This window comes from Magnolia sinica, chromosome 11 (assembly GCF_029962835.1).
Source record: "Magnolia sinica isolate HGM2019 chromosome 11, MsV1, whole genome shotgun sequence".
Lineage (NCBI taxonomy): Eukaryota > Viridiplantae > Streptophyta > Magnoliopsida > Magnoliales > Magnoliaceae > Magnolia > Magnolia sinica.
In genome coordinates, this window is record NC_080583.1 from 85,196,205 (window position 1) to 85,446,948 (window position 250,744).

General features: G+C 39.8%; 4 protein-coding genes and 2 non-coding genes across 23 annotated transcripts; 4 read left to right on the forward strand and 2 right to left on the reverse strand.

The window, feature by feature from the left end:
* Positions 1-17,799: 17,799 nt before the first annotated feature.
* LOC131219607 (uncharacterized) lies at positions 17,800-36,049 on the forward strand. 2 transcript variants are annotated; one of them, XR_009158256.1, is made up of 11 exons: positions 17,800-18,327; positions 18,473-18,612; positions 19,770-19,911; positions 19,994-20,290; positions 20,404-20,557; positions 20,634-21,626; positions 21,747-21,985; positions 22,069-22,142; positions 31,081-32,097; positions 33,835-33,943; positions 35,669-35,698. XR_009158256.1 is itself a non-coding variant. In XM_058214848.1 (11 exons), the coding sequence occupies exons 2-11, from the start codon at positions 18,560-18,562 to the stop codon at positions 35,856-35,858; spliced, it is 2,157 nt and encodes a 718-aa protein (XP_058070831.1). In that variant the 5' UTR covers positions 17,802-18,327; positions 18,473-18,559; the 3' UTR covers positions 35,859-36,049. The 2 variants fall into 2 exon arrangements, 1 of the variants encoding a protein (XP_058070831.1); XM_058214848.1 differs by lacking the exon at positions 31,081-32,097 and adding an exon at positions 35,791-36,049 and having other exon boundaries at positions 17,802-18,327; positions 35,669-35,696.
* An 8,801-nt stretch (positions 36,050-44,850) lies between these two features.
* LOC131219608 (nucleobase-ascorbate transporter 1) lies at positions 44,851-61,391 on the reverse strand. Of its 5 annotated transcripts, XM_058214850.1 has the most exons (15): positions 61,153-61,375; positions 51,279-51,416; positions 50,323-50,420; positions 50,030-50,206; positions 49,759-49,859; positions 49,597-49,672; positions 49,442-49,501; positions 49,175-49,362; positions 48,989-49,085; positions 48,835-48,921; positions 46,130-46,188; positions 45,925-46,016; positions 45,755-45,832; positions 45,512-45,672; positions 44,851-45,426 (listed from the first exon to the last, which is right to left on the reverse strand). In XM_058214850.1, the coding sequence occupies exons 2-15, from the start codon at positions 51,307-51,309 to the stop codon at positions 45,214-45,216; spliced, it is 1,518 nt and encodes a 505-aa protein (XP_058070833.1). In that variant the 5' UTR covers positions 51,310-51,416; positions 61,153-61,375; the 3' UTR covers positions 44,851-45,213. The 5 variants fall into 5 exon arrangements, 4 of the variants coding, with proteins under 4 accessions (XP_058070833.1, XP_058070832.1, XP_058070834.1 ...); XM_058214849.1 differs by lacking the exon at positions 51,279-51,416 and having other exon boundaries at positions 61,153-61,379; XM_058214851.1 differs by lacking the exon at positions 61,153-61,375 and having other exon boundaries at positions 51,171-54,178.
* Positions 61,392-78,039: 16,648 nt separating this feature from the next.
* LOC131219810 (small nucleolar RNA R71) lies at positions 78,040-78,146 on the forward strand. Its single transcript, XR_009158453.1, has one exon. It is a non-coding gene; the product is annotated as a small nucleolar RNA R71 (small nucleolar RNA).
* A 21,436-nt stretch (positions 78,147-99,582) lies between these two features.
* On the forward strand, positions 99,583-120,693 carry LOC131219609 (uncharacterized). Of its 2 annotated transcripts, none has more exons than XM_058214854.1 (4): positions 99,583-99,737; positions 109,000-109,114; positions 117,125-117,201; positions 120,296-120,693. In XM_058214854.1, exons 2-4 carry the CDS (start codon positions 109,014-109,016, stop codon positions 120,433-120,435), a joined length of 318 nt encoding a protein of 105 aa, XP_058070837.1. In that variant the 5' UTR covers positions 99,583-99,737; positions 109,000-109,013; the 3' UTR covers positions 120,436-120,693. The 2 variants fall into 2 exon arrangements, with proteins under 2 accessions (XP_058070837.1, XP_058070838.1); XM_058214855.1 differs by having other exon boundaries at positions 99,599-99,733; positions 108,997-109,114.
* A 17,910-nt stretch (positions 120,694-138,603) lies between these two features.
* On the reverse strand, positions 138,604-243,027 carry LOC131219610 (cyclin-dependent kinase B2-1-like). 12 transcript variants are annotated; one of them, XR_009158258.1, is made up of 12 exons: positions 242,668-243,027; positions 242,286-242,441; positions 239,868-239,937; positions 238,330-238,405; positions 238,013-238,218; positions 237,813-237,923; positions 237,573-237,625; positions 237,367-237,460; positions 237,088-237,216; positions 235,926-235,976; positions 235,366-235,518; positions 234,496-235,159 (listed from the first exon to the last, which is right to left on the reverse strand). XR_009158258.1 is itself a non-coding variant. In XM_058214857.1 (9 exons), the coding sequence occupies exons 1-6, from the start codon at positions 242,768-242,770 to the stop codon at positions 237,577-237,579; spliced, it is 651 nt and encodes a 216-aa protein (XP_058070840.1). In that variant the 5' UTR covers positions 242,771-243,023; the 3' UTR covers positions 138,604-138,768; positions 237,088-237,216; positions 237,367-237,460; positions 237,573-237,576. The 12 variants fall into 12 exon arrangements, 8 of the variants coding, with proteins under 8 accessions (XP_058070840.1, XP_058070839.1, XP_058070845.1 ...); XR_009158260.1 differs by lacking the exons at positions 242,286-242,441; positions 242,668-243,027 and adding an exon at positions 240,608-241,362 and having other exon boundaries at positions 234,461-235,159; positions 235,926-236,928; XR_009158259.1 differs by lacking the exon at positions 235,926-235,976 and having other exon boundaries at positions 234,498-235,159; positions 242,668-243,023.
* Positions 190,520-190,626, forward strand: LOC131219799 (small nucleolar RNA R71). Its single transcript, XR_009158443.1, has one exon. It is a non-coding gene; the product is annotated as a small nucleolar RNA R71 (small nucleolar RNA).
* Positions 243,028-250,744: the final 7,717 nt, after the last annotated feature.

Below are 250,744 nucleotides of genomic sequence, written 5' to 3' on the forward strand. Positions count from 1 at the left end.
GGTGTAAATGGGATTGGGATGCATTTCAAGGATTTCTAAATAGTTCTAGGGTTTCAAAGAGGAGTAGCGAGGGTGAGATTCGAGGTTGTTCGAATCGGGTAAGCCTTCTCTCTTTGTAATTTCTACTTTCATAGTGAATTTATATCGCTTTGTGTCATGGTGTTTTTCAGAAAGGGTTTTCTACGATAAATCATTATGTTCTTGTAACGCCCCGACTTTTCATGACCCGAGTACATGACTCGTTTCCCAAAAACCCAAGTGTTAACCTTAAAGGACGATCAAATTCGAGTATACAATTTTTTTTACCTATCAGAGTAAGCAGATGAGCATAGTATAGACAAATCAAACATAAAGGAAGGTTTGCGTTATCATTTAAATATACAAGAGCTGCCCATAATGACTTATATAGACCAATGTATCCACGTTAACATTACGAGATTTACATACATGAGAAATATACAAAAGCATATAAATGAAAGCTGCAAGATCGCGTAACTTCCTTGGTAGGTACAACTACGCATCCTTGACCGTCATAACGACTCCTCATCAGTCTGAACCTGCATGTCACTTAAGCCACTTGTGCTACCTATACGGTTATATATTTAATAGATGAGTGGTCAACTTAGTGTGAATTCCCCTCAAGATTACACATCGCCGCCTTAGCTAAGCATAGTTAAAACGACAAGGTAATCAAAACAATACCTGATGCAATCTTTTTATATGCATGGATACGTGAATGCACATCGACCTGGGGTTGTACATCCAGTCGGACTTGGGCTCGTCACCCATGCAATCATCGACCTGAGAATTATCATCTAGTCGGAACAAATGGTCGATAGTCGGTGGTCTGGGAGCTAGCGAAACGATATCCTAACAACTTTAAGGCACGTGCTACAACATCCAGAATTAGTCACCCGTCATCGCCAATATGCTATGAATGCATGATTTGCCAACCGTTATCAATCCAATTACAATCAGTCAATTTGAGTAACTCAATGGTCACTACGGGGGGGCTCGTCACCCAGCGTAGGCCGACAGCTCGAGCATAGTGTCCCTTGACCACCTTCCCCGACTCATGAGATTCCCCACCTTGGGATGTTTCAATAAGATCCATTGATTAAGTTCAAGGGGTCTTATTCTTCCACAATTCTATCTAATTACATCCCAAGTGTGACTTGCGTGCAATAATAGAATCCTCCACGTGTAGCGCTATGAGATATATGAAAAGGCAATCATATTAACATGTGGTAACATACGATTCTAAATAGTGACAATACAACATGCTAGGAGACATCATGAAATTTACATAAGAACTATCGACGAGATATTAATCAAGACATGTGACTGATAGTCATATTTCAATGGTTAGCTAACAAGGGAGCCTACCATATAGTGCGAACATGGCATTACAGATTTGATACTTGCAATGAATATAACGACCTTGAACTCATGGTAGCAATCTAGTACAACTATGTTTAGCTATCTTAGAAATGGAATGCCCAAGGGGAAAGTCATCACCTGTAGGGTTGTGCTTGCGAACTCGGTTCAAGTCTTCTTGTGGCCCAAGGTTACTCAAGGAATCTCCTAAAATTATAGTTTATATTTGTCAGGTATTCCTGTGGTTTTGTCTAACTAACAAGAAGGTTCAAAGGAATGCAACAACAAGACCTTTTAAGCTTGTGTTAGGCCCACCATGTACTTATTCAAGAAAGGTGGTCCAACTGGGCTCGAGCTCATCCTTACCAGGGGTTAGACTGGTCCTCACACATGGACCTCATATGTATCAAGTGGATCCCACACATCAGGGCAAGCCCCAAAACTTGCCGCTATCAATACAACAGCTAAATAGGTGTTGGGCTGCTGGCCTAACGTCAGATGGACGGGTTGGATTAATAGTTGGATTAACAGATACGTCACAGTGAAGTCCCATGGATGGTGCGGATATGCAACACATCATAAGGTGGGCCCCACCCATCCAAAGGGCTAGACGGTGTGGATGAAGAATACATATATCAATAGTAGGGCCCACCGTCATATGGACGGTGTCAATAAAATACTTACATCAGGTTGGGATCCACTGCACAAACGGTGCAGATAAAACACGTATACTATGGTAGGATCCACTGCACAGACCGTGCTGGTAAACACTTATATCATGGTGGGGTCCACTGCATAGATGATCAGTTTGGATGAATCACATATATCAGGGTGGGGTCCACATACGTGGCCCACCGTCATATGGACGAGCTCATCAAATGGATAGACAGCTTGGATGGAACACGTGCATCAGTGGAGCTCGTCAAATGGATAGATGGCTTGGATGGAATACGTCCATTAGTGGAGCTCGTCAACTTCAAACAAGTGTTTATTATTTTCATTGTATTTGTACATGCACATGTAACTGGTACATAGAAATATATATATATATATATATATATATATATATATATATATATATATATATATATATATATATATATATATATATATATATGTGTGTGTGTGTGTGTGTGTGTGTTTTCAACCTCACGGGAGCTTATCGTGAGGTCTAGCGTATAGTACCTTTTCCCATATATATATATATATATATATATATATATATAGGAAAAGGTACTATGCGCTCGACCTCACACACACACACACACACGAAAACGCTCACCTGCGAACCAGTACCGTTCATGTGAAGCGGCACCTCGTGAAACCCCCCAAGACCAAGTTTTACTTTGATCTAAAACTTTGATTGGCCATGAAAAATGAAAACAGTTTCCTCCCTTGATTTGCATTTCTCTTTGCTATGGCCCACTAGAATTTTATATCAGGTTGAAAATTTGTCACAGGGGGTTTCATGAGATTCCGCATCACATGGACCGTTCAGATTAGACACCCATGACACGTGTGCAAAGGTGCGCATGTGCGTAGGTGCGCAAGGGAGCATGACTCTATATATATATATATATATATATATATATATATATATATATATATATATATATATATATATATATATACACACACACACACACCTGGTGGGTCCCACGTGGATGTGGGACCTACATATAATATTTTATTATATATTACATATACTGGAGGGTACTCCAGCCAATCACAACAAGTGGGTCCCACTTGAGCCCACCACGTATGTATAGTATTTTATATATGTGCACTGTCTCATATATCACTTGATTATTATATTATTATATATATACTTTCGCTCTCTCTCTCTCTCTTTTTTTTTTTAAAAAAACATGTGTAGCAAATCGTCCAGCACTGGACGTCCATTGTTGGACGGCCTGGACACAACGTCCATCGCTGGACGGTCTGATTTTGGTGCGGCCCATCGTTAGTGCAATCCACCAGGTTTTCTCATCCCTTTTTAGTGAGGCCCGCCTGCATTTGTGCAGGGCCCACGGCCAGGGCAGCCCACCCGCTGCCAACGTGAAAACGGCCCTTTGCTGCATGCCGTTTGAAGCCCCCTTCCGGCCTCGATTTTTAGCTCGATCACGGCCCATCCCTGGCCGTTTCTTTGGACCCATATCAGTGCTCAACGGAGGCACGGCGGCTGCCATTTTCCCAGCCAAAGAACGGCCTGAACAGGGGCGTTTTCTCCCTGATTTCCGGACTGTTTTCAGTCTGATTTTTGGGGCATGCTGCAGCTCAAACAGAGCTCGTTTTCAAGACGCACTCCCAGCCATTTTCAAACAGATTTTCACCTGTTCTATAGACTGGATATGTAGCTGATTACAGGCAGTGTTCTCAGCTGTTTTTCAGCTGAGAAACCAACTGTTTACAGGTCTGATGGACGTCTGATTCTGCTCCACATGCGGCCCACTCCTGGGCCCTTTTTCAGTCTGATTTAGAGCTCAAACAGGGCCTGTTGGTGGGCTATTCCTAGACCGAGTTTCGGTCCCCAGCTGGGGCCATTCTCATGCCTTTGTTTGGCCCCAAACAAGGCCCGTGCTTAGGCCGGTTCAGCCTTAAAACAGTGCCTAAACGCAGGCCACATTCAGCTTCAAAACAGAGCCTGTTTTTGGCTCTATGCACGGTCCCTGCTGATGGGTGTTTTCAGCCACGAACATGTGTGGGTGAGGTGTGATGGAGCCTTAGTTTGAGTTTATTTTTAGAGTTTAAAAAAAAGGTGGAGGGAGAGGTTTCACCTTCCACAGTCGGGTCCGACCCGAGCTTGGGCTGGCGTGTATGCACCCACCGTTCCTTTCACTTTCTCTCCCACCATTATCTTCCTCTCACTCAGGTGGTGCTGCTATGGTCCCACATTGACTCGGCTCCATCCGTTTTTCACGGACTGAGTTGGGGCAGTGTGCACCGAGCGCACCAACAATGCTCCCTATTTCACTCCTATTCTCTGTTTTCTCTCTCTTTCTTTTCCTCCGTTTGCCTCCTCTCTTCCTTTCCTTCTTTCCTTTTTGTCTGTGTGAGAGTTGCAGGGTGGAAATGCCTATTTATAGGCAAAGCAGGGAAAACCTCCGACGGCGTCGCCGTCCATTCACAGACAAAAATGGGAAGCCTTCTTTTCCTCTCATTAAGGCTCTTCCACCCTTATTTGGCCATGAGGGGACCTCCTCCTTCTGGCATGCTTGAGGCTTCAGTCCCCTGGACAAAGGGGGTGGTGGCTTGCCTCTCAAGCCACCGGATGGTTCTTCTCTCTTGATCCTAGCCGCTAGTGAATGGAATGGACGGTTGGGACCCAAATCCCAAGTCCCTATGTGTGGGGCCGAATCCCTATACCTTTTGGGCGGACCCCATGAGGAGAATGGACGGCTTGGATCGTCCGGAAAAGGCTATGGTGGCCCACTTTAAAGCTCAAAGGCCAACGTTTTTAAACCGGGTGTTGGCGGGAATGGTTTTGAGAGATTTGGTGTTTGAGTTCGGTCAAACACTGTTTGACCACAAGTGGCCGTCAAGTGCACATCGTGTACTAGTGTTTGGGGTGCACGTGCACCAAGCTTTGGGGGCCCACCATGACTCTGGTGCTTGATCTTCCCCGCTCAACTATCTTTGGGACCAATTATAAGGGTCCCGACCCGGTTTGGGGCGGGGCTAAGGCCCAGGTGGGTCATATCATACCATTCAGGGCCTCATTTTGTCCATATGTCGTGTTCCAACGGTCAGATGGACATGAGGTTTTGTTTCAACGGTGGAACAGACATTTGAGGGGTTCCAAGTGCCTGGCAGGCCATAATTTATTCTTCTGGGGTTGTTTAGATGAAGTCCCATAGGCAAATTAAGGATCCGATGGCCCAAGTGTAATATTCAGGTAGTAGGCCTTCAAGTTAGATATTGTGGATCTATGAGTTTGGTCTCGATTCCGGTGAGTTGCAATACAGCTTTAGGTATCGCATGATGGTCCGCCCTAAGAATCAACCTAATATTTAAATGAGATTGTTCCAAATGGTCGAGATGGATATATTGAGGACCATTGAATGATGATGCATAAGGTGAGTCACATGTTTTCTCACACAAGTGTAAGTTGATTTAGATATCCATAGTAGCACCCGAGTGCTGAAAAGTACAGGGTGTTACAGTTCTCCTTCCTTTTTTCCTTAGTGCTTTTGGATTGTTATCCTAGATTTATCTGTGTAATTCCGTCGTTTCCCCAACAAGTGTTATCAGAGATAGGTTGGGGCGCAGGCCTAAATCTGAAGGATTTGCATTAATGGGAAAACGCTAGGTATGACATTGAGAAGTACTCAGGTAAAAATAACTTTGAGTTATGGAAGATCAAGATTATCAGTTCATTAACCAAGTAAGGTGAGGATGGTGCTCTTGAGGAGCGAAAGCCAACTATGAATGATGATGATTGGAATACTCTTGATAAAAAAGCCTTATCCTCGATCCGTTTGTGTCTCACGGATGAGGTTCTCTGTAATGTTTTGAGGGAGAAAACTGTAGCTAATTTATGGGCGAAGTTAGAGGATATTTATATGAAAAAATCCATTGAGAATCGCTAAACTTGAAGCTATGTAGTTGTTCGCCTTCACGATGGCAGAGGGTGGAGATGTGGAGGCCCACATCAGTTACTTCAATAAATTGATTTGCAAATTTCTGGATATAAAGGAAGTGGTCAAATATAAAGATCAGGTGTGCATGTTGTTGAATTCTCTTCCAACATCGTATGAATCATTCAGGGACTCATTATGCATCGCAAATAAATTTCTGAGTGTGAACACCATTATCTCAACCCTTTAAGGGAAGGCCATGAGAAAGATAAATGGTGGCGTAGGGAAATCTTCTGATGTAATGTTTACGAGAGGTAGGAATACTGATCGAGGTGCAGGATCTTCAAGACCTAGATCCAAATCCAAAGGCAAGGGCAAAGGAAAATTGAAGTGCTGGAACTATGGGATGACTGGACACATGAAGAAGGATTGAACAAATCTTAAACCAAGTAAAGAAAACTCAGAAGCTTCTTCCAGCGAGGCCAATGTTGTCACATCTGATGAAGAGACAAGTGGAGGTGATATTATGTAAGTGTCCATGATCGGACACTTGCACGACAATCATAGGATGAGTGGATCCTTAACACAGGAGCGTCATATCACATGACTCCTCATCGAATTTGATTCGCCAATTACAGAGAATGCGATGGTGAACAGGTCTTTATGGGCAATAACAATGGCTGTAATGTTATGACTATTAGTACGGCGAGCATCAAGATGTTTGATGGGATAGAGTGTACCTTGACTGATGTCAGGCACATTCCTGATATGAAGAAGAGTCTGATTTCTCTCGGTGCACTCGAGACTATAGGGTGCAAGTTCACTGATCTTAATGGTGTCATTAAAGTTTCAAAAGGGGCACTTGTGGTTATAAGAGTGCAAAGGCACATAAACCTTTACAGGTTGAACGAGAGCACTTCAGCAGGTGGAGCGGCTGCGACTGTTGCAGATTCTACGTCTGCACTTACGTGGCATGTTCTTCTGGGCCACATGAGTGAGCGGGGCATGAAGGTATTATCTGATCGTTGTTTAATTCTAGCTTTTAAGAATTCTAATTTAGATATATGCGAGTATTGTATATATAGTAAACAACCTAGATTATCTTTTAAATCTAAAAAAACATGTATGTAAGGGAGTGCTTGATTATATGCACTTTAACATATGGGGGCCATCGCCAAAGGTTTCCATTGGGGGTCGTCATGGTTTGTTTCATTCATTGACGACTACTCCCGGAAAGTTTGGGTTTACTTCATGAAACGTAAATATGAAGTTTTCACCATACTCAAACAATGAAAGACAATGGTAGAAAAATAGTTCGAGCAAAAAATAAAGGTTTTAAGGACTGACAATGGTACAAAATTTACTTCCGGTGAGTTTAATGAATATTGCAAAGATGAATGGATCATTAGGCATAACATAGTGCGCCACACACTCGAACAAAATGGTGTAGCTGAGCGGATGAATCGGACTCTCTTAGAGAGGGCCTGATGCATGTTAAGTAATGCTACGTTAGGCACAGACTTATGACAAATGCTATTAACACGGCTTGCTATTTGGTGAACTGGTTTCCTTCTACGGTAATTGAATATAAAATCTCAGAGGAAATATGGAGTGGTCATAAGATGGATTACTCAAATTTGCACATATTTGGTTGTGAGACTTACTCTCATGTACTGTTACGCCCCAAACTCGAAAACTGGGCTCACAAAATTTTCGATCGCCAAATCCGGCGCCGACAGCCTCCGTAGTACCCCATTCTCGACTCCCGGCATCTATACACCACGTTCCGATCCTGGGATCCTACAAGGAGGATTTCAAGCATGATTTTGATTCAGTATAAGCATAACCATAAGCATAACCCATAAACAATAACCACAAAAATACCATCACAAAATCCACTATGATCAAAAACTTTGAGTACAAGGCATATGAAAGGAAAATACAATATAATGAAAGTAACAAAACTCCAGAAGCTAGGCTGCACGCTCCAACACGGCGAGACTATGGCTGCATCCTGACATCACCTGCACGCATCAATCGTGCATAAGCTTATAGAAAGCTTAGAGGGTAGTGTAAGTGTGTGCGCAATATGAGCGCGCTCAGAATGCAAGGTCAAAGTAATGCGGAATCATGCTGATGGGTATATGAATGCAATCAGTCGTATCAAGGCTATGTGGTGCAGAATATAAATACTATCGGCCATACAATGCATAATGCAAGTCAAGCATGCCAATCCACATCCACATATCAATGCAACTCCTCAATAGAGCATCAAATTAATACGGTCCTCAGTTTGGATAATCACCGGGGTTTAATGCACTCAAAATGGCATTACCGCTCTCCCAGCCTCACGGTCTAAGTAAGCGTAAGAAACCTCACTATCCGCCTAGCCAATAGTTTGTCAATACCTATCCGGCACGTCGATAGCAGACCCATTCACGAGCTGGTCAAACTCAGCCTAGTATTGCCCCCTACTCTCGGGCGAGTAAGGCCACGTCCCTTTTCAACCGACCACGACACAGTGAGAGACGCAACCTTTTGGTATTCGGCCCTCGTGTGCTCATATATCTACTCAGTTTCGACGTTGGAGTCATCCTCTGGTACCATCGGGTTTAGAGATTTTCACCCAGGGACATCTATGGCGCTCCGATGCTTAGTAACAATATTTTCGGTATCCAATCCTGCCATCCACAATGTGTCTGTGGAGGTCATAACCCTAATGTCGCTAGGGCATGTAGTAATCATGTCATACAAATGTGAAGTGCATGAATCATACTACCAGTCATGCAACAGTTCTGCGCATACCGCGCGCTCATAAAGGGCAACTCCGCCTATCAGGGAGCCCATAAACAATCTGCCCGAAGGAATATGCTATGACCAGTCACTCCTCATATCAAGCATACATATGATGCGTATGAGCATGAATCATGGATCTATACTAAACAAGTTATGTGGTGATGGGCTCTGTTCATAACGAAGATGGGCCTAAACGACCTACACACTAGCAGTATGGGCCTAACAATGGGCCCTAGGGAGAGTGACAACGCGGACATTTAACCAACATCATCCTTACAATGTGGACATCAAACCATCATTGCTCCCAAGGCACGACCTGCCATGAACATCATTACATAAACCATGGTGGAATCACACATTGCAATGGGCCTTATGTACGTCCCATTGGGCCTCGACCCATGGGCCTCCAATACATCAAATGGGCCTCAACATCGGGCCACAAATACATCAAGATAGGCCTAATCACATGGGCCTCATATATATCAAAGTGGGCCTCAACATCGGGCCACAAATACATCAAGATAGGCCTAATCACATGGGCCTCATATATATCAAAGTGGGCCTCAACATCGGGCCACAAATACATCAAGATGGGCCTAATCACATGGGCCTCATATATATCAAATAGGCCGCATCGATGGGCCCCATGTACATCAAATCAGGCCCACCCTCATGTATTTGAGACCCGACCAATTTATAAGTTAACATAGAGTTAGATGAAGTGAAAGCCCAATATCAGCTTGAGTGGGAATCACAATGGCTCCTAAGAAGTTTAAATGGTGGATGCCACTGTACCCCACTATTATTGCAATTGGTGGGGTCCATTTGAACTTTGGATCTAACTCAATCATACCATAAAATGATCTCACAAATGGTTGAATGGTTTGAATACAACACATACATCATGGTGGGTCCGATAGGGATGGATAGCATAGATAATACACGTACCTCATGGTGGGGACCACACCGATGGGAGGTGTGGAGCACACACATCAGTGGATCCTGCGTGGGGCCCACCATAATGTTTATTTTCCACCCAACCTGTGGATAAGGTCACACGGACCTGGGTTGAGGAGGAAAAACAAATTTCATATTGATCCAAAACTTCTGACCCCAAAAAGGGTTTCAATGGCAGACGTTCAATTCAACCGTTTCCTGTGACGTGGGCCGCCTAAGTATTGTATACAGCTGATTTTTGGAGGGCCCATTGTCCCAAAGGGGACCTATCAAATGGACAGTGTTGATGTTCTAACACATCATAGTGGGGTCCACGGCTGGGACCCATGGTCTCAGCCCAGTCCGTCCGTCCGTCAGCGCGCAGGTGCTGTCTGCGTGCCTTCTAGCAGCAGCAACGTCAGCTGCTACATTTGTTTTTGTTTTTCTTTTTTGAAATTCCATGGTTTTTCACGTATAGGGCCCGCATCTGAAAAATCCAACCCGGCCATTGGATTCTACGGCCCCTGATCGACCAAATGAGACCAATATATGATGTATTTTTTTATGAATAGAGGAATCAATGTGGGTTTTAATGGTAATACCACTATTTCCTATGGTATGGCTCGCCCGAGAATCGGATAGGTCTCAAATTTCGGCTCAACGCCTAAAATGATCTGAGGAAAAGGATGGATGGCTTGGATTTGATTTATACATCAAGGTGGGACCTACTTGAATGGCCTACCCAAAAAGCTTAAAAATCTAAGTTTTTTTTGTTAGCTTGTTAGTACACACCCATGTCAGTACATGCACTCCATGTTAGCCACGCTGGACAGCATGGATATAAAACAAGCATCATGGTGGGCTCCACACACTGCCATGGTGGGGTCCACGTGGCGGCCCACCAAGGTTTGGATCAGCTGATGTTTGTATTTTCCTTCATCCAAGTTTGGACAGCAAGGTGGGCTCCACCAGTGGGTTGTAGTGTGGTCCACTAAATGGACAGCATGGATACAATATATATATATATATATATATCATCGGGTGGGCCATCAACGATGAAAGAGAGAGAGAGAGAGAGAGAGAGAGAGAGAGAGATCGGTGGAGTGGAGGGACCTCGCCACTATGGGCCCCTCTTTAATCACAAACACATACATCAAGTGTGTCCCATCATAAGCAGGCCCCTTAAAAAGAGAATTAACGCTGGATCACCCACCTATCGGCCTTCTCCTTGATCCTTTAGCCTCCTTAGCTCCTTGCCTTCACTTTTGATGGTGGTTGATGGAGTTTTAATGGTGGGGATGAGAGATGAGAAGGTGGAAAAATGGGCCACACTTGTTGCTCTTGGAAATACTTGGGAAGGCTTGGACGTATGGAGCTTGGGAGAGTGTTTGAGAATTGAGATAAAGAGAAAATAAAGGATAAAAGGGATGGGTGAAATGGTGGTTGTAAGGAAGGGTGATGGGGAGGCATGGGTTTAGTTTGAAATTTTGTAAAGAGAGATGAGTTTATTTGAAAACTTGTAAAAGAGGGATGGTGAGGGGAGAAAGAGTTGACTTAAGGGAAAAAGGAGGGATGGGTTGTTGTACTTAGGGTATGGTGTGTACTTGACTTGGATGATTGATTGATTGATGGAACACATTGTAGAGATTCCCTCGAAATTTGCAACGCGCGGCGTTTTTCTCGAAATGAACGTGGGCCCACATCTTCTAGCCTGGGTATCGGTTCGGTGCGCGAGTCGCGGCGTTGGAACCACGGTAACGGCGCGGTCGCTATGATACAAGTTTAGGATCGAACTGACTTCGGTATACAAGACCCGTCTTAGAATCACACACAAACATCGGATACAGGTTGAGGGTTACTGGAATTCGACTGAAAAAATCGCAGAAGTCCACGGAATGGTACAGACTATGATACGGGTCTTACATGTACCGTCAGTTGAGACTTGAGGGAGATAAGCTAGACCATAGAGCCAAAAAGTATATCTTTGTTGGCTATGGTGTTGGTGTGAAAGGTTACAGGTTATTCGACAAGGTCACACGCAAGATTATTACTAGCCGTAACGTCAGATTTGATGAAAGCTTCATATTCCACAAGAGTGATCAAAAGGAGCAAGAGGAACCAAAAAGGTTGATCGTGGATGTCCAGATTGACATAGATGATACTCAGGCAGAGACAGATGCGCAGACAGAGGTACAAGAGAAGGTGGAGCTGCCACCTGTGAGAAGAAACCCACCGCGTGATCGTAGGTTACCGGTAAGATACATGGACAACTCTAATATTACATATGCCCTCATTACAGATGAGAGGGACCCGTCTACTATTTAGGAGGCTCTTAATGAGCTTAATGCAGAAAAGTGGAAGGCGGTTATAAGCAATGAGATGGACTCATAGCATAAAAACAACACATGGAAGCTGGTGGAACTTCCAATGGGCCGAAAAGTGATCAGATGCTAGTGGTTATTTAAGAGGAAACAGGACAGATACAAAGCGAGGCCGATAACGAAGGGGTATGCTCAGAGAGAAGAAATCGACTTCACAGAGATATTCTCGTCAGTGGTTAAGTAAGTATCTATCATATTCATGTTGGCGTTGGTTGCCCAATATGATCTCGAGCTGGAACAGATGGATGTCAAGACTATATTCCTGCACGGGGAGATGAAAGAGCAGATCTACATGAAGCAACCAGAGGGCTACGAATTTAAAGGGGCAGAGAAAAAAGTTTGTAGGTTAATGAGGTCGTTGTAAGGCCTAAAACAGTCGCATAGGCAATGGTATAAAAAAAATTTAATTCTTCCATGATGAGTCAGAAATTTATTCGGAGTGAATACGATCACTATGTCTATTACAAGACACTGAATGATGACAAATTCATCATTCTAGTAATGTATGTAGATGATATATTGATCATCAGTCATGATATGTTTGAAATCAATGTACTGAAGACTCAGTTATAAGGGACATTTGAGATGAAAGATCTGAGGCTTATAAAGAGAGTTCTCGGCATAGATATTCATAAAGATAGGAAGAGGAGCAGGCTTTGGTTATTACAGGCAAAATACCTTGAAAAGGTGTTGATCAAGTATGGGATAGACCAGGCAAAGTCGATGAGCGTTCCCCACGCGGCTCACTTCAAGCTTTCCTCAGAACAATGTTCTAAATCAAATGAGGAAAAACAAGTTATGTCTCATGTGTCTTATTCGAATGCAGTTGGCAGTTTAATGTATGTCATGGTTTGTACAAGACTAGACATTTTACATGCAATCGGTGTTATGAGCGGATACATGTCGAACCCCGGCAAACAACATTAGGAAGCAGTGAAATGACTACTTCGATACATTCGATGTACAAAAGATTACGTCTTAACTTTTGAGAAGACAGTGGTAAAGTTGGTAGGCTACGTGGATTCAGACTACGCAGGCAGTGTGGATTTCAGAAAGTCAACTTCAGGATACTTATTTGTTCTAGTGGGTGGAGCAATTAGTTGGATATCGAAGCTTGACTCTTTCTATGACTGAAGCATAGTATATGGCAGTGACAGAAGCATTTACGGAAGATGTCTGGTTGAGAGGCATGATAAATCAATTGGGGCTTTAGCAGGAAGTCATGTTGGTTAATTGTAACAGTAAAAATGCTAAAAATTCTTTTTATCACTCTCGTACTAAATACATTGATGTTCGTCACCACTTTATTTGACAGGTGCTTGAAGAATGAGGCGTAACTATGGAGAAGATTCACACTAACGTGAATCCGGCAGACATACTCACTAAGGTTGTTCCTACAGAGAAATTTAAGCTATGTGTAACTTTTTTGGGCTTGGCGATGCCGTAAAAGGAAGACGGTGTGTGCACGAGAAGCATTGATGAAGCTATAATACGAGGCTGAGATAAGAGAAGAGGACACGGAGCTGCACTTTTGAAGATTGAAGACATAGTGGAGATTGTTGTATTTGATGTCTTAAATCTAATAAGATTCTGTGCAGATTTTTTCGCAAACCTGCAAAATTGTGGGATTTGTTTTTTATTTTGTTTAGGATTCTTTCCAAGCCTATATATATTGTTGTTAACGAGATTGGGATGCATTCCAAGGATTTTTAAATAGTTCTAGGGTTTCAAAGGTGTGTAGCGAGGGTGAGATTCGAGGTTGTTCGAATCGGGTAAACCTTCTCTGTCACGCCTGAAAATTCGGGTACCCAAGTAGGGTGTCCAGGACCCGAATTCTAGACCCGTGACATATATATAAAAAAATAAAAATAAAAAGATAAAGTATGTTAATTTCATATGCATTTCATTTTTTTCCCACCATAGGCCAAAGCTTTAAAATCCAAACACAAACTAAGATAACTAATTACATAATCTGTTATTATATCGATGCATAATTATTTAACTTAACTTGAAGTAAGAAAATCAAGTCAAACATTACTCATTTAGAGTTCTAAAATAAAATAAAATTTATCATATGTAGAATGACATGCCACGTGCATCCAACCACATTTCATGCTCCACTACTAATAGTAGTACCCTGCATCTTCAAAATATTCATAACCTGAAACGATTAAAACATAATGAGTTGACAACTCAATAGGATCACATCAATCTCAAGTTGAAAGTCTCATAAATATTACCAAATTTAACCTCGACATATTAATCAAAATAAGGCGAACATTGGATGTAAAATCATAGTTAATAATTTGACATTCATGAATATGAAATGAATAAATTTTTACCATAGCTTTTCTAAAAAATACTAAGATTTAGAGTGGACAAAACACTCATGTGTGCTGCACTGGTGTTAATCCTTTCAGAGTATGACCCTCGGCAAAGCACCAGTATAACCTTTTCGGGACAAAAGCTCAGGGCAGTGCACCCGTGTGTATTGATCATTTTAGGGAATCACCCAGGGCAAAGCACCCATACCGATCCTTTTGGGAATGACCCTGGGCAGAGCACCCATGTCGTGCTAATCATTTCGGGAATGACTTGGGCAGAGCACCCATAAGAATCATTGCATTAAAAAAAATAGTTCACATAAAATACATCTAACTTATAAGGAATTATGGCAGATATAGTGTCTATGTTCACATAACGAATATTTATTATTACTACTAGATAATATTAAAAAAATAATAATAATAATATTTACATTGGTTCAGTCAAATAAAGAATATCTCAATGTCTAGATTATATAAGGCAATTACTTATGAAATTTTCAATAGGGAATGATCACTTACCTGCTATAGAAAAATAGTGTGATGGGATAAAAATAATCTAAAAAGATGCTGATTTCTACGTGCACTAACTTGGATTGACCAACTCTGAACTCGACCTGAATTGGAAAGTAGAACTGCGTCCATCTGCATAAAAATCAGATGTTATAGAAGGATCTTCAGGTTAGCCCGTACTCGGCGAGCTGAGTCAAGTCAGTGGAACGGTTCAATATACGTTACCTCTACTCAGGATCTCTCTCTCTCTCTAGAATAGTTGCAAGGGATACTGGAAAAACCGACAATGCATCATTAGAGATTGAGTCAGTGAGTCATGAACTCGATGTTGAACCCTCACGGATACTCTCCCTTCTCCTGATATCTCTTTTCTTCTCACAATCTTTCTTTTGTAATTTTATCTATGGTTTTCTATAGGTAGCATGAGAAATGGAGTATAAAAATAATGTCAGGTGAGTTTAGTGGGTTGGGAGTTCATTGGACAGTCTAGATTGATTAGTGGGTCTCACCATGATGATATCATGCATGGTGGATAGGTTCACACCCGCAACCGTACCGCAAAGAAGTGGGAAAGAGAGGGAGTTGTAGAGGAGAGGGTTGGTTTGTGAGTGACGTGACGCACGTCACTTGCTTTGTTACTTTTTTTTTTTGTGAATGGGCCCCACAGGAGTGATGTGACAAATCTACACCGTTCATCAGTTTTGCCCATCAAAGTTAGGGCATGTGCCCAAAAATGAGGGTCATCCACAGTTCAGGTGGGCAACACCAACGGCAACAATGGAACCCATCGTTAAAAGAAATGGAGTATTACATTCTCTCTTTGTAATTTCTACTTTCATAGTGAATTTCTGTCTCTTTGTGCCATGGTTTTTTTCCGAAAGAGTTTTCTACACTAAATTATTGTGTTCTCCTTCTTTTTTTGCTTAGTGCTTTTGGATTGCTATCTTATATTCATCTCTGTGTAATTTCATCGTTTCATCAACAATCTCTAACTTCTCTTAAAGTCATTTTTAGGAGATAACACCACGTAACACTTTTTGAATTGTTGGATTTGGCCATGACCGGCTGGGTGTAAACAACATGGGTCACACCTAATCCACCCTTATAAGATGCAGCCAAAGTTGTAGCCTTAAAAGTTTATGAAAACAAAATTCAAGTGGCCCACATTAAGAACCCAGTTAAATGAAAGGAAAACAAAACAAAACAAGCTTTAAAAAAAAAAGAAGCAAAAGCAAACCGCCCATATTGGTTTAATCATTAATTCAGATAATTAAAGGGTCTCTTGAGATTTGGACCGATAAATCTTAGATAAATCTGATTCACATACGTGCAAACCAAACTGAGATAGAAATAGGAAGGTCAGAGTTAAGCATATGCTGTTATTGGAATATTCGCTCCTTACTAATAAGACAAACACAGGTATAGATATTCCTATCTCATATCTAAAAAAACAAATCTTGGAAAGTTTTAGTTCTTTTTTGATAATCCTTACGCGCATTGCCAGCGCCCCACTGCAGGAAGTTCCTGCGGAAGTTAAGTGGGGTCCACGTCCACCTTGATATGTATAAGAGATCCACTCGGCTACGTGGCGTGGCCACTTGGGCCTGTTTGTTTTTTAAAGAAATGGAAAATACCTGGGAAATAGTAATTATTATAATTTTACTGCGTTTGAAAACTCATGGGAACTTGTGCTTGTGAAATTGGTTCAAAAGATGTAATTTTAATTTTTGAACTGTAAGTTAATGCAAATGATATATCCATTCCGTCAGTCTGTTTTATTACAATATTTTGGGGCATGATACAAAAAATGAATCAGATCTAACACTCAAGTGGCCCACGCCAAAAGAAACAGTGGCCGTGAAAGTTTTTAATGGTAAGTATTTGATTCCCTTTTTTGTATGACGTGATCCAATTGAGTATTGGATATGCCTCAATTTTTTACTGATGCTATGAATTCAACTGAAATAATGGATGAACGGTGTAGATAAGCAAAATGCATCACAGTGGGACCCACAGATATTTTATAATATTCTTGGTTTTCGTGTCAAAAAGTAAGTAGTCAAATCAGGTAAGTTGTAAATGCAGGGGAAAGTAATTATTACTTTTTTACACTGCATTTGCCATTTCACCGGAAAATCAAACAGGCCCTTAGTTTTGGACCTGAGCTGGCAAAATGGATAAATTCACACAAACATGGCGGTGGTGGCAGGCAATTTGCGACCACTTCGCCGAATATTGGAAAGTTTTAACAAGACGTGGATTGCCTGCAAACCAGGAACTTCTTAGGGAAGCTAGGTGGGGCCACCGTGAAAAATCTACTCCGTCCATGCAATTTTATTTTATTTTTTCAGATTGTGCTAAGACAAGGATAAAAAATGAGGATTCAAAAATTAAGTAGGCTGCACAGCAGAGGATTGAACGTACACCGTTGAAAACTTTACGAGGCTACAGAAGTTTTGGATCAGGCTAATTTTGTGTTTTTTCTGTTCATCCCAGTAGGAATGACCTTATGGAGGGTATGGATGGAATATAAACATCACAGTGGGCCCCATAGATTTCAACGGCAGGCATTTACCTACCTACGTTTTCCTGTCGTACGGCCCACTTGAGCTTTGGATTTGCATAATTTTTAAAACCCATGCTCTAACCTGATCTGAAAAAACGGATGGACGGGGTGGATTTCTCACAAACAATACAGTGGGCCACCTAGCTTACCGTCGCAAAAAACTTCCTAAGAAAGGTTCTGGAATTGAAATTCCCAGAAACCGTGTGGTATGGTCAGTTTTGGAGCTTATCCGGCGCCGCTGAGTTGTGTGGAAAGAGAGAGGTGCACACGTGTCTATCCCGCATGCATCCGTCTTTTACTTTGGAGTTGCAACAGGCTTTTCCTCCCATCTTATGTTGAGAGAAGAGGAGAAGAAGAGAAGAAGAGTCGACTGAAACTGCAAACGACTGTAGAGATGCTGACCGGTGAAGTGAAACAGATCCCTAGAATCCATATTCCCAAATTACCCCTCTTTTTTTTTAAAATTATTAATTTCCTAACCCAAATACAATAATACGAGAGAGATAGAGAGATAAGGTCTAAATAAATGACGTCTCCTTGGACGTGTCTCTAACGAGAGGTATCGTCTCGCCACGCCTTGCAAGCGAAGCAAAGCTTAATTATCTTCGAGAGAGACAGATAGACACAGAGATTTCAAGAGAGAGAAAGAAAGATTTGACGAGAGAGGGAGAGAGAGAGCGCGCCAGAGCCTCTCTCTCTCTCTCTGACATGTCTATAACTCTCCATTGTCCTTCTTCTTGAATGCTTTGATCCGCTTTCCACTCTCGGATTTCGCCCTTTCACCTGTCTCGGGGAGTCTCCCTGACTTGCTATGAAGGTTGATCACCACCCATTCAATTGCATTAAACCAATTCCAGGTTTCCATTTCCTTTCCGTAACCAATTCCTCTTTCTCTATTTTTTATTTATTTCATCTGCATCGATCTGCTGCTTCTCTCTCTCTCTCTCTCTCTCTCTCTCTCTCTCTCTCTCTCTCTCTCTATTTTTTTTTTTTTATATGCAGGCGTTCCCTCTCTTAGCCCTTCCAAACCCCCATTGGTTTTACTCACATCTCTAATCAGTGCTTGGACTCTCCATTCTCCCATTAATCATGGCTGCAGATGATAACCGCCATTTCTTCCCACTCACCACTCTACAGATTGGGTAACTAGTCCTGCCCTTTTGTCTTCTTTTTTTAACTTATGTAATTTCTGCCATCACTTGCAGTCCATGCATAATTCTTTTTTTATCCTTTGTTAGCATTCTCTTTATTACTCAATTTCACCATTTCTAATGTTATAAAGATTGATCATGAATCTATGATAATTGAATTTAAAATAAAATTGAGGCCACCTTCTCAACCGAATGAATAGACCTCTTCTCTTAGTATTTCATTGAATTTGATTTTTCTTTTCAAAACGAATTACAAAGTAACAAGGATGAAATAGGGAAGATCTGAGTAGCTGAGTGTGGTAACATGAAAGTAACATTACCAAAATGCGACCAATCTGCCCATAGTTGTTTTTGATCACGCTCTACATATGATACATGAAAAAGTTTCAGTTATGCGACCACAACCCATTTGTCATACCTACATTTTGGACCATTCCTAATTGGCCCATCCAAGATGTGCCCCGTTGTGTCATTGGCGCCTCTGAATGATCTCTCCCTGATTTTTCTCGCTCCATGTGCATTGGACGTGCCATTCCCCTGGCGCCCATAATGGTATCTGGTCGCAGTTTGCATATGAGACATGAAAACTTTTCAAAGCCATGGGCTCTTATCATTTCAATACCAAGTGTTGGTAATTCTCCAAGATGTTTTCTAGCTATAGTGGGGATTTTGTCTTTCCACACCCATCCTTGACTTAGAATAACTTACTGGATTTGTGTGAGTTATGCATTGCATGTCACACGTATTGCCCTAAGGTGGTGCATGATTGGTAGTTTCTTGTCATTTTTAGCCCCACTTTTTCTTTTGTGTGTGTGTGTGTGTGTGTGTGTACCACCAAATTCTGTTTTTAAAACATGATTTTGCAATGGATTGCATATAATTACCATCCTGCAAGTTAAACTGTATAATTTATCATTTCTTGTTCATCTAGTTTTCTCCATATCTTGCCTTTGTTCCGGACTAGCTAGTATCATCGTGTTGATTTATTCACTGGAAATTTACCATCAATGTTGGAACCATAGACGATAATGTGGTTCTACTGTGTGATGTAAAGCTTGTGCATGATAAGTCATTGAAATTCATCTCTCCATTGTAAAGTAAGAGTGATTAACTTATGTTTAACTCTCTCTTTCTTGTTGTATTTGCAGGGATTTACAGTCTTATCTGTCACGTCTTAGCCTGTTTTGTGCCCCTGAGAGCAACAAGTTCTTCATCTTGGTGGACAACCGACCATGGTTGATAGACAGGGATTCACGTTCTGCACACCTCTGGCAATTCATGGTTACTAAGGTAGCAAAGACCACCTTCATTGTCATGTCCTGCTTTTAAGTTGGTAACTACATAATACAACCCATTATCTATGCCTCTTCAGTCCAGGCTGTCACCATTTGCAAACACAAGAGGAAGAAAACGGGAGAAAAAAGATTTCGGAAGAAGGCTTGATCTGAAGAGTAGATCAAGATCCAACTCTAGTAAACCAAAAGAATTCCGAAGATGGTTCTCAGTAATTGATGCTGCATTATATCAAAAGAAAGCCTTGCTGCCAGTGAAGAAATTGAAGGATACTTTGCTCTTGAACAGTGAGTTGCATCGGACACTATATGGTTTCATTGTATTTGAAGCATCGTGGACTGATGTGCGTGGTATCAATTATCTAAATGAGCTTCAGGTATTGTGACTTTTCTTCTTTTTTGGTGGAAACTTCTACTTTTTTTTTTCTTTTTTTTTTTCCATTTTGTTTTAAGCTTTGTTGTATTTTAATAGTTCATTTCGTATTTCTAGACGGATACATCTATGGCAGTGGAGGCTAAGTTTATGAAAAGATGGGAATTCGATAGTATCGAGCAAGCTTCAAGATGTACTTCTTCATGGTTCTCAGGGACATATTATGAGCAGTTGCTCTTGCTAGAGTATCTGGATGAGATCTCAGTTATAGGTATTCTTACTCTTGTGCTCTTGGTATGCATCGTGAAATCCTTTGTGCAACTAATACTGTTTCAAAACTTTTGCAGGAGAGGTGTTTCATGATGCTCAAGAAAATCCTTCAGTTCTTGACCCTGCTTCTGATGGTGAGAGTGCATGTAATGGGGGTGGGTCCCCTGAGGATAAGTCTCCTAATGGTGCTGTTAGAAATTTTAGTTCTGGTCCCACAGGCATGGAGTACAGAACAAGTTTATTACACACTCCACCTCCCCCTTCAGGGCCTTACAAGAGGAGAAAAATAATGAAATGCCTAAGTGAGGGGGTTGAAATTGACGCAGTTTCTAAGGAAGAACATGCTGAAATTTTTAGCTCACCAAGGCATTCAGAGACATCATTGTCTACCCATAGTATTGACAGAGAAAATGCAGCAACAGTATGCGACTCTACCTGTTACAGAGATGTCTTGATTTTATTTAGATTTGATGATCGTGACCTCCCATTTAAACTTAAACAGATAATCATGTCTGATCTGCGGCTACTTACCCTGCTAGAATCTGGGCTTCCGTCCTGGGTTATTTTTCTTCAGTCATATCCGGTATTTTGCCATTTCTATCGTCCTTGGATGTGCCCTCTAGCAAGAGCTTTATACGTGATGATTTCAGTTGTCACTGTTCTCATTGGATTTTATGATTTGTACAAAAATGTCCCAGTTCTGAAAGCAACTGCATCACGCTTGTGTGGGCCCCTTTTTGACTGGATAGAGACTTGGGAGATGATATCAAGGATTAAATACTTGGGGACCATGCTTTTTCTACATAATTTTGAGAAAGCTGTTAAGTGGTTGCTTATGACTACACGTGCTGTCAGGTCATTATTTTCAGTTCTGACTGAGCCAATAGCAGGGCCACTTGCGGAACTTGTTGGGTTCCTTCTACCCTTTTGGCAAATTTCTCTTCAAACAGGAGAGACCTTTGGTTCTGTCATCTGTATTGTCATAGGATCTACGTGCAGTATGGTAGAGAACCTGGTGCAGATGTTACTCTGGCCAATGTGGTTCATTCATTCTCTTATCTGGAGCGTTGGTATGACATTATGATCACTCATATCTTTCTTTCTTTTCTTTTTCTTTTTTGTCATTTGACTTCTGTTTACATGATTCTCATATTTACAGTATTTCTTTTCTTTGTTGTGTCATATGACAGCAATGTTCATTATATACCCGATAATTTGGGCTATCTGGGAAGTACTAACTACTCCTGTCTACCTAGTTCTGGCGTCCGCAAATTTAACGGTTTCCCTTTTCTCCTACGTTTTTTATTTGCTGAGGGACACCTGTTTGTTATTAAGTAGCATGTTCCAGCTTGCATCTTCTTCTGAACCAATAGTTGGCACCTATGAAGTTTCCATGTGGCGTGCACTTTGGAATGACCTTTTCTCACAGGTTTGTAAGTCTTCATACATTTTTATTTCAATGATCAATTGGGGTTTTCTTACCAGAAAAAATCTAACCTTTCTTTCTTGCAGGTTTTCCGTGCAATCCGAAGCATCCTAAATGGTTTTATTGCCTTTTTCACAGCCTGCAACAGGCACCGCCTAAGGTATACCCTGTAGTCGTGCTCATCTAATATGTTTGTCAGTTATATCATTGTTTTCACCTTTCATATGCTTATGTTTGTCTTTCTATTTTAGGATTTATATCTTTCACCTCTTGATGATGAAATTTCCAATTTGAAGATCTCTAGTGCTAGAAATAGCTGAATATATGCCTTTTTTATTCAGCTGAATGAACAGTCCTAAGAAGGCGCCTAAAAGTCCTGGATTCTGGGTGTTTGGGAATTGAAATCCAGGATTTTTAGAAGTGGGGTCATTTGGCACCCCTGAAAATCCTGGATTGCAATTCTAGGGTGGTTCAAAATCTAGGTTTTTCACCCTTCTTCAATTCCAAGGGAGGCCTGGATTTCAATTCTAGGGTGGTTCAAAATCCAAGTTTTTCAAAGACCCCCTGGCTTGCAAAATCCAAGATTTTTGGGGTCATCTTCAATTGTCATAATTACCATCTCCAACTGTCATAACTCACATTTATTCACACCGTTTTCACGTGATGATGAGGAGATGCTGAAAAAATCAAGTGCATACAATCATTATATGGGCTATACCACAGAAAGAAATTGACAACTAAAAAAGAAATATAGAGTTCTGTTTAAGTTCTGAAATTAGTGGGCCTACTTTTGTAGGCCACCAAAAGCTTGGAAATTGGCCAGATACATTCCTAGCATGGTTTGACCAAAAGAAGGTGAATCGTAAATTGGCCATAACTTTTGATCCCGGTATTGTTACGGGACGCACAACCTATCGATCTTTACTATAACGGGCCATCCAAGGTAAACCGACCCACAAAGTGGGTCGCGTTAGTCCATTTCTCTAGAAAACGCGCGCTTTCAGCTCAAAATTGAAAATTTAAGAAAAAATTACTATTTTTAGTAATTCCGATTTTTTCGGTTTTTTTTTTTTTTTTAAAGATAACAAGAGAAATACATTAAAGAAGCAAGAAGGAAAAACAAAAGGCTGTTGAGATAGCAGAACCACTAACAAGATAAAAATAAGAGGTCAAGGCTAGAAAGACCATCAACTAAAACAGACCACTCCACAACCAGACGAAACACCCTCTCCCAAACAGCATAGACCGAAGAACCGTTATTGTTGAAACACCTGTTATTCCTTTCTTCCCAAGTAGACCACCAAATAGCAAGAAGCATCATGCGCCACACCCGAGATTGGGTTTTACCGAACTTAAACCCATGCCAAAATGGCAAGAGCTCAGACGGAGATTGCAGAAGACAAGTAGAAACCTTGAATTTTCTGAACGCGATCGACCATAAATTGGAGATAAACTGGCAATGCATGAGGAGATGTTCGACTGTTTCTTCCGCCTTCATGCAACAAAGACAGACATTAACAATTTGCATGCCTCGCTTCCTTAAATTATCAACAGTAAGGATCCGTTTTCTCCCAACCAACCAGGCGAAGCAGATGAATTTTAGACAGCGGAGTACTTCGAAAGGGATGGAGGCGAGCAAAGAAGAGAGTGGAGAGATCTGACTGAGAAGGACCCAGACTTTTCCAAGAGCCAAATCGGCCTATCCTGATCCACAATATTCAGAATCATTTGATAAAGACGATCGAGGAGGTTCACATATTCGTCAACTTCCCAATCGTGAAGATTACGAGTACAATCAACGGACCATACAATACCGGAAGGATGGAATTCATAACAACGAGCAACAGGGATGGACTTATCAGAACTAAGCCGATAGATATTTGGGAAAAGGGATTTAAGAGGAACGTTGCCCATCCACTTATCGTCCCAGAAATTTATGAGAGTGCCATCGCCAAGCCGAAAACCAATGTTAGCAATGACTTCCTTTCTAGCTCTTAGGATCCCTTTCCAAACAGAGGAGGCTCCATAGGATGTAGATTCCTTTGTCCACCAGTTACCTTGAGATGTGCCGTATTTTCCTATTGATAATAGCGTTCCAGAGGGCATTGTTATCTGAGGCCAATCTCCAAGACCATTTACCAAGAAGCGCCCAATTCATGTATTTCAAATTTCTAATATTAGCGCCTCCCTCCCGAAAATGTTTGCAGACGTGATGCCAGTCCAGGAGATGGAATTTCTTTTGGGAATCTTTACCAAACCAGAGGAAATCGCGACAAAGTCTGTCGATCCGCTGGAGAACTAAGGAAGGGCATCGGAAAAGAGACATGAAATAAATTGGTAAATTGGATAGAGCCGATTTGATAAGTGTTAATCGACCCCCCCATGGAGAGATAATGACATTTCCATCTGGCTAGGAGCTTCTGAAATCTGTTAACCACTCTGTCCCACATAGAATTAGGGGGGGGGGGGGACCAATGCATAGAGGGAGACCGACAAAAGTGGAAGGAAAACGGGCAGCCACACAGCCCATGCGGATAGCGAGAGAGGATAGATCTTCGTCCGAGATGTTAACGCCATAGATTTTGGACTTCAACATGTTGATTTTCATACCAGAAACTGCCTCAAAACAGATAAGCGAATCATGAAGATTGTCGATATATGTGGGGGCCGCTTCCGAGAATATTAATTTGTCATCAGCGAACTGGATGTGAGAAATAGGGGTAGGGATTCTCGGCATAGAAATGCCTTTGAGGATACCAACTTGTTGCCTGCGAGCAAGCATCTGAGAGAGGGCTTCACCTACAAGAAGGAATAAAAGCAGAGAAAGAGGGTCGCCTTGCCTGATGCCTCTCGAACTTTTGACAAAGCCATGTGGGGAACCATTGACTAAAACAGAGAAGTGAGCGGATCCAATGCATGCCTTGATCCATCGACGCCATGTAGTCCCGAAGCCCATGCGCCCCATGAGGTAATGGAGGAAGTCCCAGTCAACGTGGTCATATGCCTTCTCGATATCTAGCTTACAAAAAATGACTTTGGATCCGGATTTGTAACAGGAATGAAGACACTCGTTTGCGATCAGTGCGCAGTCAGTTATCTGTCTACCCCTGATGAATGCATGTTGAGAGTTGGAAATAATCTTTTCAATCACCGAAGATAGACGGAGAGACGTGACTTTTGCCAGGATTTTGTAGGGGCCCCCGATGAGGCTACTTGGCTGGAAATTAGCGAAAGAATTAGCACCAGCTATCTCAGGGATTAACGCAATGAAAGAGGCACCAAGACCTTTCGATAATCTGCCCCTGAGATAAAATTCGTGGAAAAAATCCATCATATCATGACGGAGAAGATCCCAAAAGGATTGAAAGAACGCCATGGGGAAGCCATCAGGACCTGGGGATTTATCACCACCCATGGAGCGCAAAGCCAATTTCACCTCTTTTTCAGAAAAAGGACCTTCAAGAATAACAACATCATGATCATCGAGAGATTTTAAGTCAAGGCCATCGAGGTTGGGCCTATTCCAGCAATCAGCAGATAGGAGGTCCTTAAAATGTTTGACCACGTGATCCGAGATTTCCTTTCTGTCATCAGATTGGACACCATCGATAGAGATGGAGAGAATGGCGTTAGCACGGGATCGCGCATATTCTTAATGGTGTGAAAAAACTATGTTTCTATCGCCTTGAGAGATCCATCTAGCCCTGGATTTGATTTTCCAAGAAATTTCTTCTTCGAGAGCTTTATTAGAAATGGACCGAATGATTTGAATATGTCTGTTTAAGATTTCAGCCGTTAAAGGGCCACCCTCTACGTCAGAATCAATGCTCTGTAATTCCTGGAGAAGAACTTCCATTTCAGCCTCGCGATTTCACATTTCTACCTCTCTCCATGCCTTAATCTTGTCTTTCAACATCCTGAGTTTGCATAATAACTTATGCCCTGCAAATCCGTCTCAATGGTAGGAAGCCCACCACTATTCGACCTTTTGGTGAAAACCCGAGATAAGTGACCACGACAAATTGAACTTAAATGGCTTCGGACCCCAATTGAGGTCTTCCAACAACAGCATGATGGGGCAAAGATCAGAGGTGGTTCTCGGGAGGGCCCGTTGGAGCGCAGAGGGGAAGGCCTCCAGCCAGGCAGGGGAGACGAGGAACCTATCCAGCCTAGATTGGATCTGGTTTCTGCGTCCGTTAGTCCAGGTGAAAGAAGATCCCACGAGCGGTAGGTTGATCAGCTCCTGGGCTTGAATCCAGTCAGAAAAAGAGATCATCGCGGGGATGGGTCGTCTTCTGCGAGAATGTTCCTCGGTGAAACGCACAACATTGAAATCACCTACCAAACAGCAAGGACCAGAGAAAGCTTGTCTAGCGGCAGACAATTCATCCCAAAAAGCAGGTCTGAGGGAGTCATCGTTAGGGCCATAAATCACCGAAATGAGACCGAAGAATTTAGAGGACTTATCTTGTATAACAATAGAGGTCGAGAAGATTCCTTTGGCAACTGACAGGACTTCTCATCTGGAAGATTTCCAAGCTATAAGGATGCCACCCGAGGAACCCGAAGCATCCAAAGCTACCCACCGAGCATCCTTAGCGCGCCACAACGTGGCCAAGAGAGAATCGCTGAACGAAGGGATCTTTGTTTCCTGAAGGCAAATAACGTCCAGGTCATTCCTGCTAATGGACTCCTTAATGAGGCTCCTTTTTTGTCTGGAGCCCAACCCTCTCACATTCCAAGAGATGATTTTCATTGGAGAACAGAACTACCCCGACTACCCTTACGACTGTGCCTGGATGAAGGGGCGGCAAGCAGACCCAGACTGTCTAACAAACTTTGGAGTTCTCTGTTTCCTATGGATTTGTGTGTCTGTTTGGACGAAGAAGAAGGAGATGCCAAGGGTCTGCTTCTGTTTTGAATGTAGAGGAAGAAAGCAATATAGTCTTCATCACGATCTCCGAAGCGTAACCCAAGGGACTGGCCCACACGGCCAACTGCGTCCCTGATCCATTTCTTACTCTACAGAGAGTCAAATAAATCGTCCTGCGAAGAGATGGCAACATCACTAATCTGCTGCTGAATCGGATAGTCGGCACACATTTGAATAGGTTCTGCGGTAATGATATCGCGGGATCAGGGTCGTGAAACAGGGTGATGGGGCCCAGATCCGCCCAGTCACGAGACTGGGGGGAGGAAGTGCCAGGAGAATTCGGGAGGGAAGACAAAGCTTGAGAATCAGAGGGGTGACTGACAGAGATGTCATCCCTCGAGGGGTTGGCACTGGAATGAGGCAGGGAAGACTTGGAGGGAGAAGGGTCGGGAGAGGAAGTTGCAGATATGAGGGAGTTGAAAGGCCAGGAAGGACTCGAGTCCCTAGGCCCGAAATCAGAAAGGGATAGAAGATAGGGGGGACCCGACACGTGTGGGAGATTTGGTTTGGATGAGAGGCAAGATGCATCGACGTGGCGAAACCTGGGCGAAAGCGCGAGAGAGTCAGGACGAAGGTCAAGGCATTTCGTCGAGGCAAACACGTTAGGGACAGGTGGCCGCCTTTGAATAGCCGTAGAGTCCGAGGCAGCAGGGTCAGCAGATGAAATTAAAGGGGCATTAAATGGGGTTGGGCGACGTGGCGCCTTCTACGAAGAAATCGACTGCTGCTTTCTGGCGGAGGCGGCTGCAGTAGCAGGGAGATTGGACCCCAGAGCGTCCGAAAACTTGCCACGAGCGCACCCCGTTCTCGGGATATCAACCTGTGAAATCATTACCGCAGACGAAGCAACGATCGGTGGACCGCGGGAGCATGAGTGAGGTGCAACTTCACTACGCATCTCGCCGGAGTTAGGGCCCTGGGAAGAAGGCCCTGCTTCTTTGGCTATCCACACGTCACCCCAACGCGGGTAAGCCATATCAGGTCGTTCTCGTTGAACTGGGAGGAGAATTTCGCGATTGTCAATGTTGACCTTCAACTCATGAGGAAGAGGGAGGCCTTTCCGCCTACGAACACGAACTCTAATAATACCCACTTCCTACCCTAACTTTGTCTTTGGATCCAATTCCAACAAAGAACCAAAGCATGAAGCAACAGAGATAAAGAACTCATCATACCAGCATTCAAGGGGGATGGGCCATATGAGGATCTAAATATTCTCCATTCCAAACATAGAGTAGTCCCCCCAAGGCAAGACGTGAGAGACTGGTCTGCCCGGGTGAAGTTGACCCGCCATTATAAGCATTTCGTAGTTAATTCCTGGACAAACCCTTACCCATAAGTCATTGTATCCAATCGGTTTAATGGTGTAGTTTGTTGGGCGGAAGCCAGTGCAGTCCTTAATCCATTCCTTAACTTGTGGGATTGACGTACCTTCGTTTGTGATAATCACCACTGTCCCTTGTAAATCGGCTCCGGCACGGTCGAATCTGGCCTGACAGAGGGAGAAACCGTCATGGATGATAAAGGGCTTTTCAGAGATAGGCGGTTAGATATTGTCCCTCTCCAGTGTTGACTTCCAAACAAGAAGATCTAATGCAGGAGAGGGGTTTAGGACGGCGTCTCTGAAAGAGCGACCTGTAGTACAAGGAGCGGCAGTGTAATCAAGAAGAGGCTTGGGGTTGGCTTTAGGAGAAGGAGAAATTGGGATAACACCCCCTCTCTCGTGGGCAATGAACTTCGGCCCAAATCTAGCACGTTGAACGAGCATCGGAACACCACCATACTTCTGGCCATGTAGCATCTCCACTGCTCTGGCGAGTTCTCTTTTAGAAGCCATTCTAACCAGGGCAAAACCCCTGTACTCCCCTGTGGATTTATCCCTAGGCATCACCACATCCATGACCGCACCAGCACGGCCGAACACCCTTTCTATATTGAGAGGAAACCAGCCCTTTGGGTAACCTTTCACAAAGAGAGTAGGGAAACGGGACCTTTTCCCATAGGATAAGGATGGAAGAGGATTACGTTTACGAGATCGAACTTGCGTCCAAACATGTGAATCCAGATTCGCACTGTCTTCCTCACCACCGTTGTAGTCATTTCCAGACAACGTGGCTGTTTGGTCTCTAGTACTTTCTTTAGACAACGTCTCGCGTCCCTTTGAGGTCGTCGAAATCATCTTCCTCGTCTCACCTGCGTAATTTTTTCTTACGTAATTTTTTCTTATTTTTAGATTTTTTTGATTTTCTTCTTTTTTAGAAATAACTTATAATCATGCTAGGACTCTTCTAGCAAAAGTTTATTTGGAATTTTTATTTTTAGAAATTAGGTTTTAGAAGAGTTTTACTAGAATTAGGATTTTTATTAAAGTTAAAATTTTGCCACTTTTGGTAATTACGATTTTTTATTTTTATTTTAATCAATGGTGTAACGGGAACACATACATATTAGACAATTATCAATCAATTCATTTCGAATTTATTAGAATTTATTTCTATTTTCTATCTCTCCTTGTGGATTCGAGGAATCTCTGTGAGGAGTCCAGAGAAGCTCCATGGATTTGGAGTAATTATCCCCTTGAGGAAGACGGTGATCGACCTCATCACGTCCATCCCTGCATCACTTCCTGGGGTATCTTGCAGAAAATCATCCAATTTTATACTCTGAAACTGTTATCTTGTCAGAGAATCACCACCAAAAAGTCATAAAGGTGAAGTTCAACCAAGCAAATGATGCCATCAACCAATAACCTCAAAAGGAGGAACCAGACATGCAAAGCCAGAAACTAACCATTTGAGAGTAAACAATCATGATTACTAGTCCTTGTCAATGGCTATGTTGTGTCAATTTTCTTTTAATTACATTCTTATCGGTGAACAGCTTATGTAATGTTTATTTTGTGCTCTAGTAGAGTCTGCCTAACCCAGCTTATGTACCCAAAAAAGAAAATGCCTATTGAATACCATTTACCTTGTGGTACCAGGGATTTTTCATTTTGCAACTGTATATAGGAGATGTTAAGCCTTTCCCTATAAATGAATCAAACTCATTTATTTCTGGGTCATCTTCTTTCAATCTATAACATTTCTTCAAGTTTATTGGTGCAGATCCCCAGTAACTGTTTATTGTTAGGTCAGTTATCTTACTACAGATAATCCAGTGGATGCACCTGGGCGTATTGAGAGAAACAACCTATAAAATAACAAAAGAAAAATATAAACTGAGAAAATATTGAGAAGATCTATCTACAGTCATTGGATTGGATTATAACTTGGATGAATATTTTGGAACCCATATCGACCCCTCTGTTTTTGTCTCTTTTCTTCTTTCTTTTCTTTTTCCAAACTTCTTAAAGAAAAAACAAAAGGAAAGGCCTTTCTTGTTTTCATACTGAAAAGCCAAGTTTTCTCCATCTCCTTTCTGATCTCTCTATGCCATTTATCTCATCTTACGTACAGGAGGAGCCTTTTTTTTCTCGCAGAATCTTTCATACTAATTAATGCTTTTGTCAAATCTCTCAAACCGCAAGCCTTTTCCATGTTCGTTACTGTTATCAACAACTCACTTGCATCACATATGCAAGTGTTCTGTGAACAATCTAAGACGCCTGACCCATTTGATTACCTTTGCCCTCCTATTCCATGATATTGGAAAAATGGCAGTTTATTGTATCTTAGGAACCGCTTCAACTGATAATACTGATGACATGAGAACACCTGGCTTTAGGTACTAGGTATTATGGGTTCTCTGACTCCCAATCAGGTTGCCTTCCTGGGTCTCATCGGTGTTGTCTGTAGGCAATGATGTGCCTAAATTTATGCCAACTATAAAGGCAAACTATATCTATAAGGGTATATTTTTCTTCTCATTCTCAAAAGCTAGGGGAGTGGTCTGTCTGCTAGAACCGGCAGTAGTAGGATCTTCTTGTTGGAAGTCCAGGTTACGTTCAAACAGGTCTTAAGTGTCTTGCACTTGACTTGCTGCAACAATTCAAAAAAGAAAAGAAAGACCAAAAGGGGTGATCCAATGAGGGTGGGACTGCAACCTGTGGGCATAATGCACGCTGGAATGTAGGAGATCAAGGTCTCATGGGTCATGAACCACTATGCTAGTAGTTTGATTGACTTGTTTTTGTTTTGTTTGTGGACAAACGATTTTTGGTCAGGATAGAAGCACAGTTGGCAGTTTGTGAGCTTCAGCTAGATGTTGGAGCCAATCAGTCATCTTTGGTGGCATCGACATTGATTTGGTAAGGGCAAAAAGTGGGCCATGCGCCTTTGTCTTGCACGGACGCTACCAGATGTGGACAATGACAGGAGGGTGGGAAGCGAAATAATGGTGACTACAAAGTAATTGTCAGCTTAGGGGATTATTGCGATTGCAGGGAGAGGGGAGTTCGTAAGATCAGTCCTCAGATATCAAAGGGGGATTCTCAGGTTGACGGACAGTTGATTGGTGAAGATGAGGTTGTTTCGAAATCAAATCCTCACCCTTCCCACCCAGAAGGATCTGGTTACTATTAGCGATGTATGTTTCACAATGCCTGGCTGAATACTCCTTCGACTGGGCCTATGGGGAGAAACACAGAATCGTTCAAGCACTGGCTCTCAAAACCTCACCCTTCCCACCCAGAAGGATCTGGTTACTATTGGCAAGGTATGTTTCACAACGCCTGACTGAATACTCCTTCGACTGGGCGTATGGGGAGAAACACAGAATCGTCCAAGCGTTGGCTCAAAGCTGTGATGGGTCATGTCAGAAGAACGGTAGGAATTTCCTTTGAGGACTGTGAGGAAGATTTTGTTGGCCTGTTCAAACTGGTAGAGGAGAGTAAAGCTCAAAAGCTAGTTTGGGTCACATCTCCAATACAGATCATGAAAACTCTGAAAGGAAGACATGAATTAGTAGTAGGGTTGAAATCATTCGTGAACTAAGAGGAAAGGGCGGTGTGCCAAGAGGCATAAAAGGGGATGGGTATCAGTTTGTGTGCATCATGAAGCTGATTTCTTACAATATTAGGGGGTTGGGTTGCCCCAAGAAAAGAACCCAAATCAAGCAATTTAGCTAGTGTCAAAATTGCATCCAATCTTTATTCCTTGTCATCATATCACTCTCCTAGCTATTTGGCATCGTCAGCTTTATGAATCATTTCGTCAACAATCCTATCAAGGCGCCATCCTTGGTAAGTGAACACAGGACCTTATCATTTCTCATTGCTTTGATCCAAGTTCTTTTAGCTCTTCCTCTCATCCTCGTTTCCAGCCCTTCAACCCTCCTTGCTGGAGCTACCTCCAGTCTTGTTGCATATGACTGGACCATCTCAATCTATTCTCCATCATATTGTCTTCTATTGGTTCTGCTCTGTCAGCTGCTTCTGTCGACTTCATTTTAATTCAATTTTTATTTCCACATCCAATTTAACATCCTCATCTTAGGCCCAGGCCTGCAACCATTAATGCATGCTGGGCTTGGTGGGAGTTCTTAGGCCCAGCCTGGTCATGCGTTTAGGTTTAGGTTCACAGGCAGGTATGACAGATCCCTACCTGGTCCAAGCCCAGTCAGTTGAGAACCATATTTATTCACTTCAATTTTGAAATACTCGAGGGGATGACGTGAGGGACTCATTGTAGGGATTTGTAAAATCCATCGATTTAAATGTCCCATATTTGTTTTTCATTGGGTATTTGCTTGGATCTCAAATCCATACCCCATCAGTCCATGGATGGGGTTTAAAGCCAAATCCTCCCCACTCACCCCCTGTCAAATCCACAAAATGGGGGGCTCTCAAATAAAAGGTATGCCCTGCAATAAATGCTCCCAAAATCCATGGGGATTTGTAGCTTGATTACCAAATAGGGAACTTTGGGATTTATCAAATCAAAATCCAATGAAATTCGTGGATTTACGAAATCCATGTTCTTATTTCCCTGATCCTAAATAGGACCTAAAACTGCACTCAGACTTAAGAATTAATTCAGATAAAAGCGTCAGCTCTTATGTGCTTAGTTTAATAAGCAAGCTAAATGAATAATATGTGGTAAGGGTTGCCTCTGAATAATTTAATGATGGAACCTTAACGTTCATAGCCTGAGTTAATGTTTTAGTTCAATGAAGCCGAATATTGATAAGTTCACCACAAAAAATCAATATCATGTGCTCAGTGTCATGCAACTTGAAAATCAGTTGTCAATGAATTACAATTCACAGTCAACTAGTTGTCAAGTCTTGTAATGAAATAAGAAAACAAAACAGTAAAACAGTGACACCATAGATCATTACACCTGGAGATTTGAGCATTAGATTTTGAACAAGCAGGATGTTGGTTGATCTGGACCAAGAATAATGAGAGATGTTTTGGTAATCGCTAGTGGCCTCTAGATGAGATGTTCAGAAAGGCCCCTCAAGTGATTTTGAGGCATATCTCATGCCTCTTTTGATTCTTTTTGTCTTCTGTTGCTTGCTCTTAGTGTGGATTCTTAGCCTGTGACCCTATGGCTCAGTGGTAGACTCACTAGAATTTCAACACGAGGTCATGGGTTTGAGCACCCATTGTAGTGTGAGTGGAAAAAAAAAAGTGTGGATTCTTCATCTATGTTTGCTTGTAGTAAAATCTGTGTTACCTTTACGAAAAAAAAAAAAAAATCACGTTAAACTCTAATCCTTTCATGTGCTCCACCCAAGTTTCTCAAATCGTTGAGAGTTTTTCTTTTACTGTTCATTTAATTGTGCCTTTCTGCATTTATGTCAGTCTCGTAGATTGGAATGGCAGAACAGGATTCGTGTGGCCCACCCCAATTAGTTAGTAAAAGGCTTAGATGATGATGATGATAATAGTGATATGATTGTTTGACATCTTTTGGATTATTTATTCCAATTTTTACATTGCTGACCAATGGTTTTTTCATATGTTGCTCTGCAGTATATACAATCATATGCAGGAGCTCTTTCTGCGCATATATTGCCTGGCCTACCCTTCACGTTCTGTTGATTCTAGTAATGCTAGAAGGAAGCATGGATCTCAAAATCCAGTGAGTAATTTGTGAATGTATATACATACATATGTTTATACTATTATATAATGAGAAATACTTGGGTTGCCTTTTTCCAAAAAAGAAAAAAGAAAAGAAAAAATCTTCAATATTAAAATTTTAAGATAATATAACCATGAGAGGAGCGCTTCTAGAGACATCTTAACTAATAGACGACAACTCATCCTGCTCTCCCACGTATACCACCCACCCATCACCACCACCACAACACACACAAATACATGTCTCTTACTGGTTTGGCACATGCATGCTGGATCCAAGTCATTGATCAGGTAGGACTGTTTGTGAACATAGCCTGACCAAAAAAATCGGGTTGTTCAATGTGAGTGTGGTTTGTGTTTCCCCATTCTTACTCTTCACATGCATGGCACGTGCTATTCACTGGTAAATATTAGTCATAGTTTTGGTACATGTGCATGAGTTCTCCTTGTCATTTATGTGCATAGAGCTGGGCATCGAGTCGAGTCAGACCGAGTTAGGGCTGACCTGACTCAGCCCGGTTTTGAAATAGACCTGACCTGAACTCGACCCGACTCGTTACCGAGTCCAGCATCCCTAACCCGATCCGAGTCCGGGTCTGGCCTAGACTAATCTGGACCAAGTCCGACCCGATCACAGGTACCGAGTCGGGTCAGGTGCAGCAGGTATCCGCAGGCTGAAATCACAATTGTAGCCTCTCCATCAGCTACACAGAATCTCAGATCTGAAACGTCAAATCTGGGGTTTTTTTTTTTTAATATATATGTATGAGTCAGGTTTCGGATCGAGTCAAGTCAGTACCGAGTTGGATTTTGGGTCAGGTTGAGTTGAGTTACTGGGTGACCCGAACTCGACTTGGTTTGAGTTCGGATTGGACGAAGTCTGCTCGGTTTGGATTGACTCACCCACTTGGTTCGGATCGAGTCAGGTCTGAACAAGTCTGCCGAGTCGAGTCATCCCGTACCCAGCTCTATATGTGCGTGCAGTCATAGTTTGGGAAAATGTGTGAATGCAAAGGCTATCTGTTTCCACATATGGCTACAGTTTTCGACTGGTATTTTCTATGTTGTACAAAAGATCATGTCTAAGGATGGCTTGGGCCTTGGAGCCATCGTCCTACAAAAATGGGACTTCGTATTTGAGGATGGTTGCTTCAAATGATGAACATTGTACATCCATTTTCTTCATTCCTGGTGCATCATTGTATCTTTTATCATAGTTTTAGGGGGTGTTTGGATCTTAAGTTACTTAAGATAAACTGCTTATGCCTCCAGTAGCTTATCTTGGTTTCTACTTATTAAATTGAAGTGATTAAGTAACTTTAAGTTTTTTTTTAAAAAAAAGTTACTTATAATTGATCTTAAACCAAACTTATCTCAAATAAGTTATCTACTGCATAAGTAGAAAAAGTTCCTTATTTGATGGTATCCAAACGGGCCCTTAATATCCAACGTTACTGAATCACATCGCTGAGACATTGAACAAATCTGGCTCTTATTATGGGTATTAGTTGCATTTTATTTCTGTAATAAATGACTGTGGGTTTCTATCATCTCATATCTTAGCCGCATTCACATATTTCAGAAAATTGCAAAGGGACACGCATTTGTTTCTTTTGTGAAAAATTGCAAACTGCTGGTGTCTATGCCTGAGTCTTGCCTTAGAGATATCCTAATAAATGGCTGATAATTTTGCTCATGGCTTTTTCTTTCTTAATCATGACAGTTGGAGGGAGGAACCAGTTTCAAAGCAAGTACGTCACCTACCTACTTGCACCTATACGGCTGTATCACTGCATTTTTGTTCTTTGCCAACATTCCTTTTTTGTTATTTGCCAACATTTTCAGGTCCCCACTGGCAAAAGCAACTAAAAGTCATCAAGAGAGGAAATCAGCACAAAGAGGTTAAAAGTTGAATGTTGACCTCTCACAGCAGCCTGACATTCTTTGATTTAAAAAAAAAAAAAAAACTTTTCTTTCCATAGATTTTGAGCATTTTGTTTTCTACCACATATTTATACCTTTTCATCTTTTGCATATCCTTTCGCTTAATCGCCCAGCTGTAAATATTTTGTATGCTATCATATATAAATTATGTTTATTTCCAGTGCTTGTGTCAGTTGTGGTTTACCAGCCCATGGAAATGGGATGAATCCACTCCAAAATAAACTGGGATATAAATGAAGAGCAAGAGTCAAGGACCCTGTAAACAACGAATGCACGTTGCCAAGAAGCACCACCCAAACTCAAATCAGGCCAAGTGTTTTATGCTTGAGTTTTCCTGGCTGAGCAATTCCTGCATATGTCTATGCATGTATGAACAGCATGCACTGTTATCTTTGTGGTCCCCATTGGACTGATGAGCTTGACTTGAGCTCGGCCTGCTCATTAATCAACCCAACTTCAGACCCTGCCTGACATTTTGAACATGACCTGTGATGGGCCATTCCCAAGGACCCCCCAACACCCATTTGAGCTTTTACGAATACGTTGGAAATCTGATAGAGCTACAAAGTTGATTTTAGTTCGAGGAAAGCATCTACTGTAAAAGACAACATCATAATCAGTGGTATTAACATCTATTGGACTCTGCCTGGATCTTGAATTGTACTAGATGGGATTAACATCGTTCTTGCACAATGATTGCATGTCTGGAAATAACATGGTATTGTAATTATCCAATCCCATGTTTGGGATAAAATTTTTGCTACATTAAAACACTGGATTAAACAAAATCCTGTTTGGTGGACCATGGAATTGTAATAAGCGGACCAAATTCACAATGGATATCATTCGCTTGTACACATATATAACCAGAATGTTGGATGGACGGCATGGATAAATGCATGCATCAATGTGGGGCCCACATGTGTAGTGGATTTCAAAATCCATTGAAATACTGCGTGGACCAAATGCAATTCCATCCCACCTAATCCTGACCTTTCACATCCTCACCAAATGCTGGATGGAATTACACAAGACTAAATGCAATTCTATACCACCTAATCTCATCTAATACGGTGCGCCAAACGCCACCCCCTTATATGTTCTCGTTTCAGTCTCTGGATAACCTGTAGCACATGCCCCTTGCATCTCCAGGGCCACCATCATCAATAATAAGTGACTCCCCATGTAATTCGGGGTTGAATGGAAATGGTTGGAGTTCCATGGAGACAAAATCAAACGTCTTTCTTTGTCAATGTTGCATGTGACAGTAATGTGTCAATTGTCACACACACACACACACACACACACACACACACACACACACACACACCACCTAAAAACGTCCAAATGCACCCATAGCCCATCTAATGATTCAATCGGCTAGATTTTTTATTCACCGGTTGGATGTTATGCACCTACCACATGGGTCTCACAGTTCTTGACATGAGAACTCTTTTATTTTAAAATAAACTATTCAATTGTCCCTGCATTATTTAGTGAAATGCAAAATTCTGATTGCAATGAGAATTCCCAGTGGTAATTTGATTCCTTCCAATATCCAAATACCATATTACATGCTTATATCCCGGGAGAAGCTTGGAGACTACCTAGCAGCCAGGGCATTTTTGTCCCTGCAATTATTAGTTTCATAGGGAAAAAAAAAAAAAATCAAAAAAAAATCAAAAAAAAAAATCAAAAAATCAAAAAACAAGGGAAAATATTTTTAATAAAGTCATTGGTATTCTGTTCATTCAAAATTGTGATTGTTGTTCTACTTTGGGTTTAAATTTATCCACTTGCAATAAACATACAACTGTGTGTGGTAGCGGAGAGACCATATAACAAGGGAACAAAAAAGTGCCTACAGAGTGTCATTTTAAATAAATAAACAAAAAAGGTAGGGAATCCTGTAACCAAATTTGTGGGCTCATAGGCCTAAAATTAGCAAGGCGATCATCAAAACCCTTTGGAAGGTACTTGCAGCTCTGGAGCAAGTGAAGAATCTCCCAAGTACTAAGGAGCCCTTGATCGGTCCTGTCCTCCCGAGCTAGCTGTAGGCCAAGCATAATCCAACTAAGATTAGACTTCATATTCCTCATATTCTTCTCTTGCATAGATAAATAGGAGGAGATTCCCTGGAAGAGGATCATCATCACCATTTTCTGTTATATTTTAAATATAGCTAGTAAGAAAGGAAAGAGACTTGAGCTCTACAATCAGATTATTTCTCAAGAGTTGACGAAAACATCAGACCAAATAGGCTCTACAATCAGATTAGTTCTCAGGAGTTAATGAAAACATCAGTTTTGAGGGAAAAAGGCTATTTGCACAAGTTGCATCCAAACAGGCACTAGGTGGAAATTTATTCACCTACGTAAATCCATTTCACGTATTCACATTCGTTTGCATCAACATGCATATGTAAACATGCATAAATAGAAGAAGAAAAAATAATAATAATAATAAATCACACAGCCCCTGAGAAAACACTTCCCCCTTTATATTGTCCCTTTTCCATTTGCCACCCCATTATGACCATCCAATTTCCCAAACTACTAATCATGTGATCAAAGTTATTGGAGAGAGATGAGCAATAAAAGGTGGCCCACATGATGGATGGTCCACATCAATGCTCAACCCTTTCCAGTTACTCAATACTGATCATCATGTCCCTAGCCACTGATCGCGTCCTGGCCCACTTGGACAGAAGCATAGGCTCTGTGGGGCTCACTGTGATGTATGGTTTTTATCCCTGCTGTTCTGTTAGCGTGAGTTGTCAAATCAATCAATGAGTTGTCGTCAAATCAATCAATGAGTTGTCAATTAAGAGAAAATCAGAAAGATTATATTGGTGATTGTACAACTCATTGATTGATTGTACAATATCTATGTATAGCCAAGAATAGGGTTGCTAATCTCCCTATATATTTGTACAATATCTCTGTAAAGAAAGTATGAAAGAAATACGATAATAGAAAATTTGACATGGTATCAGAGCCAGTCGATTTCTGGCTCTTGGTTTACGTCTAACCCTTGTTCATAGCCTTCTTCCACCGCCGCCTTCACATATGGGAGACACCGAAACCCCGACGAAGTCCGGTGACTCCTCCATCGACCATAATACGCTCCTCTTTGAAATATTCACCACAAAAATGGTTGAAGCTCTGTCCAAAGCTCAGGCCCCAACCGTGCTTTCTAAACCTATAACTGTCCCGATCGGCATCAAGTTGGATGGTTCCAATTATGCTTTATGGTCCCAAGTTGTCGAGATGTACATCTCCGGCAAAGACAAGTTGGGCTACATCAATGGCGAGTTACCTCCGCCATCTCCGATCGATCTATCCTTCCGCAAATGGCGTACTGACAACGCCATTGTCAAAGGACGGCTGATTAACTCCATGGATCCGGCGTTAATCGGCAATTTCATTCGATTTCCCACGGCCAAAATGGTTTGGGATTCAGTTGCTACCACCTATTTTGATGGTTACGATACCTCTCAAGTCTATGATCTCCGACGGCGCGTATCATGTCTCCGCCAAGCGGGTGGCTTCCTGAAAAAATACTACACTGATTTGCAAGGCCTCTGGTATGAGATTGATTTTCGACATCCCAATCCGATGGAGTGCCCTGCCAATATTGAACATTATAATAATCTTCTCCAAGAAGATCGAGTCTATGTATTCTTGGATGGTCTTGATGACAGGTTGGACAATATTCGCAGCGACGTGTTGCAGATGCACCCGTTTCCCACTGTAGAGCAAGCATATGCCCATGTCCGCAGGGAGGCTCTTCACCAAGTGGTGATGAACGCTGGCAACCACGAACCACCTCCAGGGGCGGTGCTTGCTTCAAAAGGCCTAAAGCTTGGACTGTCTGGATCGACTTCTCAGCATACTGAAAAATCTTCCTCTAAAGCTCGTACCTCATCCGATGGTCTCAAATGCTCTCATTGTGACAATGCGAAGCATACGCGTGAAAACTGTTTCCAGTTGCATGGGTACCCCGATTGGTGGCACGAGCTTCAAGCCAGAAAAAAAAAAAAAAAACAAGACAGTACGGCTGAAGGTGCAGGAAAGGCTGTTTGGCAGCAGCCGAACCTTATCTCTCTCTCATCCCGCCCACTGCCTCACCTAAATTGGACTTCTCTCCTGCGGATCTAGGTAACATATGTCATGTCTTACTTAGTCGTCGTTATGATGTGGATAGTAGTGGCTCCTCGACTCTGGGGTCACGGATCATATGACGTTTGATCCCACAGATTTCTCCCATCACTCACCTCCAAGGCGCACCAGCATTGCGAATGCTAATGGAGTAACCACATGTGTTACAGGAGCCGGATCTGTAACCATATCACCCTCTCTTCATTTACCCAACACTCTACTTGTTCCCTCTTTATCTCACAAACTATTATCTGTTAGCCAAGTTACTACAGATCTAAATTATATGGTGCTAATGTTTTTCGATTTTTGTCTTATTCAGGATATTCTCACCAAGGAGATAATTGGGCGTGGTACTAAGAGGGGGGGATTATACTACATGGAAGATTTCAGTTTGGGTCGTACGCATCACATGTCTTCTACACTTGGTTCTAAGGCTCGACAGATTTGGCTGTGGTATCGTCGTTTGGGACATCCGTCATTTGGGTATTTACAGCATTTATTTCCTGATTTATTCTCTAATGTAAAGACTTCTGAATTTCACTATGATATTTGTATTTTAGTCAAAAGTCATCGTATTATTTATCCATTAAATACGAATAAAAGTGATACATCTTTTGCTTTAATTCATTCTGATGTATAGGGACCCTCTCCTTTATCTACTATATCTGGTGTACGGTGGTTTGTGATATTTGTTAATGATTGCACCCGGATGACCTGGCTATATTTGATGAAACATAAGGATGAAGTGTTTCGTATCTTTCAGTCATTTCATGTTATAGTTCAGACACAGTTTTCCGCTCATATTCGGATTCTCCACTTTGACAATGGTGGTGAATATGTTAATCACCACTTTCATTCTTATTTTCAACAATATGGTCTTATTCACGAGACCTCATGTCCTCAGACTCCTCAGCAAAATGGAGTCGCTGAACAGAAGAATCGACATATTCTTGAGACTGCCCAGGCTCTCCTTCTAGGCGCTCATATTCCCACACGACATTGGCCCGATGCTATTACCACTGCCGTACATTTAATTAATCGCCTTCCTTCCAAAATATTAAATTTTAAGACCCCATTACAGTCTCTGTCAACTTTGGTCTCTCTACCTACGGCCCTAATGCTCCCTCCTCACATATTTGGGTGTGCGGCATATGTGCACCTCCCTAAGAACTAGCGCACCAAACTTGACCCATGTGCCCTTCGATGCCTTTTCTTGGGCTATGCTACGCATCAAAAAGGCTACCGCTGCTATGATCATGCTACCAAGCGTACTTATGTGACTATAGATATCACCTTTCTGGAATCCGAACCGTTCTATCCTTCTTAGGCATCCGCTTCTTCTCTTTAGGGGGAGATACTAGATGAAGAGTTGAATTGGTTAAGTTTTGACTGGCTTGAAGATTGGAATGATACACCAATGATTGGCGAGGAATCGACAAATACATTTTCAAGGCAACTGAGCTCACATCATCAGGAGAAGAACCCAAATCCCCCCATCTCTCAGTGCCTGCAGACCCATCTCCTGAGAATATTCCTGAGGTAAGCAATTTCACTACACCCTCATTTATGAATAAAATAGATACATCTGTTGGGTATACCTTACCTTTCAGGCATAGCCATGGCAAGCCACCAAACAGATACTCTCCAGACATTGAAGAAAGAAAGTCGAGGTATCCAATTACCAATTATGTTTCCACCGAAAAGCTACCTGAACCTCTCAAGACATTCTCACACGAGCTGTCTGCATGTCATATTCCCACTACAGTTCAGGAAGCTTTAGCTGATCCCAAGTGGACACAGGCAATAGAGGAAGAAATGGGAGCACTACTAAAAAATCAAACATGGACCTTGGTTCCATTGCCCAAAGGAAAAAAAAAAACAGTTAGGTGCAAATGGGTCTTCTCTGTTAAACACAAGGCAAATGGATCTATATAACGATACAAGGCAAGGCTAGTCGCAAAGGGATACACTTAGACATATGGCGTAGATTATCAAGAAACCTTTTCGCCGGTAGCCAAGTTAAATACAGTCAGGGTCCTGTTATCTCTCGCAACCAACTTGGACTGGTCATTGCACCAGTTTGATGTGAAGAACGCATTTCTCCATGGTGATCTTAAAGAGGAAGTCTACATGGATACTCCTCCAGGCTACACAGCATCTTCAAAAGCTGAAGTTGTGTGCAAATTGCAGCGAGCACTGTATGGATTAAAACAATCTCCTCGAGCATGGTTTGAGAGGTTCAGTCTGGCAATGAAGAATTATAGCTTCCACCAAAGTAATTGAGATCATACATTTTTCTGAAGCACCAATGGGGCAAGGTAACAGCTTTAATTGTATATGTTGATGATATGATTATCACAGGGGATGATAAGGAGGAAATCACGAAGCTTCAGAAACAATTGGCGGCCGATTTCGAGATGAAAAATCTAGGAGGACTCAAATATTTCTTGGGAATAGAGGTTGCTAGATCAAGAAGAGGTATAGTTCTTTCTCAGCGAAAATATATATTAGACTTACTACGTGAGGTTAGAATGTTCGATTGTAAGCCAGCAAACACTCCAATCATTCAGAACCACAAGCTCGGAGAATATCCAAACCAAATGCCAACGGACAAAGGAATGTACTAGAGATTAGTTGGTAAACTTATTTACCTCTCCCATACTCATCCAGATATTCCCTACGCAGTGAGTGTAGTAAGTCAATTCATGCATCAACCTAGTAAGGATCATATGGAGGCAGTGATCGGGATTTTACGATACTTAAAATCCTCTCCGGAAAAAGGGCTTATGTTTTTGAAAAATAATCATCTCAGATTTAATGGTTATACAAACGTAGATTGGGCGGGGAATACCACAGACAGAAGATCCACCTCAAGATACTTCATGTTTTTTGGAGGGAATCTTGTTACATGGAGAAGTAAGAAGCAAAAAGTGGTACCATTATCAAGTGCTGAAGCAGAGTTCCGTGGAATGGCTAAAGGACTTTGTGAACTCTTATGGCTCAAAAGACTTCTAACTGAAATTGGGTTTGCTCCTACATCCAAGATGGACCTCTTTTGTGATAACAAGGCAGCTATTGCCATTGCTCACAATCCGATCCAGCATGATCGTATCAAACATGTGAAGGTTGACAAACACTTTATCAAAGAGAATCTCGAAGCTAAAATAATTCGGTTTCCATTCGTGAAGTCCGAAGACCAACTGGTGGATATTCTTACAAAGGTCATATTAAGCAAGGATTTCTACAACTCACTAAACAAGTTGCGCATTGAAGATTTGGATGCTTTCACTTGAGGGGGAGTGTTGGCGTGAGTTGTCAAATCAATCAATGAGTTGTCGTCAAATCAATCAATGAGTTGTCAATTAAGAGAAAATCAGAAAGATTATATTCGTGATTGTACAACTCATTGATTGATTGTACAATATCTATGTATAGCCAAGAATAGGGTTAATAATCTCCCTATATATTTGTACAATATCTCTAGAAAGAAAGTATGAAAGAAATACGATAATAGAAAATTTGACATGTTCATCCAATTTTCCATATCATTTTAAGATAGGGACCAAAAATGAGACATATCCAATGCGCAGTTGGACCACACCACAACAAGCAACAGTGATACATTGAACCCTTCCTAGGGCCATGTTAATTTGCCATCCAACCAGTTCATAAGGTCACATAGACCTGCATGAAGGAAAAACACAAATGACAGATTTCCGCTTGATTCAAAATTTCCATAGCCCCCAATAAGTTTTTAATGGTGGGCATTCAATCCCCAGTGTTTCATGTCGTGTGGTTCAACAACAATGCCTTTCTGACATCACTCCGTCCATTGGACTTGTGAACTAGTAGAAGGGCAAGAACCCAAAAACAAAAACCAGGCAGATCCAAAGCTTGGGTGGACCACCACAAACGCAACAATGGCTGATGGTAATTTAATTGGTTTGCATTCAATCCCATGTTTCTTGTGTTGTGGCCCACCTAAGTTTTGGATCTGGCTAATTTTTTTCCCTTACATTCTTCCGTGGGCACACGTTAAAGGATAGACGGAGTGGATATCACATGGACACTATTGTGGGCGCCACCAAACCCAGCCATACAAACGGTTTTCCTATCATTCCACCAAACAGTGCCATGCATCGCTCTGTTGCAAAAGGGAATCTCACGTCCAATGAGGTAAAAACATGAAAAGGTTCCTCTACAAAGGACAAAAATGACAGTTTATCACTTGACTTTAAAAAAAGCTAACTATCTATCAATCAAAGTTAGCACAGGCAAGTGGTTGAATGTTTGTATGTTCAAATGACAAAAGGTTCTATGAAAATAATTTAAAAGTAAGAGATTCATAGTCCACGGTACAAAAGGCAATCGATTATATAGAAAAATACCCCTTCTATATCAATCCATGAAAATTTGCACTACAAACCCAAAAAAAAAAAACACACACACACACACACACCTTCTTGCAGTGAATACAGCTTTTCATGTCCATTTTTCATATCCATGAAATGATTTATACAAAACAGCCCCAAAACAACATGCACCATGTATTGAAGGAGACTCTTTCTAAAAGCATAGCTGCCTAAGCTGAGTTGCAAACTACAATAATCTCTCACATTTCATTCAACTCCCATGTCACATCTCTGAAAGATTTCTTTAATCACATATGACCTATGGCAAGTCTTTGTGCCTTTATTGCTTTTGACTAGTCCCCTCCAAATGATCCAGTTTGAAAATTTTGCATATCTGCTTCATATCTGTAAGTACATCAAGCCACTTGGAGGAGATAGACACAAGTTGATGAAGTTGAACTAGTGACCCAACCACACAAGTATTACCACCAAACCAAGTTTCAACAAGAGATGTCAAAGAAAAGTAAACACCAAGAATTTGTAGATATCCTTCCTCTTATTAGTTATTACAACAAAAACCTACAAAGCAAACCCTCCTTTCGACCTTTATGGAATGACCACAAAAGAATACAAGAGTGTCTCAAAACATAAGCAACAAAGGGTGGCAGTCGAATTAGTAGTGGATTAGATGTTCCAACACATCCTTGAGATTTTTAACCCCAGGGAGAAGAACTACCTCATCTAGTTCAAATGGGCTTGTTTCCGTAGATTACAAAAGTAGTGGCTCAGTGCTTTGCTGCAAGACGAGCTCACTAGGTGGGTGGAAAGAACCTGTTGAGATTAAATGGCAGCGTATAGAACTCTTCATTCCTATTGTCACCCCTGAATGTTCTGAACTTCACCCACCATGGCATGCCTCTGTCCTTTTTGGACTTCTCCACTTCCAGAGTGTTGTCAAGAAGCACTGCAACTATCAATCCCACGGTCGGCGGTGACGAAAATATTGTATTCAAGAACCCATTAAACTGCAACCACCCAAGGGTTACAACGTAAGCAAAAGCTTAATAACAACAATTTTAATCACAGAAAATATGGTAGAGATACACTGACCCATCCTGCATTAGTATGAACAGGGCCATGGCCGGATGAAGCCCGAAACTCGTTAAAAAACTGTGGAACGGATATACCAAGGTAAAGGGAAAGTCCAGTGATGAAAAGGTTTCTCATAGAGTTCATGTTTGTAAATTGAAGGAACGATAGCCCAACTGATGCTGCAGATAACCCATAAGTGAATTAGATAAATACATGCCGACAGAGCAACAAGAGATCCACTCATGAAAGCAAATAACATACCCACAAGCCCAAAGAGCACACAGTATAAAGCAGCAAATATGGGAAAGGGTATAGATGCAAAAAGAGCTCCAAATTTTCCTGAAAGCAGAAAAATATAGAACAAAAGGAGAGATAATATAACAAGAATGACTGAGAAAAGGAATATTCTTATTTCAAGGTTCAGTGAAAACCTAAGATCGAGAAGAAAATCATAAAACCAGCAGATATCTGAACAACTCTGCGGCTGCCAACTCGAGTTAGTCCAAGAAGCCCCACGTTCTCCCTGAAATTTATGGTGGCATCCCAGTCATTATAATTCACAACTAACACAATGAAGGAAAGACATCCATCAGTCATTGCAGATCATTTAGGACATGAATGCATGCTCTTACTTACACGGACACAGTGGAGCCTGTCCCTGTTCCAAATAGGCCATCGAGAAGTATGCCTATTCCCTGTATGAGGTGCACCAAAACAGTACTTGTCAGCAGCCAGAATGAAGAACAAAGAATAACTGAGAATAGAAACCACTGGCAGGAACGTTAGAAAGAAATGAGGCAACCACACGGACAATACTTAGGCTCTACTTTAGCATTGTGACTAAGACAAATCCATCTGGGCAGGCCATGAGAAGCAGGAAACCTATACAACTACTCTTTCTACTAAAATCTTGCCATGTTTTACACAGGTCAGACATAGTTCTATGCAATGTTCGAAATATCGGTATCGCGTTACATATCGCACACTTGGGATACGGATACATATCAGTTATCGCATGGGATATATTGGTTGTATCGTGTTATGTATCGCTGTTGTTGGAAACATCGGGAAATTGGTCGAATTTTTCAATGAAACTTCATTGATTGTTGAAAAAGACATCAATACACACTTATAAATCAAAACATTACAAAAAACAAGTGCACATAGTAGGTTTTCTTTGTATGGGGTCCTAATCTATGCGTTGTCTAATTGAATTGATGCAAGTGTATTCAAATTATATTCATATAATTTATAAATGTAAGATGACGTGTGGAAACACAAGCAATACATTCAAAAGCAATGAAAGAATCACTAGATCACATTACATACGCATGTTTGATTTTAGGTTTAGACACAAAGGTTGCAACCGATTTGCGAGAAATTGAGAATTTTTTATTTTTTTTCAATTTTCCGCAACTCGGCCAATCTCCTCCAAATCTCGAAATCGAAGCTCCCAATCCATGATTTTTCATGCAAAACATGAAAGATCATTGATTTGTAACAATTTAACATCAATTTAACATAATTTACAGGAAAAAAAAAAAAAAAAAAAGATCGATAATTGAAAATACTCGCCATATTGAACATGTGGGATATACCCCACTACTTGTGTGTTTCGTATACAAGATATATCGTAGGATATATCGGCCAATATCGTCGATACTTAAAACACTGGTTCTATGCCACAACAAGAAAAAAAAAAAAAAAAAAAGACAGTTTACCCTTTTTCCCATCTCGCTATGCTCTTCTTGAATATGCATGCCATGCCTCCATTGTTCGGAGTATCCCAATATTATTGAAACATCTCTGATATTATTTGTATCTCCAGCTCGGCAATACCGATAACACTAGTAGTCTCAAAAATTCCCAAGTATTCCCAAGTATTGGCAATGTGTCGTTGAGTATCGCCAATGCATTGCCAATATTTTTGACTGTGTAAATTCCAGGTGTCGCTTGTATCGCCAATGTATCGGTGTAATTTCAATAATATCGCCAATGTATCGATATTGCCAAAAATCGGTTTATTAAAAGAAATACAATTTCAAAAAAAATCATGGGCATATGGTTATATGCAATGTTCAAATTGTCAATGATAATATCGATTGTATTGCGATATTAGCAATTGTCGCAACATGGGCAATATTGAGACCACAATCTTCCGTTTCCTTTCCAATTGTCAACGTTTCTCGACAAAATATTGTGTTGTCGATATTCAGAAATATTGATGGATGTTTGGATGAAAGGTTGGATGGTTGGATGGATGGGATGGATGGGGATTGGATTCTTATGATAGCACATGCTTTTAGGCCCCTATTAAATGGAAACTTATTATGCATGCATTCTCTTTGAAATTGTTCTATTCCTAAATATGCAAATATATGTATTTTAGCATCTCCTGAAGTTTTACTGAAAATTTCCACCAAAACTGAAAATTTCCAATGTGCTTCCCATGTTTCCCCACATTTCCGGTTATCAGCGATATTAATATTGCTTCCGTATCCCCAGCTAGCGAAACTTGTAGCATACAGATACTTCGAACACTGCATGCCTCTACATGTATGTAGTAATGTTTCCCAACATTTGTAAGATGTAATGCATCTATGAAGATGTACCATTGTACTGAGCATTTCATGGTCCATGTCCGACACCCCAAGTTGGTTTCCAAGTTGAACAGTTTGGCAGTAATAAAAAATAAATAGAAGTACTTGTAATGAATCTGTTTCAAGAAGTCTTACAAGGAGCAAGTAACTAAAATAATGGTCACCCAATTCAGTTTCCTTTCTCGTTCTTTAACTCTCAGGGGCCACCCTTCGGATGCCATACTTCGTTTCATAAAGCACACCGGAAAAGACAGCCCTATGAAGTCTGTCAGGTGAAACTTTTTCACCTACTGGAAAGAACACCAATAACCCAGATCGTTTGTACAGTTGTTGCCAATCTGATGAATGAAGGAGACTCATTTTCTAGGCATGCAGTAAGAAGGCCCCACCTTATGCATGGTTCAGACCACACTGACAATACCTATTTTGGCATGTGTGCAGCAATCCCTGCAACACCGCTGGGGAAATGGGCAAAATCCCGCTTTTCAGGGATGTTGTTTTAACATCAGGCAAAAGAATCATTGCACTGAAGCCAGTTAGATAGCGCTTTTTTATATCGACTGGATAAAAATGGTTTAGGGCTGGCATACAAAGAGGACCATACTTTTCTTTTCTTCTTGATGTAACTGAATGATTACTGCAGCTTAATAGCTCAGTAGGAATACCAGAAGAAGCTTCAAACAGCCAATGGCTTCCAAATAACAGACTGGAAAGTGCTGAATGTGTGTTCCACCAGCTCACCTGCCATCCAATGCCTCGGCTCAAAACATATGCAGGCGGAGGGGTGGCGATTGCTAGCCGAGATGCTGCCTTGTATGCACCAGTTGACTGCAGTTGCAAAAGGAGGGGTAAGAGGCCTTCTTAGTGACATCAAATGACATCATCGAACACATACCTCTATCAGAGACACTAAGACTGCGGCCATCATCGCAAATGTATGGCCAGCATCAAATGTTGGTGCACCCCATTGCAAAGGATATGGAAACTTGAACCTGAAAATAGTCATCACATACTTTGAGAGACACCACATTTTTGCCAATATCAATTGAGGAGGAAGGTCAGATGTGCCCGTGTTACTTACCAAGGGGCAGAGGATATGAGATATGCTCTATCAGTGCGACAATTGCCCTGAGTAATGGGACGACTGTTCCTGTAGGCCCCTCCAGCAGTTAAAACATGGGAATATGCCCAAATGATAGTGACGCAGATGAGTATAGGGAAGCGTTCGAAGATGGGAATATCCTTCACCGGCCTAACATGCTTCAGAAACTGCAGTTCAAGAAAGCCCATTGTACCATTAAGTACATAAGCAATTCAATTGAACAGCTCTCAATATAAAATGGCATACTTGTGAGAACCCGATGACCATCAAAAGTGCCGGTATGCCAATTTCCACACAGTTCCCCACCTAAAGAACAAAGAATTACGATATAATTCTGTGGTTAAAAATAATGCTAAAATATTTAATGGACTCGAAAAGCTAATTGCAAATAACTGAAGTACCACAGGGAAGCCTCGCTCAAATAATCCCAAACCAACTAGTCCAATCACAGGTGCAATGCCAAGAGGACTGAAAAACCTGTGAAGAGAACCACAAAGAACTAGGAATACCATTCAGAACAGGAACAAATTAATCTCAGAAAATGATGTGCTGCTATGGAGTACCGTGAAAAAATTCCCCAAAGCTGGCTGTAACCCAGGATGATCTGTAAGCTTGATGCTACAATCAGTGCTCCTTGAATTGCTCTCATGGTTTGTATAAATCTCTGCATGTCAGAAATATTTGGATTAATTTCACTATGCGGTCAACCTAACGATACAAGAATACCTGCTGATTACAATGCCAAAAGGAAGAAATAGACAAGTAGCTACAAGAATCTGATTTGGGAACATTATTAAGTAGTGATAAATGAATGTAGTTTTCAAGAGAACTTACTTCATGAGGTTCAGGAATTTGCTGCAATGATGAGTCGTTTATAATGTAAATGATTGGTATAACATAAGCAAAAGAACCACCCACTACTGTTGGTAATCGTGTTCCAAACAACGCTTGCAGAAGTGTATTTATACCAGATACAAATAACAGAGTTTGTATGACGCGTATCTTGTCACCCTGTGATGCATCATTAAAAAAAAAAAAAAAAAATCTAAACAAGTCAAGAATAAAAAGAGTTGAAAAGAACAAAATTAGTGAGGATATATGATATCTAAACTAAGATCTGAACTTACATTGGTTCCTCCCATTGCTGGAACAAGCATTGATGGAATCATTACGCTAGTTCCCAGCATCAAGATGTAGTTTTGAAATGCCAATAGGATAGTTTCAGCTGAAGGAGAAGGCTAAAGCATTAATAAATAAAATGATAAAAAGAATTAGCTTATCAAGCATGCACTCAATCCTCAATAGTCCCATAAGAGATTGGTACACTTTGGCTGTTACAATACACACATGCAATTAGATATGTCTAAGCATTTTCCCCTTCTGTACATAATAAACCTTAAAAGACACATAAAAAATTTGGTATGTTCTGGATTATGTGTATGTGCATGTGTGCACTTGCTGCATATGGGTAATACTTATCATGCACACATGCATGAATACATACATATCTTTTGCGAGCTCACTCTAGATGTCATGTGACGTTGGGGCAGATATCACTTCAGATAAAATGTCATCATTTGTGGGGTAGTTGTTATCAAAAGACAACGTCTTTTTCTTGCCTATGAAGAAATTAACCAACTTTTACTTTATCACATCAATGTGGATGCAATAGCCCACTTCTTTCTCAACACAAATTTATTAGTAACAAAAAACATAAGAGTACATGAAGGCAATGGATAAGAAAGGCTAATGCATAAACAAGATCGATTGACCATTATTGAAGATGTTGATTATTTCATTGGTTATCTAGGAGAGACTAAAATTGGTTCCAAATGATGATGCCAGGATCCAATCTCATCAATGATAAAGGATAATTTGCAAAGATTTTTCTTCCAGCCATATGCCTAGAAAAAATCATTCTTCAATCCGCTTGCACTAATAATGGTCCAAAGAAAGATTCGAAGACAAATTCAGCCTGGTTACGATTGCCCAAATTTCCACTTCATTTGGTTTTATCCGCGCCAGATGGACCCGAAAACACCAAATGCACTTTTCCTTTATTGTTCCTAAATACTATACCAACCTTGGAGTTTCACAAGTTGCTTAATGAGCATCCGTCCAAATTAAGCTTCCAAACACCTGAATCCAAGTGCCCACTTAATGGACTTTCTGGATGGACTGCTAGCCGCCTCAATTGCTGATCTTCAATTTCTTTCAAAATCTGAAATCGCCACTCCAACAAATTTTTGGATGCAAGGCACCAATTCACTCAATGTAATCTGGAGATTTTGCCACCATACAATAATGGCTAGAGGCAGGAGCAAAATCATCAACATGCATACAATGGATGAAATTGATCTCCATACTTGAAAGGAATAGAGGAGACCATCGTCATAGATTATTAAAGAAAATCCATGAAGTCAATATGAAGCACCATTTTATAGCCCAGACCAAACCTGTTCTGATTGTATGATTTGAGCAGGCCAATAGCCTGGGCCAGTTAATTTTTGTCCACTTGGACTACATTGTGAATTGATTGATTTTCTTTTTAACTGTTCTGATAAATACATAAACTATAGATGTATCGGTCAGGGATCAAATCACTGACCCTACCTAGGAAGCAAAGCTCCTATCCACTCTACCACATGCATATTCTTGCATAATGTTGTGTCATTACATTAGGCGATATTTGTACATAAGATATCATTGGCAGACAGTTTGACCTAGTAGCAGCACTGCTTTGGACGTGAATCACCAAAAAGATTGGAAGGAATCCGGTCCAAGCTTCAAAACATTCATTGGGAGGAAAACCCTCGTTCATTGAAGGGCATCATCTCTTACCAGAACAAAAGCTTGGGATAGGAGCTTGAGTTAAGGGTAGCAATGGGCAAGGTAGCTGCCCACCCGACCCAAAAGATCTGACCAGGTAGGTCGAAAAAATAATTATTTTAATTCTATGTTTATCACAAAAATATATAAATAGTTACAGTCAATAGAAGATACCTAAAATTAAGTAAAAGTGAGTGATATGGTCTTTATATTAGTAGGATTTTTGAAATATAGGCTATCCATAACTAGGCCCACTAGATGACATTTCACCTTACCACGCATACTAGAGATAGATGGTGCTACCATACTAAGGTGCTCCCAGCTCTACCATGTCATCTCCACTAATGAAATCATGGTAGGCCAAAACAGTTACATAACGGCCATAACAACTATTATGGAAAAGAAGGCCCGTAATAGTCCGTAACGGGTCTGAAACAGTTTTTTTTTTTTTCTTTCAAAAAGGCCGTAACAGCTGTTATGGGTCCATTCATAACAATAACGGTGGTGGCCATTACAACCCATTATGGAGTACCTTGGATGAGATGGATATAAACTCTAATGATAGTTTTGCACCGTTTAAAATTTTATGACGGCTCTTCAAACATACACATGGCATAGTTGTAAAAAAATCTAGACCATCCAAATTGTTGAGCACTTGAGCCAACTGTGGATGGAGCATGACCAGATAATTGTTGAGAAGTTAATGCTAACCATCTCATTTTTCCATCACCTTTCAAAAAAGAAAAAAATTACCCATCTCATTTTCCCTTCAAATTCGCACCACTCAGTATTTTGACCATTTTCCTTTTAACCATCCATTTGATGGCCATTAATTGGATGTAAGGATTTTTTTTATTTTTTTTTATTTTTAAAGGTAAAACACTACCAGGGATTGAAACCCTGGATCACTCACACGGGACCCACCATTTGGATGGTCTAGATAGCTGTGCATCATTGTGATGTGTGTAGGGAGATGAGTCAGGACCATTTTTTAGATGCTGCAAAACTAACATAGGAGAATAGCCCAAGGAGAAATACTTTGATGCTCTGGCAGAGTCTGATGAGTGATATGCAGGCAGTTAGAAATCACTGAGAAATCACATGTGGCATTAAATTAATTCAAAATAAACCGAACAACAGATATTAGTTCAGATGTATCATACACGAAAAATCACTCTTATTCTCTAATTGAAATATTAGATTTATGGACATTTATTGGATGTCTAAAAATGAATAACATTTTTTTTTGTTGAAAGATGATGAATTTATTAAAACAGAAAGAAAACAAAAACAAGAAAAACCCAACAGACACAAAACAGAAATCAAAGAAAAAAAAACAAACAAAAAAAAATGAAAAAGAAACAAAAGAAAGAAAACTAAAAGCCTAGAAAAGGGGGGAAAACCCAGACCCACAATCAGGGCACCCACTCCCTAATATATATATGAACCCGACTCAGGACCCCATCAGCTGACCCTATTTGATACTGAAAGCTCCGCCTATTTCTTTCACTCCAAAGGGACCAAAGGACAGCGGACAGGACCACCTTCCATCCGGATTTACCCAAGCAGCCTCCTCCCTCAGCATGCTATGGGCAGAACAGACTGTCAATCGAGCAAGGCATCACGCAAAAAACATCCAAACATCACCAAGTACCAGACCAAAGAATTCTGATAAACGAGCAATGGATGAGCAGATGGTCCACCAACTCCTCGGCTTTCATACACAGGAGACACATTCGGCAAAGCCATGGATCACTTACGAAGATTGTCAATGGTAAGTTTTTTATTCCTCCCAGTGAGCCAGGCAAAGGTGGCAACTTTAGGGGGGAACCTTGTAAGACCACATAGGAACAGTGTGACACCTATCGCTGATATTTTCGACCAGAGATGGCTGCATGTAGAAGGACCAAACCAATGGTCTTATTTCAAAAAACAAGCGTCCATAAATCAGAGGTTAGAATTGTTCAACCAATCTGATTTCTAACCTGTAACTTCTGCAATTTAGTCAGCTAATGTTGAGTTAATATTTATGCAACCACAGTATCAAAAACTCCCCTTAACCAAAAGGCTATGCGTGAGGACTGGAGTGATAGCAAGAGAACATTGATTAGAGTGTTGTAGCAGAGAACAGACTGGAGTGACAGAAACAATAGAGAGAGAGAGAGAGAGAGAGAGAGAGAGAGAGAGAGAGAGAGGAGAAGAAAGAGCCGGAGCCTGGAGGAGATACCTGCTCAGGAGCTTCAGCTATGTCAAATTTTTTCTTCTTTTTTTTTTTTTAAAGTCCACGCACATGTGGATCCATCCCTGTAAATGCATCTGCACGTGCCATACAACACACCTGTGTGAAATCCGAGCTTTACAGCAGGTGGGCCGCATTGCTTAGATATTGCAACGACTACCCTTGCATTTGGACTTAAATTTTAACTCGTCTGATTCCCAATGACTTGGGCAAGTCAACAAACTCACATTTGGAATCGGCCAAGTCATCCCAAATCAATGCAAACCGAGTGCATCCTGACCCAGTCAGCCAACTGAACTGAGTTGACTTACCCGTCCCGATCGACCTGCCAGGTTGGCGAACTAGGGCTCGGGCAAGACTAGGCTCAACACAAGCCTGGCCCATTACCACCCCTTCCTCAGGATCCCTCTCTCTAAGGAGGTTGAGAAAGCAATTTGTTTATTTCTAAACTCTGGAGGTGGAGAACCAACCATGGGCAATAAACTCTTATAGGTGATGGACTATAGGTTGGTCAACTTGGGTGGTTCCTAAAATCTATGATCTTGCATCAATCCAATACTACCACTAGGGAGATAGAGATTTCCACAACTAAGAATTTATGTTTATTTCAATAAATTTATGCCAAAGAAGGTGAGTGGAATCTAGAAAGAGATTAGTGTAAAGTAAAACTAGAAAGATGTAAAATTACTTGCATAAAAAGAGTGGCAAAAGAAGTGTTTGGGAAATTTATAGGCGAGAATTGTATAGATAAAGGTCCTAACATAAGGATGGGTAAAGACAAACAAATGGGGAAAACTGGAAATATATAAAAATGTTATGAAGGAAGCAAAAAATAAGCACAATTAGAAGGCTTATAATGAACCATACAAAAGGGGAAGTGTTAGGGAGGAAGAGAGATATCCACAAACCAGCAAAAATAAGGAGTGAAGTAGAGATATAAACCACATAGGATGGATTAAGTGTGAAGGGAAGAATTTGCTATAATTCAGATGTCATTCTTCAAAGATTGTGTGTGGGATGGGGGATTGAAGAGAAAGCAAAGGCCCTAACGGAGGTCCTTAGAATCTTTTTTGAGAAAATCTCCAGCATTGGCATATTGATGGTTGAAGGGCACTCAAGAAACATAATATCTTCAGCATGAAAGACAATCCAAAGCCATAGAAGCTATACTTCGTATTTGATGAAACCCTTCACCTCGCCGATGAAACCCATCACCTCGCCTTTAGGCCAAACATTTCAATACCCATACAGGGAGACAAGCAAATGACATGGCTGACTTGTTAGCCAAAGAGGGTGTTCTTTTAATCATGTATTGGTATAGGGGACTCGTTCCTCATTTTCCCCCTTCTTTTGAATAAATTTCTAGTTACTTCTTAGAAGAGGAGAAAGGGCTCTTGGGAAGATATGTCAAAATTTATTGAAGATAGGCACAATGGTGTAGTTAGAAGAGTGAGAATGGCTTCTGGTACTAATGGGCTCCCTGTCATGGCGGCCCTGGCAGGGCTTCATTGGGGATAGGTGGGAAGCCATTGCCTTTATGTAGTTGTTATAGATGACCTAACCACTAGTATTAGGAAGAGGGTGAGTGTGGGTTGCAAATGATGATTGGTTAACAATTCTAGAGAGAGGTGAACACTAAATTGGCAGCTTGGAAGAATTTTCCAAAGTTTGGAGGCTTATTAAGAATGCAATTTATTTAAGAATAGTTATAGTGGCCATAGTCTGATTAAAATCAACAGTTGAGAGATTTCCAAATTGTGAAATTTTTTGTTACATCGGCTTTATAATCCAAAAATATGGAGAAATCGATCATGATTTTTCAATAAGTGGATGACAAAGAGATGTGCCTACGGTACATTTTGTGATCATTGCATGAAGATGGAAACTTAAGGCCATCATCCTTGTACAAAGCCTCCTCAGTATGGAAAGCCATGTACTCTTCCCAGTCTCCCTTCCGGGAAGGCCTATCCTTCAGCCTTGGGGATGGTTCTAGGCAATGTTTTAAATATCGACAATATCGGCCGATATATCCTACGATATATCTTGTATCCCACCTGTGGGATACAAAACACAACATGTTCGATCCAGGGAGCATTTTCAATTTCCGATCCATTTTCTTGTTGAAATTATGTTAAATCAATGTCAAATGGTTATAAATCCATGGTTTTTCATGTTTTGCATAAAAAATTATAAAGTTGGAGCTTTGATTTCGATATCCATTGGTTCTTCATATTCTCCATGTTATTTTATTTTTTTTTGAAATTTTCCTTCAACCAGTTATCAATTGAGACTAATTTCAAAGTATTTAGGAGTGTTTGATGAAATGATCATCACATATACTCTAAATGTTATGCATTCAATTTGAACATAGTTGCATTAGTTTAGTCAGACAACGCATAACTTAGGACCCCATACAATAGAAACCTATTATGTGCACTTCTTTTTTGAAATGTTATGATTTAGAAGTGTTGTATTAAGGTCTTTATTAACAATCTTTGAAGTTTCATTAAAAAATTTAACCATTTTCCCAATGTTTCCTCATGTTTCTCAAAAAGTGTGATAAATTACCCGATACAAACGATATATCCCATGCGATAACCGATACGTAGCAATATTGCAAGTGTGCGATACGTAACGCGATACCAATATTTCGAACACTACTTCCAGGATTAGATTCTGGATGGACTGTTGGATTTCCAACAATCCTCTCGCAATCACCTATCTTGCACTAGCTAGAGTGTCTTCTAATATTTCCAATTCCGTTGTTGACTGTTTATCCTCCCTTGGTTCAGGGTTTGGTGCCCTCTTTGTAGGAGAGCTCTCTCCGACAGTGAAGTAGATGAGCTGTTGGAGTTGTTGTCAATGTTGCAAGGGATCTAGCCAAACCCGGAGCTAGGTGACTCTCTTCTCTGGAACCCTGCTCCTTCCAGCCAACTTTCCTCCAAATCCCTCTAACACTTCATCAGGGGTCGCAATTCCTCACATTAGCCAAACTTCCCTTCCTTCTTCTGGTTCTACGGTGATCCTCAAAAAGTCTTAGCTTTCGTTTGGATCCTAGCGAGAGGTTGGATTCTCACAGTAGACAAGCTTCAGTGTAGAAGCATGATCCTGACCAATGTTTGTTTTCTTTACCTCAGAGAAGCAGAATATATGCCCCGCCTTTTCATGCATTGTCCATTTTTAGTCTAAGTGTGGCCTACCATTCTGATCAACTTCCAATGCCCATGGGTGATGCCTAGAGGTATTCAAGATCTGTTGCATGCTTGGCATGGCAAAAGGATTGGAAAATATTTAACAACAGTTTGGCGCTTATCTGTATTGGCCTCTCTGGAATATTTAAAAAGAAATGAATTTTCGTAGCTTCAGGAACATTTCCTCCTCTTTTAAGGTCTTTGTGCAAATCCTCAAGGACGTTAAAGATTGGACAGCTAACCTCGATCTAGTGGCGCTTGTACGTCTTCCCTTCTCCCGGATTCATGATGCTACTGGTGGGCAGGGTGTCTACAAGGATCGGTCCTTAGGTTCGGTGGGTGTCTACGAAGCTCACTTTAGGTTTGCAGAGGCCGCCTTCCTCTGTCTCTTGCCGCTTGCACACGGCTTGTATTTTTGTATAGTTTGTTTAGTCTGTAGATGTCTATTGTTATTGTATAGTCTTTTCGAGTTGTATAGTCTTCTTAGGTTGTTGTTTTCTATTTGGTCTTGGTTTGTTTTGTTTTAGGGTAGCCTTTGTTGCCTTTTTGTTTATATAATATATATTCATTCTTGAAAGAGAGAGATTACGTTTATTAAACAATATACTTATCAGCCAAAAAGTAGAAAAGTATATTCAATTTCAAACACCACATAAGTGTTTAAAACTTTTTCATTAATCTCTCTCCTCTTACAAATTTTTTCTTTTCAAATCTCTTCCACTTTGTCTCCTGCTCCGTAAATGAGCTAGTTGAGACAATGTAGTGAGTGTGAGGGATCCAAGGTTCAAGCCCTAGTAGTGTTGCCTTTCGAAAAATAAAATAAAATAACCTCTTCCAATTTTTACTTATTCATGTAAGGTCCACCATATGTGAGGAATCGTGTGCTAACTATAGATAATTTGCATAAACAAGCTATGATTCTCTCAAACAAATGTCTCTTATGTAAGGACTAAGGAGGATAGGGAGTCAGTAGCTTATCTTTTTATCCATTGCCCTTATCTGTGTCATATACGGTCTTCCTTTTTACTGTCTTTTGAGGTGGCCTGGGTGATGCCTCGTTCAGTGGAGGCTTGTCTTTGTCACGCCCACAGCGGTCGTTTGGAATACCTGGCAGGAACGAAATCGTCAATGCATCCTCAACAAACATAGATCGTGGAAAGAAGTTGTGTGAGGCTCCAAGAGGAAGATAATAGAGTGAGCGTCTGAGATCCATCATGTAATTGTTGAGGATGTGGTATCTATATTTGGGTTGTAAAGGGTTACACATCATATTTTTATCATGGGCATGTTTTCTTTGAGTCTCATTATGTGGTCTCTTGGGGTGTATTTTCTACTAGTTTAGACTGCTTTGTTGTCTTCCAGCTCATCAATAAGATTATACTCATTAATCTTCAAAAAAAATGTACGGTCCACCTTTAATATCCACCATCCATCATGTGGGGCCAACTTTTAATATAGTGGCCTTGTATTCAATGTGAACCATCCATCATGTGAGGCCTAAATTCAATGTGGACTATCCACCTTGCGAGGTCCACCTTCGATGCATGTTATCCATCATGTGGGGCCCACTCTGGATGTGGGTCATCCATCATGTCAAACATTGAATATGGATCGTCCATCATGTGGGGCCCGCCTTAGATGTGGGACATTCATCATTATGGACCGACCTTTGATATGGACCATCCATTATGCGGGGCCCACCTTTGTTGTCCACAGGCCATCACGTGGAGCCCACCTTTGATGTGGATTGTCCATTATGCAGGCCCACCTTCAAAGTGGGTCATCCATCATGTGGGGCCTACCTTCAATGTGGGTCATTCACCATTAGGGGCCGACTTTTATGTGGACTGTCCATTATGAGGGGCCCACCTTGATGTGGGCCATCCATCATCAACGTTAATTGTCCATCATGTGGGCCCACCTTCAATGTCCACTGCTCATCATGTCAAGCCCACGTTGACGTGAACCGTCCACCATGTGGGCCCCACCTTTGAAGTGGCCATCCATCATGCAGGGCCCGCCTTCGACGTGGGCCATTCATCATAAGGGGCTGACCATTGATGTTGACCATCCATTATGTGGGGGCCCACCTTAATGTGGGTCATTTATCATATGGGCCCCATCATCAATGTTAATTGTCCATATGTGGGGCCCCACCTTTAATGTCCACTACCCATCATGTGGAGCCCACCTTTGATGTGGACCGTCCATCGTGTGGGTTGCACCTTCGATGTGGGTTGTCCATCATGCGGGGCCACTTTTGATAAGGACCGTCCATCATGTAGAGCAATGAAAGAGAGAGAGAGAGAGAGAGAGAGAGAGAGAGAGAGAGAGACAGTAAAAAGGTAAAAACAAAAACTTACTCATGGCCATAAGCAAGTTTAAGCTAATAAGCTACTTTTAAGAGGGTGGTTACCAAACTAACTTTTATTAAATAAGTAGCTTATTGGCTGCTATAAGCAATTAATGCACCCTAAGATCAGCCCCAATAGGAGGTAAAATGCTGGCGAGTCAATTGAGATGTTTCAATGATAACTAGGACTGAAGGGCCTGAATAGAGGATGGAGGAAAGATCAAAAAGGAGTTGACGCCAAGGTGTTGAGAATGTATATGAAGGCTTGTATGCTTAGTGAGGATAGGGCCCTAGGTAGGAATGATTGGAAATGTGATTTGCAAAGATAGTCTTATACAAAGGGTCAAATATAGAAATTCCTCCCAAGTTACTTAAACTATTTGCCACCTCCTTAGCTTCACAAGGGACGTGATTAAATGAGATGTCCAAAGCAGCAGCACATTCAAGACATCATAAATAATAGCCACCAAGGACCCAACCACTTTCATGAAGCCCATGAAATCGCATTAGAAATTAGAAGAATCACCATCGACAATAGACTATTGCCAGTGAACTAACAAGTGAAAATTTTTAACCTGACATGAGAGCTTTTTACCCTGGCTCTATTCGGAAACGAGCAGCAGAGTAGACCACAACAATAACCAGCTTATAATTCCACAATGCACTGTCAACACCTCATAAACCCCAGATTATCTAAAAATCTTCCACCAAAACAGCAAGGATTGACTGTCTGAATCAATGATTTTGACCCATTTTTAACTGCTTTCATTTTAGTAGAAGATGCTAAACATATATGACGATGAATGAATACAGCAACTATATTTGAGAAGGCATTTTAGGTTGAAAGAATCTTGCACTCTCCTCTGGGAAACTATCATTTAGGTTTTCGTTTGCGACTATTTGTCAATGCGAGTTTGAAATGCCACTAACACTTTCTTCTATTTCTTTCTCTACTCTCCGCAACCTATTAAACCAAACCCACTATCGGAGCAGCGACGATAGCAGTTCAGATGCCACAGAAAATAGGAAAAGGGCGAAGAAAGAAGTCTAGTCCTGATAGATATACATACATGCATGGGTGTGTAAACTACTATTTTGTTAGTCAGAATGAATAGTTGCTTTATTTGAGGATGTGAAGTATTCGTTCTGAGGGCATATCTCTGCACAACTACATTCCTCACACAAGCAGATACACTGCAACTAGTAACAAATAAATAAAAGCAATTGCATTTCCTCAATGTCTAAGAAAAACCCAACTCAAAAAAGAATGAGAAACACTATATAGATACATGTGGAGAGAGAGAGAGAGAGAGAGAGAGAGAGAGAGAGAGAGAAAGTAGTTTACCCCATGGAGGGTTGGAATCTATGCAATATTCAAGGTCTTGGAGTTGGTCCATGGGAGGATGGCTTATGTCGGCCATTAAACTAAAGTAGCTTGCTTCCTTGGAGTAGGAAGAAGACAGCAGAGCAGAGGAGAAGAAGAAATGAGGGAGAAGATGGTAAAGCAGGAAGAATAAAAAGGAACAAAGGAAAGAAGAAATGCGAAGGAGAGAGAAATACAAAGAGAATTGAGTGGCACCTCGGTCACGCCCCCTTCAGGAGCCAGCCAGCCACCCAGCAGCTGCTTCTCTTCCTTTTTTGAACTGGACGGATATTACCATAATGCCCCTCTTTCTCACTCAAATTACCCAACTACAGCTCTCCGTACATCTCCACAACCTACAACTCTGCCATTGCATTTAAAGAAGACGACAAAAATACCCCTCTTCCAGTCTGCTAAAATAAAATAAATAATATCTATGTGTATTAAAAAAGTGGGACCCATCCACCAAACTACATCAGACCTATTATGATTTACTGCAGTTTACCTTATTTGCACAAATTTCAGGATCGCGACTTGGCTGCGACCAGCAATCTGGGTGCCACCCTGACTGTTGGCCCACCTTGATGCATGCATTGCATATCAATGCCGTCCGTATGTTTTTCTAGCTTATTTTAGGAAGTGGTCCAAAAAATGAAGAAGATTCAAATTTCAGGTGGACCACACCACAAGAGACCGTGGTCGTTAAACATCCACCGTTAAAAACTTCCTAAGATCCCCTGTAAGTTTTATTAACTATCCAAATCTTGATAAGGTCAAACAGACAGGATGAAAGGGAAAAGCAAATAAAAACTTGATGTAAATCTTTTGTAGCTCATATAAGGCTTTTAATGGTCAATTACCACTATTTCCTGTAAGTGTAGTATAGGGGTGCACATTTAACCGGTAGAACCGTAGAACTGGACCGGAACCGACCAAACCATTCGGTTTGGTCCGGTTCTAGAGTGCACCGGTTCCAGTTCCAAAAATCAAAGAACCGGTGACATCGGTTCGGTTCTCGGTTTGGGGGTATGTAGAACCGAACCGAACCGTAAACCGATCCGTAGAACCAAACCATGAAACCGAACCTTGAACTGAACCGATGTATTTTGCATATCTTATAATTATTTTCTCTAAAATAATTATTTTCATAAATATATTTTTGAATACCTTATACAACATCTAAACCATTCATCAAATGGACCACAACATGGATGGACATGGGCTTGCAATTGGGTTGGATTATAAAAAGCCGAGAACCGTGGAACCGATCCGGAACCGAACCGGTTTTAACGGTTCGGTTCCGGTTCGGTTCTAGGGTGCCAATGGTTCGGTTCTGGTTCCAAGTTTCCTAGAACCGTTAGGAACGGTTCAGTTCCGGTTTCACCCCAAAACCGGACCAGACCAAACCGTGTGCACCCCTAGTGTAGTCAATCTGAAATTTGTATCTTTTTCATTCGATGGACTCTCCTCTACGATAAGCTGGCAAAACAGATGAACAAATTAGATATATGATACATAAAATGAGGTAATCCTAGGGTAGGTGCTCAGAATCCACTGGATAACGAGAGGAGAGGTGGTCCCGTGGGCCTTTTTTATTGTTTTGGCAAGTGTTATGTTTTTAAAAAAAAAATGAAAAATTAAAAATGAAAAGGTCAAGGTTGTTTTGGTCATTTATGAATAACCTGCACCGGAAGTGCTGACGGCGCACGTGCGACTCACTTTAGCTCCCACTTCCACACCTACAACATTCTCTGGTGGTAGCTCCGATCAAAACAAACGTTGTCTATTAAAATAAGAATATTTTTCCTTTCTTTATTTTGATTATTCAATCCCTCTTTGATTTGGTTTTGTTTTTAACAACTATCCATATTCCAAGCTGTAGATGGGACGGTTACAATTGCTTATTTTGAATCAGAAGCAATCCATGGTGATAGATCAATTGGTTGATTGGGTCTATTTTTATGCAAATGATATTAACCATCCATATTAAATACCATTGATCTGACGGTTCATATTTGTCACATCAATGTGATGTTTGTCTTGTGGACTATGAATTATGGCATGCAACGTAATGAATAGTTTAGATTAGTTGATTTGGACAATCTAAGCAACTCAATGCAGCTAGGAGCATTATATAAGTGCCCTTAAAGCATTGGGAGCATCTCATATATATGGATATTAATACATGGGGATATTATTTAATGTAAACGAATTATGTGGGGACACCATCCATTCCAACCATATTGCATGGCATGCCTGGTTTTGCCATGGTCTCGAAGAGTAAACAAATCCATAACTCTTAAAACATTTGATAAGGAGAGGATGTGCCCTCTCAAGTGTCACCTGTGGGTGTTACCTATGGTGTGGTCTACCTAAGTCATGAATTGACATAATTTTTGGAGTTGTATGGCCAAACGTGAGAGTTCATGCATGATAGAGTGGATGTACATGAACACATCTGACATGAATATCCTTGCACTTGATCATTTTCCTAGCTATGTGTGAGGCTGCCCCTTGCTCCAACGGTACTGTGCAAATGTGGGGCCCACATGATGTATGTATGAGATCCAACCAATCCATCAGTCCTGAAAATCAAGCTGACCTGTGAATTATATGGGGCGGAATGCAGGGTTCATTGATATGATGATAGATCATGCAGCAAAAGTCTCCTAGATAAAAATAAATATCCTAGCCCTTAAATATGTGGCCAAACAAATAGATAGATAAGAAAGAAATTTAACACAAAAAAGGTTCAATCCATATACCATTCTCTAAAGCTGATTTCCTCTCGAAATTATACTTCCACTTACGAAGAGACATAAATGCCCATAAAAAGTAAGCTTTCATTCGGTTACTTTCCACCAGCTTTAAAAGTAATCTCCGTTGGACCACGTACAACGAGGGAGAGAACAAGTTATAACGGTTGGGATTTTGCCAGTTAAGTGACAGGAAACAAATAAAAACAAAAAACGCAACAAAAGTGATGTAGAGTGGGTCGTTGACAGTTACATGGCCAAGATGGATCAGAAAAGGTCTGGTCGATGACAAAAGTGATCCAGACCATCGAACCATAAAATAGACATATCTCACAAACCGAAATGAGTTAATCGACGTACCATATATGATTTTGGGGTAGAACGAGCTAATTTAGCCAACCATGCCAGGTTGCCCATGCCGAAATTTGCGAGATTCCATCCTATTGACGGTGAAATTCCATGTTTAGTTCCGTTTTTACTATAAATAGTAAGTTTTAATTTGATTATAACTCTTCATTCGTTGGGTTTTAGGAGTTGTGTCCAACATGAAAAGTGCTTAGAATAATTAGGAGAATAACGTGTTTAAGCCACATACGAAACTTACTATAAAAAGTAAATTTACTATTTATAGTAAGTTGCGAATTTATAGGAGTTTTAATTTTAGTTTGCTTCTAATTTCTTTCTTATTGCTTGGTACTCCTATTTAAAGGGTTGTGAACTCGTTTTTATTGATGAATTAATCAATTTCGAATTTATTAGAATTTATTCCTATTTTCTGTTTTTTCCTCGTGGATTCGAGAAGTCTCTGTGAGGAGTCCAGAGAAGCTCTGTGGATTCGGAGTAGTTATCCTCATCACGTTCATCCCTGCGTCAATTGGTATCAGAGCGAGGTTTTCCCTTGGGCCGATGGCAAACAGCGAAGGTATGAATCAAAATCCTGTGGACGGTGATCCAGGAATTCGTTATCTTTCGGAAAGAATGGAAGCTTTCCACCGGGAGAGTCAGTTGACCATGCAAGGGCTGCAGGCAACTCTCGACCGTCTTGCGGATGCGCTACTTCCGCCCCGAGCCCTAGGCGGTGCTCCACCACCCATGGTTGCTGTACGACACAACCCGAATTTTCGTAGAGCACTACCAGTGGCAAACCGTAGGGCTACACCAGATGATTCAAGTTCTAGCGACGAGGACCTTAATGAGGGTTTTGCTCGATGACCAATCCATGGAGGTGATCATTTAGATCGTGCTGAAAGAGACTATCGAGGTAAGGCTGAACTTCCTAGTTTTAACGGTTTATTACGTATAAAAGATTTTCTCGATTGACTAGCCGAAGTAGAGAGATATTTTGATTACATGGACGTGCCAGATCATAAAAGGGTAAAATTGGTAGCGTTTAAATTAAAATCTGGTGCTTCTGCATGGTGGGAACAATTACAACTCTCACGAGCCCGCCAGAACAAGACGCCCATCTCATCATGGCCACGGATGAGACGTCTTCTTCGATCACGATTTCTCCCCAGTGATTATGAGCAGATATTATTCCAACAATATCAAAATTGCAGACAAGAAAATCGAACTGTCACAGATTACACTGAAGAATTCCAACGGTTGGCTACACGAAACGATCTGTCAGAATCTGAGTCACAGAAGGTGGCACGATTTATAGGTGGGTTGTGACCGATAATTCAGGACCGAGTTCAGATGTACGCAGTCGGGACCGTAGATGAAGCAGTTCAATTGGCGGGTAGGGCAGAAACACAACTTGCAAGAGCTCCTGCTCGTCCATATCCTTCAAATCGACCCCCCATGACGGGTCTCATGTAAGATCTAGTGTTGTCACGAGGAAAAGATCCAGTACCTCAACTTCCTACAATCGCAAACCGTGATACGGGGAGCGGCTCATCCAGACCTCAACGTGCAGCACCCACAATAGCAGGTCCGAGTAGGATTCCAAATCCTTATACTCGGCCAAGGTCGAACAATTGTTACCGCTGTGGCCAACCAAGCCACTTATCAAACACTTGTCCTTAACGTCCCGCAGCGCACTTGACTATAAACGAAGGGGGCACTGAAGATGAGGCCGCAGAAGAAGACCACCGCTTTGATGAACATGAACAAACACTGAAGAAATAACAGGTGGTGATGAAATGACGGACAAGGATCGTGGCGAATTTCTAGTTGTGAGGCGATTACTGTATGCCCCACGAAAGGAATTACATCCACAGCGACAGAATATATTTCGTACTCAGTGCACCGTCAACGGAAAGGTCTGTGATGTGATCATAGACAGTGGTATTAGCGAAAACATCATCTCGAGAGTAATGGTGGACAAGTTGCGGCTACCAACGATGAAACATCCTTCCCCATACTCAATTGGCTGGATAAAAAAGGTGAATGAGATCAAGGTAACTCAACAATGCACTATCTCGTTTTCAATTGACAAAAATTATAAGGATCAAATACTTTGTGACGTGGTCGATATGGAAGCTTGTCATATGTTACTCGATCGACCCTGACAGTCAGACTGTGATGCGACCCATCGGGGACGAGATAATGTTTACATATTCGTCAAGGATAGTCGAAAAATAATCATTGCCCCTATGGCACCAGAGAACCACCTTGAAGCTTCTAAAGTGGAGGGGAGTTCTCTCTTGACCATTCGGGATTTTATGGAGGAATCCAAGGAAACCGGTGAGGTATACGCTGTAGTGGTGAAGGGGGAGGAAGAGGAACCCTTAAACATCCCTCCAAGTTTAAAACTGTTGCTAAACGAATTCAAAAAAGTCTGGCCTGAGGATTTACCTGATGGATTGCCCCCCATGAGGGACATACAACATTACATAGACCTCGTCCCTGTGGCTAGCCTGCCCAATCGCCCTCATTATCGGATGAGTCCGAAGGAGTGTGAGATACTTCATAGGCAAGTGGAGCAATTGATCCGTAAGGGTCTCTTGAGAGAGATCATGAGCCCATGTGCCGTACCAGCATTATTAACGCAAAAAAAAGATGAAAGCTGGCGCATGTGTGTTGATGGCCGAGCAATCAATAAAATTACCATCAAATATCGGTTCTCAATACCACGGTTGGATGACATGCTCGATATGTTAGAAGGGGCCAAGGTATTCTCTAAACTAGATCTAAGGAGCGGGTACCATCAGATTCGTATTTGACCCGGTGATGAGTGGAAAACGACATTCAAGACTAAGGAAGGGTTGTATGAGTGGCTGGTCATGCCCTTCGGCCTATCGAACGCACCAAGTACTTTTATGCGTTTGATGAATCAAGTTCTAAAACCGTTCACTGGCCGATTTGTGGTAGTATATTTTGATGACATATTGATATATAGCCAAGATGAGGCGGAGCACAGGAAACATCTCAAGCATGTGCTACAGGTCCTACAAATTAACAAGTTGTACTTCAACTTGAAGAAGTGTAGTTTTTTAACTGACAGCCTATTATTTCTAGGATTTGCTGTAACGTCCACAGGCATTCGTGTGGACGATGAAAAGGTGCGAGCTATTAGGGAATGGCCGATCCCGACAAACATTCATGAGGTGGGGAGTTTTCACAGGTTGGCGACTTTCTATCGTCGATTTGTACGAGATTTTAGCACCATAGTCGCGCCTATAATAGATTGCATGAAAAAAGGACCGTTCCAGTGGACCGATAAAGCTGATAAGAGCTTTCATGATATCAAGCATCGTTTGTCCACAACACCGGTCTTAGTGCTTCCTAATTTCGACAAATTGTTTGAGGTTGAGTTTGACGCTTCATACGTCGGAATTGGAGGAGTATTATCACAGAAAGGCAGGCCGGTAGCCTTCTACATCGAGAAGCTCAGCGAAGCCCGAAAGAAGTGGTCGACTTATGAACTTAAGTTGTACGCAGTTGTTCAGGCGCTACGACATTGGCGGCATTATCTGATTCAAAGAGAATTTGTTTTGTACACTGACCATCAAGCATTAAAGTTTATTAATAGTCAGACTAACGTGAATCGTGTGCATGCTAGATGGGTTGTGTTTTTACATGAATTCACGTTCGTTCTAAAGCACAAGTCAGGGCAGCAGAACAAGGTAGCTGATGCATTTAGCCGTCGTGCATCACTACTAGTTACAATGAGCAATAAGGTAGTCAGCTTCGACTGTCTCAAGGAGCTGTATGCCGAGGATGAGGACTTCAAAGATTCTTGGATGAAGTGTCAAGAGGGTCACCCAAGTGACCTTCATATACAGGACGATTTTCTCTTCAAAGGGAATCAATTGTGCATTCCCCAAAGTTCTCTGAGGGAGCAGATTATTCAGGAGCTACATGGAGGTGGCCTTGGTGGACACCTGGGGTGAGACAAGACGCGAGCTCTTGTGGAAGAGCGGTATTACTAGCCGCAGTTAGTATGCGATGTGGGAAAAGTCGTACAACGTTGTCATGTTTGTCAAACCTTCAAGGGGTAATCTCAGAATACGGGCCTCTACACCGCGCTACCTGTGCCTGACGGTCCCTGGGAGGATTTATCAATGGACTTCATGCTTGGTCTCCCACGAACACAACGCGGTATGGATTCGGTGTTCGTGGTGGTAGATCGTTTCTCAAAGATGACGCACTTTATCCCATGCAAGAAAACCCTTGATGTAACACACATGGCGAATTTATTTTTCAGAGAGGTCGTTCGACTACACGGGGTCCCCAAGACCATTACTTCTGATCGTGACACGAAGTTCATTAGCCACTTTTGGCGGACTTTATGGAATCGATTCGATACACGACTTCAATTTAGCAGTGCTTACCACCCACAGACTGATGGGCAGACCGAAGTTGTGAATCGCACATTAGGAAACCTCCTTCGCTGTATTTCAGGAGAAAAACTGAAGCAGTGGGACTTGTCCTTGTCCCAAGCAGAGTTTGCATTCAACAACATGGTGAACCGCTCGACAGGGAGATCACCGTTCCAGATTATCTACGGACGAATGCCTCGCCACACACTTGACTTGGTCCCTCTACCCAAGCACCCAGGCACGAGCATTACAGCAGAACATATGACAGACAAGATCATGGGCATCCATGCAGAAGTGCAGACCAAGCTACATGCCTCGAACGAGAAGTACAAGGAACAAGCGGACAAGCATCGGCGACAAAAAGTGTTCGAGGTGGGCGACCGCGTTATGGTCCATCTGCGCAAAGAGAGATTTCCAACCGGGACGTACAACAAGTTGAAAAATAAGAAGATTGGACCCGTCCCAATCATCCAAAAGATCAATGACAACGCTTATATTGTTGATCTTCCAGATGACATGGCAATTTCACAAACTTTCAATGTTGCGGACCTGACCGAGTATCATGAACCAGAGCATGACGAGAACTCGAGGACGAGTTCTTTTGAAGTGGAGGAGACTGATGTAGAGCAGGTCGCGGACAGTTACATGGCCAAGATGGATCAGAAAAGGCCCGGTCGACGACAGAAGTGATCCAGACCATCGAACCATAAAATAGGCATATCTCGCAAACCGGAATGAGTTAATCGACGTACCATATATGATTTTGGGGTAGAACGAGCTAATTTAGCCAACCAACCTCGCTATGCCAGGTTGCCCATGCCGAAATTTGCGAGATTCCATCCTATTGACGGTGAAATTCCATGTTTAGTTCCGTTTTTACTATAAATAGTAAGTTTTAGTTTGATTATAACTCTTCATTCGTTGGGTTTTAGGAGTTGTGTCCAACATGAAAAGTGCTTAGAATAATTAGGAGAATAACGTGGTTAAGCCACTGTTCACTCCCCAAGTATAGGGTTGTGATGTAGTAATAAACTCGGTAAGACCGAGGTCGAATCCACAGGGACTGAAACTTGTACGTTTCCTGAAACTAAATAGAACTAGAGCTAGCCTAAGATGCAATCTAAATCAAATATAAATTGATGAATAATGGTGAGAGATTAATGTAAAACTTAAGGAATTCAGAGGAAGGAAACTAGGGATTCAGAGGATCCACTTGTAGGGATCAGGGAGATCTTTTGCCTGCATCAAGAATCACGGAAATCAAACTGAACCTACTTGATCTAGTCTTCACAAGATGAAAGGTATATGAATTAGAATGGATTCCATCATCTAACCATGCCCAGGAGACAAAGCAAACAACAGGATTAAACTAATTACCAACCAATCATCAATGTATGAAGATCAGGAAGGGTACTGTCATCCTACCATGCCCATGGAACAATGATGAACAACAGGGCTTCCTGACTTCATAAACATAAAAAGGGGAAAGAAATATTCAAAGCCATTGCAAACCCATTGTAATTTCAGTCACAACAGACCATTAAAGACAAAAAAAAATATTTATTTAATAATCAACTAAATCAAATTCAGTTTATGAATTTTAAAGGCACAAAGTAGAATCTCCCATCTCGCTACAGGCTTCACCTCTTAGCCCTAGCTAAGAGGTTTAGCCACACATGAATGGGCTAAACAAAGCAAATAAAAATAAAAATAAAAGGAGACAGAAAAGAACAAGAAGGAAAGAAAAAAGAACCAGCTCTCAATCTTCTTCCAGCCTCACGTTCCAGCAGCCAAACCAGCCAAGCCAAGCTCCACCACCTTTTTTCCTCAAAAGCTCCTCCAAACCAAGCCAAGCCACGCCGACCACTGCTCTCCTCCTTCTCTGTTTCTCTTTCTCTCTCCCTGACGTCCAGCAAAAAGCTAAGCTCCCCTCCGTTCCTTCACGTTTTTTTCTCCAAGCTCCCTCTCTTTTCTTCCTTATATTAGCAGAGGCGTCGCTGGATGGGTCGGTTGCAAGGAACCGACCGAGTTGGAGTCAGACGCGGAGTGCGTCATCTCCTTCCGCAGCACGCAGTCAGCCAGCTTGGAAACTGACTTGCGTCGGCTCATCTTTTCGGCCAACAAAACCAATCTTAAGACGTTCAGTCTTCTTGCCACGGTTCAGCACTTCCTTGGAGAGGTTTTGAACGGCTCAGATCGTCGGACCGATCCTCGCCAAATTCGCAAAACAGTCCGGAATTTCTGATTTTTCCGGACACAAAACAGGGAGCATAGCTAGTACGCTGTGACGATGGTGGGGTCCACTGTCTATTTCAAATGAGAGATCCAAGCCGTCCATTGAATTCCTCTCGGAATTTCAGTCAGGAAGGGTTGCTTTTACTTGGGTTTAGTGCGGTCCATCAAATCACATCTCTCCACCGTTTGCCTTCAGTTTTGACGATCAACAACCGGCCTCCAATGTTTCTTGAAATTCCACCATCTAGGCGAGGATGATAGGGGGCAAGGGCTTCTGATGGACGGTCCGAATTGGACCTTTTATGCACGGTGGTGGCCCACCAACTTCCACAATCCGATCGTCTGCGTAACAGAGGGGACGGCTGTGGCCGCTTTTGAAGGAGTTCGAGTCCAGGACGGTTTGACCGTCCTGGAGTTTCCGTGCACGCCTGGTGCACCCACGAACCGTCCTGGAGTTTCCGTGCACGCCTGGTGCACCCACGCTGTACATGTGCAATGCACATGTGGGTCCCATGCTGATGTATATGAGAGATCAGCTCCGTCCAACCTGGTTGCCATATAATTTAAATGGTTGACACCAAAATTGAAGTATTTCAAGATATCAGGCGGGCCCCAGATTGATAAGTTGTGGGTTGATCTGTCCGTTGGGACATTTTCAAAAAGATCCAATGGCTGATTTTCGACGTGTACGGTTAATTTATGGTCCTCAGGCCATGTATGAAGTTTCGAACCAAGCGGATGGTGGAAACCTTGTGATCTTGCAATCTGGCTGACTTTCAGGCCACTTGAGCTTCAGTTTCTCAATTTTCTCGGACCCCTGGCGTGTAATTTCTTCGATCTTTGTCCCCTGGAGTCCGTCCCTTGCCCTTGGTAAATTCCGAGTGTTAACTCCATACTTTTAGCACCTTATTTCGATCCAAGCTCGTAAATACAACCTGCATCACAAATACGATTAGACGAGCCATTAAACAGTATCATACTCATCAGTTCAGGCAATAACTGGGTCTGATATGCAATATTTGACCCTCAACACAACCCCCAACCAGCATCTTGCTAGTCCCGAGCAAGGTATGCGAAAGATAAATTGAGAATTACAGGACAATTTTTATAACTCAAGTGATTTATGAAAAAAAACAATTCAGATACTAGAATTCTAAGATTCATGAATGTTGGCATTACTTTCTCTCCTAGACTTAAGCACACGGTAACTTCATAATTAAGTTCAAAATATTAGTCCATCAATTAGAACAATTCTAAATATTGAATTCCATGGATGTATAGTCTAATCTCGACTTGTCAACATTAAGATTCACCTCTTTATTTAAGGATATCATTGGTAACCAATAAGAGAATTCACGATAACCAGAACTTGCCTCACACATTATCTTTTTATTCTTTTAATTTTTGACTTTTTCATTAGAAGTAACGCCAAGAAGAGGGATCAAATCCTCACCTATAGGGAGCAAACCTAAGGTAAAGACTGTACACCCAACTCTTTTTCAAATGTCATCCATGGGGAATCGAATCCTCACCTATAGGGAGCAAACCTATGGTAAAGACTGTTCGCCCAATTCATTCAATTTTCCAAGTTGGTTCCTTTCATGTTTAGTGATTACCAAGTTAATCCTTTAATATCGAACTGAAACCTTAATATGCACGCGAGATGTGTCCTGCGAATTCATGTCTCAATCAATGTTTACAAATTCTGGTAATGGATTAACAATTCAAACTTAGCTGTGAAATTTAATAGATAACTGAATCCAAGAGTCATAAAGTACCAACATCACGCATCTTGAAATTCTAAGTGCCCTAGATGGCCGTCAAAATCACTTCGAATTCATCAGAAATCCTGAAAAATTAAAAATTTTCACAACTTTTGCTCAAGACCAAGAAAACACTGATTAGGAAACCTAATCTCCCACCCCCAACCAAAAATCTACGTTGTCCTCAATGTAAAAGAAATAAACATGCAATGCACATGGGCCAACGAAAATAAAGGAGGAGTGATGGAAGGATAGTACCTGGACGAAAGAACCAAGAGGCTTTCCAAAGATATCTACGTAAGAGCGGGTCAGCACAAGAGAGAAACCAATAAAATAAAATAAAATAAAACAAAAATGAAATCCTACCTACACCACTTTCGCAGGTACTCTTGATTGCATTTAGCATATGCAACAAGCCTTTAAACCCCTAGGTTGCCCCTAGTGGACGAGTTGTAGTCTCGTGAGGGTTTGCAGTAATGTTACCCACAAACATTGAACTAACTAACGAAATGAAATGAAGAGCTGGGTTGCCTCCCAGGAGCGCTAAGTTTACCGTCTTCAACCAAACAAATAAAGCAACAGCTCTAGTCCTATGAAAGCAATAAACCTACCTATACCTCCATCAGACTAGGAGATCAATCCTAGTAAACAGGATCAGTCAGAGGTATGGACATGTCCTCTAAATCAAATTTCTCGACAAATGGTTTCAATTGATGTCCATTGACTTTAAACTCCTTGCCATTGTCGGGATCTCTAATTTTAACGGCCCCATGAGGAAAAACAGTAACAACAATGTAAGGGCCGGTCCAACGAGATTGAAGCTTACCCGGAAAGAGATGTAATCGAGAATTGTACAAAAGGACCTTTTGACCAGGCGTGAATAATTTTCGCAAAATGTGTTGGTCATGAAATGCTTTCATCTTGTCCTTGTAAATTCTCGAATTATCGTACGCATCATTCCGGATTTCCTCCAGTTCATTCAATTGAAGTTTGTGTAGCGAGCCTGCGTTGTCCAGATTGAAATTAAGATTTTTGATCGCCCAGTACGCTTTATGTTTCAGCTCAACAGGCAAGTAACAAGCTTTCCCATAGACAAGTCCAAAGGGAGACATTCCAATAGGGGTTTTAAAGGCAGTACGGTATGCCCATAAGGCACCGGTCAATCGGATTGACCAATCCTTACGATCAGGGTTAACCGTTTTCTCCAAAATGTGTTAAATTTCCCTATTAGAAATCTCAGCTTGCCCACTTGTCTGTGGGTGGTACGGGGTGCTCACCTTATGAGAGATACCGTATTTCTTCATTAAGCTCTCAAATGGTTTATTACAAAAGTGTGAGCCCCCATCACTAATGATGGCTCGAGGCGTTCCGAATCAAGAAAGGATGTTTTCTTTTAGGAATTTAATGACCGTGCGATAGTCATTAGTTCGACACGGAATCGCTTCGACCCATTTAGTAACATAATCCACGGCGAGCAAAATATACAGATTTCCAAACGATTGGGAGAATGGTCCCATAAAATCGATGCCCCAGCAATCAAATGCTTCAATGATAAGGATGTGATTCAAAGACATCATATTTCGATGGGACAATGCTCCCAATTTCTGACAACGCTCACAAGCTTTGCAAAACTTATGAGTATCACTAAACATAGTGGGCCAGTAAAAGCTACACTGCAGAATCTTGGTCGTGGTCTTTTTAGCAGAAAAGTGACCACCACAGGCCTGTGAGTGACAGAAGGAGATGACGCTCTGATGCTCATTGTCTGGTACATATCTCCTTAGAATTTGGTCTGGGCAATATTTAAATAAATAAGGATCATCCCAGAAAAACTTTCGCACCTCGGTGAAAAATTTCTTCTTATCTTGCGCGGTCCACTGTGTCGGTATGGCACCTGTAGCAAGATAATTAGCAATATCAGCGAACCAAGGTGAATGGGAGACTCTAAACAGTTGTTCATCAGGGAACATGTCGTTGATATGGGTCGTCTCAAGGGAATCAAAGGTATTAAGGCGAGAAAGGTGATCGGCCACAACGTTTTCTACTCCCTTTTTATCTTTAATTTCCAAATCGAATTCTTAGAGTAGAAGGATCCATCGTATCAAATAGGGCTTAGAATCATTCTTAGAGAGAAGATACTTAAGTGTTGCATGATCTGTGTAGATAATAATCTTGGATCCGATCAAGTAGGACCTAAATTTGTCCAAGGCGAACACTACAGCTAAGAGTTCCTTTTCCTTAGTCGAGTAGTTCACCTGGGCAGAATTTAAAGTTCTACTTGCGTAATGAATGACGCAGGGCCTCTTATCTTTTCTCTGGCCTAGGACCACCCCAAGAGCATAATCAGAAGCGTCGTACATAAGCTCAAAAGGAAGGTTCCAGTCGGGTGGCTGCATGATAGGTGCAGTGGTTAACGTGCCCTTAAGCTTGGTGAAAGCTTCCTGGCATTGCTCAGTCCACTCGTACGGAGTATCCTTTTGAAGAAGATTACATAAAGGATGAGAGAGGAGACTAAAGTCCTTTATGAATCGCCTATAAAATCCTGCGTATCCTAAGAAGGATCGCACGTCTCTGATGTTCTTGGGTGGAGGTAGGTTAGAGATAAGATCGATTTTTGCCTTATCTACCTCGATTCCCTTGGACGAGATGATATGCCCAAGGACAATTCCCTTCTGAACCATGAAATGACACTTCTCCCAATTAAGTACCAAGTTCTTTTCTTCACATCTTTTCAGCACACATTTAAGACTTTCTAAGCATTTGTTGAAAGATGGACCATAAACAGAGAAGTCATCCATGAAGACCTCTAGATATTGCCCCACCATATCAGAAAAGATACTAAGCATACATTGCTGAAAGGTGGCAGGGGCATTACATAATCCGAATGGCATCCTTCGGTAGGCAAAGGTGCCGTAGGGATATGTAAATGTGGTCTTTTCCTGGTCTTCAGGGGCTATCTCTATCTGGTTGTAGCCCGAATACCCGTCAAGGAAACTGTAATAGGAATGACCAGCTAACCTTTCCAGGATCTGATCAATGAATGGTAAAGGAAAGTGGTCTTTCCTCGTGACGGTATTCAACTTCCTATAGTCAATGCACATTCTCCAACCAGTAGTGACTCTAGTTGGCATGAGTTCATTGTTAGCATTGGCTACGATGGTGATTCCGGACTTCTTAGGGACCACTTGAGTTGGACTCACCCATTGACTATCAGATATAGGGAATATGATACCCACATCTAATAGTTTAAGAACCTCGGCCTTAACCACTTCCTTCATGTTTGGATTTAGTCTACGTTGTGGTTGCCAAGCGGTTTTTGCATTATCTTCAAGATATATGCGGTGAGTACAAATCAAGAGATCGATTCCCTTAAGGTCTGCTATCGTCCATCCCAGGGCTCCTTTATGCTTAATGAGAGTAGATATGAGCATACTCTCCTGTTCTTTCTCTAGGTGGGCAGAGATCATCACCGGGTAAGTCTCATCTTGACCTAAATAGGCATATTTTAAATCAGAGGGTAAAGGTTTTAAGTCAAGCTTCGGCGGCTTGAGGTTAGACGGTAGAGGCACTACATCAGTTTGTGGCAATTCTTTAAATTGTGGCCTCCACCGGTTAACTTCAAGTACCAGTGCAGTATCAAGCAAGGCGCACGTCTCCCTAATCATGTCATCATCAAAATCATGAGAGTGGGCCAGGCACGTCTCTAGAGAGTCAGAGGATAAGGTTAGAGGTGTCGTATCTTCCACTAAAGAGTCAATCATGTTAATGTCGTGAAAATCGTCATCCTCCTCTATGTTTCTGCCGTTATTGAAAAAGATGTTTGACTCTAATGTCATATTCCCAAAAGACATAGTCATGACACCATTCCTGCAATTGATAATTGCATTTGAAGTGGCAAGGAATGGGCGGCCAAGAATGACGGGGATCTCAGTGCTTATGTTATTGATGGGTTCAGTGTCCAGGATGATAAAATCTACAGGGTAGTAAAATCTATCAACTTGGACCAACACATCCTCAATTATCCCTCTTGGTACACGAACAGAGCGATCAACAAGTTGTAGTGTGGTTAGGGTGGGTTTTAATTCACCCAAACCTAACTGTTTGTATACTGTATAGGGAATCAGATTGACGCTCGCTCCTAAGTCAAGAAGTGCATGATCAATTCGATGGTCCCTGATTACACATGATATGGTTGGGCTACCGGGATCCTTGAATTTTTGTGGCACGTCTTGCTTTAGGATGACACTCACTTTCTCGGTCAAGAAGATCTTCTTTTGAATACTCTGCCGTCGTTTGGTCGTGCATAAGTCTTTCAGGAATTTGACATATGAAGGTATCTGTTTCACGACATCAAGTAGAGGAATGTTGACTTTCACTTGTTTCAACACCTCTAGGATATCCTGAGAGTTAGAGAGAGGTTTTGGTGAAACTAACCGTTGGGGAAACGGAGCAACTGGCTTCTCTAGAAGTTCCAGTTCTAATTTTTGTGGGGCATCACTGGATCCATCATTGTTGTCCTCTTCTGGTTCTTGAGGCTTTTTAGGCCTAACCGGAAGAGTTTTATCAATGATCTTTCTACTCCTGAGAGTGGTGATGGATTTAGCGTGCCCCATCTGATTTGAAGAGCTGGGATCATTAATCTCATACTGCGGTTTAGGATTGGGGAGAGGTTGTGCAGGAAGCATCCCCTTTTCTATAACCGTCATACGAGAATCTATCTTTTACATAAAATCTGTAATTCCCCGCATTGCTTGAGCCAGCTCTTGTATGAAATTTTGAACCGGTTCCTCTTGAGGTTTCACTTGATTTGGATTTTGATTGAAGAAACCTGGAGGAGTAGCCGTTTGTCCATTCCTCTAACTAAAGTTTGGATGATTTTTCCAACCAGGATTGTACGTATTGGAATTAGGTCCAGTAAAAGGTCTTTGATAGTTGTTTACGGCATTGGCTTGTTCATTCAACACTCCTCGAAAGGCGAGTATTGTAGGACAATTTTCAGTTGTATGAATGTTGTGATCACAGATGCCGCAAACAATTTCATTAATCTTATCCTTCCTCCCTTCCATGGCCTCAACTTTCCTTATGAGCGTAGTCACTTTACACTTGAGATCATCCTCTTCTTTCAAGAGATATAATCCACCTTTCTCCTTTAATTGAGTCGGCCTAGACGTGGTGTTTGATTTTGGGTAATAGTCCCAAGATTGTGTTTTTTCAGCCAGACTGTCGAGGTAGTCCCATACCTCGTCGACATCTTTATTAATGAACTCTCCATTACACATTGTCTCGACCATTTGGCGCATGGAAGATGTCAGTCCATCGTAGAAAAAATTTGTAATGCGCCACGTTTCAAATCCGTGTTGTGGGCATGAACTGACCAAATCTTTGAACCTTTCCCAACATTGGAAGAATGTTTCATCTTCCTTTTGGGCAAAGCTCATGATTGCTTTTCTGAGGGTAATTGTTTTATGATGTGGGAAGAATTTTTTTATGAATTCCCTCTGCATGTCGTTCCACATGCCAATGGATCTAGGACGCAGTGAATGTAACTACGTCTTAGCTTTCTCTTTTAAGGAAAAAGGAAAGAGTTTCAGCCTAATTGTATCCTTAGATACATTAGGAAAATATAATGTAGCTATAATCTCATCGAACTCTTTCAAATGTAAATATGGACTCTCTGATTTAAGTCCATGGAATTTGGGAAGGAGTTGGATAACTCTTGGCTTGATGTCCATTTGTCCTGTGTTTTCAGGGAAAATCATGCATGAGGGTATACTCACTCCCGCCGGTTATAAATAATCTCGTAAAGTACGAGGCGGGGGTGCCTGATGCACCTCGTTCTCATCTTGGGTATCCTCCACCCTGGGTGGAAGTAGAGGAGGTTGGTCTTCAGCTATAACTTCAATTAACTCAGGGGATTTCGAGCGGTGTCTAGTCCTGCGATGGATAGTCAACCCTTCAACCAATCCTTCTTCAATCAAGAGACGTCGAGTGTCGTCACGGGCCCACTTGGGCATGAAACACTCGCAGCCCTCAATTTAAATTTGAAACCTAATCCTAAGAAAGAAAATCTAAAAAGAAAGAGAGGGTTGGAAAGGAGTTACCAAATTGGAGGCCCTAAGTTGAAGACCTGCAAAATAAAACAAAATAAGTTAGATTCTAAAAAGGAGAAGAACAATCTTTTAAAAGAAAAGTAGCAGTGGAATTTTCTAAAATTAGGAAAGTCCTAAACTAAAAAGAAAATTACTAAAAGAGAACTGAAAAATAGAAAGTAGGGAAGGAACTTTACCGAATTAGAAATTTCTATCTTAAAGGCCTACAAAATAGGAAGGTTAGTTTCTAAACAAAAATTCTAAAATAAATTAGGAAACAAAATTAGATTCTAAAAGAGTTAAGATTTAAAAGTTCTTAAAATGGAAGAAAGATGAATTAGTTTCTAAAATTAGAAAATTTTTCTAAAGAGGGAAATAACCAACCTAGTTTCTAAAAATAAACTACTTCCTAAAAATAGAAAAATACTAGAATTAAAATTTTTCAAAATTTAAACCCTAATTCTAAAAAGCAGAAAAAGTAGAGAGATTAGGAAGGAATTACCAATTTAGAAACTTATGTCGGGATCCTACAAAATCAGGAAAACAGGTTAGTTCCTAAAAATAAAATAAAAAAAACTTTAACCTAAAGTTAGTAAAATCCTAATCCTAACATAATTCTAAAACTAATTAATTTCAGAAAACCGTAGCCGTCAGTCTCCAGCAACGGCGCCAAAAACTTGTTCACTCCCCAAGTATAGGGTTGTGATGTAGTAATAAACTCGGTAAGACCGAGGTCGAATTCACAGGGACTGAAACTTGTACGTTTCCTGAAACTAAATAGAACTAGAGCTTGCCTAAGATGCAATCTAAATCAAATATAAATTGATGAATAATGGTGAGAGATTAATGTAAAACTTAAGGAATTCAGAGGAAGGAAACTAGGGATTCAGAGGATCCACTTGTAGGGATCAGGGAGATCTTTTGCCTACATCAAGAATCATGGAAATCAAACTGAACCTACTTGATCTAGTCTTCACAAGATGAAAGGTATATAAATTAGAATGGATTCCATCATCTAACCATGCCCAGGAGACAAAGCAAACAACAGGATTAAACTAATTACCAACCAATCATCAATGTATGAAGATCAGGAAGGGTACTGTCATCCTACCATGCCCATGGAACAATGATGAACAACAGGGCTTCCTGACTTCATAAACATAAAAAGGGAAAAGAAATATTCAAAGTCATTGCAAACCCATTGTAATTTCAGTCACAACAGACCATTAATGACTAAAAAAAATATTCCTTTAATAATCAACTAAATTAAATTCAATTTATGAATTTTAAAGGCACAAAGTAGAATCTCCCATCTCGCTACAGGCTTCACCTCTTAGCCCTAGCTAAGAGGTTTAACCACACATGAATGGGCTAAACAAAGCAAATAAAAATAAAAATAAAAGGAGACAGAAAAGAACAAGAAGGAAAGAAGAAAGAACCAGCTCTCAATCTTCTTCCAGCCTCACGTTCCAGCAGCCAAACCAGCCAAGCCAAGCTCCACCACCTTTTTTCCTCAAAAGCTCCTCCAAACCAAGCCAAGCCACGCCGACCACTGCTCTCCTCCTTCTCTGTTTCTCTTTCTCTCTCCCTGACGTCCAGCAAAAAGCCAAGCTCCCCTCCGTTCCTTCACGTTTTTTTCTCCAAGCTCCCTCTCTTTTCTTCCTTATATTAGCAGAGGCGTCGCTGGATGGGTCGGTTGCAAGGAACCGACCGAGTTGGAGTCAGACGCGGAGTGCGTCATCTCCTTCCGCAGCACGCAGTCAGCCAGCTTGGAAACTGACTTGCGTCGGCTCATCTTTTCGGCCAACAAAACCAATCTTAAGATGTTCAGTCTTCTTGCCACGGTTCAGCACTTCCTTGGAGAGGTTTTGAACGGCTCAGATCGTCGGACCGATCTTACCAAATTCGCAAAATAGTCCGGAATTTTTGATTTTTTCGGACGCAAAACAGGGAGCGTAGCTATTATGCTGTGACGATGGTGGGGTCCACTGTCTATTTCAAATGAGAGATCCAAGCCGTCCATTGAATTCCTCTCGGAATTTCAGTCAGGAAGGGTTGCTTTTACTTGGGTTTAGTGCGGTCCATCAAATCACATCTCTCCACCGTCTGCCTTCAATTTTGACGATCAACAACCGGCCTCCGATGTTTCTTGAAATTCCGTCATCTAGGCGAGGATGATAGGGGGCAAGGGCTTCTGATGGACGGTCCGAATTGGACCTTTTATGCACGGTGGTGGCCCACCAACTTCCGCAATCCGATCGTCTGCGTAACAGAGGGGACGGCTGTGGCCGCTTTTGAAGGAGTTCGAGTCCAGGACGGTTTGACCGTCCTGGAGTTTCCGTGCACGCCTGGTGCACCCACGCTGTACATGTGCAATGCACATGTGGGTCCCATGCTGATGTATATGAGAGATCAGCTCCGTCCAACCTGGTTGCCATATAATTTAAATGGTTGACACCAAAATTGAAGTATTTCAAGATATCAGGCGGGCCCCAGATTGATAAGTTGTGGGCTGATCTGTCCGTTGGGACATTTTCAAAAAGATCCAATGGCTGATTTTCGACGTGTACGGTTAATTTATGGTCCTCAGGCCATGTATGAAGTTTCGAACCAAGCGGATGGTGGAAACCTTGTGATCTTGCAATCTGGCTGACTTTTAAGCCACTTGAGCTTCAATTTCTCAATTTTCTCGGACCCCTGGCGTGTAATTTCTTCGATTTTTGTCCCCTGGAGTCCATCCCTTGCCCTTGGTAAATTTCGAGTGTAAACTCCATACTTTTAGCACCTTATTTCGATCCAAGCTCGTAAATACAACCTGCATCACAAATACGATTAGACGAGCCATTAAACAGTATCATACTCATCAGTTCAGGCAATAACTGGGTCTGATATGCAATATTTGACCCTCAACAGCCACATACGAAACTTACTATAAAAAGTAAATTTACTATTTATAGTAAGTTGCAAATTTATTGGAGTTTTAATTTTAGTTTGCTTCTGATTTCTTTCTTATTGCTTAGTACTCCTATTTAAAGGGTTGTGAACTCGTTTTTATTAATGAATTAATCAATTTCGAATTTATTAGAATTTATTCCTATTTTCTGTTTTCTTTCCTCGTGGATTCGAGAAGTCTTTGTGAGGAGTCCAGAGAAGCTCCGTGGATTCGGAGTAGTTAACCTCATCACGTTCATCCCCACGTCAAAAAGCTTTGGTAAAGAACCTGCATTGATCTCATTCATGTGGCCCATCAGTCTTTATTGCCCTGATATTTCTTTTTGTATGTATAGTTCAAAAGATGGTTCTCAAGTGATAGAGGGAGTCGATTTATATGTTTTAACACTGTAGACCTCAATTGCCTAATTGCCTTGACAGTATCTTGGTGGGCTGATAGTTTAAGATTTTGTCACTTGGCGAGAGAAAGACATAATCTGATTTGAGGGAATAAGCAGCTAGCACGTGATCCATTGCCTCAAATTGGAAACTCTAGCGTGGGCTATACCTATGTAGGCCCCAAGTACCAACGACGGGGATGTTGGGCTCTCCAGGGAGGAATGCTTTTGCCGAAAAAAGTTGTCCAGGGTCAGCCAAAATAGAGGTACTTTATTCTCAAAAATATACTTGACTCTTCAGTGAATGGTCGAAGGTATGGCCCAACCTTATGTAACTAGGGACGGCCGAGGAAGAGATTGAACGATGAAGGGATGTCCAAGACTTAAAATGTGATTGTGGATGTGTCTAGACCAATTTTCTAGTTCATTGTTGATCTCCCCTTAAGCCTGACTCTGAGAATTTTTGAGTGCTTAAACATTCATGTTTTTGTTTTTGTTTTTTTTATTATTACACATGCACACACACCCCCACACACTTACGCCGTAGTGGAGTTTCACCACCTATGGATACTCGAACCCTTGACCAGGTGTTGAAACTCCTGACAGTCTACCCCCGGAGCAAGAGTAAGGATCCGCTTAGACATTCATGTTGTTGACCTGAACATAGACAGTTCTAGTCCCAAATACATGGTTGTCCGAAGTGGGTAGACATTTAAGCTTGAACTATTGTCAATAAGTATGAGTGGGATACTACAATCCTTGTGACAAATGGTGATATTTAACTGACGCATGTGGTCATGGTCTTCTAGTAGCAGCTTGTCGTCATAAAAGGTGATGGCTCGCGAGGTAAAGAGTTGTCTTATCATATGTGCTACCATTTCAGTGGTGCTTCACGAGAGATATGTGCGTCTGTCAAGGTCTTGACGAACATTTCTCGATGGATTTGCAACGTAAAGAGAAATTCCAAAACTGAGATTTAGGTAGGAACATTTTTAAGCTAGGCTGCTACATCAATGCATTTCCGGCCTTGGATGTCAATCCTGCCAAAGATCCCTTGCGATCTCCTCTGGGCATATCTTTCCATAAACATCATCCATTTAGGTTCATATTTTCCTTTTTGAGCACTTTAAATAGTGTTATGGGGCTGCTTAATTGTCGAAGACTGGCACTGCTCTTCCCTAAATAACCAAAGGAGGTTGAGATAGTGGAGGCATTGGTAGGAGATGGGAGCCACGTGATTTGCCCAAGGTGTCGGGCTTGCCCCAGGAGAACGAGAGGTTGTGCAGATGGATTTTCTTGGAGAGGGACCGTCTGGGACAATTTGGCCAATACATATGGTGTGCAGAATGTGAAGGATATCCTCCTTTGCAAGGTGATTAGTGGATGACTAGAAATGGGTGGTGGTTCTGGGGCTCTCCATAGGAGAAACACTGGCTATTGGGTCCAAGACTAGCTGTGACTAGCGACTAGATTGGTTGCCGGAGCGCACCCTTCTAGAACCAATGGTTAGTTCCATGATTGATATGTATTATAAACTGGATGGCTGGATGGTTCGGGGCTTTTCCTTGGAGGATTAGCGGAGGAGAGAGTGGTGCCCCTTGAATGACGAGAAGGGAAAATTCTTGGCCATAACTCAGGGGCAAGTTTCATTGAAAGACATTGGTTGAATAATCACCTTGGATGGCATTGGCAGTGGGGTTCCCAATGTGCTGGTACCTGCCTGATGTTATGGTAAGCGATTCTAGAGTATGTTGTTATTGCTTGCAGCGGTAGGGTCAGGGGTCACGATCATGATAGTCTTCTGATCAATCAAATTTTGGACCACATGTTTCAACAAGAAACATTGTTTTGTGGTGTGACTCCTTCCTTGGTGGAATGTGCAATATTCACTTTCATTGTAGTTTAGAGGTAGTGGGTTTGGCAGAGGCCTAGGCTGGAGAGGAGTTAGACACTTCCTCTAAATTAAGGTGGCCAGAATATCAACGTATGATTAGGCCAGTGGAGTGAATTACCTACGTGTCTGAGTCGCACTTGTATGCCTATTTTGATAAGGATATAGGGGATTCCACTTGGGTTGTTGTTGTTGTGGCTGTTGTCCTTGTTGAGGGACGATCAGTGCCCCTTGCGCCAAAGCGATGAGATTGTTGGTTTTCATTGGATGAGGAGTGATTGTATCCTTGTTTATGGTTCCGTACATGCCTGCCTTTTCTTCGTCCTTTGCTCTTTTTTTTTGTGCAGAAGAAGATTCTTAGGGCCATGGTGCGATTATGGCGGCTCTTATTTCGGCTTCCACCTGTTCCCCTGCATGGATTAACTGGGCGAAGTTAGTGTATGGGTATGAAATCAGATATTTTGATATGTTTGGATTGGTCAAGTGAACGATCATAAAGATTTGCTCCTCATCGCCAATGGGCATTTTCATTCTTACGCCCATAACTCTCCATCGTCCAATGTATGAGGACAACGAATCATTGCTTCTTTGCCAAAGGGTGGCCAGATCTGCCCTTCGAGATGCTACATTTAGGTTGTATGTAAAGTGATCTATGAATGCTTGAGGCAGGTCTTCCTAAGTCTTGATCTTGTGGTATTGATCGATGTGTACTATTCGAGTATATCACATCTCAAGGATTTTTGAAATAAGCGGATTAAGGCTCTATCATCCCCTACTAGGCATGGAGTTCACTGCAAAAAGCTTTTAAGTGAGTAGTGGGACATCCCGTGCCATCGTATCTTTGACACTTGGGTACTTCAAATTTGTTGGCACCCTGGCGTCTAGGAATGGGCAAAGGTCCCTGAATTTGGTGGAAGGGAGTTCCACCCCATGTTTTGTCTAAAGTTTGTTTCTTATGACCTCGAGTTGGTCCTCGAAATGCTCCCAGAGTCGATCGATTTCAGACAATTACTAAGGAAGTGGTTGTACCCCTTGCAGAACTTGGTTGGCTTCTTCTTCATGGTGATCGATCTCTTTGGCATTCCTGTGGTCCGTGACAGGAGGATTTGGTTGAAAGGGGAAAGCCAAATGAGGAGGTCAGAGTAAAATCCTTAATGTGGGATAAGATTGACTATTAGAATGTATATGGGTAGAAAGTAGAGGCTAAACTTGACTAGAATGCAAATGTTGTGATTGACCAATACGTAAATGTTGTGGTTGTTCTAACTGGAATTGAAAAGCGCTCCTATTAGGGGAGTCTGTTGGAATTGACTGGACTGAGATTGGCTGGAGTGTGCCTATTGAGGCACCGACTGGCTCCATTAGGGGAAGAAAATGAATAGGTAAATGGCTTCCTGCCAAGACCTATTGTTAGTTCCCGCTAGGGGGAGGATGTGTTGGAACTTGAGATGCTATGACTGGAGGGTATTGAAAGACCCATGGATGTTTGTTCTTGGCTATTGCGTGTAGTGAATGGATTGGGTGACTCCTCCCTAAAGTAGGCAGGTCACTAAATCCTCCAACCTATGCATGATGCAGGCAAGGTTGGCCGCAGGCTGAGGATCTTGATGTATAGGTGAATTAGGGAGGGTTTTGGAATGTCCCCTTGGATTGACGTGGATGTTTGTGCATGAGTTCGGATGATGCTTTGGTACATGCTCATTGACTTGGTAGGGCAATAAACCTGTAACCGATTTTTAGGCGTAATGTTTGCAGACCGGTCCACCATGTGCTTATTTGGTTCATTATATAGTCTTTTTTTATATTTCTTTTTTTTTTTCCTTGATTTTTCTGATTTCTTTATTCTTTTATTTTTTCTGATTTTTTTTCCTTTTTTTAGTTTTATAAAAAGTGAGCCTGCAAAATGTAAATGTTAGGAAAATTTAAGAGGACTAGTGCGCACTGGTATATATGAATAGAAATATAAAAGGACCAGTTTGAACTGGATTGCATGAAAGTAAATGGACCAGCAGCAACTAGAATGCAGGATGCTCGTAGAAGAGTAAAGGGGACCGATTTGCTCTAGAATGTAAGATGCAAGTAGGAAATTAAAAAGGATCAGTGTAAACTGAAAAGTTAGCCAGTTAGTAGATTAGTAGGTTAGCATGGGAACAGTAAAGATTGGAATGGTGAAAGTTAAGGAATCTAAAAAAAGTTGTAAAGTCTCATGTTTAGAGTTGGGCCTTAGCTAGTGGATAGAAATTCCTAGTAGAGTCGTCATTCTATGAATGTCATCCTATGCCCAAAGTCGCACGGTGGAATGATGCTCACACTTTTATTGGTTTTTTTTTTTTTTTTCTAGTCTATCAACTCTAGCTTTGATTTGTTTGAAATGTGAGGTTGACTCAGAGGTAAAAATATATTTGACTTGAAGTCGTCACTAGCCAAAAGAAGCTTGGAATCTATGGCTAGCTAGAAATCGTAGAATTGCTTAACAGTTGATGAATCTTAAGATTTTCATAACTCAAGTGACTCCTGCGGTTGGTTTACGAGCATCAATTTTTAATAAGGGCCTCAGTTATGAAAAAAAAAAAGGTGTTAGGTACCATTATCCACCAGTGCAACACACGGTCTCTACTTTACGTACTTGTATGAGTTTTTGGGGGGATTCAGGGAAACTTCCAAATATAACAAAGTTAAGCCACACTACACTAGGTCGTAGGGCCAAGGTAGGCAAAAAAAAAAAGTTGTAGCGAAGTGAAGAAATCACACAAAGTTAAGTCATACTTTACAAACATTTTAGGGTCAAGGGAGGCGAAATATTAAAAAAATAAAAGCAAAAGAAAAGTATGAGTGGGTGTAAACATTGCAAGTGTATAGGGAATGCGTGGAGTGGAATACGATTGGATTCGAGATGTGAGAGGGAAAAGAAAAAATCAAACACCCTTTTATGATAAAAGTGATAACCAGATGTTCCGAATTCTGACCCTTTTCATTGATTTTAGTGGTTGCTTCGATTTTGATGTTGATTAATAAGGAAGCGTGGTGAGATGAATACTCTGGCAAGGATTGATGGTTAGAAGTGTGTGGTTTCCAAAGCCATGAAGGTCGTTACCCATCATATCAGGTTTATCATGGTCGTCAAGCCCCAAAATTCGGCATTCGAGTACGAAGACTCCGATCCCATGTTCTCAGGTGTAAACCTAGCGAAAATGCACGTGGACGAGTTCCCACGTGATCGCTCAGTCCAGTTAGCATTCATGTATGATCAAAACCAAATTATCTTTAAATCAGCGGTATCAAAAGCTAAGCAGAGATAACTAAACCTAAGAATATATGTTTAATATTCAAATGTACAAATCCAAAAGTGGTGTCCACCCAAATGGGAGATAATATACATACCCATAATGTAAAGTGTAAAGTTTTCAGTTTTGGTCCAATCCTCTAAAATATAACAGTGGTAGTGCAAGCTAATCTAAGCCTACCCATCTAAGATCTCGATAGTACCTACATCAATAATATCGTCTGGTTGGTGTTTTAAAACACCGTCCCAGGTGGGAGCGAATAGCTAATTCAGTGGTTTCATTTTCTAAGTTACACATGTTATCAACACAATCAAACATAGACAATGATAGCATTATAAAATAAACACTCCTAAGTTAATTATTTAAGTGCATGGATGACATGATGATATATGCAATGGTTGGGCCGCAGCACAACCTAACAATGTTTAGTATGATGAATGCCCGAGAACACAATAGTTGTAAACTTTCCACATCAATATTATTGTTAGCGAGGATGTCAACATATGCGCAATGGTTGGCCCACAGCACAACCCAACAATGTAATGATATGCATGATTAACCAAGTAGTTATTACTTCATATTCAATTAACAGGTAGGTAAAGTTAGAATACATGTATTATGTCACGCCCAAACTCGGAAATCGGGCTCACAAAATTTTCGATCGCCGAATTCGGCGCCGACAGCCTCCGTAGAACCCCATTCTCGGCTCCCAGCGCCCATTCGCCAGGTTCTGATCCTGGGATGCTACAAGGAGGATTTTCAACATCAGTTTGATTCGTAAGAAGCATAAGGCATAACCCACAAACAACAACCAAAAACTCCATCACATTTTCACTATAATCAAAAACTTTACAAGCACAATGAGCATAAGGGAAATACAATGAAGATGAACAAAACTCCAAAATGATCTGCCACGCGCCCAAGCCTCAGCGTTGCTGCGATCCAACATCACCTGTACGCAACGGTCGTGCATAAGCTTATAGAAAACTTAGAGGGTGGTGAAAGTGTATGCTCAAGGTGGTAATGCAGTTATGCAGTATCAGAGTAATGCAGAACATGCTGATGAATGCCAAGAATACCATTAGCCGTATCAAGGCCATGCGGTGCAAAGAATGATGTCGGCCATACCAAGGCCATGCAATGCGAAATGCAACTCAAGCATACAAACCCTCATCTAAGTCCACATATCAATACAGCTCAAAATCTGGAATATCACCGGGGTCTAGTACACTCCAAGCTAAATTGTCGCCCCATCGCGCGCAATAAGGTGAGTGAAAAAGACCTCACTATCTGCCTGTCAATATCGGGCTCGGCTCGTCAATAGCGGACTCATTCCTCGAGCTGGTCAGACTCAGCCTAGCATTGCCCCCTATTCTCGGGCGGGTAAGGCCGCACCCCCTTCCAACCGACCACGACACAGTGGAAAGCGCAGCCGTCTGATAATCGGCACTCAGCGCTCATGCACCCACTCGGTCTATACGTTGGAGCAACCTCTTGGTACCATAAGGGTTTAGGGACTTTCACCCAGGGATATCTATCGCACTCCATGTAGAACAGTATTTCCGGTATCCAATCCTACCAACCACGATACATCTATGGAGGCTACAGCCCTGATGTCGCTAGGGCGTACAGTAACCATATCACACAATGCGAATGCATGAATCACACTATCCAGTCATACAACAATCCTGCGCGTATCATGCGCTCATGTAGGGCAACACCCCCTGTACGGGAGCCCCTAAACAATCTGCCCGAAGGCATATGCTATGATCAGTCATTTCTCATATCAAGCATACGTATGATGCATATGATCATGAATCATGGAATTAAACATGTTATATGGGATGGATGATGTTCATAATGAAGATGGGCCTAGACGGCCTACACATTACACGTATGGGCCCTAGGAAAAGTCATAATGCAGACATTTAACCAACACTATACTTGCAATGGGGACGTCAAACCGCCATTGCTCCTAAGGTATAGCCCGCCATAAACATCATCACATAAATCATGTTGGGATTGCACATTGCAATGGACCTTAGGTATATCCCATTGGGCCTTCAATACATCAAATGGGCCGTATCATATGGGCCTCATATTCATCAAATGGGCCACATCAATGGGCCGCACCAATGGGCCTTATGTGCATTGCAATGGGCCATAACCCGTGGGCCTTAGAATGCATCAAATGGGCCTAATCTTATGGGCCTTATGTGTATCAAATGGGCCACACCAATTGGGCCCCATATGTACATCAAATGGGCCTCAACCCATTGGCCCCATTACATCTTAATGGGCCTCGACCCATGGGCCCCTAATGCATCAAATGGGCCTCGACCCATAGGCCTTACATATAAATCAAAGTGGGCCTCAACCATGTGTCACAAGTAAGCTGAGATGGGCCTTAAATACATATCAAAGTGGGCCTCGACCATGGGCCACAAGTACTGAGATGGGCCTCCCATCACCAGCAAATTATATATAATAAAATATATATAATATATATATAGCACATACAATATTATACATAATATAATATTATGTATATATACACACACACACACACACACACACACACACACATATATATATACATACACACACGTACACACCCACACACGCATGCAAACACCACAGTGGCCTCAACACAAACACACACAGTGGGCTCCACCGTCCGCCTGGACGGTGGCAGCAAAACACAAATACCACTGTGGGCTCCACATGGGGTCCACCATAATGTTTATATTTCATCCAACCCGTTGGTAAGGTCAAGTAGACCTAGATGAAGGGTGAAAATAAATTTCACCGTGATCCAAAACTTCTGTGTGCCCAAAAAGGGTTTCAAAGGTAGAGGTTCAATCCCACTGTTTCATACGGTGTGGGCCACCTGAGCCTTGGATGGCATTGGAATTTGGAGGGGGCCTGGGAATGGCCCACCTCATGAACGGGTTGGATGACAAATAACATCAAGGTGGGGCCCACGGTTAGAGCAGAGGGTTGCTGATCGCCAGCCCATCCGCCAGCGTGCGTGCGCAGGTAGCAACAGGCGTTGCCTGCTCTCTGACAACGGCAGCAGCGTTGCTGCTGTCCAAGCTTTGTTTTTTTTTAAAAAAAAAGATGATTTCCTGTGGTTTTTCATAGGTGGGGCCCACGTCCGATAATCCACTTCGCCCAATGGCCCTCCATGGCTCAAGACAAGCAAAACAAGCCAAATATTGGGCCTGTTTCAGTGTATAGAAGCAATAGGGGATGTTTCAATGGTAAGCCCACTGTTTGCCATGTTATGGCCCACCTGAAAGTCTGATTGGTCCCATATTCCGGCTCAACGCCTAAAACAAGCTTGGAAAAGGAATGGACGGCGTGGATTAAATACCTACATCAAGGTAGGCCCTATAAGAGTAGGCCACCTCAAATGCTTGGTAACAAGCTAACATTTATGCTTTCCCTTCTTGTCCAGCGTCCAGGGACGCTGGACGGTTTGGCAGCCCTCATACGTTGGGGTGGGCCTTGCTTAGGTGGGCCATCAAATGATGGATGGCGCGGGTACTACACATATAAGGTGGGCCCCACTTATAAATGGGCCGGATAAAATACCTACTTCATGGTGGGGTTCAACCTAATGGGCCACACAACTTCATTATCACCACACATAAAAAGAAAAGAAGTAGAGAGGGAGAGAGAGAGAGTGTGTGTGACCTGCGTGATGGAGGGACCCCGGCACTATGGGCCCTTCCTTGCACTAAATCATATATCAAGTGGGTCCCATTACATGTGGGTCCATGAAATCGAAATCCAACGGTAGAGATCCCTTCTCCACTAAAATAGACGGTCTAGATGACCCTAAGTATCAAGAAAATAAACATCATGATGGGGTCCATGGAGAATGGCCCCATCATGGAATGATCATGATGATCCAAGTGGGCCATCGACCACATCTTAGGGTCGAAAGTGAGATCCAAACCATTGATCGGTTGGCCTCACTTAGCCCATCTTAAAAACATCAAAAACTATCCTATCAAAACACCCACCGCTTGATCTTCTTGCTCCCTTGGCTTCCTTAGCTCCTTGTGCTTCTCTTTGATAGAGGAAGATGAGAAATGGATGGTTAGGATGGGAGATCTAGGGATGGAAAGGTGGGCCACACATGTAGCTTGGGAAGTTTGGAGAGGTCATATGTATGGGGTTTTTTTTGCTTATGGGAGAGTTTGAAAATGAGAGAGACTTGTAAAGGGGGAGAGAGAGGGAGTGATGGGTGATGGAGTGATGGATGTGGTGGTGATGGGTGTAAGAGGCTCTTTTTGACTTTTTTGGTAAAAGTTGTAAGAGAGGGTATGGGTTGTAAGAAACTTTTTGACTTTGGGGCTTGTTTGGGAAAGGGTGAAAGGTAATGTGTACTTGACATGATGGGATTGATGAATTGATTGATTGATGTGACACCTTGTAGAGATTTCCTCGGAATTCGCACGCGCGGCATTTTTCTCGCACCGAACGCTGGCCCACATCTCCCGACCAGGGTATCGCCTCGAAGCGCGAGTCGCGGCATTGGAACCGCGGCGACGACGCGGTCGCTAAGGTACAAGTCCTGGGTTGAGTCAACTCGGGTTGACGGCATGAGAATCAGGGTCGCGCGTAAATACCGGTTAAGGATCGGAATTCGACCGGAAAGACCGCGAAAGCCTATGGAATGGTACGGTCTAGGATACGGGGCTTACATATTATATCAATAGTCATTAAATGGATTCACATAACTCATGGTGGCACTCAGTGGCCCTTCATCAGTGTCTCTTGATCTAAATTTAAGTTCATCACTCAATAGTCCATACGACTCAATCGAATTAAAATTAGGACTTGTCGCCCAAGGACAATCACAACTAGAGTGAATGTTGTCACCAAAATCTAAAATGTGGAGGAGGCATGCCACCCAAACCATTAGTAAAAGGGTAGGATCAAGACATTCATCGGTGCTCGGTGGTCACTTCGGGGAGGCTCGTCACCTAATGTTTTACTAACATAGAAGGCTCGATGCCCAATGTTTTGCGTATGTGGTAGGCAAGTCACCTTAGCGTAGGCCGACAGTTCGAATACGGTGTCCTATACCACCATATCTGACTCATAAGTCTTTATGAGATCGTAATGCACTAACGGTTATGAATGGACTTAATTCAATGGTAATAGTGGTATCATAGATTCATTTGAATTTTATACAAACCACAAAACATAAAAATGATCAGGCCATGCATTGGACTAATCTGATCAACAATGGAGACCCCTGAAAAGACTGGCATTCGGTGCAAAGCATCTCATGTAGCTCCAACTACTGTCGGTCGTCCATGTTCAACCTCAGTCGACTGTAGAAGTCCTGGATATCCAACCCAAATGGGCCATCCACTTACTAACATTTTGCATAACTTGATTCATACAACTACAAATCAGATGATCAAATACATAAATATAATCACGAAACAACTTAATATTATGATATGGTGCATCAACCGCACACATGTACGAATTAGTACAATTCAATGTATATCAATACAATCCCACGTTATCAACATCACTTATTAATTTACATACAAGAGTTCTAACAATGAGAGTTTCATCTTGTTGGAGTATTTCATCAAACATATTGGCTAGCATCAACAAGTAACATTAAGATTATAAAAATAAAGCAATTCAAACACAAATAGCATATGTCATCTTATAATCAACCAAAAATTATTATTTATCACTATAAATGGTTGATAAAATGAAACCTAAAAGAATGGTTTGCACCTTAGAGGGTTTCATGCGATCTAATCGCACTTAGGGTTAGGCTTTTGGGGAAAAAATAATTCCTAATTAAATCAAATGAAACCTAGGTAAGATTCATAAAATCTAACATGAGGTAGTTTAACCGGGAGGTGAGAAGAATTTCTTACCTCTAATCGCACGTAAGGGTGAATTCGAAAAAAGAAAACAGTGATAGCTTGAGTTTCATCGAAGGAATTCTGATGTAAGCAAACACCAATGATCCTACTCTCTCTCTCTCTCTCTCTCTCTCTCTCTCTCTCTCTCTTTCTCTCTTTCTCTTTATATCTCCCTTTCTCTCTTTCTCCCCAATTTCTAGGGCAAATTTGTATGGGGAGAGGGTGTTTGAAATGAACTGATATTGATATTGCCAGATTTGCACAAATGGCCCTAATGCCCATTTGTTCATTATATTAACCCTAAGGGAGGCTGTTTCCAACCAGTGAGACCCAGCGGGAGGTGTACATGTCAATATAAGCCACGTGATCAATGTCCTATTAGGCGATCTACGTTTAGACACAACCATCCGGTGATGGGACGTGTCGATCAACCGGGAAAGCCTTAACTCAAATCAACAGTCACTGAGCGCCAATCGGGTCTATAACTATACGGATTTGAGTAAGGTAATAATCTTGATCGGTGCCCTAAATTTGGTCATCATTTAATGGCCCGAAAGCCTGAATTTTGATAAAGATCGGATACAAATAATTAACTTAAGTTCTTGATTAATTTAATAAATATTCACATATCTCATACACTCGCATTGCAAGTCCAAGTTGAGCGATTTGAAACGTAATCTCGGCATGATGTCCCATGATGGATGTCAAGCCCACTAATTAAGATGATTGTCTTTCTATAGACTCAAGTTTAGTGGCCCACTAACGAGCAATTTAAAGCTTGCTCGGATAATCAAGGCATTTCTGTAATGAATTGTGCAGTGAGATTTCTTGTGTGTGATGATTAGTATTTGTATTAGCTAAGTTCATTGTATAGCCTATTCACAATTAACAAAAATGGTGATCCGATTATAATCACACTAAACTATTGGTTTTTAGGCTAAAAGAGCAATTGGGTCAGTTTGGTTTGTTAATTAAGATCCGACCCCTAATTCTCTCGGCTTTAGGTATGTCTTTATTTAGTTATGTTTGTCTTGATTATTCAGTGATATGTCAGATAGATTTAGGGCCCTTGATGAATAAATCATGAGGCTAGACTCGAGATTTAAGTGATTGTTTGGATTTGTTAACTTCCTGCGGTTAATTAACCGATTTGTGTGGTTCTTTACTGGTAACACCCATGTATAGGCTAACATCGAGTGTTAAAGGTTAGTAAGTGACAACCTAAACTAATTATAGCGAAAAAAATTTCAAGAATTTTTTAAATCCAAATAGCGAAAATCCGAGACGTTACACCCACTTCCCTTGATCAAAAGCCTCTGGTAGAGACAATCTTCTTTCCTTCTTATTACCCTCTCCCATCTTCTCATCCTCGTCTCTGGCTCTCTCCCTGTTTTTCTCGTCCTCCTCTCTCTCTCCCTCTCTTTAGCAATGAGTTGTCTTATATAGGTAAACAGTGCGCCACGTACCTTGACAACATGGATCGAGTTGTGCCAAGCCAAGACATATAAAGAAAACAGTCAGCTCGTGAGCAGCATACAGAGGCTCGGCCAACCTCTAATTAGTGGTCAAGGCGATTATGTGTAGAAACAGTGGAGTGGGGGCTATATTTGTGCAAATACAGTGTCTGCCACACCATTTTCATAGAAACGTTTTTCCCTGCATTATAAAGAGACTCTGCCACCTTTTTTTCTTTTCCAATTCGAGATTGTTTCGTTGGATCGCTTCAAGTTTGTACTTCCTCGCCTAGTATGTCACTTGTGTTCCCTGGTTTTAGTTGATCCAACCCGATGGCTATCTCCAGGGTACAATTTTACCAGTATAACTATCTTGGTCGGGGTCCAATTGAAGTCAACAAATGGATTTTACTTGCTTAGGGTGTGGTGTCTATGCCTTGCAAATTGGACACGATGATCAACGGATATGGCTAAGAGATCAGTTCGATGGTTACTGATTGTTAATCAAGGTTGGGACTATAGGGACATTAGTATAATGATAATTAAGGTTAATGCCCTTAATTTACGAACCAACGGTCTAAAAGCCTCAACATTGGATAAGTTTGGATGTAAAGAATTAACTTACCTTTCTAGTGATTTTAGAGAAATTTATACATCCCATGTGCTCACTTGCAGGCCTAAGTTGAATGATTTAGTGCACGGTCTCAGATGTCTATTCTGCAAGGGAACCTATGCCCACTAAAACAAACATCTTTCTATTGCTCTGAGTTTGGTGGTTTACTAACGAGCGGTTTAGAGCTTGTTTGGTTAATCTGACCATTTCTATGATGATTCGATTAGCAAGATTTTTTTGCGTATGATGGTCATAGTTTGGATTGGCTAGGTTCATCGTTTGGCCTTCACGAGATTTAGCAGATATGGTGGTTTGGTCCTAATTACTCGAAGTCATTAATTTGATGATTACATTTGTAATTCAATCAATTCAATTTATGTGTGTGGGATAATCGAGATTTAATTTATTAATTATCTTCGTTTTAGGTAGATCTTCATTAATATATGATTATTTTGAGCCATCAACGGTGGGTCGTTCAGATCTTGGCCCTCCACCAATAGATCATATGGTTAGTCCTAAGATTTAGGTGATCAAGCATATTCTTGAACTTCTACAAGTATTTAATCGAATTTGTATGGTTATTTTAATGTTAATACTAGTGTATTTGTTAGGATCAGATATTAAAGATCACTAGGTGATAAAGTAAAAAATTTCTAGTAAAAAATTTCTCGAGGATTTTTTTTTTTTTTTGGAATCCGAGTTGGTGAAATCTGGGGCATTACATCAACCAACACGGTTTCCTGTGGTGTAGTCTACCTGAGATTTAGGTTTGCTTCATTTTTTGGATCATGCCCTAAGATGATCTATCAAAACGGATGAATGACATAAATGGTGGGCTCCACGATCAAGGATCCACCCACCTCTTCGGCACGGGTGGGATCCCTGACTGTGGAGCCCACTGTGAATCCATGCGGTCCTTCAATTTTTACATATCATTTTAAGGCATGATTCAAAAAATAAGCAAATCTAATTCTCAGGTCCTTTAGTTTTTACTGATCATTTTAAGGCACGATCCAAAGAAATAAAGCAGTTCTAATTCTTAGGTTGACCATAGTGGTTGAGAATTAAAAACTTTTTATAATTGTGGTCCCTTCATCCAGGTCTTTGTGACCTTATCAACGTGCTTGATGGCAAATAAACATTCAGGTAGCCTTTGAGAAGTTTCCAACAGTGGATATTCAAACAACATTGTTTCCAAGTCCACCTAGTTCAGCAACATAGGGATGTATAGAGTTGTTGGAGCGGACGCGGATTAGCTACTGACAACGACAACAGTGAGATTGGTTGCTTAAGTGATGTCACCAAGTTCTATGGGCCCCACTATGATGTATATGTTGTATCCACACCGTCCCATCCATTTAGAGAGATCATTTTAGGACATGAGCCAAAGAATAAGGCAGATTCAAAGCTCTAGTAGATCCCACCACAAAAAAACAGTGGGGACAGTGATGCCACTGCTGAACTTCCTAAAGCCAACCATGATTGTTTTTTTTTTTTTTTTAAAGATCCAACCTGCAAAGTTAACAAAGGAACTGATAAAGGGCTTATAAAGACAGAAGAAGGGAAAACATAAATATCAATTAGTTCTAAAACTTGTGTAGGCTCTGAGAAGTTTTGAATGGTAGGCCTTCAATCCCACTGTTTTCTGTGGTGGGGTCCACCTAAACTTTGGATCTACCTCATTATTTGGCTCATTACCTAAAATGATCTCTCCAAATGGATATGTGCACGTTGGTGGGGCTCACATAGCTTGGTGAGGTTGATGCCAGTAGCTACTCCCGTTAAAAGTAACGCAGAGACGTCACCAAGTCATGTGAACCCTATCATGATGTATGTGTGGTATCCACATTGTCCAGCCATTTTAAGAGATCATTTTTCACACATGAGTCAAAGGAGGTGGCAGATCCAAAGCTCAAATGGACCCAACACAGAAAACATGGGGACAATGACGGTGACGCTATCATTGAAACCTTCTTGGAGCACACCATCATGTTTATTTGAGATATATGGAAAACACAAATATCAGCTTGATCGAAAACTTCTGTGGCCCCCCAGAAGTTTTAGGCATTCCATCCCACTGTTTTTTGTGATGGGTCACTTGAGCTTTAGATCTGCCTTATTCTTTGTCTCATGCCCTATAATGATCTCTCCAAATGGATGGATGGTGTGGAAATAATACATACATCACAATGGGGCCCACATAACTTGGTGATGTCACTTCAGTAGCAATTTCAGCTACTGACGTTGTGAGTCGCTAATCCTCGTCCCTGTTAGAGTGGATCCACCTCATTGTTCCAGGCAACTGAAGCAGTGACAGAAAAAGAATGCCATTTGGGGCCGTTTGGGGCCATTTGGGGCCATTTGGGTTGAGTCCGCCGTCGACGTGAGAGGGAAACCCATTTCACAGTTTCTCTCCATTTCACATACAATCTCAGCAACACCGTTTCCCTCGAGCTCTCTTTCGACCTCCCTCTCACATCTCTCCCTCTTTCTCTCGTCACCTCCCTCTCTCATTCTCTCCCTCTCAAATGATTCACTCCTTGTCCCTCGTTCTCTCTTCCCAAATCTCTCTCTCTCTCTCTCTCTCTCTCTCTCTCTCTCTCTCTCTCTCTGCAAAGAAGGCCAGCCGTGTCATCGCAAACCAACAACTCATCAGCGACATCGTGATGGACTTGTGACCACAGCTCAGATTGCAATTAATCGAAAGAATTAGGCTGCGTTTGGATGCCTGTAAGTTCTTTAAGTTGTAAGTTACGGGTAATTTACTTACAGATGAAAGAAAGTTATAGGTAATCTTGTTTGGGTGTAAGATGTAATTTACTTGCAGGTAGCTTAGTTTATGTGTTTGGATAACCTTTACGTTAGTTATATGTAAGATATTGTATATTTATCTAGTTTGAGTTTAGAGTATGAAATTGTTTAAAAATCAAATTAACACATATAAAAGTTTGCATAAAAGTATGTAATTTTATTGAACCCATCTCATTGAATAGTTGAACTAATTCTTAAGCTAAACTAATCATTAGGTGGGTTCTAAAAATTCGCCCGCATATTAAAAAACATATAAAAGTAGGCCCACTTAAATGTAACTTAAAAACTTCTCGGGGGAGCCCACAAGTTTAAAATAAAACTAATATTTGTTTTTCCCTTCATCCAGGTTTTTAGGACCTAATCATCGGGTATGATGTCAAGTAAACATTACAGTGGGCCCTAGGAGGTTTTTAATCATCAACATTCAATCATTACCATTTTCCTTTGGTGTGATCCACGTAAGATTGAGGTCTGCCTCAATTTTCTTATTTTGGGATTGAGCCCTAAAATGATATGAAAAAATGGATGGCATGGATAAAACACATGCAACATGGTGGATCCATAAAGCACCAACCCATAACGATCTAGCTATTGGCTAACGTCACTGGCTAAACTGGAGTGGATTCATCGAGGTGGGTGTGATCCGAGATTGTGAAGCTCATTGTGATGTATTTTCCTCACATACAAGTCGTTCATCTGTGTTGAAAGCTCATTTTAGGGGACGTAGAGTGTGTCCTACCCCACCTGTCTCTAGCTATGAATGGATAGTTTTGTGGGTGGGCCCACCATAATGTATTTATTTATCTACACCGTCCATCCCTTTTTATTGAGCAATTTAAGGTATGAGCACAAAAATAAAGTAGATCCAATGCTCAAGTAAACCACACCACATATGACTCTTGCATTTAATGCAACCAAGCATATTATTTGGCATGTTCCACTTGGGCGTTGGATTGCCTCATTTTTGTACACATATCTTAAAATAATATGAGAGAAGGGATGGACAGCGTGGATAAAATGACACATGTAGGCCTGCCCACAGAACTGCTCGTTCATGGCTAGAGATGGGCAGGCTAGAGACGGGCAGTGGTAGGAGGCAATCGGCGTCCCGTTTTAAGACAAGATCCAAAAAGGGCCACGAAAGTTTTAGATCAAAGATAATATTTGTGTGGTCTCTTCATCGAGTCCTTGTTACCTTGTCAGCAGGTTGGAAGGTAAATAAATATTCTAGTGAACCCGTGGAGTTTTTGATGGTAGGGACTTAGTTAAGATTATTTCTAGTGGTGTTGCTCACTTGAGATTTGGATCAGCTTCATTTTTTAGATCACACACTAAAATGAGCTTTAAATACGGATGGACGGCGTGGATGTAAGTAAAGTATATTACGGTGGACCCCGCGGGGATCCGAAACCGCCCCTGGCCAACAGGGCCCGTTCCGCACCGACGCAAAATAAAAAAAAAACGATGAAGAGGAAAAAAAATAAAAAAAAAAGAAAAATAAAAAACGAAAAACAAATAAGGGTCAGGGCTTACCATACTATAACAGAGAGAGAAGGAGACGCCGAGAGAGAGAGAGGGAAGGAGACGCTGAGACAGGGAGAAGGAGACGCTGAGAGAGAGGGAACGAGACGCTGAGAGAGGGAGAAGGAGACGTCGGGTTAGAGCAGGTAGGTGCAATTTCAATGCAGCTGCGTTTCCACCTTCCTCTTCCAAATTCGAAATTGATAGCCGTTGCCTGTAACAAAGTAACCTGTGACTTGAAAAACACCTAATTCCTCTGTTACATTTCTTGCAATCTTACTTGATAGAAAGTTACAGGTTGAGACTTTGTTACCTGTAACATTTCTCCCCCAAACACAAACTGTAAGGGCCTGTTTGGATGCCTGTAAGTTCTCTAAGTTGTGACTTACATGAGAAAGTCATTTAGAGGTAATCGTGTTTGGATGTAAGCTGTAAGTCACTTACATGTAATTTGTTTTTTGTGTTTGGGTAGCCTGTAAGTTACTAACAGGTAAGAAGTTGTATATTTACAGCCAAGCTAATGTAGAGCGGGTCATGGACTCTTTCATGTCCAAGATAGATAAGATAAGGCCTAATCAGAGGCAGAAGTCATCAAGACCATCAGAACCTTAAAATAGGCATATCTCGCAAACCGGAATGAGTTACTCGACGTACCATATATGATTTTGGGGTAGGACGAGCTACTTTAGCCAACCAATCCGGCATATGCCCACTCCGAATTTGCGAGATTCCATCATATCGACGGCCGAATTCCATGTTTGGTTCTGTTTTTACTATAAATAGTAAGTTTTAGTTTGATTATAACTCTTCATCCGTTGGGCTTTAGGAGTTGTGTCCAACATGAAAAGTGCTTAGATTAATTAGGAGAATAATGTGGTTAAACCACATAGGACACTAGTTACGAATTTTAGAGAGTTTTAGTTATAGTTTGTTTCTGATTTCTCTATTATTGCTTGGTATCCCTATTTAAAGGGTTGTGAACTCGTTCATTTCAATTAATCAATTAAATTTCGAATTTATTAGAATTTATTTCTATTTTCTTGCTTTCTTTCCTCGTGGATTTGAGAAGTCTCTGTGAGGAGTCCAGAGAAGCTCCGTGGATTTGGAGTAGTTATCCTTGAGGAAGATGGTGATCGACCTCATCACGTTCATCCTTGCGTCACAAGCATAGCTTGGAATAGGGAATCATTTCAAGATGTTATAATCACATAAAAAATCTTGACACCAAATATATTATTTTGTTAAGCCCGCCAAGAGGAATATTTAAGCTAATTCTTATGCCATTACATGGTGGGCCATTTTTGATATTTTAGTTGTACTCGGTGTAGTGCAGCCCCGCAGCTCCCCTACACCTCGGCATATCTACAAAAACCTGAGACTCATCCATCTGGTGGGCCCAATCACATACATATACCCATGCCTAGAAGTAGTATCCATTTATTTCACATAGCATGTTATGGCCCATATAATGATAATAAAAATAAAAAATAAAAAATAACAGTGGGCCCAGAAGATACACAATTCAAATGCATTAAAATAATTAAATATATTTTAAAAAAATAAAGAAGAATGGTTGACCTCTATAGACTGGACCGTGGGGAGCTTTAATGGTGGACATTCAATCACCATTGTTTCTTGTGGTGTGGCCCACCTGAGATTTGGATATACTTCATGTTCAGGCTTGGGCCCTAAAATGAGTTGGTAAAACTGATGGATGGCATATATATACCAAAAAAACACACGCATTGCAGTGGGCCCCACTGCCACAACCTAATTGAATCAGTCAATTCCAATAAAAGAAAAAGAAAACCACAACCCTAACTGCATGCAAAGAAGGAGAGAGGGAAGAGAGATGGGCTCACAACAACCCTAATTGTATAGAGGGAGAGAGGGAGGCACACAACACCATTGTAGAGAGAGAGAGAGAGAGAGAGAGAGAGAGAGAGAGAGAGAGAGAGAGAGAGAGTTTAGTGGAGCTTCTTCAATGGTCGGAGCTTTTTGATAATGGAGGTGTGTTTTCCCCTTCTTCCCCTCGTTTAAAAAATCAAACCGTTGGCCTGTAAGTCACTTACAGGGAACAAGTGACTTCTCACCCCCAACCCTTGGAAGTTCCTAGCAGTTTTGCCTTTAAGTGACTTACAAGTTGTAAGTGACTTACATGTGAATTCATTCCGCCAAACAACACCTATAAGTCACTTCCTTGTAGGATTTCGTTTCCGGAAGGTAATTTTTCCTTTTTCATCTTATGAAATAATCTTGAATTGGGGATTAGGGTTTTACTTGGATTTATATGCAAAGAAATTACAGTTTTCTTTTTTGTCAACAATGTTTGTTTATTTATTTATTTAATTATATATATTTATCATCGTAATCTTGGTTTGGGGATTGGGGTTTTACTTTTCCTTTATCGGCTCAACTAATTGGAATTAGGGGTTGTTTGGCAGGGGTTAATTGGAATGCATTGGAAAAGGTAAGGTTGTTTGGTTACTGTGAATTGGTGTGAAATGGAATTGGTGGTAAATGGAAATTGCTTTTTGGTGTGTGTTGGAACTTGGAATCACTCTCTTTTGCTGTGAATTAGTGTGAATTGGTAGTAAATGGAAAGATGATTTCCTTTTTAAAGGCAGGAGAGTTGCGCGAGTAACAAAGTTGTTCCTAGGCTACCAATTTGCCATACGCGTGGCACGCTGATGACACCCCCAAACAATCCAATTATCGGCCGCATCACTAAAATCATACTAATAAAATGATCCAAACTATCCAAACGTTGGCCATCAGGCCATGTAATGGGGATGGTTAAAAAACATTGATGAGTCACGTTGTCTGAGATCCTTATGTTTGTGGCCCATGTGAGGCTTGGAATTTCCTCAATTTTGGCCAAAGTATATATTTCAATGGGTTTATTACAATCCCTTTGTCAAATGTCACATATGTACAATAATTTGGGACATTAAAAATTATTTACCTTATCAAATTCAAGTTTGTATGAATGTATTACAAAATGGCAATGCATTTTTCCAAACACAATTTTTGGATTCCAGTCGATTCCAATTACAGGCTGCCAAACACAACTGGGGATTCCAATTCACATGGATTTTATGATAATTGTGATTTGGATTCCAATTCACAATTGCCAATTTTGGCAAATTTTTTATGTTGTCATTTTACATGCTGAAGGGATTAGAGTCCTTTGATGCTAGGTGATCTCCCTTTAGGAAACGAAGCTTCAGTCCTTCAATGCCAAGTTGCTTGACTCGATCTGGAATGTGAAACGAAAAAATTAGGTAGCGTTGGACGCCTCTGGTTTTGCGGGGGGATAGTTGTTGCCTGGAATAAGCTCCGTTGGGTCAAAGAGGACTCCTAGGTGAGATCTCTTTCTGTTTATGTTCTTCTCAAGGACAAGGTTTTCAGCTTTTGCTGGATTTTTATGCTTGTTTATGGTCCGTGTCAAGCTCCTCGAAGATCGCTGCTGTCGGATGAACTGGATTCTGTCTGGGCTAGGTGGCTGCACCCTTGATGTATGGGTGGGGATTTCAATGTCACCCAGTTTTCTTTTTAAAGGCTCAAGCATGGTAAGATCACGTCCAACATGAGGGGCTTCTCTAGTTGAATCCAACGAAATGAAATGGTTGATTTGCCGATGGACGGGGCTCATTACACTTGGCCTAATGGTCAGGAAAATTGGCCATGTCTTGCACTGACAGAGTTTTGGTCTCAATGGCATGGATAGAGAAATTCCCCATTTCTACGCAGGTTGGTTTGCCTAGATCGATTTCTAATAAAAAACTAATATTGCTGGATGTTGAAGAAGAGAAGTGGGGTCCAAAACCCATTCGTTTCGAGCTCTCTTGGTTAGAGGCTGAAGGCTTACACAAGGTAGTCAGGGACTGGTGGGTAGCTTTTGAAGTCAAAGGCTTTGTGGGGTTTATTTTAAGCCAAAAGCTGAAGTTGCTGGAAGGAAAGCTAAACATTTGGAAGAAAGAGGTTCTAGGCAATAGGGGGGTTGGAAATCGATTCAATCCTTTTAGCAATTCAGGATTTGGACCTAAAAGAGGAGGGTGGTCTGATTTCGGCTGAGGAGAGAGAGAAGATCAGATTTGGCTTTGGAGTACACAAAGAGGATTAAGGAAGATGAGATTAAATGGAGACAGATCTCGTGCGATCTGGCTTCAAGAAGGGGACAAGAACATGGAGTTCTTCTATAATATGGCTAGTGTGAGAGTGAGGAAAAATTGCTAGGCAGCCTCATGGTTAATGGCAGTTGGGTGACAGAAAAAGGGCTAGTTTGCAGTTCTATAGTCCAGTTTTACGAGCAATTGCTTACAGGAGAAGGTGGGGAGCGACCCTTGCTGGAGATCCAAGCTAAGGCCCAGGCTGGTGACGAGGATGAAGTGAAACTGTGAAAGCTATCATTCCTAAAATAGGAGCAGAAAATCTGAAGGACTTTAGACCTATTAGTCTCCTTGGGAGCCCATATGAGATTCTTGCGAAGATCCTTGCCTCTAGATTTCAAGATGTTGTTGCGACAGTCGTATCGGGAAATCAGAGTGCTTTTGTGCTCGGGTGACAGATCTTGGATTTTGCGTTACTTGCGCATGAATGCATCAACTCAAAATATAAAGAAGGTAAAGCAGAGGTGGTTAAGTGTTTTGCAAGCTGGATATTGAGAAAGCATATGATCACGTTGAGTGGGGCTTCCTTGATTATATGTTGGATCGGTTTGATTGTGGTCGGAAATGGAGATCTTGGATTCAGGTATGAGTTTGGCTTCTTTTTCAATCCTTGTTAATGGATCCCCCAAGGGATTATTTTAAAGCTTCAAGAGGTCTCCATCTGGGTGATCCATTATCCCCTTCCTATTCGTTGTGCTGGATGAGGCTCTTGGCAAGATGTTCCTGAAATCCCAAGAAATGGGTTTAATCTGGGGTTTCAAACCTCTAGTTTTTGGAAAGCAATTTATTGGATTGCTTCGAAGTTTAGGCATGGCATCTCTTTTGCGGTAGGAGACTGATCTCTTATTCATTTTTAGGAATATTTGTAGCTAGGCGATTGTCTTCTCAAGGAGGCTCTCACTTGTTTAGCCTCCTTAGCCCCAGATATAAATATCTTTGTTGCTTCCTGCTTCTCTAGATCAGGAGAAGGGATAGTTTGGGTGTTTCCTTGTCGTAGAGGTCTTTTTGATGGGGAAATGAAGGTGTTTATAAGTCTTTTGGAGAGACCGAAAAGTGCTCCATTAGCAAAGTCCGAGGAGGATTTGGTGATTTGGAATGGGCATAGTTCGGGAAGATTCTCAGTTCGATCTTTCTACAGATTTCTCACTTCTTCCTCATCTCCCTGGCCACAATTATTGGTTTTGGAAGTATGGATCTCCCTCGAAGGTGGCGACTTTTATTTGGTTGGTGGGTATGAATAGGTTGCTAATCGTGGATGACTTATGTAAGAGAGGTTTGGTCCTTCTGAACGGTTGTATTATGTGTATGAGAGATGCATTGTCGGTGGACCATTTATTTTAGCATTGCCCTTTTGCTACAAAGATTTGGGAAGGCTTTCTTTCAACTCTTAATGTTAGTTGGGTGATGCCACGTTCTGTTCCCTCAGATTTGGATGCTTGTGTCCTTATTGCCCTAATGGGGTTGTAATTTTCCTTTACGTTTTTGTTTTTGTTTTTTTTAGTATTCTTTCTTGCTCTTTTGTGAGGTTTCTTAATAAATCAATTGTCCTTAAAAGAAAATAAAATAATGATGCGGACATCAGTGGTGCACCCTTTAGAGTGTACCAGAAGAGGAGGCGTCGCCGACAGGGTACCGGAGTGGAGGAGTTGATGTGGACGGACGTTGGGTCTATCAGACTCATTTTCTAACCCGCTATGAGTGTAGGAGCGGAATGACCGCACCCTGACCATAGATCCATGGGTCGGATTTCATACCCTACTACACGGGTATTTTGGTTTTAGACGTTTTGTTCTTTTTTCTTGTTTCAGGGGCTTTATTGCACTTTCTTTATTTTTTCGTCTTTTTGGTTATTTTTTTTGTTTTCAAGGGCTTTAGTGCACTTTTACTTTTTCCGTAGCTTATATATACGTTGTGAGAAACCCTATTTTCATTATTATGGAATGAATAGAAATTCTTATTTTTCTTTCTTTTTATTCAAGAGATTAGGGTTTCAGGATTGACCTTTGGGTGTTGAGGATTCCACCTCGATTTTAGGTTTCCTTTTTCTAAATCTTCGAGGTGCAGGAAAAGGTAAGAATCATCCTCCTTTTCTTTTGACGACAAAAGGATTTCTACTTTCTTCATCTCGAACCCTTTATTCTTCACCCATTTCGTTCCTCTCTGGATATCCCCTTTCTAGTTCGAACGGAAAAGAGGGATGATTAGTCAGTAGAATCAGATCCAAGCTTAACCGTGGATTGACTTATGCCAGATCTGGGATATTCTTATATCCCTAGGTCCTCCCTTTTTACTGTTTACGCGATTTTATGCTAAGGGGCATGATCCTGACTGAATGACCTTATCTTTGTGTTGAAATTTACCTAATCCATTTCATTGGAAACTGTTAGTTGATCCGTGTATTTACTTGAACATTCTTTAACCTGATTATACATGCATCTAGGATTTGGTCATCACATGTCCCTGCATCAAATAAAAATCTCAAGGGATTTGGATTGTGATTTAAGGTTTAGGGTTTTTGTTTCTGGAAGAATATATTGTTGCCATGATGTTCAATTTTTATGTTTATTCATTTGTGTTTAATTTTGTGGAGTGACGGTGCGTTTTGAGTTGGATCTGGGTTAGGGTTGAGTGAAAAATCATTCATAACTCACAGCCCAATGAATTTGACTACCTCCAGACCTTTTGGCCATTTGTGGTAAGTGCTATCAAATGGGGTCTCGGGTCTTAGCTTGTACCGGTCAAGCCAAATAGACATTGATTTGAAGCCAGTTATTAAACATGCCCTGCTGCAAATTTTCTATTAGCAGGCCTGATGCAGGACAATTAACCAGTTGCTCTAAAAGCTCGAACTGTTAGAGTATGACGAATTAATCCCTTTATCTCATAGCCTAGGCCTCGCATCTTATGGGTTAGGATCTCGGCCGAACCCCTTTCGTAGGCCCCAAATCACATGGGCCGCCCACCCCGAATGTGTTCTCGCATCCCACGGGCTACCCCACTCGAGCCCGATGTGAAATGCGCATTAATCACCTTTGGTAAGGAGTCTCGAACACGAGACCTCTCCCGTGGGCCCCAAATCGCATGGGTCACCCACCCCGAGTGTGCCCTTGCATCCCACAGGCGACCCCACTCGAGCCCACTGTGAAAATGCCCCTGCATTAAGGCCTATTTATGATGACCTATTAATTCAAGGCCCACTTACAAAAGAAGCTGCCTGGGCACTCAATGATCAGGTCAAGCTCAAGTTCTCCCCAATCCAGCCTGTTATAACCCATCGCTTGTTGTGGGGATCTTTGCATCATTGTTAGGATCAAGTTTCACCACCAAGATCCGGAAGTTGGGCTGAATCGCAATCAGCTTGTTGACAGTGTCCATGTTTGGGCTAGCATTCAATTTCTTTCGGTCGCATTCTAGTTGATCCCAACCCGACTCCAGATTCCTCAACCCCATTACGTGCAATGAACTCGCGTTTTGCTTGAGTGGGGCACATGGTTTTAAATCTTAACCATTAATCGATGGATGGATCATGCCCCCACAAGTTTTCTAAATAGGACATCCTAACTCTTGGATTTGTGGCATGCAAATTCATGGTCGAGAAGAGAAATAGGCTAACGTTCCTCATTTACTTAACGAGGGGCCTGACCCACTTGGTTGTGACTCATCCAGCTTAACCCACATTACATGCATCCAACTTTTAAAATTCTGATGAATCATAGACCAAAACTGTTCATCTAACTATTGTAACTATTTGCCCATTGAATTTTGGATAGCTGGCTATTTTGTTTACTAGTGTCATCTTGATGGCCCCATTTGGTTGGCCTGGCATTGAAGCGAGTGTATGCCACATGCATGGTGGAGGAATCACAATGCATTGCTGTTTGAGGTGGCTGTTAAGTCTTCTCCTCCAAATGCTAAACATGTTCTAGGCGTGGGATGTTTGCAGGGTAGTCCAACTTATGCGTCTGTGATTCCTTGGGGCCAAGCTGACCCACTCATCAAGTGAGCACCAAATGCACACTGAATTTCGACCTTTGGTCACAGACTCACAACATCCATATCTTCTCCTCACAACGCATCGCTGTTTGGATTGGGTTGATGTGGGACTTGGCAGGTCGATCAATATTTAAAAGAGTAAAGAAAATAGGTCATAAAATACAATAGAATGAGAGTTTGCTGATCTGGGGAATTTTTGTTGCATGGTTTAATATTTTAAAGAGTGTTATTTCTTAGTGTAGTTTTGTATGATCATAAGAACAAGGTTAGCATCACATTTAGAGGAAACACCATGGTCATTTTCGCAATTCAGGCTCTATTTAGAAAGAATGCCTAGTCAGAGGGAATATCGTAGCACCTAGGAAGAGGAAATGTCGTAGCCCTTGGACATGTTTTTTTTTTTTTTTTTGTGGGGGGGTGGGGGGACTGGATTAGGTTGATGTGGGACTTGTCAGGTTGATCAGGTGAGTAGAGAAAATATTTTACAATGTTAAAAAAAGTAAAGAATAGGTCATAAAATACAATACAATGAGAGTTCGCTGATCTGGGGAGTTTTTGTTGCATGGGCCGTCCTTGGTGAGGTTCATTATATCAACAATTTTGACCATTTATTTATGGGTCCAACTTGTACAATTGAAAGCACACACAATTGGGTATTTTTCACCCATCCATCTATTATAAACAAAAGGGTTATGATCTTTTCAATGGTGGCCCATTAGATCAATGACACAGAACAATGATTACGTGCCCTCCTCTCTTATTTGGCTTGTTGAGCATTGGAAAAGGGGCAGACGTGAGAGAATGAGGGAGTTTAGGGCTTTAGGTCTTCAGTTAAGCTTTTTTTATGAAACTACCACTGTTCGGGCTCACTGAACCTGGTGCAACCTGGCTGGGTCGATTGTCCCACATCAATTTGGTAAACTAGTGCAAGTCGCACCCAAAACAACACAAGAGTGACCCAGCCAAGACTAGCGTAGATTTCCAATCTAGTCAACCAAAGTGACCTGACCAAGTTGACTTGTGCGAGCGCTGTGTTCAGTGTGGAAGTTCTTTACAATTCATTCTGTAGTATTTTGGATGCAATCTTGAGGGAAACCACTTGCTATCTTTTTGCACTTGGCACTTGGTATATGTAAGAAGTAATTATGATCTTTGTATTTGAAGGTAGGATGCATAGCATCGTCAATTCCACTGTTTTGGCACCAAAATTGTCAGATATTGATCTCTGTTCATTTTGTTGCAGGAATATCTTCTTCAATGGAGCACGGATCCCTCACAGATCTACGATCGTCAACATTTTCTTTAACTGATGAGGATCACACCCTTGCTAACTCTGTTAGATTTACCTTGAATCAGGAGTAATTCTCTTGTGATCATTGGATGTAAATTCATATTTTACAGTCACATTCTATGATGTTTGGTTCTCCCTGATATATATTGTTTTTAGTTGTTTTTCCTGCTTAACTTTATTACAGCACTGGTTTTTGGATTTGCTTGTTGCCTTGCTAACAAGTCAAGCAAATTTTCTCTCAAGTTATTGATGAGGAATTGAATTTCAATGGTAGATCTTTGAGCCACATTCAAGGTTCCAAAAACCATTGTTGTATTGACTGATATCGATACCAAAGTTTAAAATATCATTCAAAACTGGTACATATCACCTAGATATATTCCAGTTTCGGCCCCGGACGATGCGGTACATCTCACCTGTACACAATGATGGGGCGGCTCATTCCAAATTGTCCCTGCCTCGTCTGTATTGGATCGACTCTCGGGGGATAATTTGTGGGGGGAGACCATACAAGAAGATCAGGTTGACACCATTGTGTTCAACCTAACATGCATTTTACCAGGATGAAGGGATGCCAAGAAAAACAGGAACCTTAGTTAGGCTATGAGAATTTGGAGGTTTTGTGTATGTTTTTGTATTCTTTCCTATGGTTTGGCCCAAGCTGATTTTGGATGAGCCTGTTTGTGTTTTTTTTTTTTTTTTTGGTCTTATCTTCCAAGTAGGTACACGTGATTCATCGTTTGGACGCCACATCTAGGTTATGTTGGGCGCAAAAAAGCTCAACACTAATGTAGATTAGCATATTTTCTAGTCTCCGGTGTATATTGGGATGTGCAGTGCCTTCAAAGATTGAAGGATGTTCATGTTGAAGATGGTGATCTTTGGGATTGGCTGGGGTTTGTGGAGGGAGAGAAACAGAAGAGTTTCTTAGGATAAAGTGATGCCAGCTAAAACCCCTAAAGAGAAGAATCCTAGCCATGATTGCTAATTGGGCATTGTCGAGAAAAGAATTTCGGCGGTTTGTATGCGCAGTTCTTCTAGGATATTGGAGCGGGCTATAGTGGTCTCTGCGTGCGTGCGTGTGAGCAATACATGGATTCCCCTTTGAGCCTATTAGTTCTAAATTTTTTAGTTGCTTGGCTGCAAAGTGATTAGAGGGTCACCTGTTGTTGGCTCTTCTGTTGTTTGTTTCTATTTGTTCTTTTAATTTTTTAAATATTTCCATTTTAAAAAATTTGGGCTAGACTCCTATGTTAATTTAGCATCATATAGAAAATGGTTGCGACTCTTCAACGACACACATGGAATAGTTGTACAACAGAGATTCCAGAGCATCCTAATCACTTTGTCAACTGTGGATGGAGCATAACCCAAGAAGTACACTGAGAAGATAAATAAACGATCTGATTTTCCCTTTTGATTTGGATCACTCACCCTCTCACATTTATACATGCATTTGATAGTAATTAATTGGGTAGTTAGGATTGCTTGATCTGTGTGATTTTAGAGATACGCTCCATCCACCACGCTACTCACAATTTGCGGGGGTCTGGATCACCCATCCATTGGCCCTACTTATCAAAATTGATAACCCTGCCCTTATTGCCCCGTATTGGCTGATACAGACGATATGTATCGGTTTTGGTGGTTACCAATGCAGCGCCCTGAAACTGATTTTAAACCCCTGACTGATACTAGGTACACAAGCTTAAAAATCAGTTGCTACATTGGTACCAATATGTGTGGACTGTGCTGGTTACACGCCGAGATGCATGAAACCCCCCCCCCCCAATTTCTTCACACATTTTTTGGAAGGCCACACACTTTATTAGCACACTTTTTTTTACCAGTCTTTTCACACTTTCCCATTCTTTTTGCCTATTCTTTTTATTCTAAGAATAGAGGGAGCCTAGAAACCCATTTTCAAATAGATCTAGGCCAAGTTTTGGCTATCAAAATATAAGATTTGAGCGGGATTCGATGAAGTGAAGCATGCTAGATCATTTTGGGCAAAATTGAAAGCTAAAACCATCATTTTTATTTATTTTTATTTTTTCTGCTTTCAATTGTATTTCCACATAATGGGCTTTTATCCACGAAATCATGCTCAATCTGTGTTTGATTAGGGCCTATGTTGTTGATTCCTTCCCCAATCTTTTCATGTTTTTAACACTTTTGCCAATTTTTGACGAGTTAGAATTATGTATATTGCATAGATGTTACTTTTCACTTGGTAAAATAGCACAATATTATACAATCCCTGGTCGTTGTCTTGGATTTAGTTGGCATAACATGTATATAATTACTGACCAAATTTTACTGTTGATTTTATTGCATTTATGATATATGTGATTGTCATCACTCATCACAGGTATTTTAATTCTGGATAATCTGTGGTTATTCGTGTGATGTTCAGTTAAAAGTTCAAAATATGTATCAAAATCCACTAGATTAATTATTGATGAACTGCCAAAGGATTTCTAATTTCAATTTCTCGAACTCCAAATTTATAGGTCAAGGTCTCACAAATCAGCTTGCAACTGGTGATGTTGACAAGCAGCAATCTTACCAAAGAACGGTCTGATACACCATTGCATACATGTCAAAAACACGAGCCTATCACAAATACATGATAGGCTCTTGTGTTCTCTTTGCTTTCCTTTTTTGTGATACATTTTTTTTTTAAAAAAAAAAAAATTTTAAATTATTTATTATTATTATTTTTTTAATTTTAATTGTAATTTTACTTTTTTTCTTTTGAATTTTTGGCAAAGGAAAGCACACGTATACATCCTAATCTGCCTGCATTATATCATGTTTGGGCCCAACAGTACGCCCTTCAACCTTGGCCACAGTCCAAATGCGGTTTGGGCTCAACTTGGAAACTGATCTTCCACTTTCAATGGTTGATCTTGTTGAATCTATACAAATTCTTGTTAATTTATAAAAATACCAGTAAATTTCATTTCATTTTTTTAATCATCAAACTGGCTGATCTTCTATATGATTTGAAGTTTAGACATAGTATTTGAAGCATAGGAAAATCAACTCAGCTGAGTTCTAGGAGTAAATCTGTGGTTTTCTGAACATTGGTTTGAACCATATTGTTGACAAGGAAATTGGTCATTGAAGTAGTGTGGGAAATGAATGTAACAAATGCATAACTAGAGAAATTGTTTAGTAAGCTCATGTAAAGCTGAGAGATTATGTTTGGGACATGAACAGTGTACTAATGCACCCAGAATGTGTATTTGGGGTGCATGGTTCAGTAATTTACATATTCGTTAAAGTATTATGATTTATGATTGGAAACTTATGATTCAAATCAAATCTCGTGGGAAACAATTTGCATCTTCTTCTTGAGTCCGCTTCTTTTAAAAAATCCTGATCGATACTCACAATTCTAGAGTGTGGAGATGGCCTTCCAGCAGAGTTTTCTCCCTGAGCTCCCAAGTCCTTATGTCCTTAGGGGAATCTTTGATGTTCCATGGTTAGGGGGAAATCTACTCTGACGAGAGTTAAAAGTGTTCTCTAGGATGGCTGCCGCCAACCAAATTCTCTCTTAGCAACTTCTGTCTTCAGATTAATCCTTCCTGAATGTTGGTTTATGTATTGGAGGGATGAGTTAATGGTTGATCGCCTTCTCCACTACTAAGAAGCTAAGGAAATTTGGAGCTATTTTTTACCTTGATGTCCAGCTGGTGCTAAATGAAAAGGTTTAGCAAGGTGATGGCATTCGAGCAGTCGATCATTTTTGAAAGAGAAGCAAAACAACAAGCAACATGGATGCAGCTGCACAATAAACTCCCTCAAAATCAGAAATTTACCTGTTTGACTCCCACAATCACCTCAAATTACAAGTTTGAATGCAAAAACCAAGAACACGGAAACGCTGACACTTCCCCGATAGCCTAGTAACTAATAATTGGTGAAGATCTAGCAACACTTGTTTAGATCAATAGCAATTCATGATTGAAAACACATGCTGGAAGTATATTTTCTTTTCTCAACGCATTCTACCCTGTTTATTTGTATGAATTGCAGCCCTTTTAAATGCTGTGTGCAGAGCTGCCACGAAATATTATAAACTTCTCTTATAAAGTTGGGTCGCCGAAAGGTTACTTCGAAGCTTCAAGGGGCATTAAACAAGGGAATACTTTATCCCCCTATTTGTTTGTTGTGGTCGGGGAAGTGTCAAGGGGGTGTTTGGGTTCTCTCAGATTAGCCGTCTTCAATATGCCTGCTGTTTTGCAATGCAGAGGTGGACTTGGTTGGTTGCTTATCTTTGGAAAATCATAGTATGCTTTGAAGCGGTATATGGGCTAAGTATCAACGTCAACAAGAGTGAAATGCTTGGAGTCTAGGTGGATAATGTGGAGCTTTTGCGGTTGGCTGTGGTATTCGGATGTAAAACAGGGGCCTGTCCTTCGACTTACGTAGGTTTGCCTCCATGCATTGGAAAGCCTGCTAGGCACCTTCGGGATAAGGTTATAAAGAGAATTGAGAGGAAGCTTTCGAGTTGAAAGCGGCATCCTCTATCTTTGGGAGGTCAATTAACCCTTATTAAAGCGGCATTTTCTAATATTCTGACTTACCTATGTTTGCCTCTATGCATTGGGATCAGGTTATCGAGAGAATGGAGAGGAAGCTCTCGAGTTGCGGAAGACAAGGATGGGGTTGAATCCATTAAGGTCAAGCATTTCAGCAAGTTGTACACATCGGAGGTAGTCTTAAAACTCTTGATGGATGGATTTGATGCAGGACATGAAATTCAAATATGATGTGCGAGATTTCAGGCTTAAGATCACGTTAGTTCAGAAACAACTACACAAATTCCATATCCCACATGAAAGTCTAAACATTCAATTAAGGGGAATCTATGCGGGTCCAGGCCTACACATGTTAGGGCTGGATCAATAAAAATTATGAACCAAATGATACTCAAAGATAAGAAATAATCATCCACACATGCACAGTAATCAGTCCCTAATCCAAGGGATTCACCAATTTCAATTCAAGGAACCCTAGGGTGAGAAAATGGGCAAATAAATTAAGGATAATTCAATCTAGAGTTAGGGTTTATGAAAAACTAGTATGAGAGGGTAAAATAAGAAGAAAACCTGAACCGGAAGACAGTTCCCGCGCGTGGACAGTAACAATGGCTTAGACGCACGTGCGTGTGATCACGGCCGCACGTGTGTGGGGCCCACTATTCAGAAAAAGGCCACCTTGGCCCTGGTTGGCCAGCGATGGACTCCAAAACCCCCAAATCTCAACTCGATCCGGTGTAGGGTTTGTGCGTGGTGATCCGCCGAAGTTTCAGCCCTCCTGCAGGGCAAGATTTTGGAAATCTGCTGTATAGAGAAAAACGGCTGCAACTATTGATGGATTTGTAGATGGAATGCTTGTAGGGGAAGAGAAATATAAATGGAAGAAGGTGGGGGTGAATTGGGATAGATGTGGATTCGCACCACGGTAGTTAGCCCTTCGAAGAAGGGAGGGCTTCGCAACCAATTAAGTTTTCATAACTCGAAAAGGAGCAGGAAAACACAGCAATTTTTATTAATCTTCATTGAATTAAAAGCACTACAAGGGATGCCTATTTATAGGAAAACCCTATACCCAAAAACTCACTCCATGTGCGCAACCTATTACTTGGCGATGAAGTAAACTTAAATAAAAACCAAACAAAGAAATCTAAAGCGTTCATGATGTTCTAAATAATATCAATAAACAAGACCTAAAATATGAGATCAATTCGACTAGTGGGCCACGATCATGAGATCCCATGATGGGCTTTACTTGACTATCGGGCCCACTCTTTTGAACCAAACTTCGTCTTCTAACTAGGAGGCCCTCCCTAGATGTCGTCATCGAGCCAGATCGACGGTGGAGCTCTCCTTCGTACGTACGTGCGTAGGGGGGCTGGCGTGCATGTGCGTGTGCGCATGATGTCCCCATCGGGATTTTCCTTCTAATCTATACTTGAAGAGTGAGATTCTTGGTTGGTGGCCCTTTCTCAAAAGAGGTCAGAACTGTTACATTTTCCTTTGATAGTGACTGTTTTCTTCAAAGAGTGTTGGGAAGCTGCAAGTGAAGATGTTATGTGGGTGCCTACTCATGGCTCAGTGATAGACTCACTAGAGTTTCAACGCAGAGGTCATGGGTTTGATACCCATTGTGGTGTGCGTGGGTGTGAGTGTGTGTGTAAAAAAAAGAAGTGAAGATATTATGTTGGAACTAGATGCCAATTAAATAAAGGTTAGCTTCCACCTTTTGCCACGTTCTAAAGAGGCTTATTTCATATTTCAAGCTAGTAAGTTTTGTGGGTGATGTTTACAATCTCCTAATGGGGTCAATCATCTCCCACTTTCAAGGGGCCTTGTGACCAATCTCAAATCTTAGTTAGGATTCTTGTTGCAAATGAGTGTGTGGACTCTAGGGAGATAAGTGGTCTTCTAGGAGCCTGTGTAAGGTTGATATGGAGGAAGCAGAAAACCATGCGGAATGGCCGTATCTTCTTTATTTGCTTAATATGATGGATTTTGGAAGTGGATCAAATGGATAGAGGGATGCATGTCTTTTACTTCTCAATTTCAATTAATGGATCTTCTAAAGGTTATTCAATAGCTCTAGGAGACTTCAACAAGGTGATCTTATATCTCCTCTTCCACTCTCGATAGTTGCAGGTCTTAGCAATGATCTAAGCTACGAAGTGTGGAAAGACTAAGGTGCTTAAAGGTGGGGTCATTAGAGATTCATATATCATACTCATAGTTCGTGGAAATCCAATTATATTGTGTGGTGCAACATCATATCAGATACATACAGACAGGTGATCGAATTTATCATAAGGGATTTCAAAGCTATATCCAGCCTCCATGTGAATCCTAGGAAGAGCTCCTAGCAGGTGTGGGGGCTCACAAGAATCCAGCCTCCATGTGAATCCCATTTGTTACCTTGGTTTGCCTCTTGGTGCAACATGACAGAGATTTGAAAAAAAGACAATTAACATGGATTCATGGAAGAGAATACTTGTACTTGTGGCGGGGTTGAATTACGTTCATAAAGCCGATGCTAGCCAACTTCCCAACCTACGATCTCTCTTTGTTCCACATCCTAGTGTCAGTTGCGAAGATGCTTAAAAAAATTCAACATGATTTCCTATGGGAAGTGATGCAAGCATGGCTCCCTAGTATGAAATAACGAGAACCAACGAGTTAACAAAGCAAGATACGTAAAAGGATTGTACATCTAATGTGCTAAAAGGATTGTTGAAATCAGTTCTAGCTAATTGTCATCCCAGAAATTTGTTTCTGCTTGACCTAGTTTAAGGAATCCAAGTGCTTCTGGGTTGTAGGAATTTTAATCTTCGAACTTGTCTCAGAGTCTCAGCTTCATGTGCTTTGTACCTATGAAAGTTATGCCTACGCGTTCAACCTTATTTCTCACTACTTGTATCCAAGGGAAATAGATGATAGTCATATTATTAGCCATTTTCAATTTTCGTTTTAGTGCAGGTAACCATCTCGACCATGTTTTTCGTACCCCATTCCCTGAACAATTCTGCTTTCTCTGGCTATGTTTACTTGAACGAAGTTCTATTTTTTATTTTATTTTTATTTTTATTTTTTTGTTTGGAATCAATAACCTTCACATGTGTGCAAAGCTTCATTGAAGTTCATCAGTGAAGGTGTTCAACTGTGCATTGAACTGGACTGTCCATTAGAATGACCACCTATTGGGTAGCCAGTTAGCTACTGATTACAAAGTCCTTTGCTTAATCGGTTGGAATTGGATGGTTGAATACTGTACTATTGCCCAAAAGTATATTGTCCTTCCATTTGATGGACATCGTCAGAAACTTTCTATGGTTCGGGCCATCCAATGATTCTGGTTTTTGGGCAGTTGCCTGTCCAAGAGGTGGCAACTCTAATGGATGGTCTGGATGAATGAGCACCTTCAGCTTTGAGTTCTGTTGAAGGTTTACATACTTGATAGGTACTGAGAAGCTTAACAAATCTCTTTCTTATTATCTTATTTTTATCTTTAACAATCTTTTGCTGTTCTTGTGCAGTCCAAGGGTCGAATTTTGTGGGTACAGCATCCCTCATCCATCAGATAGCCGGGTTAACATTCGAGTCCAGACTACTGGTAACATTACCATTAGAACATTTCACAGAGAGAGGAATGCGCACCTGCACACCTTATGTGAGCACCCGTGCGCGTGTGATACAAAACTCTGGTGGGCCATGGCAAAAGGAAACAGTTTCCTCCCTTGATTTGCATTTCTCTTTGCCATGGCCCACTAGAGTTTTGTATCGGGGCTGAAAATTGGGCTAGCGAGGTTTCAGGGGGTGCCGCATCACGTGGACCGTTCAAATTCTATGCCCATGCCACGTGTGCAAAGGTGCGCATGGGTGCTCGCGTAAGAAGGTGCGCATGTGAGCGTTCCTCTCTCTCTCTCTCTCTCTCTCTCTCTCTATATATATATATATATATATATATATATATATATATATATATATATATATATATATATATATATATAGAATAGATAGATAGTAAATTAGAAGGTTTAAGGTGGTGGATAAAACTAATGGTGGTGGCAGTTTGCACTCTTATTTGTTGTTGTCGATGGTGGTGGCGGTTTGCGTTGTTGGTGCTGTTGACGTTCGCTCACTTTTTTCACTGAAGATCAAATGATTCAATTTTCAGATACGTGGCCAACATGTAAAATATCCAAACTGATCATGTGGTTGACTTTTTTTTTTTTTTTTTTTGTGAAACAATAATCACTTTATTAGAAAAGGATGAAGCCAAAGAAATACAAGATGAATAAAATGGAAAGTACAATCAAAAGTCCATTATAACTCTGACCAATTACCAACAAACTGATCAGAGACTAATACACTAGCTGCTTGCGCCCATTCCATTAGACCATTACATTCAATTTTGCGCTATTGAAGACTTCCGAGATGCGACCCCTTCGGTTTCTGAAACAGCAATTGTTTCTTTCAAATCAAATTCCATAACCCTGCAAAAATGCAGATGCCAAATCCGTTTCCCAATTATACCCTTCCCCCCTCCATGCCAAGCTAAGAAAAACTGGTCAATTGAACTTGGAACAGCCTCTGCAAATCCAAAAAGAAGAAAGAAACCAACCCAAACCTTTGAAGCAAAAGGGCAATGAATAAAGAGATGGTCAACAGATTTCTCATCTTGAAAACATAATAAGCACATATTTGGAATAATCAATCATATGCCGCTGATGCAAAATTTCAACCGTGAGAATCCTGTTCCTTCCGACTAACCATGCAAAAGCTGCCACCTTTGAAGGGGCACCATAACGCGAATCATGACATGTATAACACACAACTTGCTCACTAGGCCCCCTTTCAATCATCGAACAAAAGGGTTTTACCAAGAATTTTCCAGACTTTTTTTTTTTTTTTTTGCCCCACGATTGCATCTGATTCCGAAATGGATGGATGGCATTTCGAAAGCATTCCTAACAAGTTGATCAAATCACCCACCTCTTCATCTTTCAAGGGCCTTCTACAAGAAGGCACCCGAATAATTTCCTCTCCATGGATAGAGATACATAGGTCGATCAAGAGATTAGGTTCAATGGATATACATATACTTCATCTTTAGCTTTTAATCCCCGACACACATCCTCCCAAAAGCGTATATTCTTGCCATCCCTAACTGAGAAACCCACCCCCTCCCAAACTTTGGATTTCAACAAATTTACCAATTTCTATAATGATGAAGCCTTATACAGAGAAGAAGATTTTGTCCATCTACTCCCTTCCTCAACCCACATTTTCTATCCAACACTAGTCTTTAATAACTACCATCCTTTACCCCAAACCTCCAAACCCAATTTTCCAACAAAGCCAAGTTCATTGCCTCCAAATTCCTCAAACCTGCACCCCCTTGAGCCAATGGCTTACATACTGCCACTTTAATCGATGAAATATATATTTCTCTCCAGCCCCCTGCCACAAAAAGTCTCACCTAATCTTTTCTAATTTAGCCACAACTGATTTTGGACATTTGAATGTAGACAAAATAAATTTGCAAACTTGACATAGCTGATTAATTAATGTTAACCTACCTCCCAATGAAAGGTGTCTACTTTTCTAAGATGACAATTTTCTTTTGAACCTCTCAATCACTTTATCCTATAAATGCTTGGCTAGTTTACCTATGCATAGTGGAAGACTGAAATATAAAGATGGAAAATAGCCTGCCTTACATTCAAAGCATGCCACAAAACCCTCGACCTCCACCTTAGAAAGACCGACCCCCCAACAATTCACTTTTACTGATATTGACCTTCAATTCCCAAACCACCTTGAAACATGTAATAATCGACTGAAGATTTTCAACTTTCGATTCATTCGCCTCACATAAAAGCAAAGTGTTGTCCGCATATTGAAGTTGATTGGACACAAACTTGAAGCCATGCTCTCATTGTGGTACCCCGATTACTAACGCCAAATATTTTGCCAATCGGACACAAACTTGAAGCCATGCTCTCAAGTTTCTCCCCATATGCCAACCGCCCTAGCCTGTAATCAAGAAAATCCCAATCCACATGATCACATGACTTCTCGATATTTAGTTTACAAATAATACCCTACTTTCCTTCCTTACGATAAGAATCAATACATTCATTAACTATTAATGCACCATCTGTAATTGGCCTTCCTTTCACAAATGCTCCTTGAGATCTTGAAATCACAATGCTGAGAACCACTCTACGTCCGGATGCCAATATTCCCCCCCCGCCACCCCCCCTCCCCCCCCCCAAGGCTAATCGGTTTAAAATCTCATAAACTTTCCCTAATTCTGACACAAAGTAAACATGATCAGAAAAATCATTTATAAACTTGAACATATCGTGCTTAACCAACTCCCAAAATATTCGGAAGATGGCTATAGGATAACCATTCTTCCCAGGTGCCTTATCTCTGGTTGACTCTGCATTGGATGGAGCATGCCCAAAACTATTCCAACTGCACAATCCAAGGGTTAGCATTGTCCAATCAGTGTTTTTCTGGGTATGACCCATCCACAGTATGTCCGGTTTGATCAGTTTGGATCTCGTGCATGTTTGCCACGTATGTGAAAAGTGAGTCATCATCATAAATTAATAAATAAATAAATAAAAGACAGAAAAAGACAAATATCAGATGGGCTTTTGCTTATTATTTTAGTTAATATTTTGGTTTCTCAGGTGATCCAGCGAAGGATGTATTCAAGGATGCACTCCAGGACTTGATGTTGATGTGCCAGCATGTGAGGAGCACCTTTGACAAGGCAGTTGTTGATTTCAGAGTGAGCGAACCTGTTAAGGAAATGAACATCGACCCCTAAAAAGAAAATGCAGGTGCTGCTATATAATAGGTATAAGATTTTTTTTTTTTTTTGACACATGAATGATTGGGGTTATAGGTTTTTGAAGATAGCCTGTCCCACTTCCACCCTGTCATCTGATCACAACAATAGCTTACCGGATCCATATTTTATCCGATTGCAGTATATTTTATTTGTGATGACAGTAGCAACGGTACCAGCATCTTTTTTAGTCCATTCAGCTTAGTGTTGAACCTTGCTATCCATATGCTTTCTATCTATCATGCCCTCTGATTATTTATTTTTATTTGTGGTCTTTTCCATAGAAGTGCATGCGATTGAACCCAGGGACATTGTGGGACAATTTCCTGTGTTTCAACCTAACCTGGTGCGAAAAAGAAGTGTGTTCTTTTCAATACCATCTATAGATGCGTTGGTCCAGCTTTAGATCTTCTTTCTACATTCATTACGGAAATGCACCCAACTCGACATAGATGTGATTGGAGCCAAATATTTCCACTGTTCAACAAGGATGAGCCATATCGACATACAATGATTGTTCCAGTTTTGCAAATTAACAATAAAAAAGACTGAAATTTCATTGGAAGTTTTCCTGAATGCCAAGTAATCTAACCATCCAAATTTGCCAATTCCCAATTCTTGTTGGAGAAATGGTAACAATGCCCCAAAATCTCAAAGCATTTGAGACTTCTGACATGAGTCTAACAACGATGTTTTTCAGATTCATCCTTGACTTGGGCAGGATTTTCAGCTGTTTGGTCCAGGCTTAACAGACAGCCTCATTCAAATTTTTAAATGTGCGTGGCCTGGCTTTGGCCCATTCAATCCTTTTTAATTTAGTTATTCTTTTTTTCCTTCAATGAAGATGTACTTTTTATGGAAAATACCTCATGAGATCTATATCAATCTCAAATGTCTCTTGTTCTAAATGATATCACCTAATTGTTACTTGAACATGTTTGATATTGTACCGGGTGTACTAGTCCTACCTTCCACACATATTATGGGAATTCTATGCATATCTACAATTTGGCCATTAAATCTGGGATCAGGCACCAATAAGAAATAAGTGCTATTTTCACTTCCATAATTGAGTAAAGCAATGCAATGCGTGCAGATGTTTGATGTCACTATTGTTTATGTTTTCTTGCAAATCCATGGCATTTAATTGGCTTCTACAAAGTCTACAAAGTCAATGTTACACCCGGTTTTAGTTAGCGCTGGCAAAGGATCCACCAAATGTCTGCAATACCCTATTTTGTTGTAGTGGCCTTCTATTAGGCTAAGACCTAGCCTAGCCAACTTAAACCCAGCCTATTGCCACCCGTAGAGTTCCCCAGAGGTGTTTTTACTAAGCCTCCACATGGGTAGATGACTTTATCTTATATGTAAGTACCATTAGGGCACAATGCGTTCGGAATTTCATGAGGGGTACAGAAAGTAGCTAATGATTTTCCGAAACAAAAAATCTGTCACAGTGGGTCAACTCCATCATCCCTAGGGAAATGCAATCAAAATAATAATAATAATTCCAAGGTCCCACACAAACCCTTTTTATCCTTTACCTTTATTAACGGGATCCACACTTGTGGGTCCCATCCCATTATTTGGAAAGTTTAATTTTAGAGAATTATCAAATAACTCAAGCCATCTAACGATGAGGGAGAGGGATAGAGGCACTGCAGAAGAATGTACTCGAATTTGCAATCCAAATCCTAAATCCTTCAATGGTTGACAAGCATCTCTTGTGCGGGGCATTGGCTGCTACCCTCATCAGACAACTAGAGACAAACAATCATTTTAAGTCATAAGCCTAAAAAATATGCAGATCAAAGGCTTAAGTAAAACCACACCATAAAAAGCAGTGGAGATTGAAAGCTTGCGATTGAAAACTTCTCCAAGGAAACATAAGTTTTGGATCAAGCTGATATTTATGGTTTTCCCTTATATAGGTACTATGACCTTATGAGTAGGTTGTATGGCAAATAAACATCACAGTGGGTCATAGGAAGCTTTTAATGCAATCCCCTCTCCTTCCTGTTGTGTGGTCCACCTAAGTCTCTCCTTTTTGGACTCACGCTGTAGACTGATCTGTCAAAATGAATAAATTACAGTGGGCCACCAAACCCTGTCCGCATCTCTGTATCTCTACAGGGCTGATGTTGCTCCATCCACACTTGTGACCGCAATTGCTAATCCTAACCATACAACTAATTAATCATACATTGTTAAAAGGAGACCGTAGGTTATAGAATTTTATCCAATCAAATCAAGTGGTATGTTTGATAATATGAATGTTTTTGTTGATTTGTACCAATTATATAGAAGGTTGAATAGACAATCATAAGACAGTGAGGCAAAGGACGACAAAAGGAACACAACTAGATGGTGGAATTTGAAGAACATCGATACAACATGTACTGTGGAAACGGATGGCTGTTTAATGGTGAGAACAACAATCTCTGATGTGGCCAAAGCATCATGAGAGCATCAATCTAGACCGGTGACCCATTTGAACAACGGAGCAACACCTGAATCGTTAGAGCTTTTTATTCGCATCACGCGATTTCGAAAGATTAACGATCGAGATTTGGAAACGACGGTCGAAGACTTCTAGCTTGCTTTTGGGATATCAAACGGTCTCCGAATCAGACGATTCTTTTTTCATTTGAAATCTTGTCAAGTTACCTTTCCAACGAGCTAAATATATCATCCAAATTCTACCTCTAATGGAGTTGTGAGGGTTTTAGTGAAAACAGGGGATGTTGGAAAATTTCTATACCATTTACTCTCACAGCACTTTTAAAGGCCCAAACGGTCTCGGAATGCGACGATTCCAGTGAGGATTGGAAGAGCACTGACTCACCTTTCTAATGAACCTAAAATAAACCCAATTCGATATATAACGACGGAGTTATGAGCATTTTATTCGCATCACACGGTTTTGAAAGATTAACGATCGAGATTGAGAAACGACGATTGAAGACTAAATGGTCTTTGAATCAGGCGATCTTTTTTCACTTGAAAGCTTGTCAAGTTAGTTTTCCAGCGAGCTAAAAATCGTCCAAATCCGACCTCTAATGAGGGAGTTATGAGGGTTTTTGTGGGAATATGGGATGTCAGAAAAATTTTGGACCATTTACTCTCACCCAACTTTTGGAGGCTCAACTGGTCTCGGAATGTGACGATTCAAGTGGGGATTCGAAGAGCATTGACTCACATTTCCAATGAATCTAAAATCGACCCAATTCGACATATAACGAGGGAGTTATGAGCATTTTATTCGCATCACGCGATTTCAAAATATTAACGATCGAGATTGATCTCCATGTAAAGATAAACAATCGAGATTGGAAAATGACGATCGAAGGCTTCTACCGTACTTTTAGGATATCAAATAGTCTTCGAATCAGGCGATTTTATTTTCATTTTAAAGCTTGTCAAGTTACCTTTCCAACGAGCTAAAAATCGTGCAAATCCGACCTCCGATGAGAGAGTTATGAGGGTTTTCGTGGGAACAGGGGATGTCGGAAAAATTCTATGCCATTTACTCTCACCCCACTTTTAGAGGCCCAAACGGTCTCAGAATGCGACAATTCTAGTGGGGATTTAAAGAGCACTAACTCACTTTTCCAATGAGCCTAAAATCGACCTAATCTGACATATAACGCGGGAGTTCTGGGCATTTTATTCACGTCACGCTATTTTGAAAGATTAACGATGAAGATTGGAAAATGACGATCGAAGGATTCTCCCGCACTTTTGGGATATCAAACGGTCTCCGAATCAGGGGATTCTGTTTTCATTTTAAAGCTTGTCAAGTAACCTTTCCAATGAGCAAAAAATCATCCAAATCCGACATCGAATGATGGAGTTATTAGGGTTTTCGAGGGAACAGGGGATGTCAAAAAAATCTGAACCATTTAATCTCACCCCATTGTTCGAGGCCCAAACGGTCTCGGAATGCGACAATTCCAGTGGGGATTGGAAGAGCACTGACTCACCTCTCTAAGGAACCTAAAATAAACCCAATCCGACATATAACGATAGAGTTATGAGCATTTTATTTGCATCACGCGATTTTGAAAGATTAACAATTAAGATTAAGAAACGACGATCGAAGACTACTAGTGTGCTTATGGGATATTAAACGGTCTCCGAATCAGGCAATTCTTTTTTCATTTGAAAGCTTGTCAAGTCAGCATTCCAAGGAGTTAAAAATCGTCCAAATCCGACCTCTAATGATGGAGTTATGAGGATTTTCGTGGGAACAGGGGATGTTAGAAAAATTCTAAACCATTTACTCTCACCCCACTTTTGAAGGCCCAACCGGTCTCAGAATGCGACGATTCAAGTGTGGATTCGAAGAGCATTGACTCACCTTTCCAATGAATTTAAAATTGACCTAATCCGGCATATAACGAGAGAGTTATGATTTTTTTATTTGCATCATGCGATTTCGAAATATTAACAATCGTGATTGAGAAACGACGAGCGAAAACTTCTAGCGTACTTTTAGGATAGCGAACAGTCTCCGAATAAGGTGATTCTTTTTTCATTTGAAAGATTGTCAAGTTACCTATCTAACGAGCTAAAAATCATCCAAACCTGACCTCTAATGAGAGAGTTATGAGAGTTTTCGTAGGAACAGGGAATGTTAAAAAAATTCTGGACCATTTACTCTCACCCCACTTTTGGAGGACCAAACGGTCTCAAAATGCTACGATTCCAGTGGGGATTGGAAGAGCACTGACTCACATTTCTAATGAACCTAAAATTGACCCAATCTGAAATATAACGAGGGAGTTATTAGTGTTTTATTCGCATCACTCAATTTTTAAAGATTAACGATCGGGATTGAGAATTGATGATCGAAGATTTCTAACGTGCTTTTGGGATATCAAACGATATCTGAATTAGGCGATTCTTTTCTCATTTGAAATCTTGTCAAGTTAGCTTTCCAACGAGCTAAAAATCATCCGAATCTGACATATAATAAGGGAGTTATGATGGTTTTTGTGGGAATAGGGGATGTCAGAAAAATTCTAGACCATTTACTCTCACCCCACTTTTAGAAGACTAAACGATCTCGTAATGTGACGATTCTAGTGGAGATTGGAAGAGCACTGACTCACATTTATAATGAACCTAAAATTGATCCATTCCGACATATAGCGAAGGAGTTATGAGCGTTTTATTCGTATCACGCGATTTAGAAAGATTAACGATCGAGATTTAGAAACAGAAATCGATGACTTTTACTATGCTTTTGGGATATCAAACGGTCTCCGAATCATGCGATTCTTTTTTCATTTGAAATATTGTCGAGTTAGCTTTCCAACGAGCTATAAATCGTCCAAATCTAACCTCTAATGAGGGAATTATAAGGGTTTTAGTGGGAACAGGGTATGTCAGAAATTTTTTGGATCATTACTCTCACCCTACTTTTGGAGGCCCAAATGGTCTTGGAATACAACGATTCTTATGGGGATTGGAAGAGTACTGACTCACCTTTCCGATGAATCTAAAATTGACATAATCTGACATATAACGAGGGAGTTATGAGTGTTTTATTTTTATCATGCAATTTCGAAAGATTAACAATCGAGATTGAGAAATGACGATCGAATACTTCTAGCGTGCTTTTGGGATATCAAACGGTATCCGAATCAGCCGATTCTTATTTCATTTGAAATCTTGTTAAGTTACCTTTCCAACGAACTAAAAATTGTTCAAATTCGACCTCTAATGATGGATTTATGAGGGTTTTCGTGGGAACATGGGATGTCAAAAAAATTCTAGACCATTTACTCTCACCCCACTTTTGTAAGCCGAAACGGTTTGGGAATGCAATGATTCTAGTAAGGTTTTGAAGAGCACTGACTTACCTTTCTAATGAACCTAAAATTGACCCAATCCGATATATAACCAGGGAATGACGAGCGTTTTTTTCGCATCATGCGATTTCGAAAGATTAACGATCGAGATCGTGAAACGAGGATTGAAGACTTCTAGCATGCTTTTGGGATATCAAGCGGTCTCTGAAGTAAATGATTATTTTTTCATTCGAAAGCTAGTCAAGTTAGCTTTCCAACAAGTTAAAATTGTCCAAATCCGACCTCTAATGAGGGAGTTATGACGGTTTTTGTGGGAGTAGGGGATGTTAGAAAAATTCTGGACCATTTACTCTCACCCCACTTTTGGAGGCCCAACCGGTCTCAGAATGCGACGATTAAAGTAGGGTTTCGAAGAGCACTGACTCACCTTTCCAATGAATCTAAAATCTACACAATCCGACATATAACAAGTGAGTTATGAGCATTTTATTTGCATCACGCGATTTCAAAATATTAACGATCGAAATTGAGAAACGACGATCGAAGACTTCTAGTGTGCTTGGGATATCAAACAGTCTCCGAATCAGGTGATTCTTTTTTCATTTGAAAGCTTGTCAAGTTACCTTTCCAATGAGCTAAAAATTGTCCAAATATGACCTCTAATGAGGGACTTATGAGGGTTTTCATGGGAACAATGGATGTCAAAAAAATTTTGGACCATTTACTCTCACCCCACTTTTAGAAGCCTAAAAAGTCTTGGAATGCGATGATTCTAGTGGGGATTGGAAGAGCACTGAATTAGCTTTCCAATGAACCTTAATCGACCCAATCCGACATATAACGATGGAGTTAAGAGCGTTTTATTCACATCACACGATTTCGAAAGATTAACAATCGAGATTGAGAAACGACGATCGAAGATTTCTAGCGTGGTTTTGGGATATCAAACGGTCTCTGAATCAGGCAATTATTTTTTCATTTGAAAGCTCGTTAAGTTATCTTTCTAATGAGGTAAAAATTGTATAAATTTGACCTCTAATGAGGGAGTTATGAGGGTTGTCATGGGAACAGGGGATGACAGAAAAATTCTAGACCATTTACTCTCACCCTACTTTTACAAGCCCAAACAGTATAAGAATGCGATGTTTCTGGTGGGGATTGGAAGTGCACTGAATCACCTTTCCAATGAACCTAAAATTGACCCAATCCGACATATAACGAGGGAGTTATGAGCGTTTTATTCGTATTACGCGATTTCGAAAGATTAACGGTCGAGATTGAGAAAAGATTATCGAAGACTTCTACCGTGCTTTTGGGATATCAAACAGTACCCAAATTAGTTGATTCCTTTTTCATTCGAAAGCTAGTCAAGTTACCTTTCCAACGGGCTAAAAATTGTCTAAATCTGACATCTAATAAGGGAGTTATGAGGGTTTTAGTGGGAATAAGTGATGTCAAAAAAATTCTGCACCATTTACTCTCACCCCACTTTTGGAGGCCCATACAGTCTCCGAATGTTACAATTTCAGTGGAGATGGAAGACACTAACTCAACTTTTCAATGAACCTAAAATCGACCCAATCTGACATATAACGAAGGAGTTATGAGCGTTTTATTCGCATCATGCGATTTCGAAAGATTAACGATTGAGATTGAGAAACCACGATCGAAGACTACTAAAGTGCTTTTGGAATATCAAATGGTTTTCAAATTAGGTGTTATCTTTTCATTTGAAAGCTTGTCAAGTTAGCTTTCCAGCGAGCTAAAAATGTCCAAATCCGACCTCTTATGGAGTTATGAGGGTTTTCGTGGGAACATGGAATGTCAAAAAAAATTCTTAACCATTTACTCTCACCTCACTTTTAGAGGCCCAAACGGTCTCGGAATGCGACGATTCCAATGGGTATTGGAAGAACACTGACTCTTCTTTCCAATAAACCTAAAATCAACCCAATCCGACATATAACGAGGGAGTTATAAGGATTTTATTCGCATCATATGATTTTGAAAGATTAACAACCGAGATTGAGAAAAGACGATCGAAGACTTCTAGTGTTCTTTTAGGATATTAAACGGTCTTCGAATCAGGCGATTCTTTTTTTCATTTAAAATCTTGTCAAGTTATCTTTCCAACGAGCTAAAAACCATCCAAATCCGACCTCTAATGAGGCAGTTATGAGAATTTTCGTGGAAATAGGGAATGTTGGAAAAGTTTTGGACTATTTACTCTCACCCCACTTTTGGAGGCCCAAACGGTCTTGGAATGCGAGGATTCCAGTGGGGATTATAAGAGCACTGACTCACCTTTCTTGTGAACCTAAAATCGACCCAATTCAACATATAACAAGGGAGTTATAAGCATTTTATTCGCATCACGTGATTTTGAAAAATTAACTATCGAGATTGAGAAACGATAATCAAAGACTACTAGCGTGCTTTTAGGATATCAAACGGTCTCCGAATCAGGCGATTCTTTTTTCATTTGAAAGTTTGTCAAGTTATCTTTCCAACGAGCTACAAATCGTCCAAATCTGACCTCTAATGAGGGAGTTATGACGATTTTTGTGGGAATAGAGGATGTAAGGAAAATTCTGGACCATTTACTATATCACCCTAGTTTAAGAGGCCCAAACGGTCTTAGAATGCGACGATTCAAGGAGGGATTCGAAGAGCACTGACTCACCTTTCCAATGAACATAAAATCGACCCAATCTACCATATAACGAGGGAGTTATGAGCGTTTTATTTGCATCACGCGATTTCGAAAGATTAATGATTGATATTGAGAAACAATGATCGATGACTTCTAGCGTGCTTTTGGGATATCAAGCAGTCTCCAAACCAGTGATTCTTTTTTTATTTGAAAGCTCGTCAAGTTAACTTTCCAACGAGTTAAAAATCATCCAAATCTGACTTCTAATGAGGGTATTAATGGGAATAGGGGATTTCAGAAAATTTCTAGACCATTTACTCTCACCCCACTTTTGGAGGCCCAAACGGTCTCGAAATGCGACGATTCTAGTGGGGATTGGAAGAGCACTGACTCACCTTTCCAATGAACCTAAAATCGACCCAATCCGACATATAACGAGGGAGTTATGAGCATTTTATTCGCATCATGTGATTTTGAAAGATTAACGTAGCTTGATTTTGGGATATCAAATGGCCTCCGAATTAGGTGATTATTTTTTCATTTGAAAGCTTGTCAAGTTATCTTTCCAATGGGCTAAAAATTATCCAAATACGACCTCTAATGAGGGAGTTATGATGGTTTTCGTGGGAATAGGGGATGTCGGGAAAATTCTGGACCATTTACGATCACCCCACTTTTAGAGGTCCAAACGGTCTTGGAATGCGACGTTTCAAGTGGGAATTGGAAGAGCATTGACTCACCTTTCCAATGAACCTAAAAATGACCCAATCCACCATATAATGAGGGAGTTATGACTGTTTTATTCGCATCACGTGATTTCGAAAGATTAACGATTGAGATTGGAAAATAATGATCGAAGACTAGTAGCGTGCTGGGATAACAAATGGTCTCCGAATAAGTTGATTCTTTTTTCATTAGAAATATTGTCAAGTTAACTTTTCGACGATCTAAATATCATCCAAATTCGACATCTAATGAGGGTTTTCGTGGGAACAGGGGATGTCGAAAAAATTCTAGACCATTTATTCTCACCTCACTTTTGGAGGTGCAAACGGTCTCAGAATGCGACGATTCCAGTCGGGATTGGAGATTGAGAAACAACGGTTGTAGATTTCTAGTGTGCTTTTGGGATATCAAAATGTCTCTGAATTAGGCGATTATTATTTCATTTGAAATCTTGTCAAGTTACCTTTCCAATGAGATAAAAATCGTCCAAATCCAACCTCTAATAAGGGAATTATGAGGGTTTTCATGGGAACAGGGGATGATGAAAAAATTCTGGACCATTTAGTCTCACCACACTATTGGAGGTCCAAACGGTCTTGGAATGTGACAATTCCAGTGGGGATTGGAAGATCACTGACTCACCTTTCCAATGAACCTAAAATCGACCCAATCAGACATATAACGAGGGAGTTATGAGCGTTTTATTCGCATCACTCGATTTTGTAAGATTAACAATTAAGATTGAGAAACGACGATCGAAGACTTCTAGCGCGCTTTTGGGATATCAAATGGTCTCCAATTAGGTGATTCTTTTTTCATTTGAAAGCTTTCCAAGTTAGCTTTCCAACGAGCTAAAAATCATCCAAATCTGACCTCTAATGAGGGAGCTTTGACGGTTTTTGTGGGAACATGCGATGTCAGAAAAATTCTAGACCATTTACTCTCACCCACTTTTGGAGGCCCAAATGGTCTTGGAATGTGACGATTCTAGTGGGGATTAGAGGAGCACTAACTCACCTTTCCAATGAACTAAAATTGACCAAATCCGCTATATAATGAGGGAGTTATGAGCGTTTTATTCACATCATGTGATATCGAAAGATTAACGATCGATATTGAGAAATGACGATCGAAGACTTCTAACGTGCTTTTGGGATATCAAACGGTCTCCGAATCAGGCGATTCTTTTTTCATTTGAATGCTTGTCAAGTTAACTTTCCAACAACCTAAAAATTGTCTAAATCCAATCTCTAATGAGGGAGTTGTGAGGGTTTTTGTGGGAACATAGAATGTCAAAAAAATTCTGGACTATTTACTCTCACCCCACTTTTAGAGGCCCAAACGGTCTCAAAATGCGACGATTCCAGTGGGGATTGAAATAGTACTAACTTACATTTCTAATGAACCTAAAATCGACCCATTCTGACATATAACGAGGGAGTTATGTGCATTTTATTCACATCACACGATTACAAAAGATTAACGATCGTGATTCAGAAACGACGATTGAAGACTTCTATCGTGCTTTTGGGATATCAAACGGTTTTTGAATTAGGAAATTCTTTTTTATTTGAAAACTTGTCAAGTTATCTTTCCAACGAGCTAAAAATTGTTAAAATCTTACCACTAATGAGGGAGTTATGAAGGTTTTCATAGAAATAGGGGATGTTAGAAAAATTTTGGACCATTTACTATCACCCAACTTTTAGAGGCGCAAACTGTCTGGAAATTCGACGATTCTAGTGGTTGGAAGAGCACTGACTCTCTTTCCCAATGTACCTAAAATTGACCCAATCCGACATATAATGAAAGAGTTATGAGTGTTTTATTCGCATCACGCGATTTCGAAAGATTAACGATCGAGAGTGAGAAACGAAGATCAAAGATTTCAGGCGTGCTTTCGGGATATCAAACGGTCTCCGAATTAGGCGATTCTTTGTTCATTTGAAAGCTTATCAAGTTTTCTTTCTAACGAGCTAAAAATCATATAAATCTAATCTCTAATGAGGGAGTTATTAGGGTTTTCGTGGGAACAGGGAATATCAAAAAATTATAGACAATTTACTCTCACCCAACTTTTAGAGGCCCAAACGGTCTCGGAATGAGATGATTACAGTGGGGATTTGAAGAACACCGACTCACCTTTCCAATGAACTTAAAATCCACCCAATCTGACATATAACGAGGGACTTAGGAGTATTTTATTTGCATCACACGATTTCAAAAGATAAACGTTCGAGATTGAGAAACAACAATCGAAGACTTCTAGCATGCTTTTGGGATATCAAACAGTCTTCGAATCAGGCGATTCTCATTTCATTTGGAAGCTTGTCAAGTTAGCTTTCCAATGAGCTAAAAATTATCAAAATCCAACCACTAATGAGGGAGTTATGAGTGTTTTCGTAGGAAAAAAGAATGTCGGAAAAATTCTGGACCATTTACTCTCACCCCACTTTTGGAGGCCCAATTGGTCTTGGAATACGACGATTCTAATGGGGATTGGAAGAGCACTGACTCACCTTTCCAATGAATCTAAAATCGACCCAATCTGACATATAGCGAGGGAGTCATCATCGTTTTATTCGCATCACGTGATTTCGAAAGATTAACAATCGAGATTGAGAAATGATGGTCGAAGACTTCTAGCGTGCTTTTAGGATATCAAATGGTATCCGAATCAGGAGATTATTTTTCATTTGAAAGCTTGTCAAGTTAACTTTCCAACTAGCTAAAAATCGTCTAAATTTGACCACTAATGAGGGAGTTTTGAGGGTTTTCGTGGGACTAGGGGATGTAGGAAAAATTCAGACCATTTACTCTCACCCCACTTTTGGAGGCCCAAACGGTGTCGAAATGGGACAATTCTAGTGGAGATTCGAAAAACATTGACTCACCTTTTCAATGAACTTAAAATTGACCAAATCCGACATATAACAAGAGAGTTATGAGCGTTTTAGTCGCATCACGTGGTTTCGAAAGATTAACGATCGAGATTGAGAAATGAAGATTGAAGACTTCTAGCATGCTTTTGATATATCAAATGGTCTCCGAATCAGGCGATTCTTTTTTCATTTGAAATCTTATCAAGTTACCTTTCGAACGAACTAACAATTGTATAAATCTGATCTCTAATGACGGAGTTACGAGGGTTTTCGTGGGAACAGGGGATGTTAGAAAATTTCTGGACCATTTACTCTCACCCCACTTTTAGAGGCCAAAACAATCTTGTAATGCGACGTTTCCAGTGTGGATTGGAAGAGCACTGACTCAACTTTCCAATGAACTTAAAATCAACCCAATCCGACATATAATGAGAGAGTTATGATCATTTTATTAGCATCATGCAATTTCAAAAGATTAACAATCGAGATTGAGAAACGACCGTTGAAGACTTCTAACAGGTGATTATTTTTTCCATTTGAAAGCTTGTCAAGTTAACTTTCCAACGAGTTAAAAATCATCCAAATCGGACCTCTAATGAGAGAGTTATGAGGGTTTTCGTGGAAACAAGGGATGTCGGAAAAATTCTATACCATTTACTCTCACCCCACTTTTTGAGGCCCAAACGGTGTCGGAATGTGACAATTCTAGTGGAGATTCGAAGAGCACTGATTCACATTTCTAATGAACCTAAACTCAACCCAATTTGACATATAACAAGAGAGTTCTGAGCGTTATATTCACATCACGTGATTTCAAACGATTAATGATCCAGATTGAGAACTGAAGATCAAAGACTTTTAACATGCTTTTGGGATATCAAACGGTCTCCTAATCAGTTTATTCTTTTTCCATTTGAAATATTGTCAAGTTACCTTTTGAACGATCTAAAAATCGTACAAATCTGACCTCTAATGAGGGAGTTATGAGCATTTTCATGGGAACAGGGGATGTCGGAAAAATTCTGGACCATTTACTCTCAGCCTACTTTTGGAGGCCCAAACGGTGTCGGCATGCGACGATTCCAGTGGAGATTCGAAGAGTATTGACTCAATTTTTCAATGAACCTAAAATCTACTCAATTGGACATGTAGCAAGTGAGTTATGAGCATTTTATTTGCATCACACAATTTTGAAAGATTAATGATCGAGATTGAGAAACAACCATCGAAGACTTCTATTGTGCTTTTGGGATATCAAACGGTCTCCGAATCAAGCGATTCTTTTTTCATTTGAAAGCTTATCAAGTTAGCTTTACAATGAGCTAAATTTTGGAATGCTGTCATTTGGAATGCCATTATTTATTAGCTTTACAATGAGCTTATCAAGTTAGCAATTTTGTGATAGATTCAAGCTGTTGTTTCATTCTTGCACTTGCAAACTGTGACGGACCATACCCGTCGCTAAAGTTTAGACAACTATCGTTTTTAGCGACGGATTGAATCCGTTGTAATTTAGCGACACATCCGGTCCATCGTTTCATTTTTGCGACAGAAAACTATGTTGGAGGATGACCGTTGCTAATCTCTCATGTTACTAACTATGAGCTGCCAGTCGCCAAATTTTAGACCTGTCGTTTATTAGCGACGGCTTGAATCCGTCGCAATGTAGCGACGGATGCGATTCGTTGTTTCAGTTTTGTGACAGCTAACTGCGACGGTTTTTGACCGTCGCTAATTGTAAAAAAAATGAGGTTACATCTGATTGTTGAAGTAAATCATTTACACTACAATGGAACCCAACCGAGATGACAACTCCTTTTCTCTTTGAAATAATTACTAGTTAGGCAACATTTATTAGAGTTGGTGCCTTGTGCGCTATGTGTTTACTCTCCAAGTATAGGGTTGTGATGTAGTAATAAACTCGGTGAGATCGAGGTTGAATCCCAAGGGACTGAACCTTGTACGTAATCTGAAAATAACTAGAACTAGAACTAGACAAAGATGAAATCTAAATCAGGTGGAATTGAGGAATAATGATAAAATAGTAAACTAAAATATGTAGAATTCAAAGGTAGGAAACTAGGGATTCAGAGGATCCACTTGTAGAGATTAGGGAGATCTTATGCCTGCATCAAGAACTCAATTGGACTTAAAGTCCCATCTTCATCCAGTTGAAGAATATAACCATGGAAATCAAGACTGAACTTCCTTTGATATAGTTTTCAAGAGATGAAAGGTATATGAATTAGAATGGATTCCATCACCAAACCATGCCTAGGAGACAAAGTAAACAATAAAATTAAACTAATTAACAACTAATCAACATGATATGAAGGTTAAGAAGGGTACAGTCATCCAACCATGCCCAGGAGACGATGGTGAACAATAGGGCTTCCTGACGTCATAAACATAAAAGGGTAAAGGAACACCTTCAAAGCCATTGCAGACCCATTGTAATTTCAGTCACAACAGACCATTAAAGACTAAAAACATTCTCTTAATAATCAAACTAAAATCAAATTCAGTTTATAAATTTAAATTAAATTAAAAGCGTAAAATAGAGTCTCCCATCTCGCTACTAGCTTCACCTCTTAGCCCTAGCTAAGAGGTTTAGCCACTCATAGACATGATTAGGCTAAACATCTTTAAAAGAAAACAATTAAAACTAAAGAAAATAGGGAAGAAACAGAACCAGCCGGCCGAAACTCTCTCTCTCTCCTTGCTCTTCTTGGCTTCCCACGTCTCCAGCTCAGATGCCACAGATAGCCCTTTCCACGTCCTCTCTCCTTCTCCTTTTATAGCACATATGGTCAGTGGAGTGGGCGTCGGTGGAATTTTACGCAGCAGAGTATGTTTACGCATGGAGAGAAGCCATCTTGCGTTTGATGCTTGGTGGGGCCCATATTCTGAAGAATCAGGTCTGTCCATTACTTTTGTGGTGTCGATTTAGGCCACTGTTTCAAGATTGAAGTGGATTTGAATTCTGGGTGGACCACACCACTAACCGACGTGGTGGCTTTGCCTTGCCGCTGCGTACTTGAATGTTTACATGGGTCCACATGCTTGGCATGGGTTTGTTCAGTTTCATCATATTAACTCATTGGACGGACCAGATCATCCATTCGAAGTGATCTTGGTGGCCCACTACAATCCGTCCGCAACCTTGTTTTTGCGTTCGCAGCCAAAATTGTGTGCGTAACCCATGGGGTTCACACTCCCTATTTTTTGAGAAATCCATGCCGTCCGTTAAATTACCCTCGAAAAACCGGTTAGGGATGGTTGCTTTGGATTAGTTTCGGCGTGGCCCACAAGGTTTTTCATACTGCCGTCCGTCCTACGTTTGGATGGTTGAATTCTGATACAAACTGTCTCTTAAAATTCCGTCAGCTAGGATTTGGTTAGAGGGCCCGTGGAATTCCAATAGACGGTCCAGATCATCCGAATGGATGATAAGTGGGGCCCACAATCAACGTCTGGCGGTCCAGTGGTGAAGACGCTGTCTCCTTGCATGAGACGGATCGGGTCAAGGTAGTTAAAGCTGCCTTAATGTTTTGGTGCGGCGCGGGAGTGCACCGCACCGTGCACTCGCAAAAAACAGGTGGGGTCTACTATGATGTATATGTAAGATCCGATCCATCCATTTGTTGAGACCAAAATTGAAGTATATCCAGATATCCGGTGGGCTCAGAATCAGTGGTTTATGGGCTGATCTGTCTGTTGGGCCACTTCCACAGGGATCTAAGAGCTGAAATTCTACTTGTGCGGTTAATTTATTGTCCTCAGGCCATATATGATGTTTTGAGCCGAACGGATGGTGAGAACCCTGTAATCTTGCATTCTAGACGATTTTCAGGCCCATTTAACGTGAGTGGCGTGATTTTCTCGGATCTCTGGTGTGTGAATTCTTCGATCTCGGTTTCCTTGAGTCCGTTCCTTGCCTTGGTGATGTCTGAGCATTAAATCCATGCTTTTAGTACCTTTTTCAGTCCAAGTTCCTAAATTCACCTTGCAGCACAAACACGATTAAAATAAGGCATTAAACGGTATCATGTTCATAAAATCAGGTAATAACTGGGGTCTGATATGCAATATTCGACCCTCAACACAACCCCCAACTAGCATTTTGCTAGTCCCGAGCAAAGTATGCGAAAAATAAGTTTAAGAATTACAAGACAATTCTTGTGAAACCGAGTGATATTTTGAAAAACGATTCAGATACGAAAAATCTAAGATTCATGAATCTTGGGCATAATTCTCCCCTAGACTCAAGCACATGGTAAACTTCATAATTAAGTTCAAAGTATTAATCCATCAATTAGAACAATTCTAAACATTGAATTCCATGGCTGTATAGTCTAATCTCGACTTATCAACATTAAAATTCACTTCCAAGGGCTCCCTTATGCGGTTATATATGTGCAGTTTTCACCACCCATAACAACAAAAAACATCCAAGACAGTTAAAGCCTGGTAAGTTTGATGTGGGTAAAATCCTCTGACAGGTTATTTTCATTTATGTTGATAAAAATAGTCATGGAATTGGTGAAAATGGAAGCAAGAAATACTGTCTACAGAAACTGTTTGCAAAATGAGCACCACAATCACATAGGATGAAATAGATACAATGTATGGCACATCAGTGATGTGATGTGATGTGATGTAAAACATTGCATAGATCATCCCCAAAAAAAATTCTAAAATTTGATTTTCTCCAATTGATTGTGAGTTGTGACATATCCTTCCATCTAATCATACAGTTGCCAGGAATAAAATAAGAGAGCTAAGGAAAAAAAAAACTCAAAAGCGAGTTTAGAAGGAATTATGTATAAAAATGCAAAAAACCCTTGGTTTTTTTTTTGGACTGCTAACAATTCCAAAAACAGATGCATCGAATCAGCAAAATAATTTCACAAAAAATATAAATCTGAATTTTTCATATGATCTAAAATCTGCCCAATCTGTTCACCTCCTCATATTCACATTCCACAGGGAGCACTGCAGCACTGCAACTTAACAGTGGGCCGCATATTGGATGGCATATAAAACACAATGGAATAATCTAAATAAATCCAAGACATAACAACCACCAAACTAAGATAGAAGCAACAGAACAAATTATAGAAACGAAAAAAAAATCACTTCATTTCAAACAGATCCAAAAAAAAAAAAACTCAGCAAAACAACAAGAAGGTTAACTTCATTAACAATCATATTAAAGTAAATTAAAATAAAACCTCACTACCAGTTAAGAAACTCATTATGTCCAAGACATAACAACCACCAAACTAAGTTAAAGATAGGCATGCCTCAGGGAATGGCTATTGATGAACATTTCTCTGCACCATTTGCTCAAGCATTTCCCAATTGTCTCTTTTTACTGTTAGCCATCTTGCTAGTCTCCAAGCACTCTACAGATGCCTGATATACATTAACCAATGTGATGTGGTCTCCCTCTAGACTGGAAAAAACGCTTCCTCCCAGCTCTTGCTTGATCTCAAGGGAAAGTGGTTATCACCAATTAAAAACTATCTGTTGTAGTAAACTCAAAAGCTATAACAGCTTCAGAAAATGGAAGAAAAGGACATGACTCACCCTGACACCCTTCTCGCTCCTCCTTTACCCGGGCTTGGTACCGGCAATGCAAGAAGTTGCAATGGCGAAGTTAAAAAATGGCTTACGCTCCATTTGGTTTGAGAAAAAAATATATTCATAAAGATTGATGTGATGACCAAATGAAGCCTAAGACTACACTGCAAATATGAAGCAAGAGAGACAAATTTACTAAAAGGTATGACAGGAACTCTTACACTACAAATATGATGACCAAGTGACCACCTGTAGAAAGAAAAGAAACGGAATGATTTTACAAAGTGTGTTGGTGCCAAAAGGATGGAGAACATATATAAATCCTCACCAATCACATTCCATTCCACAACCCGTCTTCAGCAAAACCTCTGAAGCAATATAATTAGGGGAACCGACAGTAGAGTATGCTTGCACATTTCAAACAATGACAATTATAGGTGAAATTTTCCAGAAGAAATCCTATTGAAGCTCCTTATGGACAATTCAAATCGAATTACCATTAAAAGTCAAGTAATAGCCCAATTGTGATTTCCTTCCTTGGCATTCATATTTACGGTTCCTCTGCTCTGAATGGCAATTATGTTACTTCCAAGTTGGACTCAAAAGCAACACGCTGCAATTTCAATGCAACTTCATCATTATGAATGACCTGGAAGCACCCATTAACTTTTTTATTAAACTGAATGTTCTTTTTTTTTTTTTTGAAATGCATGGATGTTCACTACTTAATTCACTCTAACATTGACCAATGAGAATCCATGTTTTTCTTTCCTGTTATAGATGGTCCCAGCAGCAATCTATGAGAAAGCAAATGAAATGTAAAATTACAACACCCTAGTAATGCAACTTATCAAAATAGATATAGTATGCACGAACTATTAGTGGTATGTAACACCCTTCAGCCATAGCAGCATCTATTTGAAATGCAAAATTTAATTTAAAATGTACTAAGCATGATTCACTTAACATATGATATCCGAAGTAGTATATTTCAATAGAATCCGATCAACCAGCCAAAAAGTGTATAATGGGGCTGGCTATCAATAGATTCTAACCATAGAAAGAAAATTTACGGTTCTTTTTTGCTTTGGCTGTTTGTCTGTGCTTTTTTGGCACTCTTAATAAATTATTGTGTTAGTTTTCAAAAAAAATAATCAATAGGTTCTAACCAGGTTACTCAAGTCACCTAGCAACACCCTAATGAATTGCCAATCAAAAAACAAGCAACATACATTAATGTACACCATTAAAGCTGAGTTAGAAGACTCCAAAGACGACCATTAAAGCTAGTAGCTTTTTCATCTACAGCTCTCACTTTCTCTGAAAAGATAACCATTAAAGCTAGTAGCTTTTTCGATCATTTCCGATCATTGTCAAGGTATTCAAAATCGGTTATGTAACGGCCGTTACAGAAAAATGTGCCGTAATGGTCCGGTAACAGCATTTTTCAAAAAATAAAAAACAGCCGTAATGGCCGATACAAGGGTACGGTAATGGTGGTCGCCGTTATGGCCACCGTTACCGCTTTGGAACACCTTGATCATTGTATATGTTGAACCACTTTCCATGTTCCCAGCATGCTATCGCCGGACGCATTACCCTCAACACAATCCTCAACCTGACAAAGGCACCAGATAGTGGGTCCTGAGAACCTTCCACTCTCCAGAATTCCCTGTCAGACTAACTGATCAAGTGGAATCTCCCATGGAGGTTCAACCAGCTGGGACTTTCAACCACTGCAGATTGGGTGTTTGCCATGATGCAGCTGAGAGATTCACTCCCTCCCAAGTCGCAGAAGGACACACCCTAGCTGCTCGACAGATTGTCCCACTGGAAAATGGCCCTCACCCAGGGGAATCAGTCGACCTTTCAAATGAAATTGCAATGACTCTTGAGCCACATCCAAGGGACTCTAGACAGACCCTCCATAGCGCACCGGTTGGCAATATACGACTGACCCACCCTTGTTTTTTCTCTGCCTCGCAAAAGGACACACCCCAGCTGTTCGACAAATTATCCTACTGGAAAATGTCCCTCACCCAAGGGATGAGTCTCACCCAAGGGAATCAGTCGACCTTTCGAATGAAATTGCGATGACTCTTGAGCCACATCCAAGGGACTCTAGACAGACCCCTCCATAGTGCACCGGTTGGCAATATACGACTGACCCACCCTCGTTATTTCTCCAGCACCGCACCTCGATGCTTTACATCAGCCCCCCTTCTAGATCAAACCAATGAACACCCTATTCAACCTCAATCTCTACCAACCCCATCTTTTGTCCAAGGTACTACGCCTGACTCTCCTACCTTGCCACCTCGACAAGAGGCCTTGTCCATCGGGGGTGCCATGGTTCATCTAGATTCCTCTCATGCCTTATCAGAAAATGTCACTGCCCAAATATTTACCACTAGAGATAACCGCAGCTACACCCCTACCAGATGGAGCTGGCTAGATGATGCTTTCTCTCGCTGCTGGGACCTTCATCCTCAGTCCGTCTCAATCCCAGATTTATTGGTGTCTGATCTGGCCCCTGACCTCTCCTCTCCAACTACTATCATCTGTCCAGCAAGGGTAGGCTTAGATCCATGGGATGCGGGAACTCAGGAATGAGATAGCAACCTGTCCCCTTCCTTTGCTGATTTGAGGCCTTGCTCTCAGGATATTCTAGTGTATCGTGGATTAAGAAGGAAAACTTTACTCAGGAGGAGCCTCCGCTAAGAGAGACCTAAGAAAAGGGCTCCTATTGAAGGACGGGAAACTGATGTCTAGTATTCTATCCTAGAATGTCTATGGCGTTGGAAATACGCCAACCTTAAGATACCTGAAAAGCTTGGTGAGGAAAAAGAAGGTAGCTATTCTCATCCTCCGGGAACCGATGATTAGATAATCTGGAAAGCTATATGTGGCAGCCAAGTTGGGATTTCAATTCACAGTTGAAGAAGTATCAGCAGAAGGCAAGATCTGGATTTTATTCAATAAGTCATTCCACATTTCGACTATCGCAACCTCCAAACAATGTCTCACTCTCTAGGTCTCAAATGAAACTAACTCTCAACTGTGCATCATCTCTGTGGTGTATGCTTCATGCAACAGATATGATATAGCCCTGCTATGGGACGAAATTCGCAACATTTCTAGATTATCCTTGGGATCGTGTCTGGTATGTGGGGACTTCAACACCACCATTAACGCAGAAGAGACAATTGACAACTCGATAGCAGATAGTAGAAGCATGGAAGACTTCCGCAATGCCATCCATGACTCTGGTTTGATTGATGCAGGTTTCTCTGACTCTATGTTCACTTGGTGAAACAACAGAGTAGGCTGCAGCCGTCGTTGGGCTAGATTGGACAAAATGTTGCTCAACATGAACTGGATCTAATCCTTCCCCCGTAGCAAAGCCGACCACTTGCCCCGGTTACACTTAGACCACTCCCCATTCTCCTCTGTTTCGAGGAAGAATCAGCTAAAGCCCCAAGATCTTTTAAATTTCAGCGTATGTGGACTTCTCCCGACTTTCTCGATGTTGTTAGGGCCCAATGGGAGCTCCCCACGTAGGCTACTCCTATGCTGAACCTGCATATAAAAATGCAGAATCTAAAGTTAGCGTTGAAGACTTGTAATGCAGGGGCATTTTCACACTGGGCTCGAGTGGGGTCGCCTGTGGGATGCAGGGGCACACTCGGAGTGGGTAACCCATGTGATTTGGGGCCCACGGGGGAGGTCTCGTGTTCGAGACTCCTCATCGGGGGTGATTAATGCGCATTTCACACCGGGCTCGAGTGGTGTAGCCCGTGGGATGTGAGGACACACTCGGGGTGGGTGGCCCATGTGATTTGGGGCCTAAGAAAGGGGTTCGACCGAGATCCTAAACCCATGAGATGTGGGGCCTGGGCTATGAGATAAAGGAATTAATTTGTCATACTCTAACAGTTCAATTTTTTAGAGTAAGTGGTTAATTGTCCTGCATCAAATTGATATCAGAGCAAGAGGTCTCGTGTTCAAGACTCCTTGCCGAGGGTGATTAATGCAGGGGCATTTTCACACTGGGCTCGAGTGGGGTCGCTTGTGGGATGCGGGGACACACTCGGGGTGGGTATCCCATGTGATAAAGGGATTAATTCGTCATACTCTAACAGTTCGAACTTTTAGAGCAAGTGGTTAATTGTCTTGCATCAACTTGGAATTCAGCAGTGTTTGGCAATGTTTTCCATAATGTTCAGAGGGTTAAAGACGCAGTCATCAAGGCTGAACATACCCTTCTCAGCTTTAGGTTGGAGGAGGACAAAGAGAGGCTAAACATAGCAGTAGCTGAGCTGAAGAATGCCCATCTTCAGGAAGAAATTTTCTGGAAGCAGAAATCCAGAGTTTCATGGTTGCAGGAGGGAGACTGCAACACTCAGTTCTTTCACGACTCGGTTATGATCAAGAGGAGAACCTCAATGATCAGGTCGATTAAACTCCAATCGGGGGATTCCCTCCATTCTCCTGAAGACATGGAAGAGGAAGCAGTCAAATTTTTCAAAGACCTCTTCACATCGGAGCCCATCCAAGATAATGACAGTCTACTGGATTGCATTCCTAGCCTTATCTCGACTTCTATGAATTCAGATCTTGCCAGACCTTCGACCTTGGAAGAAGTCAAGGCAGCGGTCTTTGCGATCCCGACTGATAGTGCTCCTGTGCCGGATGGATTTTCTGGGGCTTTCTTTTCCTCCTGCTAGGAAATTATTAGATCTTTGGAGCAGTTTGTGAATTCTTTAAGGGTGGAATCATTCCGAGGGCTTTCCGATGTACTCTTATATACCTCGTTCCAAAGAAGAAAAATCCGGAATCCTTTAGGGACTTCAGGTCGATCAGTTTGTGTAACTGCATCCACAAAATCTTCTCAAAAATCGTAGCAAATAGGCTATCTTGGATCCTCCCTAATATCATCTCAGAAGAACAAGGTGCCTTCGTGAGAGAGATCAATAGCGGAAAGTGTGTCCATTGCCAGTGAGACGGCTTTTGAAATTGGCAGGAAGGTCCATGGAGGCAACATCATCCTCAAGCTAGACATGGAGAAGGCATACGACGGCTTGGAATAGAGTTTCACTTCCCGGGCTCTTTTAAGGTTTGGTTTCGATCCGAAATGGATTCTTATGGCTCAACAATGTTGGCAAGACTGCTGGTTCTCGGTCCTTTTTAACAGAAGACCGTGTGGCTTCTTTAAATCTTCACGCGGATTACGTTAAGGAGATCTGCTAGCCCCGTCAATCTTTGTTATTGCGACAGAGGTCCTCAATAGAGGCCTACAGCACCTATTTCTTTTTGGATCATGTCAGCCCTACAAACTTCCCAGGAATTGCCCCGTCATATCTCACCTTTTGTTTGCTAACAATATTATAATCTTTCTGAATGGCAGGGTCTCCTCAATTCTCTCAGTGCTATCATTCATCAAATCCTATGAAGCTATCGTGAGCCAGAAAACTAATGCATCTAAAAGCTACTTCCTCATGCCTACGAATTCCTCTGCGGCCAGAGCTCATCGAATTAGCCAAATTATAGGCTTTCAACAAGCGTCATTTCCATTTATCTACTTGGGCATACCAACATCCCAGGGTAGAATCCGCACTCCTCAGCTTCAACCCCTTATCCAAAAAATTGAAAATAGAGTCACGGGCTGGAAGGCGAAGCTTCTTAACCAGGCAGGGAAGCTAGTCCTCATTAAGCACGTTCTATCTAGCTTCCCCCTTCACCTGCCTTCTGCCATTAACATTCCAAATAAAGCTTGTCATCAGATTAATAAACTTGCGTTTGGTGGCGACCCATTGGATTGTTGTGTTGTGGGCAGTTCAAGTGAGGTGCTAGAGATGAGTTGCGTCTGTGTGGCTCATTTAGGATCCGGATGAGGCCGTCCATTAGGTAGTTCCAGTCAGCCATCAGGTGGTACGTGTACACAAAACAATAGGCCACCAAACGCAAGTGACCCAAGTCCGGTTACAGCAGCACATCTGAACATAGCTGATGAATGTTGGTATGGGTAAGTGTCGGCATTTGTAGGGCTGGTGTGACGTGGGCCTAGACAATGGGGAACAACGATACCAGGTTGATTCACCAGCTCTAGTGGGCCTATATCAGCTAATAGCGGTGATTAAATCAGCACCATTGGAAGGAATATTGGGGCCCATAGTGATGTCTATTAGGCATCCCACCTAGGTACAAGGCCACGTTGTCCTAGATGAAAGGAAACCACAAATTTCAGCTTGTTCCCCGGCTAGTGGCCCACTGAACAGTGGAGTCCACATGGACGTATGGGTTTTATCTACACCGTCTAGTAAAGGACCTCACCATAACGAAACAACAGGGATTGAACGGGTACCATTGTAAATGGTTGAGGCCCACTGTTGCAGCTAATGTGGGGGGCTCCACTGTGATGTCATTTGCAGCTAACCTGTACATGAGGTCATGCACTGATCTGGTGAGTAAGGAATACAAATATGAATTTGGATTGTTGTAAAAAGAAACCTGATTGTTTGAATTGTTTATAGAACAGAAGATGGTCCTACAAAATTAACGATGTGGATCACTGATAACCAACCTCAAATATTATGAATAGATGGATCAACTTAACATATCCATTGGGATGGGTCATGAAAAGAGGATTCAATCATATGATGAGTTTACATTACTACCATCAACACGAATCATATGACACATTTGGATCGTTGAATGGGCTGAATCATATACGAAGTTCAAATCCGTTGAAATGGCCCAAGCACGTCAAAGGTTTGGATCATTTGTATAGCTGAAGAGGGTCTCACATAATTTAGGACATGGATTAACTTAACATATCCATTAACATGGATCATGAAAAGCAGCTTCAATCATATGATGAGTTTAGATCTTGTAAAACAGCTTTAATCGTATGATGTGTCACGCCCCAAACTCGGGAATTGGGCTCATAAAATTTTCGGCCACTGAATCCGGAGTTTACATCACTACCATCAATACGAATCATATGACACACTTGGATCGCTGAATGGGCCGAATCTTATATGAAGTTCAAATCCGTTGAAATGGCCTAAGCACGTCAAAGGTTTGGATCATTTGTATATCTGTAGAGGGTCTTACATAATTTAGGACATGGATCAACTTAACATATCCATTAACATGGATCATGAAAAGCAGCTTCAATCATATGATGAGTTTAGATCTTGTAAAACAGCTTTAATCGTATGATGTGTCACGCCCCAAACTCGGGAATCGGGATCATAAAATTTTCGGCCACCGAATCCGGTGCCGACAGCCTCTGTAGTACCCCATTCTTGGCTCCTAGCTCTCATGTGCCAGGTTCCGATCCTGGGATCCTACATGGAGGATTTTCTGGGTGATTTTTTTTTTTTTTGTAAAGGAGCATAATCATAAGTGTACCCAAGTCACCAAAACATCATCACATATCCACTAATATAATATTTGAATACAATGCTGAAAGGGAAATACATCATATAACAAAATTCTAAAAGATCGGGCACATGCTCCTGCCTCAATGCTGCTGCTGTGTAGCATAACCTGCATGTAACGAAGGTGCATAAGCTTACTACGAAGCTTAGAGAGTGTGTGCGTGTGTGCGCAATGCATGTGCCAAGCATACAAATGTCAGAATAAGTGGAAATGATGGAAGGCTAAACTGGCAAGTCCATAAATGATGTTAACTATACCAAGGCTATGCAATGCAAAGCCTACATGGCTGAATGTCATAGGCTAGAGACGCAATGCAAGCATGTCAATCCTCAGTTAGTCCACGTATTAGTATGATTCGTCACTGGAAACATCACCGGGGTCTAGTACACTCCAACACTGGCTGCCGCCTCATCACATGCATGACTAAGTGAGTGGAAGAGACCTCACTATCTGCCTTGCCAGTGGTATGCCAATGCCCACTCGGCTCGTCGATAGCGGACCCATTTACGAGCTGGTTAAACTTAACCTAGCTTATGCTAATGCCTACTCGGCTCATCGATAGCGGACCCATTTATGAGCTGGTCAAACTCAACCTAGCTTACAGCCCTCTACCCTCGGACGGATAAGGTCATACCCCTTTTCAATCGACCACGACACAGTGGGAGACGTGGCTTACTGGTATTCGACATTCGGGCACTCATGTTATCCACTCGGTTTCGACGTTGAAGCATTCTACTGGTACCACAAGGGAGTAGAGAATGATTTGATGATGATAATGTGAAGAAGAGAGGAAAATATTGAGAGAGAAGAAGAAAGAGAGTTTGGGAAAGATGTTGTGTTAGGCTTACTTGCCCTAACACATAATATTTTATTATAATAAAGCATATAGTACACCGCAGGAGAAGAGGGAAGTGTGCACATGCACTTACACTAGAAGGGGCCACTAACCACCACTAACCACATATACAATACACCAGCATTCTTTATACTCCCCCTCAAGTAGGAGCATAGATGTTGATCATGCTCAACTTGTCACGAACACGATGAAGAGCATCTTGACTCAAGGACTTTGTAAGAACATCAGCTAGTTGATTGCCAGATCGAACAAAATGAGTGACGATTTCCTTAAAAGCGACTTTCTCCCGAAAAAAGTGACAGACGACCTCAATATGCTTGGTTCGCTCGTGGAAAACTGGGTTACGAGCAATATGGATGGCCGCTTGGTTGTCACAGTGAAGAGGAACAAGATCTGAAGGAAGATAGCCAAGTTCTATAAGAAGGTTGCGAAGCCACACGAGTTCATACGTCGCATGAGCCATAGCACGATATTCTGCTTCAGCCGAGGACTGGGCAACAACTGGCTGCTTTTTGCTCTTCCAGGTTATAAGATTGCCACCTAGGAAGGTACAAAAGCCGGATGTAGAGCTGCGATCAAAAGTACTACCTGCACAATCAGCATCGGAATAGCCAGAAAGATGAAGATGACCATGCAACTGAAAGCGGAGGCCAAGACCCGGGGCTGATTTTAAATACCGAAGTATGCGGTAGACAGCCGTGAGATGGGAAGTACGGGGAGCTTGCATGAATTGGCTAACAATCCCCATTGCAAATGAGAGATCTGAGCGAGTAATAGTTAGGTAAATAAGCTGGCTTACAAGTCGTCGATACATCTCGGGATCAGTAAGGAGAGCACCATCATCTGGTTGAAGCTTTTGTGAAGTATCCATGGGAGTGGTAGTAGGCTTGCACCCTAACATGCCAGTCTCCATGAGAAGATCGAGCGAATATTTTCGTTGTGACAAAACCAATCTGGATGATGAGCAAGCAACTTCAATTCTAAGGAAGTAGCGAAGAGGACCAAGATCCTTGATTTCAAACTTGGTCTTCAAAAAATCTTTGACCTCCCTCATTCCAGCAGAATCACTACCGGACAGAACAATATCATCCACGTAGACAATGAGAACCATGATGCCCGTCGATTGTCGACATATAAAGAGAGAATGATCAGCATGACTATGAACAAAGCCAAACTCTAAGAGACCCTGACTAAAATTTTTGAACCATGCATGTGGGGATTGTTTGAGTCCATAAAGAGCGTTCTTCAACCGGCATACAAGTGCAGGGTTGTGAGAAGCAACAAAGCCAAGAGGTTGATGCATGTAAACTTCCTCTGCAAGATCCCCATGGAGAAATGCATTCTTAACATCAAGCTAAAACAAGGGCCATGATAAATTAACGGCCAAGGAGAGCGCAACGTGAATCGAGTTAAGCTTGGCTACCAGAGAGAATGTCTCGAAGTAATCCACACCATGAGTCTGTGTGTAACCCTTAGCAACAAGACGGGCTTTATAGCGATCAATTGAGCCATCTGGAAGAAACTTAATAGTATAAACCCATCGATAGCTAACAGGTTTATGACCAGGAAGTGGCATAAAGTCCCAAGTATGATTCTTCTCAAGAGTAGACATTTCTTCTATCATCGCCTTCCTCCAATCAGGACTCTGAAGAGCATGTGAGAGAGATCTAGGAATAATCTGTGATAAAAGGGAAGTTGCAAACGACTGAAAAGACGGTGAAAGATGATCATATGAAACAAAACTATTAATGGGGTGTTGAGTACAAGATTGTGACCCTTTGCGCAAGGCAATGGGAAGATCTAAACTTGAGGAAGGAGAGTCACCTGAGCCAACATCCAAAGTGAGCGGAAGGGTGGATGGCTGAGCGTGTGAAGATTTATCTCAACGATGATACATCTGCAGAGGCTTAGGCTCACCCATATCACCACAGGATGCTGAATACAGGGGAGAGGAGTTTTCCCATGATCACTATTGGAAAGAGGATAAGAGTCATACTCCCCTTGACTCGCAAGAGGATGACAGAGGGATCAGCCTGGAGCGGAGAAAAAAGAAATATCCTCAAAGAAGGTTACATCGGCAGAGACATATTTCTTGTGAGTCAATGGGTCAAAGCATTTATACCCTTTCTGACTCCGAGTATACCCTAGAAAGACACATTTAATTGCCCTGGGGCTAAGTTTATCATTACTCCCATTTAAAATTTGAACAAAGTATGTACAACAAAAAACTTTAGGTGGTAGAGGAAATGGATTATCATAAGGATACAATATAGTAAATGAAGATTTGTAAGATAGGATACGTGAGGGTATATGATTAATAAGAAAAGTAGCAGTTAGGAGAGCGTCACCCCAAAAATGTTTAGGTAGATGCATACCAAGCAGAAGGGTGTGAGCAACGTCAAGAAGATGACGATTCTTTCGTTCTGTAATACCATTTTGTTGAGGTGTGCAAGCACATGACGTCCTAGACAAAATACCACGTTCCTGCAAGAAGGACAGAGAGGCAGTAGACATGTATTCCCCCCCCCCCCCCCCAATTATCAGAATGGAGGGATTTAATGGAACAATGAAATTGAGTGCACATTTCATGATAAAACACTTTAAACGCATCAAACACTTCACTTTTAGATTTCAAAAGATAAAGCCAAGTCATGAGTGAGTAATCATCAATAAAGGTAACAAAATATCTAAATCCAAAAGTCGAGGTAACCGGATCTGGTCCCCAGACATCCGAGTGAACCAGAAGAAAAGGTTGAGATTTCCTCCCAGAAGAGCTAGGAGGAAACGTAGCACGATGATGTTTAAACAATTCACAAATATCACAGTATAATAGTTTAGTGACAGATAAGGAGGGAAACAAAAGTCTCAAACTAGCTATGGATGGGTGGTCTAAGTGGCAATGCCACCGAGTCATGGACTCTCGATCTAGAGAAAGGGTACTAGAAGCGGCAACGGGTGTATCATCGAGAAGATAAACGCCTCCTCGCTTATGCCCCCCACCAATCACTCTCTTCGTCTGTAGGTCTTGAAACACACAATAAGAAGGGAAGAAGGTAATGAAACAATTGAATGATTTAGTAAGAGAGCTAAAGATAACAAGTTTAATGGAAAACGAGGCACATGCAAGACTGAGGACAAAGACAAGGAAGAAGAGAGAGAGATGAAACCAATTCCAGAGATGGGAGATTGGGTTCCATCTGCGACTGTGACATATTGTGTGAGGAGAAGGAGAATAAGAAGAAAAGAATTGAAACTTACCAGTCATATGGGAGGAAGCTCCATAGTCGATGACCCAGGAGGTAGGAGAGGATGACACAAGAAGGGCAGTATCTAACTGGGTCGAAGCTGCGTGAGAAGGCTCAAGAATATCACGAATGTGAAGCCGTATAAGGGCATCATGTGCAGCCCGAGAAATGATAAGAGACTCCCCTGAAGTAGACATACGACGGAGGACGACCATGTATCTACCAGCAATAATCAATAGTGTGATTAGTTCCACCACAATGTGAACAAATACGGGAACTATCACGTCGTCGTCCATGTCCACCACGACCATGAAGACTATGGCCGCCACGACTGTAATCTCCCTCGTGGCCTCTACCACGACCACTGAAACCAGAAATGCGCCCTGAACTCAAGGATAGTACCCGAAGACCAAAAGAGGACTAATCGCCAGCAAGATGTGCCGAACACTCGGGTGACACAAATGAATGAGGAAGAGTAGAGACAGTAGCACGCCGACACATGGCATAGACTATCGTCAATGAGGGAAGAGGATCCTACGTAACAACCTGATCTCGAACATGAAGATAATCAGAACTCAACCCAGCTAGGAACTGGAAGGAAGATGTTGATACATATTCAACTCATCCCACATACCCTGAAGCGTCGAATAATAATCTTTTAAGGATCTGGAGTTTTGTTGGAACCGACCAATTTCTTGAATAAGCTGAAATACCCGTGAAAAATTCTGAGATTCCAAGAACATATCATGAAGCGTATCCCAAATGCCTTAAGCTGAGGATAAAAACATCACTGAGTGGCTAATCGAGGAATCCATACTATTCAACAACCATGCAATAACTTGATAATTCTCCTTTGTCCAAGACTTGTAACATCTGTAGAGCTTGGGGGATCATCCAAAATATACGACAACTTGTCACGGGCTCCTAAAAATACTTTTACAGACTGTGCCCATTGAAGATAACTTGTCACCATTCAACTTAGTGGAGGTAATCTGCAAGGGGTTGGATTCAAGAGACCCTATGCCAAGAGACGAGGGCCCTTTGTCAGCCATAGGAGAGTTCAAGAGAGATAAATCTATGCAAGAGAGCCCCTACGCCAAGAAAGGTTGATTTAAACAACTCTATCCCACTCAATCCTTTAAGATAATAAGAGATAAACTTCAAATAAATATCAATCATCCAAAATACCATGAAACGCAGTAAAAAAAGCCATAACTTAGTGAAAAACGGCCTAGCCGCACGTTCGTATGAGGTTAAAAACCTCTCAAACATTGATCTTAAGTAAAAAATCCACCATGGGTAGCTTGGGAGGAAGATTTTAGTCCATCTTGAGCAAAGAAACCAAAGAAAAGCTTACCGATTTGAGGTAGATCGAAGAAAAATGGAAGATGGGCCCGATTTTCGAATTTCTCTATTTTGCCCAAAATACCATGAAAGGGGGTCCGATAAATTCTGAAAAAATCATGACAAATCTTTTAAAATCAAGATCTATCAAACCCCTAAACTTTTAGCTCAAACGGAGTCCATGTGTCCGTACAACGCTGACGTGTCGCCTCTCAATCTATTGGATGCAGAATGCCTGGATTTATGCTCTGATACCAAGTAGAGAATGATTTGATGATGATAATGTGAAGAAGAAGAAAATATTGAGAGAAGAAGAAGGAGAGTTTGGGAGAGATGTTGTGTTAGGCTTACTTGCCCTAACACAATATTTTATTATAATAAAGCATAGGGGCCACTAACCACTACTAACCACATACAATACACTAGCATTCTCTATAAAGGGTTTAAGGACTTTCACCCAAGGACATCTATAGCGCCCTAATGTTAGAACAGATATTTCTGGTATCTAATCTGGCCATCCACGATATGCCTGTGGAGGCCATAGCTCTGATGTCGCTAGGGCGTAAAGTGATCGTGACATACAAGATGCGAAATGCATGAGTCATACCGTCCAAGTCATGCATCAAATCTGCGCGTACAGCGCGATCATGTGGGGAAATCCTATCTCATATGGAGTCCCTTAAGTATCTCAGCCCAATGCCATATGCTATTATCAATCATCACCCACAACATGCATACAAATGATGCGTATGGGCATATGTCTAGACATGATGTCATTACACTAAGCATGTTCTTAGTGTGTCCAACCGGGAGAAGTACACTAGCATGTTATTAGACATATCAGACAATAATTGGCCTTAATCGGCACATCATATACAGATAGTAGGAACTGAACGACATGCCCTATTAAAAATATAGAAGTCTACGTGGTATGGCCCATGTTAGACTAACATCAGCTTCTCATGTAGCCTACAAGGCATGAATAGAATATATATAACAAGATGGGGTCTATTGGGAGTGACCTGAATGACACCCACATTTACAACACGTGTGTCACTAGGCTACCAATCCATTTAGGCACATGGCCCACTAATGATGTCCCAAAATAATAAGATTATCAATGACATCACTATAATTACTTTAGTAGAATGATTTGCACCGTCTAATCATTACTAATGTAAATTGAAGGTTACAGATCATTGGTTAGTCACTATGATGTGATCATATGCTCATGGCCCATCTGAGTCTTGGGACTTCATCAGTTCGGGCAAAGTATATGCCTAAATGGATTTTAATAAAAACATAGTTTCAACATTCACATGTCAACTAATTTAAAGATGGCAAATATAACCAAAGACCTAAGGGATCTTGATTCCAGGGTTTCCTAAGTCCAAGGGATCCCAAAACCAAGAAATCCCAAAGTCTAAGAGGTTTCTAGCCCCACATTACCATATGGTACGGCCCACCTGAGATCTGGATCAACCTGAATTTTGGGCCCATGGCCTAACATGATATGATAAGATGGATGAACGGAGTGGATATGATACATGCATCATGTAGGGTCCCATGTGTGGGGGTAGCCCAAGGAAGCTTCCTCCCTCATGTCACTGGGCAATAACGCCCAATGACACCTTCTATTTTCCTTTGTTTCTCGTTTTTTTATCTATGCACCATCAGTGCAGGCCCCACGTGGATCTTCTACTTCGTTCACCGCGTAGTCCATCTCGAGCGGGTCTAATGGGCTCTGATTTGGGTTTGGACGAACAGGGATTCCACAGTGGGTCTTGGAAGATTTCAACAACAATGGTTTGTTTCTCTCATTACGGCACACTTGAGGCCCACTTGAGGCCCGAATCTGTCTCATCTTTTGGCCTAATGCCTAAAATGATCTTGAAAAAACGGTGGATGGTGTGGATTCAATATAAACATCAGAACAGGGTCTCACTTGTGAGAGCCAAAATTGGTTAACTCCCACGTGCATGGCATTCATGTATTTTTCATGTTATTAGTATGATTTGCATAAACTATTAATGTGGGCCCTAAGTGGACGATCTAATCCGTTCACCGTCTTGGCCACCTTGAATGAGGTCAAATAGACTCTGATTAGGACTGGTTTGAATGATCAGGGACCCCAAAGCGGGCCCTAGAGTGTTTCAACAGATGGACATTAATACCCTTAGTACGGCCCACTCGAGACTTAGATTTGCCTCAAAATTTAGCACATGGCCTAAAATTATATGGAGAAGATGCTGGACGGTGTGGATTAAACAAATCCATCATGGTGGGGTCCACGTGTGGGGGCAGCCCAATGAGGCTTCCACCCTCACCATCACTGGCAAAAACGTCTAGTGATATGCTTTTTTCTTATTTTTCTCTTTCTTCCTTTATTTTTATTTTATTTTACTATGTGGGGTCCACTAGTGGATAATCCATTCCGTCCATTATATCGGGGTCCACGTATGGGTGCAGCCCAATGAGGCTTCCACCCTCACCGTCACTGGCAAAAACGTCCAGTGACATACTTTTTTCTTATTTTTTTCTTTCTTCCTTTATTTTTATTTTATTTTACTATGTGGGATCCACTAGTGGATAATCCATTCCGTCCATTATATCTACCAGCTCTTTATGGACCAAAGAAGTCTAATGATGGGTAGGTCCACCACTTCTATACACAACAGTAGGTCTTAGAAAGTTCCAACAGTGAGACTTTGTTTCCCTCGGTGTGTTCTACTAGGAACTCAGATTTGTCTCATTTTTTGACTCATAGCCTAAAATGACATGAGGAAGGTGGACTTCATGGATTAAAAAAATACATCAAGGGGGGGGGGGGGGGGGGGGGGGCCATGGTTGGGACACCCCCACCTCACGTCCACATGGTTGATCGTGAGGGGGTGCTCCCACTACTACCATCGGTTGTGGTGTGGTCCACTTGATGGTTGGATCGGCTAGATTTTTGGGCTCCATAGCTAAAATGAGCCAGCAGATGGATGGATGTTGTGGATCTAAGAAACACATTAATATGGGTCCCATGAGTGAAAACTCACTCCAAATTAACATCCATGTAAAGTAAGAAATGACATGGGTAACCCAACCCCTTCGCATTTGTGGTATGGCCCACCTGGGATTCGGATTAGCTTCATTTTTGAGCTCAATGCCTAAAATGAGAAGGGAAATTAGATGGACGGTGTGGATGATATATATATACATCATGATGAGGCCCATGAGTGAAGTCCACATGGTAGCTTTGGAAGGCAATTGTGTCAGAGATAGACATTTTTGTGTCCAGGGACATGGTGCCACTACCTCTCTCCCTCTTTTGTGTTTTAAGGGTGAGGTAGGGCCCACCTAGGAAATCCACTCCATCCATTTGAATGTCCAACTCATGATGGGGCCAAGAAGCTTTGGATCACATCAATTTTTAGTGTATTTTCACTATCCAAGTATGCTTACACAATCAATTGGTTATAAAAAAAAATTACAGTGGGCCACACAAGGTGGTCTAGCTATGATAGCGTGCAGGACGCTCTCCAATAGTGTGGCCCACTTGTGGGTTCCACAACACCATGAGAATAAGAAAAGAAAGGGAAAGGAAGGGAAATAAATCTGGCCATCGGGGTGGCCCCCCGCCACTATGGGGTCCACACATACTCAATACATGATCAAGGTGCCACCCTTATGGGCCCACCAAAATAGAGAAATCACAAAGAATGAGAGGGTTTTGACCCTCCCATGCACTCACTTAGAAGGATGGATGGTTGGATTGTCTCGGATCGGCGATCGGATGGCCCACCAAGCTCCTCTTCACCCCTAATCTTCTTTAATCTCACTTTTCTCTATTCTCTTACTCTTACTCTCTTGACTTTTCCTAATACTCTCACAAGCTCTCTTTCTTTTCTCTTAATCTCTTCCTAATATTTCTTTTTTTCTCTTTCTTAATTTCTCCATAATCTTTCTAATATTTCTCTCTTAATCCCTCTTTACTCTTGCTAGGAAATGGTAAAAATGAGAGGGAGTTAGGGAGTTGTTGTGATAGAGATTTTAGGATAGGGAGGGAATGAGGGGAAGATGGAGAGGTAAAATGGGGAGAAAAAGAATAAGAGAATGATGGCTAGCATAGGTAGGGGTATGGGTTGCATGAGAATGGCATGGGTTTGTTTGACTAATGGGGAGAGAGTGACATGAGTGATGGATGGCTTGATTGATGGATTGATTGATTTGACAACATGGGGATTTGTGCAAGTGGGACCCGCGTGCATTGTGCGGCCCATCTCGGATTGTGCCAAAATTGTAACTTCTAATCTAAGGGTCGAAATGGGGCATGCCGTGTGGCGTTGGAATCGTAGCGCCCGCACGGTCACTAAGGTACAAGTCTTGGGGTATCGCGGTACAAAAGTAGGGTAACGATCAAAACTCGTCGATCTGGTCTGCTAAGAACATGCTGTTGTTTAAGTAAAAGGTGTACGAAAGGTCTCGCGAGGTTATGGGTCTTATGATGAGTTTGGATCATCGAATGAGCCGAATTATATGAACAAATTGGATCCACTGAATGGCCCAAGCATGTCAATGTTTTTTGTCAAAAGGTTTGGATCAATAGAAATGAGCCATATCATATGAATTTGGATCGTTTTTAAAAATAAACCTGATTGTTTGAATTGTGTATAGAACAGAAGAGGGTCTTACAACATTAACGATGTGGATCTCTTAAAACCAACCATTAAATATTACGAATAGATGGATCAACTTAACATATCCATTGGGATGGGTCATGGAAAGAGGCTTCAATTGTATGATTAGTTTAGATCACTAACAATAACATGAATCATATGATGCATTGGGATCTCTGAATAGGCCGAATCATATAAGAAGTTCATATCCGTTGAAACGGCTCAAACACATCTAAGGTTTTGATCCATTGAAATGACCCAAGAATGTCAAAGGTTTGGGTCACTAGAAATGGGCCAAATCATATGAACATTTTAGATCATTTGTAAAGTTGAACAGGGTCCCTCAAAATTAAGGGCATGGATCAACTTAGCATATCCATTGCCATGGATCATGAAAAGCACCTTCAATTGTATGATGAGTTTGAATCGCCGAATGAGCAGAATCATATGAAAAAGTTGGATCCACTGAATGGCCCAAGCATGTCGATGGATTTTATCCATCGAAATGGCACATGCCAATGGTTTAGATCACTAGAAATAGGCCAAATCATATGAATTTGGATCGTCGTAAAAAGAAACCTGATTGTTTGAAGTGTATAAAACTGAAGAGGGTCCTACAAAATTAACGACGTGTATCACTTAGAACCAACCTCAAATATTACGAATAGATGGATCAACTTAACATATCCATTGGGATTGATCATGGAAAAAGGCTTGAATCACATGATGGATTTAGATCACTAACAGCAACATAAATCATATGATGTATTTGGATCTCTAAATGGGCCGAATCATATACGAAGTTCAAATCCGCTGAAATGGGCCAAGCATGTCAAAGGTTTGGATCACTAGAAATGGGCCAAATCATATGAACAGTTTGGATCATTTGTACACTCGAAGAGGGTGCTACAAAATTTGCGGCATGGATCAACTTATTATATCCATTGACATGGATCATGAAAAGCAGCTTCAACCATATGATGAGTTTAGATCATGAAAAGCAACTTCAATCATATGATGAGTTTGGATCATTCAAAAGCAGCTTTAATCGTATGATGAATTTGGATTGCCAAATGAGCCGAATCATTTGAATAATTTGGATTCATTGAATGGCCCAAGCTTGTCAATGTTTTTTATCCATCAAAATGGCCCATGTCAAAGGATTGGATCACTAGAAATGGGCCAAATAATATAAATTTGGATCGTTGTAGAAAGAAACCTGATTGTTTGAATTGTCTATAGAACTTAAAGAGGGTCCTACAAAATTAGCGATGTGGATCACTGAAAACCAACCTCTAACATTACGAATATATGAATCAACTTAACATATCCACAGGGATGTATCATGGAAAGAGGATTCAATCATATAATCAGTTTAGATCACTAACAACAACATGAATCATATGATGCATTTGGATACAGAATGGGCTGAATCATATAAGAAGTTTAAATCAGATGAAATGGCCGCATCACGTCAAAGGTTTTGATCCATTGAAATGGCCGAAGCATGTTAAAGGTTTGGATCACTAGAAATGGGCCAAATTAAATGAAGAGTTTCGATCATTTGTAAAACTAAAGACGGTCCTACAAAATTTAGGGCATGGATCAACTTAGCATATCCATTGCCATGGATCATAAAAAGCAGTTTGGATGATGAAAAGAAACTTCAATCGTGCGATGAGTTTGGATAATGAAAAGCCTCATCACGTCAAAGGTTTTGATCCATTGAAATGGCCCAAGCATGTTAAAGGTTTGGATCACTAGAAATGGGCCAAGTTAAATGAAGAGTTTGGATCATTTGTAAAACTGAAGACGGTCTTACAAAATTTAGGGCATGGATCAACTTAACATATCCATTGCCATGGATCATGAAAAGTAGCTTCAATCATATGATAAGTTTGGATGATGAAAAGCAACTTCAATCATGTGATGAGTTTGGATAATGAAAAGCTGCTTCAATAGTATGATGAGTTTGAATCACCGAATGATCCGAATCATATGAACAATTTGGATCCACTGAATGGCCCAAGCATGTCAATGTTTTTTATCCATCAAAATGGCACATTTCAAAGGTTTGGATAACTAGAAATGGGCCATATCATATGAATTTGGATCGTTGTAAAAAGAAACTTGATTGTTTGAATTCTGTATTATTAATAAATTGTTTGAATTGTGTATAAAAGAAAACCAGATTGATTGAATTGTGTATAGAACATTTTTGGGCATGGATCAACTTAGCTTATCCATTGCCATGGATCTTAAAAAGCAGCTTCAACCATATGATGAGTTTGGATCATGAAAAGCAGCTTCAATCATATGTTGAGTTTGGATCATGAAAAGCAGCTTCAATCATATGTTGAGTTTGGATCATGAAAAGTAGCTACAATCGTCGGATGAGTTTAGAATGCTGAATGAGCCTAATCATATGAAGGATTTGGATCCACTGAATGGCTCAAGCAAGTCAATGATTTTTATCTATCGAAATGGCCAATGTCAAAGGTTTGAATCACTAGAAATGGGCCGAATCATATTATTTGGATCGTTGTAAAAATAAACCTAATTGATTGAATTGTGTATAGAACAGAGGGTTTTTTGGCATGGATAAACTTAGCTTATCCATTTCCATGGATCATGATAAGCAGCTTCAACCATATGATGAGTTTGGATCATGAAAAGCAGCTTCAATCGTATGATTAGTTTAGATCACCGAACGAGCCTAATGATATGAACAATTTTGATCCACTGAATGCCTCAACCATGTCAATGATTTTTATCCATCGAAATGGCCAATGTCAAAGGTTTGGATCATTAGAAATGGGCCGAATCATATTTATTTGGATTGTTGTAAAAAGAATCCTGATTGATTGAATTGTGTATCGAACAAAAGAGGGTTTTAGCGCATAGATCAACTTAGCATATCCATTGCCATGGATCATGAAAACAACTTTAATCATTTGTGCTTTAAAAATATGTTGAGTTTGGATCATGAAAGCAGCTTCAATCATATAATAAATTTGGATAAGCAAATGAGCCTAATCATACGAACAATTTGGATCCATTGAATGGCACAAGCATATCAATGATTTTTATCTATTGAAATGGCCAATGTCAAAGGTTTGGATTACTAGAAATGGGACGAATCATATTTATTTGGATCATTATAAAAGGAAACCTGATTGATTGAATTGTGTATAGAACTGAAGAGGGTTTTAAGGCATGGATCAACCTAGCACATCCATTTGCATGGATCATGAAAAGCAGCTTCTACCATATGATGAGTTTGGATGAATAAAAACAACTTCAATCATATGTTGAGTTTGGATCACGAAAAGTAGTTTCAATCATATGATTAGTTTGGGTCGCGGAATGAGCCTAACGATATGAACAATTTTGATCCATTGAATGGCTCAAGCATGTCAATGATTTTTATCTATCGAAACGGCCAATGTCGGAGGTTTGAATCATTAGAAATGGGCCGTATCATATTAATTTGGATCGTTGTAAAAAGAAACCAGATTCATTGAATTGTGTATAGAACAAAAGAGGGTTTTTGGGCATGGATCAACTTAGCTTATCAATTGCCATGGATTATGAAAAGCAGCTTCTACCATATGATGAATTTAGATCATGAAAAGTAGCTTCAATCATATGTTGAGTATGGATCATGAAAAGCAGCTTCAATTGTATGATTAGTTTGGATCACCGAATGAGCCTAATGATATGAACAATTTTGATCCACTGAAAGGCTCAACCATGTCAATGATTTTTATCCATTGAAATGGCCAATGTGAAAGGTTTGGATCACTAGAAATGGGCCGAATCATATTTATTTGGATCATTGTAAAAAGAATCTCGCTTGATTGAATTGTGTATGGAACAAAAGAGGGTTTTAGCGTATAGATCAACTTAGCATATCCATTGCCATGGATCATGAAAAGCAGCTTCAATGATATGTTGAGTTTGGATCATGAAAATCACCTTCAATCATATGTTGAGTTTTGTTCATGAAAAGCAGCTTCAATCATATGTTGAGTTTGGATCATGAAAGCAGCTTCAATCATATAATAAATTTGGAATGGGAAATGAGCCTAATCATATGAACAATTTGGATCCATTGAATGGCACAAGCATGTCAATGATTTTTATCTATCGAAATGGCCAATGTCAAAGGTTTGGATCACTAGAAATGGGACGAATCATATTTATTTGGATCGTTATAAAAGGAAACCTGATTGATTGAATTGTGTATAGAACAGAAGAGGGTTTTAAGGCATGGATCAACTTAGCACATCCGTTTGCATGGATCATGAAAAGCAGCTTCTACCATATGATGAGTTTGGATGAATAAAAACAGCTTCAATCATATGTTGAGTTTGGATCATGAAAAGCAGTTTAAATCATATGATGAGTTTGGATCGTTGAATAAGCCTAATGATATGAGCAATTTTGATTCACTGAATGGCTCAAGCATGTCAATGATTTTTATTCATCGAAATGGCCAATGTCAAAGGTTTGGATCACTAGAAATGGGCCGAATCATATTTATTTGGATCGTTGTAAAAAGAAACTTGCTTGATTGAATTGTGTATCGAATAAAAGAGGGTTTTAGCGTATGGATAAACTTAACATATCCATTGCCACGGATCATGAAAAGCAGCTTCGGCCATATCGGATCATGAAAAGCAGCTTCAATCATATGTTAAGTTTGGATTATGAATAGCAGCTTCAATCATATGTTGAGTTTGGATTATGAATAGCAACTTCAATCATATGTTGAGTTTGGATCATGAAACGCAGCTTTAATCATATGATGAGTTTGGATCATGAAAAACAACTTCAATCATATGATGAATTTGGATCGACAAATGAGCATAATTAAACGAACTATTTGGATCCATTGAATGGCTCAAGCATGTCAATGATTTTCTTCTATCGAAATGGCCAATGTCAAAGATTTGGATCACTAGAAATGTGCCGAATCATATTAATTTGGATTGTTGTAAAAAGAAACCTGATTGATTGAATTGTGTATAGAACAGAAGATAGTTTTTGGGCATGGATCAATTTAGCTTATCCATTGCCACGGATCATGAAAAGCAGCTTCAACCATATGATGTGTTTGGATCTTGAAAAGCTGCTTCAATCATATGTTGAGTTTGGATCACAAAAAGCAGTTTCAATCGTATGATTAGTTTGGATCACCGAATGAGCCTAATGATATGAACAATTTTGATCCATTGAATGGCTCAAGCATGTCAATGATTTTTATCTATCGAAATGGCCAATGCCAGAGGTTTGGATCATTAGAAATGGGCCAAATCATATTAATTTGGATCGTTGTAAAAAGAAACCAGATTCAATTGAATTGTGTATAGAACAGAAGAGGGTTTTTGGGCATGGATCAACTTAGCTTATCCGTTGCCACGGATCATGAAAAGAAGCTTCAATCATTGAGTTTGGATCATGAAAAGCCGCTTCAATCATATGTTGAATTTGGATCATGAAAAGTAGCTACAATGATATGTTGAGTTTGGATCATGAAAAGCAGCTTCAATCGTATGAGGAGTTTGGATCATGAAAAGTATCTTCAATCGTATGATGAGTTTGGATTGCCGAATGAGCTTAATGATATGGACAATTTTGATCCACTGAATGACTCAATCATGTCAATGATTTTTATCCATCGAAATGGCTAATGTCAAAGGTTTGGATCACTAGATATGGACCAAATCATATTTATTTGGATCGTTGTAAAAAGAAACCTACTTGATTGAATTGTATATCGAATAGAAGAGGGTTTTAGTGCATGGATTAACTTAGCATATCCATTGCTATGGATCATGAATAGCAGCTTCAAGTATATGATGAGTTTGGATCAAGAAAAGCAGCTTCAATCATATGTTGAGTTTGGATCATGAAAAGCAGCTTCAATCGAATGATGAGTCAGGATCGCTGAATGAGCCTAATCATATGAACAATTTTGATCCACTGAATGGATCAAGTATCTCAATGATTTTTATCTATCGAAATGGCCAATGTCAAAGGTTTGGATCACTAGAAACGACACAAATCATATTTATTTGGATCGTTTTAAATTGAAAATTGATTGATTGAATTGTGTATCGAACAGAAGAGGGTTTTAGTGCATCAATCAACTTAGCATATCCATTGCCATGGATCATGAAAAGAAGCTTCAATCATATGTTGAGTTTGGATCATGAAAAGCAGATTCAATCTTTCGATGAATTTGGAATGCCGAATGAGCCAAATCAAATGAACAATTTGGATCCACTGAATGCCTCAAGTATGTCAATGATTTTTATTCATCGAAATGGCCAATGTCAAAGGTTTGGATCACCAAAAATGGGCCAAATCATATAAAATTGGATCGTTGTAAAAAGAAACCTGATTGATGGAATTGTGTATAGAACATAGGAGGGTTTTATGACATGGATCAACTTAGCACATCCATTTGCATGGATCATGAAAAGCATCTTCAATTATATGTAGAGTTTGGATCATGAAAAGCATCTTCAATCATATGTTGAGTTTGATCATGAAAAGCAGCTTCAATCATATGATAAATTTTATGATCATATGAACAATTTGGATCCATTGAATGGCTCAAGCATGTCAATGATTTTTATCTATCGAAATGGCCAATGTCAAAGGTTTGGATCACCAAAAATGGGCCAAATCATATAAAATTGGATCATTGTAAAAAGAAACCCGATTGATGGAATTGTGTATAGAACATAGGAGGGTTTTATGACATGGATCAACTTAGCACATCCATTTGCATGGATCATGAAAAGCATCTTCAATTATATGTAGAGTTTGGATCATGAAAAGCATCTTCAATCATATGTTGAGTTTGATCATGAAAAGCAGCTTCAATCATATGAAGAATTTGGATCGGCAAATGAGCCTAATCATATGAACAATTTGGATCCATTGAATGGCTCAAGCATGTCAATGATTTTTATCTATCGAAATGGCCAATGTAAAAGGTTTGTATCACTAGAAATAGGCCGAATCATATTAATTTAGATTGTTATAAAAGGAAACCTGATTGATTGAATTGTGTACAGAACAGAAGACGGTTTTAAGGTATGGATCAACTTAGCACATCCATTTGCATGGATCATGAAAAGCAGCTTCAATCATATGTTGAGTTTGGATCATGAAAGCAGCTTCAATCATATAATAAATTTGGATTGGCAAATGAGCCTAATCATACGAACAATTTGGATCCATTGAATGGCTCAAGCATGTTAATGATTTTTATCTATCGAAATGGCCAATGTCAAAGGTTTGGATCACTAGAAACGGCACGAATCATATTTATTTGGATTGTTGTAAATTGACTGATTGATTGAATTGTGTATCGAATAGAAGCGGGTTTTAGTGCATCGATCAACTTAGCATATCCATTGCCATGGATCAATCATATGTTGAGTATGGATCAAGAAAAGCAGCTTCAATCGTATGATGAATTTAGAATGCCGAATGAGCCAATATGAACAATTTGGATCCACTAAATGCCTCAATAATGTCAATGATTTTTATTCATCGAAATGGCCAATGTCAAAGGTTTGGATCACCAGAAATGGTCCAAATCATATTAAATTGGATTGTTGTGAAAAGAAACCTGATTGATAGAATTGTGTATACAACAGAAGAGGGTTTTAAGGCATGGATCAACTTAGCACGTCCATTTGCATGGATCATAAAAAGCAGCTTCAATCATATGTTGAGTTTAGATCATGAAAAGCAACTTCAATCATATGTTGAGTTTGGATCATGAAAAGCATCTTAAATCATATGTTGAGTTTTGATCATGAAAAGCAGCTTCACTCATATGAAGAATTTGGATCGGCAAACGAACCTAATCATACGAACAATTTGGATCCATTGAATGGCTCAAGCATGTCAATGATTATTATCTATCGAAATGGCCAATGTCAAAGGTTTGGATCACTAGAAATGGGCCGAATCATATTTATTTGGATCGTTATAAAAGTAAACCTGATTGATTGAATTGTGTATAGAACAAAAGGGAGTTTTAAGGCATGGATCAACTTAGGATATCCATTTGCATGGATCATGAAAAGAAGTTTCTACCATATGATGAGTTTGGATCATGAAAACAACTTCTGCCATATGATGAGTTTGGATCATGAAAAGCAGCTTCAATCGTATGATGAGTTTGGATCATGGAAAGCGGCTTCAATCGTATGATGAGTTTGGATCAGGAAAAGCAGCTTCAATCGTCTGATGAGTTTGGATCGCCGAATGAGCCTAATGATATGAACAATTTTGATCCACTGAATGGCTCAATCCTGTCAATGATTTTTATTCGTCGAAATAGCCAATGTCAAAGGTTTGGATCACTAGAAATGGGCCGAATCATATTTATTTAGATCAACTTACCATATCCATTGCCACGGATCATGAAGAGCAACATCAAGCATATGGCGAGTTTGGATCATGAAAAGCAGATTCAATCATATGTTGAGTTTGGATCATGAAAAGCAGCTTCAATCGTATGATGAGTCAGGATCGCCGAATGAGCCTAATGATATGAACAATTTTGATCCACTGAATGGCTTAAGCATGTCAATGATTTTTATTTATCGAAATGGCCAATGTCAAAGGTTTGGATCACTAGAAATGGCCCGAATCATATTAATTTGGATTGCTGTAAAAAGAAACTGGATTGTTTGAATTGTGTATAGAACAGAAGAGGGTTTTGGGGCATGGATCGATCAACTTATCATATCCATTGCCATGGATCATGAAAGCAGCTTCAACCATATGATGAGTTTGGATCATGAAAAGCAGCTTCAATCGTATGATGAGTTTTGATCGCCGAATGAGGCTAATCATATGAACAATATGGATCCACTGAAAGGCTCAAGCATGTTAATGATTTCTATCCATCGGAATGGCCAATGTCAAAGGTTTGGATCACTAGAAATGGGCCGAATCATATTTATTTGGATCGTTGTAAAAAGAATTCCCCTTGATTGAATTGTGTATCGAACAAAAGAAGGTTTTAGCGCATGGATCAACTTAGCATATGCGTTGCCATGGATCATTGAAAGCAGCTTCAATGATATGTTGAGTTTGGATCACGAAAATCAGCTTCAATTATATGTTGAGTTTTGATCATGAAAAGCAGCTTCAATCATATGTTGATTTTGGATCATGAAAAGCAGTTTCAATCATATAATAAATTTGGATCGGCAAATGAGCCTAATCATACGAACAATTTGGATCCATTGAATGGCACAAGCATGTCAATGATTTTTATTTATCGAAATGGTCAATGTCAATGATTTTTATCGAATGGATCCACTGAAAGGCTCAAGCATGTTAATGATTTTTATCCATTGAAATGGCCAATGTCAAAGGTTTGGATCACTACAAATGGGCCGAATCATATTTATTTGGATCGTTGTAAAAAGAATTCCCCTTGATTGAATTGTGTATCGAACAAAAGAGGGTTTTAGCGCATGTATCAACTTAGCATATGCATAGCCATGGATCATTGAAAGCGGCTTCAATGATATGTTGAGTTTGGATCATGAAAATCAGCTTCAATTATATGTTGAGTTTTGATCATGAAAAGCAGCTTCAATCGTATGTTGATTTTGGATCATGAAAAGCAGTTTCAATCATATAATAAATTTGGATCGGCAAATGAGCCTAATCATATGAACAATTTGGATCCATTGAATGGCACAAGCATGTCAATGATTTTTATTTATCGAAATGGTCAATGTCAAAGGTTTGGATCACTAAAAATGGGCCGAATCATATAAATTTGGATCGTTGTAAAAAGAAACCTGATTGGTTGAAATTTGTATAGAACAGAAGAGGGTTTTAAGGCATGGATCAACTTAGCACATCCATTTGCATGGATCATGAAAAGCAGCTCCAATCGTATGATGAGTTTGGATCGTCGAATGAGTCTAAGGATATGAACAATTTTGATCCACTAAATGGCTCAAGCATGTCTATGATTTTTATCCATCGAAATGGCTAATGTCAAAGGTTTGGATCACTAGAAATGGGCTGAATCATATTTATTTGGACCGATACAAAAAGAAACCTGCTTGGTTGAATTGTGTATTGAATAAAAGAAGGTTTTACCGTATGGATAAAATTAGCATATCCATTGCCAAGGATCATGAAAAGCATCTTCAATTATATGTCGAGTTTGGATCATGAATATCAAATTCAATCATATGTTGAGTTTGGATCAAGGAAAAGCAACCTAAATCATATGATAAATTTGGATCAGCCAATGAGCCTAATCATACGAACAATTTGGATCCATTGAATGGCTCAAGCATGCTAATGTTTTTATCTATCGAAATGGCCAATGTGAAAGGTTTGGATCACTAGATATAGGCCGCATCATATTAATTTGGATCGTTATAAAAGCCAAGCTGATTGATTGAATTGTGTATAGAATAGAAGAGGGTTTTAAGGCATGGATCAACATAGCACATCCATCTGCATGGATCATGAAAAACAGCTTCTACCATATGATGAGTTTAGAACATGAAAAGCAGCATCAATCATATGTTGAGTTCGGATCATGAAAAGCAGCTTCAACCGTATGATGAGTTTGGATCATCGAATGAGCCTAATTATATGAACAAGTTTGATCTACTGAATGGCACAAGCATGTCAATGATTTTTATCCATCAAAATGGCCAATGTCAAAGGTTTGGATCACTAGAAATGGGCCGAATCATATTTATTTGGATCGTTGTAAAAAGAAACCTGATTGATTGAAATGTGTAATCGAACAGAAGAGGGTTTTATCGCATGGATAAACTTAGCATATCCATTGCCATAGATCATGAAAAGTAGCTTCAATCATATGTTGAGTTTGGATCATGAAAAGCAGCTTCAACCATATGTTGAGTTTGGATTGTGAAAAGCAACTTTAATCGTATGATGAGTTTAGATCGGCGAATGAGCCTAATGCTATGAACAATTTTGAAACACTGAATGGCTCAAGCATGTCAATGATTTTTTTCCATCAAAATGGCCAATGTCAAAGGTTTGGATCACTTTAGATCGTTGTAAAAGAAACCTGCTTGATTGAATTATGTATCAAACAGAAGAGGGTTTTAGTGCATGGATCAACTTAGCATATCCATTGCCACGGATCATGAAAAGCAGCTTCTACCATATGATGAGTTTGGATCATGAAAAGCAGCTTCAATCATATGTCGATTTTGGATCATGAAAAGCAGCTTCAATCGTATGATGAGTTTGGATCATGAAAAGTAGCTTCAATCTTATGATGAGTTTGGATCGCCGAATGAGCTTAATGATATGAACGATTTTGATCCACTGAATGGCTCAAGCATTTCAATGATTTTTATCCATCAAAATGGCTAATGTCAAAGGTTTGGATCACTAGGAATGGGCCGAATCATAATTATTTGGATCGTTGTAAAAAGAAACTTGCTTGACTAAATTTTGTATCGAACAGAAGAGGGTTTTAGTGCATGGATCAACTTAGAATATCCATTTCCAGGGAGCATAAAAAGCAACTTCAAGCATATGATGAGTTTGGATCATGAATAGCAGCTTCAATTATATGTTGAGTTTGGATGGTGAAAATCAAATTCAATCATATGTTAAGTTTGGATCAGTAAAAGCAACCTAAATCATATGATAAATTTGGATCAGCCAATGAGCCTAATCATATGAACAATTTGGATCCATTGAATGGCTCAAGCATGTCAATGATTTTTATCCATCGAAATGGCTAATGTCAAAGGTTTGGATTACTAGAAATGGGCCGAATTATATTAATTTGGATCGTTGTAAAAAGAAACCTGATTGATTAAATTGTGTATAGAACAGAAGAGGGTTTTAAGGCATGGATCAACATAGCACATCCATTTGCATGGATCATGAAAAGCAGCTTCTACCATATGATGAGTATGGAACATGAAAAGCAGCTTCAATCATATGTTGAGTTTGGATCATGAAAAGCAGCTTCAATCGTATGATGAGTTTGGATCGTCGAATGAGCCTAATGATATGAACAATTTTTATCCACTGAATGGCTCAAGCATGTCAATGATTTTTATCCATCGAAATGGCCAATGTCAAAGGTTTGGATCACTAGAAATGGGATGAATCATATTTATTTGGATCGTTGTAAAAAGAAACCTGATTGATTGAATTGTGTAATCAAACAGAAGGGGGTTTAGCACATGGAACAACTTAGCATATCCATTGCCATGGAACATGAAAAGCAACTTCTACCATATGATGAGTTTGGATCATGAAAAGCAGCTTCAATCACATGTTGAGTTTGGATCGTGAAAAGCAACTTCAATCGTATGATGAGTCTAGATCATGAAAAGCAGCTTCAATCGTATGATGTGTTTGGATCGCCGAATGAGCCTAATGATATGAAGAATTTTGATCCACTGAATGGCTCAAGCATGTCAATGATTTTTATCCATCGAAATGGCTAATGTCAAAGGTTTGGATCACTAGAAATGGGCTGAATCATATTTATCTGGATCGTTGTAAAAAGAAACTCGCTTGATTGAATTGTGTATCGAACAAAAGAGGGTTTTAGCGCATGGATCAACTTAGCATATACTTTGCCATGGATCATGAAATGCAGCACCATATTGGATCCTGAAAATCAGCCTCAATTTTATGTTGAGTTTGGATCATGAAAAGCAACTTTAATCATATGTTGAGTTTGGATCATGAAAAGCAGCTTGAATCATATGATAAATTTGGATTGGCAAATGAGCCTAATCATACGAACAATTTGGATCCATTGAATGGCTCAAGCATGTCAATGATTTTTATCTATCGAAGTGGCCAATGTCAATGGTTTGGATCACTAGAAATATGCCGAATGATATTAATTTGGATCGTTATAAAAGGAAACCTGATTTATTGAATTGTGTACAGAACAGAAGAGGGTTTTAAGGCATGGATCCACTTAGCACATTCATTTGCATGGATCATGAAAAGCAGCTTCAATCATATGTTGAGTTTGGATCATGAAAAGCAGCGTCACAATATGTAGAGTTTGGATCTTGAAAAGCAGCTTCAATCGTATGATGAATTTGGGTCGCGAAAAGAGCCTAATCATACGAACAATTTGGATCCACTGAATGGCTCAAGCATGTCAATGATTTTTATCCATCGAAATGTCCAATGTCAAAGGTTTGGATCACTAGAAATGGGCCTAATCATAGTTATTTGACTTAGCACATCCATTGACATGGAACATGAAAAGCAATTTCTACCATATGAAGTGTTCGGATCATGAAAAGCAGCTTCAATCATATGTTGAGTTTGGATCATGAAACTTCAATTGTATGATGAGTTTGGATCATGGAAAGCAGCTTCAATCGTATGATGAGTTTGGATCGCCGAATGAACCTAATGATATGAACAAATTTGATCCACTGAATGGCTCAAGCATGTCAATGATTTTTATCCATTGAAATGGCCAATGTCAAAGGTTTGGATCACTAGAAATGGGCCGAATCATATTTATTTAGATCGTTGTAAAAAGAAACCGTCTTGATTGAATTGTGTATCAAACAGAAGAGGGTTTTATGGCATGGATCAACTTAGCATATCCATTGTCATGGATCATGAAAAGCAGCTTCAAGCATATGATGATTTTCGATCATGAAAAGTAGCGTCAATCATATGTTGAGTTTGGATCATGAAAAGCAGCTTCAATCATATGTTGAGTTGGGATCATGAAAAGCAGCTTCAATCATATGATAAATTTGGATTGGCAAATGAGCCTAATCATATGAACAATTTGGATCCATTGAATGGCTCAAGCATGTCAATGATTTTTATCCATTGAAATGGCCAATGTCAAAGGTTTGGATCACTAGAAATGGGCCGAATCATATTTATTTGGATCGTTGTAAAAGGAAACCTGATTGAATGAATTGTGTAATCTAACAGAAGAGGGTTTTAGCGCATGGATCAACTTAGCATATCCATTGCCATGGATCATGAAACGCAGGTTCAATCATATGTTGAGTTTGGATCATGAAAAGCAGCTTCAATCATATGTTGAGTTTGGATCGTCGAATGAGCTGAATGATATGAACAATTTTTATCCACTGAATGGCTCAAGCATGTCAATGATTTTTATCCATCGAAAAGGCCAATATCAAAGGTTTGGATCACTAGAAATGGGCCGAATCAAATTTATTTGGATCGTTGTAAAAAGAAACATGATAGATTGAATTGTGTAATCGAACAGAAGAGGGTTTTAGCACATGGATCAACTTAGCATATCCATTGCATGGATCAGGAAAAGCACTTAATCATATGTTGAGTTTGGATCATGAAAAGACTTCAATCATATGTTGAGTTTGGATCTTGAAAAGTAGCTTCAATCGTATGATGATTTTGCATCAAATGAGCCTAATCATATGAACAATTTGGATTCACTGAATGGCTCAAGCATGCAATGATTTTTATCCATCAAAATGGTCAATGTCAAAGGTTTGGATCACTAGATGGGCCAAATCATATTAATTGAATTGTGTATAGAACAGAAGAGGGTTTTTAGGCATGACTTAGCACATCCATTGCCATGGAACAAGAAAAGCAACTTCTACAATATGATGAGTTTGGATCATGAAAAGCAGCTTCAATCATATGTTGAGTTTGGATCATGAAAAGCAGCTTCAATCGTATGATGAGTTTGGATCGTAGAATGAGCCTAATGAAATGAACAATTTTTATCCACTGAATGGGTCAAGCATGTTAATGATTTTTATCCATCGAAATGGCCAATGTCAAAGGTTTGGATCACTAGAAATGGGCCGAATCATATTGACTTGTATCGCTGTAAAAAGAAACCTGATTGATTGAATTGTGTAATAGAATAGAAGAGGCGTTTAGCACAAGGATCAACTTAGCATATCCATTGCCTAATGATTTTGGATCGTTATAAAAGGAAACCTGATTCATTGAATTGTGTATAGAACAGAAGAGGGTTTTAAGGCATCGATCAACTTCAATCATATGTTGAGTTTGGATCGTGAAAAGCAACTTCAATCGTATGATGAGTTTGAATCATGGAAAGCAGCTTCAATCGTATGATGAGTTTGGATCGCCGTATGAACCTAATGATATGAACAAATTTGATCCACTGAATGGTACAAGCATGTCAATGATTTCTATCCATTGAAATGGCCAATGTCAAAGGTTTGGATCACAAGAAATAGGCCGAATCATATTTATTTAGACCGTTGTAAAAAGAAACCGTCTTGATTGAATAGTGTATATAACAGAAGAGGGTTTTAAGCATGGATCAACTTGGCATATCCATTGCCATGGATCATGAAAAGCAGCTTCAACCATATAATGAGTTTGGATCATGAAAAGTAGCTTTAATCCTACGTTGAGTTTGGATAATAAAAAGTAGCTTCAATCATATGATGAGTTTGGATTGCCTAATGAGCCTAATCATATGAACAATTTGTATCCATTGAATAGCTCAAGCATGTCAATGATTTTTATCCATCGAAATGGCCAATGTCAAAGGTTTGAATCACTAGAAATAGGCAGAATCATATTAATTTGGATCGTTGTAAAAAGAAACCTGATTGATTGAATTGTGCATAGAACAAAAGAGGGTTTTAAGGCATGGATCAACTTAGCACAACCATTTGCATGGATCATGAAAAGAGCTTCAACCATATGATGAATTTGGATTATGAAAAGTAGCTTTCAATCATTTATTGAGTTTGGATCATGAAAAAGAGCTTCAATCGTATGATGTTTTTGGATCGAGTAATGAGCCTAATGATATGAACAATTTTGATCCACTTAATGGCTCAAGCATGTCAATGATTTTTATCCATCGAAGTGGCCAATGTCAAAGGTTTGGATCACTAGAAATGGGCGGAATCATATTAATTTGGATCTTTGTAAAATAAAACATGATTTATTGAAATTTGTAATCTAAAAGAAGTGGTTTTTATGGCATGGATAAACTTAGCATACCATTGCCATGGATCATGAAAAGAACTTCAACCATATGTTGAGTTTGGATCATGAAAAGCGGCTTCAACCATATGTTGAGTTTGGATGGTGAAAAGCACCTTCAATCGTTAATCGTATGATGAATTTGGATCGGGAAATGAGCCTAATCATATGAACAATTTGGATCCACTAATGGCTCAAGATTTCAATGATTTTTATCCATCGAAATGGCCAATGTCAAAGGTCTGGATCACTAGAAATGGGCTAAATCATATTAATTTGGATCATTATAAAAGAAATCCCGATTTATTGAATTATGTAGAGAATAGAAGAGGGTTTTTAAGGCATGGATCAACTTAGCACATCCATTGGCATGGAACATGAAAAGCAACTTCTACCATATGATGAGTTTGGATCATGAAAAGCAGCTTCAATCATATGTTGAGTTTGGATAGTGAAAAGCACCTTCAATCGTATGATAAGTTTGGATCGTCGAATGAGCCTAATGATAAGAACAATTTTTATCTACTGAATGGCTCAAGCATGTCAATGATTTTTATCCATTGAAATGGCCAATGTCAAAGGTTTTGATCACTAGAAATGGGCCGAATCATATTTATTTGTATTGTTGTAAAAAGAAACCTGATTGATTGAATTGTGTAATCAAACAGAAGAGGGTTTTAGCGCACGGATCAACTTAGCATATCCATTGCCATGGATCATGAAAAGCAGCTTCAATCATATGTTGAGTTTGTATCATGAAAAGCAGCTTCAATCATATGTTGAGTTTGGATCATGAAAAGTAGCTTCAATCGTATGATGAGTTTGGATTGTAGAATGAGCCTAATGATATGAACAATTTTTATCCACTGAATGGCTCAATCATGTCAATGATTTTTATCCATCGAAATGGCCAATGTCAAAGGTTTGGATCACTATAAATGGGACGAATCATATTTATTTGGATCGTTGTAAAAAGAAACCTGATTGATTGAATTGTGTAATGCAACAGAAGAGGGTTTTAGCGCATGGATCAACTTAGCATATCCATTGCCATGGATCATGAAAAGTAGCTTCAATCATATGTTGAGTTTGGATCATGAAAAGCAGCTTCAATCATATGTTGAGTTTGGATCATGAAAAGTAGCTTCAATCGTATGATGAGTTTGGATCGTAGAATGAGCCTAATGATATGAACAATTTTTATCCACTGAATGGCTCAAGCATGTCAATGATTTTTATCCATCGAAATGGCCAATGTCAAAGGTTTGGATCACTATAAATGGGACGAATCATATTTATTTGGATCGTTGTAAAAAGAAACCTGATTGATTGAATTGTGTAATGCAACAGAAGAGGGTTTTAGCGCAAGGATCAGCTTAGCATATCCATTGCCATGGATCATGAAAAGCAACTTCAATCATATGTTGAATTTGGATCATGAAAAGCAACTTCAATCATATGTTGAGTTTGGATCTTGAAAAGCAGCTTCAATCGTATGACGAATTTGGATCGAGAAATGAGCCTACTCATACGAACAATTTGGATCTACTGAATGGCTCAAGCATGTCAATGATTTTTATCCATCGAAATGGCCAATGTCAAAGGTTTGGATCACTAGAAATGGGCTAAATCATATTAATTTGGATCGTTATAAAAGGAAACCCGATTCATTGAATTGTGTATAGAACAGAAGAGGGTTTTAGCGCATGGATCCCCTTAGCATATCCATTTGCATGGATCATGAAACGCAGGTTCAATCATATGTTGAGTTTAGATCATGAAAAGCAGCTTCAATCATATGTTGAGTTTGGATCATGAAAAGCAGCTTCAATCATATGTTGAGTTTGGATCGTCGAATGAGCCTAATGATATGAACAATTTTTATCCACTGAATGGCTCAAGCATGTCAATGATTTTTATCCATCGAAATGGCCAATGTCAAAGGTTTGGATCACTAGAAATGGGCCGAATCAAATTTATTTGGATCGTTGTAAAAAGAAACTGGATTGATTGAATTGTGTAATCCAACAGAAGATGGTTTTAGCACATGGATCAACTTAGCATATCCATTGCGATGGATCAGGAAAAGCAGCTTCAATCATTTGTTGAGTTTGTATCATGAAAAGCAGCTTCAATCATATGTTGAGTTTGGATCATGAAAAGCAGCTTCAATCGTATGATGAGTTTGGATCGTCGAATGAGCCTAATGATATGAACAATTTTTATCCACTGAATGGCTCAAGCATGTCAATGATTTTTATCCATCAAAATGGCCAATGTCAAAGGTTTGGATCACTAGAAATGGGCCGAATCATATTTATTTGGATCGTTGTAAAAAGAAACCTGATTGATTGAATTGTGTAATCCAACAGAAGAGGGTTTTAGCGCATGGATCAACTTAGCATATCCATTGCCATGGATCATGAAAAGCAGCTTCAATCATATGTTGAGTTTGGATTATGAAAAGCAGCTTCAATCACTTGTTGAGTTTGGATCGTGAAAAGCAGCTTCAATCGTATGATGAGTTTGGATCATTGAATGAGCCGAATGATATGAACAATTTTTATCCACTGAATGGCTCAAGCATGTCAATGATTTTTATCCATCGAAAAGGCCAATGTCAAAGGTTTGGATCACTAGAAATGGGCCGAATCAAATTTATTTGGATCGTTGTAAAAAGAAACCGGATTGATTGAATTGTGTAATCCAACAGAAGATGGTTTTAGCACATGGATCAACTTAGCATATCCATTGCCATGGATCATGAAAAGCAGCTTCAATCATATGTTGAGTTTGGATCATGAAAAGCAGCTTCAATCATATGTTGAGTTTGGATCTTGAAAAGCAGCTTCAATCGTATGATGAATTTGGATCGAGAAATGAGCCTAATCATACGAACAATTTGGATCCACTGAATGGCTCAAGTATGTCAATGATTTTTATCCATCAAAATGGTCAATGTCAAAGGTTTGGATCACTAGAAATGGGCTAAATCATATTAATTTGGATCGTTATAAAAGGAAGCCCGAGTCATTGAATTGTGTATAGAACAGAAGAGGGTTTTAAGGCATGGATCAACTTAGCACATCCATTGCAATTGAACATGAAAAGCAACTTCTACCATATGATGAGTTTGGATCATGAAAAGCAGCTTCAATCATATGTTGAGTTTGGATAGTGAAAAGCATCTTTAATCGTATGATACGTTTGGATTGTCGAATGAACCTAATGATATGAACAATTTTGATCCACTAAATGGCTCAAGTATATCAATGATTTTTATCCATCGAAATGGCCAATGTCAAAGGTTTGGATCACTGGAAATGGGCCGAATCATATTTATTTGGATCGTTGTAAAAAGAAACCTAATTGATTGAAATGTGTAATCGAACAGAAGAGGTTTTTATTGCATGGATAAACTTAGCATATCCATTGCCATAGATCATGAAAAGTAGCTTCAATCATATGTTGAGTTTGGATCATGAAAAGCAGCTTCAACCATAAGTTGAGTTTGGATTGTGAAAAGCAACTTCAATCGTATGTTGAGTTTGGATCGTGAAAAGCAGCTTCTATCGTATGATGACTTTGGATCGTGTAAAGAGCCTAATCATACGAACAATTTGGATCCACTGAATGGCTCAAGTATGTCAAAGATTTTTATCCATCAAAATGGTCACTGTCAAAGGTCTGGATCACTAGAAATGGGCTAAATCATATTAATTTGGATTGTTATAAAAGAAATCCCGATTCATTGAATTGTGTAGAGAATAGAAGAGGGTTTTAAGGCATGGATCAACTTAGCACATCCATTGGCATGGAACATGAAAAGCAACTTCTACCATATGATGAGTTTGGATCATGAAAAGCAGCTTCAATCATATGTTGAGTTTGGATCATGAAAAGCATCTTCAATCGTACGATGTGTTTGGATCGCCGAATGAGCCTAATGATATGAACAATTGTGATCCACTGAATGACTCAAGCATATTAATGATTTTTATCCAACGAAATGGCCAAGGTCAAAGGTTTGGATCACCAAAAATGGGCTGAATCATATTTATCTGGATCTTTGTAAAAAGAAACTCGCTTGATTGAATTGTGTATCGAACAAAAGAAGGTTTTAGCGCATGGATCAACTTAGCATATGCATTGCCATGGATCATGAAAAGCAGCTTCAACCATATTGGATCCTGAAAAGCAGCCTCACTTTTATTTTGAGTTTGGATCATGAAAGGCAACTTCAATCATATGTTGAGTTTGGACCATGAAACGCAGCTTCAATCATATGATAAATTTATATCGGAAAATAAGCCTAATCATACGAACAATTTGAATCCATTGAATGGCTCAAGCATGTCAATGATTTTTATCTATCGAAGTGGCCAATGTTAATCGTTTGGATCACTAGAAATAGGCCGAATGATATTAATTTGGATCGTTATAAAAGGAAACCTGATTTATTGAATTGTGTATAGAACATAAGAGGGTTTTAAGGCATGGATCCTCTTAGCACATTCATTTGCATGGATCATGAAAAGCAGCTTCACAATATGTAGAGTTTGGATCTTGAAAAGCGGCTTCAATCGTATGATGAATTTGGATCGCGAAATGAGCCTAATAATATGAACAATTTGGATCCACTGAATGGCTCAAGCATGTCAATGATTTTTATCCATCGAAATGTCCAATGTCAAAGGTTTGGATCACTATTTTTTTTTGTTAGCTTGTTAGTACACCCCACTATCCATTGAAATGGCCAATGTCAAAGGTTTGGATCACTAGAAATGGGCCAAATCATATTAATTTGGATCGTTATAAAAGGAAACCCGATTCATTGAATTGTGTATAGAACAGAAGAGGGTTTTAAGGCATGGATCAACTTAGCACATCCATTGCCATGGAACATGAAAAGCAACTTCTACCATATGATGAGTTTGGATCATGAAAAGCAGCTTCAATCATATGTTGAGTTTGGATCGTGAAAAGCAACTTCAATCGTATAATGAGTTTGGATCATGGAAAGCAGCTTCAATCCAATGATGAGTTTGGATCGCCGAATGAACCTAATGATATGAACAAATTTGATCCACTGAATGGCTCAAGCATGTGAATGATTTTTCATCCATTGAAATGGCTAATGTCAAAGGTTTGGACCACTAGAAATGGGCCGAATCATATTTATTTAGATCATTGTAAAATGAAAACTACTTGATTGAATTGTGTATAAAAAAGAAGAGGGTTTTAGCGCATGGATCAACTTAGCATATCCATTGCCATGGATCATGAAAAGTAGCTTCAAGCATATGATGATTTTTTATAATGAAAAGCAACTTCAATCATATGTTGAGTTTGGATCATGAACAGCAGCTTAAATCGTATGATGTAGTTGGATCGCGGAATGAGACTAATGATATGAACAATTTTGATGCACTGAATGGCTCAAGCATGTCAATAATTCTTATCCATCGAAATGGCAAATGCCAAAGGTTCGGATCACTAGAAATGGGCCGAATCAAATTTATTTGGCTCGTTGTAAAAAAAAACATGATTGATTGAATTGTGTAATCCAACAGAAGAGGGTTTTAGCGCATGGATCAACTTAGCATATGCATTGCCATGGATCATGAAAAGCAGCTTCAACCATATTGGATCATGAAAAGCAGCTTCAATTTTATGTTGAGTTTGGATCATGAAAAGCAACTTCAATCATATGTTGAGTTTGGATCATGAAAAGCAGCTTCAATCATATGATAAATTTGGATCGGCAAATGAGCCTAATCATACGAACAATTTGGATCCATTGAATGGCTCAAGCATGTCAATGATTTTTATCTATCGAAATGGCCAATGTCAAAGGTTTGGATCACTAGAAATAGGCCGAATCATATTAAGTTGGATCGTTATAAAAGGAAACCTGATTGATCGAATTGTGTATAGAACAGAAGAGGGTTTTAAGGCATGGATCAACATAGCACAACCATTTGCATGGATCATGAAAAGCACCTTCTACCATATGATGAGTTTGGATTATGAAAAGTAGCTTCAATCATATGTTGAGTTTGGATCATGAAAAGCAGCTTCAATAGTATAATGAGTTTGGATCGTCGAATGACCCTAATGATATGAACAATTTTTATCCACTGAATGGCTCAAGCATGTCAATGATTTTTATCCATCGAAATGGCCAATGTCAAAGGCTTAGATCACTAGAAATGGGCCGAATCATATTTATTTGGATTGTTGTAAAAAGAAACCTGATTGATTGAATTGTGTAATCGAACAAAAGAGGGTTTTAGCGCATGGATCAACTTAGCATATCCATTGCCATGGATCATGAAAAGCAGATTCAATCATATGTTGAGTTTGTATCATGAAAAGCAGCTTCAATCATATGTTGAGTTTGCATCGTCGAATGAGCCTAAAGTTATGAACAATTTTTATCCACTGAGTGGCTCAAGCATGTCAATGATTTTTATCCATCAAAATGGCCAATGTCAAAGGTTTGGATCACTAGAAACAGGCCGAATCATATCTATTTAGATCGTTGTAAAAAGAAACCTGTTGATTGAATTGTGTATCAAACAGAAGAGGGTTTTAACGCATGGATCAGCTTAGCATATCGATTTCCATGGATCATGAAAAGCAAGTTCAATCATATGTTGAGTTTGGATCATGAAAAACAACTTCAATCATATGTTGAGTTTGGATCGTGAAAAGCAACTTCAACCATATGATGAGTTCGGATCGTTGATTGAGCCTAATGATATGAACAATTTTTATCCACTGAATGGCTCAAGCATGTCAATGATTTTTATCCATTGAAATGGCCAATGTCAAAGGTTTGGATCACTAGAAATGGGCTGAATCATATTGATTTGTATCGTTGTAAAAAGAAACCTGATTGATTGAATTGTGTAATCGAACAAAAGAGCGTTTTAGCGCATGGATCAACTTCGCATATCCATTGCCATGGATCATGAAAAGCCGCTTCAATCATATGTTGAGTTTGGATCATGAAAAGCAGTTTTAAAAATATGTTGAGTTTGGATCTTGAAATCCAGCTTCAATCGTATGATGAATTTGGATCGCGAAATGAGCCTAATCATACGAACAATTTGGATCCACTGAATGACTCAAGCATGTCAATGATTTTTATCCATCGAAATGGTCAATGTCAAAGGTTTAGATCGTTAGAAATGGGCCAAATCATATTAATTTGGATCGCTATAAATGGAAACCCGATTCATTGAATTGTGTATAGAATAGAAGAGGGTTTTAAGGCATGGATCATGAAAAGCATCTTCAATCGTATGATGAGTTTGGATCATGAAAAGTAGCTTCAATCGTATGATGAGTTTGGATCGCCGAATAAGCTTAATGATATGAACGATTTTGATCCACTGAATGGCTCAAGCATGTCAATGATTTTTATCCATCGAAATGGCTAATGTCAAAGGTTTGGATTACTAGAAATGGGCGGAATCATATTAATTTGGATCATTGTAAAAAGAAACTCAATTGATTAAATTGTGTATAGAACAGAAGAGGGTTTTAAGGCATGGATCAACATAGCACATCCATTTGCATGGATCATGAAAAACAGCTTCTACCATATGATGAGTATGGAACATGAAAAGCAGCTTAAATCATATGTTGAGTTTGGATCATGAAAAGCAGCCTCAATCGTATGATGAGTTTGGATCGTCGAATGAGCCTAATGATATGAACAATTTTTATCCAATGAATGGCTCAAGCATGTCAATGATTTTTATCCATCCAAATGGCCAATGTCAAAGGTTTGGATCACTAGAAATGGGATCATATTTATTTGGATCGTTGTAAAAAGAAACCTGATTGATTGAATTGTGTAATCGAATAGAAGAGGGTTTAGCGCATGGAAAAACTTAGCATATCCATTGCCATGGAACATGAAAAGCAACTTCTACCATATGATGAGTTTGGATCATGAAAAGCAGCTTCAATCATATGTTGAGTTTGGATCGTGAAAAGCAACTTCAATCGTATGATGAGTTTGGATCATGAAAAGCAGCTTCAATCGTACGATGTGTTTGGATCGCCGAATGAGCCTAATGATATGAACAATTTTGATCCACTGAATGGCTCAAGCATGTCAATGATTTTTATCCATCGAAATGGCCAATGTCAAAGGTTTGGATCTCTAGAAATGGGCTGAATCATATTTATCTAGATCGTTGTAAAAAGAAACTCGCTTGATTGAATTGTGTATCGAACAAAAGAGGGTTTTAGTGCATGGATCAACTTAGCATATGCTTTGCTGTGGATCATGAAATGCAGCTTCAACCATATTGGATCCTGAAAATCAGCCTCAATTTTATGTTGAGTTTGGATCATGAAAAGCAACTTCAATCATATGTTGAGTTTGGATCATGAAATGCAGCTTCAATCATATGATAAATGTGGATTGGCAAATGAGCCTAATCATACGAACAATTTGGATCCATTGGATGGTCAAGCATCTCAATGATTTTTATCCATCGAAATGGCCAATGACAAAGGTTTGGATGACTAGAAATAGGCCGAATCATATTGAGTTGGATCGTTATAAAAGGAAACCTGATTGATTGAATTGTGTTTAGAACAGAGGAGGGTTTTAAGGCATGGATCAACATAGCACAACCATTTGCATTGATCATGAAAAGTAGCTTCTACCATATGATGAGTTTGGATTATGAAAAGCAGCTTCAATCATATGTTGAGTTTGGATCATGAAAAGCAACTTCAATCGTATGATGTTTTTGGATCATCGAATGAGCCTAATTATATGAACAATTTTGATCCACTGAATGGCTCAAGCATGACAATGATTTTTATCCATCGAAATGGCCAATCTCAAAGGTTTAGATCACTAGAAATGGGCCGAATCATAATTATTTGGATCGTTGTAAAAAGAAACCTGATTAATTGAAATGTATCGAACAGAAGAGGGTTTTATCGCCTGGATAAACTTAGCATATCCATTTCCATAGATCATGAAAAGCAGCTTCAACCATATGTTGAGTTTGGATCGTGAAAAGCAACTTCAATCGTATGTTGAGTTTGGATCGTGAAAAGCAACTTCAATCGTATGTTGAGTTTGGATCGTGAAAAGTAGCTTCTATCGTATGATGACTTTGGATCGAGAAATGAGCCTAATCATACGAACAATTTGGATCCACTGAATGGCTCAAGTATGTCAAAGATTTTTATCCATCAAAATGGTCACTGTCAAAGGTCTGGATCACTAGAAATGGGCTAAATCATATTAATTTGGACCGTTATAAAAGAAATCCCGATTCATTGAATTGTGTAGAGAATAGAAGAGGGTTTTAAGGCATGGATCAACTTAGCACATCCATTGGCATGGAACATGAAAAGCAACTTCTACCATATGATGAGTTTGGATCATGAAAAGCAGCTTCAATCATATGTTGAGTTTGGATGGTGAAAAGCACCTTCAATCGTATGATAAGTTTGGATCATTGAATGAGCCTAATGATAAGAACAATTTTTATCTACCGAATGGCTTAAGCGTATCAATGATTTTTATCCATTGAAATGGCAAATGTCAATGGTTTTGATCACAACAAATGGGCCGAATCATATTTATTTGTACTGTTGTAAAAAGAAACCTGATTGATAGAATTGTGTAATCGAACAAAAGAGGGTTTGGCGCACGGATCAACTTAGCAAATCCATTGCCATGGATCATGAAAAGCAGCTTCAATCATATGTTGAGTTTGTATCATGAAAAGCAGCTTCAATCATATGTTGAGTTTGGATCATGAAAAGCAGCTTCAATCGTATGATGAGTTTGGATCGTCGAATGAGCCTAATGATATGAACAATTTTTATCCATTGAATGGCTCAAGCATGTCAATGATTTTTATCCATCAAAATGGCCTATGTCAAAGGTTTGGATCACTAGAAATGGGCCGAATCATATTTATTTGGATCATTCTAAAAAGAAACCTGATTGATTGAATTGTGTAATTGAACGGAAGAGGGTTCTAGCGCATGGATCCTCTTAGCATAACCATTGCCATGGATCATGAAAAGCAGGTTCAATCATATGTTAAGTTTGGATCATTGAAAGCAGCTTCAATCATATGTTGAGTTTGGATCATGAAAAGCAGCTTCGATCGTATGATGAGTTTGGAACGTCGAATAAGCCTAATGATATGAACAATTTTTATCCATTGAATGGCTGAAGCATGTCAATGATTTTTATCCATCGAAATGGCCAATGTCAATGGTTTGGATCACTAGAAATGGGCCGAATCAAATTTATATGGATTGTTGTAAAGAGAAACCTGATTGATTGAATTGAGTAATCCAATAGAAGAGGGTTTTAGCGCATGGATCAACTTAGCATATTGATGTTTTATTTAAACCAACCTGATTTAAATGATTTTTAAACTCGCAAGTATACGAATCAGATGTAGATATGGTACGTATTACGAGATCGTTCCCACGAGGACTGGTCGTCACAATTCAAAATTAAAGACTCTTCTTAACTAATCCAACAAATATTTGCGATAGTAATTAAATAAACTAAATAAAAATCAATGAAAAAAATAACCAAGAATAATGAGGACAATTCAATCAAGGAGAAGACTAGGACTTTCGAATCCACCCCTAATTATCATAAACCTTGTTTTACCTGTTGATTCACCCTAATCCAGATTGATATCAAAATAAAGTGCACTCTATGTCCTTGGTCGGGTACACAGAATGTATAATTCTTTAAAGTATATGGATTACAACTTTCCATCCATGGTCAGGCATGGAGAGATGTAAATTCCTGTGTTTTCCTCTATAGGAACCTGTTCATGGTCAGACACAAGCACCTACAATAATATTCCAAACAACATCCATAACTAGACTTTGGTTAAGCTCTTAGAATGGAGAAGCTCAAAACTTCCAATTAAGCACACTAGAGAAAGAAACACATCAATTAAATCAAAATAAAATCAACACATAACAAGGATTATTCAAATTAGGGGCTTCATCTCAGCCTTAGCTAAGAAGTTTAGCTACTCATGGAATCAACTGGAAAGAAGGAAAAATATATATGATAAAAGAAAAAACATCCTTCCAATCTCTCCCTTCTTTCTTCCTCTCTATCTCTTGCTTCTCCAAGCTGCAAAAATTTCCAAAAAAATGGATGATCTGGCTCTTGAATTTCCTTTTTTTTTTCTTGCTTTCTTCTCTGGATCTTTCCTTCTTCCAAAACAAACTTCTTCCTTCGATTCCCCCCCCTCCAACAAGCCTTTTCTTTCTCTCTTATAGCTCTCAGCTGCGGTGCAGAGCTGCACATGAGAATAGCAACCGGTTGGTTGAGAACAGCAGTCGGTGCGTGTATACACGTTATGCATTGAAAATCGGAGCCTCCCACGTTCCGTTCCTTGCATGTTTACCAAATAATTATCGTCCCTTGGGACGTTTTTGAGTCGTCTACAAGATGGACGGATCAGATCTTTCATCTGATTGAGGATGGTGGGCCACGACCGTTGTGAAAGTCGGACAGCGTCCGGCGTGCGTAAACAGGGCAATGCGCTGACCGTGCTGCGACGTTGGTGGGGCCCAATTCGTTGCTATATAGACAAATCCAAGCCATCCATTGGATGCAGCACAAAATTTCAGTCGAGAATGGACTATTTTCACTGTCTGCTGACGCGGCCCACGTGATTTTGCTTCTTGCCATCCATTCTGTTTTTGAACGGTTAGAAACCGATCTCTACTGCCATCTGAAATAACAACACCTAGGCGATGGTAACATGGACCATTATGATCTAATAGACGGTCCAGATTGGACTTACGAGCTGTGATGGTGGCCCACAACAGGGGACCGCAAGTCCCTGTTGCCGTTTTGGCGAAGCCGAAAACGGCAGTTTCCTTTTTCTTTTAAATTTCGTCGGTCAGCGCCTGCTGACCGACCTTGAATGTATAGATGTACTGCCGGTGTGCGTCTGCACTGTGTGCATGCGGTACACATGTGAGGTCCATCATGATGTATGCATCAAATCTCCTCCGTCCATATGATTCTCCATGTATTTTAAAGCGTTGATACCAAAGATGAGCCATATCCAGGGACCAGGTGGGCCCCACTTAAGGAATTAAAGGGCTGATCTGGCCGTTGGGCCACTTCTCGAGATATTCAATGGTTGAAATTTAATATGTACGGTTTATTTATGGCCTCCAGGCTATGCATGAAGTTTCGAATCAATCGGATGACGGGAACCATGTGATCTTGTATTTTGGACCATTTTCGGGTCTTTTTAACGTGAACGGCTTGATTTCCATGAGTCCCTGGCATGTAAATTCTTCAGTCTTAGTTCCCTGGAGTGCGTCCCTTGCTCTGGTGACTTCTAGGTGTCAAATTCATGCTTGTAGTACTCTTTTTTTTCATCAACGCTCCTGATTTCATCCTGCAACGAAAATATAATTAAAATACTCCGTTAAACATTATCATGTACATAAAATTAGGTAATAATTGGGGTCTGATATGCAATATTCGACCCTCATCACAACCCCCAACCAGCATTTTGCTAGTCCCGAGCAAAACATGCGAAAAATAATTTTAGAAATAAAGAACAGTTCCTGTGAACCCGAGTGACTTGTGAACAGATCGTCGAGGTGCGAGAATTCTAAGATTCATGAATGGTGCACAGAATTTTTCTTTCTAGAATCAAGCTCACTATAAACTTCATAATCAATTTCAAAATATTAATCCATTAATTAGAATATTCTAAACATTGAGTTCCACGAGCGTATAGTGTAATCTCGGCTTACTATCATTAAGAGATCCAATTGTTAATTTTATGATATCCTTAGTAATTAACAACAGAATGCATGACAACTGAAATCAACACTTGCCTGATAGGTTATCTTTTCATTCTACTAGCCTTTGATTTTTTTTTCTTGAACAGTAACGCCAATGAAGGGAATCAAATCCTCACCTATAGGGAGCAAACCTATGGTAAAGATTGTACTCCTAACTCTTTTCTCATGTCAACCATGGGGAATCGAATCTTCATCTATAGGGAGCAAACTTATGGTGAAGATTATATGACTTACGCTTCTCACAATTCTTAGTTATAGACTGAAGCTAAAAATTTCAGGCTGGTTTCTTTCATGCTTAGCGATTACTAAGTTAATCATTTAATGTTGAAACGGAACCTTAATGTGCAACCGAGATGTGATATGTGAGATCATGACTCAATCAATGTTTAAAAGTTCTAATTATGGGCTAACAATTCAAACTTAATTGTGAAATCTAACAGATGGCGGAATCCAAGAGTTATAAATTACTGACATTCTGTACCTTGCAATGTTAAAATCACCCTTATCCTTCACAATCACTTCAAATGCACAAGAAGTGCTAAAAAAAAAAATAAAAAAAATTTAAAAATTTCCACAATTTGTGCTCAAGACTAAGAAAATACTGATAAGGTAATCTAATCGCCCACCCCCAACCTAAAATCTACATTGTCCTCAATGTAAAAGAAATAAGCATGCAATGCATATGGGACAACGAAAATAAAAGAGGAGTGATGGACAAATAGTACATGTATGAAAGAATCTAGAGGCTTTCTAAAAAATATCCATGTAAGAGCGAGTCAGCATAAGAGAGAAATCAACAAAAGCAAAATGATAAAAATGCAAAAATAAAATCCTATCTATACCACTTTCGCAGGTGCTCTCGATTGCATTTAGCGTATGCAACAAGTCTTTAAACCGCTAGGTTACCCCTAGTGGACGAGTTGTAGTCTCGTGAGGGTTTGCAGTAATGTTACCCACAAACATTGAATTAACTAACTAGGAAAATGAAATGAAATGAAAAGATGGGTTGCCTCCCAGGAGCGCTAAGTTTAACGTCTTCAGCCAGACAAGAATGGACCATGAACTAATCAATCTTGATAACCTGGGTCCACCAAATAAATTTCCTCCACATCTTTATTCACCAAATCATCTAAATATGGTTTCAGCCGTTGACCATTTACTTTGAAGATATTCCCGTCTGTTAAATTTTGAATCTCAACTGCTCCATGAGGGAATACTTTTACGACTCGATAAGGACCATACCACCGCGAACGTAGTTTTCCAGGAAAGAGGCGTAGCCTGGAATTGTACAATAATACTTTCTGGTTCGGTTCAAATGTCTTGCGAAGAATCGACTTGTCATGGAAGATTTTTGTCTGCTCCTTATAAATTTTTGCATTCTCATATGCCTCATTTCGAATTTCCTCTAACTCATTGAGTTGAAGTTTACGATGTGATCCGGCCTTGTGCAAATCAAAATTAAAAGTTTTGATGGCCCAATAAGCATGATGTTCTAATTCCACAGGTAAGTGACAGGCTTTCCCAAATACAAGCCTGTACGGAGACATTCCAATCGGAGTTTTGAAAGCCGTACGATACGCCCAAAGAGCATCATTCAACCGTTGTGACCAATCCTTACGATCGGGGCGAACCGTTTTCTCTAAAATTTGTTTAATCTCCCGATTTGACACCTCAACTTGACCACTTGTTTGTGGATGATATGGCGTTGCAACTTTATGAGTGATGGAATATTTTTTCATTAAAGATTCAAACGGTTTGTTGCAAAAATGAGTACCTCCATCACTTATCATTGCTCGAGGAGTGCCAAAACGAGAAAAGATATTTTCTTTTAAGAAACGGACCACAACTCTGTGATCATTCGTTTTACATGGCACTGCTTCAATCCACTTAGAGACATAGTCGACGGCCACAAGGATATACACATAACCAAATGACGGGGGAAATGGGCCCATGAAGTCAATACCCCAAACATCAAATATTTCAACAATGAGAATATTGGTAAGTGGCATCATGTTCCTGTGGGAAATATTACCCATACGTTGGCATCTATCACATGTTGAGCAGAAGGCATGGGTGTTGCGAAACAGTGCAGGCCAATAAAATCCACTTTGTAAGACTTTCGCAGCTGTTTTCTTTGAACCAAAATGACCACCACATGCATGATCATGACAAAAGGAGATTATACTATGAAACTCACTCTCAGGCACACATCTCCTAATAATCTGATCAGAACAAATTTTGAATAAGTATGGGTCATCCCAAAAGAAATGTTTAACCTCAGCAAGAAATTTGGATTTATCTTGTTTAGTCCAATGAGAAGGAAGTTGACCTGTAACAAGATAGTTTACAATGTCCGCATACCAAGGTAATTGAGAAATAGTTAGAAGTTGTTCATCAGGGAAAGACTCATTCATTGGCAAAAGATCCGCTGTGGACTCTAAGACAAGTCTAGACAAATGGTCGGCTACTACATTTTCGGAACCCTTTTTATCCTGAATTTCAATATCGAATTCTTGTAGCAAGAGAATCCACCGAATCAATCGAGGTTTAGCGTCTTTTTTAGAAAGAAGATATTTCAATGCTGCATGATCTGAGAACACTATAACCTTTGATCCTATGAGATACGACCTGAATTTGTCTAGAGCAAATACCACCGCCAATAATTCTTTTTCAGTGGTAGAGTAGTTAAGCTGTGCATCATTTAGAGTCCTACTAGCATAATAAATGACATGAGGCATTTTGTTCAATCTCTGTCCTAGGACGGCTCCAACAGCATAATCCGAAGCATCACACATAAGCTTAAAAGGTAAACTTTAATTAGGTAGTTAGATGATTGGGGCAGAAGTCAGTAAATGCTTCAACTTATCAAAAGCTTGCCGACACTCATCATTAAGGACAAAAGCAACATCTTTAGCTAGTAAATTGCATAAGGGCCGAGAAATTTTGCTAAAATCCTTAATGAATCTCCTGTAGAATCCCGCATGCCCTAATAATGATCTAATCTCCTTAACAGTTCTCGGTGGAGGAAGACTAGAAATTAAATCAATCTTGGCTTTATCAACTTCAATGCCTTTACTTGAAATAACATGCCCGAGTACAATCCCTTTTTGAACCATAAAATGACATTTTTCCCAATTCAATACCAGGTTCGTTCTTTCACATCTTTCCAAGACAAGAGATAGATGGTATAAACATTCATCAAATGAAGAGCCGAAAATTGAAAAATCATCCATGAAAATCTCAAGAAAACGCTCAACCATGTCTGAAAAAATACTCATCATGCATCGTTGGAAGGTCGCAGGCGCATTACACAATCCAAATGGCATACGCCGATAGGCATATGTGCCAAAAGGACATGTAAATGTGGTTTTCTCTTGATCCTCGGGAGCAATGGGAATCTGATTATACCCGGAATAACCATCCAGGAAACAATAATAGCTATGCCCTGCCAATCTCTCAAGCATCTGATCTATGAAAGGAAGAGGAAAGTGATCCTTCCTTGTGACCAGGTTCAGTTTACGGTAATCAATACAAACTCGCCAACCCGTAGTCATGCGCATTGGTACTAACTCATTATCTTCATTCTTTTTCACCGTAATCCCAGACTTTTTAGGAACAACTTGAACTGGACTGACCCATGTGCTATCTGAAATGGGGTAAATGATACCAACATCTAATAATTTTAGCACCTCAGCCCGAACGACCTCTTTCATGTTAGGGTTAAGCCTCCTTTGCATTTCTCGCGATGTTTTTGCGTTTTCTTCAAGATGAATACGATGCATACACACCGTAGGGCTTATTCCCTTTATGTCTGCTATTGTCCACCCAATAGCTGCCTTATGTTCTCTAAGAACATTAAGCAGCTTACCCTCCTGTTCTTTATCAAGGTTAGCAGCTATGATGACAGGCAGGGTTTCAGAAGGTCCTAAAAATGCATACTTGAGAGTTTCAGGTAATTGTTTAAGGTCGACTTTGGGTGGTTTCTCAATAGACGGGACCAGTTTAGACTCAGATGGTGGAAGAGGTTCCACTCTCGCTTTCCATTTTGTTGTATTCATATCTGGATTAGAGTCAAGCAATGCATTGAGCTCTTGGATGGAACTTTCTATGTCAAAATCTCTGCCAAAATGTGCTAAACAAGTCTCAAGAGCGTCATCGGAAGATTCAAGAAAAGAGTCATGCACTAGACTCTCAATCATGTTCACTTCAAATATATCATCCGAGTCTGACATTTGTTGTCCAGCATTGAAAACATTGAGCTTGATCTTCATGTTACCAAAGGACAACTTCATAACTCCATTCCTGCAATTTATGATTGCATTGGATGTGGCCAAGAATGGACGTCCTAAGATAACCGGGATTTGACTTGTAGGATTCTGGACAGGCTGAGTATCTAGAACGATGAAATCCACTGGAAAATAAAACTTGTCAACCTGGATTAGCACATCCTCAATAACACCACGGGGCACCTTGACAGATCTATCAGCTAGTTGGAGTGTTATTTTAGTTGGTTTCAGCTCACCAAGTCCTAGCTGCTCATAGACCGAATATGGTAACAAATTAACACTGGCCCCTAAATCAAGCAACGCTTTCTGAACCTTATGCTCTCCTATGACACAAGAAATGGTAGGAGCTCCTGGATCCCTAAATTTAGGAGGAGTGTTGTTTTGAATCATGGAGCTGAGTTGCTCTGCAAGGAAGACCTTCTTATGAACATTCATCTTACGCTTTTGAGTGCATAAATCTTTAAGAAACTTAGCGTAAGCAGGGACTTGCTTGATCGCATCAAGCAACGGAATGTTGATTTGGACTTGCTTAAACATGTCCAATATCTCATTAAAGTTGTTTCCTTTCTTAACCGGTGCCAGACGTTGGGGAAAAGGTGCTTTAGGCACATAAGATGGCACATGAGTGGTTCCTGGAGAGTCAGAGTGTTGTTGGACTTTGGATGCACCAGTATGTCTCTCTATTTCATTTTGATCTTCCGCATTGGACTTTGATTCTTCCCTAGGCATCTCTACTTTGTTCTCGATCTGTTTACCGGACCTAAGGGTAATGATTGATTTGGCTTGCTCATGATATTGTTCTTGGTTTGAATTAGAGCCAATCTCATACTGTCCTTTTGGATTTACCACAGGTTGACTAGGGAACTTGCCCTTCTCTCTCTCACTCAATGTGGCAGCAAGTTGACCCAACTGTACTTCCAGCTTGGCAATGGATTGCGCATTTGCATGTAAACTCTGCTGGTTAGCTAGTAAAGTATGTTGGGTGTCTTTTTGAAATTGAAGTGAACTCTGCATAAAAAGATTGAGTGTATCCTCAAGAGATGGTTTCCTAGATTGTGGAGGCACTTGTTGATACTGTAAGAACTGCTGAGTTTGTTGACTGCCCACTTGGGAGTAAGGTTGCATAGGAGGATTTCCAGATGGTCCTCCTTGTTGTGGTCCTTTTGCCCAAGAAAAATTTGGATGTCTAGCCCACCCTGGATTGTATGTGTTTGAGTAAGGATTATTCTCAGTTCTCTGAAAGGTGTTCATAGCATGTACTTCTTCAGAGAGAAATTCTGGAAATGCTGAACTAGATGGACAAGACTGCGTAGGATGGGCGGGACTAGAACATGTGGCACATGACTCGACTTGAGTTGTTTGTGGAGGTCCATTATTTAACATTAAAGCATCCACTTTCTTTGTCAGGCTATCAATTTTGGCATAAAGATCCGGCGTGACTCCTACCTCATATATACCACCTTTCTTCTGTGGTTGGGGACTCCTTTCACCTCTATTTGAGTAGTCCCATTGCTGGGAGTTTTCACACAATGTTTCAAAGAAATTCCAAGCTTCAACATCACTTTTGGTCATGAATGACCCTCCACTGGTGGCGTCAACCATGCGACGGTTTTGGGGTGTCCGACCGTCATAGAAGTATTGAACCTGTTGCCACTTTTCAAAACCATGGTGTGGACATTTAAGAAGTAAATCCTTCCATCTTTCCCAACATTCATGAAAGTGCTCACCCTCTTTTTGTGTGAAATTTGTAATTTCTCTACGGAGGGCATTAGTTTTGTGAACCGGGAAGAACTTGTTTAAGAACTTCTTAGACAGTTGGTCCCATGTAGTGATAGACCCAACTCCTAGAGAATTCAACCATGCTTTCGCCTTATCCTTCAAAGAAAAAGGAAAAAGGCGCAAACGGATCGAATCGTCTGAAAAGTTTTGGAACTTAAAGGTGGAGCAAATGTCTAAGAATTCTTTCACGTGATGATATGGATCCTCCTTATCTGAACCATAAAAGGATGGCAACAGTTGTATGACCCCAGGTTTAAGTTCAAAGTGTGCTGCTGTGGTGGCAGGCAACACTATACATGAAGGTGCATTAAATTGGACAGGAGCTGAATAATCTCTAAGAGCTTTAGTTCCATTCTCTTCCGTCATTTCAAACAGGATGTTTCTAAATCTTCTATGAAAGGTTCTTTCTATTTCAGGGTCAAAGAGATCTACGTCCTAGCATAAACTATGTTATCAATATAAGAAAGAAAACTAAACTAAGAAGCAACCTAAGAGAAATAAAACTAGACCTAGCAACTATGAGATTCTAAAACAAGAAAAAGCTATGTAAAGGAAAATTGGAAAGAAGAACCCGGAAAAGGAGATGATGAATGTCTGTAGATTTGAGAGCTCCTCCTTTTGAAGACAATGTTATTTAGCAGCTTCCTTCCTCAATTCCTGTAAACAAAAAGAAAACAAAAATAAATTAAATTTCCTAAAATAATGCTTAAAACAAAAAAAAATAAAAAAAAATAAAAAAAATAAAATAAAAAAATAAAAAATTTTGTAATAAAAGCTAAGTTAGTTTCTAAAAAGGGAAAATTTTTTTAAAACTAGAAAATAGAAAGTTACTTGAAAGAAGAATCAGAATCTAGAATTAGAAAATAGGAAATTTCTAAAAAATAAAAAAAATAGAATAGCCTAGAAATAGAAACTTTCTAAAAAAATAAAATAAAACCTTAATTCTAAAAATAGAAATTAGAAAAAAATAGAAAATTTGGAAAGAGATTACCAAATTAGTAGTTTATGTCAGGTCCCTACCAAACAGGAAATAGGTTAGTTCCTAAAAAAATTTAACCTAAAGTTAGTAAAAAAAACTAAGACTATGAATTATGATAAGAGAGAATCCTAAATCCAATTGGATCGAAACAGTCCCCGGCAACGGCGCCAAAAACTTGATGTTTTATTTAAACCAACCTGATTTAAATGATTTTTAAACTCGCAAGTATACGAATCAGATGTAGATATGGTACGTATTACGAGATCGTTCCCACGAGGACTGGTCGTCACAATTCAAAATTAAAGACTCTTCTTAACTAATCCAACAAATATTTGCGATAGTAATTAAATAAACTAAATAAAAATCAATGAAAAAATAACCAAGAATAATGAGGACAATTCAATCAAGGAGAAGACTAGGACTTTCGAATCCACCCCTAATTATCATAAACCTTGTTTTACCTGTTGATTCACCCTAATCCAGATTGATATCAAAATAAAGTGCACTCTATGTCCTTGGTCGGGTACACAGAATGTATAATTCTTTAAAGTATATGGATTACAACTTTCCATCCATGGTCAGGCATGGAGAGATGTAAATTCCTGTGTTTTCCTCTATAGGAACCTGTTCATGGTCAGACACAAGCACCTACAATAATATTCCAAACAACATCCATAACTAGACTTTGGTTAAGCTCTTAGAATGGAGAAGCTCAAAACTTCCAATTAAGCACACTAGAGAAAGAAACACATCAATTAAATCAAAATAAAATCAACACATAACAAGGATTATTCAAATTAGGGGCTTCATCTCAGCCCTAGCTAAGAAGTTTAGCTACTCATGGAATCAACTGGAAAGAAGGAAAAATATAGATGATAAAAGAAAAAACATCCGTCCAATCTCTCCCTTCTTTCTTCCTCTCTATCTCTTGCTTCTCCAAGCTGCAAAAATTTCAAAAAAAATGGATGATCTGGCTCTTGAATTTCCTTTTTTTTTTCTTGCTTTCTTCTCTGGATCTTTCCTTCTTCCAAAACAAACTTCTTCCTTCGATTCCCCCCCCTCCAACAAGCCTTTTCTTTCTCTCTTATAGCTCTCAGCTGCGGTGCAGAGCTGCACATGAGAATAGCAACCGGTTGGTTGAGAACAGCAGTCGGTGCGTGTATACACGTTATGCATTGAAAATCGGAGCCTCCCATGTTCCGTTCCTTGCATGTTTACCAAATAATTATCGTCCCTTGGGACGTTTTTGAGTCGTCTACAAGATGGACGGATCAGATCTTTCATCTGATTGAGGATGGTGGGCCACGACCCTTGTGAAAGTCGGACAGCGTCCGGCGTGCGTAAACAGGGCAATGCGCTGACCGTGCTGCGACGTTGGTGGGGCCCAATTCGTTGCTATATAGACAAATCCAAGCCATCCATTGGATGCAGCACAAAATTTCAGTCGAGAATGGACTGTTTTCATTGTCTGCTGACGCGGCCCACGTGATTTTGCTTCTTGCCATCCATTCTGTTTTTGAACGGTTAGAAACCGATCTCTACTGCCATCTGAAATAACAACACCTAGGCGATGGTAACATGGACCATTATGATCTAATAGACGGTCCAGATTGGACTTACGAGCTGTGATGGTGGCCCACAACAGGGGACCGCAAGTCCCTGTTGCCGTTTTGGCGAAGCCGAAAACGGCAGTTTCCTTTTTCTTTTAAATTTCGTCGGTCAGCGCCTGCTGACCAACCTTGAATGTATAGATGTACTGCCGGTGTGCGTCTGCACTGTGTGCATGCGGTACACATGTGAGGTCCATCATGATGTATGCATCAAATCTCCTCCGTCCATATGATTCTCCATGTATTTTAAAGCGTTGATACCAAAGATGAGCCATATCTAGGGACCAGGTGGGCCCCACTTAAGGAATTAAAGGGCTGATCTGGCCGTTGGGCCACTTCTCGAGATATTCAATGGTTGAAATTTAATATGTACGGTTTATTTATGGCCTCCAGGCTATGCATGAAGTTTCGAATCAATCGGATGACGGGAACCATGTGATCTTGTATTTTGGACCATTTTCGGGTCTTTTTAACGTGAACGGCTTGATTTCCATGAGTCCCTGGCATGTAAATTCTTCAGTCTTAGTTCCCTGGAGTGCGTCCCTTGCTCTGGTGACTTCTAGGTGTCAAATTCATGCTTGTAGTACTCTTTTTTTTCATCAACGCTCCTGATTTCATCCTGCAACGAAAATATAATTAAAATACTCCGTTAAACATTATCATGTACATAAAATTAGGTAATAATTGGGGTCTGATATGCAATATTCGACCCTCATCACATATCCATTGCAATGGATCATGAAAAGCAGCTTCAATCATATGTTGAGGTTGGATCATGAAAAGCAGCTTCAATCATATGTTGAGTTTGGATCTTGAAAAGTAGCTTCGATCGTATGATGAATTTGGATCACGAAATGAGCCTAATCATACGAACAATTTCGATCCACTGAATGGCTCAAGTATGTCAATGATTTTTATCCATCAAAATGGTCAATGTCAAAGGTTTGGATCACTAGATGGGCCAAATCAGATTAATTGAATTGTGTATAGAACAGAAGAGGGTTTTAAGGCATGACTTAGCACATCCATTGCAATGGAACATGAAAAGCAACTTCTACCATATGATGAGTTTGGATCATGAAAAGCAGCTTCAATCATATGTTGAGTTTGGATAGTGAAAAGCACCTTCAATCGTATGATAAGTTTTGATTGTCGAATAAGCCTAATGATAAGAACAACTTTTATTTATTGAATGGCTCAAGCATGTCAATGATTTTTATCCAATGAAATTGCCAATGTCAAAGGTTTGGATCACTAGAAATGGGCCGAATCATATTTATTTATATCGTTGTAAAAAGAAACCTGATTGATTGAATTGTGTAATCAAACAGAAGATGGTTTTAGCGAATGGATCATCTTAGCATATCCATTGCCATGGATCATGAAAAGCAGCTTCAATCATATGTTGAGTTTGTATCATGAAAAGCAGCTTCAATCATATGTTGAGTTTGGATCATGAAAAGCAGCTTCAATTATATGTTGAGTTTGGATCATGAAAAGCAGCTTCAATCGTATGATGAGTTTGGATCGTCGAATGAGCTTAATAATATGAACAATTTTTATCCACTGAATGGCTCAAGCATGTCAATGATTTTTATCCATCGAAATGGCCAATGTCAAAGGTTTGGATCACTAGAAATGGGCCGAATCATATTTATTTGGATCTTTGTAAAAAGAAACCTAATTGATTGACTTGTGTAATTGAACAGAAGAGGGTTTTCGCGCATGGATCAACTTAGCATATCCATTGCCATGGATCATGAAAAGTAGCTTCAATGATATGTTGAGTTTGTATCATGAAAAGTAGCTTCAATGATATGTTGAGTTTGCATCATGAAAAGCAGCTTCAATCGTATGATGAGTTTGCATTGTTGAATGCGCCTAAAGATATGAACAATTTTTATCCACCGAGTGACTCAAGCATTTCAATGATTTTTATCCATCGAAAAGGCCAATGCCAAAGGTTTGGATCACTAGAAATGGGCCGAATCATATTTATTTGGATCGTTGTAAAAAGAAACCTGATTGATTGAATTGTGTAATCCAACAGAAGAGAGTTTTAGCGCATGGATCAACTTAGCATATCCATTGCCATGGATCATGAAAAGCAGCTTCAATCATATGTTGAGTTTGTATCATGAAAAGCAACTTCAATCATATGTTGAGTTTGGATCATGAAAAGCAGCTTCAATTGTATGATGAGTTTGGATCGTCGAATGAGCCTAATGATATGAACAATTTTTATCCACTGAATGGCTCAAGCATGTCAATGATTTTTATCCATCGAAATGGCCTATGTCAAAGGTTTGGATCACTAGAAATGGGCCGAATCATATTTATTTGGATCTTTGTAAAAAGAAACCTAATTGATTGACTTGTGTAATTGAACAGAAGAGGGTTTTAGCGCATGGATCCTCTTGGCATAACCATTGCCATAGATCATGAAAAGCAGGTTCCATCATATGTTGAGTTTGGATCATGAAAAGCAGCTTCAATCATATGTTGAGTTCGGATCATGAAAAGCAGCTTCGATCGTATGATGAGTTTGGAACGTCGAATGAGCCTAATGATATGAACAAATTTTATCCACTGAATGGCTCAAGCATGTCAATGATTTTTATCCATCGAAATGGCCAATGTCAAAGGTTTGGATCACTAGAAATGGGCCGAATCATATTTATTTGGATCTTTGTAAAAAGAAACCTAATTGATTGACTTGTGTAATTGAACAGAAGAGGGTTTTTGGGCATGGATCCTCTTGGCATAACCATTGCCATAGATCATGAAAAGCAGGTTCCATCATATGTTGAGTTTGGATCATGAAAAGCAGCTTCAATCATATGTTGAGTTTGGATCATGAAAAGCAGCTTCAATCGTATGATGAGTTTGGATCGTCGAATGAGCCTAATGATATGAACAATTTTTATCCACTGAATGGCTCAAGCATGTCAATGATTTTTATCCATCGAAATGGCCAATGTCAAAGGTTTGGATCACTAGAAATGGGCCGAATCATATTTATTTGGATCGTTGTAAAAAGAAACCTGATTGATTGAATTGTGTAATCGAACAGAAGAGGGTTTTAGCGCATGGATCCTCTTAGCATATCCATTGCCATGGATCATGAAACGCAGGTTCAATCATATGTTGAGTTTGGATCATGAAAAGCAGCTTCAATCATATGTTGAGTTTGGATCATGAAAAGCAGCTTCAATCGTATGATGAGTTTGGATCGTCGAATGAGCCTAATGATATGAACAATTTTTATCCACTGAATGGCTCAAGCATGTCAATGATTTTTATCCATCGAAATGGCCAATGTCAAAGGTTTGGATCACTAGAAATGGGCCGAATCATATTTATTTAAATTGTTGTAAAAAGAAACCTGCTTGATTGAATTGTGTATAAAAAAGAAGAGGGTTTTAGCGCATGGATCAACTTAGCATATCCATTGTCATGGATCATGAAAAGTAGCTTAAAGCATATGATGATTTTCGATCATGAAAAGCAACTTCAATCTTATTATTATGAGTTTGGATCGCCGACTAAGCCTTATCATGTGAACAATTTGGATCCACTAAATGGCTCAAGCATGTCAATGATTTTTATCCATCGTAATGGCCAATGTCAAAAGGTTTGGATCACTAGAAATGGGCCTAATCGTTTAATTTGGATCATTGTAAAAAGAAACCTGATTGATTGAATTGTGAATAGAACAGAAGAGGGTTAGGTTAAGGTCATCGATCAACTTATCACATCCATTTTCATGGATCATGAAAAGCAGCTTCTACCATATGATGAGTTTGGATTATGAAAAGCAGCTTCAATCATATGTTGAGTTTGGATCATGAAAATCAGCTTCGATCGTATGATGAGTTTGGATCGTCGAATGAGCCTAAAGATATGAACAATTTTGATCCACTGAATGGATCAAGCATGTCAATGATTTTTATCAATCAAAATGGCCAATGTCAAAGGTTTGGATCACTAGAAATGGGCCGAATCATATTTATTTGTATCGTTGTAAAAAGAAACCTGATTGATTGATTTGTGTAATCAAACAGAAGATGGTTTTAGCGAATGGATCATCTTAGCATATCCATTGCCATGGATCATGAAAAGCAACTTCAATCATATGTTGAGTTTGTATCATGAAAAGCAGCTTCAATCATATGTTGAGTTTGGATCATGAAAAGCAGCTTCAATCATATGATGAGTTTGGATCGTCGAATAAGCCTAATGATATGAACAATTTTTATCCACTGAATGGCTCAAGCATGTCAATGATTTTTATCCATCGAAATGGCGTACGTCAAAGGTTTGGATCACTAAAAATGGGCCGAATCATATTTATTTGGATCATTGTAAAAAGAAACCTTATTGATTAAATTGTGTAATTGAACAGAAGAGGGCTCCACCCCCACTTGGGAATCGATACCATGACCTCAGTGTTGAAACGAGAGGTTTGGATTACTAGAAATGGGCCAAATCATATTAATTTAGATCGTTATAAAAGGATCGTTATAAAAGGAAACCTAATTCATTGAATTGTGTATAGAACAGAAGAGGGTTTTAAGGCATTGATCAACTTAGCACATCCATTGCCATGGAACATGAAAAGCAACTTCTACCATATGATGAGTTTGTATCATGAAAAGCAACTTCATTCATATGTTGAGTTTGGATCATGAAAAGCAGCTTCAATCATATGTTGAGTTTGGATCTTGAAAAGTAGCTTCGATCGTGTGATGAATTTGGATCGCGAAATGAGCCTAACAATACGAACAATTTGATCCACTGAATGGCTCAAGTATGCCAATGATTTTTATCCATCAAAATGGTCAATGTCAAAGGTTTGGATCACTAGATGGGCCAAATCATATTAATTGAATTGTGTATAGAACAGAAGAGGGTTTTAAGGCATGACTTAGCACATCCATTGCCATGGAACATGAAAAGCAACTTCTACCATATGATGAGTTTGGATCATGAAAAGCAGCTTCAATCATATGTTGAGTTTGGATCATGAAAAGCAGCTTCAATCGTATGATGAGTTTGGATTGTCGAATGAGCATAATGATATGAACAATTTTTATCCACTGAATGGCTCAAGCATGTCAATGATTTTTATCCATCGAAATGGCCAATGTCAAAGGTTTGGATCACTAGAAATGGGCCGAATCATATTTATTTGTATCGTTGTAAAAAGAAACCTGATTGATTGAATTGTGTAATCGAACAGAAGAGGGTTTTAGCGCATGGATCAACTTAGCATATCCATTGCCATGGATCATGAAAAGCAGCTTCAATCATATGTTGAGTTTGTATCATGAAAAGCAGCTTCAATCATATGTTGAGTTTTGATCATGAAAAGTAGCTTCAATCGGTAGAATGAGCCTAATGATATGAAGAATTTGGATCCACTGAATGGCTCAAGCAGGTCAATGATTTTTATCCATCGAAATGGCCAATGTCAAAGGTTTGGATCACTAGAAATGGGCCGAATCATATTTATTTGGATCGTTGTAAAAAGAAACTGGATTGATTGAATTGTGTAATCCAACAGAAGATGGTTTTAGCACATATGAATTTGGATCGGTAAATGAGCCTCGTCATATGAACAAGTTGATCCACTGAATGGCTCAAGCATGTCAATGATTTTTATTCATAGAAATGGCCAATATCAAAGGTTTGGATCACTAGAAATGAGCAAAATCATATTAATTTGGATCGTTCTAAAAGGAAACCCGATTTATTGAATTGTGTATAGAACAGAAGAGGGTTTTTAAGGCATGGATCAACTTAGCACATCCATTGCCATGGAACATGAAAAGCAACTTCTACCATATGATGAGTTTGGATCATGAAAAGCAGCTTCAATCATATGTTGAGTTTGGATCATGAAAAGCAGCTTCAATCGTATGATGAGTTTGGATCGTCGAATGAGCCGAATGATATGAACAATTTTTATCCACTAAATGGCTCAAGCATGTTAATGATTTTTATCCATCGAAATGTCCAATGTCAAAGGTTTGGATCACTGGAAATGGGCCAAATCATATTTATTTAGATCATTGTAAAAAGAAATCTCATTGATTGAATCGTGTAATTGAACAGAAGAGGGTTTTAGGGCATAGATCCTCTTAGCATAACCATTGCCATGGATCATGAAAAGCAGGTTCAATCATATGTTGAGTTCGAATCATGAAAAGCAGCTTCAATCATATGTTGAGTTTGCATCATGAAAAGCAGCTTCAATCGTATGATGAGTTTGGAACGTCGAATGAGCCTAATGATATGAACAATATTTATCCACTGATTGGCTCAAGCATGTCAATGATTTTTATCCATTGAAATGGCCAATGTCAAAGGTTTGGATCACTAGAAATGGGCCGAATCAAATTTATTTGGATTGTTGTAAAAAGAAACCTGATTGATTAAATTGTGCAATCCAATAGAAGAGGGTTTTAGCACATGGATCAACTTAGCATATCCATTGCCATGGATCATGAAAAGCATCTTCAATCATATGTTGAGTTTGGCTCATGAAAAGCAGTTTCAATCATATGTTGAGTTTGGAACTTAAAAAGCAGCTTCAATCGTATGATGAATTTAGATCGCGAAATGAGCCTAATCATACTCACAATTTGGATCCACTGAATGACTCAAGTATGTCAATGATTTTTATCCATCAAAATGGTCAATGTCAAAGGTTTGGATCACTAGAAATGGGCCAAATCATATTAATTGAATTGTTTATAGAACAGAAGAGGGTTTTATGGCATGACTTAGCACATCCATCGCAATGGAACATGAAAAGCAACTTCTACCATATGATGAGTTTGGATCATGAAAAGCAGCATCAATCATACGTTGAGTTTGGATAGTGAAAAGCAGCTTCGATCGTATGATGAGTTTGGATCGTCGAATGAGCCTAAAGATATGAACAATTTTGATCCACTGAATGGCTCAAGCATATGTCAATGATTTTTATCCATCAAAATGGCCAATGTCAAAGGTTTGGATCACTAGAAATGGACCGAATCAAATTTATTTGGATTGTTGTAAAAAGAAACCTGATTGATTGAATTGTGTAATCCAATAGAAGAGGGTTTTAACGCATGGATCAACTTAGCATATCCATTGTAATGGATCATGAAAAGCAGCTTCAATCATATGTTGAGTTTGTATCATGAAAAGCTGCTTCAATCATATGTTGAGTTTGGATCATGAAAAGCAGCCTCAATCGTATGATGAGTTTGGATCGTCGAATGGGCCTAATGATATGAACAATTTTTATCCACTGAATGGCTCAAGCATGTCAATGATTTTTAACCTTCGAAATGGCCTATGTCAAAGGTTTGGATCACTGGAAATGGGCTGAATCATATTTGTTTGGATCATTGTAAAAAGAAACCTGATTGATTGAATCGTGTAATTGAACAGAAGAGGGTTTTAGGGCACGGATCCTCTTAGCATAACCATTGCCATGGATCATGAAAAGCAGGTTCAATCATATGTTGAGTTCGGATCATGAAAAGCAGCTTCAATCATATGTCGAGTTTGCATCATGAAAAGCAGCTTCAATCGTATGATGAGTTTGGAACGTCAAATGAGCCTAATGATATGAACAATATTTATCCACTGATTGGCTCAAGCATGTCAATGATTTTTATCCATCGAAATGGCCAATGTCAAAGGTTTGGATCACTGGAAATGGGCCGAATCAAATTTATTTGGATTGTTGTAAAAAGAAACCTGATTGATTAAATTGTGTAATCCAATAGAAGAGGGTTTTATCGCATGGATCAACTTAGCATATCCATTGCCATGGATCATGAAAAGCAGCTTCAATCATATGTTGAGTTTGGCTCATGAAAAGCAGCTTCAATCATATGTTGAGTTTGGAACTTAAAAAGCAGCTTCCATCGTATGATGAATTTGGATCGCGAAATGAGCCTAATCATACTCACAATTTGGATCCACTGAATGGCTCAAGTATGTCAACGATTTTTATCCATCAAAATGGTCAATGTCAAAGGTTTGGATCACTAGAAATGAGCCAAATCATATTAATTGAATTGTTTATAGAACAGAAGAGGGTTTTAAGGCATGACTTAGCACATCCATCGCAATGGAACATGAAAAGCAACTTCTACCATATGATGAGTTTGGATCATGAAAAGCAGCTTCAATCATATGTTGAGTTTGGATAGTGAAAAGCACCTTTAATCGTATGATGAGTTTGGATCGTCGAATGGGCCTAATGATATGAACAACTTTTATCTATTGAATGGCTCAAGCATGTCAAAGATTTTTATCCATCGAAATTGCCAATGGCAAAGGTTTGGATCACTAGAATGGACCGAATCATATTTATTTGGATCTTTGTAAAAAGAAACCAAATTGATTGACTTGTGTAATTGAACCGAAGAGGGTTTTAGCGCATGGATCCTCTTAGCATAACCATTGCCATGGATCATGAAAAGCAAGTTCAATCATATGTTGAGTTTGGATTATGAAAAGCAGCTTCAATCATATATTGAGTTTGGATCATGAAAAGCAGCTTCGATCGTATGATGAGTTTGGAACGTCGAATGAGCCTAATGATGTGAACAATTTTTATCCACTGAATGGCTCAAGCATGTCAATGATTTTTATCCATCGAAATGGCCAATGTCAAAGGTTTGGATCACTCAAAATGGGCCGAATCAAATTGATTTGGATTGTTGTAAAAAGAAACCTGATTGATTGAATTGTGTAATTCAATAGAAGAGGGTTTTAGCGCATGGATCAACTTAGCATATCCATTGCCATAGATCATGAAAAGTAGCTTCAATCATATGTTGAGTTTGGATCATGAAAAGCAGCTTCAATCATAGGTTGAGTTTGGATCATGAAATGCAGCTTCAATCATATGTTGAGTTGGCATAATGAAAAGCAGCTTCAATCATATGATAAATTTAGATTGGCAAATGAGCCTAATCATACGAGCAATTCTGATCCATTGAATGGCTCAAGCATTTCAATGATTTTTATCCACTGAAATGGCCAGTGTCAATGGTTTGGATGACTAGCAATAGGCCGAATCATATTAAGTTGGATTGTTATAAAAGGAAACCTGATTGATTGAATTGTGTTTAGAACAGAAGAGGGTTTTAAGGCATGGATCAACTTAGCACAACCATTTGCATGGATCATGAAAAGCAGCTTCTACCATATAATGAGTTTGGATTATGAAAAGCAGCTTCAATCATATGTTGACTTTGGATCATGAAAAGCAGCTTCGATCGTATGATGAGTTTAGATCGTCGAATGAGCCTAAAGATATGAACAAATTTTATCCACTGAGTGGCTCAAGCATGTCAATGATTTTTATCCATCAAAATGGCCAATGTCAAAGGTTTGGATCAATAGAAATGGGCCGAATCAAATTTATTTGGATCGTTGTAAAAAGAAACCTGATTGATTGAATTATGTAATCCAATAGAAGAGGGTTTTAACGAATGGATCAACTTAGCATATCCATTGCAATGGATCATGAAAAGCAGCATCAATCATATGTTGAGTTTGTATCAAGAAAAGCAGCTTTAATCATATGTTGAGTTTGGATCATGAAAAGCAGCTTCAATCGTATGATGAGTTTGGATCGTCGAATGAGCCTAATGATATAAACAATTTTTATCCACTGAATGGCTCAAGCATGTCAATGATTTTTATCCATCGAAATGGCCTATGTCAAAGGTTTAGATCACTAGAAATGGGCCGAATCATATTTATTTGGATCTTTGTAAAAAGAAACCTAATTGATTGACTTCTGTAATTGAACAGAAGAGGGTTTTAGCGCATGGATCCTCTTGGCATAACCATTGCCATGGATCATGAAAAGCAGGTTCAATCATATGTTGAGTTTGGATCATGAAAAACAGCTTCAATCATATGTTGAGTTTGGATCATGAAAAGTAGTTTCGATCGTATGATGAGTTTGGAACGTCGAATGAGCCTAATGATATGAACAATTTTTATCCACTGAATGGCTAAAGCACGTCAATGATTTTTATCCAGCGAAATGGCCAATGTCAAAGGTTTGGATCACTAGAAATGGGCCGAATCATATTTATTTAGATCGTTGTAAAAAGAAACCTGCTTGATTGAATTGTGTATAAAAAAGAAGAGGGTTTTAGCGCATGGATCAACTTAGCATATCCATTGTCATGGATCATGAAAAGCAGCTTAAAGCATATGATGATTTTCGATCATGAAAAGCAGCTTCAATCATAGGTTGAGTTTTGATCATGAAATGCAGCTTCAATCATATGTTGGGTTGGGATAATGAAAAGCAGCTTCAATCATATGATAAATTTAGATTGGCAAATGAGCCTAATCATACGAGCAATTCTGATCCATTGAATGGCTCAAGCATTTCAATGATCTTTATCCATTGAAATGGCCAGTGCCAAAGGTTTGGATGACTAGAAATAGGCCGAATCATATTAAGTTGGATCGTTATAAAAGGAAACCTGATTGATTGAATTGTGTTTAGAATAGAAGAGGGTTTTAAGGCATGGATCAACATAGCACAACCATTTCCATGGATCATGAAAAGCAGCTTCTACCATAAGATGAGTTTGGATTATGAAAAGTAGCTTCAATCATATGTTGAGTTTGGATCATGAAAAGCAGCTTCGATCGTATGATGAGTTTGGATCGTCGAATGAGCCTAAAGATATGAACAATTTTGATCCACTGAATGGCTCAATCATGTCAATGATTTTTATCCATCAAAATGGCCAATGTCAAAGGTTTGAATCACTAGAAATGGGCCGAATCAAATTTATTTAGATTGTTGTAAAAAGAAACCTGATTGATAGAATTGTGTAATCCAATAGAAGAGGGCTTTAACGCATGGATCAACTTAGCATATCCATTGCAATGGATCATGAAAAGCAGCTTCAATCATATGTTGAGTTTGTATCATGAAAAGTAGCTTCAATCATACATTGAGTTTGGATCATGAAAAGCAGGTACAATCGTATAATGAGTTTGGATTGTCGAATGAGCCTAATGATATGAACAATTTCTATCCACTGAATGGCTCAAGCATGTCAATGATTTTTAACCTTTGAAATGGCCTATGTCAAAGGTTTGGATCACTGGAAATGGGCTGAATCATATTTATTTGGATCATTGTAAAAAGAAACCTGATTGATTGAATCGTGTAATTGAACAGAAGAGGGTTTTAGGGCATGGATCATCTTAGCATAACCATTGCCATGGATCATGAAAAGCAGGTTCAATCATATGTTGAGTTCGGATCATGAAAAGCAGCTTCAATCTTATGTTGAGTTTGCATCATGAAAAGCAGCTTCAATCGTATGATGAGTTTGGAACGTCGAATGAGCCTAATGATATGAACAATATTTATCCACTGATTGGCTCAAGCATGTCAATGATTTTCATCCATCGAAATGGCCAATGTCAAAGGTTTGGATCACTAGAAATGGGCTGTATCAAATTTATTTGGATTGTTGTAGAAAGAAACCTGATTGATTAAATTGTGTAATCCAATAGAAGAGGGTTTTAGTGCATGGATCAACTTAGCATATCCATTGCCATGGATCACGAAAAGCAGCTTCAATCATATGTTGAGTTTGGCTCATGAAAAGCAGCTTCAATCATATGTTGAGTTTGGAACTTAAAAAGCAGCTTCAATCGTATGATGAATTTGGATCGCGAAATGAGCCTAATCATACTCACAATTTGGATCCATTGAATGGCTCAAGTATGTCAACGATTTTTATCCATCAAAATGGTCAATGTCAAAGGTTTGGATCACTAGAAATGGGCCAAATCATATTAATTGAATTGTGTATAGAACAGAAGAGGGTTTTAAGGCATGACTTAGCACATCCATCGCAATGGAACATGAAAAGCAACTTCTACCATATGATGAGTTTGGATCATGAAAAGCAGCATCAATCATATGTTGAGTTTAGATAGTGAAAAGCACCTTTAATCGTATGATGAGTTTGGATCGTCGAATGAGCCTAATGATAAGAACAACTTTTATCTATTGAATGGCTCAAGCATGTCAAAGATTTTTATCCATCGAAATTGACAATGGCAAAGGTTTGGATCACTAGAATGGACCGAATCATATTTATTTGTATTGTTGTAAAAAGAAACCTGATTGATTGAATTGTGTAATCAAACAAAAGATGGTTTTAACGAATGGATCCTCTTAGCATATCCATGGCCATGGATCATGAAAAGCAGCTTCAATCATATGTTGAGTTTGGATCATGAAAAGCAGCTTCGATCGTATGATGAGTTTGGAACGTCGAATAAGCCTAATGATATGAACAATTTTTTTCCACTGAATGGCTGAAGCATGTCAATGATTTTTATCTATCGAAATGGCCAATGTCGATGGTTTGGATCACTAGAAATGGGCCAAATCAAATTTATATGGATTGTTGTAAAGAGAAACCGGATTGATTGAATTGAGTAATCCAATAGAAGAGGGTTTTAGCGCATGGATCAACTTAGCATATCCATTGCAATGGATCATGAAAAGCAACTTCAATCATATGTTGAGTTTGGATCATGAAAAGCAGCTTCAATCATATGTTGAGTTTGGATCTTGAAAAGTAGCTTCAATCGTATGATGAATTTGGATCGCGAAATGAGCCTAATCATACGAACAATTTGGATCCACTGAATGGCTCAAGTATGCCAATGATTTTTATCCATCAAAATGGTCAATGTCAAAGGTTTGGATCACTAGATGGGCCAAATCATATTAATTGAATTGTGTATAGAACAGAAGAGGGTTTTAAGGCATGACTTAGCACATCCATTGCCATGGAACATGAAAAGCAACTTCTACCATATGATGAGTTTGGATCATGAAAAGCAGCTTCAATCATATGTTGAGTATGGATCATGAAAAGCAGCTTCAATTCTATGATTAGTTTAGATCACCGAACGAGCCTAATGATATGAACAATTTTGATCCACTGAATGGCTCAACCATGTCAACGATTTTTATCCATCGAAATGGCCAATGTCAAAGGTTTGGATCACTAGAAATGGGCCGAATCATCTTGACTTGTATCGTTGTAAAAAGAAACCTGATTGATTGAATTGTGTAATAGAATAGAAGAGGGTTTTAGCGCATGGATCAACTTAGCATATCCATTGCCATGGATCATGAAAAGCAGCTTCAGTCATATGTTGAGTTCGGATCATGAAAAGCTGCTTCAATCATATGTTGAGTTTGGATCTTGAAAAGCAACTTCAACGTATGATGAATTTGGATCGTGGAAAGCAGCTTCAATCGTATGATGAATTTGGATCGCGAAATGAGCCTAATGATATGAACAATTTGGATCCACTGAATGGCTCAAGCATGTCAATGATTTTTATCCATCGAAATGTCCAATGTCAAACGTTTGGATCACTATTTTTTTTGTTAGCCTATTAGTACACCCCACTTTCAGTTCACACTTCACTGTTAGCCACCCCCACTTGGGAATCGATACCATGACCTCAGTGTTGAAACGAGAGGTTTGGATCACTAGAAATGGGCCAAATCATATTAATTTGGATCGTTATAAAAGGAAACCTGATTCATTGAATTGTGTATAGAACAGAAGAGGGTTTTAAGGCATGGATCAACTTAGCACATCCATTGCCATGGAACATGAAAAGCAACTTCTACCATATGATGAGTTTGGATCATGAAAAGCAGCTTCAATCATATGTTGAGTTTGGATCGTGAAAAGCAACTTCAATCGTATGATGAGTTTGGATCATGGAAAGCAACTTCAATCGTATGATGAGTTTGGATCGCCGAATGAACCTAATGATATGAACAAATTTGATCCACTGAATGGCTCAAGCATGTCAATGATTTTTATCCATTGAAATGGCCAATGTCAAAGGTTTGGATCACTAGAAATGGGCCGAATCATATTTATTTAGATCGTTGTAAAAAGAAACGTCTTGATTGAATTGTGTATCAAACAGAAGAGGGTTTTATCGCATGGATCAACTTAGCATATCCATTGTCATGGATCATGAAAAGCAGCTTCAAGCATATGATGATTTTCGATCATGAAAAGCAGCTTCAATAATATGTTGAGTTTGGATCATGAAAAGCAGCTTCAATCATATGTTGAGTTGGGATCATGAAAAGCAGCTTCAAGAATATGATAAATTTGGATCGACAAATGAGTATAATCATACGAACAATTTGGATCCATTGGATGGCTCAAGCATCTCAATGATTTTTATCCATCGAAATGGCCAATGTTAAAGGTTTGAGTTGGGATCATGAAAAGCAGCTTCAATCATATGTTGAATTGGGATCATGAAAAGCAGCTTCAATCATATTTTGAGTTGGGATCATGAAAAGTAGCTTCAAGAATATGATAAATTTGGATCGAAAAATGAGCCTAATCATACGAACAATTTGGATCCATTGGATGGCTCAAGCATCTCAATGATTTTTATCCATCGAAATGGCCAATGTCAAAGGTTTGGATCACTAGAAATAGGCCGAATCATATTAAGTTGGATCGTTATAAAAGGAAACCTGATTGATTGATTTGTGTTTAGAACATAAGAGGGTTTGAAGGCATGGATCAACTTAGCACAACCATTCCCATGGATCATGAAAAGCAGCTTCAACCATAGGATGAGTTTGGATCACGAAAAGCAGCTTCAATCATATGTTGAGTTTGGATCATGAAAAGCAGCTTCAATCGTATGTTGTATTAAATTGACGAATGAGCCTAATCATATGAACAAATTGGTTCCACTGAAAGGCTCAAGCATGTCAATGATTTTTATCCATCGAAATGGCCAATGTCAAAGGTTTGGATCACTAGAAATGGGCCGAATCATATTTATTTGGATCGTTGTAAAAAGAAACCTGATTGATTGAAATGTGTAATCGAACAGAAGAGGGTTTTATCGCATGGATAAACTTAGCATATCCATTGCCATAGATCATGAAAAGTAGCTTCAATCATATGTTGAGTTTGGATCATGAAAAGCAGCTTCAACCATATGTTGAGTTTGGATCGTGAAAAGCAACTTCAATCGTATGTTGAGTTTGGATCGTGAAAAGTAGCTTCTATCGTATGATGACTTTGGATCGAGAAATGAGCCTAATCATACGAACAATTTGGATCCACTGAATGGCTCAAGTATGTCAAAGATTTTTATCCATCAAAATGGTCACTGTCAAAGGTCTGGATCACTAGAAATGGGCTAAATCATATTAATTTGGATCGTTATAAAAGAAATCCCGATTCATTGAATTGTGTAGAGAATAGAAGAGGGTTTTAAGGCATGGATCAACTTAGCACATCCATTGGCATAGAACAGGAAAAGCAACTTCTACCATATGATGAGTTTGGATCATGAAATGCAGCTTCAATCATATGTTGAGTTTGGATGGTGAAAAGCACCTTTAATCGTATGGTAAGTTTGGATCGTCGAATGAGCCTAATGATAAGAACAATTTTTATCTTCCGAATGGCTTAAGCATGTCAATGATTTTTATCCATTGAAATGGCCAATGTCAAAGGTTTTGATCACTACAAATGGGCCGAATCATATTTATTTGTACTGTTGTAAAAAGAAACCTGATTGATTGAATTGTGTAATCGAACAGAAGAGGGTTTAGCGCACGGATCAACTAAGCAAATCCATTGCCATGGATCATGAAAAGCAGCTTCAATCATATGTTGAGTTTGTATCATGAAAAGCAGCTTCAATCATATGTTGAGTTTGGATCGTGAAAAGCAGCTTCAATTGTATGATGAATTTGGATCGCGAAATGCAACTTCAATCATATGATAAATGTGGATTGGCAAATGAGCCTAATCATATGAACAATTTGGATCCATTGAATGGCTCAAGAATGTCAATGATTTTTATTTATCGAAGTGGCCAATGTCAAAGGTTTGGATCACTAGAAATAGGCCGAATGATATTAATTTGGATCATTATAAAAGGATACCTGATTTATTGAATAGTGCATAGAACAAAAGAGGGTTTTAAGGCATGGATCCACTTAGCACATTCATTTGCATGGATCAGGAAAAGCAACTTCAATCATATGTTGGGTTTAGATCATAAAATGTAGCTTCACAATATGTAGAGTTGGATCTTGAAAAGCAGCTTCAATCGTTTGTTGAATTTGGGTCGCGTAAAGAGCCTAATCATATGAACAATTTGGGTCCACTGAATGGCTCAAGCATGTCAATGATTTTTATCCATTGAAATGTCCAATGTCAAAGGTTTGGATCACTTTTTTTTTTCTTGTTAGTACACCCCACTATCACTTCACACTTTACTGTTAGCCACCCTCACTTGGGAATCGATACCTTGACTTCAGTGTTGAAATGAGAGGTTTGGATCACTAGAAATGGGCCAAATCAAATTAATTTGGATCGTTATAAAAGGAAACCTGATTTATTGAAATGTGTATAGAACAGAAGAGGGTTTTTAAGGCATGGATCAACTTAGCACGTCCATTGCCATGGAACATGAAAAGCAATTTCTACCATATGATGTGTTTGGATCATGAAAAGCAGCTTCAATCATATGTTGAGTTTGGATCAAGAAACTTCAATCGTATGATGAGTTTGGATCATGAAAAGCAGCTTCGATCGTATGATGAGTTTGGAACGTCGAATGAGCCTAATGATATGAACAATTTTTATCCACTGAAAGGCTCAAGCATGTCAATGATTTTTATCCATCGAAATGGCCAATGTCAAAGCTTTGGATCACCAGAAATGGGCCGAATCATATTTATTTAGATCGTTGTAAAAAGAAACCTGCTTGATTGAATTGTGTATCAAAAAGAAGAGGGTTTTAGCGCATGGATCAACTTAGCATATCCATTGTCATGGATCATGAAAAGCAGCTTAAAGCATATGATGATTTTCGATCATGAAAAGCAGCTTCAATCATAGGTTGAGTTTGGATCATGAAATGCAGCTTCAATCATATGTTGAGTTGGGATAATGAAAAGCAGCTTCAATCATATGATAAATTTAGATTGGCAAATGAGCCTAATCATACGAGCAATTCTGATCCATTGAATGGCTCAAGCATTTCAATGATTTTTATCCACTGAAATGGCCAGTGTCAAAGGTTTGAATGACTAGAAATAGGCCAAATCATATTAAGTTGGATCGTTATAAAAGGAAACCTGATTGATTGAATTGTGTTTAGAACAGAAGAGGGTTTTAAGGCATGGATCAACTTAGCACAACCATTTCCATGGATCATGAAAAGCAGCTTCTACCATATGATGAGTTTGGATTATGAAAAGCAGCTTCAATCATATGTTGAGTTTGGATCATGAAAAGCAGCTTCGATCGTATGATGAGTTTGGATCGTCGAATGAGCCTAAAGATATGAACAATTTGATCCACTGAATGGCTCAAGTTGGATCGTTATAAAAGGAAACCTGATTGATTGAATTGTGTTTAGAACAGAAGAGGGTTTTAAGGCATGGATCAACTTAGCACAACCATTTCCATGGATCATGAAAAGCAGCTTCTACATATGATGAGTTTGGATTATGAAAAGCAGCTTCAATCATATGTTGAGTTTGGATCATGAAAAGCAGCTTCGATCGTATGATGAGTTTGGATCGTCGAATGAGCCTAAAGATATGAACAATTTTGTTCCACTGAATGGCTCAAGTTGGATCGTTATAAAAGGAAACCTGATTGATTGAATTGTGTATAGAACAAAAGAGGGTTTTAAGGCATGGATCAACTTAGCACAACCACTTGCATGGATCATGAAAAGCAGCTTCTACCATATGATGAGTTTGGATTATGAAAAGCAGCTTCAATCATATGTTGAGTTTGGATCATGAAAAGCAGTTTCGATCGTATGATGAGTTTGGATCGTCGAATGAGCCTAAAGATATGAACAATTTTGATCCACTGAATGGCTCAAGCATGTCAATGATTTTTATCCATCGAAATGGCCAATGTCAAAGGTTTGGATCACTAGAAATGGGCCGAATCATATTTATTTGGATCGTTGTAAAAAGAAACCTGATTGATTGAATTGTGTAATCGAACAGAAGAGGGTTTTAGCGCATGGATCAACTTAGCATATCCATTGCGATGGATCAGGAAAAGCAGCTTCAATCATTTGTTGAGTTTGTATCATGAAAAGCAGCTTCAATCATATGTTGAGTTTGGATCATGAAAAGCAGCTTCAATCTTATGATGAGTTTGGATCGTCGAATGAGCCTAATGATATGAACAATTTTTATCCACTGAATGGCTCAAGCATGTCAATGATTTTTATCCATCGAAATGGCCAATGTCAAAGGTTTGGATCACTAGAAATGGGCCGAATCATATTTATTTGGATCATTGTAAAAAGAAACCTGATTGATTGAATTGTGTAATTGAACAGAAGAGGGTTTTAGCGCATGGATCCTCTTAGCATAACCATTGCCATGGATCATGAAAAGCAGGTTCAATCATATGTTGAGTTTGGATCATGAAAAGCAGCTTCAATCATATGTTGAGTTTGGATCATGAAAAGCAGCTTCGATCGTATGATGAGTTTGAAACGTCGAATGAGTCTAATGATATGAACAATTTTTATCCACTGAATGGCTCAAGCATGTCAATGATTTTTATCCATCGAAATGGCCAATGTCAAAGGTTTGGATCACTAGAAATGGGCCGAATCATATTTATTTAGATCGTTGTAAAAAGAAACCTGCTTGATTGAATTGTGTATCAAACAGAAGAGGGTTTTAGCGCATGGATCAACTTAGCATATCCATTGTCATGGATCATGAAAAGCAGCTTCAAGCATATGATGATTTTCGATCATGAAAAGCAGCTTCAATCATAGGTTGAGTTTGGATCATGAAAAGCAGCTTCAATCATAAGTTGATTTGGGATCATGAAAAGCAGCTTCAATCATATGATAAATTTGGATTGGCAGATGAGCCTAATCATACGAGCAATTTGGATCCATTGAATGGCTCAAGCATTTCAATGATTTTTATCCATTGAAATGGCCAATGTCAAAGGTTTGGATGACTAAAATAGGCCGAATCATATTAAGTTGGATCATTATAAAAGGAAACCTGATTGATTGAATTGTGTTAAGAACAGAAGAGGGTTTTAAGGCATGGATCAACTTAGCACAACCATTTGCATGGATCATGAAAAGCAGCTTCCACGATATGATGAGTTTGGATAATGAAAAGCAGCTTCAATCATATGTTGAGTTTGGATCATGAAAAGCTTTAATCGTATGATGAGTTTGGAACGTCGAATGAGCCTAATGATATGAACAATTTTGATCCACTGAATGGATCAAGCATGTTAATGATTTTTATCCATCGAAATTCGTAATGTCAAAGGTTTGGATCACTAGAAACGGGCCGAATCATATTGATTTGGATCGTTGTAAAAAGAAACCTGATTGATTGATTGAATTGTGTAATGGAACAGAAGAGGGTTTTAACGCATGGATCAACTTAGCATATCCATTGCAATGGATCATGAAAAGCAGCTTCAATCATATGTTGAGTTTGTATCATGAAAAGCAGCTTCAATCATATGTTGAGTTTGGATCATGAAAAGTAGCTTCAATCGTATGATGAGTTTGGATTGTCGAATGAGCCTAATGATATGAACAATTTTTATCAACTGAATGGCTCAAGCATGTCAATGATTTTTAACCTTCGAAATGGCCTATGTCAAAGGTTTGGATCACTGGAAATGGGCCGAATCATATTTATTTGGATCATTGTAAAAAGAAACCTAATTGATTGAATTGTGTAATTGAACAGAAGAGGGTTTTAGCGCATGGATCCTCTTAGCATAACCATTGCCATGGATCATGAAAAGCAGGTTCAATCATATGTTGAGTTCGGATCATGAAAAGCAGCTTCAATCATATGTTGAGTTCGGATAATGAAAAGCAGCTTCAATCATATGTTGAGTTTGCATCATGAAAAGCAGCTTCGATCGTATGATGAGTTTGGAACGTCGAATGAGCCTAATGATATGAACAATATTTATCCACTGATTGGCTCAAGCATGTCAATGATTTTTATCCATCGAAATGGCCAATATCAAAGGTTTGGATCACTAGAAATGGGCCGAATCAATTTTATTTGGATTGTTGTAAAAAGAAACCTGATTGATTAAATTGTGTAATCCAATAGAAGAGGGTTTTAGTGCATGGATCAACTTAGCATATCCATTGCCATGGATCATGAAAAGCAGCTTCAATCATATGTTGAGTTTGGCTCATGAAAAGCAGCTTCAATCATATGTTGAGTTTGGAACTTAAAAAGCAGCTTCAATCGTATGATGAATTTGGATTGCGAAATGAGCCTAATCATACTCACAATTTGGATCCACTGAATGGCTCAAGTATGTCAACGATTTTTATCCATCAAAATGATCAATGTCAAAGGTTTGGATCACTAGAAATGGGCCAAATCATATTAATTGAATTGTGTATAGAACAGAAGAGGGTTTTAAGGCATAACTTAGCACATCCATCGCAATGGAACATGAAAAGCAACTTCTACCATATGATGAGTTTGGATCATGAAAAGCAGCATCAATCATATGTTGAGTTTGGATAGTGAAAAGCACCTTTAATCGTATGATGAGTTTGGATCGTCGAATGAACCTAATGATAAGAACAACTCTTATCTATTGAATGGCTCAAGCATGTCAAAGATTTTTATCCATCGAAATTGCCAATGGCAAAGGTTTGGATCACTAGAATGGACCGAATCATATTTATTTGTATTGTTGTAAAAAGAAACCCGATTGATTGAATTGTGTAATCAAACAGAAGATGGTTTTAGCGAATGGATCCTCTTAGCATATCCATGGCCATGGATCATGAAAAGCAGCTTCAATCATATGTTGAGTTTGGATCATGAAAAGCAGCTTCGATCGTATGATGAGTTTGGAACGTCGAATGAGCCTAATGATATGAACAATTATATCCACTGAATGGCTCAAGCATGTCAATGATTTTTATCCATCGAAATCGCCAATGCCAATGGTTTTGATCACTAGAAATGGGCTGAATCAAATTTATTTGGATTGTTGTAAAAAGAAACCTGATTGATTGAATTGTGTAATCCAATAGAAGAGGGTTTTAGCGCATGGATCAACTTAGCATATCCATTGCCATGGATCATGAAAAGCAGCTTCAATCATATGTTGAGTTTGGATCTTGAAAAGTAGCTTCAATCGTATGATGAATTTGGATCGCGAAATGAGCCTAATCATACGAACAATTTGGATCCACTGAATGGCTCAAGTATGCCAATGATTTTTATCCATCAAAATGGTCAATGTCAAAGGTTTGGATCACTAGATGGGCCAAATCATATTAATTGAATTGTGTATAGAACAGAAGAGGGTTTTAAGGCATGACTTAGCACATCCATTGCCATGGAACATGAAAAGCAACTTCTACCATATGATGAGTTTGGATCATGAAAAGCAGCTTCAATCATATGTTGAGTATGGATCATGAAAAGCAGCTTCAATCGTATGATTAGTTTAGATCACCGAACGAGCCTAATGATATGAACAATTTTGATCCACTGAATGGCTCAACCATGTCAATGATTTTTATCCATCGAAATGGCCAATGTCAAAGGTTTGGATCACTAGAAATGGGCCGAATCATATTGACTTGTATCGTTGTAAAAAGAAACCTGATTGATTGAATTGTGTAATAGAATAGAAGAGGGTTTTAGCGCATGGATCAACTTAGCATATCCATTGCCATGGATCATGAAAAGCAGCTTCAGTCATATGTTGAGTTCGGATCATGAAAAGCTGCTTCAATCATATGTTGAGTTTGGATCTTGAAAAGCAACTTCAACGTATGATGAATTTGGATCGTGGAAAGCAGCTTCAATCGTATGATGAATTTGGATCGCGAAATGAGCCTAATGATATGAACAATTTGGATCCACTGAATGGCTCAAGCATGTCAATGATTTTTATCCATCGAAATGTCCAATGTCAAACGTTTGGATCACTATTTTTTTTTGTTAGCCTATTAGTACACCCCACTTTCAGTTCACACTTCACTGTTAGCCACCCCCACTTGGGAATCGATACCATGACCTCAGTGTTGAAACGAGAGGTTTGGATCACTAGAAATGGGCCAAATCATATTAATTTGGATCATTACAAAAGGAAACCTGATTCATTGAAATATGTATAGAATAGAAAAGGGTTTTAAGGCATCGATCAACTTAGCACATCCATTGCCATGGAACATGAAAAGCAACTTCTACCATATGATGAGTGTGGATCATGAAAAGCAACTTCAATCGTATGATGAGTATGGATCATGGAAAGCAACTTCAATCGTATGATGAGTATGGATCATGGAAAGCAACTTCAATCGTATGATTAGTTTGGATCGCCAAATGAACCTAATGATAGGAACAAATTTGATCCACTGAATGGCTCAATCATGTCAATGATTTTTATCCATTGAAATGGCCAATGTCAAAGGTTTGGATCACTAGAAATGGGCCGAATCATATTTATTTAGATCGTTGTAAAAAGAAACGTCTTGATTGAATTGTGTATCAAACAGAAGAGGGTTTTATCGCATGGATCAACTTAGCATATCCATTGTCATGGATCATGAAAAGCAGCTTCAAGCATATGATGATTTTCGATCATGAAAAGCAGCTTCAATAATATGTTGAGTTTGGATCATGAAAAGCAGCTTCAATCATATGTTGAGTTGGGATCATGAAAAGCAGCTTCAAGAATATGATAAATTTGGATCGGCAAATGAGCCTAATCATACGAACAATTTGGATCCATTGGATGGCTCAAGCATCTCAATGATTTTTATCCATCGAAATGGCCAATGTCAAAGGTTTGGATCACTAGAAATAGGCCGAATCATATTAAGTTGGATCGTTATAAAAGGAAACCTGATTGATTGAATTGTGTTTAGAACAGAAGAGGGTTTTAAGGCATGGATCAACTTAGCACAACCATTTGCATGGATCATGAAAAGCAGCTTCTACCATATGATGAGTTTGGATTATGAAAAGCAGCTTCAATCATATGTTGAGTTTGGATCATGAAAAGCAGCTTCAATCGTATGATGTTTTTGGATCATCGAATGAGCCTAATTATATGAACAATTTTGATCCACTGAATGGCTCAAGCATGTCAATGATTTTTATCCATCGAAATGGCCAATGTCAAAGGTTTGGATCACTAGAAATGGGCCGAATCATATTTATTTGGATCGTTGTAAAAAGAAACCTGATTGATTGAAATGTGTAATCGAACAGAAGAGGGTTTTATCGCATGGATAAACTTAGCATATCCATTGCCATAGATCATGAAAAGTAGCTTCAATCATATGTTGAGTTTGGATCATGAAAAGCAGCTTCAACCATATGTTGAGTTTGGATCGTGAAAAGCAACTTCAATCGTATGTTGAGTTTGGATCGTGAAAAGTAGCTTCTATCGTATGATGACTTTGGATCGAGAAATGAGCCTAATCATACGAACAATTTGGATCCACTGAATGGCTCAAGTATGTGATCCACTGAATGGCTCAAGTATGTCAAAAAGATATTTATCCATCAAAATGGTCACTGTCAAAGGTCTGGATCACTAGAAATGGGCTAAATCATATTAATTTGGATCGTTATAAAAGAAATCCCGATTCATTGAATTGTGTAGAGAATAGAAGAGGGTTTTAAGGCATGGATCAACTTAGCACATCCATTGGCATGGAACATGAAAAGCAACTTCTACCATATGATGAGTTTGGATCATGAAAAGCAGCTTCAATCATATGTTGAGTTTGGATGGTGAAAAGCACCTTCAATCGTATGATAAGTTTGGATCGTCGAATGAGCCTAATGATAAGAACAATTTTTATCTACTGAATGGCTCAAGCATGTCAATGATTTTTATCCATTGAAATGGCCAATGTCAAAGGTTTTGATCACTAGAAATGGGCCGAATCATATTTATTTGTACTGTTGTAAAAAGAAACCTGATTGATTGAATTGTGTAATCGAACAGAAGAGGGTTTAGCGCACGGATCAACTTAGCATATCCATTGCCATGGATCATGAAAAGCAGCTTCAATCATATGTTGAGTTTGGATCATGAAAAGCAGCTTCAATCGTATGATGAGTTTGGATCGTTGAATGAGCCTAATGATATGAACAATTTTTATCCACTGAATGGCTCAAGCATGTCAATGATTTTTATCCATCGAAATGGCCTATGTCAAAGGTTTGGATCAATAGAAATGGGCCGAATCATATTTATTTGGATCATTGTAAAAAGAAACCTGATTGATTGAATTGTGTAATTGAACAGAATAGGGTTCTAGCGCATGGATCTTGAAAAGCGGGTTCAATCATATGTTGAGTTCGGATCATTAAAAGCAGCTTCAATCATATGTTGAGTTTGGAACATGAAAAGCAGCTTCGATCGTATGATGAGTTTCGAACGTGGAATGATCCTAATGATATGAACAATTTTTATCCACTGAATGGCTCAAGCATGTCAATGATTTTTATCCATCGAAATGGCCAATGTAAAAGGTTTGGATCACTAGAAATGGGCTGAATCAAATTTATTTGGATTGTTGTAAAAAGAAAGATGATTGATTGAATTGTGTAATCTAATAGAAGAGGGTTTTAGCGCATGGATCAACTTAGCATATCCATTGCCATGGATCATGAAAAGCAGCTTCAATCATATGTAGAGTTTGGATCATGAAAATCAGCTTCAATCATATGTAGAGTTTGGATCATGAAAAGCAGCTTCAATATTATGTTTAGTTTGGATCTTGAAAAGCAGCTTCAATCGTATGATGAGTTTGGATCGTCGAATGAGCCTAATGATATGAACAATTTGGATCCACTGAATGGCTCAAGTTTGTCAATGATTTTTATCCATCAAAATGGTCAATGTCAAAGGTTTGGATCACTAGATGGGCCAAATCATATTAATTGAATTGTGTATAGAACAGAAGAGGGTTTTAAGGCATGACTTAGCACATCCATTGCAATGGAACATGAAAAGCAACTTCTACCATATGATGAGTTTGGATCATTAAAAGCAGCTTCAATCATATGTTGAGTTTGGATAGAGAAAAGCACCTTCAATCGTATGATTAGTTTTGATTGTCGAATAAGCCTAATGATAAGAGCAACTTTTATCTATTGAATGGCTTAAGCATGTCAATGATTTTTATCCAACGAAATTGCCAATGTCAAAGGTTTGGATCACTAGAAATGGGCCGAATCATATTTATTTGTACCGCTGTAAAAAGAAACCTGATTGATTGAATTGTGTAATCAAGCAGAAGTTGGTTTTAGCGAATGGATCATCTTAGCATATCCATTGCCATGGATCATGAAAAGCAGGTTCAATCATATGTTGAGTTTGTATCATGAAAAGCAGCTTCAATCATATGTTGAGTTTGGATCATGAAAAGCAGCTTCAATCGTATGATGAGTTTGGATCGTCGAATGAGCCTAATGATATGAACAATTTTTATTCACTGAATGGCTCAAGCATGTCAATGATTTTTATCCATCGAAATGGCCTATGTCAAAGGTTTGGATCACTAGAAATGAGCCGAATCATATTTATTTGGATCTTTGTAAAAAGAAACCTAATTGATTGACTTGTGTAATTGAACAGAAGAGGGTTTTAGCGCATGGATCCTCTTAGCATAACCATTGCCATGGATCATGAAAAGCAGGTTCAATCATATGTTGAGTTTGGATCATGAAAAGCAGCTTCAATCATATGTTGAGTTTGGATCATGAAAAGCAGCTTCGATCGTATGATGAGTTTGGAACGTCGAATGAGCCTAATGATATGAACAATTTTTATCGATTGAATGGCTCACGAACGTCAATGATTTTTATCCATCGAAATGGCCAATGTCAAAGGTTTGGATCACTGGAAATGGCTGAATCAAATTTATTTGGATTGTTGTAAAAAGAAACCTGATTGATTGAATTGTGTAATTCAATAGAAGAGGGTTTTAGCGCATGGAGCAAGTTAGCATATCCATTGCAATGGATCATGAAAAGCAGCTTCAATCATATGTTGAGTTTGGATTATGAAAAGTAGCTTCAATCAAATGTTGAGTTCGGATCTTGAAAAGTAGCTTCAATCGTATGATGAATTTGGATCGCGAAATGAGCCTAATCATACGAACAATTTGGATCCACTGAATGGCTCAAGTATGCTAATGATTTTTATCCATCAAAATGGTCAACGTCAAAGGTTTGGATCACTAGATGGGCCAAATCATACTGATTGAATTGTGTATAGAACAGAAGAGGGTTTTAAGGCATGACTTACAACATCCATTGCCATGGAACATGAAGAGCAACTTCTACCATATGATGAGTTTGGATCATGAAAAGCAGCTTCAATCATATGTTGAGTATGGATCATGAAAAGCAGCTTCAATCGTATGATTAGTTTAGATCACCGAACGAGCCTAATGATATGAATAATTTTGATCCACTGAATGGTTGAACCATGTCAATGATTTTTATCCATTGAAATGGCCAATGTCAAAGGTTTGGATCACTTGAAATGGGCCGAATCATATTGACTTGTATTGTTGTAAAAAGAAACCTGATTAATTGAATTGTGTAATAGAATAGAAGAGGGTTTTAGCGCATGGATCAACTTAGCATATCCATTGCCAGGGATCATGAAAAGCAGCTTCAGTCATATGTTGAGTTCGGATCATGAAAAGCTGCTTCAATCATATGTTGAGTTTGAATCTTGAAAAACAACTTCAACGTATGATGAATTTGGATCGTGGAAAGCAGCTTCAATCGTATGATGAATTTGGATCGCGAAATGAGCCTAATGATATGAACAATTTGGATCCACTGAATGGCTCAAGCATGTCAATGATTTTTATCCATCGAAATGTCCAATGTCAAACGTTTGGATCACTATTTTTTTTGTTAGCCTATTAGTACACCCCACTTTCAGTTCACACTTCAATGTTAGCCACCCCCACTTGGGAATCGATACCATGACCTCAGTGTTGAAACGAGAAGTTTGGATCACTAGAAATAGGCCGAATCAAATTAAATTGGATCGTTATAAAAGGAAACCTGATTCATTGAATTGTGTATAGAACAGAAGAGGGTTTTAAGGCATCGATCAACTTAGCACATCCATTGCCATGGAACATGAAAAGCAACTTCTACCATATGATGAGTGTGGATCATGAAAAGCAGCTTCAATCATATGTTGAGTTTGGATCATGGAAAGCAACTTCAATCGTATGATGAGTTTGGATCGCCGAATGAACCTAATGATATGAACAAATTTGATCCACTGAATGGCTCAAGCATGTCAAAGGTTTGGATCACTAGAAATGGGCCGAATCATATTTATTTTGATCGTTGTAAAAAGAAAACTGATTGATTGAAATGTGTAATCGAACAGAAGAGGGTTTTATCGCATGGATAAACTTAGCATATCCATTGCCATAGATCATGAAAAGTAGCTTCAATCATATGTTGAGTTTGGATCATGAAAAGCAGCTTCAACCATATGTTGAGTTTGGATCATGAAAAGCAACTTCAATCGTATGTTGAGTTTGGATCGTGAAAAGTATCTTCTATCGTATGATGACTTTGTATCGAGAAATGAGCCTAATCATACGAACAATTTGGATCCACTGAATGGCTCAAGTTTGTCAAAGATTTTTATCCATTAAAATGGTCACTGTCGAAGGTCTGGATCACTACAAATGGCGTAAACCATATTAATTTGGATCGTTATAAAAGAAATCCCGATTCATTGAATTGTGTAGAGAATAGAAGAGGGTTTTAAGGCATTGATCAACTTAGCACATCCATTGGCATGGAACATGAAAAGCAACTTCTACGATATGATGAGTTTGGATCATGTAAAGCATTTTCAATCATATGTTTAGTTTGGATGGTAAAAAGCACCTTCAATCATATGATAAGTTTGGATCGTCGAATGAGCCTAGTGATAAGAACAATTTTTTTCTACTGAATGGCTCAAGCATGTCAATGATTTTTATCCATTGAAATGGCCAATGTCAAAGGTTTTGATCACTAGAAATGGGCCGAATCATATTTATTTGTACTGTTGTAAAAAGAAGCCCGATTGATAGAATTGTGTAATCGAACAGAGGAGGGTTTAGTGCACGGATCAACTTAGCATATCCATTGCCATGGATCATGAAAAGCAGCTTCAATCATATGTTGAGTTTGTATCATGAAAAGCAGCTTCAATCATATGTTGAGTTTGGATCATGAAAAGCAGCTTCAATCGTATGATGAGTTTAGATCGTCGAATGAGCCTAATGATATGAACAATTTTTATCCACCGAATGGCTCAAGCATGTCAATGATTTTTATTCATCGAAATGGCCTATGTCAAAGGTTTGGATTACTAGAAATGGGTCGAGTCATATTTATTTGGATCATTGTAAAAAGAAACCTGATTCTTTGAATTGTGTAATTGAACAGAAGAGGGTTTTAGCGCATGGATCATAAAAAGTAGGTTCAATCATATGTTGAGTTTGGATCATGAAAAGCAGCTTCAATCGTATGATGAGTTTGAAACGTCGAATGAGCCTAATGATATGAACAATTTTTATCCACTGAATGGCTCAAGCATATCAATGATTTTTATCCATCGAAATGACCAATGTCAAAGGTTTGGATCACTAGAAATGGGCCGAATCAAATTTATTTGGACTGGTGTAAAAAGAAACCTGATTGATTGAATTGTGTAATCCAATAGAAGAGGGTTTTAGCGCATGGATCAACTTAGCATATCCATTGCCATTGATCATGAAAAGTAGCTTCAATCATATGTTGAGTGTGGATCATGAAAAGCAGCTTCAACCATATGTTGAGTTTGGATCGTGAAAAGCAACTTCAATCGTATGTTGAGTTTGGATCGTGAAAAGTAGCTTCTATCATATGATGACTATGGATCGAGAAATGAGCCTAATCATACGAGCAATTTGGATCCACTGAATGGCTCAAGTATGTCAAAGATATTGACATCAAAATGGTAACTGTCAAAGGTCTGGATCACTAAAAATGGGCTAAATCATATTAATTTGGATCGTTATAAAAGAAATCCCGATTCATTGAATTGTTTAGAGAATAGAAGAGGGGTTTAAGGCATGGATCAACTGAGCACATCTATTGGCATGGAACATGAAAAGCAACTTCTACCATATGATGAGTTTGGATCATGAAAAGCAGCGTCAATCATATGTTGAGTTTGGATCATGAAAAGCAACTTCAATCGTATGATGAGTGTGGATCATGGAAAGCAACTTCAATCGTACGATGAGTTTAGATTGCTGAATGAACCTAATGATATGAAAAAATTTGATCCACTGAATGGCTCAAGCATGTCAAAGGTTTGGATCACTAGAAATGGGCTGAATCATATTTATTTAGATCGTTGTAAAAAGAAACCTGATTGATTGAAATGTGTAATCGAACAGAAGAGGGTTTTATCGCATGGATAAACTTAGCATATCCATTGTCATAGATCATGAAAAGTAGCTTCAATCATATGTTGAGTTTGGATCATGAAAAGCAGCTTCAACCATATGTTGAATTTGGACCGTGAAAAGCAACTTCAATCGTATGTTGAGTTTGGATTGTGAAAAGTATCTTCTATCGTATGATGACTTTGTATCGAGAAATGAGCCTAATCATACGAACAATTTGGATCCACTGAATGGCTCAAGTATGTCAAAGATATTTATCCATCAAAATGGTCACTGTCAAAGGTCTGGATCACTACAAATGGGCTAAACCATATTAATTTGGATCGTTATAAAAGAAATCCCGATTCATTGAATTGTGTAGAGAATAGAAGAGGGTTTTAAGGCATTGATCAACTTAGCACATCCATTGGCATGGAACATTAAAAGCAACTTCTACCATATGATGAGTTTGGATCATGAAAAGCAGCTTCAATCATATGTTTAGTTTGGATGGTAAAAGGCACCTTCAATCCTATGATAAGTTTGGATCGTCGAATGAGCCTAGTGATAAGAACAATTTTTATCTACTGAATGGCTCAAGCATGTCAATGATTTTTATCCATTGAAATGGCCAATGTCAAAGGTTTTGATCACTAGAAATGGGCCGAATCATATTTATTTGTACTGTTGTAAAAAGAAACCTGATTGATAGAATTGTGTAATCGAACAGAGGAGGGTTTAGCGCACGGATCAACTTAGCATATCCATTGCCATGGATCATGAAAAGCAGCTTCAATCATATGTTGAGTTTGTATCATGAAAAGCAGCTTCAATCATATGTTGATTTTGGATCATGAAAAGCAGCTTCAATCGTATGATGAGTTTGGATCATGAAAAGCAGCTTCAATCATATGATGAGTTTGGATCGTTGAATGAGCCTAATGATATGAACAATTTTTATCCACTGAATGGCTCAAGCATGTCAATGATTTTTATCCATCGAAATGACCAATGCCAAAAGTTTGGATCACTAGAATGGGCCGAATCAAATTTATTTGGATTGTTATAAAAACAAACCTGATTGATTGAATTGTGTAATCCAATAGAAGAGGGTTTTAACGCATGGATCAACTTAGCATATCCATTGCCATGGATCATGAAAAGCAGCTTCAATCATATGTTGAGTTTGGATCATGAAAAGCAGCTTCAATCATATGTTGAGTTTGGATCTTGAAAAGTAGCTTCAATCGTATGATGAATTTGGATCGCGAAATGAGCCTAATCATACGAACAATTTGGATCCACTGAATGGCTCAAGTATGTCAATGATTTTTATCCATCAAAATGGTCAATGTCAAAGGTTTGGATCACTAGATGGGCCAAATCATATTAATTGAATTGTGTATAGAACAGAAGAGGGTTTTAAGGCATGACTTAGTATATCCATTGCAATGGAACAAGAAAAGCAACTTCTACCATATGATGAGTTTGGATAATTAAAAGCAGCTTCAATCATATGTTGAGTTTGGATAGTGAAAAGCACCTTCAATCGTATGATAAGTTTTGATTGTTGAATAAGCCTATTGATAAGAACAACTTTTATCTATTGAATGGCTCAAGCATGTCAATGATTTTTATCCATCGAAATTGCCAATGTCAAAGGTTTAGATCACTAGAAATGGGCCAAATCATATTTATTTGTATCGTTGTAAAAAGAAACCTGATTGATTGAATTGTGTAAATAAACAGAAGATGCTTTTAGCGAATAGATCATCTTAGCATATCCATTGCCATGGATCATGAAAAGCAGCTTCAACCATATGTTGAGTTTGGATCGTGAAAAGCAACTTCAATCATATGTTGAGTTTGGATCGTGAAAAGTATCTTCTATCGTATGATGACTTTGTATCGAGAAATGAGCCTAATCATACGAACAATTTGGATCCACTGAATGGCTCAAGTATGTTAAAGATATTTATCCATCAAAATGGTCACTGTCAAAGGTCTGGATCACTAGAAATGGGCTAAACCATATTAATTTGGATCGTTATAAAAGAAATCCCGATTCATTGAATTGTGTAGAGAATAGAAGAGGGTTTTAAGGCATGGATCAACTTAGCACATCCATTGGCATGGAACATGAAAAGCAACTTCTACCATATGATGAGTTTGGATCATGAAAAGCAGCTTCAATCTTATGTTGAGTTTGGATAGTGAAAAGCACCTTCAATCGTATGATAAGTTTGGATCGTCGAATGAGCCTAATGATAAGAACAATTTTTATCTACTGAATGGCTCAAGCATGTCAATGATTTTTATCCATCGAAATGGCCAATGTCAAAGGTTTTGATCACTAGAAATGGGCCGAATCATATTTATTTGTACTGTTGTAAAAAGAAACCTGATTGATATAATTGTGTAATCGAACAAAAGAGGGTTTAGCACACGAATCAACTTAGCAAATCCATTGCCATGGATCATGAAAAGCAGCTTCAATCATATGTTGAGTTTGTATAATGAAAAGCAGCTTCAATCATATGTTGAGTTTGTATAATGAAAAGCAGCTTCAATCATATGTTGAGTTTGGATCATGAAAAGCAGCTTCAATCGTATGATGAGTTTGAATCGTTGAATGAGCCTAATGATATGAACAATTTTTATCCACTGAATGGCTTAAGCATGTCAATGATTTTTATCCATCGAAATGGCCTATGTTAAAGGTTTGGATCACTAGAAATGGGCCGAATCATATTTATTTGGATCATTGTAAAAGGAAACCTGATTGATTGAATTGTGTAATTGAACAGAAGAGGGTTCTAGCGCATGGATCTTGAAAAGCAGGTTCAATCATATGTTGAGTTCGGATCATTAAAAGCAGCTTCAATCATATGTTGAGTTTGGAACATGAAAAGCAGCTTCGATCGTATGATGAGTTTCGAACGTGGAATGATCCTAATGATATGAACAATTTTTATCCACTGAATGGCTCAAGCATGTCAATGATTTTTATCCATCGAAATGGCCAATGTAAAAGGTTTGGATCACTAGAAATGGGTCGAATCAAATTTATTTGGATTGTTGTAAAAAGAAACCTGATTGATTGAATTGTGTAATCTAATAGAAGAGGGTTTTAGCGCATGGATCAACTTAGCATATCCATTGCCATGGATCTTGAAAAGCAGCTTCAATCATATGTTTAGTTTGGATCTTGAAAAGCAGCTTCAATCGTATGATGAGTTTGGATCGTCGAATGAGCCTAATGATATGAACAATTTGGATCCACTGAATGGCTCAAGTTTGTCAATGATTTTTATCCATCAAAATGGTCAATGTCAAAGGTTTGGATCACTAGATGGGCCAAATCATATTAATTGAATTGTGTATAGAACAAAAGAGGGTTTTAAGGCATGAATTAGCACAGCCATTGCAATGGAACATGAAAAGCAACTTCTACCATATGATGAGTTTGGATCATGAAAAGCAGCTTCAATCATATGTTGAGTTCGGATAGTGAAAAACACCTTCAATCGTATGATTAGTTTTGATTGTCGAATAAGCCTAATGACAAGAACAACTTTTATCTATTGAATGGCTCAAGCATGCCAATGATTTTTATCTATTGAAATTGCCAATGTTAAAGGTTTGGATCACTAGAAATGGGCCGAATCATATTTATTTGTATCGTTGTAAAAAGAAACCTGATTGATTGACTTTTGTAATCAAACAGAAGATGGTTTTAGCGAATGGATCATCTTAGCATATCCAGGATCATGAAAAGCAGCTTCAATCATATGTTGAGTTTGTATCATGAAAAGCAGCTTCAGTCATATGTTGAGTTTGGTTCATGAAAAGCAGCTTCAATCGTATGATGAGTTTGGATCGTCGAATGAGCCCAATGATATGAATAATTTTTATCCACTGAATGGCTCAAGCATGTCAATGATTTTTATCCATCGAAATGGGCTATGTCAAAGGTTTGGATCACTAGAAATGGGCCAAATCATATTTATTTGGATCTTTGTAAAAAGAAACCTAATTGATTAACTTGTGTAATTAAGGGTTTTCGCGCATGGATCCTCTTAGAATAACCATTGCCATGGAACATGAAAAGCAGGTTCAATCATATGTTGAGTTTGGATCATGAAAAGCAGCTTCAATCATATGTTGTGTTTGGATCATGAAAAGCAGCTTCAATCGTATAATGAGTTTGGAACGTCGAATGAGCCTAATGATATGAACAATTTTTATCCACTGCATGGCTCAAGCATGTCAATGATTTTTATCCATCGAAATGGCCAATGTCAAAGGTTTGGATCACTAGAAATGGGCCGAATCAAATTTATTTGGATTGTTGTAAAAAGAAACCTGATTGATTGAATTGTGTAATCCAATAGAAGAGGGTTTTAGCGCATGGATCAACTTAGCATATCCATTGCCATAGATCATGAAAAGTAGCTTCAATCATATGTTGAGTTTGGATCATGAAAAGCAGCTTCAACCATATGTTGAGTTTGAATCGTGAAAAGCAACTTCAATCGTATGTTAAGTTTGGATCGTGAAAAGTAGCTTCTATCGTATGATGACCATGGATCCAGAAATGAGCCTAATCATACGAGCAATTTGGATCCACTGAATGACTCAAGTATGTCAAAGATATTTATCCATCAAAATGGTAACTGTCAAAGGTCTGGATCACTAGAAATGGGCTAAATCATATTAATTTGGATCGTTATAAAAGAAATCCCGATTCAATGAATTGTGTAGAGAATAGAAGAGGGGTTTAAGGCATGGATCAACTTAGCACATCCATTGGCATGGAACATGAAAAGCAACTTCTACCATATGATGAGTTTGGATCATGAAAAGCAGCTTCAATCATATGTTGAGTTTGGATCGTGAAAAGCAACTTCAATCGTATGATGAGTGTGGATCATGGAAAGCAACTTCAATCGTATGATGAGTTTAGATCGCCGAATGAACCTAACGATATGAACAAATTTGATCCACTGAATGGCTCAAGCATGTCAAAGGTTTGGATCACTAGAAATGGGCCGAATCAAATTTATTTAGATCGTTGTAAAAAGAAACCTGATTGATTGAAATGTGTAATCGAACAGAAGAGGGTTTTATCGCATGGATAAACTTAGCATATCCATTGCCATAGATCATGAAAAGTAGCTTCAACCATATGTTGAGTTTGGATCGTGAAAAGCAACTTCAATCGTATGTTGAGTTTGGATCGTGAAAAGTAGCTTCTATTGTATGATGACTATGGATCGAGAAATGAGCCTAATCATACGAGCAATTTGGATCCACTGAATGGCTCAAGTACGTCAAAGATATTTATCCATCAAAATGGTAACTGTCAAAGGTCTGGATCACTAGAAATGGGCTAAATCATATTAATTTGGATCGTTATAAAAGAAATCCCGATTCATTGAATTGGGTAGAGAATAGAAGAGGGGTTTAAGACATGGATCAACTTAGCACATCCATTGGCATGGAACATGAAAAGCAACTTCTACCATATGATGACTCATGAAACTCGTTGGGCCCAATTTTTACTTCGATCCAAAACTTTGGTGGGCCATGAAAAATGAAAACAGTTTCCTCCCCTGATTTGCATTCTCTTTGCTATGGTCCACTAGAATTTTAGATTAGGGTGAAAATTTGTCCCTTAGGGTTTCATGGGATTCCGCATAACATGGACCGTTCGGATTAAACGCCCATGACACATGTACAAAGGGGTGCAAGCGCGTGGGTGCATAGGCGAGCATGACTCTATATGCCGAATGCTTAGCTATGCGCCAGTTCGCACGGAACTCGTGTGAACATTTTTTAGTACTTATCATACGTGATGTGACTCCACAATCTGATCGGTCCACATGAAGCAACACCTTTGGAAACCCTAGGGCGCAATATTTACTTTGATCCAAAACATTGGTGGGCCATAAAAAATGAAAACAATTTCCTCCATTGATTTGCATTTCTCTTTACTATGGCCCACCAAAATTTTATATCAGGGTGAAAAGTTTTCACATGGGTTTTCATGGGATTCCGCATCACATGAACTATTCGGATTAGATGACCATGACGCGTGTGCATGTGCGTAGGTGAGCATGACTCTATATGCCGAATTCTCAGCCGCGCACCAGTTCGAACAGAACTCGTGCGAACGTTTTTGAGAACTCATCATACATGATGCAACCTCAAAATCTGAACGGGCCACGTGAAGCAACACCTCATGAAACCCCCTGGGCCTAATTTTTTACTTTGATCCAAAACTTTGGTGGGCCATGAAATTTGAATGGGCATTTCTCTTTGCTATGGCCCACCAAAATTTTCGATCAGGGTGAAAATCTTTCCCTTGGGGTTTCATAGGATTCCGCATCATATGGACCATAAGGATTAGACACCCACGACACATGCAAAGGTGCACAGGTGAGCACGACTCTATATGTCAAATGCTTAGCTACGCACCAGTTCGCACAGAACTCGTACGAGCTTTTTTAGAAACTCATCATACGTGATGTGACTCCAAAATCTAAACAGTCCACGTGAAGCAACACCTCATGAAACCACCTGGGCCCAATTTTTACTTTGATCTAAAACTTTGGCGGGCCATGAAAAATGAAAATAGTTTCCTCTCTTGATTTGCATTTCTCTTTGATATGGCTCACCAGAATTTTAGATAAGGGTGAATTTTTTTTCCTTGGGGATTCATGGGATTCCACATCACACAGACTGTTTGGATTAGACGCCCATGACATGTGTGCAAAGGTGCACTCGTGAGTAAGTGAGCATTACTTAGTTTGTCGAATGCCTTGCTGCGTGCTAATTCGCACGAAACTCGTGTGACCTTTTTTGACAAAACATCATACATGATGTGACTCCAGAATTTGAATGGTCCTCGTGAAGCAGCGACCCATGAAACCCCCTGGGGCCATTTTTACTTTGATCGAAAACTTTGGTGGGCCAAGAAAAATGAAAACAGTTTCCTCCCTGATTTGCATTTCTCTTTGTAGTGGCCCAACAGAATTTTACATCAAGGTGAAAAATTTTCCCTTGGGGTTTCATGGGATTCCGCATCACATAGACCCAATTAGTCGCCCATGACACGTGTCCTAATGTGCACAAGTGCGTAGGTGAGCATGACTATATATGCAAAATGCTCAGCGGCGTACCAGTTCGCACGGAACTCGTGCGAACTTTTTTGAGAACTCTTCATCATACGTTATGTGAATCCAAAATTCGAACGATCCACGTGAAGCAGCACCACATGAAACCCCTTGGGCCCAATTTTAATTTGATCCAAAACTTTGATAAGCAATGCAAAACGAAAACGGTTTCCTCCCTTTATTTGCATTTCTCTTTGCTATGGCCCACCAAAATTTTAGATCAGGGTGATAATTCTGTCCTTGGGGATTAATGGGATTCCTCATCACATGGACCGTTTGGATTAGACGCCCATGACATGTGTGCAAAGGTGCGTACGTGCACACATGGACCGTTCGAATTAGACGCCCATGACAAGTGTGCAAAGGTGCGTACGTGCACAGGTGAGCATGACTCTATATGCTTACTCTATATGCTGAATGCTCAGCTGCGCACTAGTTCGCACGAAACTCGTACGAACTTTTTTGAGAAAACATCATACGTGATGTGACTCCAGAATCTGAACGATCCTTGTGAAGCCCCCTGGGCCCATTCTTACTTTGATCCAAAATTTTGGTGGGCCATGAAAACTGAAAATAGTTTCCTCACCTGATTTGCATCTCTTTGCTATGGCCCACTAGAATTTTACATCATGGTGAAAATTTTTCCCTTGGGGTTTCATGTGATTCCGCATCACATGGATCATTCAGATTAGACGCCCATGACATGTGTACAAAGGTGCGCAAGTGCGTAGGTGAGGATGAATGGTCAGTCGCCCACCAGTATGCATGGAACTCATGTGATATTTTTTTAGAACTCGTCATACGTGATGTGACTCCAAAATTTGAATGGTACACGTGAAGGAGTACCTCATGAAACCCACTGGGCCCAATTTTTACTTTGATTCAAAACTCTGGTGGGCCATGAAAAATGAAAACAGTTTCCTCCCTTGATTTGCATCTCTTTGCTATGGCCCACCAGAATTTTAGATCAGGGTGAAAAATTTTCACTTGAGGTTTTATATGATTCCATATCACATGGACCAAAAGGATTATACGCGCATGACGTATGCAAAGGTGCATAGGTAAGCATGACTCTATATGTTGAATGCTCAGCTGTGCACCAGTTCGCACGAAACTCATGTAAACTTTTTGAGAACTCATCATACGTGGTGTGACTCCAAAATCTGAACGGTCCACGTGAAGCACCACCTCATGAAACCCCTGAGGCCCAATTTTTACTTTGATCCAAAACTTTGGTGGGACATGAAAAATGAAAACAATTCCCTCCCTTGATTTACATTTCTCTTTGCTATGACCCAGTAGAATTTTAGATCAGGTTAAATTTTTTTCCCTTGGGGTTTCATGGGATTCCGCATCGCATGGACCGTTCAGATTAGACGCCCATGACATGTGTGCAAAAGGTGCACACGTATGTAGGTACGCAGGTGAGCATGACTCTATATGCCGAATGTTCAGCTGCGCAGCAATTCGCATGTGCGAACTTTTTTGAGAACTCATCATACATGATGTGACTCCAAAATCTGAACAGTCCACATGCACAAGAAGTAGCACGTCATGAAACCCCTTGGTCCTAATTTTTATTTTGATCCAAAACTTTGGTGGGCCATGAAAAATGAAAACAATTTTCTCCCTTGATTTGCATTTCTCTTTGCTATGTCCCACTAGAATTTTAGATCAGGGTAAATTTTTTTCCCTTCGGGTTTCATGGGATTCCGCATCACATGGACCGATTAGATTAAAATGCTCAGCTGCGCACCAATTCGCACGGAACTCGTGCGAACTTTTTTGAGAACTCATCATACGTGATGTGACCTCAAAATCTGAACGGTCCACGTGAAGCATCACCTCATGAAACCCCCTGGGCCCAATTTTTACTTTGATCCAAAACTTTGGTGGGCCATGCAAAATGAAAACAATTTCCTCCCTTGATTTGCATTTCTCTTTGCTATGGCCCACCGGAATTTTAGATCAGGGTGACAATTCTACCCTCGGGGATTAATGGGATTCCGCATCACAAGGACCGTTCGGATTAGACACCTATGACACATGTGCAAAGGTGTGCATGTGCGTAGGTGAGCAACCTTATGGGAACTTCCCATGAGGTCGTGCTGTATGGGCCCCACCGTGATGTGTGTCAAACATCTACCCCATCAGTTAGATGCACCACTCGAAGGTGGGCCATGGGTTTAAAAATCAAGTCAATCCATGACATAGATACCTTCAGTTGATACCAAAAGAACATATTTGTTAGAAGTAAACAAAATATACAACCAGCACGTGCAATGAACGTAACAAATGTTGTGCAGAAACTTCTCACCTGTGGGTGCAGATGTCACTTGTTGAGGGTTCTCTGCATCAGATTGGTTCTTCTTCCCTTGCGTCTGATGTCATGGCCATAGCCACTGGAAAACTGAAAAGTGAACTAGCTCAAATGCAAGTACAAGTACACTGTTATCACCATTAAGGTCTGTCCAAAACAGAACAGCAAATGGCCAAAAGATGAATTCATTCTCTGCCAACAGGGATACATCAACGGTAACCAGAATGGAACGGACAACCAAGATTGAAGTGATATTAACAATGTAAAACCCAAACAGTAAACTCTTAATAAACTGATGTAATCCATATCAAACTCATTTTAAGGGAGAGACAGACCTTGGTCAACAAATGGACATGTTCACATTTTTCTCTATCATCTTTGTTTCTTTGTTGACAACAGCGGAACCAATCAATTGATGTGATTCATGGGAATGTGAATTTCCAACACCGTTTTCCATCTCTTGAGGACTGGATGACCATTGCCTTTTCACACTGCTTGACAGTTGACCTATACTTCTCTTTTGTGGTATCTCGAGTGTTTCAACAGAGGAGGCTGATGCGAATCTGACGAGCCCTCCAAGACAACCACTGCACTGTACAAAAGGGAAATGAATGAATTTGAGCCCCTCACAAACTGAAACTAATTGTCAGTACCATGTACAAAACACTGATTCACATGTTCATTCAAATTTTTAACTGTTACAATTGAGACTAGGTTTCTCACTCAAAACTAAAACCTTCTACAATACCTTTATCATTCTAAGGGAAAAGAAGAAGAAGAAGAAGAAGAAACACCTACCTCATACAAGCTAAAAATTGCCTTTGGTAAATCCAACCACCGAATATGGTCCAAACAACATTCTAAATGCACTTGCAGTGAAGAGATTTGAAGCACTTGTTTCAAACAATAGAGTGATTGTCTTAATCAAAGGACAGTCATGACAACACTACACAGGAACTAGAGAAACAAGGACATTCCATTTTATGAGAAATTGAAATTCATTGAATACCATTTACAGTGTGCTTCATGTGAAAGGAAGAAATTCAGATAGTGCGGAACATCTAGGGTGTACAGGATAATAATTACTAACCACACTACAACAAAACTGGGCGCCGGTAAAAGTTGCATCGGTAAAGGCTTTGCTGGTGGTCAGCGTCTTTTACCGGTGGTTGTGCTGGGCGCCGCTTAAAGTAAGATTTACCGGCAGTTTATACACTTTTACCGGCACTTTTATGACCGCTGATAAAGGTCCTTTTAAGCACCACTAAAGGTGCTTTTAAGTGCCGGTTAAGATCTCAAGCGAGGGACGTTTAACGGATCTGAAAAATGCATTGCTACGTGGACATCTCCTACAAAATACAGTGGCATGTCCTTATTTTTTTAATTGTTAGGATAATGGCTTCAGGCTTCTGTTGTTCCTTTGATGGAAGGCTCATGCACGTGCTAGGGAGCTTGAGAAGCAGGATGGCTACGTGGACATCTCCTGCAAAATGTAGTGGCAGGTCATTTTTTAATTGTTAGGATAATGGCTTCAGGCTTCTGTTGTTCCTTTGATGGAAGGCTTCTGTTGTTCTCTGTAGAACATGTTGGCTACAATGCTTACACATGTCACCCATATGCCCCACCACAAGTGGATCTAGAAACCACACACGGCACGTGTCCATGTGTGGTACATCAGAACAAAAATACAAATGCCCAAGGAAAATAGATTACACATCAGTCAAAGGTACAAACGAGAAAGTAGAGTATTCACTGGCAAGAAAGTAACTTTTTTTTTTTTTTTTCCTCTTTAGTATGCCTCATGCTACCCCTGCGAAATCACAGGCATTAATCAATATAAGAAAACCGATCAAAATCTCTGCTGAGTTGTGCAAGTTGGATACCAAGGCTTTACTGATTGGACATGAAATGCCCAGCAGATGGGTACTTGTTTGTTGACACAGCTTTCCAACTTGGAACGGACCTCCACAGACTGCCCGGTGATTTTGAAGCCCAGCAAATGCATGCTTATATAATGAATTAGATGGAACTGGAATAGTGTGTAAGAAATACATGGAGGTTTTTTCCTTTTAAAGTTATCTAATGTACATAACTCAAAAACAATCCATTTCAGAAACATTCAAACAATGCTAGAAAAGGGGGAAAATTGAAAAAGATTTACCATTCAGTGAGTTATATGCTTGTCATACACTGAATACTAATGTTTTAAATCCTAAGACCAGACCTTTCTGTCAGCAGTTTGGTCCAAATCCAAACAATGGTCTGTTCCAGTCCAACCATGACATGTTTTAAACAAATAAAATAATAGGAACTGACTGCAACTAGCTACCTGTAGCACAGTTGGTAGTGTTCGCTCTATAAAATAAAAAAATAAAATGGTACTCGAACACCACAACCCATTTTGAATTTTACCAATAAACAGTAGAATTGAAGCAGCAGTCCAACTGGCAATAGGCCCAATCCAGATGTGCAGACCAGCTGGATGGTTTAAATGATTTCTTGCCCAAAATGGGTTTCCAGGCAACTTGGCTCATTTCCACGGCTGGTTCTGACCCAGATTAATCAAACCGTCCAGTCCAGCCCAGCTTAAAAACACTGACAAATAGATGACATTTGTCATTATTACAATGACTTGTTCATTAATGAAAATACTGTTTGGGTCATATGTCACTACAAAAACAAAACCCAAACCACTTAAATGGAGATTAATGCCTCAGGTTGTTCACAAAGGGAGAAAAGCAGTCAATATCTAACGCACCTTGCTGGCAAACAATATTTGCAGTTCCAATATCACCCCTGGTAGAGAACTTCACTCCTTCCTTTGTCACTGAAATTACAACTACAATCACCCCAAACCAAAACATTGATATTGTTAGTGAACTATAACTGTTGATATGAATGTTGGACATTAGTATGAAACAACCAACAAGAATCCCTACACATTCTATTCAAATTTCAACCAATGGATGGTGGGTGAATTCAGTGCACAATATTATGTGTACGTAAGTATCTCAATACTAACTCATGCAATGATGATGATGCTACCAGTATCTCCAATGCTGCTGAGGTCCTTGCAAATCCTTGAGAACTCAGCTGATGGCATCTTTACAATGGCATGATACTCTGCTTCTGGAATTCCAAGATGCTTGCTGTCAATGTCCATGAGCTTCATCTCAAAATCAACAACCTTATCTTGACCTTCAAAAATGACAAAACCCAGATCAGTGATAAAATTCTGGGGAAAATGCAGAATTTCAATCATCCTTTTTTGGCAAGGCAGTAAAAAAGAGTTTACAAATAAACCAGAATGAATAAAATAGATTACATAAAAAATAAAAAAAAAAACCCAAAATGAACAGAAGAAATTTGTTAAAAGACCCAATTTATCCATCCATTTCTTCTCCTCAACAATACAGCAGTCGGCATTTTCATCCGTTTCAGCATCCCTCGGAAAAAGAATACAAATTCCCTTAACCAAAACAGCCCAAAATAAATATTTGTGCTGAGAGTAAACAGATTAGTGCAATTAGGAATAACTACCAAGAAGAAGACAGAAATACAAAAAAGAAACACAATGATGACAGAGGACAATAGGTGATGGTTACCTGATTGAGAACCTCAAAGTCCGATGGCTGTTTAGCCATTGAGTAAGACCCCTGCATTGATTGAAGCCCAATGCATATGAATATGGAAGACCAATATTCAAAGTTCAAACATGTTAAATGTACTTCCTCGTTGTCATACAGGTGCCAGAATTTTGACCCAAAATACCACTACAATGTCCTCGTTTAGATTCTTTTTAAATTAACTAGGAAACAAATTGTTAAAAGAACAAAACGATCTTCAACCATAAATGACATTGATCAGGAGCATAAAAACGTTGGTTGGGTAGAGTAGTACAAAAATATGCACCAACAATTAAAATCTATGTATCTAACAAGTGAGAAAATTTTATTCAACACAAAATTCATTCCAGACTTATAGTTTTCTAGTAATAAAAACACTCCAGATGATATCAAGAATTAAGGGTCAAATATGGACAGCACAGTAAAACATTTAAGGGATTAAATTCAGTAAGAAATTGATGAAAGGAGTAGTCCATATTCAAAGCAAATGAGTTAAATGAGTAAACTGATGAAATATTCCGATATTTTCTTATCCATGGTGAGGCCAATCATATGCCCCAAATCCAATAGTTTAAGTTCCCCATGGAAAACTATACAATTACTTTATGAATAAATGCATACATTCTGACATTTTAATCTCTGACCTGGAAATAGACAGGTTAAGAAGAGAAATAGAGCCACAATCCACATTCACCTGAAAATTTTCCTAAGAGAGGCGACTAGGATCTTCCAAACTAATAGATTTTTCGGGCATGGTTCATCCATAGCCATTGATCCCTTTGATAGAGCAATCACCACAAAAAAAGATGCCTGATATATATTTTCCATTATCCATAAAAAGGATGTATATTAAAAATGATTTTGTATAACAAAAAATTCAATAGGCCAAGACGGATAATATCTCGCCTCATAACGGATTTGGCCCTTGGCCATTATAAACTGTTACCGGACTAAAAACATTGGGAATTCTAGAATCAGGAAGCTGTAGAGTTAAAACAAACATGTTCAGACCGGTTATTCATTGAAAGGTGCGGTAATTAAAAAAAATGTATGTATATATATATATGTATGTATGTATTTATGTATGTATGTATGTATATGTATATGTATATATATTTTATAAAGATGGGGTAACCCATACCATTGTGATAAGAACTATGTGATCAGGGCGATGATGCATTGTCAAGAATGTAACTGAGTTAATAGGTTCATCATCATGTGGCCTCAATGTTAAAAGTGGCAATGCCTTCCTGTCTTCCTAAATCTTTACCTGTTGCAAACCAATAAATCAAGATGATACTGAAAGGTTCCAAATCATATAGAATATTTCAAAAATGGCAAAAAACGTAACTTCCCAGCAAGATTAATATCAGCAATTCAAAAGATTTGAGTTTCTCGAATAAAAATTCAAGAGATATACCTGGTTTGTTATAACCCGATTAACAAAGGGTAAGCGCAGCTCATGACGCAACTCCAGCATGTTCCCTCCAGGAGTCAAAAGTTTGACAGCCTTCCTTCTTAATGTAAATGAAAACAATTAGACAATTCCAACAAGCAACAGACGTTGGCTGAATGAAATAGATTTTATGATAACCTCAAAATATGCAGAACAAGAAATAAACGGACTTGATCAATGAGGAGCTTCCAGTTTGATGAGCCTCAGCAATGACCGGTGTTTACTTACGTGGAATGGACCAGACTGTCAGATTGGTTGGGATAAGAACTCATCATTGAAACAGGACGGGTTTTGGCTGGGACTGATAGGTATGCCTCATCAATTCAATAGCTTTTAACATGATTACCATTAAAAAGAGTAGACTAACAGATGCACATAAAATAAAGCCAACAGGACCCAGGGCATTGGACCTGAAGTGAAGATATTGATGATAAATGGCAAATGGCGCTGAATTTGAAAGAAGTGGTAGAAGCTCTTGAACTATGCTCCAAGTATCCAGCTCTATAGATGCAATTATTAGGCTGCGCAAAAGGTTGAATCTTAGGATCACCACTGAATATTAACAACTTGCTAGCACTCAGCCATTTAGTACATCCTTTTGTATATTTACCTAGTAAAACCATTTTCTTTCCACATCTTTATGGCTTCTGGTGATGCCCTTCTTCCAGGTTTTGTTGATTTGCAAATCTTGGGAACTGTGTAAGTGTTGTCATCATGTATGCCATCTAAGTGGTTAGTAGAACAAGGAGACGTATCCATAGGATCCAAAGCTCCATTGCTAGAAGAAAGAGATGTATCAGTGGTGCTAATTGATGGCTGAGATGAGTTAAGAGAAGAATTGAGCCACAAGTACCAGAACATTAGATGAGACACATTTAGTTGACAAGGCAGTTTTGGCAACAATTGACTGAATACTAGAGACCAAACCTTTTCATGAGATACGGATTGTTCAGTACTGCTGTTTTGATCAAAACAAAGTTCAGAGATAGGAGACTGCACAATCCTGCATTAAAACAAATCTATAAATATCCCAAACTTTCAGGAAAAAAAGAGAGTAAAAAATATAAATACAGGAGTGCCAAACTGATTTTAACTATGTCCAAGATGGTAGGACACGACACAACCCATACTCGACCCAATTTTGACCAGGCCAATTCTCCAAATGGTGGACCCAAACCTGGTCTGATTTCTAAATGAGTCTGGAAAATTGGATCTGGACGCATTAAGATCGGGTTGGGTCCATTGGGTTCCTTTTGGACAAAATCCAAATCAAACAAGAGGTAAAGCAATCAAAAGCAGAACATCCATATTGGAGACTGCAATACCTGAAAATGAAGCATGGGCACCTAAAATTAAGCAAACAGATTTACATGAGAGGAAATTCATTTTTTAAGTGGCAACCAAACAGGCCCTTAGCAGCTCAACAGTCAGACGGCCATTACAGGCTCACCTCTTTTCCAAGTTGGTGTTATGGTGGTGGTTGGTTGTAGTTGTCAATTGCTTTATCTTGTCTCTCCAGCATCCAACCACAAAATAATGAAGAAATGGTCCACTGCTATTAGTGTACAAGCTGTAATAGTGCTCCTGGTTGTAAAACATTGCCTGCATCAGATTACTACTGAGGCAACAGAATCTTTTCATCAAGACTTGTCACCAAAGGTCCAGGGGTGGGCTCCATGCCAATCACTTATGGATCCCACATGGGCAACTGATGGGCCCGCATGATGGCAGGTTGCCTAGTGGACCCTACAGGGCCACAAGGTTGGAGGGACCAACTGTGGGGCCCAAAACAATCCTCTAGTCACATGATTGGACCATTTAACAGAAGGCAGTTCCTATTGCATGGTAGCAGTAAATTAGCAGTCTCCATATTCAGGTTGTAGTGTCCTTTTTCTACTTCAAGCCTGTTTGACCAATCTAGCAAGTTACCTACTTAGTATTGGTTTGTAATTAGAATTGGAGTAGGAAATTGGAAACAAAACACCATATATACAGAGCCATATGTATGGAATATTTTGGGGTGGGCCAATTTGGCCCTGTATTGCATGTCATATCTAGATGATATGGATACAATACATTGGCTGATACGAAACCTATAATCAAATTGATGGATGAAACAGTAAAATGACATACATGTGACACACATCAAAGCGAATCATTATGTCAAATAACAAGAAGCAAAAAAATTGATTTTGTTTTTTTTTTCTTTTTCCAGTTCCCCTAGATGGATTACTGGATTTTAATTAGGAATTGTTCAAATGAAATTGACATGAACAAAGAAATGACAAGATGAAAGTCAATCACATGCCCTGAATCTAGTTTCCCCTAGCTCCTTCAATTATAAATGAATGGGCATTGGCTACCAACACATATAACATGACCAAAAAGAAAGTTCACAAGTAAAGTCAATCTCATTCAGCATCATTTTCAAAAGTAAAATTTGCAACTCAATATTCAACAAGTACCTGAAGATGTGAAGCAGTTGCTGCAGCTCTGAGTCACCTAGAAATAAAGCTTGCCTTCTTACCATTTCCGCTGCACAGAACAGATAATTGTATTAAGATCTAAATCATCCCGAATTAGAATCCATAGAGAGTGGACAGCTAAGATTTCTGCAAACCCAACTCAACCTAACCCTAAGAAATATACCCCATCTCAAAAAGAAGCTATTATTTATCAGAAAATCTCTCCTGACACTAGCTAGTAATGCACATTAAAAGGAGAAAGAAAATGACAATATTCACACCTCACAGAAAGAAAATGACAATATTTCACACTTCACTGAATCCCACTTCCAAATATCTTAACAACCAGTCCATTAGAAAGAATATTCCACCTCAATGTAACCAAAAAAAAAAGACATCTATCTAATTCTTTCACCTAGCCATGGATGCATTCAGGAGACTTAACATTGTTTTTCACCCATGGAAAAGAAAACCAAGGGGGCATAGGAATTGATGGATGACAATGGAATCCTAGATATTGGCTTCCGTGGAAACACATTCACTTGGGATGATTGTCATCTGTCAAATCTAGGAAGTTTGCTAGAGGTTTATTGAGTTTTCTTTTTTTTTAGTCTTCTTGAGTTTTTGTCAGTAATAATAATAAAACTAGTTCAATTGAGTCGACTAGATGGGGCTGAGTTGAGTCACGAGTTGAGCATCAACAATGCAAATATGTACAAGGTCAGTATAACAATTCTAACAGTTGATTTAAGTAGAGGGAATCATAATCCCATCAGTCTACACAAGACAAAATAGTTCTCATCTCACTCATGATTCTGGGTGGAAGAATCCAAAAAAAGAAGAAAAAAAAACACAAACAAAAATGGATTAAATTAAATTCATACAGTAAGGTGGCTGATGGCTCATCTAGAATACTGTCGGAAATTTACTATTATATCTAGAGACTTCAAATTTACAACACCAAAGTGATAATAGATTGAAACAGCTTAGAGATTGCTTTAAATTTAAATTTTGGCAACAGCCAAAACTAATCCCTGCAGGTTTACCACAACATGGACAAATTATCATGGTAAAGAATCAAATAATGCAATGTGTGTGTGTAAGTTTTGTGCACAATACTTTGGTTTCAGGGATTTGCTATTTTTGGAACATAAAGTGGTTTTTTTCTTTCTTTCTAGGATGACTTAGTACTAGAAGTCAGCAAATCAAAGCAATCTCCTGTTCAAATCTCCACTGGCAATAACCAAATATTGACTGACTAAATTCAGCCTAAGTGAACAAGAGCTTTGCTAAGTTCGCTCTTGTTATTGCATGAAAATAAATATGTTCCATTCAGCAGGTGGGCGATGATTTTAGAAAAAACTTCAGCCAAGTTATTAAAGTTTTTTAGTCATATATTGGTTTCATAAACTGTGGCCCACCTGATGAGTGGACCAACCTGACTCTTGGGCAAGAGCATTTACATAGCAGTACCTCTCCAACGAATGGATTGGAATTTGGATCTCATACCAATTTACCAAGTGGCGGATGTGTGGCATGTGCATGAGCTGCCTTTTACATGCGTGTGGGCTTAGAAAGTCCACTGAACAAAATGAGATTTTAAAATAGTGCTGGACTAGTTTTATAGGTTGTAAATTAACAAAACCCTATGCCATGATTTCAAAAAAACTAAGTTCGTTCTCTGAATTTTGAATATCCAAAGCACAAGAAAAACAACAAAAGAGGAAAATTTGCCAGCTTAATCTAATAGATAGCCTCATCTTTTTCAATGCGATGGGTTTTGTTGCCTTGCTCTTATTCAAAAGGATGGGGAGTGACCAGGATGTTGCCAGTAGAGCTAGAGCTGGGTGGATGAAACAGAAATGTACCTTCGGGGTTTTGTGTGACCAATGCATGCCTCGAAACCGGAGGAGAAATTTCTCTGTGACATCTATTTGACCAACTATGATGGGTGCTGGGCAATGAGAGGACATCATAAGCAAAAACTGAGCATTGCAAAGATGAGGTTGTTAAGATGTATGTATGGGAAGGCTAGGAACGGCATAGTTAAGAATGAGGTGTCCGAAGCAACCCAGTAGCAGTCCCAATAGAAATAAAATGATGATGATCAGATTGAGAGGGTGTGGTCATGTGCAATGAAGACCTGAGACAGCTCTTTTAAGGAGAAACATTGATTAGAGTTGCAGGGCCTGAAATGAGAATGAGAGAAAAACCTAAAAGGGCATTGATTGAGGTGGTGAGAAGGGATATGAGGGCTTGTTCACTAACCTAGGGTAGGGACTTACATAAAGCTGACCCCAAATAGTTGGGACAAGGCTATGATGATGATGAAGTTGTGATGCTGAGCAAATCATACTGTTTCTTTCTAGCTGAATATACTCAAAGACAGGTCAGACGCAGCAGAATTTCAAAGATTACCAGTCCAATGCAACAAGGAGTGCCCTGCTCACTCAGTACAAATGCTTGAAGAAGACTCTGTGCAGAATGTGTCTGCTCAGGTGTTTCAGATATTATAATCGCAGTCTCTATTGCTCCAGGTCTGGGTTCAGTGATGGTAATTTTTGCACCAGAAATCTGAAATTGCCTTGATTGGTCAGTATCAAGGCATCAAGGAAACAAGTGCTTAGACAATCACAATCATCACAAGTCTTAGAACAGACCTGACGGATCTGTTTTAAACAGCCTCCATCCTCTCCATATATAGAAGGAACAACAGATCGGGGAACAACAACTTCTACAATTGTACAAATTTACAGAAAACCCCCCAAAAAGAAAAAAGAAAAAGGAGGAGAAATGTCACCTCCTTCCATCCACAGGGAAATGCGAGAGGGGGATGAGCTCAGACAGAGGCGTCGACATGGGCGTTGGGAGCGGGGAAGTGCGGCAGACAGGGCACGAAGCATTCAAGCGTAGCCACGCGTTAACGCAGCAGAGATGGAAGAAATGGCGGCAATCTGGCAACATCCTCAGCATCTCTCCGCCCTTGTAATCACAGAGACAGATGGAGCAGATAGAATCGTTGACGTGATCCTTGGAGTTGCAGAAGGAGAACGTTGCAGAGAGAGAGAGAGGGAGAGGGAGGGAGAGTGAGAGGGAGAGCTTGAGGGAGACCGAGAGAGAGAGAGAGAGAGAGAGAGAGAGAGAGAGAGAGAGAGAGAGTCAGGGGTGGGGAGAGGAGCGCAAATGAATTTAGGGCTGCTTTTTTTAAAAAAAAAAAAAATTTTTAGGGCCCCTATGCCGGCAGCCGGTTTTGTAACCCCAACCGTCGGATATGCCTATTTTTCTTGTAGTGCCAATACACAGAAATATAACTAGACTGTCTAAAGGGCTAAAATTTATCTTTTGGTGCCTATGTCAGTTACAAGTAAATGATAAACACCCTGTTGACATCCACTGGGTGTGCCTTTTGCATGTATGCATGTATGCTCACCTATGCACGTGCGCACCTTTGCACACATGTCATGGGCGTCTAATCCGAACGGTCCATGCAATGCGGTATCCGCTAAAACCCCAAGGGAAAAATTTTCACCTTGATCTTAAATTCTGGTGGGCCATAACAAAGAAAAATGTAAATTAAGGGAGGAAACTATTTTCATTTTTCATGGCGCACCATACTTTTGGATCAAAGTAAAAATTGGGCCTAGGGAGTTTCATGAGGTGGTGCTTCACGTGGACCGTTCAAATTTCGGAGTCACATCACCTATAATAAGTTCTCAAAAAAGTTCGCACATGCGAACTGGTGCGCAGCTGAGCATTTGGCATATAGAGTCATGCTCACCTACACACATTCGCACCTTTTCAGACGTGTCATGGGGGTCTCATCCGAATCGTCCATGTGATGCGGAATCCCATGAAACCCTTATGGAAAAATTTCCACCTTGATCTGAAATTCTGGTGGGCTATAGCAAAGAGAAATACAAATCAAGGGAGGAAACTATTTTCAATTATCATTGCCCACCAAAGTTTTGGATCAAAGTATAAATTGGGCCAAGGGGGTTTCATGCGGTGCTTCTTCACGTGGACTGTATAGATTTTCGAGTCACATCACGTATGATGAGTTCTCAAAAAAATTCGCAGGAGTTCCTGCTAACTGGTACGCAGCTGAGCATTCGGCATATAGAGTCATGCTCAAGTGCACACCAATGCATGTGCGCACCTTTGTACACGTGTCATGGGTGTCTAATCCGAACCATCCATGAGATGCGGAAACCCATAAAACACCAAGGGAAAAATTTTCACCCTAATCTAATATTCTAGTGGGCCATAGCAAAGAGAAATGCAAATAGAGGGAGGAAACTGTTTTCATTTTTCATTGTCCACCGAAGTTTTAGATCAGCCCACGGGGTTTCATGAGGTGCTGCTTCACGTGGACCGTTCAGATTTTGGAGACACATCACGTATGATGAGTTCTCAAAAAAGTTCGCATGAATTCCGTGCAAACTGGTTCACCGAGCATTCGCCATATAGAGTCATGCTCACCTACGCACGTGCGCACCTTTGCACACATGTCATGGGCGTCTAATCCAAACAGTCCATGTGATGTGGTATCCCATGAAACCCCAAGGGAAAATTTTTCACCCAGATCTTAAATTCTAGTGGGCCATAACAAAGAGAAATGCAAATCAAGGGAGGAAACTGTTTTCATTTTTCATGGCGCACCATAGTTTTGGATCAAAGTAAAAATTGGGCCAAGGGTGTTTCATGAGGTGGTGCTTCATGCGGACCGTTCAGATTTTCTAATCACATCACGTATGATGAGTTCTCAAAATAGGTCACACATGCGAACTGGTGCGCAATTGAGCATTCGGCATATAGAGTCATGCTCACCTACACACCCACACGTGCGTACCTTTTCACACATGTAATGTGAGTCTCATCGGAACCGTCCATGTGATGCGGAAACCCATGAAGCGCAAAGGGAAAATTTTCCACCTCGATCTAAAATTCTGGTTGTCATAGCAAAGAGAAATGCAAATCAAGGGACGGAGTTGTTTTCATTTTTCATTGCCCATGAAAGTTTTGGATCAAAGTAAAAATGCTCGAGGGGTCATGGGGTGCTTCTTCTTCACGTGGACCGTTCAAATTTTGAAGTCACATCACGTATGATGAGTTATAAAAAACGTTTGCACGAGTTCCGTGCAAACTAGTGCGCAGCTGAGCATTCGACATATAGAGTCACGCTCACTTATGCACATGTGCACCTTTTCACACGTGTCATGGGCATCTAATCTAAATAGTTCATGTGATGCGGAATCCCAAGAAACCTAAAAGGAAAAATTTTCACCTTGATATAAAATTTTGGTGGGCCATAAGCAAAGAGAAATGCAAATCAATGGGAGGAAACTATTTTCATTTTTCATGGCCCCCCAAAGTTTTGGATCAAAGTAAAATTTGGGCCCGGGGGTTTCATGAGGTGTTGCTTCACGTGGACCGTTCTGATTTTGGAGTCACATCACGTATAATGAGGACTCAAAAAAGTTCGCATGAGTTCCGTAACGAATGAGTCATGGTCACTAGTGCAGCTAGGCACGTGCGCACCTTTGCACACGTGTCATGGGCGTCTAATCCGAACAATCAATGTGATGCAAAATCCCATGAAACCTCGAGGCAAAATTTTTCATCGTGATCTAAAATTCTAGTGGGCAATAGCAAAGAGAAATGGAAATCGAGGGAGTAAACAGTTTTCATTTTTCATTAGCCACCAAAGTCTTGGATAAGAGTAAAAATTTGGCCCATCGAGTTTCATGAGGTACTGCTTCACGTGGACCGTTCAAATTTTGGAGTCACATCACGTATGATTAGTTCTCAAAAAAGTTCGCACAAGTTCCATGCGAACTTGTTCACAGCTGAGCATTCGGCATATAGAGTCATGCTCACCTACGCACGTGCGCACCTTCACACGTGTGTCATGGCTGTCTAATCCAAACGGTCCATGCGATGTGGTATTCGCTGAAACCCTAGGGGAAAAATTTTCACCTTGATCTTAAATTCTGGCGGGCCATGACAAAGAGAAATGTAAATCAAGGGATGAAACTGTTTTCATTTTTCATGGCACACCATAGTTTTGGGTCAAAGTAAAAATTGGGTGTAGGGAGTTTCATGAGGGGGTGCTTCACGTGGACCGTTTAAATTTTGGAGTCACATCACGTATGATGAGTTTTCAAAAAAGTTCGCACATGCGAACTGGTGCGCATTCAGCATATAGAGTCATGCTCACCTACGCACGTTCGCACCTTTTCACATGTGTCATGGGCGTCTCATCTGAACCATCCATGTGATGCAGAATCCCATGAAACCCCTAGGGAAAAATTTCCAACTCAATCTAATATTCTGGTGGCCATAGCAAAGAGAAACGCAAATCAAGGGAGGAAATTGTTTTCATTTGTCATTGACCACCAAAGTTTTGGATCAAAGTATAAATTGGGCCTAGGGGGTTTCATGCGGTGCTTCTTCATGCGGACCGTATGGATTTTCGAGTCACATCACGTATGATGAGTTGTCAAAAAAGTTCGCACGAGTTTCGTGCTAACTGGTGCCTAGTTAAGCATTCAGCATATAGAGTCATCCTCACGTGCGCACCTTTGCACATGTGGCATGGGTGTCTAATCCGAACCGTACATGTGATGCGAAAACCCATGAAACCCCAGAGGAAAAAATTTCACCTTGATGTAATATTTTGGTGGGCTATAGCAAAGAGAAATGCAAATTGAGGGAGGAAACTACTTTCATTTTTCATTGGCTACCAAAAGTTTTGGATCAAAGTAAAAATTGGGCTCATGGGGTTTCATGAGGTGCTGCTTCAAGTGGACCGTTCAGATTTTGGAGTCACATCATGTATGATGAGTTTTTAAAAAAGTTCGCACGAATTTTGTGCGAACTGGTTCACAGCTGTGCATTTGGCATATAGTCCTGCTCACCAACGCACGTGTTAATAGCATCTAATCTGAATGGTCCATGTGATGTGGTATCCCATGAAACCCCAAGGGAAAATTTTCACCCTAATCTTAAATTCTGGTGGGCCATAGCAAAGAGAAATGCAAATCAAGTGAGGACTGGGAATCTGTTTTCATTTTTCATGTCCCACCATAGTTTTGGATCAAAGTAAAAATTGGGCCCAGGGTGTTTCATGAGGTGTTACTTCCATGGACCGTTTAGATTTTTTAGTCACTTCACCTATGATGAGTTCTCAATAAAGTTCGCATGTGCGAACTGGTGCGCAGCTGAGCAATCGGCATATAGAGCCATGCTCACCAATGTACGTTCGCACCTTTTCACACGTGTCATGGGCGTCTCATCCGAACCGTCCATGTGATGCGAAATCAGATGAAACCAAAGGGAAAAATTTCCTCCCCGATCTAAAATTCTGGTTGTCAAAGTAAAGAGAAATGAAACTATTTTCATTTTTCATTGCCCACCAAAGTTTTGGATCAAAGTATAAATTGGGCCCAGAGGGTTTCCTGGGGTGCTGCCTCACGTGGACAGTTTAGATTTTCAAGTCACATCATATATGATTAGTTATCAAAAAAGTTCACACAAGTTCCGTGCGAACTGGTGCGCAGCTGAGCATTCGGCATATAGAGTAATGCTCATCTACGCACCAACGCATGTGCGCATCTTTGCACACGTGTCATGGGCGTCTAATCTGAACCATCCATGTGATGCGGAAACCCATGAAACCCAAAGGGCAAAATTTTCACCCTAATCTAATATTTTGGTGGGCCATAGCAAAGAGAAATGCAAATAAAGGGAGGAAACTGTTTTCATTTTTCATTGCCCACCGAAGTTTTGGATCAAAGTAAAAATTGGGTCCACGGGGTTTCATGAGGTGTTGTTTCACGTGGACTGTTCAGATTTTGGAGACACATCACGTATGATGAGTTCTCAAAAAAGTTCGCACGAATAGGTTCGTAGCTGAGCATTCGCCATATAGAGTCATGCTCACCTACGCACGTGCGCACCTTTGCACACGTGTCATGGGCATCTAATCCAAACGATCCATGTGATGCGGTATCCCATGAAACCCCAAGGGAAAATTTTTCATCTGGATCTTAAATTCTTGTGGGCCATAACAAAGAGAAATGCAAATCAATGGAGGAAACTGTTTTCATTTTTCATGGCGCACCATAGTTTTGGATCAAAGTAAAAATTGGGCCAAGGGTGTTTCATGAGGTGGTGCTTCACGTGGACCGTTCAGATTTTCTAGTCACATCAGGTATGATGAGTTCTGAAAAAAGCTCACACATGCGAATTGGTGCGCAACTGAGCATTCAGCATATAGAGTCATGCTCACCTACGCGCTTACACACATGTAATGGGAGTCTCATCGGAACCGTCCATGTGCTGCGGAAACCCATGAAACGCCAAGGGAAAAATTTCCACCCCGATCTAAAATTCTGGTTGCCATAGCAAAGAGAAATGCAAATCAAGGGATGAAACTGTTTTCATTTTTCATTGCCCACGAAAGTTTTGGATCAAAGTAAATTGGGCCCGGGGGGTTTCATGGGGTGCTTCTTCACGTGGACCGTTCAAATTTTGGAATCACATCATGTATAATATGTTCTCAAAAAAATTTGCACGAGTTCTGTGCAAACTAGTGCGCGGCTGAGCATTCGACATATAGAGTCACGCTCACCTACACACATGGGAATCTAATGCGAACGGTCCATGTGATGCGAAATCCCAAGAAAGCCAAAGGGAAAAATTTTCACCCTGATATAAAATTCTAGTGGGCCATAGCAAAGAGAGATGCAAATCAATGAGAGGAAACTATTTTCATTTTTCATGGCCCACCAAAGTTTTAGACCAAAGTAAAATTTGGGCCTGAGGGTTTCATGAGGTGCTGCTTCACGTGGACCGTTCTGATTTTGGAGTCACAACATGTATGATGAGTTCTTGAAAAAGTTTGCATGAGTTTCGTGTAGATTGGTGGACAGATGAGCATTCGGCATATTGAGTCATGCTCACTAGCGCACCCACGCATGTGCGCACCTTTGTGCACCTATCATGGGCGTCTAATCCGAACAGACCATGTGATGTGAACTCCCATGAAAACTTAAGGGAAAAATTTTCACCGTGATCTAAAATTTTAGTGGGCCATAGTAAAGAGAAATGGAAATCGAGGGAAGAAACTGTTTTCATTTTTCATTGCCCACCAAAGTTTTGAATCAAAGTAAAAATTTGGCCCATCGGGTTTCATGAGGTGCTGCTTCACGTGGACCATTCAGATTTTGGAGTCACATAACGTATGATGAGTTCTCAAAAAAGTTTGCACGAGTTCCGTGTGAACTTGTTCGCATCTGAGCATTCGGCATATAGAGTCATGCTCACCTACGCACGTGCGCACCTTTGCACACGTGTCATGAGCATCTAATCCCAATGGTCCATGCGATGCAGTATCCGCTGAAACCCCTAGAGAAAAATTTTCTCCTTGATCTTAAATTCTGGTGGGCCATAACATAAAGAAATGTAAATCATGGGAGGAAACGGTTTTCACTTTTCATGGCGCACCATAGTTTTGGATCAAAGTAAAAATTCGGCCCAGGGAGTTTCATGAGGTTGTGCTTCACGTGAACCGTTCAAATTTTTGAGTCACATCACGTATGATGAGTTCTCAAAAAAGTTCACACATGCGAACTGGTGCGCAGTTGAGCATTCGACATATAGAGTCATGCTCACCTATGCACCTTTTCACACGTGTCATGGGTGTCTCATCCGAATCGTCCATGTGATGCGAAATTAGATGAAACCCAAAGGTAAAAATTTTCACCCCGATCTAAAATTCTGGTTGTCAAAGCAAAGAGAAATGCAAATCAAGGGAGGAAACAGTTTTCATTTTTCATTGCCCACCAAAGTTTTGGATCAAAGTATAAATTGGGCCCAGAGGGTTTCATGAGGTGGTGCTTCACGTTAACAGTCCAAATTTTGGAGTCACATCACATATGATTAGTTCTCAAAAAAGTTCACACGAGTTTCGTGCGAACTGGTGCATAGCTGAGCATTCGGCATATAGAGTAATGCTTATCTACACACCAATGCATGTGCGCACCTTTGCAAATGTGTCATGGGTGTCCAATCCCAACTATCCATGTGACGCGGAAACTCATGAAACCCCAAGGGAAAAATATTCTGGTGGGCCATAGCAACGAGAAATGCAAATAGAGGGAGGAAACTGTTTTCATTTTTCATTGCCCACCGAAGTTTTGGATCAAAGTAAAAATTGGGCCCACGGGGTTTCATAAGGTGCTGCTTCACGTGGACCGTTTAGATTTTAGAGACACATCACGTATGATGAGTTCTTAAAAAAGTTTGCACGAATTCCGTGCGAACTGGTTCGCAGCTGAGCATTCGCCATATAAAGTAATGCTCACCTACGCACGTGTGCACCTTTGCACACTTGTCATGGGCGTCTAATCCAAATGGTCCATGTGATGCAGTATCCCATGAAACCCCAAGGGAAAATTTTTCACCCAGATCTTAAATTCGGGTGGGCCATAACAAAGAGAAATGCAAATCAAGGGAGGAAACTATTTTCATTTTTCATGGCGCACCATAGTTTTGGATCAAAGTAAAATTTGGGCCAAGGGTGTTTCATTAGGTGGTGCTTCACGTGGACCGTTCAGATTTTCTAGTCACATCAGGTATGATGAGTTCTCAAAAAAGCTCACATATGCGAACTGGTGCGCAACCGAGCATTCAACATATAGAGTCATGCTCACCTATGCGCCTGCACACGTGCGCACCTTTTCACACATGTAATGGGAGTCTCATCGGAACCATCCATGTGATGCGAAAACCCATGAAACGCCAAGGGAAAAATTTCCACCCCAATCTAAAATTCTGGTTGCCATAGCAAAGAGATGCAAATCAAGGGAAGAAGC

Bases quoted from the DNA above. Each gene is read 5' to 3' on its own strand.
- LOC131219607 (XM_058214848.1), top strand. From the start codon at position 18,560: ATGGCTGCAGATGATAACCGCCATTTCTTCCCACTCACCACTCTACAG. The intron at 19,912-19,993 runs GTAGCAAAGACC...ATGCCTCTTCAG, and splicing joins GGCAATTCATGGTTACTAAG to TCCAGGCTGTCACCATTTGC. The intron at 22,143-33,834 runs GTATACCCTGTA...GTTGCTCTGCAG, and splicing joins TGCAACAGGCACCGCCTAAG to TATATACAATCATATGCAGG.
- LOC131219609 (XM_058214854.1), top strand. From the start codon at position 109,014: ATGGAGCACGGATCCCTCACAGATCTACGATCGTCAACATTTTCTTTA. The intron at 109,115-117,124 runs GTAATTCTCTTG...GTTCTTGTGCAG, and splicing joins AGATTTACCTTGAATCAGGA to TCCAAGGGTCGAATTTTGTG. The intron at 117,202-120,295 runs GTAACATTACCA...TTGGTTTCTCAG, and splicing joins CATTCGAGTCCAGACTACTG to GTGATCCAGCGAAGGATGTA.
- LOC131219608 (XM_058214849.1), bottom strand. From the start codon at position 61,228: ATGGCCGACATAAGCCATCCTCCCATGGACCAACTCCAAGACCTTGAA. The intron at 50,207-50,322 runs GTAAGTTCAGAT...GATGCATCACAG, and splicing joins CAGCAATGGGAGGAACCAAT to GGTGACAAGATACGCGTCAT. The intron at 46,189-48,834 runs GTGAGCTGGTGG...CACCTCATACAG, and splicing joins GCCGAGGCATTGGATGGCAG to GGAATAGGCATACTTCTCGA.
- LOC131219610 (XM_058214857.1), bottom strand. From the start codon at position 242,770: ATGCTTCGTGCCCTGTCTGCCGCACTTCCCCGCTCCCAACGCCCATGT. The intron at 238,181-238,255 runs GTACTTGTGGCT...TCTTTCTTCTAG, and splicing joins GTGTCTCATCTAATGTTCTG to CAATGGAGCTTTGGATCCTA. The intron at 237,924-238,012 runs GTAAATATACAA...CCTTTTGCGCAG, and splicing joins AAAGAAAATGGTTTTACTAG to CCTAATAATTGCATCTATAG.